The sequence below is a fragment of the Pelodiscus sinensis genome, chromosome 1, assembly GCF_052426305.1.
Source record: "Pelodiscus sinensis isolate ZL-2025 chromosome 1, ASM5242630v1, whole genome shotgun sequence".
In the NCBI taxonomy this organism is placed as follows: domain Eukaryota; kingdom Metazoa; phylum Chordata; order Testudines; family Trionychidae; genus Pelodiscus; species Pelodiscus sinensis.
In genome coordinates, this window is record NC_143052.1 from 326,674,440 (window position 1) to 326,920,412 (window position 245,973).

The window sequence follows — 245,973 nt, forward strand, 5'->3', positions numbered from 1 at the left end:
ATTGCTCTGCAGCTATATCACAATCCAAACCTGGCCTTTTCCATGCCCTCCCACTTTCACTGTTGTCAGCTGCAAATGTAGCTACAAAATTAGCGTTCATTTAATTTATTGTTGATCCCATGAGATCACCCTACTCATAGGAGTCACACATTGTTTTGCATTTGAAATGTTATTCCATCTTCACTAGATGTGTGCACACTGTCCTCTACTGGAAAGAAGAGGCAATGCATTGTACTTCTTGGCTTTAATAAGCATTCACTGTCTTGAAAAACTGTATGATGGCAAAAGATTCAGAGGAGTAGCCGAGTTAGTCTGTACAGGATAAGTGTAATATGCTGGACAGGTAATAAAAATAATTGGAGGCTGGTTAAAACACAAGTGTCCACAATCTTAAGAAAACTGCTATGGGATCTTTAGTGATCAGAAATTTTTTTTAAAGACTCAGGTATCATTCACAGATCAAAGACGAGCTGTGTGCCATTGCGGGTATTTATCCCTCATCACTACAGTATCTGAGCACTTCACAATGTGTTATCCTTACAACACTCCTGTTAGGTAAGGAAGTACTCCTATCCCTGTTCTACCTGAGAGATTAAGGCCCAGATGCTAAAAAGGTATTCAGGCACCTCATTCCTATTTATATCAATAGGAGTTGATCACCTAAAAAACTTGGAGGATCTGGGCTAAGGATCTTAAATATCGTTTAATTTACTCATTGAGTAGTCGATGGAATTTCCATCGACTACTCAACTAGTCAATAGGCACTTCCACAGTCCTCTTACATTTCAAAGGAGAAATGCGGAACTACACATGCAGCCCAGGGCCAGAGGGAAGTCCCGCTGACTCTGGACTGCATGCGGGCAGATCCCGGGGTCCATGTTGCACTGCCAATTTGAAATGCCACGCGGAGCCTGGGGTCCCAGGTTCAGCGGAAATTACTTTAACATCCTTAATCTGGACCAGTGTTCTTTCTAAGATGTGAATGGAGCTGACTGCCTGGATGGGGCTGATTCATCACTCGTGAAGCTGTATTGCCCCACATCTTAGAGGGAACACTGATCTGGGCCTAAGTGACTTGTCCAAGATCACACTTGAAGTCCACGGTAGAACAAGGAATTAAACTGAGGTCTCCCAAGAAAACAACACAATCTTTCAACTGTCCCTAGTCCTCCTTCTTCCTAGCTGGGTATTTTAATAGAGTAGATTTTTTCATATGAACAAAAATAATTGCATGAAAAAACCCTGTGTGGGATTTTAGAATAAATGGTTTAAAATAAAAACCAAAACCTTAAGGCATAAAGGTAAAAAACAACAACAAATGTCTCAATGCAGGAAGGACTTCACCTGTGTTAGTTTTATTTCCAATGGCCAATGTTTGGAGTCATGATTACACCCTGGAGACTGGACTCAGTGGAAGAAAACATCTGGGAACCTTATTTTATAATGCTTCTTAAACTTTGTTTAAATAACTATAAACAGTGGACAAAGAAGACAGAATTATTATGAAAAGAGACACAACTTCCTCTGCAGCACTTAAAAGAACAATAAGAACTGGCTTTGCCTGCCTGCCCTAAAAAAGTCTTAATTTAATGTCAAAGACAAAGGACTTATGAGGCAACAGAGCTACGTTCTAATTCTTACATATTTATAGCTTCCTCCTATTGCCATAACTCTACCTTCTACACTTGATGAGAAACAAAAGGCAATCAGGCTTACTCTCTATGGGTATGTCTACACTACAGCGTTAATTCGAACTAACTTAGTTCGAATTAGTTAATTCGAACTAAGCTAATTCGAACTAACGCATCCAGACTAAAAAACTAGTTCGAATTAGCATTTTGCTAATTCGAACTAGCATGTCCACATTAAGTGGACCCTGAACCGGGGTTAAGGATGGCCAGAAGCAGTGCCGGCAGGGCATCAGATGAGGACTTAGAGCGTGGAGCTGCTGTCTCGGGCTAGCCGAGGGCTGTGCTTAAAGGGACCCGACCCCCACTCCGGACAGACAGTTCTCAGGGGTGCCCCGCTTGAAAAGCAGTCCTGGCTTGGATTGCCCGGAGTACCCACACTGGGCACATCACAGCACTCAGACCGGCTGCACTTGCCGCAGGCTGCCATCTGGGGAGAGGGGGCAATTGGGGGGCTACAGGAGAGCTTCCACCCCCCAGAAGACCACAGAGCCAGCCCAGTCCTCCCCATCGGGGGCTCGTACCCCATTCCTCCCTCACCTCCTTCCACTTACCCCTCCCTAGCCCCCCTTCCTGATGTACAAAATAAAGAAAACGTGTGGTCAAAAATAGAATCTCTCTTTATTGAACAAAACTGGGGGAGACTGGGAAAAGGAGGTGGGAGGGGAGAAGAGAGAGGGTGGGAGAGGGGAGGGCAACTAAAATGATCAGGGGTTTGGAACAGGTCCCATATGAAGAGAGGCTAAAGAGACTGGGACTTTTCAGTTTAGAAAAGCGGAGATGGAAGGGGGAGAGGATAGAGGTCTATAAAAGCATGAGTGGGGTGGAGAGGGTGCATCAAGAAAAGTTCTTCATTAGTTCCCATAATAGAAGGACTAGAGGACACCAAAGGAAAGGAATGGGTGGCAGGCTTCAAACTAGTAACAGAAAGTTGTTCTTCACAAAGCAAAGAGTCAACCTGTGGAACTCCTTGCTGCAGGAGGCTGTGAAGGCTACAACTAGAACAGAGTTTAAAGAGAAGTGAGATCAAGTGATGGAGGTTGGGTCCATGGAGTGGTATTAGCCAGGGGGTAGGAGTGGTGTCCCTGGCCAAAGTTTGTGGAAGGCTGGAGAGGGATGGCATGAGACAAATGGCTTGGTCACTGTCTTCGGTCCATCCCCTCCAGGGTCCCTAGGGTCGGCCGCTGTCGGCAGACAGGCTACTGGGCTAGATGGACCTTTAGTCTGACCCAGTATGGCCATTGTAAGCTCAGGGCTCAGGGTTGGGGGTCTCAGTGGACCACCTTGATTTTCATGCACACCTGCTCCTGGGTGGCCAGGTTGGCAACTCTCCTGCCCTAGACGGCCACTTTCCTGTGCCTAGTGCGGAGGTCGTGGACGAGGTCCACGATGTCCGCACTAGCCCAGGTGGGTGCCCGCCTCTTGCGGTCCCGGGCAAGCTCCCGGGAGCCGCCAGCCTGGTCCTGGGAAGAGGGGGAAGGCTGGGGGGTATCGGGTGGCTGGCTCGAGCCGTGCCAGGTGCAGGGTCTGCTAGCTGGGTGCTGGCAGGCTTGCACCTGGCACGGGCATCGTAGCCAGCCTGTGCCCCTTTAAGAGGTCCGGGGCCAGGAGGGGGGCAATAGAGTTTGCCTGGTGTTGGCCAGAGTGGCCACCAGGGAAAGCTGGGGAGGGCTAGCCTCCCACTAGTTCGAATTAAGGGGCTACACACCCCTCAATTCGAACTAGTAAGTTCGAACTAGGCTTAGTCCTCGTAGAATGAGGTTTACCTAGTTCGAATTAAGCGCTCCACTAGTTTGAATTAAGTTCGAACTAGCGGAGCGCTAGTGTAGCACCTATCAAAGTTAATTCGAACTAACATCCGTTAGTTCGAATTAACTTTGTAGTGTAGACATACCCTTTGTTAGGTATCGAATCACTTCTAACCTTTTTAGTGAAAACTGAAACAAAAAAGTCATTTAACACTTCTGCCATTTCCACGTTTTCTGTTATTATTACTATCCACCCCCCTTTGAATAATGGGCCTTCTCTGTACTTGGTATTTGTTGCAGCTCAATTCCCCAACCTGGCACTTCGAGTGTAGGTGATGGGGGCCAGCTAGTGGAATAAACTCTGTAAGAACCTGTCTCTGTAACTCTCAGGCTATGTCTAGACTGCAGAGTTTTTGCACAAAAATGGCTGGTTTTTCACAAAAACTCGCGGAGCATCCGCACCTTAAACACGTTTTTGCACAAGTAAATCAACAGAACAGAGGGAGTTTTGTGCAAGAATTATTCCTCCTTTTACGAGTAATAACTCCTTTTTGAGTAAGAGCTCTTGCGCAAAAAGGTGTGGGTGGATGGGGAACTGCCTCTTTTTGTGCAAAAAGCCTCTCTCAAAAAAAACACAGGTGCCCTGGTGGCCATTTTGTGAATACCTATCAGTGCTTTCTTTCATGAGTGCGTTCATGCAGTCTTGATGCTCTGTTCCGTAAAAGTGCATTGCTTTTTCGATGCAGTTTTGCAGTGTGGACACACTTTTGCACAAGACATTTTTCAGAAGATCTCTTCTGCAAAAAGCTTCTTGCACAAGAAGCCTGTAGTCTAGACATAGCCTCAGAGACAAACTTGTCCATTCTCAGTTTCCCTAAGATATAAGAAGAGAGAGAGAGAGAGAGAGAGAGAGAGAGAAGACTGATCACTGCTCCTGCCAAGTGTCTCTAAAAATATAAAATAAACCCTTTTCCAGGGAAGAAACCACTTGAAATCCCTTTCCTGAGGCAAAGTTCTTTCCCTTGCCCCAATCTCTGTTTTGCTTGAAGTTGAGAAAACAAACAGAGATAATCCACAGAGAACAATGGGGCTCTGCTTCCCCCAGGTAAGGTGGTTTCACTTAGGCACGTAGGTTTAAGGACACAAAAATAAATTAATAGCAGTTAACCAAAACAAAAAGAAAACACTTTTATTATTAAAACAAAACCGCTGTTGCAAGCATAGTAAATGACTGGCTGTTAAAAGCCATAAATTGAAATAGACTCAGGGATTCTCCCTGGGCTGAAATTCTTAGTTACAAAAGAAAAGAGACCAGACCAGACATGATTTCCAGACCCCAAACAAGGAAAACAATAAAACCTGACAGACTATCTAAACTTTTCCGTCCTTGCACATTTTAATGAATTCAAGGAGTCTGTTCCTTGGAGAGTCAGTCTCTCCTGCTCTGTACCTCGGGAAAAACTACTGCTGACTCCAAAATAAAGGGAGGGGGAAAACAACCCTTTCTCAATTTGAAATTTCCTTTTCTGCATTTCATTGGCTGAATGCCCAAAGCCCCTCCCTCAGGTGCAGCTCCAAGTTAGCTTAACCCTTTATTTGCTCTCCAGGTAAGTCAAGCTCTCCCTTGCAGCTCCTATTCATGATGGTCTTTCTTCTGCTTCTAATGTATTTGTAGGATGTTTTCTTGTTACCCTTTATGTTGCTAGGTAGCTTAATCTTGCTTTGTGCCTTGGCCTTTCTAATTTTGTCCCTACATGCTTGTGTTATTTATTTTTATTAGTCCTTTGTCATTTGACTTTTTGTAAGACTCTCTTTTGAGTTTCTGATTAAGATGGGAGGTGGTCATGCTAAACTGAAAACACATATATTACGTAAAATATTACAAGCCTCTTTGGGGTTGTATTTCTTCATGGAAAAGTGACTCAAACATATTAATAAGTTGATAAAAGAAAGCTATGCTATATGGACAAACTTACCAAAAATAAAAGAATGAGTTTTATTGCCACATGCTAGCATTCAGCACCGAAGCTGAACATGCTACAGACATGAGGGATTAGTTCAATGGGTGTGACCGAAGATGCTTGCACCACCCTAAATGACTGATTCATGAGATCAGCAAGAATCAGAAGGACAAAAGACTATGCTAGATTTAGATAGGTTATGTATTTTAAAAAATCAGTACTATTATGCAAACTTTCTGATATCTTAATAAGCATTTTAAAAAAATTAGTCCCAACGGTATAATTCTGCCCTCATTATGCACCCATAACACCTTTTAACAGCTCAACAGGGTATCCAGAGGGCTCAGTTTCGAAAATTACCCTAATCTTTATGCCATAATCCTACTTTAAACTATTCAAACATCTTCTTAAACATTACATTAACCTAATTCAATATGCTGCATTTCTCGTACACCATTGAGAGTTTTGGGAGAGCAAGGAGGCAGAATCAGGCCCTACTTGTATTCTGATGTAGTTAGTTTAATAATTCAGTGGGTTCCAACTGCAATTATGGAGAGAAGGGCAATCTTTTCAACAAAGGTCTACAGCTGTTGTTTATAAAATATTTTGTCTCTGTGGGCCTGATTCTGTAAATATTTAGGCCACATCCACAAAGGGAATTAGGCATGGGTGGCATGCTTAATTAGACCAGGGGAAACTATGTCTCTTGTGGTGCCGCTGCAACTGCGGGAACCTGAATTGCCGGGTTTGGCAGTGAAGTTTTTACTTTATTATGCCCTATGCAAGTTTGAGGTATGTGCTATTCATCTTCCTAGATTCATCAATAATTTCTCCATAAGAACATAAGAATGGCTGTACTGGGTCAGACCAAAGGTCTATCTAACCCAATATCCTGTCTACCGACAGTGGCCAACACCAGGTGCCCCAGAGAGGATGGACCGAAGACAATGATCAAGCGATTTGTCTCCTGCCATCTCTCTCCAGCCTTTGATAAACAGAGGCCAAGGACACCATTTTATCCCCTGGCTAATAGCCTTTTATGGACCTAACCTCTATGAAATTATCTAGCTTCTCTTTAAACTCTATTATAGTCCTGGCCTTCACAGTCTCCTCTGGCAAGGAGTTCCACAGGTTGACTACACGCTGTGTGAAGAAGAACTTTCTTGTAGTAGTTTTAAACCTGCTCCCCATTAATTTCATTTGGGGAACTAATAAATAACTTTTCTTTATCGGCCCTCTCCACACCACTCATGATGACAATCTTTTCATGGACTACATTGAAAAAGAATTTCTGGACAAATGCACCACAAAACCAATGCTTGAGCTATAGTGATTGTATTTTCATCATCTGGTCAGATAAATAAAATTCCCTTCTAGATATTACCACAGTATCAACTACCATAACCCGTCCATTAAAGTCCCATGCTAGGATCAGATTCCTGGACACAACAATCAACTTTAACAATGAAACCCTATAGACAACTCTAAACAAGAAACCCACAGAGCACAGTAACTTAACTTCATAGGTCCACACCAGGAAGTCTTATTTACAGCAAGGCACAGAGTATGATTCAGAGAAGAAAGTCTGGAATGTACATCTTCATACACTCAAAACTTCCTTCATCAAACAAGGACTTCCACCAGAAAAGTAGATCACATCATAGAACTGGCCACTCAAATACCCTGAGTGAATCTGCTTCAGTACAGAAATAAAGCTCTCTCTGACTACTCAACCCAATTGTTATGTACCATGCCACTAAGGAACTCATATGGGGTATCATCAAACAACTACACCCCATCCTGGAAGGATACTCCATCCTGAAAAAAATCTTTCCTGAATCCCCTCGCCTCGTCTTCGAACTATGCTCCAACCTCTCCAAGCTTACATCAGAAGGATGCTGCCTACAGAGCAGGACACCAACTCAAAGCAGAACCAGATGCCTTACAAACAACAAATGCAAAACTAGAGATGTGGACATGTAACTGGTAAGCCTCATCCTTAGTGGTTAACTGATGGGGGCAGCAGCAACTTCCAGATAGTTGCGGGCTGGAGGCTGCTTCATCAAGAACAGCCCCTGCCTGCAGTGGGGAGGTAGCCTAATACAAGCAGCTGGCACCACTTGCTTCTCCTTTCCACTGCAGTTCCCTGCTGAACAAGCCCCTCACCCCAGCATCTGGCCAGGAGCATGTGGCCAGGGGTAATGCATGGGGGGTGAAGGGCAAGAAGGTTCATGTGTTCCTCCAAATGCTATGTGGGGGAGAGTCAAAGGGCAGCAGCTAGTGGGCAGAGGCCCTTTGTCAACCACCCCAGGCTCCTTATGATTGGGGGAATGTTAACAGGTCTCTTCACTTTGAATGGATCCTTGAAATATGTAACTACTTTTGGTAAACAATCTGTTCCACCTCGTATTTAGCTGTTATATTCAGAGTATGTTTATACTTGCACTTGATCAACAAAAGTTATGTCAACACAGTTGTGTTGCTAACAGCTGTGAAATGTAGATGTACTAAGGATGTTAAAGACTAGTGGACTAGTCAACTATCTGATAAACAAATGCTTATTGGATAGTCAGTCAACTAGTTGATTCCCTTCCCCCCCCTCCCCCCCCCCCCCCGACAAGCTGCCTTTATCATACAGAGGCAACAAAGGGGGTGGAGGAAAGGAGGTACTTCAAAGGGCAGCGCTGCCCCTTTGAAATGCGGAGGCGGTGTTTCAAAGCGGCAGCGCCGTCTGTAACCCAAGGTTAGCTGGGGACTTCCCAGCTAATCTCGGGCTCCATGCGGCATTTCTGCAGAACCCAGGATCATCTGGGGAGTCCCCAGTTGACCCCGGGCTCTGCGTGACATTTCAAATCAGTAGTGCAACAAGGAGCCTGGAGTCAGCAGGACTTCCTGCTGGTTCCCGGCTGCACAGGGTGTTCAACATTCCTCCTTTGAAATGTACAAGAGCCCCAGCAAGAGCTCTTGTAAATTTCAAAGGAGGAATGCAAAAGTGCCTATTGACTAGTCAAGTAGTCAATGGAAATTCCATCAACTACTTGACTAGTAAAGTAACTGCTATTTAACATCCTTAAGATGTACCCTAGTTTCCCAGTCCTGAAGAGGAGCTCTATACAAGTTTGTCTCTCTTACCAATTAGGGATGGAATAGTGTAATTGATTAACTGATAAGCAAAAATACAGTTATAGCTATGCATTCCAGCTATTATTTAGAACACATATCTTTTGCTGCAAAATAGAAATAGGCTTGCCAGGTGTCCGGTTTTGAACCGGAGAGTCCAGTATTTGAGCTTTCTGTTCAGGAAACAACTTGAGAAAATATAAATGTCCGGTATTTTCTAAATAAGATGTAATGTAGATTGTGATGTAATGTCAAGTATGTCCGGTATTTTTGTTGAAACCATCTGGCAACCCTAAATAGAAATTATTACTTTTTTTCTTCTTTATCCTTCCATAAGCCTTTCCCAGTTCAATATATATTTAATGGAGTTGAAAGCCAGATCCTTTATGGCTTTTAAATGTTGGATGGACACCTGCTATCCTTTGAAAGGTATAAAAAGAGACATTTGAGCAAAAAAATAGAAATATGTATTTAAACTCTATAGAACTGTATTGGAATGGGAGAATTTAAAGTTCTGAAACAAAGGAGATAAATGGTTGATATGCACATATTTTTTAGGGTTCTGCTATAATTTGATTTTCTAATTAATTCTGATCAATTAGAGATCACTGGTGTATGAACCCTTCTGGAAAACTCTATATAATTTAATAGGCACAAAACTATTGAATCCTATAGAAATTGTTCTGAAAACCTGTACAAATGTATGAACAGATGATATTTATCTAGCTTTTAGAATCATCCTATGGAATTTTATTTGCAGGACAGAATATTTGATCAAAATACAATAGGATGGTTTAAAACTACCAGAAAAGCTATGATTTTCCATTAGTTTCCATCAAACTTTCTTATAAGAGAAAGAATTAAGTTTTTGCACTTTTATAGTATAGGTCTGAAAGAGCATCTACTTTTGTGGCTTGTAGAATACTCAATGTAATTTGGCATCTAGCCCATCACTGAAAAATCAGATGTGGTCCCAAACACTTTCCACCAAACACACACCCAATACTCACAGGTTCTGGAGACTGTTGAGTAGGGTGAAATGTTGCTTGCAGATTTGGGACAAAATAAGGCTTCCTTTTCAGGACGAGCAGATTGGCAATGGAAAGGATGAGAAATTGCATTGCAGGAAAATGTTCCCTTTATTCTTTATGAAAAAGCAGATATTTCCCCAGGTTCCCCAAGGCTCCACAACTGCCATCTCTCAGGGCAGATGATGTTTTTCTTGAAGTCCCACTTCATGGAGTCAGGGGTTGAAAAACTTCAACTCGCTTTTATGGTTGCAAGGCCAAGCTTGACATTGGCAGCATGATCTCAGTGCAACCTGGCTCGGACTCCACAGCTAGAGAGGGTCATTTGTAAAACAATCTCATAGTAACTGAGGGCTTGTCTCCCGAGTTACGAAAGGCTGGCACCGGCAGTTGCCAATACTGTGCCCAGGGCTTGTCTGGGGAAGCTCCAGGGTTGGAAGTCTGGCCCAGCCAAGCAGGTGCTTAGTGATACCGAAATGCAGCATTTGATGTGCTTGCAAACCGAAAGAAGCGGGAAGAGAAGGAAGCTGAGCCGGTTGTTTCCCATCCCCCAGGCGCCAGGAGCTTCAGAGACTAACCCGGCCCCTTGAATCAGCGGAACCATTCTCAGCGCGCCACAGTTCCGGGGGGGAGGCAGAAAAACCAGAGTATCGCGTGCTGGGCGCGTTTCCATGGTAACCAGAGCAGCGTCCAGGGGAGGAACATGTCTGCAGGGGGTGAAGAGTCGGGGCCGCGCTTCACTTTTCGTTATCTCCCCCAGAAAAGCCTCCCCTCCCTCGAGAACAGAGACACGCAGGCCCGGCTCCGCAAATGGTGGGAGAGGGAAACGCTGCTAGTTGCCTCGGGCCTTCTACGCCTCTTGGTGGAGAGAGACCGCCCTGGGGATCGGCTGGGCGAGGAGCGGTGGGGGAGGGGCGCCAGGGGATCGGCTGGGAGAGGAGCGGTGGGGGAGGGGCGCCAGGGGATCGGCTGGGCGAGGAGCGGTGGGGGAGGGGCGCCAGGGGATCGGCTGGGCGAGGAGCGGTGGGGGAGGGGCGCCAGGGGATCGACTGGGCGAGGAGCGATGGGGGAGGGGCGCCAGGGGATCGGCTGGGCGAGGAGCGATGGGGGAGGGGCGCCAGGGGATCGGCTGGGCGAGGAGCGCTGGGGGAGGGGCGCCAGGGGATCGGCTGGGCGAGGAGCGATGGGGGAGGGGCGCCAGGGGATCGGCTGGGCGAGGAGCGGTGGGGGAGGGGCGCCAGGGGATCGGCTGGGCGAGGAGCGATGGGGGAGGGGCGCCAGGGGATCGGCTGGGCGAGGAGCGATGGGGGAGGGTCGCCAGGGGATCGGCTGGGAGAGGAGCGATGGGGGAGGGGCGCCAGGGGATCGGCTGGGCGAGGAGCGATGGGGGAGGGGCGCCAGGGGATCGGCTGGGCGAGGAGCGCTGGGGGAGGGGCGCCAGGGGATCGGCTGGGCGAGGAGCGATGGGGGAGGGGCGCCAGGGGATCGGCTGGGAGAGGAGCGATGGGGGAGGGGCGCCAGGGGATCGGCTGGGCGAGGAGCGGTGGGGGAGGGGCGCCAGGGGGATCCTTTGGGCGCCGGGGAGGATAGCAGGGGCTGCGATCTGCTGGGAAGGCGGATACAGAGTTACTGTTGTTACCCTTTCTTGAGATTAAGGTCAGTCTTTTGCAGTAGAACTGTGGGGTGGGTCCAGAGTAGGGATGTTAAATGTTGGGTAATTGAATAGTTGAGTAACCAGATGAATTCTTATCCATTACTCTACTATTCAGTAGTCCCTGGGGGCGGAGCAGACAGCACAGGCATTTTGGCCCTATTCCCGCGGAACTCCCTGCCACCCTGCGCTCAGACCCACTTGCGGAAGCTTCATGACAGCCTCCTCTGCACTCTTCCTCCCCCCTTCCCATGCTGCCTCTGAGAGAGGCAGCAGTATGGAGGGGGCGGCAGCAGGGGCGGATATATGGCAGGGCAAGTGGGACGGCCGCCCCAGACCCCACGCTTCAAGAAGCCCCGCGCATGTGCATGGCGCCACCGCACATGTGCCGTGTCAAAGGGGGGCCCCACGAAATTGTGCTGCCCTGAGCCCCGCAAAATCGTCATCTGCCCCTGGGCGGCAGCACCATGGAGCTGGTGATTGGGGGGGGACACCAGCAAGCCAGCTCCCCCCAGCACCTGCTCCTGCTCCCCCCCCCTTGCTGCCTCTGATAGAAAGGCAATCGGGGGTGGGGAAATGCATGTAATCAACAAGATAGTAGACTACATGTTGACATCCCTAGTCCAGAGCTTGACTTGATGCTGAAGAGCTATTTGGAGGACAGTTCCTGAAGTAAAGTTAATTGCTGTTATTTTAAATCAATATAGATTTCGGCCTTGCAAACTTCTTCCCGCCCTAGATGAGTAGGGTTTTTTTTTTTTAATCTCTTGGACAGATGAATAAAATATAATGAAAAAATAATTATCAACAGCTGTCATGAAAGGGTAAGCACATGATTATTGAGCCTGGGCTAATATCTAGACAGCTCTGCATGGCTGATATATTCTCTAGGGATGTGTCCAGTTTGTGCTTTTAAAAATATCATTACTTACCGTGTGCTGTATTTCAGGTCCATGTATGGCAGAATCACCGTGCAAGTTTTCAGTTTTGACCAACTTTTTAAGGTCTATCAAAAGGATGAATTTGTTAAGGTAGTTATAAATCTATCAATTCATGGTTCCTTCTTAAAGGAACTGTAACTTTTTTGTGCTGGAATAACACTTAAACTTTCCCATAATATTTTGTATGCTGTGCATAGATGGGTTGGGTATGAGGTGCTAATAATTTTGGTAAGCTGTGTAATATGATGACAAGCATTTTGCAGGCAAAATGTTAACATTTCTCTGTTGGTCTGGTGAGGCAACATAAGAACCAATAACTGGGACTCTGGTCAGTTCTGGACTGGTCCTGGCTGCCTTTATATTTTTGATATTTGGGAGAAAGTCACCTAAGTCTAGATTTTTAAAAATGCACGTGCACATGCAGTTAATCAAATCAGTTGCTCAGTCACAGCAATTGTATGTACAAACTAAATGTGCATATGCATTCAGAAATCTGAAAAAGTGGGGCCATGTTTTCAGAGATGCTGATCAACTGCAGATCTTGTTGACTTCAATTGGTCTTAGATGTTTAGCATTTCTAAATATTAAGCCCTTTGTCTTTAACCTCTGTTATCCTCAATTTCCTTCAGTGTAAAATAGAATATATTTCCTTCTGCAAAGTGATTTGATTTAATAAAGAGCATGCACCTGTTTAGTGTAAAAGCAGGTTGTTGTTTTTGTATTAGTTGAATAGACCTTTGACAATGTCAACTGATTTTCTTGGGGATGAATTCACAATCAGGTGGTAACATGCAACCCCCCTAACCCCCGTCTATTCAGGAATGTAGCTAAGCATCTGAGCTCCTTCTAGGATAATTCTACATCTTAAATATCTGAAGACTTATTAAAAACACTGCCTCCTTACTAGAGATGTTAAAATTAGATTAACCAACTAATCAAATAGTCAATGGAATTTCCATTGACTATTTGATTAGTCGATAAGGGTGCTTCCGCTTTGAAATGTAGCAAGAGCCTGCCTGGCTGTTGCTACATTTCGAAGGCAGAAGTGCCCCCGCTGACCCTGGGCTCCATGCAGTGCTTCTGCTTTAAAATGTACAAGAGCCCCAACCGGGGACTCTTGTACATTTCAAAGGTGGAACACCACTACTGCACCCCCGCCCCCTTCCACAAAGCTGGAGCTGGGGGAACCAGCTTTTAAACTGGCTCCCCCCAGGACCCACTCCTCTCCTCCCCCTTGCTGCCTCTTTTTGATAGAGGCAGCAAGGGTTGGGGGGGAGCAACTAATTGACTAGTGTGTGTACTATCCAATAAACTTTTGCTTACCGGATAGTCAATTAGTTGTTTTCATCCCTATTCTTTACCACTTTTTAATGATAAAACATAAATTAGCTAAACTGTAGTGATTACATATAATAATTTATGGTTTATATTACTAACTTGGGCCTGCAGAAAACATGAAAACTATGTATGGATTTTGATTATGCTGAAGAAAAAGGAGTTCTGAGAATTCCCTTTTCAACAAAACTTTGTAATGCAGTTAAAATGTATCACACCAAGCTGCTTTCATTTCTGCAGGCATTCTTTGAGACAACTGGTGTTATGCAGATGGAAACCCACAAATTTACATACATAAATACATTTATGGATATATTTTTAAAAACTGGTTAGTCATAATTGCAAAGTCATAAACTTGGAGATGTGATTTTTTTACATGCAAAGTCAGAGCCACTTATTTAATGGGACAATAAAATTTGTAAAAAAAAAATGTAATGTATTGCTTTGCTAATATTATGATCTCATTTTGTTAACTTTCATTTTTTATTTGAAATTTTAGGCATTTTTTAGTGATCCAAATGTTAGCACCAATTTGAAATTGCTTACAGCTTCTGGACAGTGGACTACATTAGGTAAATAAATTTAGAGTAATTCAGTCTTTAAATCTTCCTGTGTGATAACTATATTTTCTCCAGTTAATGTTTTGTAACAGTGACATGATGCAAATCTGAAATAAAATTTTCAGCAGCAGATTCTTTTAAATCATCTCCTTCCTTTAAACAGTAGCTAAAAGCCATTGATCTAGTTTCTTTCATTTAATTGTTCAAGTTAAATGGTAAACTCTCACTGATGTTTAAGGCTAACCTATTTCTTTAATAGTAATGGAGACCCAAGTCCCATGTATATTACAAATAAAACTATGTTTTAGTAAAGAGAAGCTTACTTGATCACACACTGTTCAAACACAATTGTGTTTCAGGAGTAATTGTAATCATGCCTATTGTCTCACCAGGATGCACTGCCCAGAAAAGTGTCATAAAAAGACAACCACAACATTTTGTGGATATTCTCAGAATTGTCTTACTGCAAAGAGCTGTGAGGAAGCATTAAGTGATTTCATGAACACTGCTAAGGGGTCTACAGAATAGTAGAAGAATGACCTAGCTGCTGGACAACAGCCATGTAGCAGGCTCTGCTAGTTGTGACACAAGGTAAAACTTATGGCTAATTACCTAATGCTGTGTCATTAACTGGTTGCAGTCTGAACTAAGGGCTTGTCTACACTAGCAAGTTTTGTTGAGGAAAAATGCATTTTTATTCAACAAAACTGCCTGAGCATGTACACTGCAAAGTGACTTTTGTCGTGAAAAATGTCTATTTTCATTGACAAAAAGCTTTCAGTGCCACAAGGGACTTTTGTCTTTTCACTTCCCTGTTTTGTTGACAGACATGTAAGGTATGTCTAGACTACAGGCTTTTGTCGACAGAAGTTTTGTCGACAGATACTGTCGACAAAGCTTCTGTCGACAAAGAGCGTCTAGACTACATTCAGTTCTGTCGACAAAGCAAACTGCTTTGTCGACATGGCAGTGTAGACGCAAAGGACAGTTTAGATGCAATAACGCTTTCTGTCAACAGAACTCTGTCAACAGAAGGCATTATTCCTCGTAAAATGAGGTTTACCAGCGTCAACAAAACTGCTGAGTTCTGTCGATGTTATGTCGACAGAACTCAGCGGTAGTGTAGACGCAGGTTTAGTTTTGTCAGCAAAAGTCCACTTTTGTCGACAAAACCCTGTAGTCTAGACGCACCGTAGTGTGGACACCTTAAAGCATTTTATTGCTGATTCTGGGCTCCAGGAAGTGGCCCACAATTCTCAAGCAGCTATTCTCATCAGCAGTTTGAACTCCGCTGCCATACAGCCAAATGACACGATGCCCACCACACCCTGTTGCAAGCCCCATTAAATTTAAATCCTGTTTCCTGCAGCACGAGCACAAAGACTCCACCCTACATGAGCTAGCTCTGCATGCAGTGGTCTCATGGTGTCTTACCAGATACCCTTGCCTGGCCACCACAACAAATGCTCCCCTGCTTGGAGGGCTGCAGAACTGTTGGTTCTGATCAGTGTATGGGAAGAGGAGTCTGTCCATTTCCAGCTGTGAGTGACCCATAGGAACTGGGATGTGTATGGGCACATTTCTCAATCCTTGTGAAAATGTGTACGAGCAGGACACACTGCAGTGCAGAGTGAAGATAAAAGAATTCGGACAAACCTATCATAAGGCCCGTGAAGTGAATTGATGGCCTGGTGCTTCACTGAAGATCTATTGTTTCTGTTAGTAGCTGGTCAGTATCCTTGGCTGGGACCACACCTCTACTGCTAGGAGCTCAGTGGGTGCTTCAGAGGGCACAGAGACAGTACACGGAGAACCTAACCCAGAGGTTGAACTTGTAGATGAAGAGGTTGTAGTAGAAGAGGACCATGGCTCTCTCTGGGGTCACCAAGTGTCTGACAGCCAGGAACTGTTCTCCATTGCTGATGGACATAGCCAGTCTGAACAACCACTTTCTGCAGACCAGAAAGCAGGGCATGAGATGCAGAGTAAGTGGCTATGGCTTATGGAGTGGATAGCTGAGTGCATGGAAGAGTGGGAGGCTGACTGTACGAGAGCTGCACATATCCCAGTGTAGCTAATCGATATTGCTATGCAGCATGTTGGTGTTTGCCTTGCATATGGAGCCAGGCGAAAGCCAGGAGAAAGCCCCCTCCGCCCCCACTGTAATTTTGTGGCCTGGAAATAAAATCCATGCCTGCAGCTTCAGCTTTCCTGAAGATTTATACGGCCTGAAGAGTCATATGTCTAGGCCACCCTGCATTGATGTCTGTGAAAAACCCACAATGATCCGCAAGCACCTGTAACACCATTGAGAATGATCCCTTCTTATTGATGTACTCAGTGACAAGGTGGACTGGTGCTAAAATCGGAATATGTTTGCCATCTATTGCCCCCCAACAGATGGGAAATCCCATGTCTGCAAAGCCAGCCTCTATGTCATGCACATTTTGCAGAGTCCTGATCCTCCATGGCAGAATGTGATTTATTGCCTTGCACACTTGCAGCAGTACAGCTTCACCAGTAGACCTCCCTCTTCCAAACTGATTAGCAGTCACTGGCCGGTAGCAATTGGGAGTTGCCAGCTTCTACACAGCAATTGCCACACACTTTTCAACCGGGAGGGCAGCTCTCATTCTGGTGACCTTGCGCCACAGTTCAGGGGCCCGCTCAGATCAGAGCATCCTAAAGTTCTGCAACCACTGGTCTTCATCCCATACCTGCATGACAGTGTGATCCCACCAATCACTGCTGGTTTCTCTAGCTCAAAAGTGGTGGTCAACCCTGTACAACTGCTCTACGAGTGTCAAATGCAATGATAGGTGACCTCTGTTCATATCATGCACACTGACACTTCTCCGAGTTTTCTTCCACTGTCAGTAATTTCAAGAGATCCCCATGACATGCACAAGATCCTAATGATAGTCAACAGAGCATGCAAGAACAGTGCAGATGCCAGAGTGCACAGCAGAAAATGGCAGCTGAAAATAGGGTGTGAAAGGATGCCAAATCCCCTAAACAAAGTGGTGCTTAATGGAACATTTTGAACAGTCCCAAGATGCCCTGTGCTCTGTTCTGTGGTCCCACAATACCTAGTGACCGATGATATCACCAAGCACTATGGAATACATACCTACTGTGCATTAGTGTCCCCTCTGCCCCTATCAACAGTGGGAGCAAAGATGTGAACGCAATCTGTTGACAGAGGAAACAAGTGTAAACACACTTCGGTAATTTGTGTCTCGACATTAGTTTACTTGACAAAAGTCAGTAGTTTAGATATATTCTAAGTACTATAACTTGAGCATAGTCAAAAAGGAAATTAAAGATGAGTGCAGGATAAAAATCCTATAATATGTACAACCATATGTAAGAGATTGTAAAAGCACCATTTGGAAATCTAAATATTAATATGGTGGAATTTTACATCTAATGTGAGCCAAAAATTACGTATTTATAAGGCATGAATCATACTGGTATTGGAGCTATAGCTCAGTCTTTTAGGAACACAGAGGCTACGTCTAGACTACAGGGTTTTTTCGAAAAAAAAGTGGCCTTTTTTTGAAAAAACTTCACCTGCTTCTAGACTGCCGCCGCATTCTTTCAAAATTAAATGGAAAGAAAGCAGCGTTTTTTTCAACAGCGGTAAACCTCATTTTACGAGGAAAAATGCCTTTTTTCAAAAGAGCTCTTTCGAAAAAAGGCATTCTTGACAGCAAACAGGGCTTTTTCGAAAGACAGCATCCAGATTGCCTGGATGCTCTCTTTCAAAAAAGTGGATCGCTTTTTCAAAAAAAATTGTGGCTGTCTAGACCATCTTTTTCGAAAGAAGTGTGTAGTCTAGACATGTCCAGAGGTACTATCCCTCAAGAATTCACACTATAACTTGGATGATTGGCTATAGCACACATGCAATTACTGTGTGTGTGTGTGTTCCCCATTCCTACTCTTCATGGAATGGGCAGGAAAGCTCCCCACTCTACACTGACAAAAGACACGTTCCCGTGTTATGTGCTAAGTTTCATTTTCCAGGGATGCTATATTTGGCCTTTAGCACAGCACAACCCTGCTAGTTGCCTCTTAGTCATCATACTATAGCAAGCAAAGGAAAATACAACAGACCAGATCAAGGTAAATCTTCCTCCTCTCCTGCTTTGGGCAAGAGTTCTTAAGCTATCTGTCCTGCCTCTGTGACTTTCCAGCCCCCTTCTTAGGAAAGGTCAGAAGGTTACATACTTCCTGCTGGGGTCAAAGGGTCACCTGCCAAGCATCCCAGCTTTTTAACTCCTGCTGATCCTGGACACATTTGTGTGGTACACACAGGAGCAATGTGTTTTGCTTATAGGAACCAGAAGTGTTTGCTCTCTGAACATTGAATGGCCAGAATATTCCATCACATTTTGTTCTTTCCTTAAAATCTGCCTTCCTTCTGCTTGCCTTTTCTGTAAAGTGTGCAGGGTCATTTTTCTCCCTTTAGCTTTCATGTACTTTTTTCCCCCTGAAAAGTATAGTAAGAAAACACAAGCTGAGGATCTTCCAGTATTTTCTTGCTCTTTCCCAAATATGCAGAACTTCATCTCTAGTTACTATGTGTATTTGTGAGTGTGGGGCTGCACTTTAAGCCACACTGTCATAAGTTATGTGAAAGCATCTGCCTAAATAGTAACAGATCTGGAGACAAGTTAGTGATAATTAATTTCTAATTGGAGTTGATAATATCAAGACAAGCGCTACATCTGTTCCCTGGGAAATGAATGACTGTCTCTGGATCCTTAGGGTAACTGATGCAGTAAGTGGATTTTGGCTAGGGCCTGAAATATTTACCCAATATCTGTGAGGGAGGGCAGAAAATACCTTTGCAGCTGTATGTACAAACCTTTGCCACTCCCCTTGCAAATTTAAACAAATCAGCAGTGGTTTTATTTAATTGGAACAATCATCTTTTTGTTTATACATTTTAATAAGATTACTTATTTTAGCTCTTGCAATTGTGTCTTTAATAGACTTCATTCTATTTTCTCCTGTTGCATAATCACAGGATATCCTTTCTTGTGTTGTCTTCCATGGCTATTTCCTCACTTTCCTCCCATTGCATCTCTGTCTCCTCCTCATACTTTTTCTGACTTATTTTGGTTCAACATCTGTTGCTTTTATTCTCTTCCTCCCACTCTCCTGTGCGCCACACACAAATTTTACCAGACACGTCGCAAACAGAAACTGATGCAAAATCACTGCTTGGCGCTCAGGCCTCAGGTGTGGTATCAATTCATCACTCCCCAGCAGCTGGTAAAGTGAGAGCTGCTCGGGTTCATATGAAGAGGCTGTTCTAGGACTCTACTTAGGAGCTCTATCATTAATATCAGCCTCCGACTAACATTTAACGTGCCAGATAAATTGGAATCTCCCTTCTCCTGTCTCTTTTCTCTCTTCTGTTCCTTGTCTTGTGCTACATTCCCTGGGTTGCTTTAATGGGGATCTTTCTACTCTTTCTCACTCATGAAAAGGTTATCATTCCAATTGCCTGTCTACTGCTCCTAGCTTTTCCAAGCAGTAACAGCAGAGTCAAATATATTGGATTCTTGTTAATTTCACAGTACCCACAGAGTTTTGAACAGCAACAGAGAAAACTAACTAGCAGTTTTCACTTTGTTGTCATAAGAGCACTGCACGTGTCTGTCAGCAGACTTAAGTAGACAGCACTGCATCTGTTTAAACTCAATTCACATTTGCAGAATTGTATTCAAAAAGCTAGAAATATCTGTTTGGTTGTTATGAATAAAAGCTTTAATTCTGTAGAAGCTAGCAGAATTTGCCTGGGAAAAATTTTCAGTTAGCCCACACAAAATGGATTTTTCAAGTTCTCCTGATAGTCATATACAGCCGGTCCTCGAATTGCGAACGGATGTTAAGTGGCATGTAACTGACTAATCGAATAGTCAATGTATTTTTGCATCAACTATTTGATTAGTTGATAGGAAGACACTTCCCCTTTGAAACATCGCCGCAGTGTTTCAAAGGGGCAGTGCTGCATGGAGCCCAACTACAGTCCTCAGTTGACCCCGGGCTCCATGCAGTGTTGCCCCTTTGAAATGCTGCAAGGAGCTCGCATCAGGCTCCTCACAGCATTTCAAAGCTGCAGAACTGCTTGGAGCTTGGAGCCTGGGATTAGCTGGGGACTCCCTAGCTAACCCTGGCCTTCGTGCAGCGCTGCCCCTTTGAAACACCGCAGCGGCATTTCAAAATGGCAGTGCCATATGGAGCCCGGGGTCAACTGGGGAGCCCCCAGCTGATTCCAGACTCCGTGCCACGCTGCCACTTTGAGCCCCCAGCTGACCCCAGGCTCCATGCAGTGCTGCCCTTTTGAAATGCTGCTGTGGAGTTTCTAAGTGGCAGCGCCACAGGGAGCTTGGGGTCAGTTGGGGTCTGCCCAGCTGATCCCAGGCTTTGTGCCATGGTGATGCTTTGAGCCTGGGATCAGCTGGGGACTCCCCAGCTGACTCTGGGTTCCATGCAGCACTGCCACTTTGAGGTACCCCTCTCTTGTCTTCCTCACTTGCTGCCTCTATCTGATAGGGTGGGGAAGTGACTAGTTGACTATCCTGTTGACTATCCGATACGCATTTGCTTATCAAATAGTCAACTAGTCGATTAGTCATTAAAATTCATACTTGATATATTTGCAGACTGTTATCAGGTTTCTTTTCTCTGTCTTTTCTTTCATCATAGGTCCAGTTTTCTAAACAATGTATCCATGTTTGTTGCTAACCTCCAGACTGTTTCTAGTTTATCCACATCTTTCCTAAACGTGGGACCCAGAAGTAGACACTGTATGGGTATGTCTGCACTATCACCCTAGTTCGAACTAGGATATGGTGAATGTAGTCATTCGAAGTTGCAAATGAAGCCCGGGATTTAAATATCCCGGGCTTCATTTGCATCTTGCCAGGCGCCGCCATTTTAAAATCCCTGTTAGTGTGGACTCCGTGCCCATGGCTACACGCGGCACGGAGTAGGTAGTTTGAATTAGGCTTTCTAATTACTCCTCGTAGAACGAGGTATACCGGTAGTTCGAATTAAAAGCCTAATTTGAACTACCTACTCCATGCCGCGTGTAGCCGTGGGCACGGAGTCCGCACTAATAGGGATTTAAAAATGGCGGCACCCGGCAAGATGCAAATGAAGCCCGGGATATTTAAATCCCGGGCTTCATTTGCAACTTCAAATGACTACATTAACCACCTTAGTTTGAACTAGGGTGGTAGTGTAGACATACCCTATGACTGAGCAGTAGATTAGAACAATTACCTCCTGACTCGTACATATGACACTTCTGCTAATACACCCCATAAATATATTAGACTTTTTTGAAATTGCATCACATTCTTCACTTTGTGATCCACTACAAGCCTCAGGTTCTTTTCAACAGCTAACCAGTTATTTTCTATTTAGAATTTTGATTTATTTTTCCTAAGTGTAGTATGTAACTATGGTGTGGGTCTGCTGAGGCACTGTATTCTAAATTTCAGTTATTGGTAGTATTCTGTATTTTCTAACAATTGCAGAGAGGTTACTGGCAAACTTCAGTACTTCTGCGTTTGTTTTATAGATTTCTGTGTCATTCCTAGCATAAAAGGATAACAAAACAATGATCTGGGATGGGTTAAAAAGGTAAACACTCTTCTATAAACTAAGAAACATTTCAGAATGTTTTGAATGTTGTTAATGGCAAAATATCGTAAATGGCATACTAGATTTCAACTAATATAAATCATTAAATGTTAAACCAATATAAATGTTAAAAATCATTTTTTAAGTTTCTGTGACCTTGGCAGTAGCTATGGACTTTTCCACCCTGCTTCTTCAAATTTGGAGTTTACTCCTCAGAACTTCTAGGACTGGACATGCAGAAGAAAACATTCCAGGGTGGGACCTAGCTCTACATGTATCCTCATATAGCTGCCATATATCTTGTTGAAGAATGTCCATGACCATCTTTATTTGTTTAGGTAAAAGTGTATAGGGCTGAAACTAGTCTAAATAAAATCTCTGTTACAGCTATTTGCACACGTCTCTCCTGAAAATGGTTAGCTACTAAATATGGTTTACAGTACTTTTTGTTTATTTATTTTTAGCCATAATTGCGTATATTACAAAATGGTTTTGTGGCGAGTAATTCTTTGCATGCTTCGTTCACTTGTGACTGTCTGTTACTTTTCAGGTACCAAAGTGAAAAAAATTGAAGCCATAGTTGTTCCCTGTACCCAAGTTTCCATGTCATTTTTTGACCGACTATATTCTGAAGGACTTGTAAGAGAAACTGGCCATATTATTAAGTGTTATGATGACTATTATCATGACATTCCTATCTCAGATGAGTTAAGAAAGGTCAGTACAGCATTTAAACATTTCACAGTGTTTTTCATACCTGTGTCAGTTCATACCATCCTGTGGCTTTTCTGGTGATATACATGTATTTTCCCATTTACAAGCAGAGTGATCTGCAGCTGTACAAGAGAGGGAAGTCAACCAAGACACCTCAACTCCTATATAGTATTGTAACAGTGACTTCATCTCAGTTGATTCCTGTTTTTTCTTTGGAGAAGGAGAACACATAACAGCTACTTCTCCCCACTCTGCGCAGAAGAGATCAGTGACTAATTAATTCCTCTTATGAAAGATGTAGGAAATGGTACTAGCAGCTTCTCCTTTCCCATCTCTCCTACAAGGGGATACTCTTTCGAGATGAGACATTCTAGTCACAATCAGAAGTGTATCAACAATTTTTGAGGCCTTCAAAGTCATAGGATGACTGCATCCTGTGAGCATATCTGTGTTTGGGTATTCAGAAGAAGAGACTCTTGCATTTCAGCAAAGGAGAGGAAAATATTAAATAATAATAAAGAAAAGAATAGAATAGTATGTAAAACCATAAAACTTGGAAGGGGGATTCAGGAGCAGTATAGTGTTTGGAGTAAGGATGTTAAAATGCGGTTAATTGACTAGTCGATGAAATTTCCATCAACTAATTGATAGGCACGTCCACATTCCTCCTTTGAAATTTCAAATGAGGAATACGTAACTCTGCGCACAGCCCAGGGCCGGCGGGAAGTCCCACTGACTTTGGGCTGGATGCAGGTGCCTTCTTTGAAATGCACAAGAGTCCCCAGCAGCATCAGCAGGGGACTCAAAGCTCCCAGCTGATCCTGGGCTCCATGGCTTTGAAATGCACTGGAGCCCCCGCTGGGGACTCTTGTGCATTTCAAAGAAGGCACCCACGTGCAGCCCAGAGTCAGAGGGACTTCCCGCTGGCCCCGGGCTGTATGCGGAGTTCCACATTCCTGCTTTGAAATGTACAAGAGCCCCCAGAGGGGCTCTAGTGCCTATAGACTAGTCAAAAAACTATCCAATAAGCAAATGCTAATTGGATAGTCAACTAGTCTTTAACATCCTTAGTTTGGAACTACATTTAATTCAGTGTTGAATGTTAGAGATTTCAAATGACAGTGTGCCTTTAAGTGCAAATATCTTATTTTTCTTTGCACTATTTTAAAATATAATGTTTCCCTTTATACCTTAATAGTACTTAAGAGTATATTTAGTAGTTTTCATCTTGAGACAAATGTCAGATCACTAATCCTCTGAACAGCCTGTGTGAGATAAATATTATCCCTATTTTACATCTGTAGCAGAGAAGTTAAAGCACACTTTTATGTTGAAAAATCACGGAGATAGCACAGATAAGAGTATGAGAATGGGATTCTCTTTTTTCTTGTTCATCACTGCTGATATAAGTACTTATGAATATAGAATCAGCAGCAGCATGAACAACCATGGGTTCAGTACCCATTGGTGTCCGATGCCTCCCTCACTGTTTCCTTCCATCTTTCCCTGTCCGGTGCAGACTGGCTTAGTTTCTGTAGACTAGCTCCGTGCCAATCTATTATGTAATCTACCCATTCTCTGTGTGGTCTGCCTCTCCTATTCAGACCATCCATTATGCTGAATACCAGGGTCTTAACTTTTGCTCATTCATTCTGCAGATATGTCCGAATAGCTATAGCTTCCATTGTATAACCTTCTGCAGTAGGTTCTCTTTCGGCTGTATCTTCCTATATAATTCCTTGTTGGTGACCTTCTGCGTCCATCCTATTCTCAGGATCTTTCTCTAACAGCTCCTCTTGAACGCCAATATTCTTCCCTTCGAATCTTTCATTATCACCCAGGTCTCGCATCCATACACCATACTGCTAAATACACACGTTTTCAAGATGCTCGGGTTCGTTCCTAAGCTAATCGCTTTACTTTTCCAGCTTTTATTCATCGTCTTCAAACTCACTCTTGCTTTCACTAGTGTAGTCGCTATTTCCTTCTTACAGTCTAGATCGTATGTCATGTTGCTCCCTAAATATCTGAACTTCTCTACATTCTCTAGTTCGATCCCATCTACACTGATCTTCCCTTCTATTTCCTTATCTCCAAATACCATTGTCTTAATTTCATCGATATTCATAATCAGTCCACACTTCCCTTCCTCATTTAGCACCTGTACCGTTCTCGTTAGCTTCTCTTCATCTTCCTCGATGATAATCTATATGACAATTACAAGGTGTGAGTGCAGCTCAGGTAGTGCCTGAATTAGTTTAATCAAACTAGCTTGGGTCCTGGAGCAGTGAGGCTGAGGTAGCAGGCATTTAGCATCGGCTTGCCCTTGCAAATAATTGCTCAGCACTATGGGCAAATGGGGGAGCTTGTACAGCCCATGATAAAGCATATGTGGCTGAAGCTTCATTGCTCTGGGACTCTAGCTAGCTAAATTAAAGCTGGTTTGGGGATGTCAACTCACTGTGTAATTGTAATACAAACATAACTTTAGACTTATTTACACTTTTCAGATCCATTGAAGACAATGAGATTGAAAAGGCAATACTGATGGCAAAATTTGGCTTGCAAAATTGTTTTTTCTAGTGAAGATATAGGAAAAGGAAATAATTCAGTCGGAATTTCAGATTCCAGGTTTGGTTTTCAGGCTGAAAGTTTAATACATCATATGATTATTTGTAAACTCAGAACATTTAATATGAAAAATGAGAGGCAACACTCAAAATATCATGATGGCATTTTGAGAGAAACTTTTCAGAGACCACATCCTGTATCAGTATGCACTAGAATGGATCTCTGTTCCTGCATAGATTCCCATTAAAGTGAATAAAATTTCATATTCATCCCCATTGGCAGATCCCATGTAGAATCAGAGGTTATGTGACTTATTCAAGACCACATAGGTCATTAGAATTCAGAAGTTCTTGCCTCTCAGTTTTGTGCTTACACAGCTAGCTATGTTCCCTTCTTTATAAGATCTTTATGAAATAATTGGATCAACCACTTCACATTGTTACTAAACCAAAACCAATACTAATTGACAGCTTTGTAGCATCCTAAACTTCTATTTATTGTCCCCAAAGCATAGTAGTAATTCCCAGACTTTAAGTATTTCACTAGTATGTTGTATAGGTACCCTACTACTTAGAATAAGAAAGCATTTACAAAAATCTGAAAGTTAGAGGTATAACTATTTAGAATTGTGCTCACAATTCCCAGAAAGTAGTTGTCAGTGGTTCATAGTCATGTTGGAAAGGTATATCTAATGGGGTCTCTCAGAGATCAGTTTTGGGTCCAGTTCTGTTCAATATCATCACCAATTATTTAGATAATGGTATAGAAAATATACTTATAAAGCTTGCAGACAAAGATGCAAGTGCTTTTGAGGGCAGGATTAAAATTCAAAATAATCTGGACCAACTGGAGAAATGGTCTGAAGTAAATCAGATGAAATTTAATATTGACAAATGCTGAGTACATTTAGAAAGGAACAATCACTTGTATACATACAAAATGGGAAATGATTGTCTAGAAAGGGATCTGAGGGTGATAGTTCATCACAAATTTAATATGAATCAACAGAGTAACACTGTTGCAAAAAAAAAAAGAAACATCATTCTAAGATGTATTAGCAAGAGTGTTGTAAGCAAGACACAAAAAATATTGTGACCAGTTCTGGGCACCACATTTCAGGAAAGATGTGGACAAATTGGAGAAGGTCCAAAGAGCAAGAAAAATGATTAAAGGTCTACAAAACATGACTTACGAGGAAAGATTTTAAAAACTGGATAGCTACGTCTAGATTGCATCCCTTTTTCGGAAAAGGGATGCAAATTAGAGGTATCGCAATTGCTAATGAAGCAGGGATTTAAATCTCCCCTGCTTCGTTAGCATAAAAATGGCTGCCGCTTTTTTCGGCACGGATCTTTGCCTGAAAAAAGCACCAGTCTAGTCGCGGATCTTTCGGAAAATAAAGCCTTTTCTGAAAGATCCCTTATCCCTTATTTTAAGAGGGATAAGGGATAAGGGATCTTTCGGAAAAGGCTTTATTTTCCAAAAGATCCGCGTCTAGACTGACGCTTTTCTCCGGCAACGCTCTGTGCCGAAAAAAAGTGGCAGCCATTTTTATGCTAACGAAGTGGGGGAGATTTAAATCCCCGCTTCATTAGCAATTGCGATACGTCTAATTTGCATCCCTTTCCCAAAAAGGGATCCAATCTAGACGTAACCGATTTGTTTACTCTGGAGAAGTGAAGACTGAGAGAGGACATTATAATAGTTTTCAAGTACATAAAAAGTTAGGAGGAGGGGGAAAATTGTTTTACTTAACATTTGAGAATAGAACAAAAAGCAATGGGCTTAAATTGCAGCAGGGCAAGTTATGTAGGACACTAGGAAAAAATTTCCTACTGTCAAAGTGGTTAAGCACTGGAACAAATTGCCTAGGGAGGTTGTGGAATTTCTATCATCAGAGATTTTTAAGAGCAGGTTAAATAAACACCTGTCAGGGATGGTCTAGTTAATACTTAGTCCTGCTATGAGTGCAAGTGACTGAACTACATGACCTCTTAAGGTCTCTTCCAATCCTATGATTCTATAAATGCATTTTTCAGATGTAAAATATGTAAATACAAATTGAACACTCCGAAGAGGATTTTTACCTGACAAACAGTTTCCCATATTTTATATGTAAATAATTGAAATTTATAACTGGTTGATCTCTGTGCTTAAATGTAACTATTTTGTTGTAAGTTATTTTTTTTTTTATTTCACTTTAGAAAATTAAATTGACACTTTTTTTTATCCCTTTCCAGGTTTTGCTTCTGGAAGATTCTGACCATTTTGATATATTCAGCCAGTCAAATCGTGAGGAGTTTCTTTTCTGTCTTTTTAAGCATCTTTGCCTTGGAGGAACACTCTGTCAATTTGAAGATGTGCTTGGTCCATATTTAGAAACTACAAAGGCTTTATATAAAGATCTTGTAAGGTAATGTTGTTGTATTTAGAATCAGATTTTCAGAAAGGCCTACAAAATATTACTGTGCAGCTGTGCGTAGAATTGCATGCGCACATTTTCAAAATCACGCTCTTTGAATGTTATGAATACACTTTTAATTTGTGTGACAAGATCAAAGATAAGCTGAAACAAAAAATTGATGTTTCGCTAGCAAAATAATAGTTTCAGCGACAGCTCTTTTATACAGGAACTTTTTGCCACATTATCAATATTTGCAGTATAGTTCTCAGGCTCTTATTCACCAATGCACATGGCCCCTGCAGCCTGTGCAGGAGTGGGACAGGTAGGGGAGCTGCCTGAGAAACGTGCCGGGCTGCTGGCTGGGAGTCACACACGTCAGTCTCCCAGCCAGACCCTGCCTCTGGCACCCCAACCCCTCCCACTTCCGAACCTTCTGTCCCTACACTCCTGCCTCTCTACCCCACATGAGCCCCCTTCTGAATCCATATCCCCTCTCAGATCCTGCATCCCAATCCCCTGCCCAAGGTCACAACCTGAGCCCCCTGCACCCCAGTCCTTTGTAAGGATGTTAAGGGCTAGTCGACTATCTGATAAGCAAAATATCAGATATCGACTATCAGATAGAGGCAGCAAAGGATTGGGGGGGAAGAAGGAGGTACATCAAAGCGGCAGCACCGCACAGCTGATCCCGGGCGCTGCCCCTTTGAAATGCCCCCTAAGCTGACACTGGTTTCTGGGAAATGCTGTGCGGAACCTGGGGTCAGCTAAGGAGTTCCCAGCTGATCCTGGGTTCCACAGAAATGCCACGTGGAGCCTGGGAATTGACCCCCAGGTTCTGCATGGCATTTCAAAGTGGCACGGCAGCATGGAGCCCGGCATTAGCAGGGGACTCTGAATTCCCCACTGACCCCAGGCTCTATGTGGGCATTTCCATTTTGAAGTGCACAATACCCCCACTGGGGACTCTTGTACATTTCAAAGCTGGCACACCTGCGTGCAGTCTGGAGTCATCAGGACTTCACGCTGGCCCCAGGCTGAATGCGGAGTTCCGCATTCCTCCTCTGAAATGTACAAAAGCCCCAGCGGGCTGTTGTACTTTTCAAAAGGGGAATGCGAAGTGCCTATCTACTAGTAAATTAATTGTTAGTTAACATCCTTAGTCCTCTGCCCCAGGTCACAACCCCATCCTGCCCTAGGTCACAACCCAAACTCCTGTACTCCTCCTGCACCTCAGTCCCCTGCCCTAGGTCACAACCCTCTCCTGCCCTAGGTCACATCCCAAACTCCTGCACCCCAGTTCGTGCCCCAGGTCATAACTGCCTCCTTTGCCCAAACTCCCTCCCATATCCCACACCCTCTCCTGCATCCCAATTCCTCTTCTGCACCCAGTCTCCATCCCAGACCCCGCACCTCCTCCATTAATATTATGGAAAAATGTGACCCTTGACCACTTTCCAAAATCTAGTAGTGTCCCCCCATCAAAAATTATATTCCACATCTGGCTCTTTAAATAGTCATAATGAAATCAATGAGACTTCTTGCTGAGTAAATACTACTAAATAAAGGTAAGAATCTGGTCCTACTTAAGTTGACATCATCGATTAAAAGGAAAATTCTTGCCTGGTTTGGAGAATGGAAGAGCTTGTCTATTTTGCTTGAAACCAATCCATATTCATGTCATTTTGTTTTTCAACTGCTGCTTATACTGTTTGTCAGTGATAGAATATAGGTTGACAATTATAATTTAAAAAATCTTGTTTCATAGTTATTTATTCTGCAAAATTTAAAAAATCCAGACTACTTACACTAACTTAGTCCCCTGTAAACTGTGTGCCTGCATGGCAATGCAGCTATTTTTGAGTCCTGCTCAGAGGTTCAGAGCTCCTGAGGCATATCTAAGCAGCAACTAAACAGAGCTAGCTACATGCTTGAACTGAGGTGCTCCCAGAGCAGGTAAGCAAGATAAGAGGAGAGAATAATTGGCTTGTGGGGGAAATCAGAGGGGAGGGGAGTTTGGAGAGTCCCATGTGCAAGGACAGAGAGAGAGACAGAAACCCAACAGTCTCCTCAAGCCTCCAGGGCTGGGAAGGGCGGTAAGGGGCTGATTGCATCGGGTATGTGGGGGAAAGAGGAGGTGGTTGAGTGCTGGCATCTGGGCAGTGAGATGGAGACAGGGGGCAGTTTGGCGTGTCCTCCTGACTCACTTGCTGCAATCTTCTCTGGCTATGTCTACACTACAAGGCTGTGTCTAGACTGCATCCCTTTTCCATAAAAGGGATGCAAATTAGACATATCGCAATTGCAAATGAAGTGGGGATTTAAATCCCTGCGCTTCATTACCATAAAAATGGCTGCCGCTTTTTTCCAGCTCGGAGCTTTGCCGGAAAAAGCACCAGTCTAGACGCGGATCTTTCGGAAAATAAAGCCTTTTCCGAAAATAAAGCCTATCCCTCTCTTAAAATGAGGGATAAGGGATCTTTCAGAAAAGGCTTTATTTTCTTAAAATGAGGGATAAGGGATCTTTCGGAAAAGGCTTTATTTTATAATTAAATCTCCGTTTCATTTGCAATTGCAATATGTCTAATTTGCATCCCTTTTACGGAAAAGGGATGCAGTCTAGACACAGTCCAAGGGTTTTTTTTCACAAAAACCTGCAGCGCGTCCACACCTCAAGTGAGCTCTTGCACAATTAAATGGGCAGTGAAACGGCAGAACAGAGGGCTTTTTCTGGCATAAGTAAACCTCCTTTTCTGAGGCATAACTGCTTTTAGTGCTACAGCTATTGCACAAGAAGGCAAGTGTGGATGCTCCAGAGAGGTTTCTTGCGCAAGAAACTCCTATGGGAAAAAGCACAGGTGATGTGATTGACATTCTGTGAATGTCAATCAGAGCTTTCTTGTGCAAAAGCACGTGTGGACATGCTCTTGCACAAGAAGTTTTTGTGCAAAAACTCTTGCACAAAACAGCCTCTTGCGCAAGAAGCATGTAGTGTAGATGTAGCCTCTGTCTGTCTGGGTTTGAGAGGTGGAAGGAAAGCAGGTTGCATGGGGGTGGGAGAGAATGCCAAAACCAGGGTTTTCTCTAAGGTGTGCGCCTGCGTGGGCACACACCAAAAATTTCAGTCCTACCCACCTCCTCAACAGAGCCAAATAGCCACAATCCTAGCTGCTCCCGAGGGCAGGGCCACTTGGCAGCTGCCGGAACTGGAGCCTGGGCCACAGTACTAAAAATAGCACTGCAGCCTTGGCACACTGGATAGCCACACACCATGGGCTCTACCCCCAAGAGCGCCTGGAGCTCCTGCCTCATGGTGGCTGTGGGGGCTCAGACCGTGGTACTAAAAATAGCAGCCATAGCCACAACTGCTCTTGGGGGTGGGGCGGGTGGCCGCCCCATTTGCCAGGACTGGAACCAGGGCCATGGAGCTATTTTTAGTGCAATGGCCCACACTCCAGAAGCCGTGGCCCCAGCTGCTTCTAGGGACGGGGCTGCTTGGTGAGCAACCGCCCCGTGTGCTGGGACTGCAGCCAGGGCTGCAGTGCAGCTGCTTCTGGGCTGGGACTACGGTGCTAAAAATAGCACTGTGGCCCCAGCCTGGGTGTAGCCATCAAACAGCCGAGCCTGGGAGTCCCGGGCTGCAGAAGTGCTGCTGGGCAGAATGCAGAACTCCAAGCACAGAGCCAGAGGGGAGAGCCCCTGGCAGCAGTGGGGCTGTTGTGTGGAATACAAAGCTCTGGGCATGGGAGTCAGGACCGCTGGAGAGAAACCCTGTCAGCAGCAGAGCCAAGGCCTCCCAGGTAACATCAGAGTCTGGGGGGAAAGGAGGAGGCCTGGGTGACAGCAGAGCTGCGAGAAGATAGAGGGGTAGTGGAGCCTTCCTCCCCCATGAGGAGAGCAGAGCCCCAGGTGGCAGTCAGGAGGAAATGTGGAGACCCAGGTGCATTGACCTCCCCAGGTCCAGCAAATTCCCATTCATTTTTTATGCTTTACAAATTACTACACTTTTTTTGATTGAATTGGGCTGGGAGGAAAGTGCTGGGGTTGGGATGAAGGGGGCACTGTGCAGAAGATAGGGACAAAGTGAGAACAGTGCAGAGTTAGTGGCAAAGGGTGCACAGGATAAGGGTGCAGGGGTTTGGGAGCCCATGGATGCAGGAGAGATGGGAGCAAGGCTCAGTGGGAGTGAGACTGGGTGCCAAGATGGGTGGTTCTCAGGGTGTGTGTGTGCAGGAACATGAACCTTGTTAATTACCCTTGTTTTAGTATTTTTTTTCTTCCATAACTATATATATGTGTATGATTTTACATATATATGTAGAGAGAGAGAGCACCACAATGGCACACATCTGTACAAGCGCATGTGACCTCACTATTGATGTACAATACAAAACTCACTCTGCTCATGGATGGAAAATCTTAGAGGGAACACTGGTGAGGGCGAAGGGGCCCAGGCTGGCAGAGGGGGAAAGGAGAAGGGACCCTGGCTGGCGTGGCCCTCCCTGGGGATCGGGGGGAGCTGAGGTTGCCTACCCCGTGCGACTGGGGGGTTGCCATGTGCAGCGAGCAGTGGGCACAGCCCTCTAGTTACATATTAAGCTTCTTTAACTAGTTACAATATTCCATCTATCCCAGCAGTTTTCTTAAGTAGTGTAGACTTGGCTGTATGCTTTCCGTAGTACCGTACCGAGTATTCATATGGGCACTTTAGGAATACTGAACATAGCAAGAAAGGAGCTAACATGAAAGAAACTCTGTCCTCTCTTTTCTGTTAAATCCTTCACTCCACACTCACAACATACTGTCTGCGGTTCTAATCCTCAGCCTTAACTTACTCTCTGCATTTTACTACAGCTGTTCCCACTCCCATGCTGTTGAAAGACATTAGACAAAGTGCTGAGACCACAATTAGTTCTTCCACAGTCTTTGTTCCTTTTTCCTCTCAACGGTTCTCTTTCTTCCAAATAACTTTTCTTCTACTCTTTAAGACACTCCTGTGCTGCTATCTTCAACTGGATTTTCTTTACCTCCAGCTCTCCTTAACCCTTCTTCTTATTCTCTCTTTTTTCATACATCTTTTTCTGATCAGGATATCTTGCAAACTTTTTAAAACAAGGAATTATTTGGCAAAATTTCTCCACCCTTTCATTAATTCTGCCATATTTTTTCATGCCAATCTCTTACCTTTGTACTATTTACCTTTTAAAACCTCAACTTGTTTCCTTAACAGCATTTCCTGATGTTTCATCTTCTTCCTTGCTCCTTCTCATTCCCTTACCTTCATTCTACCTTCTTTCCTTATTCTCAAGGTGTTCCTCATCTTGAAAAGACCTTCTATGGATTCCACCAACAGAAATTCACCCATTTCCTTCCAAATTTCAACAGCATCAGCAATAAAATAGCTATTTTCCTGTATTTCGTTCAAGACTACAGAAATAGGCTTCAGTGTACTCAGCATGTGTTCAACATTTCTCTTAAGCCCAATGTTGAGAACTTTAGCTGTGACAGTGCCATCTATTTTTTCACAATTTTGTTCACAAAATGTCAGCTGATTAGGCCAAACAGAAAAGAGACAAAATCACCAAATCAAATATGGTCCTTAAAATTTATATAAATGAGCGAATGTTGAAAGAGACTGAACTAAGGTGAGCCAGAAATTTAGGATGAAACTGGAATAGGATAGCTTCTCAATAAATCTTACAGAAAACAGATAAAATGGAGAAATTTGGAGTAGTGCTCTGCTTTTGCACAGCTAAATCAACGCAAAGGTTTGAAAACTACAAGACAATGTTCCTGGAAACCAAAAAGACTACAGTACTTTTTTTTGTTGAAACATAGCAAACAATAAGAGTTTTAAAAGATCAGAGCAAAAAATACACTTGAAGGAATTCCCATTTTAAATAGTGTACTAAAAAAATTAAATAGACAAATTTTAACAATTACTGTTCAAAGAAATCAGAAATAAAAATTAACTTCATAAAAATAACACCTTCATATTGAAAATTGCAATCATTTAAATAAAGTACATTTTCCTTTTATTAATAAAAAAGTATGTGAGTTAAGGACCTGAGCAACGCTAGGTAAATCTTTTATTTCTTCATGAATTCATTATGAACATTGAATTAGTTACTACCAAAGTAATCATTAACTTGGGAATGTTTCTTCCATAAGCCTTTTTACTATTAGAGGAAACATTTATTCCCAAGTGTAGCTCTGATGGACTAAACCAATGTTTCTCAAAGTGGCCCACGAAACCTGCTAAGTGGCAGTTCAAGTGTGTTTGCTTACCAGTCTTGTGGCCATGGAGCCACTCGGCTCCTGTTGGCTCCAGTTCGTCGTTTGCAGCCACAGGAAGCGGTGGCCTGGCCCACGCTACTTCCCACATTTCCTTTTGACTGCAAACGGTAAACTGGAGCCAATGGGAGCCATTAGGCACTGTGGCTGCAGCGCTGGTAAGTAAACACACCGACATGGCCAGTTAGCAGGTTTCTCAAAGTGGTTTCATGGACAGCTTTGAGAAACACTGGACTAAATTAAGTAGGCCAATATACAATGTTTTGGATTAGACTGTGACAGGTGCTCCCAGGTATGGGGGGAGAGGAATAACATGCAAGGATCTTTACCCTGCCATGATGCAAGGATCTCTACCCACACATGTGTCTGTCAAAATTACAGTCCCTTTGCTCAGGATTTCCCTGTATTTGTTACAGAGACTAGTTACTACTTGATTCCTTTCTTTATGGCATAGTTTTGGTTAGGTTTACCTGAAGACTTTCATATCACATATAAATTAAATGCTGCTTCAGTATATCTGTGAAATAATGTACATACTTTTGTTCATTATCTCTAATTAACATTTCCTGTTTAAAATTAAAACCACAATTTATCAAGAGATTTAGTGGTTAGGATTTCCTAATTTATAAGTATTTTCCATGGATTGCACCTTTAAATTTCTAATGAGTTTTTCTATCTCCATTTTAGAGTGTAATTTCACTTCAGATGGCAGCTGTTATAGTTTCTTGAACATTGTACTCACATTCATGGAGATTTCACATTTGTTCTTTTGTTGTTGTTTATTTTCTTGGTTGAAACTAAATTTTCCTGAAAGCATAGGGTTGCTCTTTTGTGTATAGAAAACAGTAAAATGTAATGGTGATAGAGGGGTATTAATAGAGCTCAAAGTAAGGGTGCATCTATACAGCATGTTAAACTTGAAATAAGATACACAATTTGTGCTACACAGATTGAGTATCTTGTTTCAAATCTATTTAGAAATAGCTTATTTTGAAATTTGGTGTGTCTACACAGCACCAAATTTTGAATTAAAGCACTATTTTGAGCCATTCCTTATGTCTCGTGCAATGAGGTTTACTGGGATGACAAAACAGTGCGCCCGTTATTTTGAAAAATATTTTGAAATAATGGGCAGCTTGTATCAACATGGGGTAGCTATTGTGGGATACCTCTGGTATCCTGAAATAGCCGTGCAGTGTAGATGTACCCTAAGTCTGAAACAGTGAAGAGGTTTCTCTTTTATAAAAAGGAAAATAGATATACTGTAGTTAAAATGGCCATTTATTTAATATGAAAGTTTCCTAATTTAACAATTAAGTGAAAAATAGATGCCGTTTGAATCACCTAATTAGTTATTAGACTGCAGTGGAATCTGTCGCAGAAACTAAGCTTCTTCATGATAAAGCATTTTGTGAGTTAACATATTTCTCAGAACTCTATGCACTATGGAATATACAAGACTCAAATGTACCATAATGAGTTAATGTAAATAAAATTATGTGGAACTAGTGACAATTAATAGAGGCTATATTATCTGATTTCTGAAGAAATGTAAAAAATATGTCTTAATATAAAAATAAGAAAACCATATACAATTTATAATGGTGAAGAAAAGCACTGGGATGTCTACAGATATTGTAACTGAGGAAATGGACAGTTTCACAATAAATAGGTAGGTAGCTTAGAAATGCAAAGGTTCAATAAACAGAAAATGTTCCTAAGCTAGGGCTTGTTTACCTAGTGGGGTAATGCACTCTATGGGGGTATTATATTTAATGTGAATTAATGTGTTTCATATTAACTGGTTGGTGTAGACCCTGCAATATGTTAGTACATTTTAAAATAACACCACTGTAGAATATATTACTCCACTGGAAAGATACACCCTTGCATAGCTATATACAAAACATTCCTCATTGAAAAGCGCATTAAATATATATACAACTTCAATTATAAATGGATGGATGTCTACATCTCTTGGTGAGAGGGGTTGCATCCTTGTAAGAATCACCTTTTTTACTTTGAAATTCTTCTAAATACATGAGATTAAAAATATTACAGGCAGTACCCGGGTTACGTACAAGATAGGGACTGTAGGTTTGTTCTTAAGTTGAATTTGTATGTAAGTTGGAACTGGCGTCCAGATTCAGCCGCTGCTGAAACTGACCAGCGGCTGACTCCAGGAAGCCCGAGTCAGAGTTGCTCTGCCCTGGGCTTCCTGGAATCAGCCGCTGATCAGTTTCAACAGAGGCTGAATTTGGACGCCTGGGACAGAACAGCTGGAGCACTGCCGGGTAGGTCTCTGCAGCGCCGCACCTCAGTGCTGTGGGGACCAACCCGGCAGCACCCCAGCTGCTCTACCCCAGGTGTCCCCAAGTCAGCCACTGCTGAAACTGATCAGCGGCTGATTCCAGGAAGCCCGGGGCAGAGCAACCCGGGGCAGAGCAGCTTTGCTCCGCGTCTCCCTGGTCTGCTGGGGGGGAGGGAGCAGCTTTTCTCGCCCCGGAGGACGCGGGCGGCGGGACCACGGCGCATCTGGGCGTCCCACCGCTCCCGTCCTCCGGGGCGAGAAAAGCCCCGTTCGTAACTGCGGATCCGACATAAGTCGGATCCGCGTAACTCGGGGACTGCCTGCAATTAGCTAAGAGACAAAGGTGCATCTCTTATAACCTTGACAGTTGTTTTGCAACCATAATTTGGAGTCATTACTGTGACTCTAGAATGCAGTTGTAATTTAACAGATGGAAAGGAGAAACTAGCCTCAATTTTTAAAAAAATAAATAATGTCTAAGAACATGTTGCTGTTTCTAGCCATGGATAGTGTAGATTTCAAAGGTTGAGATGACATGGATAAAGTCCTGACCACTAAATTTCCCTTCATAGATTTGAGCAAGAACATAATGTATACGTTTGCAATTAATTTAGTAAATATTTACAAGGTCTATTTGTGTATCTGTCTGTCTCTCTCTCTCTCATTGCTGGTGTTAAATATGGGTTATTTCTCCGTATTTCAGTGTTCAAAAGGATCCTGAAACAAAGGAAATAATTATTACATCCACTATCTTCAAAGTTTCTGCATTTGTAAGTATTAACTTTTTTTGGCACAGATTCTGTACATCATGAGGCATAAAGCACATTCTCCAGTTGACTTGTACAACATGAAAATAACAAATTGATTTGAAAATCACACAAAAATGTAAATAAAATTCAATATTTACTTTATTTGAAGAAGTTATTCAGGCACACTATTTTGCATGAACCCTTTTCCTGATGTCATCTTTGCTCTAGTCTTTAATAATATTTTACCAATGGTACCACTTCATTTTCTGTTCAGTAAAAAAAGAAATTTGGGGCCTTTAGCTTTGTAGGAATATATATGCAGAGCTCTAAAGAGAAGCTTATGCAAAATAGTACATTCCATCTTAGTGCAGCCATCTAGATCATACTGTTATTCTATATAAATTCAAGATAGAATCACTAGAAACTAAAGGCTAGAATCACAAAACAGCTTACATGTTACAATGCTCAGTGATACACTACATAATTACTGAGTTAGGTATCTCATCTCCTTATACAATACAGGGGGAAAGAATAGGATTCACAGAAGCTGGCACACTGGACAGAGAGATTACTAAACAAGTCAATAGTAGATGCTGAAGGTGAGGTGGATCCAAAGTCCCACCCTTCTCAGAGTTCAGCACCTATCTCCATTTATGATTCACAGCTGAGAACCTTCTTTTGGAGTCAGGTGCTTAAGCCATTTCTTGCAAGAAAGGGAGTGATGCATACATATCTGCATATAATACAACTGTGGGACGAAACTTCCCTGGCTACGTCTACACATCAGCGTTGTTTCGGAATAACTGACATTATTCCAGAATAACACAGTCCACATCTACCCACAAGCATTTATTTCGACATAATGTCAAAATAATGTTGAGCTGGAGGACTACTTACTCTGAGTCCTGTAACCCTCATTGTGCGGGGAGTAAGGGAAGTCGGGGGAAGAGTGCTCTATCTCGAAATAACTGCTGTGTAGACAGCACCAAAAGTTGAAATAAGCTGTTTTGACTTAAGCTACGTAATTAGTGTATATCAAGTTGCATAGCTTACTTTGAGTTTAGCCCTGCTGTGTAGCTGTGCCCCCTGAGAACTCTGAGGGGTAGCCGTGTTAGTTTGTGAGGCTACGTCTACACTGCACAGTTATTTCAGAATAAGCTATTCAGGAATAGTTATTCTGAAATTGCATATTTCAAAATAGCACATCTATACTGCAGGGAAGCCTCAAAGTTAGTCAGAGGCGGGCTTTTCTAATGCAGATGTGCTATTTTGATTTAGAGCTCCAGGAGGCACTGGGAAGGAATACATTAGAATGGCCTTGGTAAGGGGCTATTTCAAAATAGCAGAACTGAAGCCTCTACAAACACTTTATTTCGAAAAAGCTAACACCTATATAAGTGTTATTCTCTATAGAACAAGGTTTACAGAAGTCAGAATAAGGTGTCCATTATTTTAAAATTATTTTAAAATAACGGAATTGCTGTGTAGACTCTCATATAGTTATTTCAGAATAATGGCCATTATTCTGAAATAACTTTGCTGCGTAGACACACTCTAACTAAAGAAACTTAAAAACCAACAATGGTCCTATAGCACCTTAGAAGACTAACCAAAAAATACATAGATTGTATCATGAGATTTCGTGGGCACAGCCCACTTCTTCAGATAACAAATATGGTGCAAGAGACAGGGAGGAGAAAAAAACCCTGTCAATTAAAGTGTCCATTTTAAATTAGGCTATTAGAGTAGGCTGTAAGTGCCCAATACTTAGCTTTTGATATAATCTGGGTGTTGAATATAACGGCCTGTGTTTTTTGGTTAGTCTCTAAGGTGCTATAGGACCATTGTTGGTTTTTAAGTTTTTACCCTGAAAACTGTTATCCCAATGGTTAGGAAACTCTTAAGATTCAGAAAGTCCCAATTCATTCTTTCTCCCCTCCCCCCAGAAGTATTTTGCCTGATGAGAATGGATTTAAAACAGGGATTCTTCTTCGAGGAGTCCCTGTGGATGCTCCACTGTAGGTGCTGGGCTTGCCCCGGCGCCGCAGAATGGAGATTTTTGCAGCAGTAGTCCGGCCAGACCACACATGCGTGGGGAGCGTCTTGTGGCTTTCGCGCCCTTTTGTGCTGCTCGGTCCGGTCTGAGCCAGTTCCTTTTTAACCGCCTCAGGCTGCAGATGGAACAACGAGCTTCTCCCTGGTTCTCTTCAAAACGATGAATTCAGGCTTGTTAATAGTTAAAATTTGATCTCTCTCTCTTGCTTATCTCCCCCGTTCGAGTCCTTTTACTCTTAAAAAACAAAAAAGTAGTTTTTTTCTTCATAACTCTTCAGTTTAAGAACTATAGTTCTTGTTCTTACCTTAAGTTCTGGTTGGAATTTTTCTCCCAGTTGAACCTTTCCTGTTTAAAAAAAAAAATCTGTTTTTTGTTCTTAACTGTACAACTGATTGAATACAACAATGCCCGGCTCCCCGGGGTTTAAAAAATGTGAGGTTTGCTGAGAGGCCATGCCTGCCTCCGATGGTCACTCCTCCTGCATTCGAAGTTTAGGGGAGGAGCATGTCCCACAAAGGTGCCTCTACTGCTCCAAGCTCACTTCAAGAGCTAGATGCGATAGGGAAATGAGGCTTAGGGTGATGCTTTTTGATAAAGCTTTACAGCCTCAGGACCTCGCCTCCATGGCACAGCCCTCACCAGAGCCGCAAAAGCGCAGGGCTTCTTCTCCTATTGCTGTGCCTCCTAAAAAGACCAACCCGTCTCCAACTCACTCTCTGCCTGCCACTTCGCAAAGCAGATCGAGTGTCAGCTCCAAACCGGGCACTTCTGGCTTGCCTAAGTCATGGCCAGCCCCGTCTAAAGTGGCAAAATCCAGACTCTTGGTGCCGAAAGTCGGTCATTCAACGGCACTGAGGTCTACGGCACCGGCAATTTCTGCACATACCGCGCCGGCACCATCCGCACCGGCAACATAACGGGCGGCACCAACACCGGCGAGACCAGTGCCGGGTGGCACCGACAATCAAGCGGCACTGCGCCTATCGGCTGATCGCGCACCGATTGTGGTACCGCCACCACCGGCACCGCTGACGGCACCGGACTTCACACCTCCACATAGACCAGAAGACTCGGTGCCGATACTGGCACTGACACAACCACAGCCCAGAAAGGCTGTGGCTAAGACAAGACGACTAAGGAGCCCACCCCCACGCTCCCCGTCCCCAGTGTTCTCTCCTGAACCCTCCTCACCTCCCCCACTTCAATCACCAAGGAGGTCACCACCAATGAGGTTCCCTTCTATGGAACGCCTGCCATCGCCCTTCTTAACTCCGCCAGGGACCCCGGGCACAGAGCGACCCACTACTCTCGGCACCACCATTTTTCGGCATCTCCGTCTCTGTTAAGCTAAAGGTCTTACTCACCTCCATTGTCTCCCAGCTACTCATACAGAAGATCATATAGCAGGTTGCATCATTATGACCGCTTGCCATCACAATCCTCATACTGCTACAGGGACCCATATGACAAATGCACTTACTATAGATCACATTCACCGTATAGTCGTGCGTACCACCGATCTTCCAGGTCACCTACTAGGCCTAGGATGGGTGACTCATCTCTATGTTACTCTCCAGCCACCAATCCACCGGCTTTGCATATTCCCCGTTCGACACTACCTCCCCCTTCCCATACTGAGGAAAACCAATGCTTTCAGCAATCATACCAACCCCAAGTGTCATCGGCGGACCCTTCATCCTCTTCACCAGATGAGGCGGTGATACCAGGAGACATCTTGCCCCCGGATGACATTAGACAATTTCAAGAATTATTTAAAAGGGTTGCCCTATCTCAGAACATCCAACTCACTGAGGTTCAGGGTAAGCACCATAAACTTTTCAAGAATTTGGAAACCTCTCAACCTCCTAAATTGGCCATTCCTCTTGACGAGGCAATTTTGGAAGTCGCCAATGAACTCTGGGCTAACCCTGCATCGGTTCCACCCACAAATAAGAAGGCGGACAAGAAATACTTTGTGCCGCCCAAAGGCTCAGAGTTACGTTTTACACATCCATTGCCCAACTCCTTGGTGGTTGATGCGGCCAGACAACGAGCATGTGCTCCACAGTACAGGAGCCAGCCCTCAGATAAGGACTCAAAAAGACTTGATCTCTTTGGGAGGAAAGTGTATATGTCAGCAACATTCCTCCTTCGCATAGCCAACTATTTGGCTCATTTGTCAAATCACAATTTTGACAATTATTCTAAATTTTCAACCGTCATGGAATGCTTGCCTGAATCAAAGAGACCCATCCTGAAGGCATTGGTGCAGGAAGGATACGCCTCCACGAGAACCAGACTACAAATAGCGGCTGATGTGGCAGACACTGCGACTAGGGCCACTGCTACAGTGGTCTTAAGAAGAGCCTCATTCCTACAGGCAGCAGCAGTTCCTAGAGAACTGCAATCAAAGGTGGAGGATCTGCCTTTTGAAAAGGACAATTTGTTTGCAGAGAAAACCGATACCTTGTTGCATTCCAGTAAAGATACCAGATCCACGTTACGCACTCTGGGGATGTATACTCCGCCATTCAGGCGGCGTCGATATACCCCATTCCAGAGGCGTTATGACTATTATCACCAGAGACAACCATGGCATCAGCAACAATAACAAAGACCATTAGACAACTCCCGACAACGCCAATGACTCCCAAGACGTCGCAACCAGAATAATCGTCCACAAGCTCAGCCTAACACCAGGCAGCAAGTTTGACTTCTTGGTCAGGAGCACTCAACCAGTCTCATCCCTCACCACCTTGCTGTTTCTACATCGCCTACACCCATTTTATAACCACTGGGCACACATCACCAATGACAGATGGGTTCTAGAAATAATAAGAACTGGTTGCTCTATCCCCTTCCTGTCCATCCCACCTACAACCCCCCCAAACCCGTCCCTTTTCAGGGACCCATCTCACGAGCATTTGCTCGAGTCAGAGATCCGTCATCTTCTGCTATCGGTGCAGTCAAAGCAGTTCCGCAAGAATTCAGGGGGAAAGGGTTTTATTCCCACTATTTCCTAGTTCAAAAGAAAACAGGGGGTTGGAGGCCGATCTTGGACCTCAGACGACTAAACAAGTTCCTACGAAAACAGCATTTCAGGATGGTAACACTTGCATCTATTATTCTGGCTTTAGACCGAAACAACTGGTTTGTTGCTTTCGACCTACATGACACTTACTTCCACATCAAAATTCACCCCTCCCAAAGACGATTCCTCAGGTTCATGGTGGGACGCAATCACTATCAATACCGAGTCCTCCCATTTGGACTCTCATCCGCTCCCAGAGTGTTCACAAAAGTACTCTCTGTGGTCACAGCACATCTCTGTTGAAACGGCATACACATATTCCCCATCTCGACGATTGCCTCATAAAAGGCCGTTTGTCTACACAGGTCACCAGGATGTTGACCATCTCCGAACAGACCTTCCACTATCTGGGATTACTAATAAACAAAGACAAATCAACCTTGTCCCCGACCCAAAACCTAGAGTTCATTGGGGCGAGATTGGACTCTACAGTGGCCAGAGCATTCCTCCCTCTAGCCAGGTTTGACGCTTTACAATCTATAATAGATACCTGTCAAGCCAGCCCAAGAATTCAGGTCCTTTTAGCCCTCAAACTTATGGGGCACATGGCCACGACTACCTTCGTAGTTCTACACGCAGCACTACACTTTCATGTCTTCAACACTGACTGGCCACCGTGCACAATCACATCACTCCAGACGTACACAAGACAGTCGCGGTTCTACCCAATGTTATCGGGTCGCTTTGTTGGTGGACCACACAAAGGAACCTACTATCTGGGGTACCTTTCCAACAGCTACCACCAACACACCAAATTACTACAGACGCTTCCCTCCAGGGATGGGGTGTCCACATGAGCGGCATGTCCGTGCAGGGCCGCTGGATGCACCAAGAGACATTGCTCCATATAAATCTACTGGAGCTCAGAGCCATCTTCAATGCCTGCAGACATTTCTGGGAGCACATTCACAATTCCACAGTAAAAATTCTCACAGACAACGTGGCTACGATGTTCTATATCAATCGTCAGTGCGGAGCACACTCACAATCCCTATGTGCAGAGGCAGTCCAACTCTGGAATTGGTGCATCACCAACGGCATCACTCTTGTGGCATCATACTTACCTGGCATAAGCAATGCTACAGTGGACTCGCTCAGCAGGAATTTCATGCCAGACCACGAATGGGAGCTTCACCACGAACCCCTCCATTTCCTATTCCGCAAATGGGGCACCCCGCTCATAGACCTATTCACAACATACAGCAACAAGAAGTGTCCCCAGTATTGCTCCAGAGCAGGTCTCGGTCCTCACTCTCTGGGCGATGCGTTCCTCATCAGTTGGACAGGTCCACTGATGTACGCCTTCCCTTCCATACCCCTAATCTCGAGGGTATTGCAAAAGATCAGGACCGATCGAGCCATAGTAATATTGATAGCCCCTTCCTGGGCCAGACAGCACTGGTTCCCCCTGCTGTTGCAACTATCCCATCGTCCACATTATCACCTGCCACTTTCTCCAACACTACTCACCCAGAACCACGACCGCCTACTCCACCAACAACTTCACGTGATGCATCTTGCAGCATGGTACCAAGCTGGCTAAGCGCTACTGAGGCCCTATGTTCCGATGTAATCAAAAACGTACTGATACAGAGCAGACGACATAGCACAAGAACCACATACCTCGCAAAGTGGTCAAGATTTACTATCTGGTGTTCAGACCACCAGATTGATCCAATATTGTCTCCTATCCATACCATCCTTGACTACATAATGGGCCTTCACCAAGCAGGTCTCACTATACCATCCTTGAAAGTACATCTCGCGGCGATAGCAGCTTTCCGACAGTCCATAGACGGCTCTTCTGTGTTTGCACACCCCCTCACTAAAAGATTCATCAAGATCTTAACAAATTTGCATCCACCCGTACGCGCACCACCGCCTTTGTGGGATTTGGATTTAGTACTGCGGACCTTTACGGCCCCACCATTTGAACCATTGGCTACGATACCTCTGCAACTTCTGATCCCAAATTGGTGTTCCTGCTTGCGATTACCTCGGCTCGAAGAGTCAGTGAGCTTTCGGCGTTGATGGCCATACCTCCATACACCATCTTCCAGAGGGATTGTGTCATCCTCACACACGACCCAGCCTTCATACCTAAAGTCTGTTCGGAATACCATATCAACAAGCCTATAGTATTACCCGTGTTTTCCCCTAAACTACATGTTTCAGCTAAGGAGGCCGCTTTCCACACATTAGATGTGTATAGGGCGTTGGCCTTTTAGATTGACCGTACTAAGTCCTTTAGAAAAACAGACAGACTTCTCCTCTCGTTAGCTGAGTGTTCCAAGGAAGAGCCCATTTCTGCCCAAAGAGTAGCTAAGTTAATTGTCTCCTGCATCTCTCAATGCTACTCTATTCGGGGAAAACCCCTCCCGAGCGTCCCAGGGCACACTCCACAAGGGCAATTTCAGCTTCCACTGCCTTTCTTAGAGGCGTTCCCCTTTCGGAAATTTGTAGGTCAGCCACGTGGGCATCCTACCGCACCTTTATAGAGTATTATGTTGTACAGCACAGAAGGCTGCCGAATAAATCCGTTACAGACGCGGTCCTTTCATCAGCTAATCATTAAGCTCTGAATCCCACCTACCTTCTTATTCACAGGGCGTGGGACACTGCTGAGCAGACACCTACAGTGGAGCACCCGCAGGGACTCCTCGAAGAAGAAAGCGAAGTTACTCACCTTGGTATAGTAACTGTCGTTCTTCGAGATGGTCCCCATGGGTGCTCCACTACCTGCCCTCCTCCCCGCTTCGGAGTCTTTGTTCGTTTTATTGTGTTACAGATACTGAGGCGGGTACAAGGAACTGGCTCAGACCAGACCGAGCAGTGCAAAAAGGTGCGAAAGCCACAAGATGCTCCCCACGCATGCATGGTCCGGCCAAACTACTGCTGCAAAAATCTCCGTCCTGCAGCACCAGGGCAAGCCCAGCACCTACAGTGGAGCACCCACAGGGACTATCTCAAAGAATGACAGTTACTGCACCAAGGTGAGTAACTTCGCTTTCCTCTCCTCATCTCTTAGGAAAGTGTCTTACTCATTGACCTATGGAATATTATGCTATAGGTCAGTCTTAATTTCTCCAGTTGAAGCTGTTCCACTGTGTCTGAAATACTGGCCAGTAAGAGAGAGAATATAACTGACTCTGTAATCCAGAGCTACGGCTACACTGCAGCTTTCTTGCAGAAAAGCTTATGCAAATGAAGCATGGCGTGGAATATCGCCATGCTTCATTTGCATAATTAATTAGCAGCCGCTTTTGCGCAAAAAGGAGCTGTGTAGATGGCTCCTTTTTGTGCAGAAACTTCTTGCGCAAAAGCAGCTGCTAATTAATTATGCAAATGAAGGGTAGCGATATTCCACGCCATGCTTAATTTGCATAAGCTTTTCCGCAAGAAGGCTACAGTGTGTAGCCGTTGCCCAGTGGTTTGAAAGCACTCCCCAGCAACATGAGAAACCCATGTTTATATTTATTCTTCATATCAGTTAGGGAGAATAGAACTGCCTTCTCTCACATCCTGGCAGAGTGTGCTAACTACTGAGCTAAAGGGATGAGTTGTCCTTCTCTTCCTCTCTAGTCTGTTTTGTATGGAGTTAGGCATGCTCTGAGCATACCTACCACAGAAGCTCTCCAGGAAAGTCAGGCATGATAATGCCAATGCTCAGGGTCCTGTTGGGGTTTTGGCATGAAATAAGCACCTAGTTAATGTGCAAGGTCAGGACTGAGGCAGCTGTGCTTCAGCTACTGAAATTTAAACTTCTTGGAGACTTTAATGTTAGAAATGTAGTTGTCTAGGGCAGGGGTTCTCAAACTTTGTGATACCGCGACCCCCCTCTAAGTTGCTCACGGCCCCCCGGGGGGTCAGGACCCACAGTTTGAGAAACACCGGTATAGGGAATTTACACACCTCCAGGGTTAGACAACAACTGAGTGGGATTTTTGAGAATGCCAGTGGCACCTAAAGTGACAGGCATCTAAGTTTCCTTTGTGGACCTAACCGAAAGTCTTATTTTGAATCTGCCTTTATCTAGACTTCTGTTTTGCACTTGCAGTTTTGATTGATTAAAGAATTTGCTGGATATGTTGTGTTGTTCCTGTTTCTTACTAAAGACAACACATGGGGGGCTTCAGGGGAAAGATGGATGCTCAATTTTTTATCGGTGGGCCATCATCTTTTAGCTGTTATGCAACATTCATGGAACATTTTGGAATGTTTTTCTAAAAATAATCTCTTTTGTGCTTATTAGTATTTTACCTTACTCATTAAACTCAGATTTCTTTTAATATGGAAAAATACATAAAACTATATGCTCAGAACCAAAAATTACTCAGCATTTTTGTTAACAGTTTTCATATCTGTGAATTGGTATTGGTTTCACATGAGCTTCAGAGATTTACATTATTGTTTTCTTAGGTTTAGATAAAACATTCAAAAACACTTCTAGGTACCTTTGTCATATTTTCCATATTATGTTACCATCAACATAATAAAAAAAGAATAAATTCAATGGTCTCCTCAAAATCCACAAATGGAGGGATGGGGGAGAAATGTAATTCAAGTTACAGGCCTTACCACAAGTCTTCATTTTCAAAAGTTTAGGAAAAGAAGTTGGCTTTGCAGCATATTCTGTAGGTCAACAATATGGGTTATTTCAGCCTGGGGGGAGGAGATGAATTCCAAAATCCAGGCCTACATGGAGAAAAGCCTGCCTAAAAACAGGTTCAATTTCTGAGTTGATTTAAGGTGGTTTTATGTAGCGTGCATATGGGAAACTCATCTTGAGGTGATAAAGGTATGGATCATACTTGCAAAGTCTGCATCCAAAAGAAATAGTAGCAATGTCTTAGCCAGACATAGATGAAAGAAAGCTGTCTTGGTCACTGTTGCTATATGATCATCTAACAGCAGCTGAGAATCTAACATAATGCCCCTTCTGAAAACTGGTGTAACAAATGGTAGACATGCACCCTTAATTAAAGAGGCAAGCATAATCCTCACTATATATTTTGGCTGAATGCTTATTCTTAAAGCATGATTTCCTTTTCATCTGGACAGAGGCTCAGCCAATTAGCCCAATCTCTACCAAAAATTGGCTGGATCAGATAAAATAGAGATATAGAGCTTGGAATCATTAGTATAATGAAAACACTGTGTCATCCCATGCCTTCTTGCTAACCCTTCTAATGGCTCCATATGGATATTGAACAAAAACATTATCATGATAACTTGGTAACACTACTGTCAGTGATGAAACTATGTAATTACAGAAAGCACTGTGATAAATTGGTACTCAATATGTTCCAAAACTACTTTTCAATTTTTAATCTTCTGACTTTTCTAGACTTCTGACTTTTTTAGACTTTTCTAAACTAATTCTAGATTTTAGGAATCATTACACCTGTGTATATGTATTTTAACACAGATTTTGGCAGTCCAGAGAAAGTGGGGGAGGGAAATATTTGAATTTTTGTAGCAATTGTATGTTTCTGAACTCAGAATAGTTTAAGAAGTTTACATGATTTGCATATAACCATAATATTTCAGCATGAGGAAACCTGAAATATTTGATATTAAATAAAGACATTTCTTGAATGCTAACTCAGACATAATTACAGCAGTGTTAATTGGCACCACAAGCACAAGCTTATTTGCTAACTCTTAAAATATATTGATAAATTGTTACACGTTTTGGAGGTATGGTCAATAGTATCATTATATATTGTATGTCACACATATACTATCTAAAATCATCACCAGATTATCTCAATTTTTTTCAAAGACAGCAGTTAAAATGATCCAGTTCTAGCATCACTAAGTCAACTGAGTGTCACACAAACACCACGGCTACGTCTACACTGGTCCCTTCTTCGGAAGGGGCATGCTAATTTTGAACTTGGGAATAGGGAAATCCGCAGGGGGATTTAAATATCCCCCGCGGGATTTAAATAAACGTGGCCGCCGCTTTTTTTCCGGCTTGGGGAAAAGCCGGAAAAAAGCGTCTAGACTGGCGATCCTCCGGAATAAAGCCCTTTTCCAGAGGATCTCTTATTCCTACTTCAAAGTACTTTGAAGTAGGAATAAGAGATCCTCCGGAAAAGGGCTTTATTCCGGAGGATCGCGCCAGTCTAGACGCTTTTTTCCGGCTTTTCCCCAAGCCGGAAAAAAAGCGGCGGTCATGTTTATTTAAATTCCGCGGGGGATATTTAAATCCCCCGCGGATTTCCCTAATCCCAAGTTCAAAATTAGCATGCCCCTTCCGAAGAAGGGGCCAGTGTAGACGTAGCCAACCTGTTTAAACTTAGAACTGCAGACAGAACTGATGCTATTCTTAATTTGTGTATAAGCATCCAAATATTATGGTGGTGAAGCACTGAAATATACAGATAGTACTACTCTTATCTAAAACCAGATAAATGAAAAAACAAAACAAAAGACATCTAAATGAACTAAAATGACTTTAAAAGGCATTCATAACACAGTGTGAAAACTCTGCCTGATTTAGATTAGATTGTATTTCCTAGTTCCGGTATTTTGAACAATATTACATAATTTTTTATCCAGTAAACTTTGGATGGCCTGCTGTAGCCTTTAGGTCAAAACTTTAATTGAAGTCTGTTTTGCCTGAGCAAGGACTGCCATTAGTCTTTTTAAAAACATTCTGAAATCAAATCTGATTCACAAACATAGCCTGATATTTATCTTGAGTCTTAAAACTATAGATATTACTTTCATTAACATGCAGTAGTTCTTGGTATGTAAATACAGAGAAAGTTATTTTTGAATATGTAAATATTGGAGATGGTGATCAGATGCCTAAATGAATTCTGACTGGAAAACGGTCAATATGGCTGTGTCTAGACTACAGGGTTTTTTTGAAAAAAGTGGCCTTTTTTCTAAAAAACTTCATCTGCATCTAGACTGGCGCCACATTCTTTCTAAATTAAATTGAAAGGACGCGGTGGTTTTTTCAACAGCAGTAAACCTCTTTTTAGGAGGAAGAATGCCTTTTTTTGAAAGAGCTCTTTTGAAAAAAGGCGTTCTTGACCGCAAATAGGGCTTTTTCGAAAGAGAGCATGTGCCTGTCTAGACGATCACTTTTGAAAGACGCTTTTTCAAAAGATTCTTTAGAAAAAGCTTCTTTTGAAAGAAGCATGTAGTCTAGCTATACCCTAAAAGAAAATATTTATGGCCCTGCTGAAGTTAACACAAGATTTGCCATTGACTTCAGTGGCTGTATGATCAAATCCTTATTCTTTAATCATTTGTAATGTAGTCTCTAATTATGCAAACACTTATGTAAATTAATCTTTACATATTAAACAGAACTACTGAATTATATATTCACCTGTACAAATGTTTGCAAGATTCGTGCCTTAAAATGGCTATCTATTCTAATATTAACTCCATATTGTCTGCAAAATTATCACAATGCATTTTGTAGATATTAACTGATCATAAGAGTAATTGAATATAAGAATTCATAATGTTCAAATAGGCTGTTTAATATTAAATGATTGTAGTATATATATAGTTTGTTGTTAATACTAGAATTTTCCTCTCCTCAGGATGATGATGGTATGTGCTATCCTTCAACCAATAGCCATGAACAGACATTTGCCTACTTGATTGTGGATCCCCTGAAACGACATATTCATGTTTTGTACCATTCTTTTGGTGGAGGCTTATTTTTTAAGTGACTATTCTTAATCTCCAGTTCTATATATTAGTGGTATAATGGAATGGAGGAGCTCTTCTTTCTGTATGGAATCAATTAACACTTCCATAGTTCCATTCCCTTCAATGAAATATACATTGCCTGCCTACTCAAAAATGTGACCTACAATATACATTTAACATAGTTTTTGTTGAATTATTATCAAGGGATGTTTTATGTTCACAAATTATAATTACATATAAAATGTTTTTAAAAGCTTTGTTACATTGATTTTAAATTGTAAGATTCAGATCCTGCAAACCCTAATGCTTGTACATACTTTTACTTAGCCCCTTAGAAGTCAATGAAACTAATTGTGCATAAATCTAGGATTGGGACCATAGTGAGTGCATCATATTATCTGAATGCGGCTTGCAGTAACTTGCATAGAACTCAAAAGGATCCATTAATCTTGCTTTCCCCACCCCCACATTTTGTTACCTGTTGTGTTTCAAAATCCTCAAACATTAAAACTGTTATTCTCCATCTTTTTTCAAAAATGTTAACATTTTATTTTATATAATTAGTTAATAAATAATAGTTGTGTTATAGGCTTACAGGTATGTATTAAGCAGCATGTTGAATCAACCTCGAGTGGGTGTATAGTAAGTTAAATTGACTGAATTGTTTCCATTGGACTCTATATCAGAAAGGGGATCAATCCCCATAGTAAGCTCTAACTAGAGAAAAATCTGTTTTGAATGTAACTGTATAATTTACCCTACCAGAAACGCCACTTTAGTCGTTAAAATTAGTCTCCATAGTGGTACTTGGAGGGTGCGGTTAGGTTCCCTTGTGAGAAGGAGGGTTTCAGCTCTCCCCACCCCCTATGGAGACCAGAGATCCAATTTCTTTCTTCTCCGATTCCCCCTCCCCACCTCTATCTAATTCCGTGGATAGAATGGGAAGCAGTGAGAAGCCACGTTTCTCCCGCCCGCATTCAGGGGAGGAGGCCCTCGCCTCTCCCTCCCTCTCCCGGGGGCCATGGCTGGGAAAAGTCTCCGCCGACCCCCTCCCCGTTCTGGGGATAAAGCGTCTTTCTCCCTCCCCATTCCAGCGCGGAGGTCGCGGGGGGAGGGGCGCAGCAGGAGGCTGGAAGTTTGGAGGAATTTATTTTAAACTTTTCGATGCATGGACTTCAGCATTGAAGGGCAGCGTGGCGGGCGGGAGTAGAGGATTAAAAAATGAGGCGGGCGGTTGCGAAAGGGCTGGCTCTTCGGGATGTTGCGCGAGAGGAAGTTTGCTCGCGACTTGGTGGCGGCCGCTGACTGCCAGATTCTATGCGGACGGGCGCATAAAGAACTGCCAGTGATAGTGGTACCCGGCTGTGACTGGATTCTGAGCGGGCGGGCGCAGTAGGACTAAAAGTTGGCTGCAGGAAACGGTGCGGGCGGGCTCCGCGAGGGGCGGAGCTGGCTGGGAGTGATTCGGGCGGGCACATCTCAGAACTTTTGTTTAGCGAGTTGTGCGAGTTAGTTTCCGCCGCCGGGACAGAGGGGTGGGCCGGGCTCCGGGAAGTTGCTGCTAGGTCGGGCTTGTTTTGCCCGTTGGTGCTGCTGGGCGTGGGGGGCAGAGCAGCAGAAGGAGCACCGGCAGGGCAATAGGGTATGTGGGGTGGAGAGCCCGGGATCTGAGTCGCTGAGCCCCGGTACGGACGCGGAGTCATGGATCCCGGGCAGCCTCAGCAAGCGCAGCCTTCAGCGCAGCAGCAAGCGCCGCAGCCGCCAGGAGCCCAGTCTGGCGCGGGGCAGCCCCCGGGCGCGGGGCCTCCTCCGGCCGGGCACCAGATCGTGCATGTGCGGGGCGACTCGGAGACCGATCTGGAGGCGCTTTTCAACGCGGTGATGAACCCTAAAGGCGCCAACGTGCCGCACACGCTGCCCATGCGGCTCCGCAAGCTGCCCGACTCCTTCTTCAAGCCGCCCGAGCCCAAGGCCCACTCCCGCCAGGTGAGGGGGGACTCTCCCGCCTCTCGTGGGTGGGGGCGGGGCGCGCCGGGGCGTGTGTGTTGGGGGGATATCGGAGAGCGTCCCCTTCAGTCGCCCCTTCTCCTCCTCCTGTGTGTGTGGGGCGGGGAACGCCCTCCTCCTCCTGTGTGCGGGGAGGGGGTGGTCTGTCCTTCGGCCCCCGTCGTGTGTGGGATCTCTTCAGCCCCCACTCGTGGGGAGGAGTGAGCGCCCCCTCATGGGTGGGGGCAGGGCCCCCTTGCACTCGGGGTTTGCCGGGGAGCTCGCCCCTTGGAGTCTTGTGGGGCAGCTCCCTTGCCCTTTTATGACGGGGGTGCTCGCTTCTTTGTGCCTATTTTTGGGACCCTTCGGGATTTTACTTTGGAAACTTTACATTTAGTTCGGCGCAGGAGTTACCAGTCTCAGCAGCTGATTTTTGCACTCACATTAGGCCCTGTCTCCGCCAGGGGCTCTCACTCCCCAGCTACCTTACTTGGGAGCCCAATAATTGCACTCTTGTTTCCCAGCGTGGGGGGAGAGAATTAACGGCCCTAAAATTATTCCTAAAAATGTTTCACTCGAAAAAACAAAAGGATTTGGTTCTCTAATGTAATAGTCAAATAGTTTGTTTATTTGCGTGGAGAGGGAGTGAGGAATTGTTGCCAAACTTAAAAAAAAAAAAACAATCTGGATGTGGTTTTTCCACCATTTCATTATTGGACTCCATAGGATTGAATTTCCCACAGCAGAAACTAATTCTAGTGCCCATGGGTTTTTCTGTCCCTGTTGGTAGGCCTTTCACTTTGCTGAAGTATCAGTAAATTAACCATATCTGCAAATTGGATTGAAATAATTTAGCTGCTGCAGTCCTGTAATCTGAACACTCACGCTTTGTCTACATTGGCACGATCTTGCGCCAAAGCAGCCACTTTTATGCAAAAACGTGCTGCCTGTCTACACTGGCGGGGAGTTCTTGCGCAAGAACACTGAACGTTCTAATGTGTGAAATCCGTGCTTCTTGTGCAAGAACTATGATGCTCCCGCTCAGGAATAAGCCCTCTTGTGCAACTGTTCTTGCGCAAGACACCAGTGTAGATAGGCAACATGAATTTCTTGCTCAAGAAAGCCCGGAGCTTTCTTGCACAAGAGAGCGTCTACACTGGCAAGGATGCTCTTGCGCAAAAGCACATCTCTTGTGCAAAGGCACATGCCAGTGTAGACGCTCTCTTGCGCAACTACTTTAATGCAAGAACCCTTGCGTTAAAGAGTATTTGCACAAGATTGCGCCGATGTAGACACAGCCCCAGGGTACAATCCTGCAAGTTTTTAGTACAAGATGAAAAAGATCTGCAGGATTGGCCCCATTATAAGTCCGTAGCAGAATCTGTTCTTTAAGGAATTTGACTCTGCCAAGATGAAAATGCTGATACAGATATGACTAAAAGTTAATGTTTAGGCTGCTGTTACTAAATTTCTGTAAACTGCCTCTCGTATGTTTTTGCTAAGCAATGAATTTAGCTGATAAGTTATAAAGTAAGATATTATAAGATGGTGTCACTTTATCTAGATAGTCAAAAAAGAGATGTGCTGTGTATTTCACAGGTATCTGGTATTCCTGTAGTTAAGGGCCTGTCAATATTTCCATTATTAAACTCAGATTTGGCAGGATTTATAACTGTTGTAAAACATTTACTCAAAGCTAAACTTTGGCATATATCCTCTCAGCCTAGGAGTTAATTCATTTTCCAAAATTTTTAAAGGACTGCAAAGAAAATACAAAAGCCTTCGAGATGGGTTATTTCTATATTCTTGTAACTTGTCAGAAATACGAATTATTGGTGGTGATTTGCATAGGGTTTGTCCCATTTAGAATTGGTGGTAATAGTGCATGTGAACTCTGAGATCTGAGGAAAAGCACAGTTCTTAGAAATATTTTTACTATACACGTTTTTATCATGCTGTTTTATGCACAAAGGTAAACTTCTGTGTATTCAGCAATAATTTTCAGATAGATGTATATTGTTGAGTATATATTAAGGCCACCGTAAATGCAGCTCAGCATATTACATATTTGAATTGTGTTATATGAAGTACACCTTGTTAATACTTACCTGTATAACATACACTTTTAAAGCTTGGGTGTGGTGCATTTCAAATGTTGTTAGAGCATACAGTGTAACTAAAATCTTGATGCTGTCTGGTTTTAGTACAATATATTTCAATAAATCATGGAGTTAAATAAAACCCAGTGGAAATCATGCTCTTATTAGGGTCATTGTTGGCTTTTAATTTTAAAATGATTATACACTGTAGTGTTGTCCCTTTTCCTTGGTTCTTGTTTGAGGCTGCCATTAGATTATCCACCTTGGAGACTGGGGGAGAGCGGAAGGGGGTGATAAGGAAAATAAAGCTTCAGAGGGGTTGCCGAGTTAGTCTGTAACAAGAAAAACTTAAAAAACAACAAATAGTCTAGTAGCACCTTAGAGACTAACAAAACTTGTAGATGGTATCATGAGCTTTCGTGGGCACAACCAACCCACTTCAGATTACCTGAAACCAAAGAAAACATGTACTTTCCATTTGAGTGAATTTTAGCAAAATGCAGACACTGTGTAACATAGGGCCAAATACTGATAATTTTTTGAGAGTTTGCATGCTATTACATCAGTAGCTGATTTAATGAGACATGGGGGATATGAGCATACTCATCTGAGTTACAAAATAGGCCCCATGTATACTGCAATACAGTAAAACTCCAGTTGTTCGGCATCCAGTGGCCCGGCACTCCTGATAGTCCGGCACCACCTGGAACCCGGAAGTGCTCTGGCCAGCTGGACAATTGGAGCTGCTCTGCCCCCGGCTTCCCCAAGTGTGCCGCTGGTCAGTCTCAGCAGTGGCGGACTCGGGGAAGCCGTGGGGCAGAGCACCCAAGCTGCTCTGCCCTAGGCTTCCCCAAGTCCGCTGCTGGTCCATTTCAGTAGACAGGTTCAGTAGTTGGTCCCAGCACTGCGGGACCAACAGGGCAGCACCCCAGCTGCTCTGCCCCTGGCTTCCCCAAGTTCCGCTGCTGCTGAAACTGACCAGCGGCAGACTTGGGGAAACCGGGGGCAGAGCAGCTGGAGTGCTGCCCATTCTGCACAGTTCCCTCCTGACCCCGACCCCTCCCCCAGACCCGTCATAGCCCCCCTTCCGGTACTCTGGCATATCCAATAATCCGGCACCCTCTGGGTCCCAAAGGTGCCGGATTATCGGAAGTTTACTGTACCTAGATTCAGGGGTATGGCAAGTGCTGATATTTACATAAAATGTAGATGTACAGTAGGATAATTTGCACATGGGAAGTGAATGCTCTCATATTGGCTGTGTCTACGCTGGCATGAATTTCCGGGAATGCTTAAAACGGAATACTATTCCGTTTTCAGTTTTTCCGGAAAAGGAGCGTCTACATTGGCAGGCTGCTTTTCCGGAAAAGCCCTTTTTCCGGAAAAGCGTCTGTGGCTAATGTAGATGCGCTTTTCCGGAAAAGAGCCCCGATTGCCATTTTCGTGATTGGGGCTTTTTTCCGGAAAAGACTACTGGGCTGTCTACACTAGCCCTTTCTGGAACAGTGTTCTGGAATAAGGACTTATGCCCGAGCGGGAGCAGAATAGCTTTTCCGGAATAGTGGCTGATTTTGTACAGTAGAGCATCGTTGCTTTTCCGGAAATTCAAGGGCCAGTGTAGACAGCTCGCAGCTTATTCCGGAAAAGCGGCTGATTTTCCAGAATAAGTGGCCCAGTGTAGACACAGCCATAGAATACTAGAACTGGAAGGGACCTCATGATCATCAAGTCCAGTCCCCTGCCTTCATGCGTCAGGACCAAACATAGTCTATTATCATCTGTGATAGATACCTATCTAACCCGAGTTTAAATATATCCAGTGATGGAAATTCCAGAACTTCCCTAGGTAATTTATTCCAGTGTTTAACCATCCTGACAGGAAGTTTTTCCTAATGTCTAACCTAAACCTCCCTTGTTGAAGTTTAAGCCCATTGCTGCTTTTCCTATTATCAGAGGCCAAGGAGAACAATTCTCCTCTCTTCCCCCGCTCCCCCCCCTTTAGATACCTGAAAACCACCGTAATGTCCCCTCTCAGTCTTCTCTTTTCCAAACTAAACATGCTCAGTTCTTTCAGTCTTCCTTCATAGGTTATGTTCTCTAGACCTTGAATCATTCTTGTTGCTCTTCTCTGGTCCTTCTCCAATTTTTCCACAACTTTCTTGAAATGTGGTGCCCAGAACTAGACACAATACTCCAATTGACGCCTAATCAGTGCAGAGTAGAGTGGAAGAATGACGACTTGTGTCTTGCTCACAACATTCCTGTTAATGCATCCCAGAATCATGTTTGGTTTTTTTGAAACAGCGTCACATTGTTGACTCATATTTAGCTTGTGGTCCACGATGACCCCTAGATCCCTTTCTGCTGTACTCCTTCCTAGACAGTCACTTCCCATTCTGTATGTTTGAAATGGATTGTGCCTTCCTAAGTGGAATACTTTGCATTTGTCCTTATTAAACTTCATCCTATTTACCTCAGACCATTTCTCCAGTTTGTCCAGATCATTTTGAATTATGATCCTATCCTCCAAAGCAGTTGCAATCCCTCCCAGCTCAGTATCATCTTCAGACTTAATAAGCGTACTCTCTTTGATGAACATATTGAACAGAACCAGTCCCAAAACAGACCCATGTACATGAGTCAGTATTTAAATACAGTTTTCATAGTTATTTTAGTTCAATTATCCATTGATTTGTGTCTATATCAGAAAAACTACATAGTTTAGTTTGGAATTCACTGTTCTCAATTCAGGAGAGATCCATGCTGTGAAAATTCAGATCTAGTGGGCCAGAGTTGAGGAGGGCTGGTAGAAATGTTTGCAGAAAATTTGATTTGTTTGTTCACACTCTGGTTGTAGCCAGTACTGCTCCCTTTTTAATACACACCACACAGAGAGTACAAATAGTCTGGTAGCACTTTAAAGGCTAACAAAACATGAAGATGGTATCATGAGCTTTCATGGGCACAGTCCACTTCTTCAGATGACCCTGTGCCCATGAAAGCTCATGATACCATCTACGTGTTTTGTTAATCTTTAAAGTGCTACCAGCCTATTGGTTGTTTTTTAAGTTTATCCTGTATAGACTAAACTAGGCTACCCCCTGAAGCAAGTTAAAGTACAGTTTACTTGAAGTTTCACAACCCTCTTCTTGCATATCATATCTGGCACTGTAATGAAATACAGTAGTCTTTTGTGTGGCCTAATTTCTGTAGTCACTACTCCTGCAGAACTCCCATTGAAGGCTATGGGCACAATAATCATTGTTGCCATGTTTTGAGAACTGTGGTATAAAACACTAACAATGCAGATTGGCACTTTACACCCACTTTGCATAGTCATTTCCATTAATCCAGTATGCAAGGGAATTGTGACTCACCTATTATAGGAGTACCCTTTGAAGAAGGGGATAAGATCAGGCCTTAAGGAATGATCCTCAGAGAGAAAATGGCCTTTTATATGCGCACAAAGTAAACCTAAACAAGAATGATAAACATTTAAAATTAATATTCCCTGGGTAAGGAATATACAAAACATTTGCAAACTGGCTCTTTTAAAGTAATCTACTTTGGCCTACATCCTTGAATGTTAGCAACTTGAGAATAAGTAGAATTTTGGAAACAATGTATTTGCGTGCTTGTCTAGAAAACATTGAGTAAATTCAAAGTAGGTTGTGTTCCAACAGGTATGTTGCTGCTGAAGTAAAATACCTTCTAACAATTTAACTCCTTGACAGGCCAGCACTGATGCAGGGTCAGCAGGAGCCTTGACTCCTCAGCATGTCCGAGCTCATTCCTCTCCAGCTTCGCTGCAGGTAGGAGCTGTTTCTCCAGGCACGCTTACCCCCTCTGGAGTTGTGACTGGTCCTGGAGCTGCACCTTCTTCTCAACATCTTCGCCAGTCTTCATTTGAGATTCCCGATGATGTCCCGCTGCCCCCAGGTTGGGAGATGGCTAAGACGCCATCTGGCCAGAGATATTTTCTGAAGTAAGTAAAATCTATTTGAAAAAAAAGTTAGCTGCGTTTCCTAACAAACTTTGTGTTCCATTTTCACGAATCGCTGTGTGAATAGGAATCACTGCACCTTTACTAAAGTTCATTTTGTGTAAAATATATTGTAAAACCAGAAGGCATGATTTTCAATACTGTAGTACTGAGCACTTGTAGCTGCCACTGACTTTAGTTGGAGGTGAGAGTATTTGGCTCTTACGAAAATCCTGTATATTTTAAATACATCTCATTCTTAAATATGAAATGGTGATTTTTGGTGTGTGTTTTAACTATCATTTGAATATATATAGTGATATTTTGAATTAAAGTTCTTCAGGCCAAAATCAATGGAAACATCATCCAGATTGCTACAAAATGGATGTAAAAAATGTTAAGTAACTTTGGCAGATATTATGGTGAGAGGAATAATGGTTTGTTCTGATCGTTCAAAGTGTAATGAGATAGGCACTGATGGTGCATTTCTATCCACACGTGCAGAGTCCATTGGCACATGGATCAAATTCCAAGATTGGAGTTTATACTTCTTAAACATTAGCTTTTTTATTTTTTGGCTTGAAAGGGAAAACTCGTATTTTTTAAATTCTTACTTATTCACATATGCCTTTTTTCCAATAGTAAAATTAGTATGATCTTTTCTATAACTGACAAGAGCTTACACAATGTGATATGTAACCCATTAGGAATTTTTTTTATGCTGCGTAGTTTCTAGGGATGTTACATTGCGTTTAATCAGCTAATTGAGTAGTTGGTGCCTATCTAGCCTGCTGTGGGTCTGCAGTTTTACTACATTTAAACTGCAGAACTAGCTAGAGTAGCTTCCATGTCCGGCTCACGCCAGTTCTGGGATGGTGTGGCTCTGCCCCCTGGGAGGAACCAGCTTTTAAGCTGACCCAGCACTGACTCCTCCTTCCCCACTTCTTGCTGCTTCTGATACAGAGGCAACAAGGGGGAGGGGAGCAAGTCGTTGACTCGACTACATGCTTATTAGGTAGTTGACTAGTCCACTGCTCCCTTACATCCCTAGTAATTTCTAAAGCAGCAGGAGTACTATTCTTCTGTTTGAAAGAGTGACCACCAAGAGACCCTCAAATACTTGCACGGTGTGTTTTAATATTTTATTTTATTTTATTTATTTTTAACACATTCAACTGGCAGGCTCTGAGTAGCCCATTATTTGCAATTTTGAATTGAGGGAAAATAAAGCATATATATCTATATTCAGGGCTTGCCAAGCAGCGGCGAGCCCCATTCGCCAGCCGTGTGGTTCTGCGTTCTGCGCATGCGCAAATCACTTTGTGCCGGCTCTTCTGGGTTGTAATCTACTCGCCATAGGCAAGGAGATTACATTATTTGTCGAGCCCTGTCTATATTTATCTATTGCTCTACCTATATATAAAAAAATTAATTTACTTGAATCAAATCAGGCATTTCAGTAATCATACCTTGCTTACCTAAAGAGTATTGTACACTTCTGTATCATGTTTACCAAAATAAAATATTCAAGCTTTAATTATTTGGGAAATTGATCTGTGTTAAGAATGTAAAAATAAGCAGTAGCCAGATCCAGATAGATTATATCTGTGGGTTTTTTTCTCTGTATTACTGAATAATATGTTTAAAGCCAGTATCTAATATACTTTTGGCCAGGCACTGCACTTTTGAGCTTTTAGAATTAAGGAAATCTATGCCAGCTAAAAATATTTCTCACTGGTTATTGAGGAGCTCAGCATAAATTCTGAAATTCAATCAAAACCATTTTTTGACTTTACTGCTTACTCTTAAGAGATAGCTTATATAAAATAGAGCAGAATTGCAGGCACAACAGTCTGGTAATTCACATCAAATGTAATGGATTGAAAGTTGTACAACTGTTAGTGTTCTTACTATTTTTAGTAATTATAGACAATTTCAATTTTATAGAAAGCGTTTTATAGCTTTATAAGAGATGCAAATATCTTTACACTTAAATACATTTTTATAATTGATTCTTTAATTATGCTCATTCAGGTGAAAGCAGAGGAAGGATTTGATCTTGGAAAGCTTTTCTACAGTTTCATTATTACTACAGAAAGTCTTTTCTTTTTTTTCTGCAAGTTTTCTTTTTTTGTCCTTTCTTGGTGTCCTGGTATCCATTTCAAAGGGTCAGGTTTCAGCAAGAACAATAAAGAGCCTGAGACTGGAAAGTACACACAAGTCTGGCAAACTCATCTGCATGAGCAAGGTCGTTTGTTCTCAAGCAGACATCCAAAGTAAATGATTGAAAGAGCTGCTAGCTGTGAAGGATGTGTCTTGAAGGGGAAAAGAGTGGAAACAAACCAGGTTGTTAGGAAAGAAAATAAAGGCTTTACTTTTTGAACCTCTCCCTGCTGGGTCACATGCTGACCTAGGGAGATTTTCAACAACTTAATAGGCTGCTTTCTTTCTACTTTTGTTGGGTGATACAGTGCTTTGGGAGAGTCTGATGAGGACAGTTCTGAAGGCTCTGTTCACACTTGAAGATCAACATTTGTTGTCCCTAATAGGTCATATAATACTGTATACAGGTGTAACCCACAAGTCTCATTGCAGTTCAGAATTACTTATGTTTATCTTTATAACTGGGGTACCTGAGAGACTCTCTGGATATTTCAAAAACAAAGAGCTTTCTGGAAGAATTACATTTCCTGTAATTAAAAGGAAGTTTCATAAGTTTTAATAAAACAAGTATTTTGAATTTTAGATAGATACATTGCCATTTTAAAACCGCTTCTAAGAACTAGGTATGTATTCTATTTTTATTTTGACCTTTCTCAAAACAAAAGTATCCAGACTTATGCTGCTAATATTACTTTTGTGCTTTAATACAGCCAAATATAAATATATACGTCTTGGATCAAAGAATGTAGGTCATATTTTCAGGATGGAGCACTTGCTCAGTCATTGCTTCCCAGAACAGATTTGTGGGTTCTGGTAGATTATTAGTTTAACATGAGCTTTCAATGTGATGATGTGGCCAAAAGAGCTTTCTGATCCTTGGGTGTGCATAAATGGGGAAGTCTTGAGTAGGAGTAGAGAAGATATTCAATCTCTGTATTTGGCACTGGTGTGTCTGTTGCTGGAATACTGGGATCCATGTTTAAGAATCTTGATAATCTTCAGAGTGTTTGGAGAAGAGCTATAAGAGTGATTAAAGGGCTAGAAAATATGCCTGATAGACTCAAGGATCTGTTCAGAAGATTAAGTGTTGACTCAGTTCCAGCCTGACTCTAATAATGGGCTATTCTGTCTGGCAGAAAAAGGTACATTATCATCCAGTGGTTAGAAAGTTGAAGTTAAAGAAAATCAGACTAGAGACTGGGTGTACAGAGACTGGGTGTTTACATTTTTAACGGTGAGAGTAATTGATCATTGGAACATTTTACCAAGGATTATGGTGGAATCTTCTTCGCCAACAATTATTAAATCAAGAATGGATGTTTTCCTAAAAGATATGCTATAGGCATTGTTTTAGGGAAGTTCTCTGGCCTGTGTTCAGAGATCAGTATTCTCCTCTAGCCTTGGAATTTATAAGCAAATTTTGCTTATGTATAATTGAGTCTCTCAACAATATCAGTGTTTTGGTTCCTTTGATAATCAGCCTCTTCACTAGCTTGGTGTATTGTTGCTTTTTGTTCCCATTGCCTCGTTCAGTAGACTTTACCAGAAAGGATCATGCTTTCATGGAAAGTCAAATAGAAGTACATTTATACAGAACAAGTTAAAACAGGGTTCGGCAACCTTTCAGAAATGTCAAGTATCAGAGGATACCGTGTTAGTCTGAATCTGCAAAAGTGGCAAGGAGTCCTGTTATAGACTAACCGAAGTGTTGGAGCATAAGCTTTCGTGGGCAAAGACCCACTTCGTCTTTGTCCACGAAAGCTTGTGCTCCAACACTTCGGTTAGTCTGTAAGGTGCCACAGGACTCCTCGCCGCTTTCAGAAATGGTGTGCCAATATTTAACTTATTCACGGATCTTTGTGGGGGGGGGGGGGGAAGGGGAGGCTTGGTATGGTGACCATATTTTCTGAACCAGCTGCAGCTAGGGAGAACAGTTAATTTAAATGATTAAACAAATTAAGCATTTTAACTTTCTCATGTTAGTTTATCAACTTCATTTGAAATAAAGTAAAATATTATGTTCAACACAAAAGGTTTCAATGTTTTCTTTCTTTATGGCAAGGGTGGGAAACCTATATTTGGGTCAGGGGTCACTGATTCACAGACAAATCAGTTGGGGACCACACAAGTGAGAAGCAAAAAAAACTTCTCCAAAATACTCCAACCCTCACTGATGTGGCCCTCAGCTGAGGCTCCTCACTTGTCTGGTGCTCTAGCCTCACGGGATGAGGGGAAGGGATGGGGAGGATTGAGGTTCTGGGTTTCCCATGGGCCAGGTTTACTTTGCTGGGGTTCTGGAGTTAGTGGATTTTATGGACCCTCTTAGGCTCTGGGGTAGTGACAAAAAATGAGGGGAGTCAGTGTGCGAGATAAGGCTGCCAGCAAGTAGGATAGGGATGGGTTGCAAGATCTGGGAGGGAGGTGGGCTGCATAAGTGGGAGAGGTTCCATGGTCTGGGTGGGTGGTAAGGTGCAGAAGTAGGCTGGGAGTAGGGTATCTGGCCAGGTGGAGGGAGCAATGGTGGATGCAGGAGCAGGGTGGAGGTTGGTGTCTGGCAAGGCCGGGGGGGGGATAGGGTGTCTGTCCAGGAGGGAAGGTGCAGGAACAAGGGAAGGTATCAGAGCAAGCCTGGCTTCGTATCCCCTTGAAGCAACTGCCGTGGCCACATGGTGTCAGCCCCGGAGGCCAGAGGCGCCACTGTCATGCAGATCCGGGCCAATCTTGGACTAAACCTGTACTGCTTGGCTGCGGCAATGGCGCCTCCGGTCCTGGACTGAGTGGCCACGGCAGTGGCACCTCTAGTCTGAGCTGAGGTGCTGCTGACTAGCCTCAGTCCCAGCACTGCCTTCTCCCACTGCAGCCTAACCTGATGCAGGGAGGAGGGAGCGCTCTGCAGCGGCTGCTCAGTGGAGGAGAGGCGGGGCTGAGCTCACTCCCACGTGCTGCTGAAAATCGGCTTGCGTGCCATAAGTGGCACGCGTGCGGTAGGTCGTGAACCGCAGGTTAAAGTTTTAGATGTCTCTTCAGTTGTTACTGAGCCTTATGATGTCGTTATCATAGCAAGCCCTATACCTAAGCTTGGAAGGAATAGTTTTTTATCAGTAAATGTTGGTAAACATGGATTTCACTATACACATCCAAACCAAAGAAAACATTTCCTATGATTAAAGGCAAAGTAAGAAAAATGTTTCATGGAAAAGAATTAATTTTATTTCAAGATCTTCATTTTGTGTATTTTGAGACATGATGACAATTTGTGTTTAAATGCAATTTAACATAGTTCAATCAGCTAATTGTGCAGTTGATGGAATTTCCATTGACTACTTGATTAGTCGTTAAGGGGAAATAGTGCAGAACTGCAGCAGGGCTAGCTCCCAGCCCTGGGAGCCAACCCTGCTGCAGCGCTGCCTTTTAAATGTAGTAAGAGCCCCCTGTTCTTATTACATTTAAAAGACAGAGCCTCAGTGGTTTCCACGCTGCATCTCTGCTTCTTAAATGTAGTAAGAGCCACCCAGTCCCCTGCTGTGTCTCTGCCTCCCCTGCCCGCCGGCAGAGACAGTGTTGGGGGAAACAGCTTTTAAGCCAGCTCCCCCCCAGCTCCTGGTAGAGGCAAGAAGGGGGATGAGACGTGACAAATTTGGGCAGAAATTTAAACCTACAAATGTATGGTATTCCCATATTTGTTTAATATTCATATCACCATGATAATCTGGAGTTTTACCAGCATAAATATTCTCTAGTGTAATTGTAGCAGAGTTGAGAGACGTACATCAAACAAATTCCTTTCATGGGTGGTAGCATTAATTCTATACTTCATTAAAGCTGCAAACTTCTATGACCTGTAACTAGAGTTCATCAGTGGTAAAATAAGACTTATCTTAGTGAGTAGGCAGATGTTAGTCTGCACAATGTTATCATGGAGAGGGGGGTTGCTTCAGAACAGACTAAATAAAATTAAGTTGGCATAATCAGTCAGTGTGTCCATCACTGGCATTTGAGGTGCTTCCTATTGGTCAGTGCTAGGTTAACATTTTAATGAACTAAAAAGTGGGGGAGAGGGGAAGCTATTAGCTCAACCTCCCGAGCAAAGATAAAATAGTGCTGCTGCAGTAATAGCAGTCAGCACTATGCAAAAGGGCAAGCCTGTATGTTATATGTAATTTCTGGTGTGATTTGCTCATTTTTATACTCAACACTGGACTATTTTAAATCCTACTAGGGGATTGTCACCCCTGCTCACTGCGCTCACCAACCCCCCCTCTGGAGGGGGTGTAGGAAACCCCGTCTCTCCCTCCTGGGCCACCAGGGAGGGCTGGATTGCAACTGTGCCAGCCTGGATTCCTTCTCCCTCCCTCCCCCCGGCCATGCCAGACCAGGCCCCTTCTCTCTCCCGTCCCCCCTCGTGAGCCAGGGTCCCTTCTGGCTGTGGTGCGCACCAGGCCCAGCTCTAACCCTGGCAGCCAAGGAGGCATAGGGGTACCTGTCCACCCCACGTGGGGTGCAGTGAGGTGCAGGTAGTGCTGTGTGCACAGGGCACTGCAGCCTGCTGAGGTGGAGAAAGTAGCAGGAGGTGGGGCTGCTGTCCAGACCTCTCCCCCATGCAGTCCTGCCTGCACTGTTCACTGCCCCAGCCCTGTCTGCTGAGCCCCGGGCTGCTCATCTGCCTGCTGGGAGCAGAAGGGAGGGAGCAGACTGGGTGCTCTGGCAGCTGCAATAAGTGCAGCTGCTGGGAAGGAGGTGAGTCTCTGCAGGGGCAGCTGGACTCCAGGCGGCAGGCTCCACTCTCCGGCTCCCCAAGAGCCCACTGCTGGCATATAAGCCCAGCTGGGAGCCCCACTCCTGGAGCCTGTCCCTGAGTTGTTGTCCTGAGTACCATACCCTTCCCCCTCCCCTGCCCCTGACTGTCATAGCTGCCGCCTATTGTGCCACGTTTCTTGGCGTTGAAAGCCCTATGGAGTGTGGAGAAAGGGGAGTAGGGGCTTGGTTTAAAATAACAATTCTAAGTGGTGAGGAGAAGCAGTGAAGTTGGGCTCAAGCTGGGGGAGAAAGGAAGAGAGGGAGGAGGCCTGCGGGACGCAGGGTGACGTGATGATGTCACTCTGTCGTCCTGCAGGAAAAACTTTTTTTAATTTATAGAGAGCTAGCGCAGGAAATCTAATTCCTATAAAGCTAGTGTGTCTCTTCCTCTCTTCCTGTGTGAGATTGCTCAATCCAGCTGTCTTGTAAGTTGTTTTTCCTTCAGGAAGCAGTTCTTCCATGAAGTTTGTCAACAGCTTCCTCTTGTCTTTATGAAGTGTTCTATGACTTCCTGAATAAAGCTAAGTTGATTTTCAGTGATATTTATTTTTACCATTAACCTTGTGTAAAATCTCTTATCGGATGGGTTATTACTAGGTGTGTATTTCTTGCATGTTCTGTACAGAATTAGGGATAATTCAGATAATTTGATCTAGAACGGATTTTTTTGCTTTTTTTTTTTTGATGTTGTGTTTTTTGTAATATAGAAAGGTAAAGGGTCTAAAAAGAGATTGACACTACTGTTTCTCTCCAATTCTTCCTCCCCACTTCTACAAAAACAAAGAACTCTGAATTTTCTGGGCCAGAAAATATTTGTTGGTCGATTTGGATTTAAGTTGATATTAAAGTATGTTAGTGCACAGAGGAAGTACATATTCAACAATGTAATTAATGGAACCTCTTTCAAGTTCTTGGCCCTGTTCAGTAGACAACTCAAGTTTATTCTGACATTAAATGAATGGTATTGTTGGAGACTAAAATTCTAACTACTGCTTATGGTAGGTTCGGGGTTTTTTTTTTTTTATACTTGTGCCACTAAAAATTAGCCACAGGTTTTACTGCTCTCCCTCAGCTGAACTGTATGTATGTTTAGAGTACAAATAAAAACTTAATTTCATGTTCATAACATTGATTTCTGACTTTTTATATAATTCAGTATAGTCTTTGATTTATATCAGCCTCCTTCCCATGGATTAAAAATGCATTTATATTAGCTAATTTCACAACAAATCTAGGTAACTGAAGGCAGGAAATACACTTGTGTGTTTTGCATTTAAAATTTCATATCTTACGGGGTTCTTGATGAGTTGAGTTTCTTGGTTTTGGAAGATAGTCTTAAGTACAATAATATGACTTCCTTGTCTTTCCAAAATAGAGCCTTCAGTATTATTGTTTGATATTGATGCTGCAAAATTATTTTTGAACTGCAATTGCATAAAGTATTTCCATATTTGGGGGAAGATCTGCCTGTTTGTCTTCAGACTGAGCTGGATGAAAGACGAAAATATATATTAATGCTCTGTAGAGAGCTTGTACTAAGCTCAGTGGGTGGGCATCGATGGAAAGAATGACACAATTCCTCTCTGTTGTTTTTTAAAAACAGCAGAGAGCACTGATAGTTGCCCGGTGTTGAATGCTCTGTAGTACACAGTATTTTTATGGTATTTTATAAAAAAAAGTTAATAGAGAACATGCAAAGTAACAGTACATCTCATGGAAATCTGAATAAAGAATTTTAAACGTATTTTCCTGTTAAGTTTCCATTTTGTTCCAAGGAAAACAGACAATTGGCATCAGGTTGCAAAATTATAATGAATTATGATGAATGCCTAAAAAAAAAATCTTAAAGTATATATACTTTGAGTTTGGGGATTCACTTAACACTAATATTTTTTCATTGGGTCTTTGTCTACGTAATTCAAAATACTTGAGACTCCAAAATTTTTGTTGTCATAAGAATGACATTTGTGCTTTATAGTCCTGACTGAAGTCAATAGATGGTTACTCTATGGACTTTAATGGGCACTGGAGCAGGTCCTAATTGAAAATCAAATATTAATGCTGTATGGAAAGCAATGCTCCACAGTTGCTGATACAACTCCTATTAATCTTAATAGGAGCTGTGCATGTATACTGATTTAGGAGCATATTTTAGAACAATAACAAGATCACATTGCTACTATTTTCATTAAGTAACATTAAGGGTGAAAAGCAAAACTATTTTCATTTATGAACATGTGAAACTGCAAGATAAAATGCCCTTGAAGCATTGATCTAAGGCTGCCTCTGATATTGTTTGAAGAATAATATTATTTTGCTTTAATATTGATTACAAGGAAAATGTTTATTGTTTCTCTAATGTTGCCAACTTTCTGGATTCACAAAATTGAATTTAAGTTCAACTTTGTAGTAAGTTGGCATTACTCTGATTTAAAATATATTGCAACACATTAACTAGCACAGGTTATCACTTGAAACATTTATTAGTCAATTATCATTATTCTCTGATGGGAAGTTTTAAAGATCCCATGAGCATGCCTATCGGTGGTTACAAAGGCATGCGTTCGTTAGAAACCTTCTCCTTTTTAAAGGATTAATCAGACTTTCAAACAGTGAAAGGGACATTGATGATTTTATGAAGAAAAATCGTTGTATGCTCTGGTTGCGCAAGTATTGTCACACCACGTTTTCTGGGAATAAGTGTTATTACCACGGAAGCACTTTTATTTGCTGCGGGTCTTGAACTCTCTTTAAAAGCAAACAAAAGTTTGGTGTAAATCTTATCATTCTCAGACGCTAGAAAAAAGGGTGGCTGAATTGTTTTATACTCGTCTGGCTCATAGCACGGGACAGATAATCATCTGTAACCCATCTGATAATAGATAATTGTTGCTCTGTAAAAAGCTGTACATTAACAAAAGTATGTCAAGATGGAAGTTGCCATTCAATTAATAGTGGGAATAGTCACTAATTATAATTTTTTTTCTATTAAGGATTATTGGTTAAATGGTAGCATTTTCCCTATCTTTATTAGTGGCATCTTCATCACATAGTCTGTCATAAGACCCATCTCTTTTTCCCCTTCCAAAAGAAGTAAAGCAATAACTTCAGGATTCAAGAATTTAAAACTTTTGAAACTTAAAATGGATTTAATTTATTGTCCCTGATTTACAAATGTTGCATAATAATGGAGTTAATATAATTGATACTGAGCAAGACAAAGCAAATATTAATTTACTTTATCCACTTACTTTGGTTGCCAATAACTTTTTTGAGGAAAAATAAACCATTATGGATACAAACTATGCTTAGAAGATTTTACTTGAGGGATTGAATTGGGTCACAAATCAAGTGAAGCAAGATGATTGAGCCCAATTTACCTCTGAATAGTTCTCTACATATTTCAGACATGAATTAGTTGTCAAGTGAGGCAAACAACGGTGTAAAAAGGATACTGTGTTTGAATTTGAGTACAAGATTAGCTATGGAAGCTAGCATACTACAGGGTGGACTTCTCTGTTCCGGCATCATAGGGACCTGACTGGTCCAGAACAAGAAAATTTGCTGGATCAGGGGAGATCTCCTGCCATTAGGCCCATGCCCATCTGTTAGTGGCAACCCTGCCTTGATCGCTGCCCCACCCAACCTGGCTGAACTGCTTACTCATCTACTGCTGGCTTGCTGGGATGCACAAGCTCTGGGTCCTGCTATGGGGCTCCATTCCTGTGCAGTTGGGAGCAGCCGTGGGGCTGAGGCTCCGACCCCTGGCTCAGCACAGCCGGGGAAGCCACAGGGCTCTCTCCCTGTCCCTACGCAGCTAGGGGAAGCCGTGGGGCTTTGACCCCATGCTTCTGGGGGCTGCTGGAGGTTTCCAACCCTGGTCCTGTACTGCCCCCAGCTGGGCTGCCATCTCTGATGTTCAGTCCGGCTGGTCCTCCTGCCTTAGGCTCCAGGATGTTCCTGACCAGAGAGTCCCAGATTTGGAGGTACAACCTGTATTAACTATAGACAATTCATATGCTTTCATGTCAAAATTAAAATTCATTCCAATTCTCCTAAAAAGAGAGACGTGAATAGTCAAGAGAACTGTTAGCCAAAAATAAAGAGATTTCTCCTTATTCTAGATGTGTCCAAAGCTCTTAATAGGTTTCCTTTCATGGTTTAGGGGAGAAATCCAAATGATATAATTGAATTTAGTTTAACCCTTTGAGGGTGCGGGTCTGCAGCACTTTGTGTGGAAAAAATAGTTTGTTTTGCCATTGCTGTGTTAGGAAATCTCAAGAGCCAGGCAGGAGCTAGTTTGCGAACGGAGCCAGTTTAAAAACCGGCTCCCCTCGTGGACCAGCTGAAACAGAAGCACCAGCACAGGGTGGCAGAACCCCCTGTCCTAGGGGGTAGAGGTGTTGGGCTCCCTGCCCACCTGGCTCCTAATACACTTTAAATGCAGAGCTGCAGCAGATATAGGTCCTGGATCCAGCATGTGGCAGGACTGAGCTGGGCTGCTGAAAAAATTACTGGGGAGTGGGAATGCATGTAGGCTATAGCATTAACCTATAAGCTTTTGTTAATCGATTAATCAACAACAGTGTTATATCCTTAGTGGTGACTAGTAAACATGTGTTGGCAATAAAAATATCCTAAACTGGTTTTAATTTGTACTCTTGACCTGTAGTGTGCAAATTAGTACCAGAAACAATGTTGCCAATTTTTACTGGATATCAGGAGTCTGAAACATATAACATTGTTTCCTAGACTCTATGAAGATAGTTCATGATTTCTAGCTCACACTTAACATCACTTGGTTTTTTTTAACTCACCTACTCCGGGCTACCATAGTAAGCCATTAAATTAGCAGCAAGAGTTTATATAGTAACTGAAAATAGGCTATTTTATACAGTAAAATCATTACTAGCATGCTGCAGGTCAGCCATGCCAGTTACTAAGGAAACAAACCTTTGTCTTCAAAACAATTTTGGAGTTGGCTGTAACTTCATTAATAAGACTTTTCTATGTCATACTGTGATCTCAAAAGCATTTTGCTTAGACTCTGGTACACTGTCTGCTTAAAAAATACAATAGTGTTAGTAAACTATTTGGTTATAGATTACTACTCACACTCTTTCCCTCTCCCCCCGCCTCTATATCGGGCAGCAAGGGGTGGGGGGGGGAGCAGGAGCTGAGGGAGGGCTGGCTTAAAAGTCGGTTCCCCTCCGGCACCATTTCTGTGGTGCCAACTGCTTCCTCCCCTCCCTCATGCGCTGCTGCCTCTCACAGAGGCAGCATTGTGGGAGGGAGGTCATCAAGAGAGACTGCTCCAGCAGCAGCCTCTCTCTGCCCGGGATGCCAACTCCCTGCTGGGACAGGCATAGCAGGGCTACTGGACCCAGCACGAGCTGGGACTGAGCTGGGATTGCTCAGTCCTGGCTTGCGCCAAGTCTGTGAACTACACCCACTGTGCCTCTGTCGTTTAAACATAGTAGGGGCTGGGCTGCCTATGTGCCCGGCTCTTACTAAGTTTAAACTGCAGAGTGGTAGCGGGGGTAGCGCCTAGACCCAGTGTTAGCCAGGACTGAGGAAACCTTCCCTTATCGACTAATCATGTAGCTGATAAACATTTTATCATCTACTACACAATTCGTGCATTACCCACCTCTTAACATTCTTATGGATTATTGCTCTCAGGTTGGGTAGTCAAAACTGGTACTAAACAGTTTCATAGCAAAATCGAGTAAAGGCACTCTCGATTACTCTCACTTGGTTAACTGCAGCAGTTTCTGATTTACGAAGGCCTTTGTGAGTCTGTGTGTAGCCACACTGGAGTTATTTAAATTGTTACTTGAGGAATGCCTTAACCTTTTCCATTTACTGTTGAAACTGAAATGTTAAATATTTTTTCCTCTTCTGGATACATTGTGAAATTAGTCAGTTATGACATAAGAAAAGCACTTGGTGGTTAAGCAGCTGAAATGGAGTTTCTTGGTAAGAAACATAAACTAATAGTAGTCTGGTTATCAAGTGTATTAAGTAAATTCTTACAGACTTTTTTGAAAATTAGACTCCTGCCTATCTTGATACTGTTTACACTACAAATAATTCTTTACTTAGTTTAGAATTTATCTTCATTGTCATATGTTTAAAGCATCTGGTGAGGAATGTGGGAAGAGAATTCGCCAGTTGATTTTGTAATTACCAGCAACATTTTAAAAAACAGTTTACGTGCCCAAATCCGCAGTAAATGTCACACTTGGTTTCTTAAAGAGATTGCTAGTCCTAACAGTTTTGGAGATGAGATGGATGAGTTTTTACAAAGGTAGACATGGATGTTTCTGGGAGTAGTGGGATGACACTTAAAAAAAAGGAAATTAAAGGTTGATATTCATAAAAAGCTTTCTTAAAGTAAGGTCTGTGAGAATAGGAAACTTTTTAAAGAGAAGTAGCGGAAGCCTTGCTGTTTGGAAATCTTAAAATTAGTAGATCAAGTACTAAAAAATATAGAAAAGATGGCAGTACTCCACTGACATGGTATTGTTCTGTGTGGCCTCCTTGGTCTTTTCAGTCCCTTATCTGTAACTACAAGAAGATCACTGTTTTCTGCAAACTGAAATATGGAAAATGATTATGTACTGGGAAATGAGTCATAATGTTTGACAAGCAACTAAATAGACACACATGCATGTGCTTCAGGACTCTTCCACACTATGCACTATTTACTGTGATTCCTGTCATATGCCAAAAACTCCTTTTGAGTAGAGAAAAGGTACTGCTTTCCTTAACTGGGGTTTAGCAGTTCTTAGAACCTTATGTTAGGACAGGTTGAGTTTCATTCTTTCACAATACTATACTTTCAACATCTCCACTTGGAAGTGATACCATTTAATAGCATTTTCCAACTTCAAATTTCTCTGTAAACATTAACATAAATAGGTAGTCTTTAACTGCTGGTTTTCCAGCTTTCTAAAAATCTGAGAGGAAACAGGGTTGGCCTGGTACAACTATTTAAAGGGTTTTTTTTTCTTTCTCATATTATTCTTTCTGCCTTCTTACTACTTTAAATTAGTGAACCAGTAGAGTTGAAGATGATGTTAAAAAAAACACCTTTGATTACTCTTTTCCATAAACAGTTTTTGAGAAGTCAATGAATAGTACATACCTTCCTTTAAGTATTTTTATTTCTCCATAAGATTCTTTCCTTGCCATTGTGAATATTTCGTTCAGATGAGCTGGCAGTATGAAGATGCACTGTAATGTTAGTTTGTAAGCTAAATTACCAAAAAAAAAAAAGTCTTGTGATTTTTTTTTTTAAAATTTGTGGTGAAAGGTCTGAAAGTTGACTGGCTGCAGCACTAGTAAGGTTATGATGAGTACCAAAGAAGATAAACGCAACTGAGTTGGGGATTAGTCTTTATTCAGACTGTATAAAATTGAGTGTTTTTTTTTTATTAAGAACCTGTTTACATCTAACAGATTAGATTTCTTAAGAGTTCAACATCTCTTCTTCTTCAGTTAATGAGGGAGAATAATCACAATATGCATGTCTGAAACCCCCTGACTCATGCAGCAAAGCCAAGGAATGGTAATACTTAACATTTGTGATATTCCTAAAGTAAAAAGGAACTTCCCTCTCTTCAGAAATCTCCCTCTTAAAAAACAACAAATCTTGCTTGCCTTACCTTTTATAAGAAGCAATAAAGTGTCAAAATTGGTGGGGCTTGTTTTTAGACTTTGTGGCCTAGATTGGATACAACAGGCTATACTTGTGTACATATACATTCCAGGTAGGTTCAATTCTTTAATGTCGTGCGTTCTTTGGACTCCCAACATGTCAAGGTTGCTCAGTGTCTTGTCAGAGTACTTGCTGGGAAGAATATCGAATAACAATAATGCTGTCTATTGAATCTGAACCTTCAAAAGCAGCAAAGTTAGGCTACATGTTCACTGGGAGTTATTCTGGCAGAAAATATGCTAATGAGGGACTCATTAGCATAAGTAGTGATCTTATTAGCATATTTTCTGCCGTTTCTTTTTGCACAAAAAGAAGCAGTGTGGATGTATCAGTCTCGCTCGATGGTACCCTCTGCCCCTCCCCCCCCCCCCGGCACCGGGAGCAGCGGTAGGCTTACTGCCACCCGCGTGTCCCTGTTGCGGGGCGTTGAGATGTCCTACTAGGTACGCTTTTCCCCCTGACCGTGGGGGTGGGGGAAAAGCAGGCCCGGGCTCTCCCTCACTCACGGGCCCCAGCCCAGGGCCCTAAGGACACGGAACCGTATAGCTCCGGTCCGGCTGACGGGGCGTCCTGCCGTAACGTGTCAGCCCACCAGCCCGACTGGGCTCTGCCCTGGGCTGCTTCCTTTTCTCCCCCCCCCCCCCCCGGTCTCTCCCCCGCCGGGGTGTTTACCTTGCCTTTTGCCAGCAGATTGGCTGCGCCGCTTTACCCCTGACCTGGGGGTTGGTTACTCCTGCCAGTTGGGGTAGGTGCCGACTCGCCGGGTTGTTCCTGGGTTCCCCCTCGGCTACCTGTCCTCTCTCTCTCTCTCTCTCTCTCTCTCCCCCCTTCCGGCCATGGTGGCGGCGTTTTTAAACGTCCCGCCGCTTACGTCCTTCCTGACATCACTGGCTTGGGCGGGGAGATGCGGCCGGCTGGCTCTGCCGCGGATTGTCTGCCGCCCCGGCCTCTCCGGGCGGGGGAACTCCCCCGCACTAGCCTTGTGTCTACCGCGGCGAGCTGGCCCATCGGCCGGCGCTCTCAGCCCCGGCACGGCATGCGAGCACGCTGCGCAGCGCCAGGCTGACTCTCCCCTAGTGCTGAGCAGTGCCTGCTTGGCGGGCTTCACGGTGCGGGGCGAAGCTGCCCTGTCACAGTGGACTTTTTTTTTTTCACAAAAATCCCATTTTGAGCAAGATCTGTAGGCCTCTCCGGGACGGGCATAAGAATCTTGCACAAAACAGGGGTTTAGCGCAACCCCCCCCCCCCCCCCCATCCACACTGCTTCTTTTTATGCAAAAACCCCTTGCACAAAAAGGAATTGCAGAAAATATGCTAATGAGAAGAACTTGCCGTGAAGACGAAGTCTTACTGTTTTAATGCAGCACATATGTCATCCTACAAGTTCAGTAATAAATCTGAATCTCTGGTTATTTTGCAATTTAGAAAATATGCTCTCTTTCAAAGAAAATAACTATTATAACTTTCTAATACAGGATGGATAACCCATGGCCCACATTCCAGATCTAGCCCCTAGCTTGCTTTGATCTGGCCGCGAGGTCGCAGCTCTCCCCTCCCCTCCACACACATAGTATGGTGAGCCAGTGCTGGTGCCACAGTGATTTTTTCCAAGCCTCGACATCTCCTGTAGGGCTGGAGTGCAAGTGCTAGCTCCCTGTTGTAGAGGGAAGCAGCAGGTAGCCAGCACTAAAGTCCCTGTGTGGCTGGTTCCATCTGGTGGGGCCCTGTATGCTGCCGTTTCTCTCCCCCCACCCCCACTCCCACCCCCTAGCTGGAGGAACAGCAGTGCAGGGAAGCACTTAGCTGCAGTGTCCCCACCTCGTCACTCCCATTGGCTAGGAATTGCAGCCAATGGGAGTGGTGGAGCAGCAGCTGCAAGCACAGGGCAATGAGATATATGTAACTTGTATCATTTCTTTGTAAGATATGTGATGATGATATGCACATTTTCTTCCACTAACAAATGACTAATCACTGAAAAAACCCTGTTTGCCATTTCACAATATCCTGATAATTTAGTCATCCTTTCAAAGTGCTACATGTAAACAAAAGAAAATAGGAAAGAGCTGAAAGTTCATCTGTGTCCTTGGTAAGAAGTAACCTTGTACTGACCTTTAACAGTAGCAGATGAAATCTTAGTGGTGTGACAAGATTTAACCCTACTGCCCTGGGCTGAGCCGCCCTCCCAGGAGGGGCTTGCTCCATAGTGCGCCCCGCCCTGGGCTCTGCTCTAGCTGCTCCTGTGGGGAGGAGAGGAGCAGCACGAACGTGCTTCCCCACAAGCCGGATGCGATGTGGAACTTCGGGACTCTCCCGCCCCCTTGCGGGAGGCCGGAGCACACTCCAGTCTTGCAGGGTGTGCAATGGTGGATCACCCAGCACGGAGGGGCGGGCCGGGGGGGGGGGAGGGCAGGAAAATGGGCACTCAAGGACCAACACATCTTTGGGGTAGGGAGACCCCCTCATGTATTTTCCTGTCCCCTCAGCCACTGCTGCCCAGCTCCGGAGCTGCAGCCAGGGCAACACTCACCCTCACTTGCATCCTGGCACTCACGCGCATCCCAGAGTGAGGTTCCCTCCACCCCATGGCTGCTGCACTCCAACCTATCCCTGGCAGCCGGCTCAGGGTGCCCCACCCAGCCTAACCATCCCTGAAGCATCCCCGGCCCCTGGAGCAGCCGTTGACCACGCAGCCTTGCCGGTTGTGCTGAGTGGCTGCTGTGGACCAGGAACCGGGGCCATGGCAAGGTTCCCCAGCAGGGACAACCTCATTGCGACCCAGCTCCAACCACGCTACTTGGGTCAGCTGCTGGTCATGCAGCCCCACCAGCCAGACTACGTGCTACTCAAAATTGGCTCACATTCCACATGTTGCCAATCCTGGTGTTAGAGTTGAGTTTCTAAAATCATTCTATTCCAAAATACTTTGATTCATTAATATGCCTCTGCAGGGACCTTTGCTTGATCAACTCGGTTGATCACACTAATTTGTTTAAATTAAAGACCTCATTTCTCTGAGCTCTTACTGTGAAGCTTACTGCATCTCATTTTAGTCACATTGGTAATTTGTGCAAGACCCAATGATTCTGTATATAAAAAAATAAAATTGTGGGGTGACTTCTCTGCTTTCGTTGTTGAGGTTGTGGTGTTACCCCAAAGAGAAAATTTAAAAAAATGCAGCTATTTATGACGTTCTTGCTTCAGGCTGCAATTTGAATCCTGTTTATACAGAGTTGCTGAGCAAGTCAGTGTTTGCATGTCAGCCGTAATTGATTTCTCTGTCCTGCAGTCATGTTGCAGTAGGAGTTCAGACCCTCTGCTGTGCAAAGTTTTGCTCTTTTAAAGTATCTTTAATTGTTTGTTTTTGCTGAAGTGAAGTTAGGAGCAAGGCGGGGGGCACAGCAGGATTTTAAAACTTTCTAAACCCAAATTAACTCAATTACTTACTGCCTAAGGAAATCACAAATGTTATAATCACTAAAAAACTTAACAACAAATGTTCTGGTAGCACTTTATCAACTAACAAAACATGTAGATGGTATCATGAGCTTTCGTGGGCACAGCCCACTTCTTCAGATGACTTGTCTGAAGAAGTGGGCTGTGCCCACGAAAGCTCATGATACCATCTGACACAGACCGGGCCGTGGCTGGGCACAGCTGAGGGCGTCCGCTCAGGGTGAATTGCTCAAATTGCTCCTTACAGCCCCCAGACAGGTGACCTCTCCAAACAGGCCACAAACCAGTCCCACAGAGTGCTTCAGCAGCCTGTCTGAAGCCTCATGAGCAAAACCCCTCCGACACCCCAGCAATATCCGTGTCCCAGATGGCCCCGGGCCTATACACAGGTGGGGGGCTCTTAGCACCCAATCCCACCTACCCCGAACAAGATCTGTCCAGTTCCAAGAAACCAGCCACAGATCCCTGGTCAATTTACCCTTTGGATCTTACCCACAAATCACGCTGGGCCAATCCTTTAGAATCTATATCTAAAGGTTTATTATTACAAGAAAGAAAAGCATGAGAGTAAGGTTGTTAAAGAATAGTACGTTACATGCACCGAATCTCCCAGTCCTCGATGCAGGCTCTAGCAGAGATGTTACAGCTGCTGGTTTAAAAGTTCTTGTTGCACATCCTAGCATCAGGATGGGTTCACAGGTCTTCCGGGCTCTTCGATCCCTGCAATGCTGCCTCTGGGATGAAGTGCTGAGCTGAGAACCAAGATGGAGACCACCACATGGCCTATTTATCCCTCCTTCCTGGTCTCTTCTTGGCTATAGCAGGTCACCTGGTCCACCTTATTCCTGTGTTGCCTGCTGGTAGCCCTTAGGTATGAGTCACCACTCATTCTTTAGGTGTGTCCTTGCCCATTGAGGGCCATTGTCCCACAGGGCCTCACTGATTAGCATGTCCATAGGCTGGGCTCTGCCCAATGCTCAACCACATGCAGAGAAATATTCAATATCTACACAGATTACAGACTCCTAACTATACACACAGACATTATACCATCACATGATTACCGTACATGGGATTAGCAGACAGTAAGCTTCTATTCAACACCCCACATGGCCCCCTTCTATACCATTTTTGGGGCCAACATCCCCACCTATGGGTGCAGCAGTGATCTGGCTGCTCCCCTCAAAATCCAGTAACGTGACACCATCTACGTGCTTTGTTAGTCTGTATAAGAAAAAACAACAAATGGTCTGGTAGCACTTTATCAGCTAACTCGGCTACCCCCTGAAGCTTCTAAAAAACTTAAGATACCAGTTTTTATAGATGACTAAATTTGCGTCTGATGCAAAAATTGTTTAAAAATAACACTTGGTCTGTTTTATCCCCGCAAAAATAGGTGTTCAGAGTGATCTATAAGAGGTTTCTAACTGAGAATTCAAATTCAGTATTCAACTTGAACCAACAGGGTACACCTGCAGTACAGGAAGTTAGGCTTTAGTGCTACAGCAGTGAATTGGAGGACTGGAAAGGACTTTGAGAGGCCTTATGGTTAAGGCCCTTCCAAATTCACGGCCATGAAAAATGTGTCCTCGACCATGAAATCTGGTCTCCCCAGTGATATATGCTCTTACCTATACTATACAGATATCACACGGAAGACCAGCTTTTATCAGATTGGGGATCCTGTCCCAAAAGGGTTGCAGAGAGTGGTGGTTTTTTACTGAAGGCCCAGTTCTGCAGGCAAGAGCGAAGAAGTAAGGATAGCAATAACATATACCAGGCCCACAACAATGTTCCCTCTAATTTTCCCATCAATATGCAAAATAAAATTTATGTGCACCAAGGCATGTACACCATCAATAGATACTTATGTTGCAGGCTGTGTGCGCTCTGCTCATCAACTGGGAACACTGGCCAGCAGGAGCATGGAAATAAAGATAGCAGTAATGCAGCACCCTTTACAATAATCTTGTGACACCCGCCCCCCAACTCCTTTCTTGGGTTAGGACTCTGACAATTTTAACAGTAACATTTTCAGATTTAAATAACTGAAATAATGAAAGTATTATCTAAACCATCCCTGACACGTGTTTGTCTAACTTGCTCTTAAAATCTCCAACAATGGAGATTCCACAGCCTCCCTAAGCAAAAATTTAGGAAGTTTTTCCTAATATCCAACCTAAGCTACTCCTATTGTTATTTAAGTTAATTTCTGCTTGTCCTATCCTCAGAAGTTGGAGAACAATTTTTCTCCCTCCTCCTTGTAACAATTTTTATTTACTTGAAAACTGTTATGTCCCCTCTTAGTCTTTTTTACAGGCTAAACAAACCCAGTTTTTTCAGTCATTCTGCAGAGGTCCTGTTCTCTCTAGACCAGGCATGTCCAAAGTCCGGCCTGTGGGCCAATTGCGGCTCGTGTTCCGATTTAATACGGCCCCCGCTTCCTCCCCCTCTCCTGGCTCCCTGGCGCTCCTTTGAACTGGTGCGCCCAGCGCGCCGCTTCCGGCCGTGCCGTCGCCGCCGCCGCCGCCCATGGCCTCCGCGGTCCTAGAGCCTGCCCTGTAGGGCACGTCCGCAGCCCCGCTCGGCTGCGGGTTCGCCCTGCTCCCGGGCCGGCGTGAGGCCGGCGTGCCCTGCGCTCTCCGCACACCTCCGACCCTGCGGGCCCTCCGCCTTGGGGCTGAGAGTGCAGGGACGGCCCTCACGCATGTTCACTTCTTCAAATCTGGCCCTCTTTGAAAAAAGTTTGGACACCCCTGCTCTAGACCATTAGCCACTTGAGGCAGGATGGGGTTCTCTCCCTGGGCTTTCTCCACTCTGTCTGCTTTCCTGAAATGTGGTGCCCAATATTGAAAGCACAACAGTGATACACTGTTGATTTATATTTAGCGTGAGATCCACTGTGACCCCATAAATTGCTGCAGTACTTCCTCCTTGGCAGTCATTTTCCATTCCATATTGCAGATATATGCTGTAGCAATGGAAACAGTTTTGGGGTTGTTTTTTCCAATCGCTGTAGTAAATCTATGTCTTTTAGAGGTGGTAACTAGGAGTATATTATTTTTCCATCATCATAATGATGTCTCTGTCATGGTTAAGTGTGCTTAACTATACCTCTCAATAGTATGAATTTTACACAACCTGTAAGTTACATAGCTTGGGCAACCTACATTTTAGGTGTAGACCGGTCTGTGTACAGGCAGTCCCCGAGTTAAGCGGATCCGACTTATGTCGGATCCGTAGTTACAAACGGGGCTTTTCTCGCCCCGGAGGATGCGCGTGGTGGGACCGCCCAGACACGCCGCGGTCCCGCCGCCCAGGTCTTCCACGGCTTTGCTCCGCGTCTCCCTGGTCTGCTGGTGGGGGCCCAGCAGACCAGGGAGACGCGGAGCAAAGCCGCGGAGGACCCGGGCGGCGGAACCGCGGCGCGTCTCGGTCCCGCCGCCTGCGTCTCCATGGTCTGCTGTGGGGGAGGGGGTGCAGCTAGTGCACTCCCTCCTCCCCCAGCAGACCAGGATTTTCTCAAGGACGCCTGTGATAGAGCAGCTGGGGCGCTGCCGGTTGGTCCCGCAGCGCCGCTCCTTGGCACTACTGGACCAACCCGGCAGCACCCCAGCTGCTCTGCCCCAGGCGTCCTGATTCAGACACTGCTGGTCAGTTTCAGCAGCGGCTGAATCAGGACCCCTGGGGCAGAGCAGCTAGGGTGCTGCTCGGTTGATCCAATAGCGCCTAGGAGCAGCGCTACTGGACCAACCCAGCAGCACCCCAGCTGCTCTGCCCTGGTGTCCCCAAGTCAGCCGCTGCTGAAACTGACCAGCGGCTGACTACAGGAAGCCCGAGGCAGAGTTGCTCTGCCCCGGGCTTCCTGGAATCAGCCGCTGATCAGTTTCAGCAGCAGCTGACTTGGGGATACCTGGGGTAGAGCAGCTGGGGTGCTGCCGGGTTGATCCCCCGAGGTGCGGTGCCCCAGCTGCTCTGTCCCAGGCATCCAGATTCAGCTGCGGTTGAAACTGATCAGCGGCTGATTCCAGGAAGCCCGGGGCAGAGCAACTCTGCCTCGGGCTTCCTGTAGTCAGCCGCTGGTCAGTTTCAGCAGCGGCTGAATCTGGACGCCAGTTCCGACTTAAGTACAAACCTACAGTCTCTATCTTGTACGTAACCCGGGGACTGTCTGTATGTGCAATAAGAGTTCTCGTGCCCCTCAGATAGAAACACTGAGTACTTCATTGTGCCATTATTTCAAGTCTCATTTGTGACACCAAGAGTCATGTTGCCATAGACTGTAACTTTTATAAACTCAGATTTATTTGAGTGTTGGGTGTTCTTGAGCAGATTTCTTGTTTGCCAAGAGCCATAGTTAAATTTGCATAATTCTTTAAATGAAAAAAACCACCATACAATTGCATTGTGTACTTTATATGTAGCTTATTTGATAGGTGGCTACAAATAACTAGTTCACTCAGTTCACTTGAGTGTTGTTGACTCAGAAATCAAAACTTGCATTTGATCATCATTATCCTTAATCTGAAGCTTTGGGAAGACGGTGGCTGCTAAATACTATTTTGGATCTGTGAGAGATGCTTCTGGTGTCCCTAACTTTTTTTTCTGTGGTCGGGGTGCAGTAGTGCCTAAAGGTTCTGATCTGTTTTATTATGTGCAAAACAAACAGCTAGTAAGAAACAAAATACAGGACTATATAGCACTTTAAAGACTAACAAGATGGTTTATTAGATGATGAGGTTTCATGGGCCAGACCCACTTCCTCAGATAAAAAAAAAAAGCTAGTAAGAGGTATTGCCTTGAGGTAGGGACTACTGAAAAGACAAGACCTCTAAAAGAAAGGGAAAAGGACTAAACACAAAACCAAAATGATTATAGTACAGGTTGAACCTCTCTGTTCAGGCATCATGGTAACCTGATCGGTGCCAAACCAGAGCATTTGCCGAATCATGGGAGGTCAATATTGTCTAGCAGCATTACCAATGCTTCCACTGCTCTCTGAACTCTTAGAAGACCTCTAGAGGTAAATTAGAACTAAACAACAGCACAAAACACTGAGAGCCAGGACAGGTGGCAACTAAGAAACTTCATGGGACTGCAGGAAACTTAGCTGGGTCTGGCTAACTCAAATCATGATGGACGACTGGTGTTGCTGGACCAGAGTGTGCTGGACTAGAGAGATTCAACCAGTAATTACAGGCACATAGTTAGTTCCATTATGATTATGGTTCTTTTAATATGCCGTCCTTTCAATGGTCCCTTCACTATTGGTGCCTTTTTATTCAAATTAAAATATTTACTGCAGTTTAAGGTGTTCATTCTGATATGCAAACTGATATTAGGAATGTAACAGGTCAATTGGTCAATCAATAAGTATTAGGCTTACTGTTAACCAACCTTAACTCTTAACCCCACTTTCCCCAGCTGGTTGGAGAGTCCTAGGCCCTGCTGTGCCAGGCCAGTTGGAGTGACCTTGGTTAATGGTTAAACAATATAATTTTGATCATTTAACCAGTTAACTTTTTAAACAGATATTTAAATTCCCAGTCTGTATATTATTGAGTCCATGCTGTTGCTCAGTCCTTCAATGGAAGGGGCTAAATGGTAGTTCATGCAGTCTCTGAATTTGTCATTTATTAACTAACACACTTTTACTCAAGAGGTTGTGTATTCATGTTGCAAATGCTAAAGTGATTTAAAAAGAGAAGAGGTTGTGCAGAAGACGATGTGATAGTAGATGGAGATGAGAAGTGAGGGCTTTGATGATGGCTGAAGGAAAATAACAGTGTATACAAAACATGGTATTTTGTTAGTTAAGTAGTCACTTCTGGAATATAAGCTCTGTAAAGTCCTGATTTGGTAGGTAAGCTTGCGGCCAAGAGTTAACCACTTTCTTACATCTTGTCATGGGATTTGGAGTGCAGACGTGTTTCAGAGCTGTCAGTCTAATTCAGACCTGCAAGGAACAAGACTCATAGAAGTATGGCACAGGAAGGGACCTTAAGAGGTCATCTACTCCAGTTGCCTTCACTCAAGACAGAATCATATAATAACTAAACTGTTTCTGGCCAGTTTCTTAACATTCCAATGATGGAGATTCCATAGTCTTCCTAAGCAAATGGTCCCAGCGCTTAACTACCCTGACAGTTTTTTCCTAGTGTCCAATCTAAACCTCCTTACTGGAGTATAGAGCTTCTACATCCATGGCAAGGATGGTGTTATACCACATTTTACAAACTTCTCTCCTCTGATCCCTCCTTACTGGAGATATCTTTAAAGTATCTGTTTGGAAAGATTCCAGGTTATGTAGCTCTGCTCATTCCAAAAGGAGATATACGTATGCGATTAAGTGAAATGTATGATTATTGGTAAAATAATAATAGTAATTCTAAGAGTGAGAGTTCATTTAAAAATGTAGATATGTGGATATGCATCTTAATTGCATGGTCTGGTTGAAAATTTGTTGAGGGTTGGTGTTTTTTGGTTGGAATAGAAACACTAATAGCTGAATACAAGCCCCTATACTGTGCTAGAGAGATGGGGCAACATTTTACATATAGTTAGAGCTCTGCATGGATACATAGTTTATATACACTGATATGGCTATCTGTGGAGCTGCAGTGATGTACTGCAGTCAGAAGTGACGACAGCAGCAGCAGCATATCTAGCCACTGCTCACAGGAACCAGCACCCCGCACAGGCAGATCCTGTGGCATAGACGTTCCATTCCTTGCCCCACCCTGGATGTGCTAGTGTGCGCGAGAAGCTCACACGTGTCCAAGACAGGAGGCACAGAAGGCTGCAAGGAAGGGACTCCTGCCCGGGACCCTGTTAGCCATTTGCACACACTAGCGCAATCAGAGACAGCTATCGTAAGCCTGGTGCCCACCCCGCTATGTGGGGCCAGAGGTGGTACAGCTGCATCAGAGAAACTGCCTAAGTGGGATTTGAGTGGCAGCCAAACATGCTACTGCAGTTCCCCCTGGAGCCCTACAGCAATGTGGATACCCAGTTTATAGCCGTGGATATAAAATTTGTATGTCCACAGGGCTCTGCAAAGTTATCTTGGCAACACTGTCTCTCTGTTTTCTTAAAGTGTGTACCATACCATATGACATAAATTCAACATGGCCAAGTTAATATTTTTGGAATCCTAACTCCTTTACTTCCTGGCTGCAACCTCAACTGTGCAATTTGAAAATGGCTTTCAAAAGGAATTTTTGGAATGAAATGTAAATTTCAATATCCTGTTTTGTAGTTTCCCAAAAGTTGGTGCAGATAATTGGCAGTAGCTCTACTAAACATGCACTAACCGTTCTTTTTAAAAGTAAAATTATGGTGCTTGTGACGGGTAAGAACGATAAAGCATCAGTACAGGTACATGGGATAGATACATTTATAGTCTGTTGACATGACGTGTACTTAAGGCACTGATTGCCTTCAGTAGGCTTTGTATCAGACTTGTAAATACCAAGTTGACACTGGGAAATGTTCATCATAGAGTATGAGGTTATCAGTCATATTACACTGCAGTTATAGTAAAGCTAGTAATGTATTAGCATCTCAGGCATAATACCTTATTTTCTTAATTAGAAAGTTACCAGAAAACTTTCTGTTAATAAATCTCTGCACAAGGTCAGAAATGACTGCACTGACATTTAAAAACGACACCTCAGTAAACTTAATCCTAGGATTTATCTTATTTTCCCCCAACTATAGATTTAAACTGTATACAAGTAACACATTGGAATGCTAAATTGCTCCTGTCAGTGTTCTAAAGGAATCTGCGTGTCACTTGCTTAAACACTATGATTTGCCTTAGGCAGTACTTTCTGTGTCCAATATGCAGGAATTTTAGCACAGATTTTTAAGAATTAAAAAAGCAGTGTTACATATATTCTTATATAGGCACCTGCGGGTAATTGTTCCGTATGAACATTTGTATAATATAGCAGGAGTTCCCAAACTTTTTGACACGGGGACCAGTAAATCCATTCACAAGCTTTTGGAGGACTGGTAAGAGATATTTGCACATTCATTAAGCAACTGATGAATACTCAGATAAGTTGTTTCTGGTACTCACAAAGCCCTCATTGCCAGCGTTAGCAAAGGTTTCGATACAGTCACCCACAATATTCTTGCCAGCAAGTTAAGGGAATATGGATAGGATAAATGGACTGTAAGATAGATAGAAAGCTGGCTAGATCAGGGTTTCCCAAACTTTTTACTTTAGTTGGAACCCGTTTTTTTTAGTACTGTTTTTTGCAGCCCAAAAATATAAATGCATATTAAAAAGAATTAAAAATGAATAAATTTTCAGTGTTTCACCAGCTGCATCCTCCATCCAGCTTGGTCCAGGGCTTGGGGGACCCAGCGCCGCATGGGCACTCCAGGAGGCAGGAACAGATTGGGGCTAGGATATCTGGCTAGGAGGGAGGGTTCAAGGAGAGGTAGGGTTGCCAGGTGTCCAGTTTTGTACCGGATAATCTGGTATTTGAGGCTTCTGTCTGGGAAACAAATTGAGAAAATACCAGACATATAAAATGTCCAGTATTTTCTAATCAGATAAGTTATTATTATTATTATTATTATTATTTTATTAGGTGTATCAGTCCTTAGCTGCGAACTGCCTGGTTGGTAGATATGCTCAGGCTGCGTGAGTGTGTCTACCAGCCAGGCAGTTCGCAACTACTCGAGGAAGGGTATGGGGGTGGGGGGGGGGGACAAAATGGAATCCCCGGGACCAGACTCACTCGTGTGCCCAGGTCTGCATGTGCCCGGGTCAGTCCCGCTCCTCCCACCCCCCGGATCTCCCCAGTCCAGCCCTGCTTCCGGCGGCCAGTTCCCCCTCCCCCCGCCCTCCACCGATCTCCTCCGGTCAGCCCCGCTCCCCTGATGACCCTCCCCCCCACCAGCTCCGCTGCCCCTGTCCAGCCCTGCTTCTGGCAGCTGGTTCCCCCATCCAGCCCCTCCCCTCCCCACCCCATCCCCCGGCCAGCCCACTGCCTCCGTCCAGCCCTGCTTCCAGAGGGTGGTTCTCCAGTCCTCCTCCTCCTGATCTCCCCCGGCCAGCCCCCACACCCCTGTTCAGCCCTGGTTCTGCCGCCTGCCCTCCCCGATCTCTGCTGGACAGCCCCGCTGCCCCCAACCCTGCTTCCCAGCAGCCGGTTCCCCCGCACCCCTCCTCCCAGCCCGTCCCACTCTGCTCCTCTCCCGGTAGCCACGCTGAGGCCTGGTATTTTTTTCCTGTGGCCCGGTACTGGTCCGCGGCCCATAGTTTGGGAAATGCTGTTATATAGGAATGTCAACATGTATAGATTACTACACAATTAACCATAAGCCTGGACTTATTGGTTAATTCATTCTCTCTCTCTCTCTCATTCACACATGTATTTGTTTGCTTAAAGCTTGGTTTACACCTACATCTTAGCTTAACCTAGCTGCGCCACTTAAGGGTGTAAAATTCAGACTCCCGAGAAGCAGAGTTACCCTAACCTAAACCTGGTATCACTTCTTGAAGGGGTGGAATGATTTACTGTAGCAATGGGAAAGAGAAAAGTCCCACCTCCTACTTTTGCTGTAACAATTTACCCTGTAGCAGCATGTAACTTTATCTTTGCTGTTGTAGCACTTGTAGTGTGTGTGGATAGACCCTAAAACAAAAGAGGCATTTATTTGAACTCTTGGAGAAGGTGCCAGATTTTTCTGAGGGGGGGAGGACCCTCTGCCTTCTAATGTGCATTCCATTCTGTAATTAGGACACTGAGCACATAATATCTCTGCAAGATGCTCCCCTTTAATGTCTTCAAACCCAAAGTGGGTTGTTTTTTTGTTTTTTTTTTTAATCATGGCTTGGAGTATATTTGTTGTCAGTATAGTAATTCAGTAGGGATAGTCTTTCCTCAAATCCGTTTGCCAAGTTTGATTAGTTTTTAATTTTCTAAACATGGCTAGATATGATGCACAATTCCACTTTACAATTAGCAAGTAAAATACACTAGAATAATTATGAACTCCTCATGTTAATTGCACACATGGTGTTTGTTAGGCTTTGAAGTAAAATTGAAGTTTTATTGCAGACATCTGCTTAGACTTGCCACCTTTCAGTTGTGCAAAAACTAAGCCAGTGCTACTCTGTAGTTCTTCCCATCCAGTTGCACAGAAATCTGGAAAGAGCAGTAATAACTAAAGAAATACAGTGATGTGATAGTTTACTGATGTTAACATATAATGAATGTGGCCATGGTTCATTTTAACTTTAGAAACCCATATTTAAGGGCATGGGTTTTTTTAAAACCACAACAGTACAAGCAAACTGGATTCACCATATTGTGCAGTTTGCCTGATAGACTTCAGTGAACTTTGGATCACTGAGCCTATTCACTTTAGTGAGCATTGGATCAGGCCCACAGCATAACAAATGTATTTTCATCTCTGCTGACTAACTTGCAGATGAAAGCTATTTAAAAACTTTAAAAAAAATTTATTTTGATTGAATTGTTTAGAGAGCATTCTTTTTAATAATTTATGTAATGGCTACAGAAAATTTAAATATGAAGAAATCTGTAGTGCTGCCTTGTGTTTCTTAGACAAGGCATTGGAAAGATGGGAGCTTTGATCTTGCTACTGCATATAAACGTTTGATACCACTTCTTTGTAGGAGCTTGGGAGCACTGCTGGTGGCTCAGAATCTGGAGTTGCTCAACTTTCTCCCCTCTTCCCTCCTCCTCCCCCAGCCAATTTTTAAAGAAATGGTTAGGATGGTCATTTCAATTTCCTGCCAGCTAGAGAATTTTGCACAACAATACTAACACAGAAAATTTAACATTAACATTTACAGATTGTATTGCTGAAGATCATTCAGTTTTTAGGATGCTTGCAAAACTATAATTACTAACTTTTTGTCAAAAGTACAAGCATTATTTTAAAGCATCAATTTTATAAATAGAACCATTTATTCAATTGCATAGCTGCTATTACAGCAACAAAAAAAATATTTTCTCAGTTCCATTTCATAGAATTTATTTTAAGGAGCACATGGGAAATTTACCTGTTTTTTAGTAGTTCTATCCTAAAATTTGTGTGTGAGAGTTTGACAGTACGTCTACACTCCCACTTGATCAACAAAACTTATTTCAATCACAGGTGCTTAACCTCACTTTCCCCTCCCTGCCCCCTTTGAATGTTTTGCCCTTGCAAGTGAAAGTGTGAATGGTGCTTCTGCCAACAAAGCAAAACTCCTTTGTAGGGGGTGGAAGTATTTTGTCATTTGCCAACAAACGGCATTTGCACAAGATGACTTTTAGCAACAAGGCAGAAGTTGACTGATTGGTGGAGAAAAGTGAAGCTTCTTATCTTTGTAACACACAATTTTTGAAGGCAGCATTTGATGAATTCCAAAATTTCAGGGAATGTTTTAAACCTCAGTGGACAGAAGCCAGTTGATTTTGTTAAAAGCAGAAAAGAAAGGGGGAGAGACAGGACCCCTTTTGTAATAGGGACATGAAGATTTAACCAGTCAACCAGTGGGAATAGATCCAGCCCCATGCAAGACCTGCCCCAAATAGGCTGCCCTGGCATCTATGTTTAATGAGTTAACCAATTAAGTGGGATTTTACATCTCTGCTTTGTATTGGGTTAGCAGACCCAGCATCTTCAGTAACCTCTTTAAATGTCCATAAAGAACCAGTTGATGGGCATCATTAACGCTTTCTAGTGTACCAATACCCTCATTCTTGGAATCCCCATTTTCCCCAAGAAGGCTTCATGTGTTGATACTCTAAACAACTTGCCCACCAGACAGAAAGAAAAGAAGTAAGAGTGGTGGGGAGAATGGGAACACAAAGATATTCTATATTTAACATTTATTCTTCCTCCTTCTCTAATTTATTACTTGTTTTCCAGCTGATCTGCTTCATGTAACTGCCATGCTGTGTAAAACTAAAGTAAGCTTTGGATAGTTTAATTACCTTTTCATCATGTAGTGATAAAGCAGAGTTATTTGTCCGCAATAGAAGGGCAGACATAGTTAGCTTCATGTGTGTGCTCATGTCATGCTAGCATCTGTGCTTTCTCACTCACACCCTCTCACTCAGTATGAACCTTTGCAGGACAGATATCCTTAATGTATGATTTTTGTTTTGCTTCAGATACTGTTTAATGCATTGTATTTTTGAAAAGTCATCTGGACCTTTTGAGGAAATAGGGAGTCATTGTAACTAGAAGACAGAACTAAGACAGTCACCTTTTAAAAAAAAATATAATTTGAAGTTTTCAGACTGTTCAAGGCAAACACAGTTACAGTCATCTCCAGGGCTCGCCAAGCAGCAGCGAGCCCCACTCGCCAGCTGCGCGGTTCTGCGAGCTGCGCATGCACAGATCGCACGGCGCCGATTGTGCCGGCTTGTAATCTATTCGCCCCAGGCAAGTAGATTACATGATTTCTCGAGCCCTGGTCATCTCTATGAGAAGAAAAACATGTTACTGTTCTATTTGTCAAATACAGTACAGGATTTTGTGGACACATTTGTGCTTTCTAGATGGGATATATCAGGGTACATTTGAGATTGTAGTTACAGCACAAGTGTTTTGCAGGATCAGGATCATAAATTACTCACTTGCCTCTGAATTAGCTCTGCTCAACTAAGGCCTTGTGTACCCTAACCCTTCCCTGCAACCTCCCCTGGTTGATCTAACCTACTGCACCTAACCAGATGCAATAGATTGACGACCAGTGGATTGATCACTGCAGTGTCGATCTACTGCATAGTGAAGACAAGTGGGACTCATCTGCATAAACCTGCTCACTTACAGAAGGAATCATAATAGAAGAGGGAAAGAAAGTAGTGTGGGGAGAGGAAGCTGTCAGACAGATCATAGTTATGTCCTTTTTCTGCATTGATGATGCTGAAACTTCACATTTAACAATGCAGGTGATGCTTAGGTGGTAATGATTTTGTCGACTGTACCAGGTAAATTTGTTTTGACATCTAGCTGAGTAAATTAAGAGGAATAAAGTTGTGAATATTTTAGTGTATATACATACTTTTTAGGTGTGTCTGTATTCAATTACTGGTTTGTGATTGTGTAGTTTAGTAGAAAATAAATTTAGCCTTTTTTGGTATCTTGATTTATGTATATTTGATGTTGTCAGTGTTGAATTATATGGCATGGTGTCTAACAATTTTACCAGTATTTATTCTTACACCTTTATTATTCATGTAATCTGATAGCATCCATTTAATGATCCAATTGTTTACAAATCCAGGCTTGATCAAAATGAATTAGTTTTTTTTTTTTAATCTTGAGAACTCTGAGTAACAAAAGGAAGAGGCTTCTCTTTAACGAAAAGGTTAATGAGAGGTTGCTTATCAATTTTTGTAACTAAACCAGCCCTAATAAGGAAAGTCTGCGCTCAACATTTTTATTCCTGGATTGATTGGATTTGTAACAGAATAAACAGTTAACTAATAAGCACATGTTTATTGGTTACCATAAGTTACACGCCAGCTCCCAGCCCCACTCCAGGGGAGCAGGCTGCCATCCCACATCCGATAAAGTCTGTTTTTGATACAGTCTTAATTTGAGCAATTATTTTGTTAGACATGACAATTATCATCTGAAAATTCGGGAAGGTCATTTTGAACTAGTAGGATTGCCAAGTGTCTGGTTTGAACTGGACAGTCCAGTATTTGAGCTTTCTGTGCGGGAAACAAATTGAGAAAATATAAATGAGAAAATAGCCGTTATTTTCTAGATAAGATGTAATGTAGATTGTGATATAATGTCAAGTGTGTCTGGTATTCTTGTTGAAACCATCTGGCAACCCTATGAACCAGTATTTTCTACAGATCGATGGGAGAGTAGATGGAGTGTGGACCAGTGGTAGTGCAAGCAAAAATTACATTATACTGTATAACTTAGTGTTGCTCTGATCTTCTTCACAAGAAAAGTTTTAATTAAAAGTAGGTATATCTTGTGAGACACAGCAAGCTAAGATTTTATAACAAGCAACTGCTCTCATGACAAAATATCTAGACATTGTGACAAAGCTCCTTCCAAAACTCCTTGTTTTTGAGAGCCTATATCAGAAAAATGTTATTGTGTACTAGGGGTGTAAGTGATTAGTCGCTTCCCCCTGCCGTTGAGTTACTGACTAATCCCTTCTTCCTCTCCCCATCTCCTCCCCACTTACTGCCTCTATCACAGACAGCAAGGGAGGGGAGTGGGAGCCAGCTTAAAAGCCAGTTCCCCCAGCACTCGCTCCACGGGGTGCAGGGAAGGCAGTGACTCAGCGGGGGACCGGGACTGAGACCGGCGTCTCTTAATATATTTAAAAGGCATAGCTGTAGCGAGGTTAGCTCTTGGGGCCAAGAGCTAACCTTGGTGCGGTACTGCAATTTCCCCCATTATCAACTAATCGAGTAGTGGCTGGAAATTCCATCAACTACTCAATTAGCTAATTATTAAATTGCATTTATTCTTATTGTGTACCCCTTGAAAAACTAAAGATACAGTTTCCCCCAATATTTAATTGCCATAAGAGATCTTGAATAACAATTGGTAGTTGAAAGTTAACCAGTTCTCCTTCAGAAATGTGTTATATTAAGTCTCCAAGATTTTTGAAGGAGTGAGAATAACATGCCCATAAAGTCTCATCCCTATATTTCTGGGACTCAGAAACTGCCAGCCACCTGGGAGATGACGGTAGAAGATTGACCTTTGTCAGAGAAAGAAAGACTAGCTCTGCTTGTTAGTATAACACTCTCTTTAACAGATTATATAGATTGGTTTACAGCCTGTTTTGTAAAGTCAAATGCTGGGTGTTGTATAAGATGAGTCTTTCTCTTTGGCAAGGGTTTCATCAGTGCAGTTTTAGATGTGACTCACTTAGCAGTTTGTGGTGCCTTCCATATTGTGCGCACTGCCAGTTGTGTTCCAAGTACTGTATGCATCATTTTGTGAAGTGCCAGCATTGCAATGAGGCATCAACACTTCATAACAAAAAAATGAGTTCTGCTGTTGCATGTAGGTGAGGGGCCGCTTTAGCCCAGCTGCAGCATTCCCCCCCCCCCCCCCCACACACACTTTTCCTGGGCACCCCTCACCCCTATTACCCTTTAATTGGTTGACACAGTGTTAGCACTGTGCTAAACTGTTCAACCAATTAAAAGGGATTTTACATCCCTCTTAACCTTTCCATTTGCCTTGGGAACCCCCCAGGTTTTATCTCACTTAAAACTACTTGCTCCCAAAGTCAGACACAAAAATACAGTACGCTGTTAACAGGGAAAATAACTTATTCTGATTTTTAGCCATATAATTATAAAATAAATCAACTAGAATATAAATATTGTACTTGCATTTCAGTGTGTGGTATGTAGAGCAGTACAAACAAGTGATCTGGGTGAAACTTAAGTTTGTACTGACGTCAGTAGTGCTCTTTATGTAGCTTGTTGAGATTTATGTTGCACCCCTGGTTGAGAACCACTGCTTTAAAATATAGTTCAAATACATGTTAAGTCTATATGGTTACACAGAAACCTGAATATTATTGATAAACAATACAACAGGCACACAAATCAGTTTCTCATCCACGCCATGTAAATGTAGTTTTTGATTCCGATTTTCTATTCTTAGTTACAAAAATAGATGATAAATGTACAAATATAAAAAGCATGTGTTTGTAGTTTAGAAACTATAGCCTGTAGAAAGATTATTTTGAACAATGCAGCATTGTATGTAGAGTCAATTAAGCATGTAGGTTTAGTGAACTTGGGAACAAGCCCTAGCATGTGACATTATAAATTAATGCTTACACAACAAACCTAGGCTTGATAAGTGGGCCATAAATCTGGGCTGTCAGCTCACTCTGAGTTTTAGAACCAACCCTGTCATCACCATTTTCTGAATCTTTCTGATGACAAAAGTTAGATTTGAGTTGGAAATAAAGACTTAACATCCTCAACAACAGCTCCAGTTTTTTTAACTTAACGGTACCTTTTTTCCTCTCTAGAATCCCAGTAGTTCTTGATGAACAAAAATATCTGTGACCCCTTGCAGAAGTCAGCCTTACTTAGCACATACTTGGTTTTGTAGTCAACAAAGTAGTCTCCAGTCTCTTTACAAATTATTGTGCTCCAGCAAGTGTCTTGCATATGTGTACATTACAGATCTAGGATTGCATCAGATTCTTTTTCCACACTGTCTAGCCTATTTAGCGGAAAGAATTGATAAATTAGAATTTCATATTCCTTTAATGCATTTGCAAGTACAAGTCCAGACATCTAGAGCATTCAGAAAGATTAACATCACCGTTTTTGGCAGTCAGGTCATATTTGCCAAAGGCTTTTTTTTTTTTATGTGGAAAACAAAGACCTGGCGGTCTGTATGTATATTGGTGTTGAAAATGCTTGACATCTGTATTAATAATTTCTGTATTTATAATGTTTCTAGTAACTCAAATTAAATTGCATTGGTATGTATCATGGATGGTATATATGAACAGCTAATTTGATCCTTCCTATGTCACTTTGATAGCTGCTTGAATTATGGCAAGATTTTGTATTTTTGGAACCAGATGGTATTGGCATAAAAATAGTTTTTCAGAGACCTTATAAGATAGAAAATGGGTTTCAAAAGTGAATTTCTATCTGTAAAAGATTAAAAATAGCAATACAAAATGGTATTTTCCATCCTGTTTTGGAATTGAAGGCAAAAGTTAATGCCCAACAGCATGTAAGTGAGATTTTAATTGTAATCTCACAGATGGCTGCAAAGGTGACATTTTACAAGTTAAACAATATTATGTTAATAAAAATGGTGAAGTCTTGGCATGGTTTGACCTGATAAGTTTCTCGTGTCTCTTTTCTGTTCCCTCCCTAATATGTTCAGTGTAGCGGTAAGTGATGTGCACTAGGGATGTGAACGGTTAACGTTTTACGTGGTTAATCACAGGCTCATCAGTTAATGTGCATGTTTACACGCTTCTGGTGTGTCCCCCACCCCACACTGCTGCCTGTGTCTCAGAGGTAGAAGTGTGGGGAGGCGCAGGAGGGAGCTGACTTCCCCTTGTGGTTATATGTTTACTTTAATGAGCACATTTTAACATCCTCTAATGTGCACTAAGTTTCAGTGATTTGGCTATTCTGGATTTACAGCAAGATTGGCTATATCATAAGCAATAAGGTACTAAAAAGTTATGGTAACAGAAGGAGCTCCCTTTTCTTGGTAATCACAGTTCAGTTTAGAAACACTTCACCCATGCTTGAAAAGATCTTTACAGTAGTTCATATTAAAGTGTTTTTTGTCAGATTTGTAAAAATAAAAAAGTTGGTAGTATCCCTCCTGTTTTAAAAGTTAAGTAAAAATACTAGTTTTCTGTACATCTTGAGCTTACTGCACTGAATTGTCTCTGTAATTTCCATACCTTTTTGTTCTGTTAATTTAGAAATGATGAGAAATGGGAAAGTACTCAAGCATGTGCTTAAGCATTTTATTAAAAGGAGAAGTTTCTGGTCCTAAAGTTCTAGGTACAGTTACATAGCTGAGCCTGCTGCAGTCAGTGCAGTTCCCACTAAGCTGTGCGCTTGTACAGCTACTCGGGGAGATTGAAATGCTGCCCAGCTGATTAGCAGAGAGCACCCCACTCTCAGAACCTGAAGGTGTGTTTTTTGTTCTAAATAAACCTTGAACAGTCTTAGACTTTATCTTAGACAGCAACATATTACACATTTTAATGGGGTTTCTGACTTTTAAGTCAACATACTTGCTGCTTAGTGTTTAATACTGATTTCTTGGGCCCTCTAGACACTAAATCACTATTTTATTTCCCATTATCTGATCTACCTCTAGAGAACAAAATTCAAGGTCCTGGCAAAGGCAGTCTTACTGTCGTATTCTTAGATAGTATGGAATTCAACATCAAAAAATCAAAGTGTTCCTAAAATTCAGACAACAGTAGTTGGGCCAGTGCTTCTGTAGCGCTTGAGTTGGTCCTCTCTTACCACAAACTCAGATACTGTGGTGATATGATGGGTTGATAAATAATCTCATGCCTCTGCAGAATATTTTTTGTGTTGGTAGGGAACTTAATTCTTGCTGGCTGATTTGTAAAATGCTGAAGTGTTTATGTGTGGGGGCATTTATATGGGAGCGGAAGGATTTTTCCGTCTATTAGGTGTTCCAGTGCACAGGCTCTGTCTCTGTTCCTTTGAAAAGATTAGATGAAATTGGATGACACTTTCCTTTTTAGTTTTTGTAGCTATTTTTGATTGCCTTCCCTTTGACTCTGTTGCTGCCTGGGTTTACAGGATAATTACTCTTGGCAGATCACCACCTTGTTCTGAAAAGTAACTGTCTAAAAAAATGCCACTTACACCTTAGATTTGCTCTTTGTGTGCATTCAGACATACCTGCTTATTTTAGTGACAAATTATTGTTGCTTTTTACTCTTGGTAGCACTGCAGAGCCAACAAAGCTATGGGACATGGAGCTGGGTTCAGCATCAACAGAATTGATAACTGAATTCTAATTAGTTACACCTGTGCAAACCCACTGAAGGTGTTACTGAAGGCAGAATTTGGCATCTAGAACCTTTATTACAAGTGATGTGTGAAATGGAAAGAGAACCCAGCTTGACTTTCAGAACCCAAGGTGAGTGTGTAGGGCTGGCAGTTCAGAAAAAGCTTTATTTGTAAATTGGACACATCTGACATAGAATAATTAAGTTGATCAATACAGATCACCGCAAAGCCACTCTAGATCTCTTCTCTGTTCCTTCTCCCCAGAGTACAGCTACACTTTGAGCTGCTACTTGAAACATAAGTTTTCAGATATTGGGAGGTCTATGCTTTCATGAAAAAAGGCTACGGAAGTGATCCTGGTAATTAGAGGTTTGTAAGCCTCACTTAAGGCAAATTATTTGAAACAATAGCGAAGAACAGAATTATCACACAATAGATGAACACGATTTGTTGGGGAAGAGTCAAAACAGCTTTTGTAAGGGGAAATCATAAAATCTCACCAATCTCTTAAAATTCTTTGAGGTGGGTCAACAAAAGTACATAAGGGTTATATGTGGATATAATATACATGGACTTTCAGAAAGGCATTGGCAAAGTTCCTTACCAAAGGCTCTTAAGCAAACTAAGCTGTCATGGGATAAGAAGGAAGGCCCTTCTCTAGATCAGTTGAGACAGGAAATGGGGTAAGGAGGAATAAGTGGTAAGCTTTTACACGGGAGAGAGGTAAACAGCAGTGTCTTCAATTTGTACTGGGACCAGTTCTGCTTGATCTGGAAAAAAGGGAGGGAGCAGAAGTTGCAAACCTATTCAAGGAAATTTAATCCGAGGTGGACTGTGAAGAATTACAAAGGGATCTCACAAAACTGAATGACTTGGCAACACGATTGCAGATGAAATTCAGTGTTGATAAATGCAAAGTAATGCATATTGGAAAACGTGATCCCAACTATACATATAAAAATGATGGGGTTTAAATTGGCTGTTACCACTCAGGAAAAAGACATTGTGACTAGTTCTCTGAAGACATCTGCTCTGTGTTCAGTAGCATTTGTGAATGCTAACAGAGGGTATGTCTACACTACAAAGTTAGTTCGAACTAACGGACGTTAGTTCGAACTAACTTTAATAGGCGCTACACTAGCGCTCCGCTAGTTCGAATTTGAATCGAACTAGCGGAGCGCTTAGTTCGAACTAGGTAAACCTCATTTTATGAGGATTAAGCCTAGTTCGAACTTACTAGTTCGAATTAAGGGGTGTGTAGCCCCTTAATTCGAACTAGTGGGAGGCTAGTCCTCCCCAAGTTTCCCTGGTGGCCACTCTGGCCAACACCAGGGAAACTCTATGCCCCCCTCCCGGCCCCGGACCCCTTAAAGGGGCACGGGCTGGCTACGGTGCCCGTGCCAGGTGCAAGCCTGCCAGCACCCAGCCAGCAGACCCTGCACCTGGCACGGCACAGAGCCACCCACCCGATGTCCCCCAGCCCACCCCCTCTTCCCGGGACCAGGCTGGCGGCTCCCGGGAGCTTGCCCGGGACCGCAAGAGGCGGGCACCTTCCTGGGCTAGTGCAGACATCGTGGACCTTGTCCACGATCTCCGCACTAGGCACAGGAAAGTGGCCGTCTAGGGCAGGAGAGCTGCCAGCCTGGCCACCCAGGAGCAGGTGTGCATGAAAATCAAGGGGGTCCACTGAGACCCCCGACCCTGAGCCCTGAGCTTACAATGGCCGTCCTGGGTCAGACCAAAGGTCCATCTAGCCCAGTAGCCTGTCTGCCGACAGCGGCCAACCCTAGGGACCCTGGAGGGGATGGACCGAAGACAGTGACCAAGCCATTGGTCTTGTGCCATCCCTCTCCAGCCTTCCACAAACTTTGGGCAGGGACACCACTCCTACCCCCTGGCTAAGACTATTCCATGGACCCAAACTCCATGACTTGATCTCACTTCCCTTTAAACTCTATTCTAGTTGTAGCCTTCACGGCCTCCTGCAGCAAGGAGTTCCACAGGTTGACTCTTTGCTTTGTGAAGAACAACTTTCTCTTACTAGTTTGAAGCTTGCTACCCATTCCTTTCCTTTGGTGTCCTCTAGTCCTTCTTTATGGGAACTCATGAAGAACTTTTCTGTATGCACCCTCTCCACCCAACCCCTGCTTTTAGAGACCTCTATCCTGTCCCCGCTCCATCTCCTCTTTTCTAAGCTGAACAGTCCCAGTCTCTGTAGCCTCTCTTCATCTGGGACCTGTTCCCAACCCCTGATCATGTTAGTTGCCCTCCCCTCTTCCAGCCTTTCTCTTCCCCTCTCCCACCTCCTTTTCCCAGTCTCCCCCAGTTTTGTTCAATAAAGACAGAGTCAATGTTGGAAGAAACGTTATCTTTATTTTGTACATCAGGAAGGGGGGCTAGGGAAGGGTAAGTGGAAGGAGGTGAGGGAGGAATGGGGTACGCGCCCCCGATGGGGAGGACTGGGCTGGCTCTGTGGGCTTCTGGGGGTGGAAGCTCTCCTGCAGCCCCCCAATTGCCCCCTCTCCCCAGATGGCAGCCTGCGGCAAGTGCAGCCAGTCTAATGGCCGAGTGCTGTGATGTGCCCAGTGTGGGCACTCCGGGCACTCCAAGCCAGGACTGGTTTGCAAGCAGGGCACCCCTGAGAACTGTCTGTCCGGGGTGGGGGTCGGGTCCCTTTAAGCGCAGCCCTCGGCTAGCCTGAGACAGCATCTCCACGCTCTGAGTCCTCCTCTGATGCCCTGCCGGCACTGCTTCCGGCAATCCTTAAGCCCTGTTCAGGGTCCACTCAATGTGGACATGTTAGTTCGAATTAGAAAAACGCTAATTCGAACTAGTTTTTAGTTCTAGACGCGTTAGTTCGAATTAGCTTAGTTCGAATTAACTAATTCGAACTAAGTTAGTTCGAACTAACTCTGTAGTGTAGACATACCCAGAGTGAGGAACCATTATGAAAAGGATTACAAGCCTGCAGATTTAATCATAATGTCATGATGAAAGTCCCTGTTATGCCTTGTCTTGAATACTGCATGCAGCCGTGGTTGCCTCTTCTCAAAAAAGATATATTACGATAGGAAAAAGTATAGAAAAGGGCACAAAAATGATTGGGTGTTTGAAACAGCTTCCATGTAAGAAAAGAGATTTAAAAGACTGGGATTGTTCTGCTTAGAAAGAAGATGGCTAAGGGGGAGTTATGATAGACATCTCTGAAATCATGAATAGGCAACAGGTTTAAAGTAAACCTTAAGAAGTTCTGCTTCAGACAATGTGAAGTCAACCCGTGAAAGTCATTGTCAGGGATGTTGTGACAAAAGTATAACTGAGTTTAGAAAAGAATTACCTAAGTTCATGAAAACCACTCCATCAATGGCTAAGCCAAGATGGTCAGGGATGCTCCCCCATTCTCTGGGTATCATTAGTGCTAGGAGTTGGGGACCAAACGATTAGTGTCAGATCAATCCATGATTTGCCCTGTTGAGATCATTTACTTTAAAGTTTCTGGCACCAGCCACTATTAGAAGACAGGGTAGAAGGATCATTGGTCTGACCTAATGTGGCCTTTCTTATGTTCTTATTTGATGCTGTATGTTCAGGGTTTTAACTAAGATTCCTATAAGCCAGGAAATTACTAGTATTAACTTCTTTGCTTTTGCTAGCAGCGGTTTTGATGAGTTAGAGGCTCTTTTAGGTGTTATGATAGATTTGAGAAATGTAGGTCTTTGGACTTCTTTTCCTTTAAAGAAGTAACCAGTCTCTAACCGGTTGGTTGATGTTGCATCTTAGGCCTTTTCTGCATAAGGAGTTTTTGCACTGGTGATTCTACACTGATGTAGCTGGACCAATGCACACATTCCCTGCCTACTGTAGAGACCCTGCATCTATATAAAGCAAGGGATGCACTGGTTTAGTTGGCGGTGTTTTGAAAGATTCAAATACCATTACTTTTGTATCCTGGCTTCAGAGTGATACCTCTCTTTGTCAGCTCTGCAGATGTTCTCCAGCCATTACCCTTAACAGCTTCATCTTGCATCTTCCTGCATTTGAAGACTGAACAAAATTCAGCATTGGGTGCAAATGGACCTGATTTTATTGGAGTTGTTCCAAAGTTCAGTTGGCCCATGGTGTGTTTGCTAGTACTTGCCCTATCTTTATTATTATTATTATTTATTTATTATTTGGTTTAGGATTTTATTACAATCTGAGCAGTCATTTCTGTATTTGGGGAGCCTGAGGATGCAAAAAAACCACATTTTTTTTACTTGCAAAAAAATTATTACTCAGATCTGGCATTTGAAATGTTCTACCTGCTTTGCTCAGTGATGTTTGCTGAGTATGTTAAAATGTTTTCAATACATTGGAATAGTTAGGTAGTTATGGAATGTAGGGAGTTATGTCCCTTTTTCCTGAATGTGTTTTACATGGTATAGAAAATGTGTCTTTTGTGGGAATGCTCAGGAGCTAGAATGTGTCAAAAATCTTAGCTCTTACTGCATTTCAGTCTTCATTAAGCGGGAGTGACTTACAGGTTCCAGATTATTACATTTGAGATGGAGAAGGTATGTATTAAGGAATAATGGCGTAACCCGACTAGAAATAAAAAATGCAAATTAATATTTTATAGGTATTGTGTAAACCGTGTATAACAAAATTAGTTATCAGTGTTGTGTTTAATTGGAAATTTACTAACACATTTTCTGAGGCTTTCCAGAGCCAAATATATATAGGAACACCAGTGTTTCAGATGGTTTAAAAGGATTTGGACTGTCACCTGTCTTATTGGTAGTCTCTCCTCCCCCACTAAGTTTTTTCATTAATTTCCTAACCACACCCCCAGTCAGATAAGGGGAAATACAGCGTAAAATGAAGGAAGACAGCTGGTAAAATCATCAGGACAGACTAGAAAACGTGTAGAACTAACTTTTATGACATTGGTTACCAAACTTTTTGGCCTATGGCCCCCTCCCCCCCATGCTCAATGCAAACCTTTCCATGGACCACCAGTTACTAATGGAAACTCACCATTAATTACATAATTAGGCCCAAGCCATTTTGCTAGTGCTGCTGCTAAGGAGAATGGTTTAATGTAACCAGTCAGAAAGGAAATATTAAATTATTATACAGATTAAACACTTTAACTTTCTCATGTTAGTTTATCAAACTTCATCTTAAATAAAGTAAAATAATGTATGTCCAACACAAAAGGTTTCTATGTTTTCTTTATGGCAGGGGTAAGGAACCTTTTTTTGGATCGAGGCCTACTGACCCACAGAAATCAGTTGGGGACCACACAAATGAGAAGCAAAAAACCCTTCCAAAAACCCCCAACCCTCACTGCCCTCAACTGAGACACCTCACTCTTCTGGTGCTCAAGTCCCTCCCCCTCCTCCCCAGGGTAAGGGGCGGGAAGGACAGGGAGGATTGAGGTTCAGGGCTTCCCATGGGCCAGCTATCCTTTGGGTTCCAGGGTTAGTGGATTTTGTAGACCTTCTCCTACCCCCAAGCTCTGGGCTAGGAACAAGAATGAGAGGTATACCGTGTGCTGAACAGGGCTGCTAGTGAGTTGAATAGGTAAAAGGGTGTAGGATCTGGGCAGGAGGGGGTCAGAGGTGGGGTGCAGGAGCAGGTTGGGAGTAGGGTATCTAGCCAGGGGAGAGGGGGAAAGAACAAGGGAAGATGCATTGTTTGGCCAGGAGGGTGTAAAAGCAGGGTCGGGGTAGATGTCTGGCTAGGGTGTGAGCGTGCTGGAGGTGTGGGGTCTTTGTGGGGGTAGGGACAGGGTCCGGGGCCTGGACATGAGGAGAAGGGGGACACTTGCTTTCATGCACGGCTCCCAGGCACAGCCTCATTCTGCTCCCATTGGATGCAACTCCTGCCAACGGAAGCAACGGGGAAAACCTGCAGGCAACGTGTCCATGCAATGCTGTTTCCCCAGCTGAGGAAGGTGGAGGGAGGGAGGGAAGCAGCAGCACACGGAGCTGCTTCTGTTTCCACTTCTTCCCCACGCGGGGTGGCTCGGGGCTTTCACACTCCCTTTCCCCAGAGGGAGCTTGCGCTAGTGCTCCAACCTCACTTGAGCTGCAGACCACCTAAAAGGTGGCCGCAGACCACTAGTGGTCTGTGGACCGCAGTTTGAGAACCACTACTTTATGACCTTCGCAATGGGCTTCTCTAAAAACAACCATTTGTCCTGGACAGGAATGGTAAAGAAACATCTGGCAACTCCTTTGAGCAACAAAGCAAAAACAAGTAGTGCAAGGAGCAAGTGGATGGCTTTGTGCACAAAACTAAGTCAGTGCCTCTCTTCTCTGTGCTGAAAATATGCTGCCACCTTATATACAACAACTGAATACATGTTTCTGGGGACACAAGATCTTCGTAGTTGAAATAAGGAAAATCTTTTGTATAAAAATAAAGGGGAAGCCCATTTGTACCCAGTTACAGTTTTCTGGGAACGCATCATCTAAGCAAATGAAACAGTTGGCAGCCTCTGGTGGGAGTGAAGGAGCACCTCACAAAATACTTTCAAAGGGAGCCTATCAGAATTAATCACTAACAGTTTTAGTGGGAGTTGGATGTCCATGTTTAAGTTGCTTTTGATGAATCTAGTGATGGGACATCAGCTTGGTTCTGGTGCATGAAGCCTCTGGCAGGCCCAGGCTTGTCACAGACAGAGGCTGCTATCTGGGGAGCTTGGACCCCTTGTGGACAGAGGCTGCTTCATGACAGCTTCCCTTGTTTCTCCCTCCCCCCCGCAGTAATTTATGTTCTGTATCAGAAGCAGTGGCAGGCGGCTTCACAGGAGAAGGGCTGGAACACACTGGCTGCCGGCCCCACCCCTGGGGACTATCGAATAGTCATGTAACCAGTAAGATTTCATGTGGTTACACGACTATTCAATTATCCGATATCTAACATCCCTAATTGTGATGGTCAAGACCTCCTTGGGATTGTCACCTGTTTGTGCTGAGACATCAATGTGCCTGCTTCCCCGGCAGCCTGGGCAGCCTGTTACCCTGTATGGTTGACTGAGCCAGAGGGGCAGGGCTACATCCCCAAAGCTGCGGACATAGTCTGAAAGCAGCACAGTGTGAAATCGTTTCCCAGCACTCAAATACACAGCAAGCTGAACACTAAATACATTTGTCTTACACAGTATAGAGATCTATGCAATGTAAGCTCATTGAATTCACCCTCTTCCTAAATGTAAGAGAGAGATGCACATTTTCCTTGCTCCCCTAAGTAGTAATTACTTGCACTGGGTTTATCACTAAACAAAAGTGATTTTATTGAGTATAAAAGGTGGGATTACAGTGGTCATCAGAGGCAGCAGACAGAACAAAGTCAGTAACTAAGCAAAGTGAACAGACTCAAGCAAAGCTTAATGAACTAAAGAAACTAGTTACATGTAACATCTCACCCCAAATATGGTTCTAATAATCTTCACAGGCCAGACACTACGGATGTTACATTTTGATTAACTAATCGAAGAGTCAGTGGGATTTCCATCGACTATTTGATTAGTCGATAAGGACTAGCAGGGGCCAGGTGGCGCTACCACTTTGAAATGTACAAGAGCCCCAGCAGGGTGTCTCGTACATTTCAAAGTTGGAATATCTCTGTTTCATCCTTGCCTCCTTCCTCTTCTCGCCCCCCCCCCCCCCCGGCTGCCTCCTTCTGATACAGGCAGCAAAGGGGGGAAAGTGACTAGTCACCTTTTGTGTCGACCTATCAGATAAGCTTTTGCTTATTGATAGTCACTTAAATTCCTACCAGACACCCTTCCAGCTTGGGCTCAGTTCAGTCTTGGTTGTTTCCAGCAGTCATATTGGGTGGTGTCTGGGGAGAATGGAGGACCAGGATTACCTCACTCCCCATTTTCTCTGCCAGCTTCTTGTAGAAAATTACTGAAATCAACATAGGTTCCAGTATTGACTGGACCGTACAATTGACTGGACCGTACAATTTCATATTGTGTCACTTCCCATTGTGAATTGTTGCTTTTTATGGTCAGTTTTCCACCTTTATGATGCTAATTGAGAATTCTTTTGCTTTGATACTTTAGTTGGGTATTTGTTTAGGTGTCTCAGTTCCTAGAGTGTGGAAACATACCCTCAGTTTTTTGCATAAAACCTACCTATTGGACAGTCTTTGTTTTTGTGCTAAGATGGAAATGGTTTTGTGTGAAGGTATTATGAGTTTTGAAAGTGTGGGCTTCCTGGATTGCAACATCTTCTTAGTCTGTATGACTAGAACCTTTTCCAGTTACCTCATGTTCAACCTTGGCTTTAACATGATTCATTTTTACAGTTTCAGAGTTATAAACATCTGTTTTACATGCTTTTTCCTGTTGAATCTTCAAACATCAAGCTTCTCTGGATTTATATATGTCGAATCAAGGCAAAAACAAAGCAGTTAAATATTCCACCCGTATTCCTAAATATGCAAACTGTACGCTAACTAGCTCTCCAATCTGTCAATAGGAAATGGTTTAAAAAATTATAAAGAATATTTGTTAGAGAAGAAAACTGTTTGGGAAATAATTCATTCTTTCTTTCCTAAATATGATTGTTTACACTGTAATGTTAATTGGATAAGAAATGCATATAATACTGAATTAATCTTTTGTGAAATTAGATAAGCCAATCCACTCAGTTTTAGAGTAGAAAGTGATGGTTGCATCAGATGCATGAAACATCTCTTCTCTCTTAGGGTATGTCTACACTGACACCCTAGTTCAAACCAGGGTGGCTAATGTAGGCATTCAAACTTGCAAATGAAGCCTGGGACTTAAATATCCCGGGCTTTATTTGCATGTTCCCGGGTGTCGCCATTTTTAAATGCCATGTAGTTCGAACTACCTGCCCACGGCTACACACGGCACAGACTAGGTAGTTCGAATTAAAGCTCCTAATTCGAACTACCATTACTCGTCCTGCAATAATTTCTTATTCTAGTTAATAATGTGTAAGTTAACATTTTTAAAGAGCTTAGTTTTATGAAACAGCTTTGGAAGTATCTCGTATTGGCTGGCTGGGTCTTGGGAGCATGGCCACTCCCAATTTGTCTTTATTGATGCCAAATTAAATTTAAAACAAAATTGAACAAAACTTCGGACTCACTTTTAGTGTGATGTGACTTTTACAAAAAATGCTTTTTGAATTTTGCATTACTTGGCATTTTAGGACAGTGTCGATCCTTAACATCCAAGTTGACATTTGCTTTGCTAATAAATACTCTGATTATATGCAAATAACATTTAGGCTAAGCACATTTTACAAAACTGACATGCTCTAATTGTTTTCATCATAAACTTAGACAAGGAGTCAGTGGAGACTTATGCCTCCTATATGTTACATGCGCCACATATGTGGCTTTCTTCTCTCATCTTGTTTGGTTACGTGTTGGATTTAGGGCATTCTTTGCTGTCATGTTCATACTCTTTTATATGATAGAATTGTTGTAATTAATTATTTTCTAAGGTTGTCTACCCAGCTCTCTTTAGAGCAGGGCTACTCAATATGTAGCCCACGGCCCATTTCTTTGAGGCCCACAGTGCAGTTTGGGTTTACACAGGGCTCAACATGTGGGCCACGGGTGGGAGCCAAAAAAAAAAAGTAGTCAACGTAATGGTCTTCTGTTGATATGCATTTTAGTAGTTAAATTCCTGGACTGTCATTGCTCATTAAAGGTACTGTTATATGGGTGGAAATGGGGTAAATATTGAATTTTGTTAATATCAGAAGAACTACTTAAATGGGGCCTGTGTGTTGTATAGTCTTGCCTTAATCTTTGTATTCATGCCCATCATTGTAAAAGCAGCTATTTGCATATGTTTGCATATATATTTGCATGCATACTCAACCACACTTAAGTTGCAGCCATCGGCATGTGCTGTGAGTATCACAGTGGCCCCCCCGGGCTTCCAAACTTGAGTAGCCCAGCTTTCGAGCTTGATGTTTGTTTTGTGTGTTCCATACAAAGACTGGATTCTTTAACTTCGGTATAGATACAGTCTTTTGAGCTCTAGCTGGTGTCCTGTAGCCTTTTAAGGGAGCATGATGATTCATTTCTGTTTTCATTGCTTCTGTAGATGTTAAAGACATAAGTGAACCTGTGTATAGTTGATGTTTGTGCTGCATCTTGTGTTTGGTTGAGATATTGTAAGAGATTTAGGAATCAGTGGTAGGCACTGGGATAGTTGGTCCTGGTATCAAATGCATAAATGAAGTACAGTAAAACTCCAATTGTCCGGCATCCAGTGGTCCGGCACTCCTGATAGTCCGGCACGAACTGGAACCTGGAAGAGCTCTGGCCAGCCGGACAATTGGAGCTGCCCAGAGAGGGTGCGAGAGGCAGGCAGCTGTTTAAGGCAGGCGTGGGAGGGGGAGGGGGTGTGACAGCGGGGAACGGTGCGGCGAGGGGCGAACCCTCCCCCGTGTTGCGGGGAGGTGGTGGAAGTCCTGCGCAGCCGGCTTGCAAGCGGGGAAACTCAGCCACCAGCTTGTAAGCGGTAGCGGCGGCGAAGAGGCGAGAGGCAGGCAGTGTTCCCCACTGACCCCTCCCCCGCCCGCCTATCTTAAATAGCTGCTTGCCTCTCGCTCCCTCTCCACCGCCGCCACTTGCAAGCTGGCTGCGCGTGGCTTCCACCGCCTCCCCGCAACATGGCAGAGAATTCGCCCCTCCCTGTGCCGTTCCCCGCCGACCCCCTCCCTTCTCCCTCCGCCCTTCCCACCCCCACACTCAGTGCGGGTCCCGGCAGACTTGTCACAGCTCCCCGCCAGAGTACCTACTCTGGCATATCCGATAATCCGCAACCCCTGAGTCCCAAGGGTACTGGATTATCGGAGGTCTACTGTATTTTGTAAAATCAGCTCATTTAAGGAGAGAATAATAGCGTAATGTTGCTGCCAGAGCTCCATGAACAAATTTAAACATTGGATACTAGGTCTTTCTGAGCTTTTTTTATATGCTGTTGTTCAAAGTGAAAGGAAAAACTTTCCTGTCAGACAACATACTGTTTTTCTAGATCTTATTACTATTAGAAGTATCTAATGTACCTAATACATAAAATTAGATGGACTAGTTGATGTGATAATAAGCTGTATTACAATAATTATTGGAACACATTTTATTGTCATTAGTGACAAAGTTTGTGTTTTTCATACCGTATGGTTTTTTCATTTCCACATGTTTTTAATTTGAATTCGTTGATAACTTCAGTTTCTCTTTTCAAGACCAGTAACATTTTATATAGTACATATTTCCATAAATTTGGAAATCTTCTGAAGGTTAATATTAACAGCTGAAGATGTTCAGATAGTAATTGTACAGGGGTACTTTCACCATATAATTTCCCAATAAAGTTGACATTTTTAGATTAGGTTGAAGTGGGAAAGGGGACCTCACAGACTTACGTGAGCATGAACAAGTCATTTTGCAGTTTTGATTCACAATAGATCATCAGAGTTGGACCCTTTATTTAAATATAAAATGTCTGACTAAACATTACATTTATTTTTAGGGAAGCTCAGCTGCTGAATTATAAATAATCTGTAGTAATCAAATGTGTAACTTTGGACAGAATTACCTCACTCTTCCTGTAATTCTGAGTAAGCACATGTAGCAAATTGGAAATGGAATGGGTGGTGGCAAATGCTGATACTGCAATTTAAACACATTGTTTCTAAGAAGTATTATGGAGCAACATTTTTGCATCTGTTATCTTTATCTGATTTCATTGTTCCAAAATTGGCAATAAAAGCAGTTTTCCAAATAAGAAAAATTACTTACTCTTAGCAATTTCAAGAGTGTTTTTTTTTGGGGGGGGGGGGGGGTTGGAGGGACAGAGGCAGCTATCTTTTTACACTCTATTGTTTGCATAAAATGCCCTATTGATATAAGAAATAGTTAAAAATAAATATATAAATAAATAAACCTCTTGGTATATTAGGTCTTACTGCATTTGATAAATATGGCTATTTTCCTGATTGTTTGCTAGTGGAGCAAAATATCTGTTGGTTGCCAGCACAACTTTAGATATCCTTGATAAGATTAGTTGCTGTTTTGCAGCTAGCAGGGGACAGTGATTTTTTTTTTTAATTGACTCTGCAGTACTTGTGAGTTTTTGCCTATCGTTGTGAAGCACTGATAACATGTTTTCCCTGGTGGCAAAGCTGGTATTTATATTAACATTAATTAATATTCTTTACTGCAAATGAAATTGACCGCTGTTATGGGTTAAAATCATGGAAGTTCCCTTAAGGTTGTCCCCTAGTATGCTGATCATTCCACTGATGTCCACCTTCCTACTCACTGGGGCTTCCCACCACCCTGTCCTGCTGGGTCTGCTCTTCCCCAGGAGAGGCACAGAGTTCGGGCTAGCACTAGGCATATAATAGTGTTGTCCAGGGTTACTCAACACATGGACTGGCCTGCAGCCCATTTGTTTGTGGCCCATGGTGCAGTTTCGGTTTACGTGGGTCTCAGTACTTGGCCTGTGGGTGGGATCCTTTGAACATAGCCTCCACTGGGACCTGCTCCACAACGGTGAGGTGTCTCCCAGCTGGGGTGAGCATTGAAAGATGCAAGAGGATGGGCTGATTGGAATAGACAGATGCAGGGTATCAGTGTTTCTAGCCCCCAGGGAGGGAGGTACCAGGAGCACCGGGATATTGTGGGAAGTGCTGGTTGCTTAGACTTGTGGGCAGAACCTGAGAGGTTCTGACTGGCTTACACTGGCCATGTTTGGGTCCGGCACCACGGCTTAAGGCTTAATCTATGTATTCATGCCTGTCAGTATGAAAGAAGCTATTTCCATATATATTTGCATGTATATGCAACCACATGTAAGTTGCGGCCCTCAGCATATGCTGAGAGTATCATTGTGGCCCCTGGGGCTTCCAAAGTTGTATAGGCCTGGTGTAGTCAATTAACTGATAAGCAAAAGTTATAGACTACATGCATTTGCCACCTCCGCCAGTAAATTTTTTAACAGGCAGGCAGCCCAGCTCAATCCTGGCTCACACTGAGTCCAGGACCTACCCCTGCTGTAAGTTTGCATTTGAAGTGTATTAGGAGCCACACAGGCAGGCAGCCCAGCTCAGGTCTGGCTCGCACTGGGTCTGGGAGCTCAGACGTCCCCTAGACGGGATGCTGCTACCCCATGCTGCTGCCTTTTTATCTGAAACAGTGGCATTGGGCAACAAGCAGCCAGGCTGCAAAGGGAGCAGTGTAGGGTGGCAGCAGCCCCTGTCTGCAGGGGGCCCAAGTTCCTTGCAGACAGAGACTGCTCTGTGGCAGCCTTCCCGTCTCCTTTATCTACTAGGCCATGAGGCCTCACAAATTTATGTAACACCTTTTGCTCAGCTCAGCTTCAATTACCTACAGGGCTAGTTGTGGTCTGTTTATGAATACTAGGGTAACAATTCCTGTAAAGGTAAATACTTGGAGGGGGAGGGAGGGATCTCTCTATACAGCAATTCCTCATTTAACACGGTAGATACGTTTCAGAAAATGATCGTGTTAAGTGAAAACGTGTTATGTGGGGTCAATTTTCCCATTGAAAATAATGGAAAAGGTGGGGGTTGCATTTCAAGTGGTGGGGAATGGGGAAACCCAGCCACTGGCCTGCAAGCTGGGTCGGAGGAGAGGGAGCAAGGTGTCCGGCGAGAAGGGGTCTTTGGGGAACAGCACGGCGAGCAGTGAACCCTCTGCTGCTTTGAAGGGATGTGGGGGGGATCCCCACGCAGCCGCCAGTGACCAGCTGGCTGGGGAAACCCAGCCGCCGGCCTGCAAGTGGGGGCGGAGGAGAGGGAGCAAAGCGACCGATGAGAGGGGGTCGCCAGCGAATGACGCAGCAAACCCTCTGCAACTTTGCAGGTAGGTGGGGGAAGCCCCATGCAGCAGCCAGCCACCAGCCGGCTGGGGAAACCGTGTTATTTCGGGGAGGGTGGCGTTGTTCAAAAAACATTCACCCCCTTTCCCCCAAAATCATGCTATCATGAAAACGTGTTAAGCGGGAACATGTTAAGTGAATAATTACTGTATATCCATTCCTTACACCTGCACCTGATGTGACCATTATCACAGATGCATCTCTCATCAGTTGGGGAGCCCACCTATGCATGTCAATCTGCTAGAGAGTGGTACATGTTGCCTGCAATGCATTCCTTCCACTCAGTTGGTCCCACCATATTCAGATAATGTCAGATAACATGACAGCTGTTTTTCCACATAAACAGGGTAGAACGGGATCCCTTTGTAGCAGAGTATCTCAGTATACAGGCAGTCCCCGGGTTACATGGACCCGACTTAAATCGGATCCCTACTTACGAACGGGGTGAGGCAACCCCACACTAGCTGCTTCCCCCCAGCAGACCAGGGAGACGCGAAGCTAGCGCCTCCCCCAGCAGACCAGGGAGACGCGGAGCGGCTTTTCTCAGCAGACACCTCAGCTTGAGAATAAAGGACTGAGGGAAGTGAGGTGTGGGAGAATAAAACTGAGCTCTGGAGAAATGTTTGGCTAGAGTTTCCCCTACAATATGTACCAGTTCCGACTTACATACAAATTCAACTTAAGAACAAACCTACAGTCCCTATCTTGTATGTAACCCGGGGACTGCCTGTATACTGCTTCACAGACAGTGAGTGAAAGATACATTGTTCTGTCCTGAACAAGATTCTTACCCAGTGGGGAACACCATCCTTGTGTGTGTATTTGCCTCCCAGGCAAAGAAAAAAAATGAATCTCTGCTGCTTAAGCACATCTCTGGGCTAAGGCTCTAGTGCAGTGGTCTCCAACCTTTTTAAGCATGAGATCACTTTTTATACAATCCAAGATCTACCTCGTACCCAAGTACCCTTGCCCCACCTCCTTTGTGCCCCTTCTCCGAGATCCCAGCCTTGCTCACTCCATCGTCCCTTCCTTCTCCCCTCCTCCCCCATTCTCTCTCACTTTCACCAGGCTGGAGCAGAGGATTGAGGTGCAGGCTCTGGTCTTGGGTGAAGGGATTTGGAATGTGAGAGGGGCTTGGAGCAGACAGTTGAGGTGCAGGATGGGGCTTAAGATGCAGGCTCTCAGAGGGTGTTTGGATTATGGGGTGCTTGGAGCCAGGGCTGAGGCTTGGAATACAAGAGGGGGTTCATGACTGGGGTCAGGGTTTGGGATATGGGCATCAGCTGGGCACTGCTTACCTTAGGTGGCTCCTGGGTGGTGATACAGTGGGGCTTGGACAGGCTCTCAAAAAGTAGCCAGCAAACTCCATCCCAAGTCCTGTGTGCCCCCTTCTGCTCTGTGGAGCTAGGATACAGAGTGGGAGAGGGGGCACCTTGACATCAGCACCCCACCCTTTCTTCCCTGCCTTGCCCAGCAAGCAGGAGGCTCCTGGGCAGAGCGGGGGGAAGGAGGGAGTCAGCTCCCAAGGCAAAAGAAAGGAGATGAGCAGCAGTGGAGAGGAGGGGCAGCTCAATTACCAGTGCTTGATAGCCTCTTGGCCAAACCAGTCAGGATCGCCTGTCAGAGGCTCCAAGATCTACCAGTAGATCCCGATCTACTGGTTGGTTACCACTTATCTGGTGTTGGCAGCGAGGAGTCCTGTGGAACCTTATAGACTAACTGAAGTGTAGGAGCATAAGCTTTCGTGGGCAAAAACTCAAGTGTTGACACCCTTCTGAATGAACCTCCTCAGGTATGCCTCTTCTCCCCCATCTCAGCGATGAAATAATGATCACAGCAAATCTTGGATCATTCTTACTGCACTCAGCTGGCCAGGACAGTTTTGTTTTTCAGACCTTCTATGAAAGTCATGCTGCTAAGAGGTCAGATGTCTCAACCCCAGCTCTCTTCATCTCATGGCTCCATCTCCATATTTGGATGGTTTGTCAGAACTGGAACTTTCATGTTTGACGTTTCTTCAATCTGTTTTCAATTAAATTTTAGAAAGGATGCTTCAGAAAATGCTGTGTGATCAAAGGGAGACGCTTCTTCACCTCGATATAGCAGAACCAGTTAGTCCTTCAAATCCATGGGAATTCCTGTTAGTCCAGACTATCTACTAAATCTCAAATTGGCAGACTTTTCCATTAGGTCACTGCAGATCCATAATTCAGCAATCAGCGCCTTCTATCCTCCATTTGAAAACTATAGTCATCCATCTACAGCCAGATTTCTGAAGGGTCTCATTAGGGCATTGCCACCAGTGGAAAAATGAACAACCCAGTTAATCTTGTTCTTGCAATACTTACCCTTCTGGCTAACATGATGGTGATAGGAAGGCATTTCACAGAAAGATAGAACATTAAGCAGGTGGTGAGTGGCTCAAAAGGCAGTATGGTGAGTAAACTGGGAATGCTTATGGCAGACCTGTCATACACCGTATTATGTAAGGAGGTGGTTTCCCTTAATCTCCACCTGAAATTCATTCCTTTAGATAATTTCTGAGTTTTTCACATGAATGAATCTCTTCATAAACCACTATATTTTCCAAAACTTCATGCTTTAGATGAGAAGAGGCAACTTCATTCTCTCCATATCCAGCTGACTTTGTCATTCTACTTGTAGGGAACAAATCAATTAGGAGACCACCTAGACTTATTTGTTTCTTTAGGGAACACCTAAAGCAGGGGTGGGCAAAATTAGGCCTGGGGGGCAGATCTGGCCCACCAAGCATTTCTCTCCATCCCGTCCAACTGATTAGCAGCTGCCTCTCCTCCTCTTGCTCTGTCCTGAAGTAGCGCTGCCCCCAGGTTTTTCCTGCTAGCTCTGCAATGCCTGACGGAAGGGAGGGGGAGACCCACAGCAGAGCTGCTTCAATCTAAGCATGAGTGGTAATGACTCAGAGGAGTGCTGGTCGTAAGAGGCAGTCTGCTGTTTCTAAGATTTCACTCATATTCTTTCTCACTCTTTTTTTTTTTCCTGAGAGGGGCAATTCGCAAATCCGAAACTGTGTGTCCAGGGCGGTTGAAGTACTTCCCCACAGGTTTTTGAATATTGCCATTCTTAATGTCTGGTTTGTGTCCATTTATTCTTTTGCATAGAGGCAATCTGGTTTGTCTAGTGTACATGGCAGAGGGGCATTGTTGGTACATGTGGTGCACATTAGTAGATGTGCACACGAAGGAGCCTTTGGTGGCATATAGCTGATGTGACTAGGTCCTGTGATGGTGTTACTAGGTAGATGTGAGGACAGAGTTTGGCAGCTGGGTTTGTCCTGGATTAGTATTTGGGGGGGGGGGTAGGAGCAGAGTTGGTGGGCTGTCTGTAAGTGAGGACTGTCCTGCCTCCCAAGGTCTGTGAGAGTGAGGGGTTATCCTCCAACCTCTAAGATGGGTTGTAGATCCCTGATGTGTAGGAGAGGGTAGCTGGAAGGCTGTAGGTAACGGATAGTGCCATTCTGCTGCTCTCTTTGTTGGGTCTGTCCTGTGGACCAATGCAATTTCTACTTGCTAGAAATAGCCGATCTCAGCTGCATGGTATACATACATATCCACACATGGAGTACAGGTAGGGACTACACATCTCGAATAGTCTCCAGTGGCAGGTAAGTAACCTCCATTTTTCAAATCAGAACACCAGTTTAAATTAATATGATCAGATCTAAACACTTTACCTGTTAATATAGTTATTAAAATAGTGTAATGGCACTTTAAAATCTGAACCAGTTATTGTATTAAAATATTTTAAACATTGTCAATATCATTAGATGGAAAACTGCTATGAGTGGGTCATTTGTGATCCAGTTTGCTCTGGCTAAATTCCTTTGTAGAGCAATATTTAAGAATGAGTGAAAATAATATTTTCATGCTTTGTTGAAGCATATCTGTGGATGGTAAAAACCTGGATCTGGCACAGAAATGAGGACTAGACCAAAAAGACAGGGCTTCTTGTAAAGGAAATTAAATATGGATTTTTAGTAGTATGTGGACTTTGTGTGTAAACATAGCAGCAACACTGACACACAATGGAAAATTCGCAATGAAGACTTACTCTGTTACACATATTAGAATATCTGTTCATGATCTTGTATAGCAAATACATTGTAACTTAGATATGATAGAATGGTGTATGGATGAAGTGTATTTTAAATCTGTATATCCCTAGCCAGCTTAGATTTCAATATTACATTTAGTACTTCCCTATTGGAAATGTATTAATATAACTACAGGCAGTCCCCGGGTTACATGGATCCGACTTACATCGGATCCCTACTTACAAACGGGGTGAGGCAACCCTGCACTAGCTGCTTCCCCCCAGCAGACCAGGGAGACGCGAAGCTAGTGCCCCCCCAGCGGACTAGGGAGACGCGGAGCGGCTTTTCTCAGCAGACACCTCAGCTTGAGAATAAAGGACTGAGGGAAGTGAGGTGTGGGAGAATAAAACTGAGCTCTGGAGAAATGTTTGGCTAGAGTTTCCCCTACAATATGTACCAGTTCCGACTTGCATACAAATTCAACTTAAGAACAAACCTACAGTCCCTATCTTGTACGTAACCCGGGGACTGCCTGTATAAAGTTGTTAGGGGTAATCTTGATGTGTAGGACCCTACCAAATTCACGGTCCACTTTGGTCGATTTCATAGTCTTGGGATTTTTAAAATAGCAAATGTAATCATTTTCAGCAGATTTATATCTGAAATTTCATGGTGGTGTAATTGTAGAGATCCTGTCCCAAAGAGAGTTGGGGGAGGTCAAAGGTGATTGTAAAATAAGGTTGCAGTATTGCTATTCCTTAATTCTGTGCTTTTGGTGGTGGGTTGCGCTGCCTTCATTGCTGGGCATCTGGAGAGCATTGACAGCTGGAAGCAAACCCAACTCTGAAGGCAGAGCCACTGCCACCAGCAGCAGCACAGAAGTAAGGATGGCATGGATAGGTATTACCATTCTTACTTCAGTGCTGCTGCTGGTGGGGTGCTGCCTTCAGAAATGGTTTTCTGGCCAACATCTGCTGCACTGCAGTCAGCAAAGAAGTAAGGGTGTCAGTACCACAGCCCCCTTAAAATAATCTTATGAGCCCCTTGCAACTATTGTTTGGGGTCAGGACTCCCTATTTGGGAGATGCTGGTTTTCCCCATGAAATCTATATAGTATAAAGGCAAAAGCGCACAAGATGAGATTTCACAGCCAGAGACAAGATTTCACAGCCCATGACACACTTTATGGCCATAAATTTGGTAGGGCCATATTGATGTGGCTTCAGTATTTGTGTGAATGATGGCTATGAATGACATCCCTGGCTTTTGAGCAAGTTACCTTAAAATCTATGGTTTCAAAAGTGATTTGTGGAATTCTAGTTGTCTGCAGAGCTCTTGCTGGTGGTCTGCAGAAAGCCATCTCATCATATAATTGTGGTTCCTTCCTTACTCTTTACGTTAACCTCATGAATTCTTATGTTACTCGACTATTCTTTAGTCCCCAGGGACAGGGCTGGCCCCACTCCCAAGGAGCACCCTGCCACTCCACGCTGCTGCCTCTGTTGCCCTGCGCTGTTGCCTCTGATGCAGAGCAGCAGCATGGAGTGGCAGCAGGTCCCTGTCTAGGTGGGATCTCAGCTCCCGGACCTGGCGCGAGCCAGAATGGAGCTGGGCTGCTTGCCCACCTGGCTCCTAATACACTTTAAATGCAGAGCCACAGCAGAGGTAGTTCCCAGACCCGGCAAAAGCTGGGACCTAGCCGGGCTGCTGGCCAGTCTGCTTAAATAATTTCCTGGCTGGAGGGCTGGGAGGAAAATATGTGTAGTCTATAGCATTAATCTATAAGCTTTTGCTTATTTGTTAATCAACTACACTATTGCATCCCTACTGTTTACCCTAATAAACTGAAAAGTAGCTCCAAAGAATACAGTGGCTGTGGTTGCCAAAGTGATGCTATTTAGTTGTCAATGGGAGGGAAGTGGTCTTGATGAAATCTTTCAAAATATGGGCTATGAGGAAAAAAATGCAAATCTCTCATGTTAGCTAACATTCTGATAGGGTATGTCTACACTACCCCGCTAGTTCGAACTAGCGGGGGTAATGTAGTCATCCGCAGTTGCAAATGAAGCCCGGGATTTGAATTCCCCGGGCTTCATTTGCATGAAGCCGGCTGGCGCCATTTTTAAATGCCGGCTAGTTCGGACCCCGTGCCGCGCGGCTACACGCGGCACGGACTAGCTAGTTCGGATTAGGCTTCTAATCCGAACTAGCTGTACACCTCGTTCCACGTGGAATTCAAATCCCGGGCTTCATTTGCAACTGCGGATGACTACATTACCCAGCTAGTTCGAACTAGCGGGGTAGTGTAGACATACCCATAGAGACTAATCAAAACAGTATATTCTAGTGATTTACTTATTAGCTGATGATTAGTTCGTGCTTGGGGAATTAACACTACAAAATTACTTGATTCTACATGGGATTATAGACAATTTGATTTTAATTTGAAAGATTCTGAAATCAGTCTAAACATGACAAGTTATATAGTAAAAAGGTAAAAACGTATAGTTCATGTGAACAGATACTTCAAAACACAAGGGACCAGATACTGATACTTTCAGTAGTTCCTTTCATCGCTGAGACTGTTTCTGGAGAAAGTGCTACTGACTAGAATAAGGGTTTCAGAATCTGGCCGGTATAGTTAAGCCAAGTCAAAAATGACTGAAGAAGGCATTTGCTAATATTTTTGAGTTATGCTTTTTCAGTGTAGCTTTTCTAATCTCTTATTTAGACTTTGTCGACTCTAGCACATTGTTGTGAATACATGAGACTCTGCCTAACTCTGGTTTGTTTTGTCTCAGTCACATTGATCAAACAACAACATGGCAGGACCCTAGGAAGGCGATACTTTCCCAAATGAATGTTACAGCCCCCACCAGTCCTCCAGTGCAACAGAGCATAATGAATTCAGCATCAGGTAAGCAAAAATATATAAATATTTTTATATTTCTGTTTCTAAGGAAGGCATTTTGAAAAATGTCAACTTTAAAGCACAATTCCTCTCATGCCCTTGCTTTTTCTAGAATTTTTCTATTATTTTTCTTGATGCCTTAGCACGCGGATGATGTGATCTGAAGAGAGAATAGATTTGTGACGTCAGCACAAGTGTAATTTAACTTTCTAAAATGTAGAATTCTGACATTTTAAGAGAGATTGTATTTTGATTTCTTCCAGTGAATCATTGTTTGAGGTGATAATTAGAATCAGAGTAAACTAAATCTCCCTCATAAATAGTAAATATATTGTTTTTCTTTTTTCTCCTAGAAGTATGCTTTCACACATCTTCCTGCCTTTCTGAATTTTGTTCTCCCCAGCCTGCTATTTCTCTTATGTCTCTTTTTGAAGATCTCACCTTTTTTCTTCTCTTCACATAGAGAAAAATCCTTGTGGCAGAAGAGATGCAATGTTTTCCTTCTTCCTTTTCTGCTCCTAAAGTCCTACATCATGGTGACCATTCCTTTAACTGATGGAGAACCAGATTTTGAGTTCTCCTGGAGCCTCTCAGCACAACTTTTTCAGCATAGAGAGTAATGAAAAGCGCTCACTTTCATGGGCTAAAATTCACTATTTTCCAAGTGCTCCCTGGCTCTGCTACTGTAGAAAGCAAGCAAATGATCTTGATACCATTGCTAATTTGAGACAACTGTTGTGGTTTTCCTCCTGTTTTGTCTGCTCCTTCCTTTGTGAATCTAAGGCCCATGTCTCCACTTTCCATGTTAGAGATCAATCTTCTCACGTTTGATTTAGCAGGTTTAGGAGATACGCTAACTCTAACCTGAGGGTGCTCCCTGGTCGGTGGCAGTACTCCTTATACTCATGAGGAGTAAGAGAGGCCAATGGGAGCGTTTGCTTCCATTGACCTCCCACTGTGAAGATGGCACTAAGCTAGGCTTAAGGTTTGTTGACTCCAGCTACACTATTTACATAGCTGGAATTGCGTACCTTAAGTCGACCCTCCAGATCTAGTATAGACCTAGCATAATTTTATTTTGTCTTCCCCTCCATCACCCCCATATCCTCAAGATCATGCTTGCACCTCTTTGGTTCTCTGCATATAGCATTTGCATTTTCCAAAATGATTATCATCTACTCTGATGTCGTACATACCACAGGCCATTGAACATCCTCTAAATAATTCCTAAGGTGTATCTCTTAGGAAACATTCAATCTTGATTTTTAAGATTTTTTTTTCAGTGCTGGAGATTTCACCACAACCTGTGGTAAATTGTTCTTGTGGTTATTTACGCTCACTGTTAAAAATGTACGCCTTGTTTCCAGACTGAATCTGTCTAGTTTCAGCTTCTTCTCTGCTAGATTGAAGAGCCCTTTATTAAATATATGTTCCCCATGCATATAGACTGTAATCAAATCACCCCATAACCTTCTTTTTGTTATACTAAATAGGTTGAGTTCCTTGAGGCTTTCATAGTAAGACATGTTTTCTAATCCTTTAATCATCTTATAGCTATTCTCTGAACCATGTCCAATTTATCAACATCCTTCTTGAATGAGAGGTACCAGAATTACATACCTATTCCGGCAGCAGTTGCATCAGTGCCAAAGAGAGGTAAAATATCCTGTCTTCTGCTTGAGATTCCCTATTGAGATGAGCTTGCAGCTGATTCTCTGCTTAAACAAGCTTGTGTCTGTTTTATGCTGCTATGTACACACTACAAACAGCAGCGAAAGACAAACAAGCGTGAGATGAAATTGAGACATTTGTGGCTGTGGCTTCTGGAGGTGAGGCAAGTCAAGCCATTGTCTTGACTTTCTGCCAGCTAGGCAGTGGAACGGGATAGCACTCATGGGTTCAGTTAGAGTCGTCTCCCCCCCTTCCCCCCCCCGCCCCGGCCCTGAAACAAGTGATGAGATCTTGGATGGATTTAAGGAGGTCATGGCTGAATGCAGTTAAAATTCCAGGATTTCTCGTATCTGAAAAGCTTATCTAACTGGGCCATGACTTTTTCCATTAATGTATGGAATGTATGATGGGAAAGTTACAGACCCAATTTGCCTTTAGGATTCTTTTTCCAGAGCTTACAGAGGAATAGGGAGTAGGGGAAATGGGGCTTTCTCACTACCACAACCCTGACTTATTTCTCTCTCTTCTTATAACCGAGAACTAAATTTTCACTGCCAAACCGTGTTCTTTAAAAACTTTCATCTCTCCTTATTGCACGTATTGAAAAGAAGAAAGTGATGACTGTGAAAAGAAGAAAGTGATGTCTGTGTTCAGTGAAATAGCACACAGTGCAGACTTTGAATAATCTTTACAATTACCCTGTCTTTTTCGTACTTCATTACTCTCTCTCTACCATGATGAATATTAGCAAAAATTGTTTTTAATTCAGACATAATTATTGAGGGATTAGGGAGCAATATATGAAGTCTCTGTAATGTAGGTAGTCCTTAAACACACTCAAGCACTACTCAAGAAGAACTGCTAAAATTCAAAGCCAAACAAGCATACAGAATATAAGTTAGCAAAGAAAATTAGCCAGGGACCTTCTTAGTCAATTTTGCTCTGGACACTATAGAGGGAAACTAAAATAGGCATGTGTGTGGTGGTGTCTGAGAAAATAACCTTGTTTAATGCAGGTCCATGAATTTTCACAATTTAGTCTGTTTTTTTTTTTAATTATCTACAACGCAGAAATCCTTATTGAGTAAATTTTGCTCCCAAAATCTCATTTTCTTTAGCTCTGTAAAAATTACAAGGAGTCTTGTGGCACATTAAAACATAAATTTATTTGAGCATACATTTTTGTGAGCTGGAACCCACTTCGTCAGATGCAGCCCACAATGTCTTATGCTCAACTACCAATAAACGTGGTAGTCTTTAAATTGCCACAGAACCCCTCATTTTTGCTGAAGCAGATAAACACAGCTGCCCCCTGAAACTTGTTACCATGTAAAAATTAACACAGAGTTATTTGTGTATTATCAAAAAGATTGGCTGGTCTGGTAAGCTTAGAAAATGGGATGCTGAGTAAACACTTTAGTGGGCATAATTTTTTTAACCCATTTTAATTCGCTTAAAAAGTTGATAGTTCAAAAATTGTCTTGTGTTTAGTAAAAGTGTGTTGTGAGCGAGTTGAATTCTAGGACTGCATTCATTGTATGTTGATGTTAGTACTTATTTTAATGTTTTAAAACATATTTTTTTAACTAAAGCGTTCATATTTTATGGTTCTGCTACATTTTGGTAATTTGATAATTACTGCTTTCCTAAATGTCTGACTCTAGAGTGTGGGAAATGAAAGGATGAAATGGGCGCTCTTAAGTATCCTCCTTTGGAAGAGTCAGGGCAAATATGGCACATAGGTCAATAGGGCTTGAAGTTTTTTGTTTACTACCATAATATAAATATTTACTATTGCTATTAGTAGTAATGATCTGAGAAGTTTTCTTAAGATTCCTAATTTGAGTAATTATTCTCTGGAGTTGGTATGTAAGGGTAAAAAGTTAAAATGTATTGATGTCTTGATGCCAGAATTTGGAATTTGCTTGCATGAATATTGTATGGTCAGTGAAATGTGATCAAACACTTCTTGTTCCAGTGATGTTAATATGCTTCAAAAGAGGGTTAGGTAGATGGCTACACTCTTCCTGGTTTGAGTTTGCTCCAAGTAACCTGCATAAATGTCTTGAACCATACTGTTGGGAAGGGATGTTGCAGTATTATAGACAAAATATGCTATTTAATCTTCTGTGTCAAATTAGACTTAATGAAGTAATTGAAAATTCCACAGCTCATCAAAAATGGAAATAACTTGCTTTTGTATGTGGTCTGTTTACTTGGAAAGAGTGGTCTTTCCACTCTTGTTTTTGTTTTTGGACTCTGCTGCTGTACCACTGGTTTGAGAGTTCTACAGGTAAAACTGCATAGCCTTGGCTTGTCTCTTATTAAAATGATAAAAGATGCTCAGGTACCTTACTAAGAGAGAAAGATACATTTCAAAATTTAAAAAAAAATCTCCCATGTCTGTTTCCTGTACCATCATAGCTGATAGAATTGTGGTGTGGAAGATTTTATACAAAGGAAGTGTACAAGTAACATAACTGTATCCCTTTGACCCATTAATTTTATCCATCAGGCTGTTCAATATACTCTCTTCAGCCCGCCTGGAGAGACATTACAAATTTAACTTGGTAGTAGATTTTTATTTTTTAATGCTGCCTATTGATTCCATCAGTGTCTGCCTTCTATTTCCCCTTTCTCCATCAAGGAATTCATTTTCATTAAGTAGTATTTGGTAGAAATCCTCATATATTAAAGCTAGCCATTTTAAGTGAACTTTATATTTGGTCAGAGTTTCGCAAGAAAACAGCCTTCTGAGAGAGGCAGACAAAAGCAAATGCACTGTTCACAGCTCAGTTCATATACCCTTAGTGGGTATATAGCAGCAAATTAACCAAGGCCCTGTGGAGGATGTAAATTTCAGCTATCTTATCTTGAGGGTTCCTGCTCATTTTTAGTTTCAAATTTACCTCTTCTGCCATACAGCTTATGATATTTTGTACACTACTTTTGTAAACATTTGTAACTTAAGAAAATGTGTAAAAGATAATCATACATTGGGCTTCATTTATTTAGTGGTATGTCCTTTTGGGAACTTGTAATGAAATTTAGCTATGGCAGGTTTAGTGAAAGTCTTATGATTGAAAATTGAGGTTTGAAAAGTAGTGGCGGAGAGGGAAGAAAGGTTCCTGCAATATGTTTTGGTTTTTCTTATGTAACAATAAAGACGAAAGTTGTACAAAATTATTCCTTCCATGTACATCTTTTTAGACTCTGTTTCCCATGTAGTGTTGGACATCTTGGTAGACTTGAATGGTTTGATCTTACAAAGCACCTACAAGTTCTTGCTTGATAGGATCAAATAGTTGGCTGGCTGATGATTATAGAAAGTTATAAAAAAAGAAGCTATTCTGCTGTCATACTTGTGAATTGCTCAGAAATTAATATTTAAAAATAAACCTTCAAGGTATTTCCTAATTGTTAACAAGTGGGTAGGTGTGAGTATGTATATATTTACCTTCTATGTGCTGCATATCCCCTTATTAGAAATACCTTGTTCCTTTTCTATCCTATCTCCATCTCTATTTAAATATTAGACATTATAAGATTTGCTCACTGTACATTAATGAAACTTCTTTGATATACATTCTGTCCCTTTTCTCATTTGGCCACTACATTTTCCGTGTTGAATTTTTACAAAACCTCGGTGCTTCATGGCAGGAACAGAATCTTTAAAAAAAATATTTAGAAATACCATGTATGCACACAGAGTTATAACATGATATATTTAGTTACTCATTTTATCTGTATGTTCTGTAAAGGATATCTTGGGTTTTAAATTAGAATCCAGATTTTTTGAGAATTTTGTCCAGATAATGCCAGAGTTAGCAAAGATGAATAGAACAAGGAAGAGGTTCATTTCTATTGTGGCAGGATGTTATTGCATAGGTCTTTGTGATTAAACCATTTATATCGGATAAAGCAGTAATGGAAATTGCCAATAGCTAAATCTGAGAAGAAATAAAGGTGAGGCCTCCATGGTACGGCACCCTCAGGACCTGAGTAGTACCAAACAACAGCGTTTGCCAGACCAGGGGAGGTGGAGGCTCTCCTTCCGGCTATTGGCCCTGTTCCCCGCCACAGGCCCACTGCTCCCCAGCTCTACCAGAGCTGTGCTTCTTGCATAGGGCAAGGGCTATGTTCCCCAGCAGGCTGACCCTGGCTGGGGCTGCACACTCGCCACTTGTCTAGGCCGCATTCCCAGTCTGGGCTGTGCTCCTGGATACCAGCTTCACTGCCTCAGGCCTGGGCAGGGCTATGCTCCTGACATGGGTGTGTCCACATCTAAAAACAATTTGTTTTGTTTGTACTTCCACCAGTAACTCATGAGGAAGACTGGGTAGTTTTCTATTAATTACATAATTACTTGATTTACACATTTTATGTGTATGTTTATAGTTACTTCTGAAGTCAGAAAGTGTGATTAGAGGAGGTTTTTTTCTGAAAGGAGACTGTCCTGGAGCCATAGTTTTAGTATTGGAGCAGTTCACCTTCCTGTCCAGAAAAGTAAGTGTGTTCATATCCATGGACCATATTTGTGGATCACAGATGGATAGGGATCTACATTTTATATCTAAAGCCCTGCAAATCTGTAGATATCTATGTGGGATTCTACAAAGAAAGAGGTGCAGATCAGTCATTTGGCTCCAGAATGGATGAGCTTTGATGAAACAAAAGTTAATCTGGTTTTCCACAACTGTGTAACGTTCAATAGTAACAGGAGTCTAAAACAAAATGACAGAGAAGGGTCATTCCAGTGTTAAAACTGATAAAATAGGTACTGTTTTTGTCATTTCACCTACTTGCATGGTAAGTTTAAAGTGATTGTGTGTACATACCAGTCAGTTCTGTGCTATGTAGCACTTCTTAAAAACTTAACCAAACACTTACCAACCAACCCCTGTAGATTGTTCTTATTGGCATTTTGTGGAGTGTTAGACTGAAGAGAAGGGGGAAAAGAGGTTGAGTACGGAAGATAATTTTATTTTTCTTAACATTTATGGCACAGGCACCAAGAACTTTATAGAGGCCACTTTTTATTGTTTAAGTCCAAATAAATAAAAATGGTATTTTCAAGTGTCTAAATCACTTATACACTTCCAAAAAGTCCTACCCTACATTAAATAAATTGGTCCCAATATGTGGCAGATACTTTACAAGGTCAGAAGAGGACATAATCCCACCTCAAAGAGATTTAACAAACGAAAATAGAGATGATGGTGGGGTTGGGGGGAAGATATGGTAAACTACAGGTGAGAACTAGTAGGCTGTGTCTAGACTAGCATGATTTTGCTCAAATACTCCATTAAAAGTATTTGTGCAAGAGAGCGTCTATACTGGCACGTGCCTTTGTGCAAAAGATTTGCTTTTGCGCAAAAGCATCCGTGCCAGTGTAGACACTCTCTTGCGCAAGAAATTTACTTGGCTGTCTACGCTGGCCAAGAATACTTGCGCAAGAGGGCTTATCCCTGAGCGGGAGTGTCAGAGTATTTGCGCAAGAATCACTGATTTCATACAGTAGAACATCAGCGTACTTGCGCAAATACTCGCGGCCAGTGTAGACAGGCGGCAAGATTTTGCGCAAAATCTTGCCAGTCTAGACGCACCCGTAGTGTTCAGGAGCAGCATTCTAGTGGCAGCTCTCCACCCCATACCTGCATTTGGTAGCAGAAGGGTCAGAAAAGATGCTCAGGTTTCCTCATTCAGACATAGCCTGTGGGTTCTGGTACAAGGGTGATCTTCAGAAAACATGCAGAGGCCTACCTTCTGAGAGTGGAGCATAACATGACTTTTTCATCTCCTTCAGCTTCTGCTCTTTTGTGTTTCTTATTTATTTGTTCCTCCTCCATTTTCTCATCACTCTTTCTCTCCCTTCCTCCCTGCACGACCATGCCTTGTATCTGCTGCATCCCATAACACTTTTGCAGTGGAAGGGGGTGATTCCAGTACATTTTGCTCAGCAGCTTATGCTGGAGGAGCAGCAAAATAGAACTTCAGAAGAATCATGTTGGTTTTATGCTGCTGCTCGGCTATACTTACCAGACAGACATTGGAGGGAGAGAACAATTCAGGTGCTTATACAGGTTTCATTCTGGCAGGCTTGATTTATTGCTGGTTTTGTATTCTAAAATTCCTTTACCATGAATAGACCCTAGCAAAGGAATAGGTAGCAAAACATACTAAAAGACATAAGTTATAAAATCAAACTCTAGATCTTTAATAAAATGGCAGAAATGCTTTATAATCTTATTTGTATAATTTCCTCATGACTCCCTTCTCTGCCCTCCTCCCAGGACTGTTAGACATGAGCTTGAAACTATTTGTTTCATGTACTGGTTTACATGTAAAATGTTGGGATTTTTTTTATTTATTTATTTTTTATTTAGAGCTATTTTTGAGCTGGAGCAAACAAGAGCCTACTATGAATTCCTTCCTTCTATATTGCAGGCCCACTCCCTGATGGATGGGAACAAGCCATGACCCAGGATGGAGAAATTTACTACATAAACCATAAGAACAAGACCACATCTTGGCTAGACCCAAGGCTTGACCCACGCTTTGGTAAAAGTTCATCTCACTTAAATTTTTTTATTCAATTTAGGTTCCGTTCACATTAGACATTTTCATTTTGCAGTCACACAATAAGATACTTTAATTTGAATCACATACACCCTAATTACATACTTCGTTTTTTAAAGTATTAATTCCTATTATCTTTGATGCCAGGGTTCAGGACTTCACCAGTTGCCTCATAAGGCTCCCAACTTTTGTGGCGTTCAGGAATTACTTGACCTGAATAAAGCATTTGATCCAGGCTCTCTTTCCCTCCTCTGCCCCTCAATTGCAAATCTCTACTAGGTAAAATGATGCTTCCAAAAGAAATATTTACCTTTCTTTATTATATCAGCAGCTCATTAGCTAATAATAATAATTATACTGTCAAAATCAATTTGAATCACACACCAGCTTATAATTCCAGCTTGCTACAGTGATGATCATGAGAGAGCTTTGTTTTTAAACAGTATTGAGAGGGGAAAAAATGATAGTATTGCCTGTATCTAAATCTCTTATTTGAGACATGGAAAGTACTCATTAGTTACTAGATTAGTGAAAATAGGATTATTAATCTTTTTAAAATAGAGGAACTAATTCTTCACTTCATTGTTATTGTTAATTTTCAGACCTACAATAAGAGAATGTTACAAACTTGGTAATGATGCAGTGGTTTTCAACTTTTTTAGGCTGCGTATCGCTTTCCAAATAATGAAGTATCACATGCTGAGATAGGGTCAGAATATACCTATGAAAACCGGAGGAAGGAGGAGTTTGTAAGGGAAAACATAATGTGGTGTCTGCCATTAGAGGATTTTTCTACTGTACCTTTGATGAGAGCTCACGTACCACAATTTGAAAACGGCTACAATAATTGAATATAGCTACAGAGTACAGCGGATTGTGGAGATCACATATATATTGAGATGTATCAAGCAAATAGTCATTGATCTGTATGGAATTTTAATAATTTTCTCAGGTCATGTTTTAACATTAAGATACTTCTGGTATTTTGTTTTAATAGTTACATCAGCTTTTCCTTGACTTTTTATCCAGATAATCCACTATTTTCAATTCCTTGGAGTGGATTTGTGAGATGATTTTTTCAAAGGTATGGAAAAACCTGTATAAAAGATAGAACAAATCATTGTGCCTTTCAAGCTTTAGTCTTGGACTCAGTGCAACTAAATGAAAACAGTGTGCAGATCACTGAGTAGGTCAGGCTGAGGGGGTACAAAGCCTTTGAAGCTTTACGGGGGTTGACCCAACAACAACTGTGGGCCCCTATTGGGAAAGTCATTAACTCTATGAATGCCATATAAACACTCTCATGGAAAACTCAAACTCAGCACTTCCATTTTATTTTAAAATGTCTACTATACATTTCAGCTTTTTTTTTCCAGCCGTGTAGTCCTGGATGTATAAATCTAAGCATCTGTCTGTTCTTATGAAAACCACAGCATTGTCACAATTTTTATAGGCTGTAAACTGGTTGAACCACTGTGCAACTTAAGGCAAAGGTGGGGCATATATGAGAGGCTTTCATCTTTGACAGATATTCTTATTGTCCTTAATACTAGCCTTCTGAGTTGCAGTCCTGTGTGAGTGTTGCAAAAGCAGCATGTTAGTCATTTGAACGTCAGAATCTATTTAATACATGAATATGGCTGTGTTTGTTTGAAGCAGGAAGTAAAGTCATTAAAAAATAGTGTTGTCTTTTTACAGTGTAAAGAGTGATGCCAATTATGTTTACTTAAGTAATCACAGAGGAAATGTATTTTGCTCTTCTCTCATGTCCTGTGTTACAGTTTTGAACTATTAAGAGTTTGGGTTTGCCAACTAGAATTAAGGGGGGAGGGAAGTTTTTAGGTAAAATGCATCTAATTTCTGAGCCCTAATTTCGATTCCTGTAAGCAGGACTGTCTCCATAGAAAGGTGGAAACTACTTGTCTTGAGCATATTGAAGTTACATACAACATTAAGGCTGTGGCAGTTAAACTGAAAGGGGATAGAAATGTCCAAAAGATTGCATAAGGGTTTCTTACTGCTGTTTCCCCTTTTGGGCCCACTGTGTATGTGTATCCCAGACAGGATTGAGTAAATGCCAAGGCTTTTTATTTTGTGGTTGGACTTTTAATCTGTTCCAGATCTTTTCAGTCAAAGAGCTCAAGTGAAACTGAAGGGGGCAGGAAAGGGGGGAGGGGAAAAAACCATGTGAGCTCTTCTGGTCTGGAGTGATGGCAAATAGAGACAGGCTGCTAGCTGCTGTTGAGCTTGAAGGAGTTTTCCTTGAAATGTGAAGTTGTATACATTCTAGTGCGGTTTGCGTTTTTATCATTTGTGCCAAGAAAGTATAAAATCTTATTCTTGTTCCTCTTTCTGATATGACCGTCTCCAGGCCACTCCAGCAGAGCACCCGCTATAGTTTTGTGAGGCAAGCTAGGTGAAGTAATGCCTTTTAATGGACAACTTCAACTGATGAAAGAGACAAGCTTTTGAGCTTACACAGAGCTCTTCCTCGGGTCATATTTTTGGTGACGGAGTTAATTTAGTGTGTGCCTGGTGTTTATTTTACTTTCTCATGTGCAGATCTTCAGTAAATATGTGCTGATTTGATTTCTCAGGTGTGATTAATTAAAGTTTACCTAGAATCATAGGGCTGGAAAGGACCCCAGAAGGTCATCAATTCCAGCCCCCTGCCCAAAGCAGGACCAATCCCAACTAAATCAACCCAGCCAGGGCTTTGTCAAGCCAAGACTTAAAAACCTCTAGGGATGGAGATTCCACCACTTCCCTAGGTAACCCATTCCAGTGCTTCATCACCCTCCTAGTGAAATAGTTTTTCCTAATATCCAACATAGACCTCCTCCACTGTAACTTGAGACCATTGCTCTTTGTTCTGCCTTCTGTCACTTCTGAGAACAGCCTCTCTGCATCCTCTTTGGAACCTCCCTTCAGAAAGTTGAAGGCTGCTATCAAATCCCCCCTCACTCTTCTGCAGACTAAATAAGCCTAAATCCCTCAGCCTCTCCTCATAGGCCATGTGCTCCAGCCCCCTAATCATTTTGGTTGCCCTCTGCTGGACCCTCTCCAATGCATCCACATCCTTTCTATAGAAGGGAGCCCAGAACTGGATGCAATACGCCAGATGTGGCCTAACCAGAACCGAATAAAGAGGAATAATCATTTCCCTAGATCTACTGGCAATGTTCCTCCTAATGCAACGTAATATTCCATTTGCCTTCTTAGCTACAAGGGCCCGTGTTGACTCATATCCAGCTTCTCATCCATTGTAATCCCTAAGTCCTTTTCTGCCGAACTAATCATAGAATCATAGGACTGGAAGGGACCTCGAGAGGTCATCGAGTCCAGCCCCCCGCCCTCAAGGCAGGACCAAGCTCCGTCTACACCATCCCTGACAGATGTCTATCTAACCTGTTCTTAAATATCTCCAGAGAGGGAGATTCCACCACCTCCCTTGGCAATTTATTCCAATATTTGACCACCCTGACAGCTAGGAATTTTTTCCTAATGTCCAATCTAAACCTCCCCTGCTGCACTTTAAGCCCATTACTCCTTGTCCTGTCCTCAGAAACCAAGGGGAACAAATTTTCTCCTTCCTCCTTGTGACACCCTTTTAGATATTTGAAAACCGCTATCATGTCCCCCCTTAATCTTCTTTTTTCCAAACTAAACAAGCCCAGTTCATGAAGCCTGGATTCATAGGTCATGTTCTCTAAACCTTTAATCATTCTTGTCGCTCTTCTCTGTACCCTTTCCAATTTCTCCACATCTTTCTTGAAATGTGGCGCCCAGAACTGGACACAGTACTCCAGCTGAGGCCTAACTAGTGCAGAGTAGAGCGGCAGAATAACTTCACGAGTTTTGCTTACAACACACCTGTTGATACAACCTAGAATCATATTTGCTTTTTTTGCAACAGCATCACACTGTTGACTCATATTCAACTTGTGGTCCACTATGACCCCTAGATCCCTTTCCGCCATGCTCCTTCCTAGACCGTCGCTTCCCATCTTGTATGTATGGAACTGATTGTTCCTTCCTAAGTGGAGCACTTTGCATTTCTCTTTATTAAACTTCATCCTGTTTACCTCTGACCATTTCTCTAACTTGCTAAGGTCATTTTGAATTATGTCCCTATCCTCCAAAGAAGTTGCAACCCCACCCAGTTTGGTATCATCTGCAAACTTAATAAGCGTACTCTCTATCCCAATATCTACATCATTGATGAAGATATTGAACAGTACGGGTCACAAAACAGACCCTTGCGGAACTCCACTTGTTATCCCTTTCCAGCAGAATTTAGCACCGTTAACAACAACTCTCTGACTACGGTTATCCAGCCAATTATGCACCCACCTTATCGTGGCCCTATCTAAGTTATATTTGCCTAGTTTATCAATAAGAATATCATGTGAGACCGTATCAAATGCCTTACTAAAGTCTAGGTATATGACATCCACCGCTTCTCCCTTATCCACAAGGCTCGTTATCCTATCAAAGAAAGCTATCAGATTAGTTTGGCATGACTTGTTCTTCACAAACCCATGCTGGCTATTCCCTATCACTTTATTACCTTCCAAGTGTTTGCATATGATTTCCTTAATTACCTGCTCCATTATCTTCCCTGGGACAGACGTTAAACTGACCGGTCTGTAGTTTCCTGGGTTGTTCTTATTCCCCTTTTTATAGATGGGCACAATATTTGCCCTTTTCCAGTCTTCTGGAATCTCCCCTGTCTGCCATGATTTTTCAAAGATCATAGCTAAAGGCTCAGATACCTCCTCTATCAGCTCCTTGAGTATCCTGGGATGCATTTCATCAGGACCTGGTGACTTGCTGACATCTAACTTTCCTAAGTGATTTTTAACTTGTTCTTTGTGTATCCTATCTTCTAAACTTACCCTCTCTCTGCTTGTATTCACTACGTTAGGCACACCTCCAGACTTCTCGGTGAAGACCGAAACAAAGAAGTCATTGAGCATCTCTGCCATTTCCAAGTTTCCTGTTACTGCTTCTCCCTCCTCACTAAGCAGTGGGCCTACCCTGTCCTTGGTCTTCCTCTTGCTTTTAATGTATTTATAAAAGGTCTTCTTGTTTCCCTTTATGCCTGTAGCTAGTTTGATCTCATTTTGTGCCTTTGCCTTTCTAATCTTGCCCCTGCATTCTCGTGTTGCTTGCCTATATTCATCCTTTGTTAGTTGTCCTAGTTTCCATTTTTTATATGACTCCTTTTTTATTTTGAGATCATGCAAGATCTCCTTGTTAAGCCAAGCTGGTCTTTTGCCATATTTTCTATCTTTCCTACACAGCGGAAATGTTTGCTTTTGGGCCCTTAACAGCGTCCCTTTGAAATACTTCCAACTCTCCTCAGTTGTTTTTCCCTTCAGTCTTGCTTCCCATGGGACCTTACCTACAAGTTCTCTGAGCTTATCAAAATCTGCCTTCCTGAAATCCATTACCTCAATTGTGCTGGTCTCCCTTCTACCTTTCCTTAAGATCATGAACTCTATTATTTCATGATCACTGTCCCCCATACTGTCTTCCACTTTCAAGTTCTCAACTAGTTCCTCCCTATTTGTTAAAACCAAATCCAGAACAGCTTCTCCTCTGGTAGCTTTTTCAACCTTCTGAAACAGAAAGTTGTCTCCAATGCAGTCCAGAAACTTATTGGATAGCCTCTGCCCCGCTGTGTTAGTTTCCCAACATATGTCTGGATAGTTGAAGTCCCCCATCACCACCAAATCTTGGGCTTTGGATAGTTTTGTTAATTGTTTAAAAAAGGCCTCATCCACCTCTTCCACCTGGCTAGGTGGCCTGTAGTAGACTCCTAGCATGATATCACCCTCATTTTTTACCCCTTTTAGCTTAGCCATTCGGTCCCCAGCCTGTAACAATGCTTGGGATTCTTCCATCCTAAGTACAGGACTCTACACTTGTCCTTGTTAAACCTCATCAGATTTCGTTTGGCCCAATCCTCTAATCTGATCTTCTCCAGGTCACTCTAGCAGAGTACCTACTATAGTTTTGTGAGGCAAGCACTCACTCTGGACCCTATCCCTGCCCTCCAACATATCTACCTCTCCCCCTAGCTTAGTGTCGTCCGCAAACTTGCTGAGGGTGCAATCCATCCCCACATCCAGGTCATTAATAAAGATGTTGAAAAAAAACGGCCCTAGAACTGAACTTCGGGGCACTCCGCTAGAAACTGACTGCCATTAATCAAGTGACATCAAGCCATTAATCGCTACCTGGTGGGCCCAACAGTCTGTCCATCTTTCTGTCCATCTTACATTCCATTTATCCAATCCATATTCCCTTAACTTGCTGGAAAGAATACTGTGGGAGACCATCTCAAAAGCTTTGCTAAAGTCAAGGGATATCACATCCACCAACTTTCCCATATCCACATAGCCAGTTTTCTCATCATAGAAGCTAATCAGATTCGTCATGCATGACTTGCCCTTAGTGAATCCATGTTGACTATTCCTGATCACTTCCCCTCTTTCAAGCTTCAAAATGGATTCCTTGAGGATCCCCTCCATGATTTTTCCAGGTACTGAGGTAAGGCTGACTGGTCTCTAGTTCCCTGGATTGTCCTCCTTCCCTTTTTTAAAGATGGGCACTACATTTGCCTTTTTCCAATCATCCAGGGTCTGTCCCAATCTCCATGGCTACGTCTAGACTACATCCCTTTTTCGTAAAAGGGATGTAAATTAGACATATCGCAATTGCTAATGAAGTGGGGATTTAAATCTTCCCCACTTCATTAGCATAAAAATGGCTGTCGCTTTTTTTTTTTTTTTGGCACGGAGCTTTGCCGGGAAAAAAAATGAGTCTAGATGCTAATCTTACGGAAAATAAAGCCTTTTCCGAAAGATCCCTTATCCCTCTATGAAATAAGGGATAAGGGATCTTTTGGAAAACCCTTATTTCATAGAGGGATAAAGGATCTTTTGGAAAAGGCTTTATTTTAAATCCCCGCTTCATTAGCAATTGCGATACGTCTAATTTATATCCCTTTTACGACAAAGGGTTGTAGTCTAGACATAGCCCATAAGTTTTCAAAGAGAATAGCTGAAGCATCTGCAGTGACATTTTCCAACACCCTCAGTACTCTGATGCATTAAATCCGGACCCATGGATCTGTGTATGTCTAGCTTTTCTAAATCATTCTTAACCTGTTCTTTCTCCACCCATGGCTGCCTACATCCTTACCATACTGCATTGCCTAGTGCAGTAGGCCCCCCACACCCTCTCTGATCACTCTCTTATGCTAACATGCATGTAGAAACCTTTCCTGTTACCCTTCACATCCCTTGCTAGCTGTAATTCCATTTGCGCTTTTGTCTTCCTGATAACTCCCTTGCATTCCTAAGCAATATATTTATACTCCTCCCTAGTCATCTGTCCAAGTTTCCATTTCTTGTAAGCTTCCTTTTTGTGTTTAAGCTCACCAAGGATTTCCCCGGTAAGCCAATCTGGTGGCCTACCGTATTTGCTTTTCTTGCTGCGCATTGGGATGGTTTCTTCCTGTGCCTTTAATAAGGCTTCTTTAAAATACTGCCAGCTCTCCTGGACTCCTTTCCTCTTCCTGTTAGCATCCCAGGGGATACTGCCCATCAGTTCTCTAGTACCCAGGTACCCACCAGTACCTAGCAGTGATTAGTAGGAGTTGAACATTGGTCTGAGGACTGCCATGCCCTTTTTATTCATTCTTTTTCCTAAGAGCTTGTTTTCCATTGACGTTTCAAATGTTAATATTAAACAAAACTCTCTAGGGGTGTGTCTAAACTACACCCCTCTGTCGGCAGAGGTTTGTAAATTAGACACATTGAAAGTGCAAATGAAGCTGGGATTTCAATATCCTGTGCTTCATTTGCATAATGGCGACTGTCGCTTTTTTTTGAAATGGGGCTTTTCGAAAAAAAAAACCCCAGCAGTTTAGACAGGGCATTTTCGACAGAAATGCCTTGTTTTGAAAGATCCTGTACTCTTCTGTCTTCACAGTTGTCCTCGAATGATTCTCCTGTTGGCTCAATGAGAAAAATATAAGATCTGCGAGATAAGAATAGTTTAGTTTCCTGATATTAGTCTTGTGTAGGTGGAGAGCAAATCACGTAAGTATGTTGAGTTGACTGAGTGGGGCAGATCTGGTTTCCAATACACTTAGAGCTTGGAAAGCCCACAAAGGAGTTTTGTATTCATCCAGCTGCAGTGCTACAAGTTTCCAGGAAACACCTTAAGCATCCTTCCCTGGTCTCCTTTGCAATATTTTTGGTAGGCTTTTATGAGTCACTATAATTATATCTTATGAGTTAAATGAGGAGAATGGAAGCCTGGGAGGAGAAAATATTTTAGGTTTTGTTCACCATCAGGGAAGTTAAATTGGGGTGATAGTATTATTCTTTATGAGCCCACTATAATATTTTTTTCACTTGGGAACCTGGTCTCTGGCAGTGGTGGCAGTGTGGGATGATTTTGGTTGTAGATGTTAGAATGTAAAGATGCTTTGCTTTTTTGAGCATACTAATCTGTTCATATCAAAGTCAGACATTGAACTTGTGGGAAAAAAATTAAAACCTATCAGAAATTATCCATTAGCTTCTTGGCCTGTCTAAGCTATCCTGGATCTCTTATGGTTCAGAGGTCCTGATAGCAGTTTCTGTCCTTGTTGCCTCACTCCAGTTAGTTTCATGTAAGAGTCTCTATTGCCATCCAGAATAAAGCCCTACAATCTGACCCCTGTTCAGTGGGACCTGACAACATGCATTTGGTTGTTTTCTGATCCAATCCTGATATGCTCAAGCTTAGGTTAGGTCAGTCGCCTCCGATCTTCTGCTCGTGGGTATGGTGTGGTGATAGTGTGTGCTCTGCTCCAATTGGCCATGGCTGTCATGCTGAAGAGTGAATATGGCAATGAATACAAGGAATAGGATGGAAAATGGTACAGAAAAACTCTATCCTATTAAATATTTTCCTCACTTAGAATACTGCCGTAAGTTGTGCTCACCCCTTGCCAAGAAAGATTAGGGGATGGGGTGTCTCGGAAGCTTACAGCCCCAATGATTAGGAACATGGGAGAGGGATTGAATAGAGTTGAGAAGTGTTACCTTAAAACATTAATAAACAGGGATAAAAACTTACAAAATAGTGAATGAATACAGAAATTAAATTGGGGTTTTCTGTCTCCCTCACTCTCACACCTTCCCCCTTCTCCCCAGTCTGGAAACCAGTTGGAGTGAGGCAAGAAGGATGGAGACTGTTATCAGGACATCTGAAACATAAGATATCCAGGATACCTTAAACCAGGGCTACTCAACACGCAGCCTGTGGTGCGGTTTGGGTTTACGCGGGGCTCAACATGCGGCCCGCAGGTGGGATCCTTTGAACATGGCCTCCACTGGGAACACGCTCCACAACGGCGAGTCAGTATAATGGTCTTCTGTTGATATGTGTTTTAGTAGTTAAATTCCTGGACTATCATTGCTCATTAAAAGTGCCATCATATAGGTGGAAATTGGGTAAATATTGCATTTTATTAATATCAGCAGAACTGACTTAAATGGGGCCCGCATGTTGTGTAGTCTTGCCTTAATCTTTGTATGCATGCTCATAGGTGTAAAAGAATCTATTTGCATATATATGCAACCACACTTAAGTTGCCGCCCTTGGCATGTGCTGTGAGTATCGTGGCTCCCTGGGCTTCCAAAGTTGAGTAGCCATGCCTTAAACATACCAAAAAGCTAATAGATAATTTCTGATAGCACTGCCAATAACATTCAGAGGGGGCAGATTCAAAACTAATAAAAGGAAGTATCAGCTTGTGAAATTCATTGCCAGAGGATATGAATGAGACAATATTTAGGATTTAGAAAGGGTTTAGATTAGATATTTTATGAATAACAAGAATATTTAGATTTAAATTAGTGAATATTTTTAAATAGAATGATATAAAAACTCCAGCTATGAAGTATCAAGCAACTTCTAATTCCTGGATGTTAGGAGGAAATTTTCATTGGGGGCAGGTTATCTCATAAGTGACAGCTTCAGCATGTTTTTCTCTAAAATAACTATTTCTGGCTATAGTTAAAGATATGGTATTGGACTAGATCAGGGATGGGCAGTAATTTTTGTTGAGGGGGAGGGGGCCACTCTAAGATTTTTGGAAATTGATCAAGGGCCACACTCTTCCATGATATTAATGGAGGAGATCTGGGGTCTGGGATGGAGGTTGGGTGCAGAGGGGAGCTTTGGGGTAAGGAATTGGGATGTGGGCAGGAGTTTGGGCAAAGGGAGTAGTTGTGACCTAGAGCAGGGGACTGGAGTGCAGGGGTTTGGTATGTGACTAGTGTAGAAGGGGATTGTGATCTGGGAGGGAGTATGGGTGCAAGAGGGGAACAGAGGGTTTGGGTATGTTGAGTGGAGGGGGACAGAGGGTTGGGGAAGGGAGGGGCTGGGGTGCCAGAGGAAGGCTGTGGCCAGGAGACTTACCAGCCAGCACGCAAATCAGCCTGTCTGCCTGCAGAGCTAAGGCTTGCAGAGCTTAAAATGTTTCCCAGCCAGCCTGCCTGCTTGCCTTGCCATGTGCATCAGTGAGCCAAGGAGAGGCTGTGGGGTTCTTCTTGGCTGCTTGTTATTCCAACAAACAGCTCCCATTGGCTGGTTTCTGGGCAGAAACCAGCCAATGAGATTGTGCTGAGGGTGGGGTAGCTTCTGAAACTTTCCCCCTCCCCTCCAATTTTGAAACAGAAAGGAAGCCCAGCAGCTGCGTTTCTGCCCAGCGAAGGGCTGCAGGGCAGCAAGGGAGCTTGCCTGGGGCTCCCCACTGCCTTCGCAGGCGGGATCTGGTGGCTTAGCAGAGAGGATTCGGCCCTCTGGCTGTGTTTTGTCCCAGCCTGGACTAGATGAAACACTAGCCTGGCTCAAGGGAAGTGTAGCTGGTTCTCAATAAGTTTATGGAAGCCCCTGCCTTTTGAAGAAGGGAGAACGTGTCAGGATTTTTTTTTTTTTTTTTTTTTTAAAGCTGTAAGCTGTCTGGCAAAGCTTTATGGTGTTCCACAAAAACAAAGTGACTTTACCTGAAATCTTTAACTAAGCTGGCCTCAGGTTTTCATTTTTGCTGTTGTATTTTCCATAGTGTCATGATCTATCAGATAAAGCCAGATCACATAGTTTGAAGGCAGAAAAGATAGATTATGTTGGTCAGTGAATGTGAGTTCATGCCCCAACAGTTTTACTGTTTTCAGTAAGTCAGTGTCTTGAGCTGGGGCAAGTAATACTTTTGTGGATCTGCAGAGGAAGTAATACATACTGAAAAACAACATTGCTGATTAGCAAACTTTTTTCTGCATTTCCTAATGATAATAAATGCATATTTTATTCCTCAAAAGCAAAATGACTTTTCATTTTTGTACATTTTAAAGGTGTTTGTGTAAAGGAAAAGGGTTATTTAAAAAGATAGTTAAATCTGTTAGTCCAAACAGATGTGCAAAATACAAAAGTATAGAATTTATACATGTTAATAAAAAATATGCCATTTCCTATTTAATAGCATTGCTTCTGTTGTGAATGTAACTTTTACATCCTAATTAAAGAGGAGGGTAGAAAGTTGTAGTATTCATATTGTTTTTGAGAGCAAAGTTGTAGAATGCAAACTTAACTATCGTGTTTGTTTCAGAATGGTGCTATGTAAAACATCAACTTTCAGGGTTTTTTTTTTTAAACTTCAGATTTTGTGCATTTTCACATTTTGCAGCCATTACTATTGGAATCTTGGTACATATGTGGTGTGCGGTAGCTTATGAATAAGCTATGTGCCAGTTAGGAAGAGGCAGGTGTTAGTAGTGGGTGATTCGATCGTTAGAAACATAGATAGTTGGGTTTGTGATGACCGGGAGAACCGTATGGTCACTTGCCTGCCTGGTGCGAAGGTTGCAGATCTCTCGAGGCATCTAGATAGACTTATGTGTAGTGCTGGGGAGGAGCTGGTGGTCGTGGTACATGTTGGTACCAATGACATAGGGAAGGGTAGGAGAGATGTCCTGGAGGCTAAATTTAGGCTGCTAGGAAAGAGACTGAAATCCAGGACCTCTATGGTGGCATTCTCGGAAATGCTTCCAGTTCCACGCACAGGGCCAGGTAGGCAGGCAGAGCTTCAGAGTCTCAATGCGTGGATGAGACAATGGTGTAGGGAAGAGGGATTTAGATTTATTAGGAACTGGGGACACTTCTGCGAGAGGGGGAGCCTATACAGGAAGGATGGGCTCCACCTAAACCATGGTGGAACCAGACTGCTGGCACTAAACATTAAAAAGGCCGTAGAGCAGTTTTTAAACTAAGAGATGGGGGAAAGCCGATTGGTGCGGAGATGCACGTAAATCGCAGGGAGAATTCTCTTAGAGGAGAATCCGTTGATAGAGATTCTCTAAGCTGTAGTCAGAAAGAGAGGAGGGGAGAGGACAAACCATGGGCGAGAGCAGACAAACAACCGCATTCTAAGGAATCCAGTGCATCAGGGAAGGACAGACAAATAAGCAGTGGCAAATTTTTAAAGTGCTTCTACACAAATGCTAGGAATCTGACTAATAAGATGGGTGAACTGGAGTACCTCGTATTAAATGAGGAGATTGACATAATAGGCATCACTGAAACCTGGTGGAATGAGGAAAATCTGTGGGACACAATCATACTGGGATATAAAATATATAGAAAGGATAGAGCAGGCCAGGTGGGTGGCGGAGTGGCACTGTATGTGAAAGATAATGTAGAATCAAATGAAATAAAAATATTAAATGAATCAACATGTTCCATATAATCACTATGGATAGTAATTCCATGCTCCAATAATAAGAAATTAGCAGTAGGGATATATTACCGACCACCTGACCAGGACAGCGATACTGACATAGAAATGCTGAGGGAGATTAGAGAGGCTACCAAAATAAAGAACTCTATAATAATGGGGGATTTTAATTACCCCCATATTGACTGGATACCTGTCACCTCAGGAAGAGAAGTGGAGATAAAATTTCTCAATGGCTTAAATGACTGCTTCTTGGAGAAGCTGGTGCAGGAACCCACAAGGGGAGAGGCAATTCTCAATTTAGTCCTGAGTGGAGTGCAGGATCAGGTCCAGGAAATAACCGTTACTGGACCGCTTGGGAATAGTGACCATAATATAATAACATTCAACATTCCTGTGGTGGGAAGAACACCTCAGCAGTCCAGAACCTTGGCATTTAATTTCAAAAAGGGGAATTACTCAAAAATGAGGAGGTTAGTTAAACAGAAATTAAAAGGCACAGTGACTAGAGCCAAATCCCTGAAAGCTGCATGGAAATTATTTAAAGACACCATAATAGAGGCCCAACTTAAATGTATACCCCAAATTAAAAAACATAGCAAGAGACCTAAAACAGTGTTACCGTGGCTTTAACCGCCATGTAAAAGAAGCAGTGAGGGACAAAAAGATATCTTTTAAGAATTGGAAGTCCAATCCTAGTGAGATAAATAGAAAGGAACATAAACACTGTAAAATCAAGTGTAAAAATGTAATAAGAAAAGCAAAAAAAGATTTTGAGGAACAGCTAGCCAAAAACTCAAAAAGAAATAACAAAATGCTTTTTAAGTACATTAGAAGCTGGAAGCCTGCTAAAAAACCTGTGGGTCCCCTAGATGATCGAGCTATAAAAGGAGCAATCAAGGACGATAAAGCCATTGAGGAGAAACTAAATGATTTCTTTGCTTCAGTCTTCACGGCTGAGGACGTTGGGGAGATTCCTGAATCTGCACCGTCCTTTGTGGGTGATGAATCTGAGGAGCTGTCCCGGATTGAAGTGTCATTAGAGGAGGTTTTGGAACAAATAGAAAAACTTACTGTTAACAAATCTCCGGGACCGGATGCCATTCATCCAAGAGTTCTAAAAGAACTCAAATGGGAAATTGTTGAGCTATTATCTGTGGTTTGTAACCTATCCTTTAAATCGGCTTCTGTACCGAATGACTGGAAGGTAGCCAACGTGACACCAATATTTAAAAAGGGCTCTAGAGGCGATCCTGGCAATTACAGGCCGGTAAGTCTAACTTCAGTACCGGGCAAATTAGTCAAAACAATAGTAAAGAATAAAATTGCGAAGCATGTAGAAGAACATAATTTGTTGGACAAAAGTCAACATGGTTTCTGTAAAGGGAAATCCTGTCTTACTAATCTATTAGAATTCTTTGAAGGGGTTAACAAGCATGCAGATAAGGGGGATCCAGTAGTTATAGTATACTTGGATTTTCAGAAAGCCTTTGACAAGGTCCCTCACCAAAGGCTCTTGTGTAAATTACATGGCCATGGGATAAGAGGGAAGGTCCTTTCTTGGATTGAGAACTTGTTAAAAGACATTTTAAAAGTTAAGTTAATAAGAATCTGAAAATATTAAGCTATATAGCTTCTTAAATAAATGCATCTAATTATAGATGCTTTACATAGCAAAAAGGTGAACAAATCTAGTGCAAAGGCAGTATTTAGCTGTAAATGAAGGTTTTTTAATGGTAGTACCGACTAATGAAAGAATGCTCCTTTCTTTAGAAAATAATTAGAGCCTTGCACTGATACAAAATTTGTAACCATATCTGTAACAGCAAAAATTGTCACAGATATCAGCATTGATATCTGTAAAAATAGATATCTGCGCTTACCAGCAGATTTTCAGGCTTCTAGATACTTGCGTGTATATCCGCAATAATGAGCCACAGATATTGTGGATTTGCAGAGCTCTAAAAATAACTTAATCACAAATAGAAAAGGTGATTAAAATTGATTATTTAAATTGAGGCTTTTGTTTGTTGTTTTAAATCCGTTCATCCAGCTCTTAATATTAAGTATTCTGTTTGAAAACCATATTGGAAAGCAGTAAATTGTGATCTTTCTCCTGAAAATAACGTATTAAGTTGTCATTTGAATTTAGATGTTTTCTTCCTTTTTATGTTAACTTCAATAGCGGTGGATAAAAGTCATAATTTTAGTAAGTACATTTTTATTTAGTTTTCAAAATAACTTAAATTTTGTTTTTAATTCTTTCCTCTTAGAGTAAAATTCTGTTATTGGATTTGTACATGTTTCTTCAGTTAATTTCCTATTGTTAGCAGTGTGTCAGATTTTAGAGGTTTCTTCCTACTAAGAAGTTTTACACTTAAAAATGTTAATCTATGCTGGAAAGAGGCAAATCTATAGTCTTAAATTAACAGTCTTACTGTGAGAAATAACATAACACAACTGATAAACAAATATCTCATGCTATTTTTGCAACCCCCACAATTTTCCATCAGTATGGAAACGCTTTAATGAATCTATACCAGTGGTTCTGAAAGTGCATAGTCTGCTGCCCCCTCCCAGGTGGTCCATGGCTCAAACTCAGGTCCTCCGTCCTCCCATCTCCCCTAGACAGCAAGGAGCCCACTCAGCCACAAGGCATGGAGCACTAGCTCCAGTTTCCAGCTTGGGGGGGCGGGGGTGTGAAGAAAGCCCCACCCGTCCCTGCCAGACCCAGCTCCCCACTCAAGCCTGGCTTCCTGCCCACTACCACTAGGAGGCACAGGGACTATTGCATGGAGCCGGGACACACACAGCATTGAGGCTCCCCCCCTCCTTCCCCCCGCACACACGTACATTGCTGCTGCTCTGCCCCCACTGGCAAACAGGGACGCACAAGTGGTGCGGGCGGGGAACAGACCATCCTGTCCCCAGGGTCCAGCCAGGGCCGCCCGTGAGCAGCCACCACCACATGAGGACGGGGGGCTCTCGGGTGTCCGGGGCTCGGAGGTGATGAATGGTGGGTCTGAGGAAACAATTGGCTGGGGGAAGACAATGTTGGAGCAATGAGTCAGTGGAGGAGCTGGGGGAGGAAGCAATGGGGTGGGGCCCAGAGGCGGCAGAAGTGAGGGCCAGGGTGAGGAGGCAAAGGGGGAAGTGGGGTTGGGGTGTGATGGGGTCAGGCTCAGAGATTGTAGGACTTGGAGGCACACAGCAAAGTGTGACCCCGTCTCACAGGCAAGGCTGTGCAAGGAGCAGATCCCGGGGGCTTGACCCATGCCAGGGAGTGGGGCACAGACGGACAGAGCGCAAGCCCTGGACCGACGCAGAGTGGGGTGGGGAGCAAGGCCTGGCCTGCTTTCAGGGGAGACCAGGATGCCCAGATCAGTCCATTGCTCTGAAATCATCCCCTGTTCTAACAAACTAGACCACTCCTCCCCTCCCCCCAGCTGGGGGTAGAACATCAACCCCTTTAGCATCACATCAGGGAACTGAGGTCAGTGTCAACCAACCGTTCTTCCTGAAACCCACTGAACAACTGTGCTGCTTTTACACAGCTCCACCCCAGAGGGGCTGTATCTCAGCATTGTCCAGGGGATCCCTGCCTAAACGACTCCCCTACCTCCACGGCTAGCTGCTTCTCTGCACTAGGTGAGAGATCCCTGTATAACAAGCCCTAGTGTCAACGCTGCACAGTCCCTGGCTGTCTCGTAGCCTGTGAAGCGTTCCTGAGAGTCCTGCTGTGGAGAAGATGCTGGGAGCCAACATCTCTGGCAGGGTAAATGAACTAGACAGTCATGGGAGTGAGGAGCCAAGGAGCTACTCTCTGGCCAGGAGACAGCTGAGCGCTCTCCTCCTCCCCATTCCACGGAGGAACAGCAGTGCAGTGACACGCTGTCTGGAGGCTTTTCTTGCTGCAATGGGCCATGAAACCAGGTAAGCCTCCCCCCTCATGCCCAGACCCCTGCATCCCAATCCCCCTCACTCACTTCTCTCCCTTTGCCAAGACCCCCCCACACCTCCAGCTTGCTCCTACATCCTCCTTGCTCTTGCACCCTCCCTCTTAGCCACACTCTGCATGCACCCTCCTTGCTGACCAGACTTTGCAACCTTGTTCCTGCACCTCCCTCCTGGCCAGACACCTACCCCCAACCCTGCTCCTACATTTACTGTTGCTCCTGCATCCTCTCTCCTGACCACACACTGCATCATCCCTTGCTTTTGCTCCTCCCCCCCGGCCAAACCTTGTACCCTATCTCCCACCCAGATCCTGCACCCCACACCTATTTCACTCACTAGCAGCCCTGTCCCACACACTGAACCCCTCATTTGTATCTCTACCTCAGAGCCTTAACGGGTCCACAAAATCCACTAACTCTGGAACCCCAGAAAAGTAAATCTGGCCAATGGGAAGCCCTAAACCTCAGTCCTCCTTGTGCCATCCACTTATCCCATGGGCTGGATCACAGAAGGGTGAGGTGTCTCAGTTGGGGGCCGCATCAGTGAGGGTTGGGAGTTTTTGGAGGAATTTTTTTGCTTCTTATTTGTGTGATCCCCAACTGACTTTTATGTGGGTCATTGACCCCAACCCAAAAAAGGTTCTCCGCCCCTGCCATAAATAAAGAAAATATGGGAACCTTTTGTGTGGGTCATAAATTAATATTTTACTTTATTTAAAATGAAGTTTGATAAACGTAACATGCGAAAGTTCAGATGCCTAATCTCTTTAATGATTTAAATTAAACCATTCTCCTTCACTGCAGCAATAGCAAAATGGCTCAGGCATAATTATATAATTAATGCTGAGTTTCCATTAGCAATTGGTGGTCTGTGGAAATGGGTCCACAGGCCAAAAAAGATTGATATCCAGTGATGTATACCCCTGCATCAGTTTGAAATCACTGGGATTTGTATTACTAAGGCTGTGTCTACATTGCCACTTTCAGTGCTAAAACTTGAGTCATTCAGCAGTGTGAAAAACTAACCCTCCTCCCCTCCCAGTGATAAAAGTTTTAGCACTGAAAAAGTGCCAGCATAGACAGGGCTGTATTTCCAGGAGCTGTGATCCATCCATTGTTCAAGGTAGTTTTTGTTTTGAGGGGTTTTTTTTTTTTTTTTTGGTTGGGAGAGCTCTCCCCTGGCAATCCGATGACAGCAGCGCTGTGATGTAGCTAGTCAAATAATACCCATATCACTATAGTTAGTGATTTTGAAAATATCTGTAGGTGCCTAAATATGTATGGGTTTAGGAGCCTTACTTTAGGATTCTAGTTTTTAATATTTACATCTTTGTATAAAATACAATTCACAGTAACTTTGCTGATGTATTGAAAAATCTAAATAACTTGAATGTTGAAGCAGCTTTCTTTAAAAAGGACACAGATTTTATGCCATTGAGAGATTTTCCCTCATCTGGGGCAAATACAGTTATAGCCCCAGATGCTGCAAGCACATAAGAGTACAGGATTAGTTCCATTGAGGTCAGTGAATTACTTATGCATGTAAACTCACATACCTGCCGATAAGTTTTCATGATCAGGGCCTTGCTCTTTAAACATTGTTTTGTTTTCCTATAGCAATTACTCAATACCGTAGCAGTTTTTTTTTTTAAAGCATTTATGGTTCAGTTCATTATAAGTTTTAACGTAAAGTTGCAATATCACAGATTCTGAAAAGTTATACAAAGATTTGACCTGACTTAAAATTAGCATTTTGATCTTTAATCAAGTGATTTTAAATTGCCTTTATACTGACTCCCTTGTAACCAGGGTGGAGTATTTAACATTTCAAAAGGTTATGTCTGTTTGCTAATGACATTTAAAATAGGGTAACTTTTGTTATAAAGTTTTCTAAATATATTCTTTATTCAGTAAGTATAATTCAAAAGGCTGATAAAAATTAAATGACTATTGTATTATTTATGCTGTCTCTAGCTATTAATTATGGATTTCACATTGAGCCCAGAAGCTGCTAACTGTCTGTTTAGGATGGGAAATTGGCACAGGTTGTACCTGATCCTACATGTATCCTATATGCATTTAGTTTCTGATTGACTTTAAAAGAGTCCCTGGATTGAACACACAATCACAATTATGGCTTTGTTGGCTCAATAGTTTAGATTTATGACTCTGAAACATAGACCTTTAGAACCAATCTATTTCTGACGCAGGTAGTTTAGAACTCGTTAATCTATGTTATATCTGAAACAATATTTATGATTTTTCAGATATGCAAGTTAGTATATTGATTTTCATCTTATCCTAAAATTACACTTAACATATAATTAAATGGGTGCAAAGTGTTACACTGAAAGTACTGACTGATGTTATATCATTGTGTAAATAAATTTTAAATATTGTATGAAATTAATTGAAGTCACTGAGAGTCTTGACACCTTGATTATATGTAACAATCTCAGATAAGCACCACCTCTGAGTACTGAGGCATTTGATAGGGCCAAAATTGGTGTGAAATCTAGGCTATGGTTGCACTGTAAAGATGACATAGTATATTGTTCATACATATGCATGCTTGGCTCATGGTATCAGTGTTGAATGTTTGCATACGTGTATTTTGCAGTGTACCATGCATAATTATCCTCAGGGTGAGCCATAAGCCACCCTCCTGCAAAGTGCATGTTGGGGAATTTTGGCAACGTGTTTTGGGAGCAGATGAGTTGTGGGAGTGCGGGGTCTGAAAATGGGTGATGTACTTGTCATTCAACTTTCTCCATCCTATAAAGCTACCCCTATCTCATTTTCATGTCTTTCAAAAGTCCCATAAACCTGCCTGGCACTTATTGCTGCTCCCCATCTCTGACAGAAGCATGAAGCCCTCACAGTTGTGCACTGTTGTCATGAATGTTGTAGATACAGGATGAACAGTCATCTGGTATTTGCAGAGCAACAGGAGACATGATTTCTAAGAGACATAGCCAACAGGAGACATGATTTCTAAGAGACATAGCTTTGTTCCTGCTAGCCCCAGTCCAGCTGCCTCTGTGAAGGAAACAGGCTCACCTGTCTGCAGCCAGAGCTGGGCTGAGAACTGCAGCCATCAAATGCTGGGGAAACAGCTTAACCAGATTCCAGCCAAATAGCGGATATGGGGCGTCTGGCCAAAGAGCTGATTAGCCAGATGGAGCGAGTTGATTGGCTGCAGCATCTGGAAACAGCTAATGAGGCTGCCAATGCAGTAGCTGATTGACTACCAATAGCTGATCTTCCCCAGGTGGATCCTGCCTGGGAGCAGCTGGATGACAGATTAAGATGGGGGGGGGGGGCGGACATCTGAACACATGCTGCAGACTGTGCCTGCTTTGCTAATGAACTGGGAAGCATGTGAATCTGCACCAAGATCACAGGGAACACAGGCAGGTTAGACATGAGAAAATGGCCCAGTGGCTATAGTTACCTGGCGTGTCCTGCATAATATCTGTGAAAAGCAGAAAAAGCAGGAAAAGTTTGCTGTTGGGGTGGATGTACAGTGGCTGGCTGAATTTATTTCAATATGACAAGCGGAGCATCCACACTACCAAGCCTGTGACTTTGAAATAAGGGGCTGGTTATTTTGAAATAATTCCTGCTTTCCACGAGGAATAGCACTTATTTTGAAATAGTTATTTCGAATAGCGATATTGTGATCGCTCCACTGCTTCTATTTCAAAATAACTGCTCCCCAGTAGGGATGTAATAGTGTAGTCGATAAATTAGACTACACGCATTTCCCTCTCCACCCACCCCACCCCCAGCCAGTAAATTTTTTAGCTGGCTGGCCAGCAGCCCGGCTCAGTCCTGGCTCATGTCAGGTCTGGGACCTACACCCGTTGTGCCTTTGCATTTAAAGTGTATTAAGAGGCATGCAGGCAGTCTAGCTCAGTTCTGGCTTGTGCTGGATTTGGGCACTCAGCCCCTGCCCTTCCTCCAGGACAGGGGCTGCTGCCATCCTGCATTGCTGCCTCTATATCAGAGGCAGCAGTGCAGGGCGACAGGATGCCGGTCTGCAAGGAGAGCTGGTTTTTAAATGGTCTCCCCTCATGAACCAGCTCCTGCCTGGCATCTTGTGCTGCTGCCTCTTATACAAAGTCAGCCATGCGGAGTGGCAGGGCGCTTCTTGGGAGTGAGGTCAGACTGCACGGCTGCCAGTCTCACCCTTAAGGACTATAGAATTGTTGAGTAATCAATAAGAATTCATGAGGTTAATCGGCTATTCAATTATCTGATATTTAACATCCCTACTCCTCAGAGTCATTCAAAGTAATTACTCCCCAGTGGTTTCTGGGGCTCTTAAATCAAGGTAGCACATCCGCACTAAGGGAGACTGATTTGGACTCATTTTGAGGCTTCCTTGTAATATGGACATGCTATTTCAAAGCCGTTATTTTGGGCATTATTATTTCAAAATAAGTTATTTCAAAATAATTTCCTAGTGTAGGCTAGGGATGCAAGTGACTAGTTGACTATCCGATAAGCATAAACGTAATGGATAGTCATGTAGTCACTTGACTAGTTGCTTCACACATACACTGCCTCTGAGAGAAGGAGCAAAGAGGGGAGCAGTAGCTGGTGCTGTGGGGAGCCATCTTAAAAGCCGGTTCCCTCCAGCATCGTCTCTGCGGGGGGGCAGAGGTATCCCTGTTGCTGTACCTCTCCCTTTGAAATGTACAAGAGCTGTCCGCGATTGTTGTACATTACAAAGGAAGAGGTACAGTGGGATAACGAGCGCCCCCCTTATCGACTAACTGACTAGTGGATGGAATTTCCATCCACTACTCAATTAGTTGATTAATCAAAATTTAACGTCCCTAGGTTAGATATGTCTTTAGAATGCACAGTACAGAGCTATGCAGCTGAGGGAAGGCTTGCAAGAGAGCTCTAACAGTTAACCACGATAGTGTGCTGTGTTGGGCAGTATTCTTATTTGGCTCTGAATTTTCAGGATTGTTAGGAGTTGTGTTGTACTGGGGGTATGTTTAAGAACATCATACTGCTTTAATGAACCTATGAGTTATGTGGTAGTTAATGTAATAATTATAAATGTACAGTGAGTTTTTAATGGAATTGATGTTTTACGTAGTTCTGTTCTGTTACAAATAATGTGCTTTGAGCATTCTGCAGTACAAGTTGTGAAATAACAAAAACCATGCCCCACTCAGCCATTTTTGTGAAGTTATGGTGGTTCTTACTGTCCTCTGATGTCAAGTTATTAGGGGGCAGGGATTCAGCCACCTGGAAAGCTGCTGAAACAGAGTTCTGCATTGGCTGAATGAAAAGGAAGGTGAACCAGGACTGTTAAATCTGTAAGTCAACAAGAGCTTGCAGCATCTGTGTTTGCTACCTGAGAAACCCCATTATGTCCTGCTGTGTCTCCCACTCCTTTTCCTGCTGAGATTCATAGGTCTCTCTCTTGCCTGTTCTTTATTTCTCCAGACTGTCTTGCTATATTCAACCTCAGGCCCTCAGTTCTCAGTCCTGGTTTGCAGGAGCTCACTGAACATGTCCTTTTTAGCCACCTCCTTTCTCCTCTTCATCAGGGTCAGGTGTTCTGTGTGTGTGGAGGGAGCCCCTCAAGCCCACAGTGCAACAGCTGAAGATAAGAGACAGATGTATCCTATTTATAGTCACAACAGACTATGTAAGAGAGTTTCAGAACATTCTTATTCCAATAAGATTTTTGTATGATATGTATATTGGTACTTTAGTTTTGGAGTGCCTTTGCACAGCACCGCTCTCCAACCACTGCCATGGTGATGGAGATCCAAGCGGGGAAGAGAGTGAGGAAGGGATTGTTCAGTTACATAAAACAATAAAGTTTTGCCCTTGTTTATAGACATACAAATGCAGGCGATGGCATTGAGTATTGGCACTATTTTACATAGGCACAGTGATGGGTTTTATCTGAGATCTCACTCCAAGGCATCACCAAACACAGAAAACAAAAAGCTGTTGCTGCATTCCAAAGCTGCACAGGCCTGTATGCCATTAACCCCGTTTATTGCTATGGAGCTTGCTAAAGTCACCACGGAGTGGCATGGAGTTCCTTCCACTGTGGAGGAGGAAGTAAGGCAGACATCTTTAGAAATCTTTGTGAGAGGGTTTGCTAGTATCTCCATGAAAGTTTCACTGAGCTCTCCCAGAAGGATAAAAGGGCCATCTTTGTGTACATAAATGGTTCTGCATGCCCCCTCTCAGTATCCGACCCTAGAGGGGAATGAAAAGCAGATGACCGCACTGTGTCTGTCTGTACCTCTGCCTGTTCTCATATGAGTAAAACAATGAAAATTTGATAGCTATGTCCTGATAGCTTGGGGTTGGTCCAGTTATCACTTTGGGGTTTCAACTTTTTAAAGGAGAATGTATGCAGTCCTATCATATCTGGCTATGGCACTTTTAGTGAAGGAATATCAGGAGTCGGAGAGATCCTCAAGCCACTCATCACAGAAAGGGCCGACTCCTTCAAGACACATCCCGTTTCCTTCAGAAACTCTGCTACAGTGACAGCCTACCTCAGAATGCCATCCTTGCTACCATATCCGCCACAATGACAGCATCACTGCTTGCTTCAATTATCTACTAGACAATCAACAGTCCTTGGCTGTCCATCCCAGACTCACCCCTGAACTCATCCTCGCTCATCCTCACCCATGTCAGTTTTATATTCAATAGCAAACATTTTGCCTAATCCATGGGAATAGCTGTGGCTAGTAGAACAGCTCCCTGGTATGCTTCTTCAGAAGGGAGAGGAGGAATTTCTCGACAAATGCACTAGGAAACAAATGAATGTTTAAGATGTATCAATTTATTTTCTTCCTTTGGCCAGAAGAGTAAACTTCCTCAGATTTTCACCATGACTTCAACAACCAGCGCCCATCCATACTCCCTCAGTAGCATCAATTTACTGGCTACTATAATTGGTTTCAGCAATAGAAACCTACAGATAACTATATACAAAATAACCTATGGATTACCGTGACACATACTTTTAAATAACCACTCCAAATTCACCAAGAAATATGTTGCCTACAGCCAGCCACTCAGGCTACATCTACACAGCTTCCTTCTTCCGGAAAAGCCTATGCAAATGAAGCGCGGATTAGCCGTTTTTGTGCAAAAACCTCTTGCACAAAAACAGCTCCTAATTAACTATGCAAATGAAGCATGGCAATATGCTAATCCACGCTTCTTCTGCAAAACCCTATGCAAATGAAGCTGCATAGCTATATAGACGAAGCCTCAGATACCATAGAATATATACCTTAATACTTTTACACGTAAAACTGCCTTCGCCAAACAAGAGTAATTCACCAGAGTCCTAGATCACATCATGGAATGGGCCACCCAAATACCCCAGAAGAACCTGTTGCAATATGGAAACAAAACCCCTATGATTACACATTTGTAGTAGTCTGCTACAATGGAACCCATATAGGGTATAATTAAAAGTTGTTATAACACATGCTTGACAATGAATCTTTCTTGAAGCATACCACAGCCCATGAGACTCTCAACTCAAAGGGGTATCAGGCCGTGTCAGAGAAATAGATGCAAGACCTGTAGGCTTAGCTCCACTGTTATGATGATCAATGCAGGGGACAGTGTTCCCTGTAACCTGTGCGCTTATGCAGCCACTCAGGAGAAATTCAGGTGCCATCCCATTGATTAGCAAAGTGCCCACAGCTAAGTTTTATGTTTCTGTTGGTGGGTGCATATTGGTACATGCATCAGTGCACGTAACATTTATTCCACTTATGGATGGAAAAAATCCATACATGGATAGAAAAGATTAGAGGGAACATTGGTAGTAGACCTCTTCCAGCACACTACATGCCCCAGTAACAACTTTGTGGTAGAACCAGATAATCCATTATGCTCTTGAATAACTTGTCATAGTTATTTTATCATTTTTCTATCAGATTATCTCTGGGTGAACTAGCAAACAGCGGCAAACAAAAGGAGTTTTAATAGGGAGTTTTCTAGGTGAAGGAACAGCAACTACTTTCCTAATTTTAATTTAAAATGGAAGATTACCATGATTATCCAGGCTGATAGTTTCAATTGGTGGTTCTGTAAGCAGAAGTTGTACCTGTTTCTAATGTAACACTATACGGTAGTGTGAAATTTTTATTTTTCCTCTCTGCTGCTGCTTCCTGATTGCCTTGCTGACTTATGGTTCCATATGAGGTGTGTAGTTGACTTGTCAGTTCATAATTCTAGTGTGTTTGGAACTAATTTAGGTTCAAAACCAGGTTGCGAAACAAAGCTTGTCCATCACATGTAGCGTTTCAGCATCATCTGCCTAAGTCTGAATCAGAGACATCTTGGCCACCAATCTTTCGAGATCCTGCTTGGCTACAATGCTCAGAGTTCAGACCAAGTTTTTCAAGGCCAGTTTTCTCTGCAAAATAATAAAAAAAACTTCTCGCAACTGGGGGTGCTTGAAATCAGCCCCTGAAGGAAAGTAGTCTGGATTAACCAGACTATTCCATACAGGCCAAATCTACTGTTTGAAAACCTGCTGATACTGTAGTAAAGACTAAGAATCCTTTTTATCTACTGAACAGCTACATCAAAAACATTCTTGACTATTTGCAACTAATATTTTACAGCCTGTGATTTCTTCCACCACCATCTTTCCCCTTCATTTGTCACAAATTATCACTAGAATGACCTGTGAGGATGCTGCTGAAGAAGATGCATAGAGAAGCATCACAGAGTAGAGTAGCTATGTATTGCTTTAGTAAAACTACTGTCATATTACATTTTATTCTTGAGTGCTTCAAAGCCAGACATGGTGACAAATTGAGAGAAAGTTTTAAGAACTCTGAGTGCTTGATTTTATTATAGAGCTAAGTGTATAAGTGTTGACTGAACTGATGGTAGCAACTTATAAATATCTGAAATTTGTCAGCATCAAAAATAGTGAAACATTTTTTAGGATACTATAGGAATCTATAGCTAGAAGCAACTAATGAAACTTAAAGGAAAAATTAAAATGACTGTTGTAAAAAGTTTCCTTGACACAGTAAGATTTTTACTATGTAGGTTTTTTAGGCGAAGTCATAAAAAACCATCAACTGAGTCTTTAAAACTAGGAAATATTATTGGGGAATTATACAAAGTAACTGAATATAAATGAGATAATTCAGTATATGTTTTTGTCATTTGAATATTTAGGATTCTCTGATAGCAGTATTGAGTCTGTTGCATCTATGTAACAAATAAAATGTGTCTGGGCTTGTCCTAAAGATGAAAATGAACAGATAAAAAGAGTAGGGGTGAAATTAGTTAAATCTTAACTTAAAGTTTTGAGTACTACCATTTAGAATGAACAAGGTTGTGGCTTTGTACCACCTTTAAAACATAGATCCAGATTTTCAGAAACGTGTGCACATTCTTACAAATTTGAGTATACTGCTTGGATTCCCCAACAATAGTATCTGCTTGTTTCGGACTTATGTCTTACAGAAGATCAATGCATATGTATGGTTTGTAATGGCATGGTTTGCAATGGTTTACAAGTTATGCTGAAATTAGTAATTTTAACAGGTTTCTTGTCTTGCCCATATGTTTGAAGGTCATTTTTAAGTGAACATTGTATTGTTTTGACTCTATAGCTATGAATCAGCGAATCAGCCAAAGTGCTCCAGTGAAACAGCCACCCCCACTGGCTCCTCAGAGTCCTCAAGGTGGAGTGATGGGTGGGGGCAGCTCCAATCAGCAGCAACAGATGAGACTGCAGCAGCTGCAGATGGAGAAAGAGAGGCTGCGACTGAAGCATCAAGAACTGCTTCGGCAGGTGAGGCCACAGGTTAGACACAGACTTCCACTATATATTTTGTATGTTTTTGTTGTTGCACGTATGTGGTTATTCCAGCAAGCATAATGCACCAGAAGCGCCAAAGAGAGAATTGTGCTACATTCATTAGGATTTCACCTCAGTAGCAGAAGCTCTAGACTTTCTAGATGCAAGTCTTTTTCCTTAGCAAAATTCCCAAAGAGCAAACATCTTCATTAGTTGAAGTGTCATTAGGGTGGTACAAGTAAGAGAGTACCACAGCATAACGATCTTATTGGAGATTTCTCTGAGACTATTTTCACTCAAAAGAGTCAGAGAGACTGTTTTCCCACATCTGCGTTGTCCTTCATTTTAAGGAAAAACCTTTTCAATATAATTCTTTTTTGAAAGTGTATTTTTAATACACAAGGCAGTCCAAAAGATACAAAAGTGTTTTTCAAGTTACATGTAGAGGAATCATCTCATTGCTGAAATTCATCCACTTATGAATGGCATGCAAGCTGAACAATTGAATAGACTTTCCTGGTTTTGGAACCTGTGGTTCTTGTGTGTAGGTATTTCAAATCTGGTGCTTAAATGTTACGACATTCCCTCTAGAACTTTTCTAGTAACAAAAACTGGTCGTTGAGAAAACTGAGGTTTATTAGATTGCTTAGTCTGAGAGGCAGGAACTCTGGATTTTGAATCCCAGCTTCTACTCCCTTCGTGGCATTGGGTAATCCAATTAAATCTTCCACCCGAGTTTCTCCATTTATAAAATGCAATAGCGTTTATTTACTGTTTCACGGTGTATTGCGAAGATTAATGATTTGAAAGCACTTTGAAAAGGGAAAGTGCTGTAGAAATGCTCACTATTTGAAGAGCCCAGTGTTTTCAAAGGATAATAGTAATAAGTAGGAACGCAACAGGAAAACATCATTCATTGTAATTCAGTTAAGACAGCTTTCAGCATTGGGTAAAGTGCTCTAAATATTCATTTAGTAATGGATGAAATACTTTGATGCCCTAACTAAACACGTAGCCCATCATAATCAGCTTCATTAAATGACTTTCAAGAAAGGAAATGTTAAATAAGAAAGTAATCCCAGCAGGGTAATTATTTACTTAGAAGCAACATACCTAACAGAGCATTTAACATGTTTCTTTTTTTACTTTGACTTTTTAATTAGCCTTTCATTTAACAATTTACCCAGATTCAGTTGTAGGTTATGGACTTTGTCTTCTTTTGCAACTGAGTAAACCTGAAGGGCGAGGGGGGAGAAAACCCAACAATACCATGATGTCTGTTTCCACAATCGCCATGTTAAAAGTTCCATTAATATTTTTCTTTCTGATTTTTGGTAGAAGGTTGGCTACCATCTTTTCTGAGAAATTTAGGTTATCCTCAGTTTTGTAATACTGATGGAGCAATCACTGACACACTAGTCTTTTCTTTGAGGAAAAACTTAAAGTTTTATCCTTTTTCCCTTTCCTCTTCGGTGATGGGCTTTATATCAAGAGAGGATAATATCTTCATACCCTCTTCCTTTTTTCTTGGTCACTTGTGGTATTCTGTCCTTGACCAGGGAGTCTGACTCCCATTGTCCCGTCTGACCTCAAGTCCTGTTGGTAGGAATCTTTAGCATCTCTTGATATAAGTTGGGTCATCTTTAAAATTCAGTACTACTTCTTAAAGTGCTTTATTAAGTATGCCTAAATGAGAGCATCAGGACTCCCTTGCTGCTTAAGCACCTAGTCCTCTGCTGTATCTGCTTTGCTATTAATCCTCCAGCAAATGTCTGCCCTATGCTAGCATGCTTCTTGATAGGGCTTCTAGTTTTCCTACTTCAGCTCTCCTTGAGAAATCTGATTAACTTTGGATCACATGATGGTCTGTTCCTCCATGTTCCCCCTTGCCATTAAGCGTTTGTCATTTTCACATGCTCAGTAAACATTTGAGTTTTGTTTCATTGTGAAGTGATTTCCATCGACTCTTAGCTCCTTTACCCTGTCTCATCGTGGGCTGTCTTGGGGACTTGGTGCTACAAGATGGTTTTTGTAAGTCAGCCTGCACAGCCAAATCATGCAGCTTAAAGTAATTTTTATCCATCTTATTTTTTACTCTTAGGCATTGCGGAATATCAATCCCAGCACAGCAAATTCTCCAAAACGTCAGGTAGGCTCTTAACTGATGATTCAGTGTAATAAGAAACAATTAAAGTATTAAATTAGGCTAGCTGAGGAACTTGTCTTAACTGCAGCCATCCTGAATAGCAGCCAGTTCTGCCATACACCTTTTTAAGCTCTGCTCTAGTTATGATCCCTAAAATAGATGTTAAGAGTGCTTCATTACTTCATCATTATTTCAGTATTTTAAAGCAAACATGGAATTAGTTACACTTTTTGCGTTGCAAAGAACTTTCTCTTGTTTTCATTCTTCATGATATTGAAATTTCAGTTTTCATCCTATCAGAATAGATATGAAAGCCAATTTCTTATTAAATGTAATGTGCTAACTAGTGGTTTTTAAATACTGTTGAGGCATGAAGTGTGTTCTAAACAGAATATTTACATCTAAAACAAACATCTTAACATAAGTATCGTATAAACTAATCCATTGAATAAAAGATCACCCAGGATATTTACAAGAGTTTATTTTTTTTAAATGTGTATGTGTAAATATTACAGAATCATTGAGAATAGATTAAACTGTCAAGATTGTTGCTGGAATCAAATATGCAACCTGAAAATTAGAATTCAGTCATTTAAATTCTGTACTTAAATGGGGCACTTACTGTACACCAAAAACAAAACAAAAATATACGAAAATATAAACAGTTGAATATTTACGATTTACGAAAATATAAACAGTTGAATGTGAAGTCCTCTCAAGCCATTGGAAATTGGAAAGCAATGTAATATATTGTTGAAAAACTGCTTTTCCCTAGCTGTGCTCTTAGGACTAAATTGTCCAAAAATGGTGTTAATTTTAATATACCCATTCTTTGGACGACATTCATTGGTAGCATACATTACACACAAACAAGCTTAGTGCTGTAATTTTTACTTTAAGAAAAATACAATAAAAGCCTATCTAGCCTGTATTTTGCTGAAAAAGTGTGTCAAAATCCACCTTAAAAGTAAATTTATAAGCCTTATAGTTGCAAAAAGAATCTTCAGAGTATGAACTTCATGAAAATATATGCTGTGTTGTCTCCTTAATCCCATGAACAGGTATCCCTCCAAAAATAGCTTTCCCATGGCAACTCTGAAATACAGTATAACAATAGTTAAAATACCAACACTGATAATTTTAAGAGAGAGACTTCACTGTTGCATGCAAAGGTAAAGAATCCAACAACTGGTTGTTGAGGTTTGTTGGATGAGGAATAATTCAAGTCCTTTCCAGTTACCACAAAATTAAGTTACCTTTCATCACAAATAGATGGTGAAGAGGAATTGCTTTCTGTCCCTCTAAAATCCCAAACTTCCTTCCACACGTTCCCAGGTATAGAAGTTGCAACTTATTCCAACACAGCTGTCAGAATTTCTGCCTTCTCTTACTGTACCACCACAACTATTGCAGATAATTGATAGCACAAATATATTCAGCAAATTGAAATATTTGGCGACTTTATAAATACAAAAAAAAGAAGTTATTTTCATATTCAACTCATTAAATGTGTTAATTTTTTAAACCACTTATTTCTAATTAACCATGACATAATGCTACAGAAACCAGGGGGAGCAGAGTACAGTTATGATGAAACCTTGCGTATAATTACTAGGGTAGATGAAAGCAACTACTGAGTTCAGCATCTTTGCCTTTAATGACATTTATAAGATAGCTGAGGACCTTTTTGCCGATCAGCAAGAATGAGACTATTCTCAACAGTTGTCCACTTTCAATCCTATTTTATGGTGTGGGATTGGTTAATGAGGCATGTGGCAAAATCAGGATTTCAAGTCTATCAAAATCTGAGTAAATTCAGTCTTATGTTGGGACTCAGCTTTGCTCACATCAGGGCATGGGACCTATTGTATTTTCCTGTTGGTTTAACTGGAAGTTGTCATGTGGAGGGCTTGTGCTCCAACCCTGTGGACATCAACTTTTGCCACCTCGTATTCAGTGGCAGAGTACTGTGCATCAGTGCAGAATTAATCATCACACACCGAACTGGTGGATACAGTTACATGCTGACACATACATCATGTCTGGCACCCTGTGTCCGACTCCACTCATGTGGCTTCCAGTTCTGAGCAATATTACTCCTCATATCAGATGAGAGGTTGGCACTGGGAAGTTATAGGGTAAAGTATGCACTAACCCAAATCTGATGCTGCACAATGATCTTTTTAAACAACTATCTGCACACTTGTCATGATGTCACCTGTTAATGGTCTCATCTGCTATGCCAGGATGTTACCCATTCCTCTGGCCAAAGTGTTTCGATGTATCTGTTATAATCCTCAACCACTCTCTTGTCGCTCATTCCCACCGTCTACTCACTTGGTTTTGACCTTCCCCATGTTCCATACCAGACCAAGCAAGGTCTCTGTGCAGCCAGCCGGTATTGCTGGGGCCTACGTGATAGCTCTTTGTGCAGTCATGGAGGAGCATGGACAATGATGCATGCTGTTGATGAATGCCTGCTGACTTATTTCAGCAATGATCTACAAGAACTGCATCATTGCACTAAAGATGGCATCGCTTAGCTAGATGACTAAGCACAGCTAAATATTGGTTTAAAGGACCTGGGTTTGGGAGTGCTCTGAGGTGGATAGAACACAGCCAGTAGGCCACTCTGGTGGCCTGGAAGAGATTGGTTTGGTTTTTGTTTTGTTTTGTTCTTATAGCACCTAAAAGTACATTTTGTTTATGCTTTTCTCACGTCACGTTAGTAAGATGATGGTCTGCCACAGATGCAGGAGAAATATTAGAGACCCACTAATTGAGATTGTGCTCTAAAAGTCGATGGTGACTTCTTATCAGGTCATTTCTCTGTTTTGCTTATTAAAACCCATCAGTTTGAGACTGGATTAGCTGCTTCCTTCCATGTTGGGAGATTCTTATTTGGGGACAAACATGATATCTTCTCTAGCTGAGTGTCAGCTTTTTTCAGAAAGCTTCAAGAGATGTTGAGAGAGCATCATTCTGTGACCAGGTTGGATTAATTGCATTTATTAGTGGGATCATTGGTCTGTTATTGGTGGATCTATCACCTGTCATCTCTTGGGAGGTCCAGGAGCCATCATCTGCCAAGTAGTCCTTTGTGCAAAACCATGTTTTGATGCTGCTCACTCATCACCAACTATTTCCATTTTGGGAATGGATATGGAGAACTCTGTGGTAAGGTGGCTTTGACATTTTACCTGAACCCTTAGATAGCCTTGACATCTTTCAGGTTGTTGTGAGATCTGAATATGGTACTGAGATTGTGCTGGTTTTATTAGTTAATTTCTTCTGACAGTGGGCAAAGTTCAGAGTCTATAACAATAGTTTTGTATGACCTCTAGGGAAATAAAACCTAGATGAAGCTACTATAAATTGGGTCCATAACTGATTGGATAATCATTCCACAGGGATCAATTTTGGGACCAGTTCCTCTTCAATATTTTCATCAATGATTTAGAGTTGTAAATATCTGTTTTAAAAGTTAAAAGATTAAACAGTATGTTTAACCAGTTAACCGCAGACATCTAGGATCCTGGGCTCCTGGGCTTCTCCTGACAGGCCTCTGTGGCCGGGGTCCTTCTGGCCAACCCACTGCAGGCAAGTGGCTCCTGCAGCCATAACACAGGTGGGGGAGCTGGTCAGGCCAAGCTGCTGGTTAACTAGTTACCAGGTAAGCATGTCGGTAAGGCTAATACTAACTGATTAACTGGTTAGCCTTTTACATCCCTACAACTATTTAGAAAATGGCAGAGAGAGTACACTTATAAAGTTTGTGGATGATACTGAGCTGGGAGGGGCTGCAAGTACTTTGGAGGATAAGATTATAATTCAAAATTATATTGACAAACTGGAGAAATGACTTGAGGTAAATAGGATAATACTCAGCAAGAAAAAATGCAGAGTACTCCACTTAGGAAGGAAAAATCAGTTTCACACATACAAAAAAGGAAGTTGACTGTTGAGGATGGAGTATGCAGAAAGGAATCTAAGGGTCATAGTGGACCACAAGCTAAATATGAGTCAACAGTGTGACTCTATTAAAAAAATTAAACCTTCTGAGATGCATTAACAGGAATATTGTAAGCAAGAATTTCTGCTCTACTCAGTTAGGCCTCCACTGGAATACTGTGTTCAATTCTGGGCAATTCAATTCAAGAAAAGATGTGGAGAAATTGGAGAAGGTCCAGAGAATAGCTACAAACATGATTAAAGGTCTAGAAAACATGGCCTGTGAGGAAAGACTTAAAAGCATTGTGTTTGTTTAGTTTGGAAAAGAGAAGACAAGAGGGACACGACAGCTTTCAAGTACCTAAAAGGTGTTGCAAGGAATAGGGAGAAAAAATATTTTCCTTAACCTCTTTGATAGGACAAGAAGCATGGGCTTGAATTGCAAAATGGGAGGTTTAAGTTGGACATTAAAAAAACCTCCTGTCAGGGTGGTTAAACATTGGAATACATTGCTAGGGAGGTTGTGAAATCTCCATCATTGCAGATATTTGAGAGCAGGTTAAACATCTGTCAGGATAATCAAGTGGTGCTTGGTCCTACCTTGAGGGCAGGGGACTGGCTGGACTTAATGACTTCTCAAGGTCCCTTGAAGTTCTAGTATTCTATGATTCTTTTAACTGTCAGCTGCCTTGGAATTAAACATGAAGCGTTTGAGTCTGCAAATACTTCCAGTGGCTGTTTTTTCTGTCTGATCTGAGAAGAGAGCGTATTGATCAGTTGCTAATCTTTGTAAAAAGTATTGCAAGGGGTTTGGAACAAAACTTAAGTTTGTTATAACCCTAGTGTGTGTCCTGACAAAAAAATGCAGAGCATCTGAAAACAGAAATTTCAGCTCTCTTGTTGGAGTTAAGATAAAGAAAATCACTCTCAGCTATTGCTGCTACTTGGAAATCCAGAAACATACCAACCATTTATATAAGGACTCGTACTACGCTCCTTACCATCATAAGAGTGCCCAACAAACATCTAAAGTGGCAATTCATAACGAAGAGTAGACATTTCCTCTCAATAGAGCTATTGACCACATCATTTCTGAGTGGCTCTCCCCATCACCAATCCAGTCAGTATCATCAATATCTTACTGGAACTCAGCTTCAGCCAGATCTCATCCAAACCCCAAATGTGGCCAGACTCTGGGCAAGTAGAGAATGTATACTGCCAATCGCCAATAAAAAAGTTAGGTGGAATGTCATAATTGATAGTATTGCAGTCCTAACCAGTGTGCTGGCACTATCCTAATGTGTGTGGTTTATATGTGTATACCTAAAACCAGTAGATGTGTTTTATAAACAAACATTATAAATGCTTATAGAAACACTGATGTTGATGGGCGGTAGTATCTTCTAGAACTTTTATTGTATTTCAAAAGATAAGATAAGCAAATAAAACTGTACAAATATCACTGTCTAAACCAGTGGTCACAAACCAGTAAATCAGGATCTACTGGTAGATCTTGGAGCCTCTGACACATGATCCTGACCGGTTTGACCAGGAAACTATCAAGTGCTGGAACTCCAGTTGCCCCTCCACCCACTGTAATGCTGCTTCTGCCCACTGCCCTGGAGCTGCTTCCCTGGGAGCTTCCTGCTTGTTGTGCAGGCTGTGGGAGGGAAAAGTGGGGGGAGGTGCTGATGTCAGGGTACAGGAGTGGTGGAGGAGACACACACTATCTCCACACAGAGAGAAGAGGATATGTGGTGCTTGGCAATGCAAATCTGTCTCTCACTCTGTGTCTCTCTGTCATTATCACAAACACACACTGTCCTTCACTCTCCTCACCCAACCCAACATACATGTGGAGGATTGTTGTTACTTCTTTTACTGCTTGCAAACTGGTTTATTTGGGGGTTTTGACTGGTTTATGCATTTCATAATTTTCATTTCTTTCTTATGCTTAAATTTAATTCTTTGAGGAGTGCGTTCTAAAATGCCTAACCTGTCGTGGCTGGAGTAATTATCCCTATGGTAATTGCTGCTCCTGGAAGTGGCTGGCATGTCCCTGCAGCCCCTGCGAGACACACCACTCTGCAGCTCTCCCATTGATCCAATAATGGGGAACCATGGCCAGTAGAAGCTGTAGACTCGGTACCTGTAGTTGAGGGGCAGCACATGACACCACGGAGCCATTGCTGCACATGCCAGCTGCTTTCAGGAGTGGTGCAAAGCTAGCGCAGGAGAAAGCCTGCCTTAACTCCACTGCTCCACCACACCAAAGCTGTCTCAGTTAAATGGTGCCCAGCCAGAGCCTACTTCCTGATCCCCCATCCCAGCCTTGAAGCTCCTACTACATCCAGCCTCCTGGCACAGATGTGGGTCCCCCTGGACCAAAACTCCTTCCCAGAGCTTGCATTCTGAAACCCCTCCTGCACCCCAGTCCCCACCCTGGGCTAAGACCAGAGCCCCTCCCATACTCCAAAGTCCATATCCCAAGACCAGAGCCTGCACACCAAACCCCTTCCCCAGCCTGGTGAAAGTGAGTGAGGATGGGAGAGGAAGGGGGATGGAGTGAGCAGGGTGAGGCCTTGGAGAAGGAGTGGAGCAGGGGCAGGGCCTCAAAGAAGGGACGGGGAGGAAGTGGGGCAAGGGTATTTGGGTTTGAGGTAGATTTTATGTTGCACTTAAATTGAAAAAAGTTATCTTTTGCTTAAAATGGATGGAGACCACACTCTAAATTGACTTTGCTGCCCAAACATATTTAGCAACTAGCAGATTTTCTTTTTTACTTTGAGCTTTTTCAGAAATACTAAAAAATGTACACTTTAAAACATGATTCTTTATTTTTTAAAAACATCAAATGAACTAGGGAGGAACATAAATCATTTTTTCCTGGTTTTAGAAAATAATGGGGGATAAAAACATGAAAAGTAGTACCAACACCTTTGTACATGTTCTGGAGGCAGTTGTGCTCTGGAGTTGGCAAGATTAGATTGGTACCCTAATTACTGGATACTAAGGTGATTTTGTTTCAGCAGAATGTTCTACAACTAGGACAATTGATGAGAGCTGGTCATGTAGACATGTACTTGGTATCTGGGGCCATTATAATGATACAGATGTTTCCTGCTACGTGGCAGAAAATGGACTAAACTTCACAGTTCAATAGGGATGCTAGTTTTTGCCAACCCAGAGTTCATGGTCCTACAATCTGAGGAATTGTCCAAGACTGAGGTTTCAATAGAGAAGCTTTTGGAACAAATTGAAAAACTTACCAGTAATGAGTCACCGGGACCAGATAGCATTCACCCAAGAGTTCTCAAATGGGAAATTGCGGAATTATTAACTGGTTTGTAACCTATTATTTAAATCAGCTTCTGTATCTAATGACTAGAAGATAGCTAATGTGACTCCAATATTTTAAAAGGGTTGTAAAGGTGATCCTGGCAATTACAGACAGGTTAGTCTAACGTCAATACCAGGCAAATTAGTTGAAACTGTAGTAAAAATTAAAATTGTCAGACACGTGAATGAACATAATTTGTTGAGGGAAAATCAACATGGTTTCTGTAGAGAGAATTCATGCCTTACTAATCTACTAGAGTTCTTTGAGGGGGGTCAACAAACATACGGACAAGGGGGATCCAGTGGATATAGTGTACTTAGATTTCCATAAAGCCTTTGACAAAGTCCCTCACTAAAGGTTCTTAAGTAAAGTAAGTTGTCATGGGATAAGAGGGAAGGTCCTTTCAAGGATTGATAACTGGCTAAAAGACAGAAAAAAAAGGTTAGGAATAAACGGTAAATTTTCTGAGTGGAGAGAGGTAACTAGTGGGGTCCCTCGAGTCTGTCCTGGGACCAATCCTAGTCAACCTATTTATAAATGATATAGAGAAATGGGTAAACAGTGAGGTGGTAAAATTTGCAGATGATACCAAACTGCTCAAGATAGTTAAGACCAAAGAAGACTGTGAAGAGCTTCAGAAAGATCTCACCAAACTAGGTGATTGGGCAACTAAATGGCGAATGAAATTTAATGTTGATAAATGTAAAGTAATGTGCATTGGAAAAAATAATCCCAATTATACATAAAATATAATAGGGATTAATTTGGCTACAACTACTCAAAAGAGAGAGCTCTGGAGTCTTGGAGTCATTGTGGATAGTTCTCTGAAAACATCCAATCAGTGTATGGCTGCAGTCAAAAAAAGCAAATAGAATATTAGGAATAATTAAAAAAAGGATAGAGAAGAAGACAGAAAATATCTTATTGCCTCTATATAAAACCATTCTATAACCACATCTTGAATACTGCATACAGATGTGGTCACCTCCTCTCCAAAACAATATATTGGCATTGGAAAAGGTTCAGAAAAGGGCAACAAAAATGTTTCAGGGTTTGGAATGGGTCCCATATGAAGAAAGATTAAAAAGACTTGGACTTTTCATCTTAGAAAAGTGGGACTGGGGGGAGGGGGTTATAATAGAGGTCTATAAAATCATGACTGGTGTGGAAAGTGAATAAGGAAAAGTTATTTACTTATTCCCACAATATAAGAACTAGGGGGTCACCAAATGAAATTAATAGTCAACAGGTTTAAAACAAGCAAAAGGAAGTTTTTCTTCACTCAGTGCACAGTCAGCCTGTGGAACTCCTTGCTGGAGGATGTGGTCAAGACTAGGACTTTAATAGGGTTAAAAAAAGAGCTAGATATGTTCATGGAGGTTAGGTCCATCAATGGCTATTAGCTAGGATGGGTAGGAATAGTATCCCTAGCCTCTGTTCCTCTAAAGGTGGGTGACAGGGGAGGGATCATGTGATGATTATCTGTTGTGATCCCTCCCTTTGGGGCATCTGGTATTAGCCACTGTCAGCAGACAGGATACTAGGCTAGATGGACTGTTGGTCTGACCCAGTATGGCCGTACTTATGTACACATCTTCATTTGAGGTAGATCTCGACCATGGGTGGGCAAAAAGTTTTTGAAGTGGTCGCAGGCCACCTCGAAAGGGTCAGGGCCTTGGGCGGAAGGAGCGGGGCTTTTAAATAGCAGGAGTTGGAGGGGCTCGTGCCTCCCCTGCAGCTCCCAGGCATCACATTAGCCGTATATGGCAGCTGCAAGCCCTTTAAATTCCTGCTGTTTAAAGGGCTTGCTGCTCCTGGCCTTGCTGCTAGTGGGTTGGCTGGGAGCCGGGCACACACGAGCCCTTTCAGCTGCTTCTATTTAAAGGGCTTGCACTTTCCCTGGGGCTGTTGCTTGACAGCCATGGGAAAGGTGCGAATCCTTTAAATAGAAGAGGTTGAAAGGGCTTATGAGTTCCTGGCTCCCGAACAACAGGCTAGCATGGGGCTGCTAGCTTTCAATTGCTTTTAGTTAGAGGGCTCACGTCTTCCCTGTACCTGCCAGACAATGTGTTGCCTGGCAGCCAGGGAGAAGGTGCATCCCTTTAAATAGAAGCAGTTAAAAGGGCTCACGCGTGGCTTCCAGGGAACATGCTAGCAGCAGGGCTGGAGCTACAAATATTTTAACTACTTCTATTTAAAGGGCTCGTGCCTTCCCCAGGCTGCCAGGCAGTTGAAAGGGCTTGCATAGCTTCTGCTCCCAGGCCACACACTACGGGGCAGGGCCTGGAACAGCCATGTGAGCTGGAACAGAGCCCTAAATGGACCAGATCAAGCCACTGAGTGGCTTTTGCCCACCCCTGATCTCCCCTGACTACACTAGGGGAGGGACAAAGTGTTGACTGCAACTAGCTTCACTGAGTTAAAAACTCGAGTTAGTTGTTTCACTGTAAAAACACTTTTTTTTCCAGTGAAGACATAGATTCTGCTCTAATACATATTTTTGATCTGCTAAACTAAGAGAAAAAAATCAAACAGCTCTTTGCAAATTCTGAGGCAGCCTCATGTCTCCTTTTGTCTAACCTCTTTGTTTTGGGGATAGATCGGGGTGGCCAACCCACAGCTCACTATCCGCATGCAGCTCTTCGAAGAAAAAATAGTGGCACTTGTGACTCTGAAAGGAGCAGCGTGTTTCTGTCTGAAAGAGAGACAGCTGGAGTCATGGCGTGAAGACTTCAAAATGGCTGCCTTCAAAATGGCCAACTTAAAGGGATAATGCCTGCTCTGCTCTTAAAAGGGTGGTGGCCGGGCGTTTTTGTTTGTTTGTTTGTTTGTTTTGTTGTTGCTCGACTACTTTTTTCTCTCCGCTCTTTGCGCTGTATCCACCACTATTTTGGCTCTTCGTCTGTAACGGGTTGGCCACCCCTGGGATAGATGATGACCAAATGTCATCTCTGAAGAAACTTTAAAAAAAAAAAAAGAATGGTCCTGCAGCACATTAGAGACTAACAAAAAATGTAGATGGTATCATGCACTTTTGTGAGCACAACCCACTACTTAGATGAATGGAGTAAGAGTTTCAGGGTAAAAATAAATAGCAGGGAAAGAGAAGGAAAAAAATTGTCCATTAGAGTGTCCATGCTAAATGAGGCTAATAGAGAGATCTATAAGTACCCAGTACTTACTTCTTGATGTCATTATGATGTAGCAGCCTATCCAGTTCAGCTCTTGGTTGAAACCTTGATTACAGGTGTAAAACTTGTAAATGAAGGCAAGTTCCGCAGCTTTGCTCTCCCGCAATAGTAGTCACTTTTAGATCCATTAGTGAGTGTCCAGGCAAGTTAAAATGTTCCCCAACAGGTTTGTGTTACTATTACGAATATCTGATTTGTGTCCATTAATCCTTTGTCATAGAGCCTGTCCAGTTTGGCCAGTATACATGGCAAAGTGCCATTGCTGGCACCTGATGGCATAGATCACATTGGTGGATGTCAGTTGTACGAGCCTCTGATGTGGTGGCTTATGTGGTTAGGTCCTGTGATGATGTCACTTGTATAGATGTGTGGACAGAGTCGGCACCAGAGTTGATTGCAGGCATGAGTTCCTGGGTGAATATGACAGAGGTGTGCTACATGGTTGCTGGAAAGAATTTGTTTCAGGTTACAGGTGAGAATTGACCTGTCCCCCAAGTCCTATGAGGGTGAGGGGTCATTTTCCAGGATCGGTTGTAGATTGTTAATGATGCTCTAGTTGGTGTTCTGTGGTTTTGTTTGTTGGGCCTATCTTGAAGAAGCTGATGCCTCATCTGAGGTACTCATCTTGCTCTGTAGATCTATTATTTCACTTCCCCGGGTGGGTATTTAACATCTCTGAAGAAGTGATCCATTATATGACCAGTTAGGCAGAGAAGCCCTGGATTAGATGGATCAAAAATTAATCCTATAAAAATTATGCATCTGTCTGAAGTTTGTTTTCCAAGTAACACCTAAAGGGTACATCAACACTGCAGGCTTCTTGAGATGGTCCCCAGCAGACCAGAGGCACCGGGAGCAAAGCCGCCAGGAGCGCCTGGGCCCCCCCCCCCCCCCCCGGAGCCCCTCCGCGGCTTTGAAAGCCTCGGGGGAAGCCGGCGGGGGGCATCCCAGGCGCGCATGGGCTGCCCCCCCGCCGGAGCCCCTCCGCGGCGGCGCGGAGGGGCTCCGGAGGGGGGGCAGCCCAAGCGCGCCTGGGATGCCCCGCCGCCGGCTTCCCCCGAGGCTTTCAAAGCCGCGGAGGGGCTCCAGCGGCGGGGCATCCGGCGTACAAGACAACCCCCGATTTTTGGGGGATGTTTTTTAACTTCAGAGGTCGTCTTGTACACCGGAATATACGGTAAATTTACTTACACAAGAACACACGTGCAGTGTAGATGCTCCACAAGTTTTTGCGCAGGAACAGCCCTTCTTGTGCAAAAAGCCTTCAGTATAGACGTAGCCAGAATGTCTGTCTATAAATTAGAGGCAAAGAACTTGTTTTTATTTCCATTTTCTATGGTGTATTTTACAGCATTTTGTGTATAATCAATTACATTTTGTCCCTTGTAGAATAAGTTTTTTCCTATTTGTATTCCTTTCAAGTGATAAAAGGAAGTGGGGAGAGAAAGATAGTTTGACTTTAAATGCACACAATTGGTAGGGAAACACAGCATTAAGTATAATAAAAACTGCTTCTTCCTTTTTTTTAATTGACTAGACTTCAAGTTGGCAGAGATACATTGGTATATATTTTCTTTGGAGTCTTCTTTAAATAGCTTTCATTCACTAAATCCCCAATCCAACAAAACAGATAACTGCGTGAGTAGTACCATTAATCTGAATTAGATCATCCACCATGCCTAAAATTAGGCATGTGTTTTAGTAAAATGGTACTCTAATTTAATAATATTAGTAATTTTTATATAGCCTTAATAATAAATTAAACCCATAATTTTAGAAACATGTATTTAGAAATTCTGTTGTACACTTAATTGGGATTACTGCAAACAATTTTTGGAAAAGCAATGTCAACAGAAATAAGCTATAATTTCTTGTTGGAGTTCCTTCCCAAAATCGTAGGGATTATAACTTTTTTGTTAGCAAGTGACGCTGCACAGAGTATGTAAATAATCAGAAATCTTGGCTCATTGTATCTATAATATGACCTTGGACCTCTTTTTGGCTAGAAAGACATGGGTATTCCATGTATGTGGAGGTTAATTCTGACAGACTGGCTTGTTTTAGGTCCTGAGCCTGCATTGTGGGTCGTCGTCACAAAGGCTCATTAATCTCTGAGGCTTTGTGTGGGTGCAGTAGTCTAGCTATATGATGCATAATGTAGCACCAGGAGCATAGGCCCTGGTTGTACTTCAGTAGATATTCAAGTACTGTCCTAAATTGGGGGCTCAGAAAGTGAGACTAAGGACCTCTTGTGGTTTCTTTGGTACTATATTAGTTTCGTCATATAACAGCATATGACTCAGTTTAGTGTTGGGAGGAGGGGGGGGGACATTATCTGTTTTGACAAAGCATAGAGGTATGTTCCTACAGCCCTGCAGCTCATACTTACATTATGATTTGATGATAAGGTTGCTCAGTCTCACTTATTGCTAAGAAATGTGGAAAACGTTATGGAGAACTCTAATTCACTACTTTGAAAAATGTCTAGAAAATCTAAACAAGATTGGATCTGAACAGTTCCTGTCAGTGAAAGGTTATCCTATGTGGTTGAATTCTGGGCGGCATGTTGTCTAGCAAAAGAACATAGAAGATGCAAAATATATTCATTAGGTTTACTGCAGAGGTAACAGCACTGTTTCAGCTTCACTGGCACTGCTGTTGTAAATATTCTGTGGCTTCGGAAACTGCATATCTGAGCTACTTTGTTGAGAACAATGAATTTAAGTTAATTTGTTTAATGTGTGGTAAACAAAGTTTTATTAAAATTGCTAAGAGATGCTTTTTTGTTCAAATGTGGGAGGCATTTTAGTATCTATCAATGACTGGCATTTACGCAATGCAAAATGATAATTGTTTATATATGTATGGAAAAAGGAAAACAAATATCCTCAGTGGCAACAGAATATGTAATTTTCACCCAGCTGTAGCAATAATTATTTTTTTAAATGATTTATGTCCAAGACCCCGCAAAATGAAGTGAGTATAGAGAAATCAGTCCAGCTATTGAACCCACTGGATCTCGTGCATTTTTTTCTTTTTTTTTCCAGGGCCCTCTTAACATGTCTTTGTACCAGTATAGAGTTTTCTGAATTATCATCATTTCTTTAATTGCTGGTCTTTGTGGATACATAGGTGCTCTGTGGGCCCAAGTTCAGAAATTCTTCAATAGCCGTGTCTGTTGGTCTGCACTTGTACCTCCTCATGCTCCCAACCAAGGGCCACAGAACAGTATGGACTAGCTGTCTCTCTAGTTCCTTTCTCCCGCTTGTGGTCTGAAACTGAGCCTTCTGTGTCTATCCTATTTCCAGCATTCCTGCTGGATTTTCAGACTAGTAAATAATTGTAGATTTATATTTAAATAGATTAGTTAGTTCAGGGATCACGGTCTCTTTTCACTCTGTTCCTACACAATTTGGAGTATTTATCATACCCAAAGTTTCAGGCTTCAAACTGCCTGGCCTGCCTACAGCGCTCAAGAGTTACTTGTACTGCCTCAGGAAAGTGCCCATTCCCTTGAAATGTGGTATTTCTTGTGTTTTTCCCCACATGTACCAAATAGTCTCAGGAGTCCCAGGGCCCTCACACTCCTCCTTTAGTGATCCTGAGCCTCTAGATAACGCCTGTCCATCCCTAGGATTTTGTTTCAGTGAAGTGCCATGCATCTGGAGTTGGAGGATTTGACAGCAGAGGGTCCGTGCATGCATCCTGGTTCACCTTATGTTTCCACCAACGTGAGAATGGGCAGAGCAGACTATCTTCAGTTTACGTAACTCACTGTCCTTGGCTCTGATGCACTTCTAGAAACAATAGTTGTACATAATATTTTAAACAGTTCTTGCATAGTTTATAAATTGTGTTTATTTTCTAGTTTTTAATAGTTACTAGCTTAAGTTGTTTTAGATAGACTTGGGATTAAGGAAGGCACATGGAAGGAAAAGCGAACACCTTCATAAAAAGTAGGATAAATCAGCCTATAAATGCTCAAAAAAGAGGTCTATCTACCTCTGGCACCACAGCTCACAAAGAAGAAAGTTCAGTACTGAACATACCAGGAGCAATTAATAACTTGAAATTGCACATTCAGAAGTGAGCTCCAGCACCAAGCAGACATGGCAGGGACCATTCTCCATCTACATTTGCAGTATCAATCCAGCAAAAAATCCACTGCCTCCAAGATGGCACAGGTTAAATAGAAGACACCTACTAGCTTTCCTACCGTGAAAAGTTGATACTTATATCAAGCACCAGGCAGTCTATGCAGATCCAGAATCTCCAGTCTTTCAATATCTGATTCTGCTGAGAAATATCCCAACTTGATCAGTGCGACATTCATTGGTCCTGAGCTCTATCTGTTGGGTGGAGGCCCTGGCATCATTTGTGCACCATTCACCAGCTTTTGTCTTTGGCACACAAAAGTCAGGTCAAGTAGTGCTATAAGCCCCACCATTTGAGCATAACTGCTGTTAGTCAGACAAAGGTGATCTGATATCAACAGCAAATTGGCAAAGAACCGTAACTCTGGTCAGAATTTCCAGAGCTACCTGGATATCTGTGCTTCCTCCAATATTACTCAACCCCATATTCTTATGATCTTGGCCACTGGTCGTACTGGGGCTACTAAGATCTGCATTTTCAGGCACCAGAGAAGAGCCACAATATCTGCAAGAGCCTTTGACTTGATTAGGAGCAGTCTGTACTGTCAGATCCACCAGCAGCATTTTTTGTTCTCATGGATGAAGTATTGACACCAGCTTTTCCCTTGCCTCCAGATGATTACAGGCAGTACCCAGACCTCCTAAAGAGGAGTGCTGACTCTCCTCAGATATTTCTGGAGAAAGTTCAGAACCCTACCCACTGATTCCTGGACATTGTCCAGGCTAACGCTTGCTCTAAGGTGGCCCCCCCATCAATGAGGTCATTATGGAGCCCTTTAACAAAATTCGGCTTATTGCTAAGAGGGCCAAGAAAAAATACTTTGTTCACTCCAAGGGAGCAGAATATTTATTTTTCCAACCCTAATCCCAACTCGTTAGTGGTCCAGGCAGTAACAGAGCAGAGTAGACTGAACCAGCCCAGGTTATCCTTTCCAGACAAAGACACAAGAGACTGAATTTTTCTGGCAAGAAGCATTTCTCTTTGGCTGGCCTGTTTCCCATAGCGAATGACCGTGAAGAAAAAAAAGAAGCCAGTACACTGTTCCTGAGCTACTCAAAGCTTCAGCTCCAGAGGTGAGATGCCTTCCTGGTGCAATGATTCACCCTGCTGATATAGTCCTTCTCTCCCTAACCTATGCTGCCTTCCATCCTCGGGATGACCAAGCCAAACAAGGCAAAAGTGATTCTCAGAGATTCCTGGTAGTGGAGATTATTCTGATTCACTAGTTTGCCTCCAAGCCATGCATGGACCTTCAACCAGTTATAAACCTACTGTCATAGAATGAGGGCAAGACCAGCCACACTCAGTCTAGTTTTGATCTTCTGGCAACATGGTTTTTAAGTGAACAAGGAGCACAGAGGAAGACTGATCATAGGATGTCCAATCCATCCTCTACAACAAAGGTGAGGAATGTTTTTTGGGTCGGGGGCCACTGACACATAGAAAAACCAATCAGGGGCCGTGCACAAGTGAGAAGTTTAAAAAGGAAAAAAAAAAAAACCTCACTGACGTTGCTCCCGACTGAGAAGGAGAACAACACTCTCCCACATTCCTCTTGGACACCAAAGCCTGGGGGTCCATGCTAGTAGATTTTGTGTGTTCCAGCCTAGTGAGGGCATGGTGTATGTGTGGGAAGGGGAGAAGGCGGAGAAATGGGGGTTGGGGAGGGAGAAGGCTGGAGCACTAATGCAGGCTCCACAATTCTGGGAGCAGGCACCTCACACCTCAGGGGCTGAATCTGCCCCCAGGCCTTAGGTTTCCCTCCCCTGCTCTACAAGGAAGTACTGTGCCACCAACTGGTAGTGATTCTCCCTGCGATGTCAGTAGCAACACCACCTACCTACTGAGGAATCGGGAATCCTTCTAATGAGAGAAGATATTCCAGAATTAGAGACATCTGTCTTGTTAATCAGTTTCTTAAAGTACATCTGGCAGCTATTAATGCCTTACATTCTCCAGTGAGGAACTGCTTTGTTTTCATCTATCCCACTACTGTCACCTTCAGAATGTAAATCTGTCCCCAGTTAGGACCTGAACCACCTCCTTTCTGCTCTTATGAGCCTGCAGTTGGAATCATGAGCCTCCTGCTCCCCTTTACATCTGTCTGTGCACACAGATAGCTTAGAGGACAGGAAGCCCCACTCACTTGACATACTCAGGACTCTGGTCTTCTGTGTACACTATATAAGACTTTTCTAAAGTTTCCAAGGTTATTTCTCACCATTGCTGAAAGAATGCAAGGGGAATCTGTCTTTTTCCAAAGACTCTGAATGGATTTCCACCTGAAACTTTTTTACAATCTTTTACAAACCCCTCCTCAGACTGTCAGGTCCCAGTTAATTAGAGCACAAGCAGTCTGTGGCGGCTTTGCAGGACTCCCTCTGATATAGAGCTGCATCTTGAGGCTCCATGCATACCTTTACCAGGTATCATGCATTAGTTCAGGCTTTAGCTGGAGATGCTTCCTTTGCTTTCATGATCCTCCAATCTGTGATGCATCATGCTTCCTCACACCCACCTTCTAATTGAAACACTGTTTTGGCTTCCTCCATAGTGAATATCTCTGGGAATCAGCACTGGAAGAAGAAAGGAAGATTGCTTACTACGGATGCTAGATAAATAGTGTGCAATTCAATTATGGACTAACAGCACAAAATATTATTGGTTGCATGACTCTTTGATATTCCCATGCACTCCCAGCCCTAGTCTTGGGAAGCCCCCTGCCATCCCGCACAGCTGCTTCTCTATGGGGTGGCAGGCAAGAGCCGGTCTGCGCAGGGAGCTGGTGTAAACACTGGCTTCCCTCACAGACCAGCTCCCACCTGCCGCCCCTGTCCATAGAGCAGCCTCTGTCCGCCGCAAGCCCAGGCACCGTGGACAGACACTGCTCTGTGGCAGCTTCCCCTGCCCTCCCCCACAATGCTGTTGCCTCTCATAGAGATGCGGGGGAGGGGGGGTGGGAAGTACTGGCTGTCCCCCTCTCCCTTGCAATCTAGGCTTGTTGGTTAATCGTGTAATCATCTACATGTTAACATCCCTATTACTTCTAGGAACTAGAGTTCTTCAAAATTTTGCTCCCTGTGGGTATTCACAACCCACCCTCATTCCCCTCTTCTCAGATCCTCTTTGGATTCACAGTAGAGCAGGAACTGTAATACTGTTTGGTCTGTGTTACCTCTATTGCCCATGGTTCAAGTGTGAGGAGGAAGGTGGTGCTGGTCCATTTCCAGGAGCACATGCACATCCACAGAGATGTGTGGTATATCTTGAAGTTACCACCCTTTACTAGTGCTACTTTCAGCCATAGAAATATTTAAATCACTAAATATTCTGTAGTATAATCTTTAACTGCAGCCTACCTAGCACTAGTTATTCTGATTAAGCCCTGAAAAATAATGCAAAAAATGTCAAAATGTTAAAAGACAGCAGGATATTAATGGGTGACCCATTGAGGATTACCAAATGGTATGTATTTTTGAATAAGGCTCTGATCTTAAAAACAGGCACTAGCATGATTGTGCTTTGCAACAGGATCTAATTCAGGATTGGATCCTATAATTTTTCACTAATTATTATAACAACATTTTGTTTATATCCTGAAACAAAGGGGTTGGTTTCCCTAAAGCTGTTTAGTCATAACTAATTTCTGGTGTACTTACTATAGCTGCAGTATAGGCCTTGGTGTGTATAAATAATTGGTGGAGCCCGTCTAGTTAGATTGTCAATGAGGATTGAACCTAAATTGTCTATATGACAACATGAGCCTTTATTGCTTGAGATTAAACATGTCTGTTTGTAGAGAGGCAATACCAGACTCTTAAACCTCTAACCAAGGAGGGGATGTTTGCTTCCTCTTATACCCAATAGCAGAGACTAGGGTACTCATCTGGCCTGAGTTTTAATCCAGGCCTCTTCTCTCCTGTGAGCTTCCTAACCATCAAGTTATTCTCGGGTGGGAGGTGCCTCTGACTCTTCTGTTGCACTTTGTATGAATATTTATTCAGTTGGGCCGGCAAGAGTGACTCTAGAGACTCTGGTTATGGCATTCACCTGACTTTGAGGGGGCGGTAGGGGGTGGGCAGGGAATACATCTGAGTTCTAGTCCTATTGCAGCGAATGTTTACTTTGTTGCACAGCATGGAATAGCATCGGGGGTGTGTGTGTGTGAGACAGACAGACATCCTTCCTTCCGCCAAATAGCCAGTAGCCTTGTGGTAGGGGTACTCACCTGGGGTAGGGATTCAAACCCTGGAAAGTCCCACACTCCAAAAGAGTGTTCTAACTGCTGGGCTATTGGATGTAAAGGGGCAATGCTACCATCAGTTTGTCCTCGGTTTGGGGAATCTAGTCCTGCATCCAATTTCCCTTTGCTTTCACTAAAACAATGCCCAAAATAAAACGGGGTGTGTGGGGTTTTTATTTCCTGAAATTTGTGATTTGCTGAAAATTCTGACAAAATTTGCTTAGGGTTAACTCAAAAGTAAAAAAGTGTAACAATGGCAAAAGGGGTAAGACTCTTTTAAAAGAGTCTGTTTTCTAATCTCCATTTTGAACAAGTTAGACAATTTGTGAATATCCAGTGAAGCTGTTAAAAACTCGTATAACTGTAAAATAAACAAACTTGAGAGAGACCAGCTGGATAAGTTACAGAATGCTGACCTCATTTTTTTAAAGTAACTTTATCTAAGGAGTTGACAGATCATTTTGGTCTTGTAAATAATATCCAAAATTAGAATTTTATACTAACATTGTGAGTGTTAAGTCTTTATTTTCCCAAAGGCAGTTAGAAAAGTTTGACATTCGTACAAAAATAGGAAGAGATCAAGCCATAGTAATCTCAGCCAGAATTTTGTCAGACTTGTATTTTTCCATCTAGAAGGTCAGAGTAGACAGATTCCCCTCCTTCCTTTATAACCCCAATCTTGCCATGTGTGATATCTTATGCAAAGTCAGGCCAAAGAGTCCCAGAAAGGAAAAATTTTAAATGTTCTAAAAAAAATTTAATCTTATTAATCTACCTTCTCTTACCTCCACTACGACCCTATCCTTTCTCTAAGAGAATCAAAGGCTGTGTCATTTGATCACACCTTGTCCTTCATTATACCTTCAGTTATTCAATAAAGAAACAGTTCAACTTGACTTAGGGTGACCAATCACACAGCAACAAATAAATAGTGAATAACTATTTAACACACAGTTTACAACTAAATTTAGGACAAAATGTATTCTTTTTAAGTAATTATGAAAACTCAGTCTGTTCATGAATTCTCAAACTAGGAAAGAGTAAAATTATTCGATTACTTTGTAACCTCCTCTGTGGGTATTGGGGTATTACCAATTTGCATGTGGGTGGGTTCAAACAACAGTTTGTATATATACTGAAATTAATATTTACAATGAAATCATTTTAATGAATGGGGAAATAGCCTGAGCTTTAATTTATTAAGCAGAGTGATTCTTCCTTTGACTTAGTTCCATTTAATACCCAGTAACTAGAGCTATGAAGAAGTGTATTCCTGTACCCTCAAATGCTGCTGATGTGCCTGAAACATTTAATTTACTAATTGTACTCATTTCTTATTGTTTTTTTTTGTTGTTTGTTTTTTTTTCCAGGAGTTAGCTCTCCGAAGCCAACTTCCAAGTATGGAACAAGATGGTGGCTCTCAAAATCCAGTGTCATCTCCTGGAATGTCTCAGGAACTAAGAACAATGACTACAAATAGTTCTGATCCATTTCTTAACAGGTTTGTAGGAGTAGCTACTGAAAACATTCTATTTAGTACATGTAATAGTTTATTTTGAACATCAGTCTATGCCAAAAACCACAGCTGTAATTGAATTTTTCCTTAAATGGCAAGTGAAGTAAAAGTTAAGGATTAAAAGCTGTCTCCTGTGGGAGGAAGTAAACTGTTCAGACTTGTAGGAAACATTCATAACATGTTTCCCTCTCTATATCTGTTGTCTAACAGTCACCTTAAAATTACTAACTCAGAAGAGCTTGTGCATAACTTGCTATGAGATCAAATGAACTGTAAGGTAATACATTTACAACTACACTTGGAGGTTAATTTTAAGGTGTTTTCACATAGGTTATTTAGCCTGCCAGTATTTTTACTGCATTAGGACTAGTGCTAGAAACAGTGATAGGATTTATTTTTAAGAACTGTATTGTATGAAAATCATTTGTTGGTTCAAGGATTTGGCATTTTGGTTTGTGATTAGGCAAAGTATCAGTTATGAAAGGAGAAATTGGTGGCAAGCAGATTTGAGGAAAATGAGGAAAATTTTAAAAGACTATTATGGACAAAAAACATACTGGTAATCATTACTAGACTGCAATGGTAGAAAGTGTTGAATAAATATTTGTTCTATATTTGAGGAAAAACAGATGATATAGTGCTATCATACAATAGCATTTTTTCCGTTCTAGTGGTATCTCAAGAGAATATTAAACAGCGGTTAATGAAGTTGGACATTTTCAAATGAGCTGGTCCAGATAACTTGGATTCACAAATGTAGTTCCAGAAGACTGGAAGAAAGTTAATGGGTTAAAGTAAATTGCATGACCTAGTTGTTAATAGGCCTGTCAGTCTGAAATCAAGCCTAGGCAAAATAATGCATCAACTGATATAGGACTAGATTAACAGATGAATTAAAGGAGGGTAATTTTATTAATACCAATCAGCATGGATTTATGGAAAATGGATTCTGTCAGACTAATTTGAGGTATGTGTCTCAGAAGGTAAATATATTAGTCTCTAAGGTGCCGTAGGACTACTTGCTTTTAAAAGTTATAGACTAACAAAAATGTATACATAGTATCATGAGCTTTAGTGGGTAAGACCCACTCCAGCTTGTCTAATGAAGTGGGTCTTATCCATGAAAGCTCATGATACTACGTATATTTGTTAGTTTCTAAGGTGCCACAAGACTTCTCATTGTTTTTAAGATGTGTATGTGTATTTTATGATATTACAAGTGTGTTGATAAGGTGGTAGTGTTGATGTAATATATTAAGACTTTTGTAAGGTGTCTGACTTGGTAACACATGATAATTTTGATTTTTTTTTTTAAACAGCAATACAAAATTAAGGTGGCATACATTAGGTGGATTTAAAACTGGTCTCAAAATGTAAAAGAGAATAATCAAGTAGCTTTTTCCATTGGTGGTCTTCCAAAGATTAGTCTTGGCACTTTGTTATTTTTATCAGGGACCTAAAAGAGAAAACATCACTGATAATGTTGGCAAATAACGCTAAAAATGGATGAATGATAAATAATAGAGAGTATAGATCACTAATATACAATGTTTTGCATATTTTGATAAACTGAGCACAAGCAAACAATATGTGGGTTTTGTTTTTTTTTAAATAGAGCTAAATTGTATATATAGGAACAAAAAACATAAGCCATGCTTACAAGATAGGGGATAGAAATGTAGCCATGTTAGTCTGGAGTAGCTGAAACAAAATACAGTACTATGTAGCACTTTAAAGATTAACAAGATGGTTTATTAGGTGATGAGCTTTCGTGGGCCAGACCCACTTCCTCAGATCAAATAGTGGAAGAAAATTGTCACAACCATATATACCAAAGGATACAATTAAAAAAAATGAACACATATGAAAAGGACAAATCACATTTCAGAACAGAAAGGGAATGGGGGGGGTGTAAATGTCTGTGAGCTAATGATATTAGAGGTGATAATTGGGGAAGCTATCTTTGTAATGGGTAAGGTAATTAGATTCTTTATTCAGACCAAAGTGTAAAGTGTCGAATTTAAGCATGAATAACAGTTCAGAGGATTCTCTTTCAAGTGCGGTCTTAAAAGGCTTTTGAAGCAGGATGCAGGTAATTAAGTCAGCAGCACTGGGTGACAGGCAACCAGTCCAGAAGGGGAGCTGGTTTTTAAACTGGCTGCCCTTGTGGACCAGCTCCTGCCTGTCACCCTGCACTACTGCCTCTGATACAGTGGCTGCTGGCCCTGCCCCAGGGACTATAGAATAGTCGACTAACCGATAAAAATTCATGAGGTTACTCGACTATTAAATTAACCGATATTTAACATCCCTACATGGAACCGGACGCCATGCTGCCCACAGCATTTCAAAGCGGAAGTGCCACATAAAGACTGGGGTCAGCTGGGGACTCAGAATCCCTGGCTGATCCTGGGCTTCATGAGGCACTGCTGCTTTGAAACGGCGCAGGGCCAGCAGGGGACTGCTTGAGTCCCCCGCTGGCCCCGTGTTCCCCACAGCACTTTTGCCTTTGAAGTGTAGCAACAGTCCTGGGGCTGTTGCTACAGTTCAAAGGCAGAAGCGCCCTTATCGACTAATTGACTAGTTGATGCAAATTGCATCAACTATTCGATTAGCCAGTGAATCAAAATTTTACATCCCTATTGCCATGTAGCCGGAGGGTGCCTGTCAAATAAACCATGTCTGCAAACAGGTCCAGTTTCGGAGCCTTACAGCTGCAGGCCCCTTTGACTCTTGAGGCGTTTCATGTGGCAATGGTTCTGATGTGTCTCCCCATCCTGCCTAACCCCTCTGGGACCCTGCCAGCCAAAGCTGCTGGGGACAAAAAGGAGGAAGTGAACTCCATCATGGCGCTGATCATCATGGCACTGCCCAAGGAGAATCCTCTATGGTCCTGTAGTAACGGTCTCCAGCTGGTTACTGGCTCCCTGGCATTGTTTAGAAGCAGAAGTGGATATGGTGCCTCCATTGTCCAAAGGGGAATCCTTCACCCCACTGAAGTAGTAACAGTACCCAGTCTATGTACTGGGTCCCCAACTGATGGTTGGCCACCAGCTCACTGGTAAATGCAATGGCAGTCTTGGAACCTGTGTGGGATCCCCCCAGTGCTGGGGCCCTCTTTCCGCCTTTTATACTCAGTGGTATCTGAGAGGTGAGCCACTGTTTCGTCTTATACAATCCCAGACACAGATTGGTATTCCAGCCCCAGTACCAAGGTCTCAGAAGTGGGCCCAGTGCCAGCTAGTACAGGAAGCAGCAGCCCCTCCTCCAGTGCAAGCCTCTTTCTCAGCATCCCCAGCAGAAGCGGTCACAGTAACTTGTTCATTCTGGATGACTTCAGGGCCCATGAAGAGTTTGTGAAGCATGTCGCCACAAATGGGGGCTGGAAGCTGAGAAGCTGAGGGAGTCTGCATACAGCTTAGTCGATATTCTGGCTGCAGTGGCTCCGTCAAGGGTGACCTTGCTAGTTAATAAGACAGTGTTAGGGACCTATCAGGGTGCTATCGCGGATCCCTTTGTCTCTGCCCCCTACCTCAAAAAGGGTGAAGTAGTAGTACTTTGTACCGACCAGTGGTTTGAGTACCTGTACTCCCATCTCCTTCTCCCTGGATCTGCCATGGTGTCAGTCACAACGGAGGGGGACATACAAAGGCAGTCCAGTGCTACCACACAAATAAAGAGGCTCAGAAACTGGACTTGTTTGGACACAAGGTTTATGACTTCAGCTACATACCTATAACCATCAGTCTCTGCTGGGGATGTAAGAGTTTAACCTGTGGAACTTGATGGCCAAGTTTAAGGACTCCCTGTCAAAGGAGTCAAGCCAGGAATCCATGACCATCCTGGTGCAAGGGAAGTCATGGCCAAAGCCTCCCTCTAGACCACTTTGGATTTGGCCAACTTAGCAGCCAGGATGATAACTTTAACAGTCACCATAGGGCACTATTCATGGCTCTAGTCTTCAGGCCTCTTTCACAAGAGGCAGTAGTAATTCCAGGTCCTGCCCTTCAAAGTTATCTCCATGGTCTCTGAACAGATAGATTCCGAGCATCACGGCCTCTAAGATTCAAGGCTAACCCTGCACTCCAGGGGTTTTTACTGGCCCTCAGCCTCCAGGAAACATTTTAGGCCCCAGCAGCCGCCCACATTTCCAGAGACCCCTCAGGCAGGAGCCCTAGAAAAGAAAGAGAAAGGGCTATAAATGTTGTCTGTTCCTACCTTTTGCCTCCGCCTCTCAGTAGAGCTCTCTTAGATCCCCAGAAACATCAGGCAGACCTTTTGAAAGTACACCTGACAATGGCATACCAGTCGTGACTTAAAGGCTAACAGATTTATTTGGGCGCAAGCTTTTGTGGACAAAAATCCAGATGCATCTGACAAAGTGGGTGTTTGCCCATGAAAGTGTATGCCCAAATAAATCTGTTAGGCTTTAAGGCGCCACAGTACTCCAGACTACTCTGAGAGACATTAGCATCCGTGAAGAATCCAGGAGAACTTTTAAATTATACTGAATTGACCAAATATGGGGTATATGTACCATCAGCCAAGATAGACTACACTGTGGCTGCAGACTCTTCAAAGTGTTTTCCTCCTCTCCCTAACATAATATATATCTTGCTCTGATTCACACTTCAGCCAAGCATTCTTAATCCATAACAGACTGTATTTAAGCCCTAGCCCAGGGTTGGGAAACCTAAGGCCCTGGGGGCCGGATGTGGCTCCCAATGTACCTGAGTCCGGTCCCCGAGGCCCAGGGCTGCCACCATGAGGCTGGAGCACACGAAATGTACTACATTGGGCCTCCCTAGGCTCTGGTGTGGAAGAGGAATGTGGCGAGTGCCTTTCTCCTTCTCAGTTGGGAGCCATGTCAGTGACGGGTTTGGATTTTGTTGGTTGTTTTTGCTTCTCACTTGTGTGACTCTGCGACTGATTTTTCTGTGTGTTAGCAGCCCTGACCCAAAAGTGTTTTAACTATATTCTCTAAAAAATAAGTAGAGCTGTGTGCCTTCTTCATATTGCTAGCATTTGTATTTTGAGAACAGTAAGTGATGTATAGGTCTTGTGCTGACCCTCTATATAAAAGCCGGTTTCACCAAAGTTCTCACGCTTTTACCTATATCCATGGTCACCAACCAGTCGATCGGGATCAACTGGTCGATCCCAAGGCCTCGACCAGTCAATCGCGAGGCGTTCTGGGTGCCCCATTTCCACCCACCCCCAAGAAGCTCCACTACCTACCTTGATCAACAATGGAGGTAGTGGCAGCTTCCCGCGGAGTGGACGGAAGTCCTACTGCTGCACATCACTTCCTGGGGTTCCGGAAATGCACTAGCTGTTTCCTTGCCCCAGCTCCCTGGCATTCCGGGAACTTACCAGGTAAATCCCCAGAGGCTTTCCCTTCTCTGCAGGACGGGGGAGTCGGGCCCAGAAGGAGAGCACGTGTGCAGGCTTCCCTGCTCCGGGGGGGGGGGGGGGGGGGGGCGGGGGCGGGAGTTGACCCTGAGGGGTTGCACGTGCAGGCTTCCCTGCTCCACGGGGGTTGGCCCCGAGAGGTTGTGTGCGCTAGCTTCCATGCTCCGCCGGGGGAAGGGGTCGGCCCTGAGGGGTCACGTGCGCTGGCTTCCCTGCACCGTGGGAGGGGGAGTCAGGCTTGGCGGAGGTGCGCAATGGGCCTTCCTTCCTCCGCGGTGGCGGAGGGGTTCGGGCCCGGAGGCAGCGTGCAACGGAGGCTTCTCTCTGAGGCTGGTGATGGGGACTCCCTGACCCCACTGGCACCCCGCCCCCAAACCCTGTTCCTGCCCCCTGCTGCAGAATCTTGCCCCCACCCTCCTGCCCCCCCCGTTCCCTCTCCCCTGCCCCCAGCCACAAAATTGCCCCCCCACCCCACTGCTGCAGAAACCTGCCCCCTGGCACCCTGCCCCCCACTGCAGAAACCTGTCGCCCCGGCCTCCTACCCCCGCTGCAGAAATCTGCCCCCACCCCGCTGCAGAACCCTGCCCCCCGCTGTTCCCCTGCTCCCTGCTGCAGAAACCTGTCCTCTTGGCACCCTGTTTCCTCTCCCTTGCCCTTAGCCACAGAACTCTGTCCTCATTGGCACCCTCTCGTCTGCTGCAGAAACCTGTCCCCTGCCCTCCTGGCACCCTGTCCCCTAGCCCCTGCCCCTAGCCACAGAACCCTGCCCCCACTGGCACCCTGTTCCCTGCCCCAGCACCCACTAGCACCCTTCCCCAGGACCATGTCCCACGCTCCCAACTGACTTTTCTGTGGGTCAGTGACCCCTGACTCAAGCCAGGTCCCCTGCCCTGCTCATAAGTAAAGACAGTGCAGAAACTTTTTGCATTTGTCATAGTATTTTATTTAAAAATGAAGCCTGGCCAACAAACCCCCAGTTGGGGCCAAGCCCCCATCTGGTCACAGCCGCTCCTGCACTCCCCCTTCCCCCAGATCCTAGATCTGAGCTTATCTTACACTGGAACCCCCTGCCCTGAGCCCCTCACATACCCCAGCCCAAATTCCTGCACTCTCATATCCACAAGCCTGTGGCTTGCTTAGTACCCCAACACTGCCCGAGCTTAGTACCCCCTCCCCGAGCCAGTGCCCCTTCTCCACCTCCTCCTGCATCCAGATTTCCTCCCAGAGCTTGCCACCTCTCACCCCTTCCCACACCCAAATCCCTCATTCCCACTCCAGAGCCTACACATCCTGTCTCAATCCAGCGAGGGTACAGCTAGACTGCAGGAGTTTTTCAGGATTCTGGAGATATTCCAGAAAAACTCTTCTGCATCCAGGGTTGCATTTGTTCTTCCACTTTTTTTAGTGGACGAGCAAACATGCTCTTTTGGTCACCCCTATATTCCTCTTTCCACAAGGAATAAGGGGGCTTCCAAAAGAAGGGGGTTTTCTGACATTTGGTCCAGTCTAGACAGGCCAAATGTTGGAAAAACTTCTTCCTACAGAAGAATTGGGGCGGGGCGGGGGGGGGGGAGAAGCAGCAGTATAAGGATTGGGGCTAGCAAGTGATGGAGAGGAGAATAGAAAGGGGCGGGGCAGTAGATCTTGGATTGGTCTGTCATTTAAAAAGTGATCTTGGGTATAAAAAGTTTGGAGACCACTGATCTATATATATATTGAGCTGCATAAGTGACAATAAATGTACCAGTAAAAGATCATGCTATAATCTGTTTAGAATGTAAGCAGGTAGGGCCTCTGACTTTGTCTGGAAAGAACCATTCACATCTAAATATTATTTTCTTCCTTTCGTATAGCTACTTACAAATCAACTTCCAAGTTTGTCACCCACTCTTGTTTTCTGGTGACATGGAACAAACAGAAGCTGTCCTTCTAGAGAAGGCTCTCAGAGGGCAGCACTTCATTAGATGTTCTTTAGATTGGTGTCCTCTCCACATGCACATATCAGTCTATCCTTCATTTTTTATTTTTACAGTAAGTAATTCCAAAGCCCATGTGAGGTTCTGATGCCATTTGGTGTGATCAGTATCTTACATGACCTGATGAAGCCAGATGATCTATAAGCAGGTCTTAATTCTTGATCCCCACTATATAGGTGAGGGTATTTTAGTTTTGGGAACTTGGCTGCTTCAAAGAGATGGTGATAAGCTATGTGCAAGGTTGGGAAGCCGGACTGCCAATTTTGACTCCAGCAGTCCTGTGACAATTCTCAGAGCAACATCCAATTGCATGTTGACAGGTTTTTTACTTGTACTATGTACCCATACTGAAATGCAGTATATGCAGCTGCTGAGAAGATAAGGACCAAGCTGTCTGTCTGCAGGGTCAGAGCATCTTGCTACCCATCTGGCCCCAGCTAGTTTGTGTATTATACTGTAGTTTTTATATTGCAGCTGACTTTGACAGATATTGGCAGTGCAATCCAGAACCATTTCAAAATATTCTGGGAAATACTCATGACAGAGTAGTTGCAGAAGGTGACATTCTGGTGCTGCTTTGTGTGTTGGTTATTCATGTGGTTATAACCAGCATTTTTGAAGGTGTGGTTGGAGTCGTCATAACCAATAGCACACCATCAGTTTTTTCAGATCTTCTGTGAGGATGCATTCAATTTGGGTAGCAAAAGTGGAATCATCTGCATGTCCAAATTTCTGTGACTGGCTTGATGGCATAATGCTGATATAAATACCTAAATGCAGAGGTGCCAAGACCGATCCCTGTGGGAGCCCATTGCTCAGTGGATCTGGTCTGGTCTGTCAGTAGGCCCAGTGTTCTGCAAGGTAGTATTTTTCATACTTTCGGAAACAAGATGTCCCGCCAAACCACATTGGATAGAGCCTACATTGATAGCTGGCTTTGGCGTGGGTTGTCAGTGTGAATGCGTGATCACAGATGCGTCAGTCTGGTCTTTAAAATTATCAGACAAGCTATAAGAGACCATTTCTGCCAGCCATTTATAAATGCCCCAAAAAAGGGACTAATTTTATTCCATTTTAATCAGTTAACTCCAGGAAATCTCCCTTATTATGGAATAAAATACCAGAAGAGGACAGAGCCTGATCAGTGTGATTGGTTGTTTATTATTCAGAAATGAATATTCATATCCATCATTAAGCAATTTGTAATAATAACTTTTTAACATGTAGAGGCTACTGTATGTGAGGTATACTGCTATAGGGAGGCTATGAGATAACAAAGTAGTTAATGAAAGAGAGTTTGGTAAATCTATGAGATGGTGTTACCAAATGTGAGTAGCAGAGGAAGCTGTTGATGCATACTGGAGCCCATCAAATACAATTCATCAATCCAGCAAATCTTCCTCCTTTCTCATGGGAGCTTTTCTTCATGGCAGCTACAGTTGCCTGTTCCTAGTCTAGTGTAGGCTTCTTCCCCAACATTTCTTCCTATCTTGGCCATAAAGAATGTGGTGGTAGAGGGATGTTGCAGTGAATCTCCAGCAGCAGTGACCTCCTAAACACCTATATAAATAATGCACTTCAGACATCAGGGCACAGAATCTGTTTTCAGAGGGCAAAGATAGTATGCAAAGAGTTGAGCATTAAGGGCTGCTTACTTTTTGCAAGGTAATTTTAGGTGGGGCACATTCTTTCAACCAAATCTTTTGTCTTCCACGTATGCAGTCCTCCTTACACCCCAGCTTTCTTTTAAAGCCCTTCCTCCTCCACTAGAAAGACCACATCGTTCCCTTACCTATTTCCTCTCCCACCTCTTGGGCCTGGGATCTCTCCCTATGGTGGCCCCTCAACTGTTTTCCATGCGTTAAGAAGTCTTTCTGCACTGGCTGTAGCTGCTAAGTAGGTCATGGCTTCCTCCCCTGGTATGAGAAGGTGGTTATTTGCATTAGAGAAATGGATCTTGCTCTCAAGTGCTTGTTATACATTTATACATGAAATCCCTTGGCAACTTTGCTGCCTTTTGAAAATGGTAATTCAGTTTGTGGGTTTATAAATGTAGTAAAGTAAACATTGATGCATATATGTTAAAGTAAGAAATGATGAAATTGATGGATTCTATTTGAAATGGCTATGCGCTAGGAAAGTCAACGTTTTAAGTTGATCTTAATTCACACTTCCATCATAAGAAAAAATAGCTAGTAAGTTTTGTGTGCTGTAAAGAACCATAGCCATGCAGGGCCCACTCCCAACAGTCGATTTTATCAAAGGTCCATTAAGCTGTTGACCATTTTTGTTTTGTTTTGTTTTTGTTTTTGGCAAGGAAATGGTGGGGAAAAGAAGTCTGTAACTGTTGTAGATCTTCAGTGTATTTGTGGTCTGACTATTCTTTTTTTATAAGTTGTTTTCATATGTAGAGAATAGTAAATGGATACTTGACTTGGAATACCTGATTTAAGAAATTTTTAATTTCTAAAATCTGATTCCTGTTCTGAATTGAGCATTTTACACTCAAAATTGTTTTCAGTAAAAACATAAGCCAGTGTTCTACTAGCATGTTGTCAAGGGAGAGGGACTTTGTTTACACTTAGGCTTTCAGATAGTGGTTCTCAGTTTAAGACAGAAAACCTGTCCCAAAGAGTTTGCAGTCTGTGTTAGGGAATGTAATAGTGTAGTTGATTAACCGATAAGCAGAAGCTTATAGGTTAATGCTACAGACTATACATGTTCCCACCACCACCACTACCAGTAAATTTTTTAGCAGGCTGTCCTGCAGCCTGGCTCACTCTTGGTTTGCACCAGGTCTGGGACCTACCCCCAATGCAACTTTGCATTTAAAATGTATTAGGAGCCAAGCAGGCAGGCTCAATTCTGGCCTGCACCAGGTCCTGGAGCTCACACTCCTCTCCCCCAGACTGGGGCTGCTGCCACTCCACGCTGCTGCCCCTCTATCAGAGGCAACAGCACGGGATGATAGGCAGCCGGTTTGCAAGGGGAGCTGATTTTTAAACTGGCTCCCCTTGCAGACCAGCTCCCGCCTGGCATCCTATGCTGCTGCCTCTGACACATAGGGTTACCAGGTAGGTTTAGAAAAAATACCGGACACACTTGCGGGGGGAGGGCTGGCCGGAGGAGATGCGGGCAGTGCAGTTGGCCGAAGGGGACTGACCCGGGCACATGCAGATCCCGGGGCACTGTCAGTCCCGCACACGGTCCAGAGAAGCGCGAGTGAGTCCGGCTGCAGCTCCACCATACACTCAGGAGCAGGAACAGGGCTTCTCCTCCTCCCCAAGGCGTCAGACGCAGCCAGGGCTCCCAGCGCCAATTGCGCCCTGCCTCCCAGCCACTCCCCCAGCTCCCACCAGGCTTCTGTACAGTGTCCAGACAGAAATCCAGGAAATACCGGACAGAGTGCCCAAAAAACAGACTGTCTAGTAGAATACTGGTTAGTTTCAGCAGCGGCTGCATCAGAGAAGCCGGGGGCAGAGCAGCTCCAATTGTCCGGCTGCCCAGAGCACTTCCGGGTTCCAGATGGTGCCGGACGGACCATTGGATGCCGGACCACTGGAGTTTTACTGTAGTAACATTGGGTGATATGACCATCTAAAATGGTGAATATCTCAAGTGATTTTTGTTTTTAAAAAACCAGAGGAAGCATGCTTTCAGGAGTGATTATTCCCCTCTATTTGGCACTGGTGAGGCCACGTCTCAAGTATTGCATCCAGTTTTGGGTGCCTCACTTCAAAAAGGGTGTGAACGTATTTGGGAGAGTCCAGTGGAGGGCAGCAGAGGAGAGACTGAAGGAACTGGTCATCAGAAGAAAAACATGAGTGGGGATTTGATAGCAGATTTCAACTACCTGAAGGGAGGTTCCAGAGAGGATGTAGCTAGGCTGTTCTTGGTGTTGGCAGGTGAGAGAATGAGGAGCAATGGTCTCAAGTTACGATGGAGGAGGTCTAGGTTGGATATTAGGAAAAGCTGTTTCAGTAGGAGGATGGTGAAGCACTGGAATGGGTTACCTAGAGAAATGGGGGAATCTCCATCTTTGGAGGTTTTTAAGGCTAGGCCTGACAAAGTCCTTGCTGGGATGATTTAGTTGGGGTTGGTCCTGCTTTTGGGTAGGGGGTTGAACTACACGACCACCTGAGCTCTCTTCAAACCACATCTTCTATGAGTGGTTTGAAGGAAGAAGAGAGGGTGGCAGTTCAAAGCATGAGTGTAGCAGCCAAGAAAACTTCATGGCTAGAATGATTTCGTTCATTTTAGGTTCAGTTCTGGTTCTATCATTTCAATCCACAAATTGAAATAGCATTTTTTCTTAGAGTTTTTAAACAGCTTATTTATTACTTAGAACTGCACAGTTGACTTCTGCTGCTTAAGGGGAAAATACTTAATATACTGCATGGTTAATCAAATAATGCTGTTTTAAAATAAAGACGAAAAGCTTTTTGTTAAGCAGTAGTCTTTATAGTATGGTGAAAATATCTTCAATACATCTATTTGGTATTTCTTGTTGACTGTATTTTACTTACATCATATGTTGAACTTGTCAGTTTTCCAATGTCTACTTGTCTGTAGGAGCCAGAAACTACTGCCACACATGTATCATAGAAGGGTTGGTGTGTATCTGAATGTTAGTTCAAGTCATGCCCAAAAGCTACATTAGTGTTCAAATATAAGCTGGACCTCCCTGGGTCTGGCATCCTTGGGACCTGACTGGTTCCGAACAAGGGAATTTCCCAAACCAAGGGAGTACTCCTGGCCAACCCCCTTCCCACTCCTCCCACACCCTGCAACTGGGCTCCTGGCCCTGGGTCTCTCTGGTCTGGCAACATCCGTCATCCTGCTACATCACAGAGTCCAGTTTAGGGAGGTACAACCTATATTTACTTAAAGTGGAAAAGTCAGTATTAAGGCATTATGATAAATATTATTTCTGGTTTTTATGCTTCCGCAGTCTGTAGAAATACGGGTTTGGAAAATGTATAGTTAGGTTTAGCTGTTGTGTGCAGGATCAGAGTAAGACTATAGCTTTATGGATTTTTATGGTCGTATAGAGCCTGGAAAATCACTGGAAACAGGAAATCTCACTATATACAGAGTAATATTTAATCAGAGGCACAGAGTAAACAAATTGAACACTTAGATTGTTTCTCTCATTTGCAGTTATAGTAACTGTAGTATTCATCTACTGTAGTATTTTTCTAAAAACTTCCCACCATACCACTCCCCCTGGTGCTCCCTCATAGAAGCAACAATAGGAGACCTAGTATCAATAGGCCCCTAGTAACACCTGATGTGTTAACCTCCATGCCAAGATCTGTTCTCAACAGATTAGAGTGGTTGAAATGCCAGTGTCTAATCTACACTGGTGCACCAATGTGGCTATGAGAAGTGGAGCTGAATGGGTGGTAGTATAATTGTCATCTTACTGTATGTGCAACTTGCCTCAGGTGGCACGTGACCAGGTTTCATTACTGAGTTTGATCCACTGGTTGGATCATTAGCTTGCACGCACCAAGTACTGACAGTGATTGAAATGTGAACACTTATCCCTGGCTCTGGAAAAACGGGTAGAGAATTGTCAGTGTCCTTTTATTTAGTGATGTTGAATAGTGTTTAATTTAATTTTAATTTACCACTATCTGAGGTAAATAGGATGAAGTTTAATAAGGACAAATGCAAAGTATTTCACTTAGGAAGGAACAATCAGGTTAACACATACAGAATGGGAAGTGATTGTCTAGGCAGGAGAACTGAATCTGGCTGCATGCCCACCTGGTCCCTAACACACTTAAAATGGAGAGCTGCAGCAGGTGTAGGTCCCAGACCTGGGGTGAGCCAGGTCTGAGCCAGGCTGCGAGCCAGCCTGCTAAAAAAAATATTACTAGCAAGTGTGGGGGGAATATATGTAGTCTATAGCATTAATCTATAAGCTTTTGCTAATTGGCTAATCGGCTATACTATTACATCTCAAGTGTAGACACATAGGCTGGGATCCACAAAGAAACTTAGGTGGTGGTGTGATGGAGAGAGTCACAGCACTTAACTTTGAGACACCCAGAAAATCACAAGAACAGCACTGCAACATGTGTTACTTAATTTGAGCACCTGAGCTCCTGATACAGTGCGTGAGAAGGATGGGTGTCTCTAAGAATACAATCTGCAAGAGCCAGTGTACTTGGTGGGGAGGCACCTGCGCTAGCCAGTGTGCAATCTGAAAGAGACTCGTCCTCTGCCGCACTCATAAAAGTGTGGGCTGTTGCAGGGGGCACCTGAAATCAGGTGGCTTAGGTGCCTTTGTTATTTCTTATGAGAAGGAATTAAATGCCTGCCTCGTGCCACATAAAATAGCTGGAGGGAAGATATGGTGCCAGCTTCATAACTTTCAGCCCAGTCATTTACAGCATTCAGTTAGTATGTGGGAAACCTGGGTTCAGATGTTCCGCCTGCCCTACCCTCTCAGAAAAGGGCTTTAACCACTGAGTTATGGGATAACCTGATGTGGGGCCCTGTTGGAGCTGTTTCACTATGGATGAGTGTTTGGTCCAATTATGCTTATAAGAAGCACCCGGGATCTTTTTCAGCAGGAAAAGGCAATACAGCAAGAACTTGCCATCCACAGTTTCGCTGTTTGCAGTTTCACCTATTCGCAGTACGCCGCACCACACTGGCACAAGCACATGATGCAATGTGCTGACACTTTCTTGGTGTCTTCCAGTTTAAAAAAAAAAAGATTGCTGAAGTAACACCAAACCTTAATTATGGCACCAAAAAGAAAAGCGATGCAGACAGTGGTCAAGAGGCAAACGGAAAAGAAAACAGGTGATGACTTTAAGACAGAAAGTTGAATTATTGGATAAGCTTGCAAGTAGTCGTAGTGCGGCCTCAGCTAAAATGTACGGCATTAATGAGTCTACTGTGCATTACATTTTTCTGCCTAATATAAGGAATAGTGTTGCTGCAAATATGCCAGCTTGTGCAAAAGTATCATGTGAGAGTTGTGATCCTGTAATTGGAAAAAGTGGAAGAAATTAAGCATTTAGATTGAAGTCATGGCACAGAAATGAGCACCTGTGAATGGTGCTGTAATTTGAAAAAAGGCTTTGAGCTTGTGGAAGCATTTTGCACAAGCATCAGGTGGTGAGGAGGCAAGTCATGACAGTGCAGTGTCATTCACCGCACGCATGGAGTGGTTTCACAAATTGTTAAAAAGGCACAGTTTCCATAATGTGAAGTTAATGGGGAAGTCAGCATCAGCAGACCATAAAGCAGCACAGGATTGATTATCCCTCTCAGCTTCTCATCACAATCTTCCTTGGGGAACCCATCTCTAGTAATCCCCCCCCCCCCCCATCCCAGAGGAACAGTAACATTTGCAGGTAGCAAGTGCAAAGAACTGTTTTGGGTGAAGTTGTTGACTATACAGTATTATCTTTGTGTTTGAGTTTGGTTGCTTTGAAATTAAAGTTATTTGTGAAAGAGCAGGCAATTCGAGAGGAGTTGTTATAGAAAGATTCTGAGAATAGGATGGATGTAGAAGGTCACCAACAAGGAATTATATAGGAAGATTCAGCTGAAAGAGAACCTACTGCAGAAGGTTATACAACGGAAGTTACAGCTATTCAGGCATATCTGCAGAATTAATGATGAGCAAAAAGTTAAGACCTTGGTATTCGGCATAATGGATGGTCCAACTAGGAGAGGCAGACCCCATAGAGAATGGGGAGATTGGTGCAAAGCTAGTCTACAGAAACTAAGCCACTCCTCACTGGACAGGAAAGATGGAAGGAAATAGCGAGGGAGGCATTGGACACTGATGAGCATTGAGCCCATGGTTGATGATGATGATGAGGATGAGGCAGTAAAACTCGTGTCATGAACAACCCCGCCCCCTTATATTTACGGCCTCTCTCATGTGTGTGTGCTCATGGCCAGTTACGCTGAACAAAAGGAAGGAGCCAGAATTCTGTCTGTTGTAATTTAATACTCTGAAATTGTCTTCACAGGACAAACACAAAGCTTAATGGCTACATGCCCCAATTTTATAGTAGTAAGTCGGTAACTTTAATCTATGGATTTTGCAGTGTCATGGTGGAGTCATCTAATTGTTAATTGATGTTTACCTGAAGGTTGCTTCCATTGTCATGCTCCATCAGTGTTTTGATGAATATCCTGGGAGTGACTGCAACTGGTTTATCTCGTTCACAGATCTCGTTCTAAAGTGTATGCCTTTGCTTTAGGGTAGTCAATTCTGCCCCTCTTCGGCCATCCTGATTTTGACTGATGCCTGAGTTCACATCTCCTTGTTAGCCATTCTGACCATCTGGTGCTGTGACTTCTGTCTCTTATCTTCAAACATTCCTCACTTGCACAAAAGATCTCTCTTACAAAGGAACAGGCAAGATTTCTTACAGACTTACAAAGTTGAAATACAATTTATTCTATATATCAGTTTTTTACTAATTTATAGTACCTAATTCAAAATACATTTTAATACCTAGCAGCTGCTGTAGAACAAAGCGTAAGAAACAAAATCTATATAACTACATGAAACAAGGTTATAAAACAAAGTCTATAAAACTGTAAGGCTTACAACACTACAGAGTTAGCCAGTTAGGTCAATGTGAGACAGCTGACATTGGCCTAATTAGATCTGTGTCTATACTACAGCCTTGCTCCTGCCAATGTAAGTGCCCTACTACACTAACATAGCTCCATCTCAGCAAGAGGGAATTACTGCCGTAGCTGTAGATTGACTTAATATAAGTCAACATAAGTTTGTAGTGCAGCCATGCCATTGGATTTTAGGCCAGAGAGAGAATGACTGTATCTTGATGGTTTGGGCAGGTACTTAAGAAGTGGGGGCTCTCTGCTCCAGTTAAACTTTAGATAAACAAAATAGAACAGCTTCCTTAGGAGAGCTTGAGGGAGACCCATGTAACAATTGCTCAGTGATTAGCACACTCTCTTGAAAGGTGGGAGACCACTGTTTAAATACTTTTTCTCCCTCAGGCAGAGGGGGAAGCTGAACCTGACTGTCCCATAAGCCTAGTGGGCAGCACTATTGCTTCTTTCTTCTCCACTTCCAGTGCAACCCAGTACATTAGGCAATCTCTGAGCATATCTACTAAATCAAGCACTACAGGAAAGACAGGAGGATAAATGCCTGTCTTCCCATGAGTTGTAAATTGCTGTGGGGCTAGGCTTAGTCAGGGGATAGGCACCTGGATGCCTAGTGTGAGGCAGCTGTGCAACTGCCCAGAGGCAGAAAGTTAGATGCCTATGTAGCTTTGACTGCAAAAACTTTTCTTAGGGGGTCCATGTGGTTAGGCAGCTGCTAAGTGGGAGTTTTTGTGTATCACAGTGGAACTTAAAACTACCTTAGGTGCCCAAATCTGAGGGGTTAAGGTGCTCAAGTACCATCTGAGAGTCTGTAAAGAGCAGCTTAAATAGATTTCTTACAAACTATAGCTAATCTGAAATAACTCACTTTTAAGCAGAAAAAGGAATGTCTGTCTGCAAAGATTTAAACAGTAATGCAGTTAAATTGTTGCAGCTGTCTCATGTAGACAAGCTGTTAGCTTTCAGTTCTGTTTCAGTGTGGCACCATGGTACAGTTTCACCAAAGTCATCGAGCTGATCCAAAATGTTCACATTTTACAGTATTTTTTAAATGCTCTATCTTCAGCTTTCATTTTTCTCCTACTGTAGTGGGACATATCACTCCAGAGATGAGAGCACAGACAGCGGCCTCAGCATGAGCAGTTACAGTGTACCCAGAACCCCTGATGACTTCCTGAACAGCGTTGATGAAATGGATACAGGTTTGTTTTTCTTTACACCCATAATGAATTTCCCCCCTTACACCTCCAAAAATATTTGTCTTTCTTGCCTGCTCAATCATTAGTACACAAGAAAGAACGTGAAGTTCAGGAAAGCTGAGAGGTTCTTCACAGCATTATCTTCTGGATCAGAAATATTACATTTTTTTCCATATCTTGTCTCTTACGATTTAAAAGATGTGCAATATTTTTTACAAACAATTTTGAAACAGTTAGTCAAAGGCTTTTCCTAAATAGTACTAATGTCCTGAGATTATGTAGGAACTGAGTGTGCATTTGCTTTCTGAATAATACGATTGTGTGTCCTAAGCTAAGGACAAATACTCATATTTGAGAATTACTGTGCACAGTTGTGTAATGTCCTTCCAGTTATTACAAGATGCAGTCGATTTTCTTGAATGAAGTATAAGAATACTGTACTGTACAGCAAATACTGTAATGCTACGTGCATGATAACATTCAGGCGCTGGGACTGTAAACAGTGTGCATTGAAGGTTAAATCCTTTTGATTTATATAATTAATCAGATGGCCCTTAATGGGATCAATTGCATGAGTAAAGCAACCTGGAATTAAGTCCTTACTTTGTTACCTTAATCAGGTTTATTGTTTTGATACTTTTAGTGTGTTTAACATCTGTTTGCTTTGTGTTAAACCAGGTGATATCAGCCAAAGTAACATACCTTCCCATCAGAACCGTTTCCCAGATTACCTTGAAGCCATTCCAGGGACAAATGTGGACCTTGGGACACTGGAAGGAGATGGGATGAATATAGAAGGAGAGGAACTGATGCCAAGTCTGCAGGAGGCTTTGAGTTCTGACATCCTTAATGACATGGAATCTGTGTTGGCAGCCACCAAACTAGATAAAGAGAGTTTTCTTACTTGGTTATAGAGGCCTCAGGGAGACTGCATTGTAAATCTGTGAAGGATCTAATGAGATAAGACATCTGTGCCTGAAGTCCAAAACAAGCCCATGAGGCATACTTCTGGTTTGTGGTCTGAAAAAGTAAATGAACAAATATTCAACAAGATTCTTTCATCCAACGTTTTGGCTCTTCCTTGTCCATCGCTGCTGTTATAGATTGCTGACCTCTCTTACAGTTAACTTTGAAGACCAGACATCTTTGTGATCTTCTCTATTGCTGTTTCAACTACTGTTCAGTTGGGGGAGAGAGCGAATGATGAGCCTGTTTGGATGATGAATTCCATTCCTTTTGTATTAATATGAGCTTGCATATCTTTTTATCTAAGAACTCGGATTTGAGTTAACATGTGTATGTCACCACTTGTAATATGCTCAGCTAGTTGTTTCCTCTGATACCTATAGCAAGAGGTAAAACACACCATACTGGTTTGAAACCCTCCCCCATAAATGTGTCTGGTCAAAAGAAGTCAATACTGATTTGCAGATATAGCTCAAAAGAGGACTGAAGACTGTTTGACATTAAGTGTTTTTAACTCTTTTTGTTAGGAAATAGTGTGTTCATATTTTATGGTATAGTAAATCATGAGTCATTTTATATAGAAACTTATATCAACTTTGATTTTTTTACCACATACTCTAGGCTACTTTCTGTCAGTCAAAAACTAGAGGGGGGTTTTGTTTTGTTTTTGTTTTGTTAGTGAATTTAATTATAGTTGTAGGTTGGGAAGTAATTGTAGGTGTTTTTTTTTTAATAGTGAAATCTAAATATTCTGATTTCACCTAGTCTTATTTAAGTCTCAATTGTTTTTTTATATATCAAAAATGTCTATTTTAGCTAAATAGCTAGTGAGTACATATGGTTTTATGTTTTTCCCATAACTTTTATTTTTAAGGCTAGCTTTGAATGTAATCATTACAATAAATGTTCAGTGGCTTATTTTTCATGTCTGCTTGCAAGAATTTGAACTACAATCTAGTTGTAGCACTCTGAGAATGAAGTGTCATAGCTGAGCTTGAGAAAGAAGTGTCATATCTGAGCTTTTATAGTGCCTTTAAAAGTAGCGGAAACCATACACTACATGTTTTAATTGACTGTTACAGGTAATTTCTTGGAGTTAGGTTTTAGTTTTGATTAAATCAGTGAGTTTAGATTTTGAAGTCTATGCAGGGGGGCAACTTAATGAAGAATCTTCCATTAATTTGCATGGAAAAATCATCTAAATTGTCATCTCACTTTCTACTGTAATGAAACTGCTAAAACAAAAACTTCAAAGCTTTCTTAGACTTTCCTAAACAAAATAAGTATTTGGTTTGGTGTAGTGCAAAATAAGCCCTGGACACTATGGGTAGAGGACTGTAAAGATATGTGTTAGATAGAGACATGAGCAGGTAATGACGTGTATATTAGAAGTAGAGTTTAGTGCAGGGGTAGAGGTGAATATGATTTACTTATATTTTAACAGGAAAAAGATATAACACTAAATCATCTGCAGGAATTGATAGTTTCCAAAGAGTATTTTTAAATGAACAAAATGAGCATGAATCAAACTTTCAGTATAAGCTATGAAGTAATTTTTTGATAAAAATAGTGCACCAGTTAGAACCTCTGTAATTAAGGGTTTGAGAGTTTGTCAGCATTCACATAAACCTTTGGGGGAAAAAAGGACTTATAACTTGACCTTGAAAAGACTTTGTTTGAAACTTGGTATGAAAAGTATCAGCCTGGAAGGATTTTTTTTTAAATAAATTGTTTTAAAGGGCTTAGTAATTTTTTAAAATATAGGAATAAATTATAAAACCCATAAAAGAATGGACTGAGTTGTCTTTCAGTGGCTGTTTTACAATAATAGGTAGACTGTTAATCTAGAAGCATTCCTTGGTTCTGAAGTTTTAAAATTTGCTTTGCAATTAAAGCAACAGAAATTTATATGTAAAAAATTGCTATTAACTATGCACCTTTATTGTTTCTCATAAGGATTTTAATACTCTGAACTTACAAAAGTATATATGTGGATTGTTTCAGAGTATGATTTTAAAAATGCTGATTACCACTGAGGAATTTTAACAGCAATTATATTCTACTACACTAGTTACATTCTGCTCCACAGATTAGTAGGCCACTTAACATGTTCAATGACAAAAGCCCTTGAAGCAGTAAATTATGTCAATCATAAGGATTATAGGAGCATTTCACACTCCAGTTAAGAGTTCTCTTTCCATCCACCACGTTAATAAAGATATTTCAAAAGACACTACATTGTTTGAATGATCTGACATAAAACTACATAAGCAAGGCAATTCAGCTTTGGATCAGTTTTTGCCCTTGTTTTTGTGTTTCTCATAGCTTTAATGTTTTCTTGTCATTGTAAAAAAAAACTCTAAATAGCGTATACTGTTTGGGTAGCACTGTTGGGGTAGGTACTGACGAACTGGGAATTCTTGAATTGCTCTGAGTGTAACCCTGTTCTATGATACTTTAATCAACTTTAAGAAGTTTTCATTTTCTTCCATTTGTTAGGGAATGTACCTAAGATGCTGTACTGTTGACAATTGAAACTGATTTGGATTTTATTCTGCAAAAGCGGAAGTGAAGACGTGGTTAAAATTTGTTTGAAATACAAGTGTGTTTTTGGCTAGTATTTTATACTGATGATGTATATATTTAAACAGCAAAAATCATTGTCCTAATGTGTTAGCTTCTAGATTTTAGTACACTGTGCTCATAATTCAGAGGAGGCATATTAACTCTACTGTGCTATAGCAGTACCTTGGCCCACAAATGCTTTGGAATAGGCTACAGTGTCAGTAAACAACATGGATCAAAAATTGTACCAATCAGTGTTGAAACTGAGGTAATGCAATAGAAGAAGAGACAATTTCAATATGAAAAACACTTTACATAGCTTTTGCACATCTGGTGAATTAGTACTAAAGTGACTTTTCACTTGCAAGCATGGTTTTTATACAAATAGCCAGTGTGCCTGTCTAAATAATTACTTGTTTTTCTGTATCTTGAAAAAGTATTCTCCACATTTTAAATGTTTTATATTAGAGAACTCTTGAATTCACTCTTGTCAAAAATATATATATATAGTTATCAATGTTACTTTTTAGATGTAAGAGCATGCCTGTATGTTAGGTACCTAAGTAAATTCTGTTACATTATTTTTCTTTATGTACTACTTTTTCAGTTGTTTTATGTGATATAAATATATGCTTTGTGTTTAATAACATCTTGGTTGTTTTTAAACTTAATCATAGATAAAGGTATTTATTTGCCTTAAATCAGGCAAACACATTGGAATTTTTTTCTTACATTCCATTTTGTCTGTTCTCCTAATCCCCATATAATGTGTATTGTAATTGTAGACTCCAGTCCAGCAAACACTTATGCACAAGCTTAATTTTAACCTGTGAATAGTCTATTGAAGTCAGTAAGATTATTAGTGCTATAAAATTGAACATGTGCCCAAATGTACAAAGGGGGGGGGGGGAGTAGGAAGAGGGGTGTTCAAAACTAGCATCAAACAATATGTTAATAGAGAAAATGGCCTTCTATATTTGATACTGACCTCCAGTGTGCTGGGAATTTTTCCCCTGAATTTTAGATATTCTAAATTTTTCCTGCATAGTGGCTACGTCTAGACTGGCATGATTTTCTGCAAATGCTTTTTATGTTCTTATGTTCTTTTAACAGAAAAGTTTTTCCATTAAAAGCATTTGCAGAAAAGAGAGTCTAGATTGGCACGGACACTTTTCCGCAAAAGCACTTTTTGCGGAAAAGCGTCCGTGCCAATCTAGACGTGGTTTTGCGCAAGAAAGCCCCGATCGCCATTTTCGCGATCGGGGCTTTTTTGCGCAAAACAATACCACATTGTCTACACTCGCCCTCTTGCGCAAAAGGGCTTTTGCCCGAACGGGAGCAGCATAGTATTTCCATAAGAACACTGACAATCTTACATGAGATCGTCAGTGTTCTTGCGGAAATTCAAGCAGCCAGTGTAGACAGCTGGCAAGTTTTTCCGCAAAAGCAGCTGCTTTTGTGGAAAAACTTGCCAGTCTAGACGCAGCCAGTGTGAATACCTCCTTTCAGCTAGCTATAGGCTTGCATTGCATGGCAAATAACCAGTAAAGATGCTATTTCAGATTTCAGGTTCTGATCTATGATTTCTGAAATATTACATATAACAGACTTTCTTGGAGGTGTTTCCCATTTAATTTCATTTAAAGTTGTTTGTAAAGATCTAAATGACTTCTGTGTAATGTGGTTCTTTACACACACACTTTCCTTATGCCTTTGCTTTCAGCAGTCCAGAGTTCAGCATGGGTGTGTAGTTAGAGTCCTTAACATTAAATGGATAAGTTTTAACGGCCCATCATGTCATGAAATACATGCAAATACTAGCAAATGACACATACTATGACATATACTTGAGTAGTCTTCTGAGGCAGCTCTAAATAGAATGTGTTGTAGAAGTGCAGGATCGAACTCTGGCATTCTAAAATGGCTTGAAAATGTTTTTAAAAACATTGTCAATCCTTACTATGAACAAAAGTGCTAGTTTTATTCTGCTTGGAATAAAAGTTTCAAGGCAGCTTTAAGTCCGCTGTTCTGATATCCAGGATATAGTGTCAGCAGGCTGGTTTTCATCCGGGATTATTTAGAAAGGAAATTCAGTTTGGGTTGGGCTATGATGGACCATAATTTTCTGGGGATTTGTTTTGAGGATAGAATAAAGCTTGCTGACTGCTAATCTGTGGAAATAGTCGTGAGCTGCAGAGAAACAGTTACTCTATTCTTGCTTTATTTTGATGAGTGAAGGGTTTGTCTCACCCCATTTCAATACTTTCTATTATTGTTGAAGATCAGTTTGTCCAAAGTCTGACAATCAAAATAGGGCAATATCTCTTGTACACAGAGCAATTAACTTTCCAGTGTTGTGAATAAAATGGCATAGCCAACAGAATCTGAAGAACCAGATAGTTTTAGAAGTATTAGTGAGAAGGGTAGTGTGGAGTACTTCGTGCCTTTTTAACCCAAAAAGCAAATGTATTTTGTATTGTACATGAAAAGCCAGTCAACAAAGCATGCTGAATACAAAGTTTATGGACACCAGTAAATACGACAAGACTGATACCATATCTAGTGCATTTTTGGCTAATCAGTTAGATTTTCTTTGTGTTCTCTGTTAGGTATGTGAAAGTATAACCCCGTGTTCACAGTTAACTGATGCGCCTGGGCTCATTGATTAACTCATGGTTACACACAGGCTCCTGGTACGCGCGGGGAACCAGCTTAAAAGACAGCTCTTGGGGAGCTGTTTGCCGCCCTGCGTTGCTGCCTTTCTTACATCAGTGCGGAGTGGCAGGCGGGAGCTAGTACATGCAGAGAGGTAGCTTAAAAGTTTTACAGAGGCAACAGAGTATAATTACACACATTTAGCATCCCTATTTTAAATTAAACCTATCCCAGTGCCACCCTGCAGCCCTTCCCATGCACCAGCCCTCTGCCAGCCCCACACTAACCACACTATAAAACGGACTTTCTGCGTAGGTCAGAAATGTTAGTTTATTGAGCTTTCTGGCTGGTGAAGTGCCGGATGCAAAGGCTATTATTGTATAATGCCTGTAAATTGTAGCTTTGATTTCTTGCACGTTAAGTGTAATTGGTCACAAAGCTTACCAGACTTTGGCATATTTAACTGGCTGCGTTGGAGCTTTCTGTAAAACCAGGGAGTATGATCTAATGTTGATACATCTGAATTTGACTAATAAGTGATTTAAACAATACAACTGAGTGACTAAGGATACATCTACCAGGGTATAAAAGACCCATGTCTGGCCTAGGTCAGCTAACTCAGGCTTGGGCTGGGTACCAGAACTTGGCTTATACCCAAGCCTGAATGTTTCTACGCTAATTTTTCAGCCCCACAGCCTGAGTCCTGCAAGCCCAAATCTGCTGACCTAGGCCAGCCGTGTTTTTTTTCTTGTGTAGACCTACCCTAAGAGCAGCCTAGGGCAGGACAATATATGCTTATTTCCCCCGTCATATGTTGGTGCCAAAATGAACTCTGGGTAAGAGAGATGTTGGCCCACCTGGAACTTCCCTTGCTTGCCTCTGCTCGTGTGCTTTTAAATGATGTATACTTGTGCATTAGTTATCATAATTGGAGAGTGCAGTAGTAACCTACGGTCCTGTTAGGATTGGGGCCCCATTGTGCTGGGTGCTGGGTGCCCACAAAGGAAGAAATGGTCCCAATGTTATATAATTCTGGGGTCATGCATTTTTCCAATGTTACCACTTCTACAGCGGAAATTATCAAGATGTTAGGTTGGGATTCAAATTGCTCAGCTGCTGTTGCAGGATCTCTCTTGCTGATGGGCATTAACCACATTTAATCTCTTGTGAGGTGATTGATTCCTATTTGCTCCCAGAGCCTTGGTAAAGGAAAAACGTTTTGTTTTGTTTTTTTCTCCTCAGCTACTTTGGTTCCAGGTTCTTACTGGCTTCTGGTTTGGTTGTCACATGCAAGACACAAGGACTCTACACACTAATGTAGTTACTGCAGCTTAATTACCTCAAGAAGAAACTATAAACTTTCAAATGAAGAGATTTAACAAATCTGAAGCAAAACTATTTAGCTCTACCACAGCGTAAAACTCTCTCTTACACATGAAGGAAGGTGATTTTTCATTCCAGACTTAAGAACACTGAATGAAGTAATTTAATCAGGTTAGGCCCATTAAAACTCCTCTTCATTTGCAACAATCTGCAGTTTGCTCTTTTTTCCTCCTTCTGAAACTGCTTTGAAATACTATGAAAATGAATACTCCAGCTACAATTTCAGTATCCAGAGTTGTTTATCCCTTCCTTGATTGTTTTTCCCCCATCTCTTTTCTTTTGTGCTCCATCTCAAAACAGCCTGATGTTTTTAGAAGACTTTACTCCACCCTGCTGTTTTACCCTTCAGTTTCCTTTCCATTTCTCACATGAGTTTTTCATTAGAGGTTTCTGAAGTATGAGATCCAGGCAGCCCACTGTGTGGTTTTTTTTTCCTTAGCAAAAGGATAGGATCTAATGGAGGAAGTAGTGCAATGTATTAAAATAAATAAGTATCACAGATATTCGAAACATTTATCCTCTATGGAATTGTTCCTTCATCACACCTTCAAAATTCATTGTAGTAATAAGAGAACAACGGCAAAATGTTGCTAAACTTATCTTTTTTGCTCTCTCATATTTTGGTTTCTGACTTAAAAGGTACCAATTTAAATATCCATGGGGGGAAAAAGACCCTTAAGAATTTAACACACACACAAATTATCCAAATACTAAAAATATTCACCTAGAAACTTTTAACCCTATGAACTTTAGAGTTTAAAACCTTGCTCCTTTGGGGCATTTGAAAGGTGACGGTTGTTCTTATTTGTTGTAGATACTGATTTAATCATAAAGACATGCTCAGATACTATGATGTTGGACACCAGTATGAGTCTAGATATAGAGAAAATATCTCAGTTGCAAGAGGCATGAGGGCTAAAGAAACTGTCAAGCAGTCAGCTATTAGCAATGTATAAATAAAGCATGTTGATCTCCCCTAATTGCTACTCCTTGGCCTAGGTTTGGAAAATAAATGCTTTTTTAAACAAAAGCCATTGATACAGAAAAGTTCCATGTGTGACATTTGTTTCCAGGTTTATTGTAAACTGCAAACTACTTCCAGGGGAAGTGTGGTACGTTCTGACACATGGATTCTGCTTCACAGCCTCTCTAAAAAGGTGAAAGCTGACCGAGGCCATGAAAATATGAAGGAAGCCAATCTGGATTGCTATACTATGGTCTTAGCCTCTTTCAGAGTTGTTTTGATGGTGTTGAAATGAAGACATATGGTAAAGTCGTCCTTTTATTTGTGTTGGATTCACATTTGTTTGTGTTTTATTTTAACTTCCTTTTAGCTTTTAGCGGGTGGTCACACCAGAGGAATGAATCTGCCAGACCCCTGCAACAGTGTACAGAAGCTGCATTTGGAAGTTGAGTGTTAGGTACACGTTGGTAGAGTGAACACTGGCTGAGAATGGGAGCCTTCTACAGAGAAAGTCAGTTGCAGAGCTAGAAATGTTAGGTGAGGTGTCAGTTTCTCCTGTTTAAATGGTGATGCATGCTTCCTAGGACGTGTGAGGGTTAATTAATGTTTATAAAACCCTTTGAAGATGGAATGTGTTATTTAAATATTCCGTTCTGTCGTCATGGTCAAGGCCTTGCTATTTTCCAAAACATCAGTGTGGTTTTTCTGGCACTTCCTTTCTTGAGGAGTGTAAACAAAAACAGAACTATAATTCTGTACATAGAATAAGAGTTGGAAATTCCAATCTGGCTGGAATATGTAGCTAACCCTCACTACCATTTCTCAGATAAGGTATTACTTGAGGGGCAGAAATAATTGCATACACTGTATCTAAGGATAATATGTATTCCATTAAGTCTGGGAGATAAGAATAAGGACAGCCAATACTGGGTCAGACATAAGATCCATTTAGCCCAGTAACTTGTCTTCAGACAATAAGGAATGCCAGGTGCCCCAGAGGGAATGAACAATATGATCCGTTCCCTGATGCCCATTTCCAGCTTCTGTTAGAGGCTAGGAATACCATTCCTACCTGTCCTAGCTAAGTCCATTGACGGACTCATACTCCATGAATTTATCTAGCTCTTTTTTGAACCCTGTTAAAGTCTTGGATGTCACGATATCCTGTCAAGGAGTTCCACAGGTTAACTGTGTTGTGTGTGAAGAAATACTTCCTTTTGTTTCTTTTAAACCTCCTACCTATTGATTTCATTTGGTGGCCCCTAGTTCTTGTGTTATGGGAAGGAGTCAATAACTCTTCTGTATTAATAATGTAACCCATTAACTAAAAAAATTAAAAAATATAAAAATGAATATATAAAACAAGTGCCTAATAATAGAGGCCCAACTTAAATGTATACCCCACATTAAAAATCACAGTAAGAGAACCAAAAAAGTGCCACTGTGGCTTGGCTTAACCAGATAAAAGCAGCAGTGACAGATTAAAAAGATATCTTTTAAAAGGTGGAAGTCAAATCCTAGTGAGGAAAATATAAAGGAGCATAAAATTTGTCAAATTAAGTGTAAAAATATAAGAAAAGCCAAAAAGGAGTTGAACAGCTAGCCCAAAACCCCAAAAGTAATAGTAAAATGTTTAAGTACATCAGAAGCAGGAAGCCGGCTAAACAAGCAGTGGTCTCCTTGGATGATGGAGATGCTAAAGGAGCTCTCAAAGATGATAGTCATAGCAGAGATGTTAAATGCATTCTTTGCTTCAGTCTTCAACGCTGAGGATATTGGGGAGATTCCCTCCTTCCATCCCTAGCCCCACCTCTATTCCTACACCAGGGAGATTCCTTTCTTCCATCCCTAGCCCCACCTCTATTCCTACACCCCCATTCCCCTGCCTCCATTCCAACCCCCCATCCTCCCTAACCACCCTTCCCATTCCCCTCCTTCCATCCCTAGCCCCACCTCCATTTCTACACCCACCCATCTTCCTTAACCCCTCCCCACCCCACACTGCCTATCTCTACCCCACCTCCTTTCTCCATATTCCTAGACCCCCATCCTTCCCTAACCCCTCCCGCCACACACCCCACTCTGCCCATCCCCCTGCCTCCATTCCTATGTCCCCACCCCCACCCCTTACCGCACCACCCATCCCCCTTACACTCTTAGCCCCTTTCCTCCCTCCCATGAATAGGCAACCTAACCAGAAAAGAAACAGCACCAGGCCTGTATGCATGAATTTGTGGGGGAGGGGAGCGGCTGCTCTGGGTCCTCTGACAGCGGGATCTGGGCAGCTTCCTGGAGAGAAGGTGCAGCATAGTTGGTATTGCTGGGGCATTGTGAAGCGAGAAAGGGAGATGTCTCTGGGCAGAGGAAGAGGCTGGAGGGAGGGGCAGAGAGCAGAGATTCCTTTGGGATGCCAGGCTGAAAAGGGGGGATAGGAGCAGAGGGGCTGAAGCCATAGAGAATAGAAAGAGGGCTGGGGGGCTATGCAGTGAGGGGGGTCTCCAGGTGCCATCATGCAGAGGCAGGTGCCCCTTCAGCTAGCCTGCCCCCACTGGGCCATGTTGGCAGCTGCTCCAAACGCTGCTGGATAGTTTCCACTGGGGTGGCTCAGCACCATTGTGGCCACTCTGGGGGCAGCGGGTGGCTGGGGGCATGGAGCTGCCTCTATTCCCGGTGCAAGTGGGCCACGTCCCAGCCTTGCACAAGCTGAAGCAGCTCCCTGGGCTGGGGGGCTGAGAGCCCCCACCTGGGAGGAGGACGGCATTGAGACCCCCATTCCTGGGCAGCGAGCCAAAGCTCAGCCCACCCCTCTCACACGCTTGCACACCACAGGTAGCCGCCAGAAGGGGACATGGCACAGTGGTTGCTTCTCCCAAGCAGGGGGCCACCAGGGCCAGCCTGGCACACAGCCAATGCCTCCCCTCAGCCACCAGGCCCCGTGCTGCTTCCCCTGTGGGCCTGCTCTTGCATGGCGCCTCTGGCCAATGGGAAGGCCCCCAATGTCCCCAGGTCCAGCCATCCCAGAGTCGCTATCTGGGCTTTCCGCTCCAAGGAATAGCAGCAGCGCCGCTGCAGCTCCATTCCCTGCAGCAGGCTGATCCAGAACAGCACTCAGGCCCTGGATGGAGTTGCTCTCTGCCTGGACACTGTTCGGGGATGGGCAAAGCCACTTGACAGCTTGGCCTAGGCAGATTCCATCTCCCAAGGGTCCTGCCCGCTCAGCTCTGGCCGCAGCCTTTTGGGAGGTAGGATCTTCCCAGGCCAGGCTGCCAGGCGACTTTGCCATCCCTGAACAGTGTCCGGTTCAGGGAGGTGTGGGAGGCCAGAGCCTGTAGGATGCAGAGTGATATGATGTCATTCTGTTGTCCTTCAGGAAAAACCTTTTTATCTATATTGAGAGAGAGAGATGTATGGTTAATATAGTGCTGAGTGACAGGTTGCTAATTTGCAACATGTATATAATACAACATTAATTTTTTGAGCGTTTACCATGTGTTGTGTTTTGTTTTGTTTTTTCCTTTCACATGGGCATTGAGATTGACATTTTAGCCACCTCATTGGACCCAGGCTATTTTTAAATTTATTACGGTATTGATTCATGAGGCAACCATTTCTACATTGTCATTTTTGTTGCTAAATATTGTCATAGTGGAGTGGCTACTTCAGAATATTAGAGAGCATTCTGGGATTGGAGCCTATTCTAAGGTCTTTTTTTAAGTCAATGTCTTTCAATTGATTCCAGTAGGCTTTGAACTGGGCCTTTGAGTCTTATGTGCCCCTTGCATAGGAACCAAGTAATTGCAATGAAAGGAAATGGAAGTTATTTGCATCCTGCTGTGAATGAATAGGCTTTAGATTCCATTTCTGACTCTGCCACTGACTTGAAGTCTCACCCTGCACAGATCTCTTGGTCTGTCTTTTGCTATCTGTAAAATGTTACTATTCTTTGCTTGTCGTCTTTTTGCAAATGATGTGGACCCGCTTCTCTTTCAAAATTAACATCTCAAGTGCTCTCTTCCTCTCTGGCAGACATTAATTCTTGAATGTCCCAGTTATTTACAATTAGTAGAATTTTTGTTTTTTGTTTTTTGTTTTGTTTTGTTTTGGCAGCACAGAGTTTAGTTATGCTACCCCTGTTTGCTGTTTAATTGAACTACAATCATTCATATTCCCTTTGTATTTGGCACTTTTGACCCTCTTGGGTATGGCATCTCTTTGTCCCTGGATCTTGTGGGCTCCTCACCCCATCTTTGCCCCAGCCTTGCATTGTATCTCCTTTGTCCCCAATCCCATGACCCTTCTTCATCCCTAACCCTGCACTTCCCTTCCTGCACCCACATAGGAAAACTGGTCTGGATGCATGGAGCAGACGGCATCCCATGGAGCAGCCTCTGTCCGTGGGGGGCCCGAACTCTCACCAGACAGAGGCTGATCTGGCATCCCACAGACCGGGCTCCCTGTGGACAGGGGCTGCTGCCACGCCGTACTGCTGCCTCTGATACAGCACCGGGTGCCAGATGGCTCCCCTGCATGCTCTTCATTTAAAACTCAGACTGGTGGGCTGGGATTGAGCCAGCCTGCCTGTCCAAGTTTTAAATGCAGAGCGGGGGGGGGGGGGGGGGGTTAACTGGGACTCTTAACCAATAAGCAATAGCTTATCAATTATCTAGCTAGCTGCTAACATCCCTAGTCGTCCCCAGATTCTGAATTGACGTTTTTATTTTTTAGCTCCAGAAAGGTTGATAACATTTCAAATAAATTACTCGTTTTCTGGTAGCATGTTCTGGCCGGGGTGGAATGCCTTTGCCACGATCTAGCCCAGTCCTAGCTCGGGTCACCCAGGCCCCCCTTCCCAGATCAGACACTGGGTCTGAAAACCTTCTTGGGCAGTAGGACCCTTCCTTTGAGCTGCCTCATCCCACAGAACTAGTAGCTCATTCATTCCCCCCACTTATGAGTCAACCTGGTAAAAACCAGAGATGTAGCCATGTTAGTCTGGTCTTGCTGAAACAAAAGACAGGACTATGCAGCACTTTAAAGACTAACAGGATGGTTTATTAGGTGATGAGCTTTCGTGGGCCAGACCCACTTTTGTGGGCCAGACTATAATCTGTCGAGTCTAATCTAGACACTGAGTGTGTGTGCACACTAGGGAGTGGGACACTACAAAGTGGTCTAAAAATGAGAGCGCCATCACCATGGTGTGACTTCCCTATTGAAATAGGGTTTGTTTTTTTGAATTGGCAGGGCCTTTGACTTTGAATAGACTCTGTACATAGAAACTTATCTAAAGAGGGAGCTGAGAAACCAAATTTGGTACGTGTAACCCAGGAAGGCTCTATAATAAAATGTATGTGGGGAAGGCTCGCCAATCTGATCAGAGATTCCTAGTTCATCCACTTCGAGAGAGAATTGTGGATAGGGTTGCCAGATGGTTTCAAAAAAATACTGGACACACTTGACATTACATCTCAATCTACATTACATCTTATTTAGAAAATACCAGATATTTATATTTTCTCTCTTATATTTTCTCAATTTGTTTCCCAGACAGGAAGCTCAAATACTGGACTGTCTGGTTCAAAACCAGACACCTGGCAACCCTAAATGTGGACACTCCGGAGCTGGCTTTTAACAGTAGCAGCCGTAGCAGCCCTGACTTCCTTAATTTCTAGGCCTTTAATCCCCTCTCTGGCACCAGGATGTCCAACCTCCTAACCAAAGTTGGACTTGTACAACCAAAATTGTGTAAAGATGTGGTCTCCTCACCTCAAAAAAGATATTTTGGCCTTAGAAAGGGTTCAGAAAAGGGCAACTAAAATTATTAGGGGTTTGGAACGGGTCCCATATGAAAAGAGGTTAAAGCGACTGGGACTTTTCAGTTTAGAAAAGAGGAGACTAAGGGGGGATATGAAAGAGGATTATAACATCATGAATGGTGTGGAGAGGGTGAATAAAGAAAAGTTATTTATTAGTTCCCATAATAGAAGAACTAGAGGACACCAAATAAAGTTAATGGGTAGCAGGTTTAAAACTAATAAAAGAAAGTTCTTCTTCGAGTGGTTGCTCATGTCCATTCGAAGTAGGTGTGCGCACTGCGTGCACCGTGTCTTCTGGAGCATTTTCCCTAGCAGTACCCGTAGCGCCGGCAGGGCGCCCTCTGGAGTGGCGCCGCCATGGCGGGGCATAAGTACCCCTGCTGGCACTGCCCCACCTCAGTTCCTTCTTACCGCAGCGACGGTCATTGGAGCGTCTCTATATCTCCCAGCCTACTTAGTTAGTTAATGGTTCCCGTTCTCACATTCGTTTGTAAATAGTTCTCACAGTTAGATAGTTAGGTTCTTTGCTTTGTTCCTTGCCCCTTGGGGGTAAGGAATGCCAGGGCCGCAAGGCTTCAAGACGTGCGCTGATTGCGGGAAGTTTATGCCCAGGGGCGACCCACACGACAGCTGTCTTAAGTGCTTGGGTGAGGCTCATCTGGCTATTGCCTGTAAAATCTGCAAGTCCTTTAAGCCCCGTACCAGAAAAGAAAGGGTTTCCCGCCTGAAACTTCTCCTCATGGAGACAGCGCTTCAGCCGGTGCTGCCGGAACAGCCTGTGGTGCGCAGCGCGCCGGCTTCCACGTGGGACGCCCCTCACTGGCACCGCACGTCGGAGTCGACTTCTCGGCACCAATCGCACTCTCCTCCAACGAAGAGAGTGAAGAAATCCCGGGGAAGGTCCCCTTCGAAGAAGACGACGTCGGTTGGGCACCGCACTGTGGGCTCTCCGGTGCGCGTATCGTCCCCTCCGCACCGTCGGCGCCGAGGAGGCCTAGGTAGTCCTGTTCGCTTACCTCCACACTGCCCGTCCATGCCGGATATGTTCGAGGCGGTGCAGGACCTTATTAGCCTCACGACCTCCCCTCCATCCTTGGTTGACTCGGAAGGATCGAGGTTCTCCATCGTCGGAGGCTCAGCTGGCTACGGCTTCGCCCCAGCATGGCCCAGGGCGGCATGCTAAAGTGGCTTATGCATCGGGACCACCCCATGTGGGGTCAGTACCGATCGCTACTTCGGCACCCTTCTCGTCGCTGAGCCGTCACTCTCAGGGAGTTTCCGGCCATGCGCGACCTGAGATACAGTTGAGCTCCTTGCCAGCTCCCCGCCTGGCGGTGCCGGTACCGTATCTGAGTAGCCATGTGGCGTCCACTCAGACCTTTCTCTCCTCCATGGAGGTCACCCAGGAGCTGGCGTCCATCTCCGTGCCTTCATCTTCATCTGCACCGGCATCGACGCAGTGGTCTCGCCAGGCACATTTTCACATTTTCAGTTTACGGTGCTCCGTTTTGGTTTATGTACCGCACCGAGGGTATTCACGAAATGCATGGCAGTGGTTGCTGCATATCTCCGCAAACAAGGGGTGCACGTGTTTCCATACCTCGACGACTGGCTGATCCGAGGTCGCTCGTACGGGCAGGTAGAAACTCATGTGGCACTCACAAGAACCCTTTTCCTAAGGTTAGGACTCCTCATAAATGTCGAGAAATCATACCTGACTCCCTCGCAACAGATAGAATTTGTGGGAGCCCTCCTCGATTCGAGGGTGGCAAGGGCATTCCTGCCCAAGAGCAGGTTCCTCTCCATAGTGGAGCTGATCTCGGGGCTAACTCGGTCCCCTATAACGACCCCTCGGGTCTGCTCCAGGCGCTTAGGCCATATGGCGGCGTGTACGTACACAGTCCGCCATGCCAGGTTGCAGATGAGACCCATGCAGGCGTGGTTGGCGAAGGCCTTCAGCCAGTCCAGGGGTCTTTGGGACTTGATAATTACGGTGCCCAAAGTAATTCTGGACTCCCTCCTATGGTGGACCCAGGAACCTGTGGTACGCAGTGGGGTCCCTTTCAATACCCCTCCCCCCTCTCTGACGCTGGTCACCAATGCATCCGACCTGGGCTGGGAAGCGCACCTGGAGCGACACAGAACTCAAGGCCTTTGGTCCCCCTCCGAGCGAGCCCTACACATAAACGTCAGGGAATTGCGGGCAGTGAGGCGAGCCTGCGAAGCCTTCCTGCCAAGGCTCGCCCACAGCTCAATCCTGGTTCGTATGGACAACACAGCGGCGGTCTTTTACCTCAACAAGCAGGGTGGGGCGCGTTCACCTCCCCTCTGCAAAGAGGCCCTGCAACTTTGGCATTTGTGTGTCACGCACGGCATCACACCTCAAGCGGAATACCTCCCGGGGTTAGGAATATGTTTAGGAGAACCACTTGATGCCTCCTTGCACTGATTCCCGGCACAAGGAAAACGTGGGAAATCTTGTGGTTAAGTACCAGGAAATCTGTTCTCTTGAGTTATCTAGGCTCTGCAGTTTTGGACTTATTTATACTCATGCAATATTGAGTCATTGCCCATCTGTGTCCGAAGGCCCAACTGAAAGTTTCACCACAAAGATCTTTCATGATTCTTACACAATACATAGATATATATCAAGAATAAAACAACAAAGAAATGATTTAACCCTTTATCAGAACGCTGTTGCGAAAGCTAATTCAAACAGGATAAATTAGGCCTTGCATTACTGGCATGCTATTAAAATATATAAAGAAAGGGATAGGATAGGAAAGATATATCTTAGGAGGCTACATTAAGAAGCTTCCTCTTCTCTGAGCTTAAAGCAAAGTCAGGGTTTGGTTGTGCCAGGACAACTGGAAGCCCTGGAAAAAGGACCGTTTTCCGTAACGGGAGTGGCTTCTGTTCCAAAGCATGTGAGATGAGAGTGGCCACTAGGGGCAGTAAGCCTGCAAGGGAGAGTTATCCTGCAGAGTGGCCACTGGGGAGAGCCTTACCACCAAGGGAGTGGCCAATAGGGCTGAGGCTCCACCATCTTGCCTGACAGCACACTGGTAAGTAGCCTCCCTGCCTCAAACCCTTTCTTCCCCCTCCCAGCCCTTGACAACATCTATGGGGGTGGGGGGCAGAAGGAAGGCCCCCGGATGGGAGAGGGCTGGGGGAAGAAAAAAGGCCCCTGGCAGTGGGAGTGTACTGGGAAAGAAAAAAGACCCATTTCAGATGGGACCCCATTCCCAAGGTCCTTCCTTGGCTCCTGCATCCTTCCCCTCCTCCCCCCCACACCACCAGCCCCCTGCCTTGAAGGACCTGAGCAATGTCAGATAAGTCTGCTAGTGGGTAATGTAGTTTGAAAGGCCTTTTCTGTTAATGAACCAGGTGACAGGTCCCAGGAGAAATGACTTTAGACTTCGTGAGTGTGCAAGGATTATTTTTCCTGAGTTGGGTGGGGAAATCGCCACTTTAAAAGGTGTATGTGCAAGGTACCTTTAGCTGCTTTGATTACCTTGCTGATAAGTAATATCATAGTAAAATGTGGATAGCAACATCGTGTATGAAGTTATAAACTTCCCCCTCTATAACATTAAGTGCATTTCAAGGCAGCCCAAGTTGCAGAACAAAGGTAACAGCTCCCCATTGTTCTGGATGGCACCTCAGTATGGCAAACTAGGGGCAGATGCTGACTCCGGGGGAGGGGATATCATAATGAAAATAAAAAGGAACTGGAAAAAGTTTCGTATTCATACACGCTCCTTCCTTGCAGGAGGAATAACGGTAGTTCAAATTAGGAGCTTTAATTTGAACTACCTAGTCCGTGCCGCGTGTAGCCATGGGCAGGTAGTTCGAACTACGAGCATTTAAAAATGGCGCCCGCCCAGGAACATGCAAATGAAGCCCGGGATATTTAAATCCCGGACTTCATTTGCAAGTTCGAATGCCTACATTAGCCCCCCTAGTTCGAACTAGGGTGGCAGTGTAGACATACCCTTGGATACAGCAGATTGTCCCCTATGTTTTAGTGAGGGATCTCTCGAGCTTGTGTCTCTTTATAGCAACCCTAAGAACACTATATGTTTTGCATTCCTTCATATTTTACTATGATTTTGAAACTTCTGCTTAGCTTGATAGCAACAGGCAGGGGTAGGACTTGCCTTTTCCAGCTGAGCCTTCACCCACCACCCATGGGGCCCAGGTCACTCCAATGATTACACAAGTATTTCTCATTTTCCATATCAAGGAGACAATTGAGTCAATGTATTTTTAAATCACTTGCAGCATAACAGCAGGCTTACTTTATTAGGCAAAGGATGATGTTCCTGAGTAGGAATAGGAGGATGGGATATCACCACAACTTTAGCTCCTGAATGTATCTGTAATAAGAACTAAGCTCTTTTAGGGAGGGCGGGTCTGGGCAGGAGGTGGGATGTAGGTGTGGGGGGTCTGAGGCCTGGGCAGGAAGGAGAGTGCAGGAGCAGGGTGGGGGTGGCTTCTCCAGATTCCCCACACACAACTACCCCAGACCTGAGAGCTCACAGGGCTGGGTGGCTGCTCCAGATCCTTTCCACATGGGGTGGGCCTGTACCACCAAGTGGCTGCCCCAGGCTCCACAGGACAAGCTAACAGCCCTAACCCTGACCCTCCCATGGTGGGTGGCATGGCAGCCCGGACCCTTCTGCGACAATCAGACAAGAACGAGCAGACCCGGGCACGGGGCCTGGCCTTTACCGCACAGCTGTGTACTAACTGAGTTGAGAACTGCTGTTCTATTTACACACATTGATAGCATCAGGCAGAAACTCAGTGTGACTTTTCAAAAGATAGGTCATGTTTGTAGTGTGGAAAAATCAGCAGCACGGAGTTAACGAGTTCTTCATTTGAACAAGCAATCAAAATCTGAATATAATGTTGTACCAGCTATACTAGCATTAAAAGTAATAAGCAAACCAAGGAAGACTGAGAAGAGAAACTATAGCTTACTTAACAGTCTAGGAAACTTTCAATGTACACCACCAATTAGCAAGTGTGCAACATATTCCTGAGTACACATTGTTGCTCTGTTTAGACATTCCCTCAGTTTGTTTTCTTTTCCTTGAGAGAGAATTGAAATCTTTTATCTGATTCTTTTCATCAAATATTTCCCCTCCCTTATTGTTATGCAATCACTTTCAAAATATCCTTCTTCTCCATGCATATTTTTCACCTAGACAATGAAAATGGAATTTGAGTATTATGAAAAAGTGTATTTCCATTATAGTGAGTCAGCTATGAGACTGTGTGAAGGGTTATGCTGCTTGTAATCTGAGACTGCAAAGGGCTTGTTGGTCTTTAAACTAATATGCTCACTTGATCTCCTGCAAGCTACTGGCAACATATGGTAACTGAAGCTTGGTTTTGTGGCCATGTCACCTAGTGGAACACAGATGTAAAAGAAGAGTCCCAAGGGCCATTTTGTTCTCTGTCAAAACTAGAGTATTGTGCCCTGGAGTGGTGTGAGAATGATTCTGGAGACACACTGTATCTGTGTAGGGCCGTCTGACTATGGCAATTTGGATGATGGAGATTTTGGAAAGTTTTAGTGAGATCACACGGTGCATCATAGGTCAGAATAAGAGAAAAATATTTCTTAAACACTGCTATAAATAGATGGTAAAATAAGGTAGTCTCCCTTCCACTGAGACTTTGCAGGTCTGACTGTACTTGAAACTGTTGTGCAACTGATACACACATGAACAGAATGTAAATCAACTAAGTATTACTACAAGAAGAATTGTTTAACATAGAATTTATTACACACAAAAAACTACTTGAAGAACTCAGAATATTGTTGTTCGTCCATCGTATTCGAAGAGGACCTTGACATCTAACGGGTTATGGACTGTTCATGGTGTGTCTGCAAATGGCTGATAAGGCCGATACGGGCACGGAATGTTCTACCACATGTCGGGCAGACATGTGTGGGCACCACTGTTGCAGCTTTTGCAACTCTGGCTTTACGGAGTGCTCGCTTCTCTTGTGCTATGGTCCTTCTGGCTTCAGATGTTTGACAGCCTTGGTAGATCAGCGTGTGCCATGTTAGAATCATAGAATCATAGAATCATAGAATAATAGGACTGGAAGGGACCTCGAGAGGTCATCGAGTCCAGCCCCCCGCCCTCAAGGCAGGATCAAGCTCCGTCTACACCATCCCTGACAGATGTCTATCTAACCTGTTCTTAAATAACTCCAGAGAGGGAGATTCCACCACCTCCCTTGGCAATTTATTCCAATATTTGACCACCCTGACAGTTAGGAATTTTTTCCTAATGTCCAATCTAAACCTCCCCTGCTGCACTTTAAGCCCATTACTCCTTGTCCTGTCCTCAGAAACCAAGAGGAACAAATTTTCTCCTTCCTCCTTGTGACACCCTTTTAGATATTTGAAAACCGCTATCATGTCCCCCCTTAATCTTCTTTTTTCCAAACTAAACAAGCCCAGTTCATGAAGCCTGGCTTCATAGGTCATGTTCTCTAGACCTTTAATCATTCTTGTCGCTCTTCTCTGTACCCTTTCCAATTTCTCCACATCTTTCTTGAAATGTGGCGCCCAGAACTGGACACAGTACTCCAGCTGAGGCCTAACTAGTGCAGAGTAGAGTGGCAGAATGACTTCACGAGTTTTGCCTACAACACACCTGTTGATACAACCTAGAATCATATTTGCTTTTTTTGCAACAGCATCACACTGTTGGCTCATATTCAACTTGTGGTCCACTATGACCCCTAGATCCCTTTCCGCCATGCTCCTTCCTAGACAGTCACTTCCCATCTTGTATGTATGGAACGGATTGTTCCTTCCTAAGTGGAGCACTTTGCATTTCTCTTTATTAAACCCCATCCTGTTTACCTCTGACCATTTCTCTAACTTGCTAAGGTCATTTTGAATTATGTCCCTATCCTCCAAAGAAGTTGCAACCCCACCCAGTTTGGTATCATCTGCAAACTTAATAAGCGTACTCTCTATCCCAATATCTACATCATTGATGAAGATATTGAACAGTACGGGTCCCAAAACAGACCCTTGAGGAACTCCACTTGTTATCCCTTTCCAGCAGGATTTAGAACCATTAACAACAACTCTCTGACTACGGTTATCCAGCCAATTATGCACCCACCTTATCGTGGCCCTATCTAAGTTATATTTGCCTAGTTTATCAATAAGAATATCATGCGAGACTGTATCAAATGCCTTACCTCCCTCCCACCCCCTTCCTTGAGGCCTCATTCACTCTGTTCCCCACCTCTCCATCACTTGCTATCCCCAGTCCTTATACACTCTCACTAGGTTGAGACAGGAGGTGTGGGGTGGGAATGAAGGATGTGGGTGTGGGAAGGGGTGAGAAGTACAAGCTTTGGGAGGGAATTTGGATGCAGGAGAAGGGGATGTTGGTTCGGGGAGGGGTCTCCAGGCTTGGGAGTGTTGGGCTCAGGTGGAAGGTTGGGGTGCTGAGCAAGCCATGGGCTTGTGAATGTGAGGGTGCAGGAGTTTGGGCTGGATATGTGAGGGACTCAGGGCAAGAAGATTGTGAGTATGATGGGCTCTGGACACAGATTTGTGATGTGTAGATGGTGCAGGAGTGTTGTGGCAGAAGACTGAGGATGTGGGGATGCAGGAGTTTGGGGTTGTAAGAGGCTCAGGATAGGGGGTTCCAGTGTATAATAGGCACAGATTTGGGGTCAGGTGGTGCAGGAGTGTTATGATGCTGCAGTGAGATGGGGGTTTAAACCCAACTGGGGGCTTGTTGGCCAGGCTTAATTTTTAAATAAAATATTATGTCAAACTCAAAAGGTTTTAACATTGTCTTTATTTATGAGAAGGGTGAGGAACCTGTTTTGAGTCAGTTGGGGCCACACAAGTGAGATGCAAAAAAACCCAACAACCCTCCAAAAAACCCCAAGCCTCACTAATGTGGTCCCAAATGTGCTGGTGGGGGCAGGGGACAGAGTGAAAGTGGGTGCTGGGGCTGGGGAGAGGGTGCTGCTGGGTGGAAGGATGCTGGCTCAGGTGGCAGGGTGCTGGGGTAAGGTTCTGGGGCAGGTAGGTGGCAGGGTGCTGGGGTCAGGGACATGGTCCTGCTGGGCACTAGGGTGACTGGCACGGTGCAGGAGCCAGGGCTAGGGTGGTGCTGAGTCCTGGGGTGTGAGGCAGCGTGCTGGGGCCAGGACAGGGAGGGGACTTGGGTAGGAGTTGAACCTCCCTGATCTGACACCCTCTGGACCTGACGGGTCCCAGATGAGGGATTTTTGGACCAGGGGAGGTCATTTCAGGGCTCCTGGTTCCCCCCTCCCGCCCTCCCACTAGGCTTCTTTGCACCTCTATCCCCTGCAACCCAACTGAGCTGCCCACTCCTGCTGGTTCCCTGCACCTCCCCCAAACCATCCCCCACAATCCAAGGGAGTGCAGCACCAGTTCCCTGCAGCCCCTCACAGCCCAACTGAGCTGCCCATCTGTTCCGTATGCCCTCCCACATCTACCTTCAGCCCAGCTGAGCCCTGCACTGGTTCCCTGCATGCCTCCCCCACAGCACAGCTGAGCCCTGTTTCCCTGCACCTCTCCCAAGCCCTGCAAAACTGCTGAGCCAAGCACCAATTCCCTGCCCCTCCTTCCCCTTGAGTCTAGCCCCGGTTCCCAGCACCTTCCTCCTCCTGCAGCTGCTCTAAGCTCCCCACACACACACTCCCACCCCGCAGCCAAGCCCAGCTCCCCGGACCTCCCCACTCTGCAACCCAGCTGAGCTCCATTTCCCTGCACCTTCCCCCCAAACCATGCAGACATGCTGAGCCAGCGCTGATTCCCTGCCCCTGCCTCCCTCCCGCCCTCCCCTTGGCTGTGTCTACACTGGTGCACAACTGTTCTTGTGCAAGAGGCCAGTGTGGACAGGCAACGTGAATGTCTTGCGCAAGAAAGCCCTATGGCTAAAATGGCCATCAACACTTTCTTGGGCAAGAGTATCCACACTGCCATAGATGCCCTTGTGCAAAAGCACAGCTTGCACGTACAGGCAGTCCCCGGGTTACGTACAAGATAGGGACTGTAGGTTTGTTCTTAAGTTGAATCTGTATGTAAGTCGGAACTGGCGTCCAGATTCAGCCGCTGCTGAAACTGACCGCCAGTTCTGACTTACATACAGATTCAACTTAAGAACCCCAGGCGTCCCCAAGTCAGCTGCTGCTGAAACTGATCAGCGGCTGATTCCAGGAAGCCTGGGGCAGAGCAACTCTGCCTGGGGCTTCCTGTACTCAGCGTTGGTCAGTTTCAGCAGCGGCTGACTTGGGGACGCCTGGTGCAGAGCAGCTGGGGTGCTGCTGGGTTGCTCCAGTAGCACCGCTCCTCGCTCCTTGGCGCTACTGGACCAACCCAGCAGCACCCCATCTGCTCTGCCCCAGGTGTCCTGATTCAGCCACTGCTGAAACTGACCAGCAGCGGCTGAATCAGGACCTGGGGCAGAGCAGCTGGGGTGCTGCCGGGTTGGTCCAGTAGTGCCCAGAGCGGCGCTGCAGGACCAATCGGCAGCGCCCCAGCTGCTCTGCCCCAGGGTCCACAACAAAAGCCTGGTCTGCTGGGGGGGGGGGACACACTAGCTGCGCCCCCCCCCCCCAGCAGACCAGGGACACGGGGAGCAGAGCCGCAGCGGCAGCGGGGTGCCGCGCCTCTGAGGCTTTGCTCTGGCAAAGTCTCAGAGGCGCGGGACCCCGCCGCGGCTGCAGCTTCAGTCCTGGTGCCCCTGGTCTGCTGAGGACCGTCTCCAGCAGACCAGGGGCACCGGGACTGAAGCCGCAGCAGCTTACGAACGGGGCTTTCTCGCCCTGGAGCTCGCAGGCAGCAATCCGCCACCTCGATCTCCAGGGTGAGAAAGCCCCGTTCATAAGTGCGGATCCGACATAAGTCGGATCCGCGTAAGTCGGGGACTGCCTGTACTGAGTTCATGTCGCTTGTTTGGATGTGCCACTGTGGCACCCTTGTTATTAATAAATATTTTTAAAACTTTTTACCTTTTCTCTCTGCTGCCGTGTCTCCTCCCCTTATTCCATCAGCTGACTTGGGGACGCCTGGGGTGCCTGCTGCCCTCCAACCCCTCACCCTCCTCTGCTGTCCTGACTTCTGCCCTTCTCACTGCCCTCTGCCTTCCTGAGACCTTCCCCCCCCCTCCACCAGCCCTTCTCTCCTCCCCTCCGATCATGTGAGCTACCCCTCCTTATCCCCTCTTCTAACATTCCCTGTACAAACCTGCCCTGCATCTCTCCTCTGGTGCTGGTCCCTCCCCTGCAGGTGTCTGCTCTTCTGCTTCACCCCCAGAATCCCCTGGCACTTGCACCTTCTCTTTCTTCTGCACTCTCCTGGTGCCTCCTCCTTCCCTCACTGCCCCTACCTCCTTTGCCCTCTTTTTCCTTGATGCCCACCCCCTCACTACTCTCTGCCCCCGTTCCTCTCATGCCCCTCTGTACCCTCACACATGACTTGCTCCATCCCGGCCTTCCTCATGCCCATCCCACCCTGGCATTTGTCTCTCCTCTACCCTGTCCCTTTTGTGCCTTCCCCTCTCTTCCCTCCCCCTCTGCACAAGCCCCTTCCTCTCCTAGCCCTTCCCCTACCTTCTGCCTTCCACTTTGCAGGGCTGGAGTCTGTGCTCCATCCCCGGACTCCGAACCCACAACTCAGCTGCGCGGCGCAATGCAGCACCCAGCAGTTTTAAAATCCTGGGCCGTGACATTACGTCACGGCCAGGCGTCTCCCCGCCCACCGGTTTGAGCACGCCGTGCAAGGCAGCAGCAGCCAGCAAGGGGGAGCTCAGTGAAGGTTGCACACGGCAGGGACGGGCCAGAGACAGGGCTGGGGGAGAGATGCTCTGGGCCGGGGTGGGATGACACGCTCAAGGGGGGGCTTGCTCCAGCTCCAAATATTTGTGGAGCATGGGCACCACGAGCACACACAACTCGCCGCCCATTCCTCTGCTGGCTAGCTGGCTCTCTCTCTCTTTCAGAGGGGGCTCCTGGCGGAACCCCTAGTTTTGCTTCGCGGAACCCCAGGGTTCCCCGGAGGACCAATTGGGAAACACTGTCCTAGAGGTTTTATGTTTTTCATTCAGAGATGCCTTGAATCAGGTAACATTTCTTAGCTATTTCGTTTTTTGCAATCACTGTGTTTTGGGCAAAGGTAAGCATAAAGGAAACCTAAGCTAATACGCTGACATTGTGTCTACACTATAGCGCATGTCCCTTTTACACTATAGTATAGGCACTTCCTACATTAAGGGGTTGTTCATTGATGTAGGTAATCTCCATCTTTGATGGGCAGTAGCTAGGATGACAGAATTGTCACATCTACAATGTAGCTAGGTTTAACTAATTTTTAAGTACAGGCAGTCCCCGGGTTACATGGATCCGACTTACATCGGATCCCTACTTACAAACAGGGTGAGGCAACCCCGCACTAGCAGCTTCCCCCCAGCAGACCAGGGAGACGCGAAGCTAGCGCCTCCCCCCCCCCCCCCCCCCCCGCAGCAGACCAGGGAGACTCAGAGCGGCTTTTCTCAGCAGACACGTCAGCTTGAGAATAAAGGTCTGAGGGAAGTGAGGTGTGGGAGAATAAAACTGAGCTCTGGAGAAATGTTTGGCTAGAGTTTCCCCTACAATATGTACCAGTTCCGACTTACATACAAATTCAACTTAAGAACAAACCTACAGTCCCTATCTTGTACGTAACCCGGGGACTGCCTGTATAGATCAGGTCTGAATCTCTGTGTTCTCAGATCTTTTACACTACCACAGTAAAATTTGCAGTGTAAACTTTTGTGGTTTCCTTAAAGCTATGGTCACAGTTGGTTGAGTTTTAACAATAACAGTATTGTACTTAAACTCTTTATGTTGTCTTGATTTTCTGTATTTCTTTTCCCATCGCTGTCAACTACTAAGACAGCTGTGTGAGAGTAGAAGCTGTCTCCTCTTTAATCAGTCTGGTTCCTAGGGAGGGCTGGGAATTGCAAGGTCACAGATATTGGATTATAAGATTGCTGAATGACTCAGACAGGACCTAGGTTTGCTTACACAGAAAGCTGCTGTACAAACAGCTGGGTAGTTGAGAAATGCAGGAGGAGAAATACAGAAAGTACATGCTACACAGAGTTTAGGTAAAATAACTTTAGGCTTCTCCAAACACAATGGACCTTTAAATACCTAGCAATTTATAGACCTTTAAATGGATCTTTAAATACCTAGCCCCTCAGAGCTTGGGGAGGAGAAGCTCTGAGCCAAAAGTCAGCAGCATCGGGAGTTTCTAGCCAGTGAATTCACACTTTCATTTGTGTATACTGTACTACTTCTCATTGCAATTTGGGATTTTTGATACTTTCATAAAAGAAACTTTTGTCTTTCAAAAAGATATTTATTATTAATTAAAGCTCTAAACTTTCATGGGATTTTTTTCACTCTCTCATATGCACAAAGCATACTTGCTAAACAGAAACTGCTTCAACTTCCTTGTCTACATTCTCTAACAGATGGTGAAGGGCTATGAGTACGTAATCTAGTAGACAAGGCACTGGTGTGGAATTCAGGAGATCTAAATTTTAATCCCACTTCTAACACTGATCTATTGTGTGAATTTGGGACCAGTCTTTGCTTCCATTTCCCCTCTGCCTCATCTAGTTAAATTGTAAACTTTTCAGGCCAGGGACTCTCTAACTAGGCATGTGTGCTTAGCAAAATGTAGGTTTAATCTCAGTTGGAGCTATTGGATGTTGGGGTAATACAAATCATAATAAATCTGTAACAGAAAGCCACGTAGGACAGAGCAGGTGAAAGTTCTTTACAGTGAAGCAGAGAGAAAGACAGTAGATTTGGGAATAATACAGATTTACCTATTCTAATAATGGTCCTTGTTTAGTATTAGAGGAACACAGACCCTTTTTGAGACTCTCTACCATTGTTCACAGGACATGATGTCAAAAGCTGACTCATTTCAAACCACTATAAAAAAGAGGGAGGAAAAATCAGCCAATGTCCAGCAAAAGTTTTTGCTCCAACCAGCTCATAGAATAGCCTGAGTCGAAAAAATGCTTCACCAGAGCCTGACCTACCATGAAGCTTACCCCAGACAGGAGTAAAATGGAGGTCAGTTCATTTATTCATGCAATGGGGGAAAGAATGTGAGACTATTTATCATTGATAAAGAGACACAAAAAGTTGTGAGATCATTCTTTAAAAATCTGATGAGCACATCAGTTGACAAAGTGGACTGTTATGTCATATAATAGGGAGACTTTCATCCAAAAGTGAGAAGACCAGAAAAAAAACAACAACATTGGAAGCCTTTATAAGGGCCTGCTGTAATCAAGTAGTAAAGAAGAATGCTCAAGAGATCATCTTCTAGTAGCTAGGGTTTTAAACAAGGAACTTCCAGCCAGCAAACACAGATGTCTGAGCTAGCTCTGGGACAGTTCTAGAGAGAGAATTGGAAACCCAGAATATTTTTGTTCTAGTGGCCTTTTTTTGAAAAAACTTCACCTGCGTCTATACTGCCACCATGTTCTTTCGACATTAAATCGAAAGAATGCGGCGTTTTTTTTTGACAGCGGTAAACATCATTTTACAAGGAAGAATGCCTTTTTTCGAAAGAGCTCTTTCGAAAAAAGGTGTTCTTGATCGCAAACAGGGCTTTTTTGAAAGAGAGCATCCAGATTGCCTGGGTGATCTTTCAAAAAAGCGGATTGCTTTTTTGAAAAAAGTTGTGGCTGTCTAGACAATCTCTTTCAAAAGAAGCTTTTTTAGAAGATTCTTTCGAAAAAGCTTCTTTTGAAAGAAGTGTATAGTCTAGATGTACCCTTAGGTGTTACAGGACCATTGTTGTTTTTAAGGGTTTTATTTTGTTTTAAGTTACAGACTAACACAGCTACCCCTCTGAGATTTTTGCAATGTTACTTCATTCTCACCACACGATGGTGCTAAAACAGCACCTGTGGTTTGCAATTTCTTCTCCTAGGGCTGTCTCAGGCTCCATATTGTGTGCTGCCACTTGTTGGTGTGCTGTGATTAAACTGGCTGAAGAAAGCAATCAAGTCCATGTTTGAAAGAACTATTCCTGAGCCAACTGACATACAAGCCTATGTATATGCTCACTTTGCTCCCTTATGCTCCTTATATTTGCTCTCTACTTAATGCCTTTTGTTTGAAGAAAATTAAAATGTGTCATGCAAAAGGATTTGAATAATGATGCCTAACGACACAAAAATCAGAAACAAAGATTCTGGGATTTTTAAGGGTCAAATATGCCATTCAAAAATTAACATGCGCTGCTGTAGCTTGCCAAAGTTTGTGTGTCTTTAAAAAACTAAATACTTCTAAATTAACCCTTTTCCCACAGTCTTATTTTGTATCCCCAGACTGGACCTTGAGAGGGAAAGGACATTGAATGAGATTCTCTGTTCTATTCTAGGTGCTTTGTGGCACCAAGGTCACAAAACAGGCCTACAGACAGTTTGATTAGAGGATTTCTACACACACAGGTTACAGAGCTAAGCACAGACCACATGACCCAGGAGAAGGGAGTGTAGATGAGTGTAGGGGTTCTCCCCCTGTGCGGAGGGGCTTACGTCCGCCCCCCTCGGTTCTCTGATTATCGACGCCTTGACGCGACCGATTCCAATTGGTTTGGTTAGGCGGTTGGGGGAAGGGGGTCCGGGCCCGCCCTCTCTCCGGACCCCAGCCCAGGGCCCTAAGGTCGGGGAAAAGGCTCCCCCACCTAGCAGGGGGGGTCGAGACCCCTAAACTCCCCTGCCCTCAGGGTCCGCGTCCCCGCCCTGGGCTGCTTCTTCCCCCAGGTCCCATAGGCTCACCTGGGCCCCTCCTCTGACCCTGCCCAGGGCCTCCAATAATGTCGACCACTCGCCGGCTCGCGGGGGGGGTGCGTCTCCTCGGCGTTCTCCCTTATGGCTGGTCCACTGCGACCTTTTGAGTTGCCCGCCGGTCGCAGGCAGATCACGTCACCCCCCTCGTCGGCCTCTGGCCCCTCCCAGGGCCGTCCTCCCCGTGACGTCTCTGCCACGTCCGCTCGGCCCCGCCCCCTCTCTGCGCTGCCGGCCGGCCCCGGCTCGTCACCCGGCCAGTGTGCCGGCCCCGCCGTTCGGGGACGGCGGGCGGTGATCCGCTCCCCTCCGGGGGGTGAGTTCTCCCCCCGTGGTTGCGGTGTCCCGGCGGTTTCCGGGAGGGGCGGGGCTACCCCGCCACACACCTTCCCCCTTAAGTCTGGGGCCATACTCGCAGTTCTGGTCTCTGTGTTTTCCGCTGACCGGGATAGCCAGTCCGCGTTCCTGTTGGCGGACCCCGGGCGGTGCACGACTCGGAATTTGTAGGGCTGTAAGCTGAGGTACCATCTCAAGATCCGTGGGTTAGTGTCCTTCATTTGCTGCATCCATTGCAGCGGGGCGTGGTCCGTCACCACGGTAAATTCATTGCCTAAAAGAAAGTACCTTAGTGAATCGACAGCCCACTTGAGGGCCAATGCCTCCTTTTCAATTGTCGCATATCCCTTCTCCCGAGGGAACAGTTTACGACTCAGATAGAGGATGGGGTGCTCCTGTCCCTCCTCCTCTTGCGTCAGTACCGCCCCTAACCCCACTTCTGACGCGTCGGTCTGCAAGGTAAAAGGTTTGTTAAAGTCGGGCTGGGCCAGCACCGGGGCCCGGACCAACCGGTCTTTCAGCTCCTGAAACGCGTCGTCGCACGCCGCGGTCCACCTCACCCTCTCGGGTTGCCCTTTCCTTGTGAGGTCTGTCAGTGGCGCGGCCACGGAGGAAAAATTCGGGATAAACCGTCTATAATAGCCCGCCAATCCCAGGAACTGCCGTACTTTCCTCTTTGTCGTTGGGGTGGGGTGTTCCCGTACCGCCTGGACCTTATCTACTAGGGGCTTCAGCTTCCCTCTCCCTACCGTGTACCCCAGATACGAAACTTCGGCCCTCCCAAATTGACATTTCTTTGGGTTGGCCGTGAGTCCTGCTTCCCTCAGTGCCCTTAATACACTCGTAATGTGCTCTAAGTGCTTCTCCCAGGACTCACTGAATATCACAATATCATCAATGTAAGCCGCTGCGTAGTCCTGATGGTCCCTTAAGACCTGGTTCATGAGTCTCTGAAAGGTCGCAGCGGCCCCGTGCAGTCCGAACGGCATGTTTTTGAATTGGTACAACCCAAAGGGGGTGGCGAACGCCGTTTTCGCCTGGGCTTCGGGGGAGAGGGGGATCTGCCAATACCCTTTCGTTAAATCGAGGGTCGACAAATAGGCGGCCCTCCCCAGGCGTCCCAGTAACTCATCTATCCGTGGCATGGGGTATGCATCAAATCGCGAGATCGCGTTCACTTTACGGAAGTCAATGCAGAACCTCGTTGATCCATCTGTTTTGGGCACCAGAACAATGGGGCTTCGCCATTCGCTACGAGATTCCTGTATGACCCCCCACTCCAACATGGCTTGGAGTTCTTCCTTCACCGTGCCCCATAACTTCCGGGGAAGGGGGCGCATATTATCTCTTACCACTCTGCCGGGTTCAGTCTCGATCTTGTGTTGTACTAACGAGGTCTGTCCGGGTCGGCTGGTTAGTACCGTCCTGAACTGGTCGAGAAGGTGGTGCAACTGTTCTCGCTTTGGGCCCGGGAGCTCTTCTCCGACCCGTATGCCCTCGATCCTCACCTCCGGCTCCCTCCACGGACCCAGCTCAATGTCAGTGTCCCGAGGGTCAATCAGGAGGGCCTCCCGTGGATGCCACTTCTTTAAGAGGTTGACATGGTAAATTTGGGTTGCCCGGCGGTTCCCGTCTACCCGAACCTCATAGTCGACCGGGCCAAGTTTCCTGATTACCCGGAAGGGTCCCTGCCAGTGGGCCAGGAGCTTGGACTCCCCGCTAGGCAGCAATAGTAGAACCTGCTCGCCTGGTTCGAACTCCCTCACCTGCGCCTTTCTATCATAGTAGGCCTTCTGCCCTTCTTGCGCCTTCTCTAGGTTCGCTCGGGCCCGGCCCGCTAGGTCGTGGAGGGTTCCCCTCAGTTTCTGTACGTACTGGGCGGCCCCCAAGGCAGGAGACACTGACGTTTCCCATCCCTCCTTTACGAGGTCCAGGATCCCCCGCGGTCGCCGCCCATATAACAGCTTGAAGGGGGAGTACCCGAGCGATGCCTGCGGTACCTCTCTGACGGCGAACATCAGTGCAGGCAGCAGCTTGTCCCATTCCCGGGGTTCATCTTGTGCGAACTTCCGCAGCATCCCCTTCAATGTGCGGTTGAATCGCTCCACCAGCCCATCGGTTTGGGGGTGATATACCGACGTCCGGAGCTTCCTGATCTGCAAGACCTTACACAGTTCCGTCATAACCTTCGACGTTAAATTCGTCCCCTGGTCTGTCAGTAACTCCCGGGGCAGCCCGACCCATGAGAATAGCTTAACTAATGCCTCCGCTATGGCGGGGGCGGTGGCTCTTTTCAGGGGCACTGCCTCTGGGCAACGGGTGGCGTAGTCTACGATGACCAGGATGTAATTATGTCCGCGCCCAGATTTCTCGAGTGGTCCTACCAGGTCTAATGCTAACCTCTCAAAGGGGGTCCCTACCACCGGCAGGGGCACCAGGGGAGCCGGCGGGACCCGGCCCCCGGCTGTTCTTTGGCACTGGGGGCAGGAGTTACAAAAATTCTTAACTTCCTGGTACACCCCCGGCCAATAGAATCTCTGGAGTATCTTCTGTTGGGTCTTTTCCCTGCCCAGGTGCCCGGCCCACGGGTGTTCGTGGGCCAATTCCAGGACCTTCCACCGGTACGGTCTTGGGACTAACAGCTGCCACCTTTCTTCCCCAGGGAGTTCCCCCGAAGACACCCGGTACAGGCGGTCGTTTTTTACCTCAAATCGCGGCCCGTCCGGCTGATTGGGCGGGTCCCCCTCCTGTGGCTCGCTTGTAGTGCGCACCTGCTCCCAGGCCGCCCGTAGTGTGGGGTCCTCGCATTGTTGAGTGAGGAAGTCCCCTTCTTCTACGTCAAGACGGACGGTGGGTGGTGTCCCGGCGTCCGGGGCCCTTGCTGGCTCGGCCCCCCCCTCATCTTGCTCTCCTTGGGCTACCAAGGTCCCCTGCCCTGTTTCTGGCTCCCTTTTAGGATGTCTTCCGCTATCCCACTGTCCTAGGAGTCGCTTCAGGCCGGGCCAATCCCGCCCCAGCAGGAGGGGGTACGCTAACTTAGGGCCGACGGCGACTACACAGTCTCCTTCCAACTCCCCGTCCCCTATCCGTACCCGGGTCGTAGGGTAATAATGAATGTCTCCGTGGACGCACCGGAGGGCTATGGGGGCACCCCGGGCCCGCCCTGGAAGAATCACGTCCCTTCGGACAATGGTTTGCCCGCATCCCGAGTTGAGAATAGCCTCCACCGGGTTCCCATTAACCCACAGCCATTTAATTACCTGAGCTGCGCCGGCCGCCTTCCTGTCCGTGCTCCCAGCACGCCTCTGCCCGAAGGTGCAGTCCATCAGGGTGCAGTCCCTCTTGTAATGGCCCTCCTGGCCGCACTGATAGCAGACCACCTTCGGAGCTCCCTCGGGTGGCGGGGTGCCCGGCCTTGTTTCGGTCGCCCGGTCTCCCCTGGCCTCACCGATCGGCCGGTTCCACCGAGGTGCCAACCTCCTCGTCGGGAGGGGGCCCAGGGAACTCCCGGCGCTTTCCTCAGCCCGCTGGGCTCCCGTGGGCTTACCCATCCCAGCCTCGTTCCTTCGGGGTTCTCTTGGTGTCCCAGCGGCTCCTTTCCCCTCTGGCCCTTCTGCGGCTAAGTAGTGTTCCATGAGGGTCACCGCTTCATCCAAGGTCTCCGGAAGGTGCCGCCGTACCCACCGCTGCCCTTCCGCGGGGAGGATGCTGACGTATTGTTCAAGTATCACGAGATCCGCGACCTGGGCCCCCGTCTTAGACTCTGGTTCAAGCCATCTCATCCCCGCTTCCTTAACCCGTTGCGCCACCGCCCGTGGTCGCTCGCGGGAGTCGTACCTGGCCTCTCTAAACCGCCGGCGGTGGGTCTCGGGAGTCACCCCTAATTGGTCCAGAATAGCCTCTTTAACTTTATAATAACATAAGGCATCGCTGGCGGACATCCCTCGGTATGCTAGCTGGGCCGGCCCCGACAGGTACGGTGCGAGGAGGGTGGCCCAATGCTCGGGTGGCCACTTCGCGGCGGCGGCCACCCTCTCGAACGTAACCAGGAATGCCTCGGGGTCATCTTCCGGCCCTAGTTTCGTTAGCCGTATGGGCAATTGGGTGCCGACCCCCTCTCCTCCTCCAGACCCCGCTACCGCCCCCGGTACCGTCATTGGTGCGCCTCGCGCCATCTGCTCCTGGCGTTCCTGGAGCTGGTTGAGGAGCTGTTGCAGCGCCTGCATCTGTTGCTGCTGTTGTACCTTCTGGGTCTCTGTCCACCATTCCAGAATTTTATTGGCTTCCATTGTCTCCTGGCAATCAAGACTTTGTTAATCCTTTCCCTTATCCGAACCCCCGTTTCGGGGTCCACTATGCCCACATTCTCCACCACGTGTAGGGGTTCTCCCCCTGTGCGGAGGGGCTTACGTCCGCCCCCCTCGGTTCTCTGATTATCGACGCCTTGACGCGACCGATTCCAATTGGTTTGGTTAGGCGGTTGGGGGAAGGGGGTCCGGGCCCGCCCTCTCTCCGGACCCCAGCCCAGGGCCCTAAGGTCGGGGAAAAGGCTCCCCCACCTAGCAGGGGGGGTCGAGACCCCTAAACTCCCCTGCCCTCAGGGTCCGCGTCCCCGCCCTGGGCTGCTTCTTCCCCCAGGTCCCATAGGCTCACCTGGGCCCCTCCTCTGACCCTGCCCAGGGCCTCCAATAATGTCGACCACTCGCCGGCTCGCGGGGGGGGTGCGTCTCCTCGGCGTTCTCCCTTATGGCTGGTCCACTGCGACCTTTTGAGTTGCCCGCCGGTCGCAGGCAGATCACGTCACCCCCCTCGTCGGCCTCTGGCCCCTCCCAGGGCCGTCCTCCCCGTGACGTCTCTGCCACGTCCGCTCGGCCCCGCCCCCTCTCTGCGCTGCCGGCCGGCCCCGGCTCATCACCCGGCCAGTGTGCCGGCCCCGCCGTTCGGGGACGGCGGGCGGTGATCCGCTCCCCTCCGGGGGGTGAGTTCTCCCCCCGTGGTTGCGGTGTCCCGGCGGTTTCCGGGAGGGGCGGGGCTACCCCGCCACAATGAGGCATCTCTTTTACCTGTGATCTTTGGGTGCCAGAACAATCCCCTAAGGTTGTGTAAACTAGAGCACCCGGATGTATTAATTTGTGAATAATATTGGCCAATAGTGGAAACATAGCCCAGTCACTGTCCTGCATTAAACAAAGCACGGCATTCAATATACAGAGACCTCAGCCTGCTTAATACCATGGCAAACACTTATAAAATTCAGACTAATGGTTAGAAATTTAGTGAAGGAAACAAAAAGAAAATCAAAATGAGATGAAGAGGGCAGAAAGAGAAATTAAGTGTTAATGTAAAACAAATGCAGTCAAAATCGATTAAAGTACTTTTTTGGAAACTGTGAACATATGCCTGTCATATCTTAAATAGTACTATTTCCTGTGGCTGCTCAAATTTACCCAAAGGAGTGGCTAGTGACCAAATAGTCTTAGAAAAATAGGTGGGCAGAGAGATGGATTTAAACCTTAGGATCTCAACTTATATATGAGTAAAATAGCAGCCACGACCAATGTGAAACATCAGAACCATTCACTTATGGAAACAACAACATATATCTAAAAACTGGAGTGAAATCTCAGTAAAGTGTTAAGACAATATATTTACTGTAATGAGTATGTCTTAGCACATTCTAATGCCTTGCATCTCACTATACTGCCTTTGTGGAGTTTTATATAAGAACATTATACTTCTTATATAGTTCCAGTTTGCGGATGACACAAAGCTAGGGGGAGAGGTAGATACGCTGGAAGGCAAGGATAGAGTCCAGAGTGATTTAGACAAATTGAAGGATTGGGCCACAAAAATCTGATGAGGTTCAACAAGGACAAGGGCAGAGTCCTGCACTTGGGACAGAAGAATCCCAAGCATTGTTACAGGCTGGGGACCAACTGGCTAAGTAGCTGTTCTGTAGAAAAGGACCTGGGGGTTACAGTGGATGTGCAATTGGATATGAGTCAGCAGTGTGCCCTTGTAGCCAAGAAGGCTAATGGCATATTAGGTTGCATTAAGAGGAGCATTGCCAGTGGATCCAGAGATGTGATTATTCCTCTTTACTTGGCTCTGGTGAGGCCACATCTGGACTATTGTGTCCAGTTCTAGGCCCCCAGTTACAGGAAAGATGTGGATGAGTTAGAGAGGGTCCAGCGGAGGGCAACCAAAATGATTAGAGAGCTGAACCATATGACCTACGAGGAGAGGCTAAGGGAGTTGGGGCTATTTAGTCTGCAGAAGAGAAGTGTGAGGGGGGATTTGATAGCAGCCTTCAACTTCCTGAAGGGAGGTTCCAAAGAGGCCAGAGCGAGGCTGTTCACAGTAGTGATGGATGGCAGAACAAGGAACAATGGTCTCAAGTTGCGGTGGGAGAGGTCCAGTTTGGATATTAGGAAAAACTATTTCACTAGGAGGGCGGTGAAGCACTGGAATGGGTTACCTAGGGAAGTAGTGGAGTCTCCATCCCCAGAGGTGTTTGTCTTGGCTTGACAAAGCCCTGGCTGGGTTGATGTAATTGGGATTGGTCCTGCCTTGGGTAGGGGGCTGGACTTGATGGCCTTCTAAGGTCTCTTCCAGCTCTATGGTTCTATGATTCTATGATTTATTTTAGATAAGGTACATGCTGCTTCCTTGATTTTAATGTAAATTGGGTATGATTTTCACCCACTTTCCCACTGCTTCTATGAATGGGCTTCATTGAGGATCTCTTCCTAAGAGCATAAGGAATTATGTGGGAGCTAAGGAAAGGAATTAGGGAGGAGAGAAATGACGACAAATTGAGAGTAGATGGAGTAAATTACCATCTGCAGTACTGGACGTTGGTCCTATCAGGTATTTCCATGAAGAAGTCCAAACTCCCGTCATCTGAAGAAGTGGGCTGTGCCCACGAAAGCTCATGATACCATCTACATGTTTTGTTAGTCTATAAAGTGCTACCAGACCATTTGTTGTTTTTTAAGTTTATCCTGTACAGACTAACTTGGCTACCCTCTGAAGCTTCTAGCGTTAGATGGATCAAGTAAAAAGGTCTTTTGGAAAGACCCTCTACAATTACTACAGAGTAACCACAGGAAGCTTCAGCAATGACAATATGGCTCAGGCTCAAAAGCAACCAGTGGCCCCAGATCAAGAGTGTCTTTTAAAAAAAAACACCTCCTACCACTGAGAGATTTCTATCTCCACTCCATGACTTTCCAGGCCCATCGGACCTGAAGGGACTTTCCAGAAACTCCAGGAGGGGACAGCCTGGCAAAGTTTCTTGGCTTCTTTCAAAAGTTATTTCCCATAAGAACAGGTAATTGGGGACTCTGCTAATATTTCACAGAAAGCTGTTGTTTTGCAATAAAGGGTTTTGTGTGTGTGCGTGTGTGTGTGAATCATGTGGTAAACTATGCCCTATATGACACACTCCTTGTGAATAATTGGACAAATGTAGTTAACACACGTTTCTTATGAACTCTGATACCATGTGTAATTTATGTGTGTGTGTCTAAAGCTGGGAGTCTCCCCCTGTACTCAACGATCAGGAACATTGTGTCCTAGGAGCATGGTTAGTATTGGGTAATTTATCCTCATGGGAGCCAAAAGCCTGTACAGGCCCCTGGGCAAGATGGAGGGGCTTGGGTCAGTGCTCTTGGGAGGGGTAGGGCCTCAGACAGGAGGCACGGGGTAGCCAGCCCTCCGCATTTCCCAGAGTGCAGTGTGTTCCATCCCAGCTCTCAGAGCTGAATGGAGCATGTGGTGCTCGAGTGGAGATTTAAAAGACCCGGGACTCTGGCTACTGCCACTGCTGCATTAGCAACAGCAGTGGGCAGGAGCCTTGGGCCCCTTTAATCACTGGGCAACTGTCTCTCTTCCCTCCTTCCCCTCATTGGTGGGCCTGTTTATCCTTAGGGCTTGTCTACACTAAAATGTTTTGTCAGTGAAACTAACGTGACATGAAAAAATGGACAATAGCAAAGTCATCAAAACATGTTCATGCTTGCTCCCCCTGTTGACAGATTGTGTCATGATCATTGACAGCGTGAGCAATGCATTATGCGTATGTATCCCACAGTGCCTAGTGACACCATCTGTTGCTAGGTGTTGTGGGAAGGAAAAATGGCACACAGTACATCTTGGGACCATGCAAAACATCCCATCAGGCACTAGTTTGTATCCCTGTTTTCCTGGAGTTTCCAGCTTCCTTTCATGCCATTTTTCAAACTACCATTCTTTGCTGAGCACTCCAGCATCTGCAGGATCCATCCTTTTCTTACTGCAATTCTCTCGATGCTCTGTTAAGTGCCATGATGCCATGTGTTACGCCAGTTCAGTTAATTCTGAAGTTACTGACAGAGGAACACAGTATTTGGCCCGTCTAGACTACATGTGGCTTCTGAAAAGTTATGCAAATTTGGCTTGAATTTGCATATCTTCTTCTGTTTTTTTCCCCAGAAGAGGCTTTGCTGATATTTGGCCCATCTACACGGGGCCAAATATTGGAAAAACCCTCTTTCAAAAGCCCTCTTATTCCTCCTAAAAGGTGGTGTACAGGGGGCTTTCGAAAGAGAGGGGTTTTTTTATATTTGACCCCATATAGAGGGTCCAAATATCGGAAAAGCCTCTTCCGGGGAAAAAAATGGAAGAAGATATGCAAATTTGAGCCAAATTTGCATATCTTTCAGAAGCCACTCATCGTCTAGACGTGCCCTTTGTAATATGGACAGCAGCAACTTAGCAGTGCTTTGGGCAGTCACAGAACAGCTGCGTATGGTAGACATCGTTTTTTGGCTAGCACTGATCGGTGAGATTGCATCATCACATGGGTGTGGAGGGAAGAGCACTGACTACAGAACTTTAGCCTGCATAAAGCAAACTTCCTGGAACTGCGTGCTGAGCTGGCCCCTGACCTGTGGCACAAGGACACCAGACTGAGAGCTGCCCTCTTGGAACAAAGCTTGTGGCAATTGTTGTCCAGAAGCTGGCAACTCCATACTGCTGCCACTCAGCTGCAAATCAGTCTGGAGTAGGGAAGTCTACCATTGTGGTAGCATAGTGTGTGAAGGGCAATAAGTTGCATTCTGCTATGTAGGACCATGACTCTGGGAAATGTGCATGAAATTGTGAATGCAAAGATGGGCTTCCCTAACTGAGGCGAAGCAGTAAATGGCACACACATTCCAATTTCAGCACAAGAGCACCTTGTGACAGAGTACATCAATAGGAAGGGATACTTCTCTGTAGTATTTTAGAAAGTTGTGGATCACTGTGGGCATCTCACAGATATCAACGTGGGCAGGAGCAGCCTGAAGTGGGCTGCAGTAGCTGGTGCCCCAGGCAGAATGCGCGATTGGTGCCCCTACCTGCATGCCCATCAATGGAGTGACGTCATCATCAGGCGCCCCGGGCACCCCGTTGAAGGAGGCACCGTAGGCGATGGCTGAGTCAGCCTATAGTCATGGGCCACCCCTGAATGTGGGGTAATCTGGAAAGGTCCATGATGCATGCATCTTCAGGATGCTGGCCTGCACAGAAAGCTGCAAGTGGTGACTTTCTTTCCATGCCACAAGATAACAGTGGGGGAATGTGGAAATGCCCATATTCATTCTGGGCCCTGGTAACCAGGGTCATTCATGAAGACACCTGTACTAACGACAGCCAGGGCCTTAAGGAGTAGGGGACCAGTCTGACTGAAGTTTGCTGATCCTGATTGGAGCCAGATTTTCTGGGACTGGTCCATGTAGCTCTGAAGCATAGACCTGCTGAGGATGGTGCTGATCTGTGCTGAGAGCCTGGCCCAAATCGTCTCAGGCTAATGTTTGAAGGCTTCTGCTCAGGCATTCTTGATTTCTATTCCTAATAGATGTTTTATTCTTCTTATAGTCCACTATGCAAATCAAGGAGTTAGACAGATTGTACTGATCAATAGCTAAATGGAAAATCAAATAGAATGAAGAGAATGCAACAGCTTATCAGTTCTGAATTTTTTTTAGATGTGGAAAGTTTGTATCATGGTAGTAATTAGTTTAATTCTCCGCAGTGCTGAATAATTCTGCTCTATGTGAAATGAAAGTGAAAATGAAGAAAGATTATGCAAAGCAAATATAGCACATAGCATCAGCAAACCTCCTGGGAGCAATTTATTGTTTCCCCATCCTCTGAAGCAGCTGGCAACTGAGAGAGAAAATGAATATTATATTAGACAGGCCACTGGTCTGAGGTGGCATGGAAATGGGTAGGTTTCTCATTTTCTCTTAATCATCCTGAGAAATAAACTGTATATTCAAATATCAGAGGGGTAGCTGTGTTAGTCTGAATCTGCAAGAACAATGAGAAGTCCTGTGGCATCTTATAGACTAACAGATTTATTGGAGCATAAGATTTCGTGAGCAAAGACCCACTTCATCTGATGAAGGTGCCACAGGACTTCTCGTTGTTCTTGTATATTCAAAAGCATTTAGACTCTTTACTAAATTTTGTACTAACAAGTAAAGAGGAATTGATCATACAATTAAACATACTTAAGTACAAGTGTTAATGACATGATCCTATGCATAATTTATAAGAAAAATAAAATCCAACTCCACACCAATTATTTATGTAGTTAGTGTTTCACTTCACAAAGCTGAAAATAATTATTAGCTAAATAAGCTGGAAGGAAGAATTTTATCACAAAATATGAATGCTAATTGAAAATTATTTAAGAACATCTTAGTTGATGCATAGAAAACCACAATTGAGAGAGAAGGTCATGCTGCTTAAAAAAATGGAAGTTTGGAAATTTGATAGTAATGAATAAAAATCAGAATTTAGGTTTTATAGAAAAATTGATAAGGGAAGCAAAGGGGTAAACAGAAAAATACCTGGCCAACAGAATTAAAGACAATAAGGAGAAGTTAAATGTATTAGGAACAAAAAAAATCTTGACAATGATCCATGCTGGAAATGGTAGGATTAACAATAATGCAGAAAAGATACAAGTGTTGAATAAATATTTGCTTTGTATTTGAGAAAAAATGGATGATGTGTTCCTGTTCTATGATAACTCTTTCTTTTACAGTATTATCTCAGGAGACTTAAAAAAACAGCTTTTAAAGTCAGACATTTTTAAATCATCAGGCCCAGATCATCCAAGAATTTTAAAAGACCTGGCTTAGAAACTCAACAGACCGTTAATGCTGATTTTCAGTAAGTCTTGGAAAACTGAAGAATTTTCAGAAGAGTCAAACAAAGCTAATTTTGTACCATTATTTAAAAATGGTAAACTGGATGACCCTGGTAATTGTAGGCCAACTGTGTGACTTTGAGCCTAGGCAAAATAATGGAGCAACTGAAATGGGATTAGATTACTTAAATTACCCACCTTTACTTTTTTTTAATGTAGATCATTATGGGTTTATGCTAAATACAGCCTGTCAAACTAAGCTGATATTTTTTATGTGATTATAAATGTGATTGATAAAGGTAATAATGTAGACATAATATATTTAGACTCATAGGCACTGACTCAGTGGGTGCTCCAGTGCTGAAGCATCCACAGAAAAAAAAGATAGTGGGTACTCAGGACCCATCAGCCATAGCTGTTCAGTGACATCCTGGATCAGCTAACTGGCAGCACCACCATACAGGTGATTGACAGCATTGTGAAGGACTTAGAGGAGGGTGAAGAATAGCAAGTGCACAAAGGCCTTGGGGAGGGGGAGGAGTGAGGGCAGGAAGAAGTAGGCTGCGGATGAGGGTTTTTTTTCTCCCTTCTCCCCCTAGAGTTGCTGCAGCACTTTGCTGTTCAACCCAGGTTTTCATTTAGCACTCACATCATCACAGAAATACAGCGCTCTCAAGGAGACTGTACTTTGTTCTTTGTTAATCTTATGGAAGCCATATTTGAACAAGAGTATAGAGATCATTTTTGTCTAAGGAAAAACATAAGGATTTTGAGGGGTTGGGCAAATTTGTATGGGAATTAGTGAGATCTTGACAGTTTGTTCGCTGGAGACTACCTTTGTATTACACCAAGAGGATGGTGGGAAGGGGGGAATAGGCAATGCTGAAGGAAGGGTATTGCCTACAGTTGCTAGAATATTCTGAGTACAAATTGTTAATGGTGGATACCAGATCAAGTTTCAGGGAGGAATGAGGGGAAAGTTCAGGACAAAGAAACAATGGTACTACACTTTCAAGCTACATCATCACAATCTGCACTGCCAAGACAAGTCCACCCTCAGGGGCAGACCTTAGGGAAAAAGGGGCCCTGGGTAAACTTGTGTTTTGTCACCCCTGGTTCCTCACAGGCATGGCACGTCCCCATTTCCCCTGGCTCCCTTGGGCTCCCAAGCCCCCTCTCAGCCATCCTGCACCCTCTTTGCCATAAATGCCTGCATTGTGCCCCCTTTGCCTCAACCTCTGCACAGTTGGCACCTTCATTCCCGCTTCCCTCCACACTTCCCTCCTGCCTGTACCCCCAACTTCAGCTCTGTGCTGCCAGTATGCAATGTCACATCATCCCCCTGCCCTCTACCACCTGACCCTTATGGCCAGCAACATCCATGACCAGTGGCCCCTCACCCAGTGATCTCCATCACAGATTCCCTAGGCGCAGCGCCTTCTTAGTCAAAGAACCCTGCCCCTTCCCCCACCGCGCGCGCACACAGAGAGAGAGAGAGAGAGAGAGTCCTAGGATAGGGACTTGGCAATGGGATACCTCTGTGTGCATGTCTAAAGGCAACAGGAAAATATTTTACATGATGGTTCAGATGTCAGCCCATAACCCAAAATCCATTTGAATGACCAAAAAAAAAAAGCTGATTTCAGAGGCTGAGTCTATCCCTCAGGCCCTGCCTTGCCTGCCATCACCTCCCAAAAGGCCTTTCATTCTCCTTAAAATAGAGCATTTCTCTCTAAGCCTGAAAAATAAACAGATGCTTGAGGTCTTCAATTTAATAATAAAAGGAATCTGCTCACCAGTGCTAAAGATAAAGCAACTGGAATCTCAACTGTTTTCATCCTTCCTTTCCAGGCCTCCCCTCCACTCCATTCAGACTTCAGTGACCAGCTCCCCCCAGCCATCACCAACCAATGCAGCTCCTCTTCTGCCCCACCTGCTTCCTGAAGTCCATGCTCAGCTACCCCATCCTGAACTTGGCTCCCCTCTCTTGCTAGCCTCTCAGGGTAACCCCCTGCTCTCTTTCTAGCCTTGCTGGGCACTCTCTACAGCAGTGTTTCTTAAACTTTTTCAGACCAAGGAACAGCAAACAATATTTGTTTTTAATGAGGAACACCAAGGATTTTTTGTTGAGCACAAAAAAAAAAAAAGTTGAGGGGAGGGAAAAAAAGGGCTGGGGGGAAGTTATTGAGGGGAAAAAAGGGCTGGGGGAAGTTATTGAGAAAAAAAAGTTGCCCCTTGAAGGGTAGCTATTTTGAATTCTGTTGTTCTCCGCGGCACACCTCTGACTGCTTCGCGGCACACTGGTGTGCCCTGGAACATAGTTTAAGAACACTGCCTTACAGCCTCTGTCTGGTTCCACGGGCCCCCGGCTTCTGTCTCCCCTCACTGACACTCATATGCTATGGCACATGGAGAGGAAGTTTTACTTCTGGTCCAGCCACTCTTGGGCTGGAGGTAGGGAGGCAAGTGGAGCTAGAGCACTCAGTCAGCCCACTGAGGAGTGAGTGAGTGAGTGGGTGGAGGGGAGGGAAGGGAGCAGGGCTGGGGAGCCCAGCACTGAGGAGGGGAGGAGAACAGTCAGAGAAGCCTGTTCTGTGGCAAAATGAAGTCCTACCAAAGCCAACCAGGGAAGCCCAAGCCTCTTGCATCGGCCCCTGGCTACCTGGTCCTGTCCTGTATTCGGAGCCTGCTGTTTTATATGTGCAGCATTTCATCTTCACAACATTTTGAGTTCTAATACATAAGGATTAGTCTCTTCCCCTGCTAGAGCTGTCAGTTTTATATTAAAGACAGTTAGGACTCTCATGAATCTGGAGTTCTTCCTGTGTATTCTATTTTGTATGGCTATGGTTGCCATTTGCTCACTTCGATGCAATTGTAGCTTTCATGTAAAGCCAAACTATGAGAATGCTGGCTCTGAGTATGTATTTCTCAAAACCCAGAAGTGCCTTATAAATTTTGTATAGCACTTCAGACTTCCTCCCATTTAATACCATTTGAGAGCACAATAGTACTTGAGCCACCTTCATTTCAAATTTTTCTTTTTATAGTTTCTTCCTTTCACCCAATAGACATTATTTATTTGTATTACCAGTAAGTCTAACAGGCCAAATCATGGATCCACACCTAACTGCACTAGGAACTGTACAAATAGGACAAAAACTACACCCAAACAACTTACAGGTTACATATAAGATAAGAGACAACAGATGGATAGAGACAGACAGATGGGCAGTACAAAGTAAAAGAGACAGGCAGTGAGCCTGGAACATTGAGTCTGATGTACTGAGACCTGAACCATAGTCAAGGAAGCAAGGCTTTGTATTAAAGCAGGTGCTTTCAATGTTACTTTCCAATGCATGACCTTGGCAAAGGTACTGCTAGTATTGCTATAACACAGGCGCTCCTAAGAATTAAATGATACTGGGTATGTATGTGTACACTCCTAACAGTGAGCCCAGGTACACTCTGGCCTAACACAACATTACAGGGTTTGACAGAAGCGAAGAACACGTTTTGTTTTCTAAATCCCTCTGGAGCAAGATACAAGGGAAGGTAATGAAGGGATATCATGAAATACATTTGTCAAGGTCTCTTGCTTCATACCTTTGTCTAGCCAAGAGGGTATCAGAAAATTTTGCCACTGACTGAGCTGGTCCATTGTAATGGGGATATACATGTTGGCTACGTCTAGAAAGGCATGATTTTCCGCAAATGCTTTTAACGGAAAAGTTTTCCGTTAAAAGCATTTGTGGAAAAGAGCATCTAGATTGTCACGGACACTTTTCCGCAAAAGCACTTTTTGCAGAAAAGCGTCCGTGCTAATCTAGACGCGCTTTTGTGCAAAAAAGCCCCGATCGCCATTTTTGCGATCGGGGCTTTTTTGCGCAAACAAATCTGAGCTGTCTACACTGGCCCTTTTGCGCAAAAGGACTTTTGCCCGAATGGGAGCAGCATAGTATTTCTGCAAGAAGCACTGATTTCTTACATGAGATCGTCAGTGTTCTTGCGGAAATTCAAGTGACCAGTGTAGACAGCTGGCAAGTTTTTCCACAAAAACTTGGAAAAACTTGCCAGTCTAGACACAGCCATTAAGTACCCATCCCTGTAGAGTCTGTGGGGTGCTAGTATCATGTATCAGGCTTTGCTGACAAGCAGTCTGGCCAAGCATCTTCGACACTGAAACAAGTCTGTGGTCTTCTCGGCTGGTACTATCAAGGTCTGCCAGGCTGACTGTCTCCAGGGCTGGTACAGCATGTGGAGAGAGCACACATGCATGCCACTTGGTAACACATGGCGAAGGAGAGATTTGAGGACGGTTTTGAAGGAAGATAATGATTTAGCTTTGTGAATGTTTACGGGGAGTTTCTTCAGGGCATGAGGGGCAACAAGGGAGAAAGCAGAAAGGTGCTGGTTTCGGAATTTAACAGAGTACAGATGGAGGCAGACTTCATGGGCTGGCTGGGGGGTGGGTGGATGGGGAGAGATCGTCCATTTGTGTCTCTTAACCAAAGTTTCCTGCCTTCCTCTTAGGGAAGTTGATTAGCCTGAGGCATCCAACCATGCCCTCTTCTCTTCCTTATGGACCTGTATAGAAGAGAGGGGTAACCAAATTAATCCTCTGTTTGCCAGTGGTGGTGTCCGTGTCATACAAAGTTGTTTAAGCAGTGAACAACCCCAACTAAAGAAATTTGATTCAAACTTAAGCTCAGATTTAAGACTCAAACATAGTTTGGATTTTAGGGGAGACCCCCATTGATAATGCAACTGAAGAAAAATCAAGAGCAAGAGATTCTGTTACTTTGTTCAAATGGTAAAAAGCACTTGCTATAGCAGCATCCAACTCTGTAAGGACTAGATATAAATTTAACAAGTTTTTAGGAGTCCCAGGATTATGCCCTTTAGTCACTCTAGATATGACTCTACTATTCTTTACCCTAAAAAAAACTTAACTGAGTGGTCCTGTAGTACTTTAGAGACTAACAAAAAATTGTATATACTGTAGTATCATGAGCTTTCTTGGGCACAACCCACTTCTTCCACTCATCTGAAGAAGTGGATTTGTTACCACAAAAGCTCATGACACAATACAATATTGTTGTTAATTTCTAAGGTGCTACTTGTTTGTTAATTTTTTTTAAATTACAGACTAACATGGCTGACCTTCCGAGACTATTCTTTACTCTATGAATGTTACTGCTGTAATGATTTTAAAAGAACATTCCTTTAAATAAAAGTGTATTGTTCATAACAGTACAAATATGGGGTACAATTTTAAAAAATGCCTACATCCTATTTTCAAGGGCGATATCAACAATATTACACACCTACATCCCACTAACTTTCAAATAAATTTGGGCTCTGAAAGTGCAGATTCTCAAAGAGTATTTAGGCACCTAATTCTCATCACAGTCGATAGAAGTTAGGCAACTGCATACCTTTGAAATTCTGGGCCCTAAATGCTCAAATCTTTTTTGAAAGTGTTACTTAAAATGTTACCCAGTGTCTGCAGGTCACTTACTCTGTTGCATTTATAGAAATATAGCATAACTCAGCAGCAATCCTCAAACAATCCACTATAGATTTACCACAGTGTACTTTATCTACAGTGTTTTATTCAGTTTCATATATCATCACTATAATTTTTTCCCCAAACTTCAACTTACACCTCAGGCACCCTTTCCTTCTACAGCGCAGCCCCTGCACTCCCCTTTTCAGTCCTGCCCCTCCCTCCTGGAGCCTAACCCCTGACCTCTCTTGCATCCCTAATTCTTGCACTGTTCCCCCTTTGCCATGAACCCTTCACATCTTCTCCTCCACCCCTCAAAAATTACCTGGATTCACGGAGCAGCTGGCATTGCCTGTGCCCCCCCCCCCCCCCCCAATGCTGTTCCTCTGGGCACCTGTAAGGGAAGCTATGTCAGGGCTCTATGCATCCAGGTCACATTACCCATCTGATCTTTAAAAGGTTAGCACAGGATGCACAGGTTGCTCCTTGCACACACACACCCTCCCCCTACAGTCCCCTGCAGGCATGGAGGAATGTGTTTCAGGGTGGGGTGAGCAGAAGGAAGTGCATCTGTTCACCGCTGCTCCCTTCTATTGCTCCACCAGGAAGAAGCAAGGAGAAATCTGGGTGCCTGCCCTGTCTCCCATATGGTACTCCCCAGGGAGCCGTTTCTAACACAACCGTGGCAGTGCACACCTTTGTGATGCCACACAGTGCCTATGTGGCCATTTGGCATCCTTCATAGCTGCTAGGAGAGGAAGCTAGCTCTATCTGCCAATCACTCTCCACACACTGAGGTCAGTAAGGAGACCTGGGAACATATCCCACTCTTCTCTATTGGCTCAAACCTGCTCTCAAGTCAGATTCACTTTGATGTGAGTGGGAGCTGAGGAGAGGGCGCCTTATGGCAGGACAAAGAGAGATGGTGATTGTGCACAGAATGAAAGTAGGTGACTGGTAGACAAGACCGGCAGTTCCCTGGGAGGGAGCATGGAGCTGGGTTTTGAAACAAGCTGATTTAATTGAATACCAGACTGCTGATCTCCTCAGGGGCATGCTCCTATACTTCCCTTACTTCAACTTTGGGTCTTTTTTGAGGAGTGAAAAAAGACTACTAGCAGATTGGCAAGTTACTACTAGCAGGGCACAACAGGGAGGCAAGATCAAATCAGTATCTTAGATGCCTATATACAAATGCGAGAAGTATGAGTAATAAGCAGGAAGAACTGGAATTGCTAACCAATAAATACAACTATGATATCATTGGTATTACAGAAACCTGGTGGGATGGGACGCATGATTGGAATGTTGGTATGGAAGGGTACGGCTTGCTCAGGAAGGACAGACAGGGAAAAAAGGGAGGAGGGGTTGCCTTGTATATTAAAAATGTACACACTTGGACTGAAGTGGAGATGAATGTAGGAGATAGCTGTGTAGAGAGTCTCTGGGTTAAGCTAAAAGGGGTAAAAAACGAGGATAATATCATGCTAGGAGTCTACTACAGGCCACCTAGCCAGGTGGAAGAGGTAGATGAGGCCTTTTTTTAAACAATTAACAAAACTATCCAAAGCCCAAGATTTGGTGGTGATGGGGGACTTCAACTATCCAGACATATGTTGGGAAACTAACACAGCGAGGCACAGGCTATCCAATAAGTTTCTGGACTGCATTGGAGACAACTTTCTGTTTCAGAAGGTTGAAAGAGCTACCAGAGGAGAAGCTGTTCTGGATTTGGCTTTAACAAATAGGGAGGAACTAGTTGAGAACTTGAAAGTGGAAGACAGTATGGGGGACAGTGATCATGAAATAATAGAGTTCATGATCTTAAGGAAAGGTAGAAGGGAGACCAGCACAATTGAGGTAATGGATTTCAGGAAGGCAGATTTTGATAAGCTCAGAGAACTTGTAGGTAAGGTCCCATGGGAAGCAAGACTGAAGGGAAAAACAACTGAGGAGAGTTGGAAGTATTTCAAAGGGACGTTGTTAAGGGCCCAAAAGCAAACAATTCCGCTGTGTAGGAAAGATAGAAAATGTGGCAAAAGACCAGCTTGGCTTAACAAGGAGATCTTGCACGATCTCAAAATAAAAAAGGAGTCATATAAAAAATGGAAACTAGGACAACTAACAAAGGATGAATATAGGCAAGCAACACGGGAATGCAGGGGCAAGATTAGAAAGGCAAAGGCACAAAATGAGATCAAACTAGCTACAGGCATAACGGGAAACAAGAAGACTTTTTATAAATACATTAAAAGCAAGAGAAAAACCAAGGACAGGGTAGGCCCACTGCTTAGTGAGGAGGGAGAAGCAGTAACAGGAAACTTGGAAATGGCGGAGATGCTCAATGACTTCTTTGTTTCGGTCTTCACCGAGAAGTCTGGAGGTGTGCCTAATGTAGTGAATACAAGCAGAGAGAGGGTACGTTTAGAAGATAGGATACACAAAGAACAAGTTAAAAATCACTTAGGAAAGTTAGATGTCAGCAAGTCACCAGGTCCTGATGAAATGCATCCCAGGATACTCAAGGAGCTGATAGAGGAGGTATCTGAGCCTTTAGCTATGATCTTTGAAAAATCATGGCAGACAGGGGAGATTCCAGAAGACTGGAAAAGGGCAAATATTGTGCCCATCTATAAAAAGGGGAATAAGAACAACCCAGGAAACTATAGACCGGTCAGTTTAACGTCTGTCCCAGGGAAGATAATGGAGCAGGTAATTAAGGAAATCATATGCAAACACTTGGAAGGTAATAAAGTGATAGGGAATAGCCAGCATGGGTTTGTGAAGAACAAGTCATGCCAAACTAATCTGATAGCTTTCTTTGATAAGATAACGAGCCTTGTGGATAAGGGAGAAGCGGTGGATGTCATATACCTAGACTTTAGTAAGGCATTTGATACGGTCTCGCATGATATTCTTATTGATAAACTAGGCAAATATAACTTAGATAGGGCCACGATAAGGTGGGTGCATAATTGGCTGGATAACCGTAGTCAGAGAGTTGTTGTTAACGGTTCTAAATCCTGCTGGAAAGGGATAACAAGTGGAGTTCCTCAAGGGTCTGTTTTGTGACCCGTACTGTTCAATATCTTCATCAATGATGTAGATATTGGGATAGAGAGTACGCTTATTAAGTTTGCAGATGATACCAAACTGGGTGGGGTTGCGACTTCTTTGGAGGATAGGGACATAATTCAAAATGACCATAGCAAGTTAGAGAAATGGTCAGAGGAAAACAGGATGAGGTTTAATAAAGAGAAATGCAAAGTGCTCCACTTAGGAAGGAACAATCAGTTCCATACATACAAGATGGGAAGCGACTGTCTAGGAAGGAGCATGGCAGAAAGGGATCTAGGGGTCATAGTGGACCACAAGTTGAATATGAGTCAACAGTGTGATGCTGTTGCAAAAAAAGCAAATATGATTCTAGGTTGTATCAACAGGTGTGTTGTAAGCAAAACTCGTGAAGTCATTCTGCCGCTCTACTCTGCACTAGTTAGGCCTGAGCTGGAGTACTGTGTCCAGTTCTGGGCGCCACATTTCAAGAAAGATGTGGAGAAATTGGAAAGGGTACAGAGAAGAGCGACAAGAATGATTAAAGGTCTAGAGAACATGACCTATGAAGCCAGGCTTCATGAACTGGGCTTGTTAAGTTTGGAAAAAAGAAGATTAAGGGGGGACATGATAGCGGTTTTCAAATATCTAAAAGGGTGTCACAAGGAGGAAGGAGAAAATTTGTTCCTCTTGGTTTCTGAGGACAGGACAAGGAGTAATGGGCTTAAAGTGCAGCAGGGGAGGTTTAGATTGGACATTAGGAAAAAATTCCTAACTGTCAGGGTGGTCAAATATTGGAATAAATTGCCAAGGGAGGTGGTGGAATCTCCCTCTCTGGAGATATTTAAGAACAGGTTAGATAGACATCTGTCAGGGATGGTGTAGGTGGAGCTTGGTCCTGCCTTGAGGGCGGGGGGCTGGACTCGATGACCTCTTGAGGTCCCTTCCAGTCCTATTATTCTATGATTCTATGATTCTAAGTTCTCGAACCTATTAAAGGAATTAAAATAAAAGTAGGCCAAGATTGGTCTGTAGTAACTCATTCCAGCCCCTTTTTCAAAGTGAGCATTTGTGAATGAGTGAAGCTAATCTCTGATTGACACAACTTATCAATGTTTCTGAATCTAATCTAACTACTGCTCTTAACATTCGGAACATTTCTCCTACAAGTAGTGAGGGGAGGGGAAAAAAACCCAGACAATGACAAAACTAACAAGATTTATTTCAATTTTGTGGCTCATTGGCTCATTTGTGTAGGCAGATCTTTAAAACTGAGTTTCAGCTGACTTGCAAACACAGTGGAAATTCTCTGGACTTAGCATTTGCTGACCTTCAGCATGAAATTGTAAGGCGCACCTTTCTGCTTAAGTATTTATAAGGTTAGATGACTCATGTGAGAGGGTTTTTTTCTAATAACAGGTCAGGAGTGCTTGTCTTCTGTAGACAGTAACACACAATGTGTTGCTTTTCATGTGCATCATGGTCCCAAATGCCACAGCAAATAAAATAATTAAAATGATAGAGATACGCTGATATTCTCTGATCAGTCACAAAGGAAGCAGCTTGAATTCACAGAGACTTTCAGGTCCGATTTCCCCTCATGATGTGAGAAGTCAAATTCCCCCCCTTTCTGGGACTGCTACTTCATGAATATAAACTAAGCTTTATATTCTTTCTAACTCTGCCTTAGATTTCCCTCAAAATCTCTATATTTCTCATTACCTCTGGCCAGCAGGTCTTCCATTTTATATCCTGATGGAGTTAACAAACCACATCTACCATAATGAGTCACCAGAATTTATTCACCAGCTTTACCCAGGATTCTAACTTTTGTCTCAGAGTAGATCAACAGAAGAGACCTAACCTACATTCTAATGTGAGGTTGCAGATCCAGCCAGTGTGCTGAACAGCTACTGTTAAGTTAGTAATTCAAGGTCTGTTGCATCATCCTGACTACTAGATTATGCCAGTTTGAAGTGCTTTAATTCCGTCTTTCCCCTTCTCAAAACTTGATAAATGTGGTGACCAGGAAATTATCTTTGTTTTTACAGGGATGTGGACGATAAAAAGGCACCAGTCTGAACTAGCCTTTTTATCAAGCAGTCTACAGGTCTGTGATTAATTGTCAGATACTATTTTCTGTCTGAATGTTCCAAGAAAATAACAAATGGACTTGGGAGTTTTCTTCTTCATTAAAATTACAGATACAAAAGCCATTTTAAGTTGCATAAGGTATGTGTATCTAGTTATATGTAATACAAGTGCACTAATGAATTGCTATACATATTGAGTGAAGTATGTGGGAGTACAGTAAAATCTTCAGAAACCATTCAAGTTAAAAGTTACTGATGATCTTCATGCATAGTAACTTTGAGTTTTGTTAAGATTGAAGCCTAGCTAAATATTTTTAATATGATCATTTCCAGCTGAGTGGAAGTAGAAAATAGGGTTTCCTCCAAGGTTTCACAGAGGAGGGGGCTTAGGGAAGGCATGCCAATGTATATCCTTATGGCTGATAAATGTATTGCAAAGAGAAACAATTTATGCTGTCTATTTTATCACTATGGACTAAGGTAAACTGGGTGGGGGAGAAAGGAGGGCTTCAGAGATGGGACAACATGAGAAAAGCAAATTGATGGGTAGTGGAGCTGACATACTTTAGATCTTTTGGGGAAACCCTTAGAAAAACTCAGTTATTTCCGTAATTTTTTTTTGTTTGAGAGAGGAGAAGGGAAATCTAAATTCTAAAACTGTGCCTGTTTGTCAGTGCATAGTGTTTTTCGTGTGTTTTCCCCTGTTACCCGCACAAATTTTCTGTCACATACTCGAGGGGCACTCACCCTTACCCATTTATAGGGCTCAGATATAACCTCATGCTGCAGATTCGTGGAGCCATTTAACAGTGAAAAGAGCCATATACAATAATATTCTACTTAACCTTAAAAGTTATAGACTAAGCATGAACTTTTCTTGATAGCCAGATCCATCTGGGGGACTCCAGTTTCTGCACAGTGTTATTATTGGCCTCTGATACAGAGGCAGCAAGGGGGTAGGGGTGGGGGAGTGAGTAGTCGAGTAGTCAATTCGACTACCTGATAAGCTTTAGCTTTTCAGGTAGTCAACTACTCACTCACATCCTAGTTTTTAGTGAATTTCATGTTGTATAAATAGGGCTTAAGCTGCTTGACAGCCCATACAATGGCATACCATTCCCTCTCAATGGTAACATCATTCTGCTCAGTGGAGGACAGTTTGTTGCTTAAGTATGCCACAGGATGTCTCTTACTGCCCGCTCCTTGTATTAGAACTGTTCCCACACCAATATTGGAAGCATCTGTACATAGCAAAAAAATCAGGAGTGGCCAAAATCAAATCAAAATCAGGGCTGGCCAAAACAGGTTCCTTGGCTAAGAAACTCTGTATCATAAATCTCCATTCACAGACCTCCATCCACACCACTTGCTCTGGTTTTTCCATATATGGGTGATCTATGATGGGAGCAACAATGTTGCTGAACCCCAATAACAAACTTCCTGTAATGGTGGGCCAGACTAATGAACAATTGGACCTGCTTTTCAGTTTTGGTGATAGACCAGTTCTTTATGACCTCCCCCTTTAAGGATTCAGGGCAAACCAGCCCATTTGTCCACTCTGTGCCCAAGGTAGGTCACTTTAGCAGCTCCCATTCTGCATTTTGAAAGCTTGTCATTTAGGTTGACCTCTCTGAGCTGGTGCAACTTAATTCCCATGTGATTAAGGTGATCTTACCACAAACTCCTGAAGATGGCCACATCGTCTATATACGCCCTTGCAAAAGATTCTGATCGCTACAGGAATTCATTTATAAGGGCACGTCTAAACTATATTCCTCTTCTGAAAGAGGAATGTAAATGAGTTCGATCGAAAATGCAAATGAAGTGCAGATTTATAAATCTCATGCTTCATTTGTATAATTGCATGAAAGCTCTTTTTTGAAAAAGGGTTTTTCGAAAAAGAAACCACAGTCCAGACAGGGTTCTTTCGAAAAAACCTCATTTTTTCAGGAGTATGGGTTCTTTCGAAAAAGGGTTTTGTTTTTTTTTCCGAAAGAACCCTTTCTAGACTGCGGTTTCTTTTTCAAAAAACACTTTTTCGAAAAAGTGCTCTCACGTGATTATGCAAATGAAGCACAAGATTTGTAAATCCATGCTTCATTTGCATTTTCAATCGGGCTCATTTACATTCCTCTTTCAGAAGAGGAATGTAGTTTAGACATAGCCTAATTCTCATTAAAGTAGCCCATGATTTTTATATTCCAGAGGGTAAAATGTGAACTCCTACAAACCAGGTTTCGTGATGAAATATCCTGTAGCCAGGGGTATTTGTCAGTATCCTCAGATTCAGGGTGCTTATAAACTTTGGCCCACTTCCCCCACACTATGTCTACATTCACAAGATTTTGCGCAAATACTTTTAACGCAAGATTTTTTGTGTTAAAGTATTTGTGCAAGAGAGCGTCTACACTGGCATGTGCTTTTGCGCAAGCGATGTGCTTTTGCGCAAAAGCATCCATGCCAATGTAGACGCTCTCTTCGCAAGAAAGCTCCGATGGCCATTTTAGCCATTGGGCTTTCTTGCGCAAGAAATTCATGTTGCCTGTCTACATTGGCCTCTTGCACAAGAACACTTGCGCAAGAGGGTTTATTCCTGAGTGGGAGCGTCATAGTTCTTGCGCAAGAAGCACTGATTTCACACATTAGAACGTCAGTGTTCTTGCACAAGAACTCGTGGCCAGTGTAGACAGGAGGCAAGTTTTTGCACAAAAGCAGCTGCTTTTGTACAAAATCTTGCCAATGTAGACACAGCCCCAGTGGCTGTGTCTAGACTGCATCTCTTTTTCATAAAAGAGATGCAAATTAGACATATCGCAATTGCAAATGAAGCGGGGATTTAAATCTCCCCTGCTTCATTAGCATAAAAATGGCTGCCACTTTTTTCCGGCTCGGAGCTTTGCCGGAAAAAAGTGCCAGTCTAGACGCGGATCTTTCGGAAAATAAAGCCTTTTCCAAAAGATCCCTTATCATAAGAGATCATAAGGGATCTTTCGAAAAAGGCTTTATTTTAGACTGGCGCTTTTTTCTGGCAAAGCTCCGAGCCGGAAAAAAGCGGCAGCCATTTTTATGCTAATGAAGTGGGGGAGATTTAAATCCCCGCTTCATTTGCAATTGCGGTATGTCTAATTTGCATCCCTTTTACAAAAAAGGGATGTAGTCTAGATGCAGCCCCTATATCCTGTAAGCTCTGTTAAGAGCCAGGCTCTGACCAGAAGTATGAATGGAATGTGTCAATCTATCAGTGAGCCCTGATCTATTGGACAATGGTCCCCAGTCAGGGGTAAAAGTAACTTCTATTAATGTAAGTGTGGGGTAGAGTGTGTGTGTGTGGGGGGGGGGGGGTAAGCACAGTGGGTTGGGGTTTGGAGTGGTGCAGGAGTCAGGGCAGGAGATGTGGGGTGCAGGAGTCAGGGTTGAGGGATATGAGGAAGCTCAAGGGAAGGGCGCTGGTGGAGTATGTGGAGTCAGGAGTCAGAGCAGGGGGCTGGGAGTGGTGTGGGAGGCTCAGGACAGGGAGTTGAGGTGTGTATGAAGGGGGTGAAAGGAGCCTAGGGTATTCCTGGTTGCTGAAGGGTTACCTTCCTGGTACCTTTATCTTGCTGCTCCTCCTCACTGCTCTGCCACCTGTATGGAGGCACTGCTTCAGGGAAACCAGCAGTGGGATGAGTGACCCCTTGGCCCGATACTCCTTTTCCCTGGCTTCTTCCCAGGGGCCGCCGGCAACAGTGCTTACCATGGACTGCACATGCACTGCCTGGCATCCAGCAAGAGGGGCAACAGGACAAGCACGGATACATCAGGAGCCTGGCTGGAAATGTGCCCACCTCCCCTATTGTACACCTTCAGCTGGTCCCTTTCACACCTGCCTGCCTCATGTGGCAGCACGTGTGGAGACCCCAGTGCCAGGCTGCAGCAGGCGCCCTAGCTGTGAGAGCTCACCACAAGCCACGCCACACATGCGCACAGCAGTGCACCCCAGCTGGCTTTTCTGGAGCGGTGGACCAGGTGCACCACCTTACTTTCTCCTCTGGTTATGAGTATTTCATAAAGTGGCCACTCTCACTAGAGCTAGTCTAACTTGAGAGGAGTAACTGTGACCGCCCCATATGCCTTATGAAAACTGTCTTAGGAATATGAATATACATAATTCAAAGATGCTTTATGCAAAACAGGTCACGTAACACGTCAATTTCATAGTTACAATCTGCTGGATCTGTATATCCTATTTTTGTGTATGTACCATTCTTGCATGTAAAGCTAGAAATATGAAGTATGAACCTGTTTATAGTTTTAAATGTGCTAATGAGAGCCATTACTGATGTCCCAGAAACTTAATGACTCGGTGATCAGTTCAATGACCTATAAACAGCCATGTTTGTCTATAAGTTCAAACAGTGGTTGGTTTTGGGAAGACATGTGACTATACCAAGTACTGATACTGGAATCCATTTTGAATCCTATGTTTTTCCATGGGAAGGGGAGATGCCAAATAAAGGATTCCCACCCTAGGGAAAAATCTATTTAAGCAATGGGAAGCAACCCCCTTTTATCTTCAGTTGGCTTTTGAAACTACCTTAGAAACCCTAAGAGGATACTTGAAGAACTCTGAAGGACTGGAGACCCAAGTCAGAGTAAAAAAAATAAACTCTGTTTTGAAGTGTATACATGAAATAAGAACAGCTGTTTAGGATAAGAATTTGCACGTAACAAGTTTCTTAATGGATTAGAACTACCTATGTGTTTTCTATTCATTTTAATTTAGTAACTTAACTTTGACTGTTTTTACTTGCAACCACT

At 43.6% G+C, this 245,973-nt stretch overlaps 2 protein-coding genes across 10 annotated transcripts; both read left to right on the top strand.

Moving 5' to 3' along the window:
* The first annotated feature begins 10,205 nt into the window (after nt 1-10,205).
* On the top strand, nt 10,206-193,945 carry YAP1 (Yes1 associated transcriptional regulator). 9 transcript variants are annotated; one of them, XM_089775744.1, is made up of 14 exons: nt 10,206-10,358; nt 12,146-12,227; nt 13,972-14,044; nt 22,248-22,414; nt 27,223-27,395; nt 36,692-36,758; nt 57,387-57,637; nt 115,062-115,177; nt 123,290-123,403; nt 149,830-150,023; nt 152,119-152,166; nt 172,414-172,544; nt 189,656-189,768; nt 190,444-193,945. In XM_089775744.1, the coding sequence occupies exons 1-14, from the start codon at nt 10,249-10,251 to the stop codon at nt 190,677-190,679; spliced, it is 1,875 nt and encodes a 624-aa protein (XP_089631870.1). In that variant the 5' UTR covers nt 10,206-10,248; the 3' UTR covers nt 190,680-193,945. The 9 variants fall into 9 exon arrangements, with proteins under 9 accessions (XP_089631870.1, XP_006110881.2, XP_006110882.2 ...); XM_006110819.5 differs by lacking the exons at nt 10,206-10,358; nt 12,146-12,227; nt 13,972-14,044; ... (1 more) ...; nt 27,223-27,395; nt 36,692-36,758 and adding an exon at nt 50,810-51,553; XM_006110820.5 differs by lacking the exons at nt 10,206-10,358; nt 12,146-12,227; nt 13,972-14,044; ... (1 more) ...; nt 27,223-27,395; nt 36,692-36,758 and adding an exon at nt 50,811-51,553 and having other exon boundaries at nt 149,830-150,011.
* Nucleotides 38,356-41,457, top strand: LOC149525961 (uncharacterized). Its single transcript, XM_089775745.1, has one exon. The coding sequence runs from the start codon at nt 40,340-40,342 to the stop codon at nt 41,402-41,404; it is 1,065 nt and encodes a 354-aa protein (XP_089631871.1). The 5' UTR covers nt 38,356-40,339; the 3' UTR covers nt 41,405-41,457.
* Nucleotides 193,946-245,973: the final 52,028 nt, after the last annotated feature.

Coding starts and splice junctions, on each gene's coding strand:
- LOC149525961 (XM_089775745.1), top strand. CDS start 40,340: ATGGGTGACTCATCTCTATGTTACTCTCCAGCCACCAATCCACCGGCT.
- YAP1 (XM_089775744.1), top strand. CDS start 10,249: ATGTCTGCAGGGGGTGAAGAGTCGGGGCCGCGCTTCACTTTTCGTTAT. Junction 57,638..115,061: donor GGCCAGAGATATTTTCTGAA/GTAAGTAAAATC, acceptor GTTTTGTCTCAG/TCACATTGATCAAACAACAA. Junction 150,024..152,118: donor TTCGGCAGGTGAGGCCACAG/GTTAGACACAGA, acceptor TTTTACTCTTAG/GCATTGCGGAATATCAATCC.